This window comes from Toxorhynchites rutilus, chromosome 2 (genome assembly GCF_029784135.1).
Source record: "Toxorhynchites rutilus septentrionalis strain SRP chromosome 2, ASM2978413v1, whole genome shotgun sequence".
Classification (NCBI taxonomy): Eukaryota; Metazoa; Arthropoda; class Insecta; order Diptera; family Culicidae; genus Toxorhynchites; species Toxorhynchites rutilus.
Window position 1 is genome coordinate 81660383 of NC_073745.1, and position 288358 is coordinate 81948740.

The 288358-nt window shown below is 39.2% G+C and overlaps 11 protein-coding genes across 16 annotated transcripts; 6 read left to right on the plus strand and 5 right to left on the minus strand.

The window, feature by feature from the left end:
* Positions 1–309: 309 nt before the first annotated feature.
* On the plus strand, positions 310–47313 carry LOC129771815 (apolipoprotein D-like). Of its 2 annotated transcripts, none has more exons than XM_055775870.1 (6): positions 310–439; positions 16154–16759; positions 40105–40327; positions 40465–40616; positions 46670–46925; positions 47063–47313. In XM_055775870.1, the coding sequence occupies exons 2-5, from the start codon at positions 16628–16630 to the stop codon at positions 46895–46897; spliced, it is 735 nt and encodes a 244-aa protein (XP_055631845.1). In that variant the 5' UTR covers positions 310–439; positions 16154–16627; the 3' UTR covers positions 46898–46925; positions 47063–47313. The 2 variants fall into 2 exon arrangements, with proteins under 2 accessions (XP_055631845.1, XP_055631844.1); XM_055775869.1 differs by having other exon boundaries at positions 312–439; positions 46670–46876.
* Positions 776–16144, plus strand: LOC129771814 (uncharacterized). The gene is made up of 2 exons (XM_055775868.1): positions 776–15293; positions 15331–16144. Exon 1 carries the CDS (start codon positions 9334–9336, stop codon positions 10276–10278), a length of 945 nt encoding a protein of 314 aa, XP_055631843.1. The 5' UTR covers positions 776–9333; the 3' UTR covers positions 10279–15293; positions 15331–16144.
* A 130-nt stretch (positions 47314–47443) lies between the features above and the next one.
* LOC129771813 (chromosome-associated kinesin KIF4-like) lies at positions 47444–48925 on the plus strand. Its single transcript, XM_055775867.1, has one exon. It carries the CDS (start codon positions 47497–47499, stop codon positions 48871–48873), a length of 1377 nt encoding a protein of 458 aa, XP_055631842.1. The 5' UTR covers positions 47444–47496; the 3' UTR covers positions 48874–48925.
* Positions 48926–71332: 22407 nt separating this feature from the next.
* On the minus strand, positions 71333–170012 carry LOC129767231 (protein king tubby 2). Of its 2 annotated transcripts, none has more exons than XM_055767902.1 (6): positions 169502–170012; positions 97938–98208; positions 90000–90401; positions 89737–89927; positions 89536–89670; positions 71333–74144 (listed from the first exon to the last, which is right to left on the minus strand). In XM_055767902.1, the coding sequence occupies exons 1-6, from the start codon at positions 169544–169546 to the stop codon at positions 73875–73877; spliced, it is 1314 nt and encodes a 437-aa protein (XP_055623877.1). In that variant the 5' UTR covers positions 169547–170012; the 3' UTR covers positions 71333–73874. The 2 variants fall into 2 exon arrangements, with proteins under 2 accessions (XP_055623877.1, XP_055623878.1); XM_055767903.1 differs by lacking the exon at positions 169502–170012 and adding an exon at positions 142767–142926.
* Positions 170013–170850: 838 nt separating this feature from the next.
* Positions 170851–171448, minus strand: LOC129765872 (uncharacterized). Its single transcript, XM_055766310.1, has 2 exons — positions 171084–171448; positions 170851–171034 (listed from the first exon to the last, which is right to left on the minus strand). The coding sequence occupies exons 1-2, from the start codon at positions 171446–171448 to the stop codon at positions 170851–170853; spliced, it is 549 nt and encodes a 182-aa protein (XP_055622285.1).
* Positions 171449–171744: 296 nt separating this feature from the next.
* LOC129765873 (uncharacterized protein K02A2.6-like) lies at positions 171745–172505 on the minus strand. Its single transcript, XM_055766311.1, has 2 exons — positions 172375–172505; positions 171745–172234 (listed from the first exon to the last, which is right to left on the minus strand). Exons 1-2 carry the CDS (start codon positions 172503–172505, stop codon positions 171745–171747), a joined length of 621 nt encoding a protein of 206 aa, XP_055622286.1.
* Positions 172506–177435: 4930 nt separating this feature from the next.
* On the plus strand, positions 177436–200029 carry LOC129764930 (pre-mRNA-splicing regulator female-lethal(2)D). Its single transcript, XM_055764581.1, has 5 exons — positions 177436–177589; positions 178446–178850; positions 197968–198092; positions 198153–198486; positions 198593–200029. Exons 2-5 carry the CDS (start codon positions 178643–178645, stop codon positions 199411–199413), a joined length of 1488 nt encoding a protein of 495 aa, XP_055620556.1. The 5' UTR covers positions 177436–177589; positions 178446–178642; the 3' UTR covers positions 199414–200029.
* A 78-nt stretch (positions 200030–200107) lies between these two features.
* On the minus strand, positions 200108–212095 carry LOC129764929 (nuclear pore complex protein Nup75). Its single transcript, XM_055764579.1, has 4 exons — positions 211904–212095; positions 211026–211841; positions 210070–210956; positions 200108–200492 (listed from the first exon to the last, which is right to left on the minus strand). The coding sequence occupies exons 1-4, from the start codon at positions 211931–211933 to the stop codon at positions 200150–200152; spliced, it is 2076 nt and encodes a 691-aa protein (XP_055620554.1). The 5' UTR covers positions 211934–212095; the 3' UTR covers positions 200108–200149.
* Positions 212096–221394: 9299 nt separating this feature from the next.
* Positions 221395–222629, plus strand: LOC129769131 (MRG/MORF4L-binding protein). The gene is made up of 2 exons (XM_055771204.1): positions 221395–221856; positions 221920–222629. Exons 1-2 carry the CDS (start codon positions 221478–221480, stop codon positions 222129–222131), a joined length of 591 nt encoding a protein of 196 aa, XP_055627179.1. The 5' UTR covers positions 221395–221477; the 3' UTR covers positions 222132–222629.
* A 33159-nt stretch (positions 222630–255788) lies between these two features.
* LOC129764653 (glucose-6-phosphate isomerase) lies at positions 255789–263642 on the plus strand. Its single transcript, XM_055763940.1, has 4 exons — positions 255789–256235; positions 256393–257215; positions 257293–257538; positions 262878–263642. Exons 1-4 carry the CDS (start codon positions 256105–256107, stop codon positions 263364–263366), a joined length of 1689 nt encoding a protein of 562 aa, XP_055619915.1. The 5' UTR covers positions 255789–256104; the 3' UTR covers positions 263367–263642.
* A 4890-nt stretch (positions 263643–268532) lies between these two features.
* LOC129768112 (rho GDP-dissociation inhibitor 1) lies at positions 268533–280225 on the minus strand. Of its 4 annotated transcripts, XM_055769538.1 has the most exons (7): positions 280020–280225; positions 279810–279896; positions 279067–279251; positions 278898–279007; positions 278724–278838; positions 269639–269853; positions 268533–269582 (listed from the first exon to the last, which is right to left on the minus strand). In XM_055769538.1, exons 3-6 carry the CDS (start codon positions 279248–279250, stop codon positions 269657–269659), a joined length of 606 nt encoding a protein of 201 aa, XP_055625513.1. In that variant the 5' UTR covers position 279251; positions 279810–279896; positions 280020–280225; the 3' UTR covers positions 268533–269582; positions 269639–269656. The 4 variants fall into 4 exon arrangements, with proteins under 4 accessions (XP_055625513.1, XP_055625511.1, XP_055625514.1 ...); XM_055769536.1 differs by having other exon boundaries at positions 268533–269853; positions 280020–280223; XM_055769539.1 differs by lacking the exon at positions 279810–279896 and having other exon boundaries at positions 268533–269853.
* Positions 280226–288358: the final 8133 nt, after the last annotated feature.

Here is a 288358-nt window from a genome sequence, read left to right on the forward strand (position 1 = left end):
TAAAAGAACGATTCTGAAATCGGCACTAATCACATGTGGTTGGTTGTACCACTCTTCCATCGATGGTTAATTATCGATGGGGAAAGCAAAACAAAGTCAGAGGTCAAGAAAGCATAACAAGACAAACACACAGGCATCCGAGGCTAAACAAATAACGAACCGATAGTTGCTCCCCATTGACCACCGTTGGTCGTAAGTATTAGTTCTACCAAGCTGATTATCTGAGTCATCGTAACGTGCGTCGGTCCGGTCGTATTCTGTGTTTGCCTGTGTAAACACCTCACCGCAAGGCAACCGCCACCAGACAGACACTACCAGGGGCCTGTTTGGGGCAGAGAGGAAAACAAAAGCAAATCATCCGGCTCTGACCACCATCAGTCTCTGGTACCCAGTGGGAGAATCGAAACGCTTTACAGCTATTAGAGTGTCAGTGTGCTCTGTGAGTGATGTGCGAGATGAAAATACCAAAGACCTAGATTGTGTTCTTAGAAATTTACGCTTCCAATCAGGTCCAGTCCAGCAGTCAGCTATATTGATAAGCTCAACAACAGGGAGCAGACAACTCGTGGCGTGGCGGTGGGAAGAATTAAAGTGGATGATCACGAGCTCAATTTAGTACTTGACTCGCTCACTCTACATCTCTCCAGATGACACCGAGAGCAAGTTGATTATCGGAACACTTCTCGCGTATGCGGTGGTTCAGATGATGGTTTTAGGGGAATCTTTTTTTATGAAAACAAGTATAATTTACGAATAGTTTCGTAAGTTGCAAAAAAAAATTAGAGTCGATTTTGATCATAAATATTTTTTATGTGTCGAACCAAAAAGGATTCTAGTTAATTGTATTATAAATTCTATATGGGAAGGCATCCAACCAAACAACGTTTATAAATCATCAAAATTCATAGTAAAATCGTGCTCTGTGGAAATGTTTTTCGAAAACTCAGACAAATGTGTTAGCATTTCGGGTTGAACGGAAACATTAACAAGCAAAATTGTTGCATTTGGTATGATGAGCAACTAAATGCTACATAAAGGGTGTTCGGATCAAAAAGTGGTCAAACTAAATTGCGTGTAAATCGATTATTTGTTTATTAAAAAAATCAAAGTATCTTTCTTTTTGAAGTTCAATATGTATAAAAAACGGAAGAAATACTCAGTTAAGATTTCGGTCGACCTAGTCCAAATTGGTGAGCCTTTCGTTTGACGCCTGCCATCAGATTTTGTACAGTCACCTTATCCACTTTCTTTGCCGCAGAACGCCAGTTTGCTTTGAACTGCTTCTCGCTGCTAACAGTTTTTTGGGTCTTCTTAAGGTTCTGCTTAACTATCGCCCAATATTTTTCGATTGGGCGAAGTTCTGGTGTGTTGGGAGGGTTCTTATCCTTGGGCACAACCTGCATCTTGTTAGCGGCATACCACTCCATGGCCTTTTTTCCATAATGGCAGGATGCCAAATCCGGTCAAAACAGCACAGACAAGTCAGGAAAGGCAGCAAACGCTTTTGAAGACACTCTTTCACGTAAATTTCCTGGTTAACGGTCCCGGTTGCAACAAAAATGTCGCTTTTCAAGCCACAGGTACAGATAGCTTGCCAAACGCGATATTTCTTGGCAAACTTTGATAGTTTAATATGCTTGAAAATGTCTGCCACCTTTCCCCTTCCGGTTGCTGTATAAAACTCTTGTCCAGGAAGCTGTCTGAAGTCTGCCTTGACGTGGGTTTCGTCGTCCATTATCACGCAATCAAACATTGTCAACTATGTCGTATACAGCTTCCGAGATCTTGTTTTTGCCGTAAGGTTTTTCTTATCGTTGCGATTTGGAGTCATTACCTTCTTATAAGTCGATAGTCCGGATCGTTTTTAGCTTCATGCACGGTTGTAGACGATATTCCCAACTTATTTGCGACATCTTGAACGGAGAGGTTGGGGTTGCGCTTGAAAGCGCTAGCCACTGTTGCTTAACCCCCTTAATTAGGTAGTAGATGTCGACACTGTGTAGCAGCTATCGCGAATTAACATTTTATGCTTCGTGCTTCATCGTTGTGAAGCGAAAATGATAATGGATTTTCAGGTGGAATGGGCAAACTTTTAAAATCAAATAACATAAATGAAAATCACTTTCTTCGCATCAAATATGTTGCTCTATGTAGTAGAATAACAGGTTTTCCGCAAATGGTGAAAAAAACCTTGAACTAAAATAATTTCAGGGTATATTTTTATTTTATAATTATGAGTTTTAGTAGGGATTTCAGAAAAATTATAAAAAATTGAATAGGTAAGGTTCAGTGCTACGTGTTTTATGCATTCAAGTAACAACAAGCAATAACTTTCATTCAAATTTTAGAGATAGAAAATTCTCTTGGGCCCACTAACCTGATAGAGAGTAAATTTCCTCACAAACATAGATTTTAACACAAGATGTCGCACAGTTTCCTAGACACCACCAATGATAGTGTCCCTGCCCTATTACAGAAATGATGGAGCGGGATCAGAAAATCCGGATATGCATCATTATTGTCTGTCATTTCAATTTTGTCAACTTTACACGATCAATTTTATTGTCATTCTGACGAAGTAATGTCATTCTAATTTATCATGTAGGGGACCCTTAAAGCCGTCGTCGTTTTATTGCGCGACGGAGCAAGTGCAAAGGAGATAGTTCGGTCGGTAAAAGGCTTGGAAAAGTAATAAATTATCATACACACCTACCTGGAAGAAATACAAGTGCTGTTCTAATACCGCTGAACCTCTGAAAAAAGTAGAAAAAAATGATTGAAAAGAATCCAGCTAGATCTATGAGGTCCATGGCTCGGGAAATCTGGTGTTCGGACTTCTCAATCTGATGACCTTATCCGGACCGGTGGTCCTGACCTGACCCTACCCGCTTTGTATCTCAGGAACGGTGCTTTTTACCGAGTTTTCAGTAGTGACATAAAAGGTATCACAAGACTGACAATTTGATAATGTGGTGACTTTTTTCTTGCTCCCTTCATTCTAGTATTGTAACGCCATTTTGCGTTTTGGTTGCTTCGAAAACAGAGAAAAAATTGTTTTAACCTGTATGAAAAATGAGTTCAATGTTCTTTCAAATTACGGAAAAATTACAACATCACAAAACAAGGCAATTTGAATTGCTTATGGTATCAAAATAAGCAATATATATTAAATCTACCTGATATCTGTAGTACAATGTATGCCGTTATTTGTAAAATGTCGAGGTCGGTCCAAAAGATGGTCCTAAACCAAACTCCAGTTTTTACTTCGTGATTATTTAATACGTTCACCCTGGCGCTTGTCACCAATTGCTCGCACAAGCCTGGCTCATCGGGTGGCGCTCTCTACCCATTTGATTTTGCTATCAGTAACTTTTGATCAACTCAATGTATGTTGACTGTTGGCATTTGCGTGTGCATTTTTATGTGCACTTTCATTGTGTAATTCCACACGCGTCACTCTAAGGTTTAGTTCTATCCTCTCTTATATTATCTCCCTCTCGTTCAAATCCAATCTGCTCATTATAAAACTATATTATATTTTTTCATTCTTCTTCGCGCACCCATGGGTATATACTAACACTATCATTCCCGATCGTATTGTTGAATTTTCGTTAGATTATTCCCGGCCTTTCAGAGCCGTGCTTAACGACCCGGAAGTCACCATCTTCGATTCCAAAATAGCATCGGAATACGATATTCGACTTCGGCTGGGAAGACCCTTGCACACAATACTCATATCGTTTGGGTTCTCCTTATTTTTGTCATTTAACACCATTATCAACAAACCAGATGTCGAATCATGATTCTGGAATCTACGTTCATCTATTTTTGACAAATCATAGAACAAAATTCATTTGTATGTTTTGAAACGAAACTGAAATTAATTAAATTAATCATTAATGTTCAACAGTCCGAAACAGCAAAAAGTCAGATCATATCACGTCAGTATTTGATGTCACGTCACGCTGGAATAGATCGTATACTTTTCGTGACATGGCAACAACTTCTTGAGACAGTTCATACTCTTCTATTTGTGGACCGATCTTAACCAAATTTCACGGGTTGTTGACCCTTATTGTATACTAAGAGAAACACAGGTATAAACATGGTTGAACTTAAGTTCATCTGATAAATTAAAAAACATGCTCTATTTTTGTGACGTGCGACGCTTCAAAATAGCTGTTTTTCAAATGCTTGTTTCTCATAAATTACAAAATGAAACATATATTTATCCACGACTCTTCAAACAAGTATTCAATTATCCATTTAATAAATAATTAAAAACAGCAAACTTTAACCCGACCCTCTCCGATTTTTTGAAACTTGGTACTCATGATGAAAGCTACCCTGAATCACAATTTTCGTCTTTATTTCTTTCATAAAATCTTAACTCAAAATCCAGATGTCTGATTAAAATATAACATTTGGCAAAATTGTTGGAAAATCATTTATCTATTGCGCAAAAATAACATTTAGAATACACTGTTAAAAAATCTTACTCAAAAATTTTATCTCACATTGAAAACTTTTATATCTCAAAACATCCCCCTTCGATATTTTTCGTTAATTTTTATTGGAAACCTCTTCTAATTTGACAAAATTTGACGTATAGTGGTGCCGAGTCGGACTCGTTAAAATAGAGATATATTATTTTCTAATTTAGGAAATATCAATACTTTCTGAAATCGTAACCATTTAAGAAAAATAATATGATTAGTAGAATCTAAATGCGATTCAACATGAAAAACTATCAATAGCATTTTATCCTAGGACTAATCGTTCTCGAGATATAACCAATTTCAATTTCTTCGAAACAACGCACTCCTATATCTTATATCTATAAGCATGAAAATGGAAGGCCAAAAGTGTTGCTAAGCGCAAAACCCGAAGAAGGAATGGTCCGATTTGATTCGTTTTTATTTTGTTGTATTCGTCTCTTCCCGTAGATGTTATGTTATAGTTTAAATTTTGAAATTTCATTAAACATGTATTCCATGCCGCCATGTAGCCGGCTAGTGACCATTCTATCCTGGATTCCTCGAGTCAAGAAGACGCACCGCGCAAGATATGGGGTACAGACTAGGGGGGCGTTGCTGATTAATGGTCAACTGCATCCCAACAGGAAGTATCCCGTGTCGGGCACACGTACAGAGCATTGGAGACAGCAACATACCAATTATGAGAACTCTTGTAATACTAACATCGAGCCAACCGCAAGTAATCGGTTACATATTACTAACATAGTTATATGGCAAACATTGTCGAAATATTGAACTCCCGGCCCCGTTTTGGATAAAAAAATGTATTCCATGCACCGGAGAAACCTGTTATTTGCAAATGAATCAAGAATCTTGAACAAAAAATGTGTCTGAAAATAACTTCATATTATAATGACGAGTTTTGGTAGAATTAATAGGAAAATTATAGTGAAAGGAATCGTAAGGGATTAATTACAATATTAATAAATGGCAAGTTCTGCGATTAAATCCATGTACATTCACTTAATAAGAAAACGTGCATATTCGAAAGAGTTCATATTTTGATTAATTATGAGCGGGACGAAGTACGCCCGGTCAACTAACAACTCCGTCTTGAGAAAGGCCATTTGGAAAACTGCGCTGCCGCCTGGTTACTAGCGTGAATGAATTATTGGTGGCTTGATTGCCATCAATCACTCAATTTTCGTGAATTCGAGCATTGCTCTCGGGTTGAAAATGGCGTCAACGTGCTGGATGTGAACAATGTACTTTCTAGCGGTGAGAACTGTGTTCTTCGGTGGAAAACTGAAGATAAAATATTGTTTCACATCGGTTACTGTCGCCACCGTTCTGCGAAAGGACTTACATAATTTGTGGATTATTCTTTGGGTGTTATTGTAAGCGTTGGAGATGTGATTTTGCTAAGAGATACTTAAAACTATCTTGATATTCAAAAGTTTACTGTTTTAGTGTCGCTCTGAACAGCGAGCAATCAACTGTACAAATTGCCGATTTTTCATGGGTTTACCTTCACACGAACTGGCGAAACTACCCATGCAGCATCAATCATAGTAACCTATGAGTCAGCAGAAAAACATTGACAGCTCTTTTTGTCGAACGCTAACCGTGATGGCGAAAACAGTGAAGTTACTCCGTTCAGAAGTGTGCGCCTTCAAAGAACGGTACCCCGCTGCGTCGGAAGCGGACATCGTGCGGCACTTTGTGGACGCCGGATACGACCGTTCCGGCATCTACAGCATCTTGGCACTATTGGACAACAAACAGAGCATCAAAAGAACGCCCGGTTCCGGAGGGCCGACGAGCCTGATCGATAAGAAGCTCCAAAGGATGCTGAAGAGAAAGATCGAGGGAAAAGTGGATACCTAGCTGAGAGGGGAGGTCGGTGCAACCGGCCAAACAGTGAAAAAATACCTGGCGAACATGGACATACACGTCGGGAAGCGGAAGTTCCGTCCACTGGTCTCGGAGCTGCAGGCAATGACGCAGCGGCAACGGCTGAATATGATGGTCAAGTTGATTTTCCCGGCGAATCGCGACGTGGCGGTGGTGATGGACGACTGGCGGAGCACTTCGTATTTTACTTCCCCCACGAAGGAAGTGAGCTACGAAGTGAAGTTTATTTCACACACCGAATTCACCAAGAAGGTGCTGCTGTAGCTGACAATCAGCGAGAAGGGGATATCAAAGTCGCTCTTCTTTACCTCCGGACTGGCCGTGAACGGGGAAATTTCAAGAAATACCATAAGATGCGAAGATGCGGTGTTCTGGCCGGATCTGGCGTCGGCTCACTACTCGAAGCGATCGTTTGAGGAGGTGAAGCGGCTGAATATCGATTTGGTACCCAACCCGCCCAACATCCCCCAGCAGCGTTCCATCGAGAATTTCTGGACAAACCTGAAACGTAAGATCTACTCCAACAATTTTATGGCGAAAACTGAGAAGGAATTGATTAATAAAAAGAAGAAAGAACTCAAAAACATGCCTACGCAACCGAAAAAAAACCATTTTTTTATCAGCAAACCGAAAGCCAAAACACGTTTATATTTGTTTTCCGCTCGTCAGTTATTTTCACCTATTACCTACAGAATAGGGAGTGTATGTCATAGGGGGGTCAGTTTAGGACCACCATTTTTGAAAATGTCGAATAAAGGGAATTCCGATTTGGCGTCTGCTTCCGTCCTATCAACACCAATGAACCACGCCGATCGGTAGAACACATAGTTAAAGAGTTATGCTATTCATTTCAATACCGAAGTTGCAAAGAAACAAGAATTTTATGTGATGAATTGCCGTTTTAATTTAAAATGTCGGGTCAGAGCCACCCTCCCCTATAAATGCGAAGTTATTTTGCTATACCAGTCACTGTATTTTGTTTTTCGCTAATCTATGTACAAAATGTTAGAGATTCTCAGAATCCTAATTGTTTCCTAATAAGTCCAATCGTTGTGATATTATGTCAAGGATAAAAAGAATCATGGTAGAGTTCCGACGTTCTTTTCAGCTTTCCGTATTGTTTAGCATGCAGCATGCTTCATTTGGAGGGAGAAGATATGAAGACCAACCTCGTTTACGAAGTGCAAATAATAAAAATTGTTTTTGTACAGATTCAATTCTGTCTTCGTGTGCCTTCAATACTCGTGAATTGATCTGACGTTTATAACGTAATTTAATGTAACTGAACATATCATTTGCTCCATGGATGGTTGTATTATAATTATCAATGGAGGTTAGTTTCGAATTTAAGACCACGCCCAAGTTTCTTACTCGTTGACGTCTATTGATGGATTAATTTCCCAGCTTAACACCATTGTTCAATTGTGTTCTTCTTCTTGTAAAAGACATCAAAGTGCATTTCCTAACATTGAGCTGTAATAAACTCTTAGTGCACCAATTATAAAAGATGTCAACTTCATTCTTGAGTGTTTGAGAGTATACTTCATTTTTTATTACCATATACAGCGTTTAGAAAAACGCAAACATCATTAACAAATAAAATGAACAAAAGTGGTCCCAAATGAAAGCCTTTAGGAACTCCAGATGTAACAAATATTGGTTTAGAAATTTTCCCATTAAATCTTACTATTCGCTTGCGGTCAGTCAAATGTGATTCGAGCCATTTTGATAGCTTGACTTCTATCCCAATTTTTTATGTTTAAGGAAGAGTAATGGTATATTAATACCATTACTTACCATGGAGGTGTGCCGGTAAGTTTCTTCGGCTTTACAACTGATGGCGTAACTTGACTATTATTCCAGTGAATCAAATTTCCAGACATTCGATGAAAAGCTACTGCCATTGCGCGTCTTTTTCAGTATATACCAAACATCGACGGCCGCGCGGAATATTCACAGCTAGAAGATTATGCTGTCTATTTGGTGGGATCAGCTTGGTGGGGTGTACTATGAGCAGCTAAAACCGAATGAAACCATTACGGGGGACCTCTACCGACGACAGTTGATGCGTTTGAGCCGTGCACTGAAGGAAAAACGGTCACAATATGAGCAAAGACACGATAAAGTTATTTTGCAGCACGACAATGCTCGGCACGATCGAAAGCTTTACTGAAGTCAGTGTACAGAGCTTCAACTTGATTACCGTTCTCCATTGCATTCAAAATGAATGGACAAATTCCAGCAAATTTGTTGTTGCTGAGCGCCCTTCGGAAAAAACTGTGTTGCTTATTCGTAATTCGTGTTTTTAGTTGTTAAAAAAGTTTTAGGTTTATTATGGCCTCAAATAATTATGAAATGCAAGAAAAAATTGTTACTCCACGATAATTTCTCACATCAGATCTATTACCAAATTTGAAGATTTGTACAAGAAAGGTTTTTTTTTGGAATCTTTCCGATCCCAATGATTTATTGAAAAGCCATAAAAGTGGATGAGTAAATTCAGTTGCCATTTTTTATAAAAACTGGTCGAATTCCATCAGGACCTGGCCCTCTCGTGACGTCACGCTTATTTAATGCGTTAAAAATTTCACTGGCAGTTAGTTGTCTGACTCCAACATCACATGGAAACGATCTCATATGTTTCAATATAAACTTCCTGGAAAAAATGTTGCTAAGAGGTTGCAAATTCCTTCTGGGTTATTCTCTACGGTTTCGTCAAGGTTCATGCGTGATGGAAAACTATTGCTTTTCAATTTTGTTTTTTAATTTTATTTTTATGTAATTGAAGAAACTTTTTGGGTTAAATTTTATTTTGAACTCTGTTTTTGAGTTGTAATCTTCAAAGGCGTCTTTAACAGTTTAGTTGAACTGTTCGCAAATGTTCAGATGGTTTTCGAGATTAGCGTCAGATTTGTATTTCTTATAATAGCGGTCCAATTTTATGTTTCAATCTCTCTACTCTCTACTCTCTCTACTCTCTCTACTCTCTCTACTCTCTACTCTCTACTCTCTCTACTCTCTACTCTCTACTCTCTCTACTCTCTACTCTCTCTACTCTCTACTCTCTACTCTCTACTCTTTACTTTCTACCCTCTACTCTCTCTACTCTATTCTCTACTCTCTACTCTCTCTACTCTTTCTACTCTCTACTCTCTCTACTCTCTACTCTCAACTCTCTCTACTCTTTCTACTCTCTACTCTCTCTACTCTCTCTACTCTATCTATTCTCTACTCTCTCTATTCTCTACTCTCTTTACACTCTCTACTCTCTACTCTCTCTACTCTCTGCCCTCTCTACTCTCTACTCTCTCTACTCTCTACTCTCTCTACTCTCTACTCTCTCTACTCTCTACTTTCACTCTCTCTACTCTCTCTATTCTCTACTCTCTCTATTCTCTACTCTCTGTATTCTCTACTCTCTTTACTCTCTCTACTCTCTACTCTCTCTATTCTCTACTCTCTGTATTCTCTACTCTCTTTACTCTCTCTACTCTCTACTCTCTCTATTCTCTACTCTCTCGCACTAACAAACACATGCACACAAGCGAACGCGCACAGCCTCACACACAAGACACACGCATATGCGCACACTCTCTCACACAAAAAATACATCGCATCTGCTGACTGCTCACTCTCTCACACTGTTTTTGTTTACATCAACCAACCAACCAACCAAAACACACACGCACACGCACACGCACACACAAACACATACACGCACATGTACACGCAAACGAACACACGCAGACGCGCACGGTCTCACACACATAACACATGCAAACGCGCACACTCACACAAAAAACACATCATAGCTGCTCACTCTCTCACTCTGTTTGTGTTTACGTCGAGAATACGACCAATTACAACCGTTTACGACTGTTCATGACGACCGCGCTTATTTCTTTAGCGATTTTATTTATAGTAAGAAGAATCTTATGTCTTCTTCCCAAAATGGCTCTAACATTCCTAGTGGAACTTCGCTGTCTCATCGTAGTATTTCTTGCGTCATTTTCATTAGTACTTATTTGACATAATTTTTATGTTTCTTATGTGTTTTATTTTTTAGATTTTTTATGTTTTGATTAACCAAACCGGGTATTTTGTGTTTATGATTCTTCTTTTTCGTCTCTTTGGTATCTCCCCCTTTATAATTTCATTGATTATTGAGTAAAAAGACATCACTGCTGCTTCAATGTTCTCCACGCTTATAAATAAACCCTGCCAATTGATATAGTTTAGCTTACACTTAATTAATTGGTGGTTTGCTTTGATGTAATCTGACTTCCCCGAATTCATAATCAAATGGTTTTTGTATGTTGTCTATAAACATACAGTATTCAAAATCATGTGGAAAGCTTCATTTTTCCATAGTAGAGTTATTGATTCAGCCACACAGAAATTTTTTGTCATATTTGTCAACGAGAAATCCAAAAAGCACTTCTGTCGATTATAAACATTGTTGATTTGATTCGATCCAAGACTGGCTATTTTATTGAAAATAAATTGCAGAGTCTTATTATCACGAACAACTGGAAACAAGATAATTCATTATCAAAATCAGTGCTAAAATCCACATTATGTTGATTGAAATCCCCGTATATGTGAATTTTTTGTTCTGGTGCTAAGGAAGATTATTTCAGCAACTCATTTCGAATTTCTTATAACAACTTATTTGAGCATGATCAAATGGGAAGTAAACAGATGCAAATAACCACTTTTCACAATCAAGTTGCATTGCCCTTGTTGTGCCCTTCATAGCGAACGATCACATTAGCAGGAAATTATCGGGAATCCTGATGTTTTTTTATTATTATCAGGGTTGCCACATATACAGAATATTCTATATTTTACAGACTTTTTGGCAAATTTCAGATACAGAATCTGTATATACAGAATAACAGATTTTCAGCGAAGAATTTACAGTTTTTTTTAAATTCAATTTTAAATATTATTTTTATTACAGTGCATACATAGATATCTTGATTTATAAAAAAGTGGAACACATCGCAACGAGATGGCAGTTGTTGGAGGCAGTTGCTAAGAAAAATTTTGAGCGATTTGAAAAGCTTAAACTATTCTTCTCGTTCCATGTTAATTATGACCATAATCAATTTGCCAATCGTGTATTGACTCACTTCCTATGACTGAACCCATTATGATGTGCCTAATCTTTGTTCTGCCGCTCATCAATAACGACAACTGCACTTTTCAATCAGGAAGGTCTCAATTTGGCAAAATTTGTAATGAGACAAGGATGTTGTTGTTGATCATGTTGGGTAACATATGTTTGGAGAGTTACGTGCAATGATTCGCTGATGCTGACCTTGATATGAAATATTTTGAAGTCTTTCTGAAGAAGCCTGAGGATATTTACATTGTATCGATATCGAAGAAGCTGGAGTATGCAGCTAGGAAGCTGACCTGCAAATCGATTTGTCGGGACTTATATATTTAACTAGTGCAACAGATTTCAAAGCGATTTGATTTCAACGATCCGGGTATCAAAACTGCGACCTTGATAAACCTCCAAAATTTCGTCAAGCTACCAAACCTTAATGATTTGAAGCGCTAATTCCCTCAACTCGTTGAAGCAGATAATAGACAAGGATTGGAAATTTGTTGTAGCCTGAACTCAAGACGAATCTAATGGGGCAAAAATTGAGTGACTCTGATATAACTTGGTTCCAATTTTTGTATCCATTGGTAAGGTTGTTTGTAAGACACTTTTTGAAAATCGGTTGGCACTCATAGTTCTTCGGCTCAAGAAGGAGTTTCAAGGATGAAATTGACGGAACATTTGAAGTCAAAGTTCAACAAAACCATGTATAAACATCATACAATTCAGCGGATTATGAGAAAACCTTTTTTATGACATACTAGCTGACCCGGCAAACTTCGTCTCGCCCAAAATTAGTTTTTTGTTATCTATACCTTCAAAACTTTCACGTTTTCTTACTATGAGCAAGTTCATGGGTCCAATCGCAGAACTGTTCATTGTTTGATGTTCTAATCGACCCCGTTGAATTTACCTTTTACTATAAAATTCCTAGTATTTATAACAAAACTCATCATTGTAATATCAGATTCTTTTAGACACAATTCTCGTTCAAGATTTTTCACTTTCACTTGTCACTATGTAATTGTAGAACGTATGGGAATTTGATTTTCCGAATTTTCCCTTTCCTTCAGAGTTTTCCGAAAATTTTCAATTGTCATGTTTGGTTGGAATATTTTTAGTTGAAATATGTGTAATATTTTTTAATGAGACCCCCTCTCCATTCCAGAGAAGGGAGGAGTGTCATACCATCATACAAATATTTATCATACCCAAAAACTTTGTGCTTGATTAGTTCTCGAGTTGTGCATAAGTTTGTGTTTCATTTGTATGACAGCCTCCCCTTAGAGAGGGAGAGGGGTAAATTCACCATAGCGTAATTCACTATAGAGTAATGCAGAACTTTGTGTTTCATTTGTATGGCAGCCCCCCTTAGAGGGGGTGGAGAGTCTTACCACCATATAAACATTTATTGCACCCTAGAACCTCCACATGCCAAATTTGATATCATTTGCTTGATTAATTCTCGAGTAATGCAGAAATTTGAGTTTTATTTGTATGCAAGCCCTCCCTTAGAGAAGGGGGTGGAGAGTCTAACCACCATAGAAACATTTATTACACCCTTAATCCCTTAGAGAGGGAGAGGGGTAAATTCACCATAGCGTAATTCACTATAGAGTAATGCAGAAATTTGTGTTTCATTTGTATGGCAGCCCCCCTTAGAGGGGGGTGGAGAGTCTTACCACCATATAAACATTTATTGCACCCTAAAATCTCCACATGCCAAATTTCATTTCATTTGCTTGATTAATTCTCGAGTAATGCAGAAATAGGTGTTTCATTTGTATGGGAGCCCCCCCTTAGAGAGTGGGATGGAGAGCATAACTACCATAAAAACATTTATTGCACCCTAAAACTTTCACATGTCAAATTTGGTTTCATTTGCTTGAATAATTCTCGAGTAACGTTTTTGTGTTTAATTTGTATGGGAGCCCCCCCTTAGAGAGAGGGGGGGCTCAAACTATCACGAAAACCTTCCCCGGCCCCAGAAACCCCTACATACCAATTTTCATGTTGATCGGCACAGTAGTTTCCGAGTCCATAAGAATCAGACAGACAGACAGACAGATATCCATTTTTATATATATAGACTAGCTGACCCGGCAAACTTCGTCTCGCCCAAAATTTGTTTTTTGTTATGAATACCTTCAAACATTCACGTTCATAAACGTATGAGCAAGTTTATGGGTCCAAACGCAGAACTGTTCATTGATTGATCTTCTAATCGACCCCGTTTAATTTTGTATGGCAGCTCCCATTAGAAAGAGGGGTGGAGTGTCTAACCACCATAGAAATATTTATTGCACCCTAAAACCTTCACATGCCAAATTTGGTTCCATTTGCTTGATTAATTCTTGAGTAATGCAGAAATTTGAGTTTTATTTGTATGGCAGCCCCTCCTCAGAGAGAGAGGGGTGGAGAGTCTATTCACCAATGGAAACGTTTCGTGTCCCCTGTAACATTCGCATGACAAATTTGGCTCCATTTGCTTGATTAGTTTTCGAATTATGCAGAAATTTGTCTTTCATTTGTATGGCAGCTCCCCCTCAGAGAGGGGGGGAAGTGTCTCACCATCGTAAAAACATTTAATGCACCCTAAAATCTCCACATGCCAAAATTAGTTTCATTTGCTTGATTAATTCCCGAGTAATGTAGAAATTTGTGTTTAATTTGTATGGCAGATACCCCCTTAAAGAGGAGTGAGGGATCTCAAACTATCACGAAAACCTTCCCCGGTCCCAAAAACCCCTACATACAAATTTTCATGTTGATCGGTTCAGTAGTTTCCGAGTCCATAAGAATCAGAGAGACAGACAGACAGAAATCCATATTTATATATATAGATTATGTTGTATTGATACGACTTTTACAACCCATAAATAATGGATGGGATGACCTTGGAGGCAACCTCTGTGTACGCGGGGTCAAACTTCGGCACTCTCGTTCCATTGGTAGAATTAGGGATCATTGAAACATTGCCCATCGACCACTATTTTATTTTTTCAGACAGTCTCAGCTCAATAGAGGCAATCCGCTCAATGAAAGTTGATAAACGCTCATCTTATTTCCTAACAAGAATAAGACATCTATTGAGTGTTTTGGTCGAAAAATTATTCAAGATTACCTTAGCATGGGTTCCCTCTCATTGCTCGATTCCAGGAAATGAGAAAGCGGACTCGCTAGCTAAGGTGGGCGCTTTAGAAGGCACACTTTTTGAAAGGCAAATTGCTTATAATGAATTTTTCCACATTCCTCGTCAGTACACGCTCGTAAGTTGGCAGCGCATGTGGAGTGGAGATGAGTTCGGTCGTTGGTTACATACGATTATCCCTAAGGTCTCGACGAGTGCATGGTTCAAGGGATTGAATGTAGGTCGTGATTTCATTCGCGTGATATCTCGGCTTATGTCCAATCACTACAACCTAAACGCGCATCTCTATCGCATTGGGCTCGCAGCAAACAATCTTTGTGATTGTGGCGATGGCTACCACGACATCGAGCATGTTGTCTGGTCGTGTATCCGGTTCCATGCTGCTCGCTCTCAGCTCTCTAGAGCACTGAGAGCACAAGGCAGACAATCGGATATCCCCGTCCGGGATATCTTAGGTAGCCGGGATCCTGATCTTCTGCTTCATCTATACCTGTTCCTCAGAAACGCCGATGTCAACGTTTAATGATGTTTCCTTCGTTGTGTCCCCGTTTCATATCCCTCCTATCCGATCGATAAACTTTTACTTAGTCGCGGCAATACATACACACACTCTTTACAGATGCACGGGCCGAAGGTTGTGCAGTCCACTGATCATTCAACAAGAGCCAAAGGTTGTACCGCTCATGACAACTCTACACGAGCTGATGATTGCGCCGGCTAGTGACCACTCTATCCTGGATTCCTCGAGTCGAGAAAGACGCACCACGCTAGATATGGGGTACAGACTAGGGGGGCGTTGCTGATTAATGGTCGGCTGCATCCCAATAGGAAGTATCCCGTGTCGGGCACACGTACAGAGCATCGAAGACTGCGACATACCAATTATGAGAACACTTGTAATACTAACCTCGAGTCAACCGCGAGTAATCGGTTCCATATTACTAACATAGTTGTAAGCAAACATTGTCAAAATATTGAACTCCCGGCCCCGTTAGGCTGACGCCATATGAGCCTTAATAAAAATATATATTTTGGATTAAAAAAAACCCCATAAATAAGAAACATAAATTAAAAATGTAAACCTAAAAACCTTTATTTTCATTGTTCTTTTCCCGACACAGATTTTTCATACAGATTTTTTTGCTATAAATACAGATATATAGATTTTTTCAGAAAATTGTACAGAATTAAATGTGGTAACCCTGATTATGATGGACCTGAATTCTAGAAGACTGGAATTAGAACCATGATCGCTTATCTGTTTGAATTCTAAAGCGATTTTTATCATCAAGACCAGTATTCCGATCAATTATAACAATAATGATTAAAAACGAAGAAATTATTTTTAAAAAAATATAACAAAAATCATTTTCCCTAAAAATCCCCGCTGGGCACACCGTATTCATTTAATGCATAAGCACGTATAGGCAAAGGGGAGCACTGAACAACACGAGTCACCATTCTGACTAATCTATGTTTTGTGTTTTCAATCAGCGAGAAACAGAATACTGCGATCGAGGAAGAATCCAAAACCAACACACAAAGGCAGGCACACATCTACACACATAATCACACACCGAGAGATCATCAACATCCTTCTAGTGTTCGCGATTAGAGCTTCGTACGAACTGGTGGGATTCTCGTAAACTTGTTGTTCAAGATACCACACCGCTTGAACTGATTCTCAATCCAAGTTTTACACTGGGCTCGATAGGATCGTTACGCGGCGCAGTGGTTTCTGAGAAACGACGCAGAACTTTGGGTACCTACCTGAAGTGTAAAAGTGTGAAGAATTACACCACAGAGCGGAGTGCGGGAAAAAGTTCCGAACCCAAAAAGTGAACAAACCGAAAGTCAAAAAACTTATTCCATCCGTTCGTGTGGAGGCGTCACGGTGGTGTGGTGGCAGCGGCGGCGGTGACGACTGGAATTTTAGTGCAAAAGTTAGCCAGGAAATAAGACCGGAAGATGACAAAGTTTTTTGCAGCGCTTGCACTTTGTGCAATAGTTAGCGGTTTGGTCACGCTCTCCAGCGCCCACACGTACAAAACGGGCGAATGTCCGTCGGTGGAACCGGCGAGTGACTTCAACATGAAACAGGTAAGGGAATAATTGCTTTGTAACTCAATTATGATTTGTTTTGTTCTGGACTTTTGTTTCTGGTTACCAAGGGATCAAAGGGGTGCAATGAAAAACAATTGAATATGAGCGTGTTCTAAATGAAAGAATGTGGAAGGTTATACTCAAGTTGAGAGATTCTGGCCGTAACCAATAGCTTTGCGTGAAGGTTACTTGGTCGCTTGCGCGTTGCATGTCGTTCAAACGGCATGAACTTTCACACATAATTATTCAACAAACAATCACTGAAGCGCGCCAATTGTTGAGATTCCGATGCAATCGCATCATTTGCTCATCGATAATAACTGTTTCCGCAATCAGCTTTTGATGTAGGCGGAAATGAGCAACTCGATTGAGATGCGCTGTGCACAATGATATTTCTAATCAGCGACCCTCGCGAAATTATAACCAACTTCAGATGTTTTCCGCATATTAAACTAAATGTGAGTTCAGAGATCAGCGTTCAATCAGGAATCAACAATTTAAAAAATGTTACTGAAATCAAAACAATCCACCGCATCGCTTTCAATTCTTCCGAAAACCATTTCCATGTCTGTTAATTTGACGATTTGAGGCGAAACGACGTACAAACGAACTCGGAGAAATTTCATTTCTGGCCGACATCCAAGAACTTGTTGCCAAATCGATTGAGGCGCCTAATGGGTGGGTGAAATAATCAAGTTGTTGCAATTAAATATGACTACTGCTTCCTGGACATGGATGCGCTGTGCCAAAACTGTGAGAGAGCAAAAGTGTGGCGATATGATGCGGTCGGTTCAATGAAACTCTGTCCGATTCGTTATACACTCCCGGCCGATGATACACTGGAAAAATATTACTTAGAAAAAAATTAAACTATCAATGAAATAAATGTTTTGAACTACTTTTTTCGTATGTCAACTATAATAGATAACGTAACGTAACTTCAGTTTATTTCTTCAGCAGAAACAAGCTCCACTCGATATGACGAATCTTTGGCAATGTGTAACCAGTCGGTTAATTCCTACAGCGTGAAATATGTTGGTTTTTCCCGAAACTAATAGACGCAAGTTCTACCTACTGTTAAAAAGTTTGATTCAGTTTGATCATTACAAAAACCCATAGAACCGTCTTAATTCCACATTCGGAAATACTGGTTTTATGTTATTGTAAGCTAAGTTTGGAAATAAAACAGGATGGAAGTAAAATCGATTTTCGGAACCAATAGTAAATTTGAACGAAACGTAGATTGCGGAGCTTCAAATGCAAAATTTCGGTGTCCGTGCCACACCCTCCTTACTCTCCAGATTGTTTCCTGAGCTGAAAAAATACCGATTTTATTGAAAAGTAGAAAAGTACACAACCGGACCAGGCAACTTCCGTGAAATTTTCCTGCTTGTAATAAAAGCCGACATAAAAAATAGGAGTGAGTTATGTCTGTGATATAACCCAAAGATTGACGAAGGACTACCGTTGGCTTAGTAGTTATTTGTTGGAAGTTGTATCTGAATCGATTGAATCAATTCAATCTCAATGAATGAATATTTTGAAAGATTTCTGAAAAGTCCAAGCAAATGCAAGTATAGAATTTCTTTCGTGTATGATTTGTGGATGCATTCTGAGGTAAAAATTTTGAACGGCCTTACACGGTAGGAAAATAGCCAGTGTGCCAACCCAGTATGAATATTTTCTTGGTGCCAGGTTTGACAATATGGTGTGTGTGTGTGTGGCACCATAAGCTATAATAATGACCTTGCCGATATCGCCTCTTATGCCTCACAGTAATATCCCACCTTATATGCAAATACTTGATGCACATACACACCCACGGTTCTTATTTGGTACAACCTTTGGCTCTTGTTGAATGATCAGTGGTCTGCGCAACTTTCGACCTGTGTATCTGTAAAGAGTATGTGTATGTATTGCCGCGACTAAGTAAAAGTTTATCGATCGGATAGGAGGGATATGAAACGGGGACACAACGGAGGAAACATCATTAAACATTGACACCGGTGTTTCTGAGGAACAGGTATAGATGAAGCAGAAGATCAGGCTTGCATTTTCGCCTTTATCAAAGGAAAACTGTAAAATGTACCGATTTTGACATAAGACTATGTCTTTGATTTCTATATAGGGGGGTCTCTCTACGAAAAAAGTAGCGATTCATTAAGAGTTTTCAAACGCATATTACTCAAAATCGTTATTGCAACATATGTTGTGATATATATTATTAGACAGGAAATTTATGCAGATTTTTTTTTGTCTGAGACAAGAACAGGAAATACACCCAGATTTTTTGCGAGGTTTTTTACGAGTTTTTTTTTACGCGGATTTTCCAATTACCGCGGTTTTTCCAATTAACGTGGTTTTTTTACGCGGATTTTCCAATTAACGCGGTACCCGCGTAAAAATAGACCAGTGCAATATAACATCTCTCCATCAGCGTACATTTTTCTCTCATGTTCCCTCAGAGCATATTACGGTAATTAGTGCTTGTAACGGAGCTTAGCGCTTATGAAGGAAATTTGTGCCGCACCTTATCACGATTCTTTTAAATGTTGGATAACGGGGAGCTCGCCGGGCGGTACAACGGGACGGGGTTTTTACGGGCAGCGATTCCCCGCGTTAAAAACCCTAAAAAAGTTAAAAAACAAGAAGTGGATTATATCTGTGATACAACCGCAAGGTAAACGTAGGACTACCGTTGGCTCGGTAATCATTTATTTGAAATTGCATCTGAATCAATTCTAAATGAATGAATGAATATTTTGAAAGATGCTGAAAGTTTTCTTGTTAGTTTGTGGTTTTATGAGTAAAAGTATGGAATTGTTATTAACATAAAAGTCAACTCTTTCGAACTTGTTGGTGGTCCTGAAACGAACCGATGGAATTTGAGTGGCCTTGTAACAGGTGTTAAATAAAAAATGAGAATTTTTTCAATCAAATATAAAAAGAATTTTTTTTTCATCGATTTCAGTATTTATTATTAATAACATAATGTATTTTCTTCAAAAAAATGTCAGTGAATGTTTGAGCAAGGGCCGTGGTCTGCTGTTCGACGCAACTTTGTCGCAATGCTCTCACAAGAACGTTGTACGGCACTTACGTCCATTTTCCGGATACACTTCCGGATTCTTGTAGTCAGTTGCTTCGTGTCCTTGGCCATCCAATTGTTTTTATACACTAGGGCACTGAGTGAGCCAAAGAAATCCTCTATTGGGCGGCACTGGGGCAAGTTTGTTGGGTTACGATCTTTCGGCACGAACGGTATCTTTTTCTCCTCAAGATACGCCAGCGTCTTCTTGGCGTAATGGGAAGACGCCTTGTCCGGCCAGAAGACGTACTTCCCATCCGCATGATGCTCGTTCAGGAACGGCAGCAGGATTTTATCGAGGCACTCTTCTCGATAGATTTGTTGATTGATTTTCCGGCTTAAACCAAGGCTTTGAAATGCCCCGGTCGGAAATGGCGATGTACAACATAACCTTTTTTTCAAACTTGTGCTTGAACTTGTATTTCACTTCAGGCGGTGTGGATGACTTGTCGCTGGAGTAGTAATTATCATTTCCTGGGAGATGCGTTTTGGACAGCGGAAAATAGCTTTCGTCGTCCAGAACGAAAGACGTCCCGCGGTATTTTTTAGTCATCCGCCGACACTGTGATTTAACCGTCTCAATCTGCTACTCCGTGTACTCAGGCGACCTCGTCTTCTTCCTGCACACGATTCCTTCCATCTTGAGGGTCCGATGGATCAATACGTGGGAGCAGCCATATTTCCGACCGGCGTCACGCAGGCTGGTTGCGTCCTTGTTGTCAAACAGCTTCTTTTACGATGTCTTCCTCTGCTTCGTCATTATCGTCACCGGACGACCACTTCCGATCTACGTCCAGAGAACCCAGGATACGATATACCGTACTGACAGGTACATTTTCTTCCTTAAAATGTGCCACCGTGAACTTTTTTCCTTGCTGGAAATGCGTTTCGTAGAACCGTACAATGCGTTCGCGGAGCACGTGCTGTTTCGACGCCATCTTTGCTTTGACTAAATTCAAACTAGCAAAACCAAACACGCCTACTGTTTCTAGGGAGCCCAAAGAGCAATTTTCTTGGAAAAAGAAAATTTTACGCTCTTTATTTGAGTTACTGAAAGGTATTGAAAAAAATATATTTTTTTATTTAACACCCGTTAAAAGTAACTGAAAATGTTTGATACAACTGAGGGCGCCACTTCACGGTGAAAACGAAATGAAGTCTATATAACCTTGCATAAAATTCGCCATTTTACAATGTGGTATGTATATTTTGAAGGATGGCTTGGTATAAGTATTGTAACTCAATTTTTTTCAACTAGATAAACGATGAGTAGCATGTGTTGCGCAAAAAATACTGCAAATCCTTCTTGTATCGGACCCTACATTATCAATGATATAATCCCACTTAATGTGATATCGATTCCATCACCATTATCCACAGTATTCATAACCTGTATGCATTATCAAACTCAAAATTTTCGAAGATTATCAACGATTTTGGTCCAATTGCGTGTTGAAATCATCGTAAATATACAAAGTCCTAACTTTCTTACCATATACTGAAGATATTTAATGGTTGGAATGTATCTAAATAGAAATAAAATGCATAATCACGACCGAATCTTGCTTTTCAGTGCGTAGAATAAACAAAAATCATCACTTTGTGGTTCTGAACTCTAATATAGGTGTCGCATGAGTTGATTCAGCTTTGCGTAAATTCGTCAATTGAATTTCATCACGGGAACACCAAGTAGAATGCATAAATGCGAATATTCCTTCGCTTGGACGCATTCACACGCATAGAATTTTTCATGACTGTTCCATGCGAAGCAGAACAGAAACTGATGCGAGTAAAAGTACTCACGCCTTGCATGTGTCCGCTATGGTTTCCCAAACACTAATGCAAGCGAGCAAAAGAAGTCGCAGCTTGCATGTATTCGCTATGATGGTTTCTCCAGGTGCCTAGATTTTGCGTCCGTGTTCGGAAACACATTGCGATCACCAATCATCATCAATGAGCAATGATGATTTTAATAGCTTGCTTTCAAAGCAATTTTTAAGCTATTGAAACAATTTTTTAGACCAATAAGTGACAATAATATAACTCGTTGATATTTTATCTTTCGGATGAAGTGATTATTATACCGCTCCATTCAGCTGGTAAAGAGGTATTAACGTACAAAACTCTGCACTCCAGCGTCACTCTCTCGTTTTCGAAACTTTGAACTTACACCCCGGTACAGAAATGAAAGACGTAGTCCTACGTCAAAATTTGTCGATTGAAATGGGTATGTTTTTCCGATTGCACTAACCACTCGCATTCCTTCCCGACCCAATGAGCAATTTTGCTGCCTACATACGGGCGTAATCTCACATTGCGAGTCGATACGTGTCATGAATTATTCTCCATTTGCCGATAACAGGCATTAATCAGTTGCAGGATCAATGCAGGGATGATCTCGAATGATGGTTTCACTCTATTATACCCAAAGTTCAATAAATTCGGGCTCATTCACATCTTTATCGTGTCGGTCTTGCTACTAACAATTTATGTAATTGTGGTCCAGGTTGTCATAATATCGAATATGTTTTTTTTGTTATGTGAAAATGCAATTAATGAATTTAACTGGCTGCTGATTTAGAAAGTTTACGCATATCAGATTATAATAGCTTGAGTAGTCGCGACCTCAATATAATGATCCCCATATATGTCTTGCTTGGAAGCCCGCTTCACTTCCTCGAATGCACTCATCCATTCTCCTTTCACTTGTTCAATGTTCATATTCTTCTTTCCCAAACAATGTTCCGGACAACGTGGCAACTATGGATTGTTAACCGGATTTACCGTTACCGGTTTTACCGGTAATACCGGATCATTTCTCATTACCGAATTACCGGTAATTTCAGAATCAATAACCGGTGATTTCGGTAATTTTCATTTTTACAGCTTAAATAATATTTGCCTTTATACCGCTTTGAAATATTACTCGAAAATCAAAATAAGACTGGGAAAACCCAACTGGCAGTGTTGCGCCGATTCTGAAATTTCTGAATTCTTTGAAACACTGAAAATTCTGAAATTGACGCGAACAATTAATTATTGTCAGTCACGATGAGTTGTCTTTCAATGTTTTCTGTTTAGTATGTGAGTCAATTTTTGTTTGTTTTGGACTGGTGGAATTGTCGATAAATGTATAGCCTTTCGAGCAAAATAATTGTACTGTACTAACCCTACGTGAGTCCGACAACGATGAGCTGAGAAACCAAGTTGTCAACGTTGACAGCCAGAACGGGAGGAAATTTCAGCAGCGACTGGAGGAAACGGAAGAAGAAAGAAACGGAAAAGTAGAGGGAGACAGAAAGAGACGACGAGGGAACAAAGATTCAGTTGGCTCGGCCTTTCGTTCTGGAGCCAGTAAGCGATTCGAACCAACTAAGGAAAAATTGAAAGAAAACTGACGTATAAGTTCAGAAAGAGTTGATAGAAATCTGAAGTCAAAGATGAACGAGAGCTGAAGTTTAAGTTCAGAAGAGAAGAGAAGAGAGTGATAGAAAAGCTAACAGAAGTAAAGCGAAGTGGAAATACGTGGAGAGCAATCGGGCTGTACGACTAAAGCCGTATTTAACAAGTCCTCATTGAAAGGACTGCAGAAAAACGTTTCGTTTATGCAGATTTGTTTGCCTATATGAATAATCATTCTGCTCGTGGTCGTGACACTAATAATGATGACATCGGCGTATTCTATCAAACGTCACGGACTGCAATGATCAAGCAGACATTTGAAATCGTTCGTGCTTTGATGCAATTTGACGATTATGGTATTGATTCAGGAGCTGGACAACAGTATGGAAAAAATCCCCTGGATCCCCTGGAATTTGCAGAACAGTTGAGCATGAAGGAAAAACTTGAACCACGATTGCACCAACCAAAGATATCAACATCCAGTCCAAGTGTGGAGGCGATCTGACGTAGTGGTAACATCCAGGTCATGAGTTCAATTCTCACTCCCGACATTCTTCCAAAAATGAAAAAAAAGTGACGAACCAGCCAAAACGTGTTGAAAGTCACTATAATAGAGGGAAAAACAATCCAGTCCAAGCTCAACGTCTATAAAAGAATTGATGAAAACCTTCAGACAAGAGTTTTTGTACAGAGGGCGTTAGAGGTAAATACGTGAAAATGCCATGACATCTTCCCGCTACTTTAGTGCCTGATTCCGATGTCTGAAATTGTTTAGAACAAAAAAAAGTTGAGTTCAAGTATAATATTAACTATTTCGCTTTTGAAAAATAACCTGGTTTCGCGTGTCAAACAATTTTTTTACGAATTGACTGACATAATCATTTATCAATTGGGCCATCACCGTTTGAAATATTTCATCAAAAAGTGCCATTTTTCCAAACTTCCGAACGTCAAAAATCATGAAATCATATTTCCAGTGCAGGTGAGGTGGAATTCCTAGCCAGAAGTTTCCCAATAAGGAATGGCCTGTTGCAGCTGTTTGTTACGGTGGTTTACTTGCTGGCAGCTGGTAGCACTATTTGCGGACCATTGCTACGAGTAACTACGGTTTGGTGGCGCCGTGTAAGGGTGCAAATTCTTTCCACAGACACAGGGATGATTGATGTGGACTATCATAAAATGGAAAACTCTCTCTCTCTCTCGATGGGTCACATGTTTGGAAATGATGAAAAATTGTTCCTCAAGCGATATGCAGAAAGTGTAACCGTACGAACGGAGTAAGAGATGATTATTATGTCCTAGTATCAGCAGCAAATGGGTGAAACCAATTCACCGAATTGGTTCCTCAAAAAGACGACAGAACTGTTCCCCATCCTAGCCTGCAGAGTAAAGGACAAACATTTGCAAACAATTTCATCACGTCGTTCATCGTAACCCTAGCTACGTGAAGCTGAGCATCCTGACACGAAACTATTGTACGACGAGCAACATTGGAACCAGCTAATGGGTTTGTCTTTGATTGATGACACTTTGGAACAAACTCTTTGATAAACACAAACAACACCGGACGGGGTTCATCTGGTGGCTAGACCAAGCGAAAAGTTCTGTCCAGTGGGCGTTCTGGGGTTGCCTCTTCATACCTGAACTTGCTCTCGTGATTGTTTTCGAAGGGACTTTATTATGTGGTGTCAAAGCAAATCATTTAAGGACAATGTTAAGGTATTTAATCCGCTAAGGGTTGTGCCACGCTGAAAGCAAATGTCATTTTACGGTCAATTTCTGATTCCACGAGCTTTTTATGTAACTCGTAAAGCGGCCCTTTCCGCCAGGGGAGTGAAACTTCAGTTCGTGCCCGCTAGAATTGAAATTGAAACATGCTTTTGCATAAATTTCACTTTGCTTCTGCCTAACTTTCCACGACCGCTAGTAGTCCCCGTTGCCGTGTGCAAATTCATTGCGGTGCTGGGTTGGATGAAAAGTTATGGTTTTTCGCCTGCGAATAAACTTACCATTCGAATTGAAGCCGGTAAACCTCCGGATATTTAGAGAACCTGGAATGAATTCTTTCGCGGTGTTGACACCCACGCTGACAACATTTTCTGTACAACAAAATGTAATCTAAAGAGAAATATTCTAAAATATGTGAACACTTTCTTCCATTGATTTTCATGAATTTGACAGCTGCTCCAAAAATGCGCTTCCTCCAATTTCACGTCGGGCAAGGCTATGGAACACCATTTTCATGAAAATGTATGAAATTCTATATTTCTTCACCTAGAAAACATACCTGTGTTGCGTTTGTTTTTGAGAGGAGGGTATGATTCTAAAAGTAAAAAAAAATTAAAGAGCTCGAAGATATATTTACCAGAATAATGGTTCTGCACAACCGCTCAATGGATGGATAATTCTATTTGTTGTGCAAACCATTAAGTCACTTGGTTGAATTATTCTGAGCTGAAAGATAAAAAGATTTACACATGAATGTTATTATACGCATGAGCATCTAGAGACAAATAAATAAACCGGCTTAGAACCGCACAAAAAAGAAAATCTGCTTTTCTGAGCACTGTGAACCACATCGTTTGCTTGTAAATAAATGCATTTTTTTGTTTGTTTTGAAACTTCTTTCCACCGTTGGCAATAAAAACGCGCCACATAAAAAACTGTTGCAGCGCTGGCACAGGTTTATATTTATTCTCCATATCCCGTGCGATAGGTGGCAATTTAGTTCATTTGCAGGGGAAGCCATTCCCATTTCCGACGAGACGTGGAAAAACTGTCAGTAACAGATGATTTTTCGCTAGCCACACCGCCTTCCCTCTCCCTCTCCGGCAGCGAAGGCCAGTTGGAAAGATGTTGATTTGATGTTGAAAAAGTGGAAAATTTATAGCTGGGAAAAAAAACTCCCCCCGCGGGGAATGAGTTGGGAAGATTGAAAAATATGTAACAACAAGCTGGAATGTGCTTTCTGCTGCGCAGTAAATCAATTTGCTGAGATCGGAGAAACATGACGTTTGTGTGAATGTACGTTGACGTTCATTTCAAACATTATTTTCCCTTAATGTTGGACAAGCTTTGTCAATCTCAGTCGCCACTATCCGCGAGATGTAATCAATTCTGCATCCCAATTGTAGCCACTGGCGAGTGGAAGGCGTTCGTTCTATTCGTTGTACTAAATTGCACTGTACCAATTTAATTACTTCCAGCCACGGTGCATCCATTTTGACGAATCCAGCATCCGTCTGTTGATGCACTGCAGAAAGAACCTGCGAAATAATCTACCGGCTCCATTCGAAGCTGTTACTTCCGGTTCTAAACGGGGCAAATACAATTCACTTTTCATTCACTCGCCAAAATACGCAACATTGAAACAGTAAACATCATTAGAAAATGCAGCTTCCGTGCTGATTATGTCTATTCACGATTGAAAGATGCACAGTTTCTTAGCGAGCAAATGTCGAGCCGCCGTTTTCACAGGAAGCGTTTAGAGGAACTATGCAAATTTCGACGCAATGGGGATGTTTTTGGGACTGAGTGGCAGTGGATTCTAGCTCCATTTTGCAACTACGCTGACTGTATTTTTCGGATATGACAAACTTTATCCTCAACTAATTTCTATAAGCGCCGTTTCAGATGAACTCAATGCAAACTGATGAAAACGGAAATAGGCTGGCGTCTCTTCAAGCATCGTGGCGAATTGTGAACAAATTTGTGTGTTTTTAATAATAGCACCTAAAGAAAAGGTCGGACTCATTTTTACAGAGCAATTGTGAACACAGGAATAATCGAACCCTCCGGATAATCGAGTCATAAAAAACGAATTTTCTCTCGGTAAACGTAATATAATTATGATTTGCACTTATTTATTAAACGGTTTTATTTAGGTTGACCCGTTTGTATGTTTTTGACTTTGTATCTGTTCACGATAATACGGAAAATTGTTCTTGACGCCGACAAATTTATTTAGAATGCGAACGAATGACCGGTGTTACTTGTCGGCACTTTATTGGGAAATAAGAGACCTGCTGCTATCTGCTCAAGCTTTATATAGGCTGCTGTGATCGAGATTTAAGTGGCAATGAACCGGAAGAGCAGTAACAGATCGGCTGATGCGCGTATTGTGGTAAACGAATAGAGCTAGATGCTAAAGCTAGATGCTAGAGCTAGATGAGCAAGAATTTATAGCAGCAGTCTGTCCATAAAATATGGAACGCGTAAACATGCCGGCCACCGTTAAAAAGGTGTCTTTTTAACAAAACTATCTCCTACTAATCTTGATCACTAGTAACTATTGGAATGGATCTTCAACAAAGGCTTATGAATTCAGCTTATTTCAATGGGATCAGCTATAAACGGTCTCTTAAAAACTATTGGATATCTGCATTTGCGTCTGTCTCTCCGCTCGTTTGGTTCGGTACGTTGTTTACTTCTGCTTCGACTTTGATCGTCTACACCACGTGCTTCTTCGGGCGATGCGTAAGTTCGTCTTCTCCGACCATGTGATCTCTCGGCTGCCATGGTCAAACGGATTAGTACTTCTTCTAGCTAGCTGCTCAATCCTGAATGGGTGGTGCTGTGGATTCATCCTTCCCTCGTATCGATCTCTTCTCATTCTACGTCCTCGTCAAATGGGTTTCCTGGAGCGGAAGCAACCGGCCTCCACGGGAGTCCTTTTCTCTGGAATACAAATTAAACGGCTTTTTCAAACAATAAATGAGAAAAAATGAATTGACTTAACCGGAGCGGAGGCAACCGGCCTCCACGGGCCCTTAGCGGGCGATGATCGTTGGCATCAAGTACTGAGCGTACTTGTGCATGAGCTGATAATGCGCTAAACGTAGGGTGAGAGGATGATCAATGGAATTCGACTTCCTTCAAATTGTGGCTGGATTGATTCGTCGCATGATGCCATCTCCCTTGTTGATGGATTGCTCGTGGTTGTGGGTTGGAGCAGACGTCATTGCCGCGTAGCGTTGGAGGATGAAACATAAATGAGATTTTTTGAAATTCAATGAAAAAATATGGCTTACATGGATGGGAGGTCTCATGACCTCCCATTGATGCGCAGTGTGATACTGCGATTGGTGGAAGGGTTTCAGTTCCCTCCTTGTGGACCAGCAGCTTCAGTGCTGTCAGGATGATCAGACTGTTGAACCGGTAGTACACAGATCTTGCTGATTGAACGGCGGTACTCTCCTTGGGATGTCCTCACGGTCACGACGCGGATGTGGTTGTCGTTGCCCTTGAAGATCTCCGTAATTCGTCCTACTTTCCACTTCAGCGGGGGTTGGTTGTCTTCCTTTAAAAGGACCATTGTGCCGATCTTGATGTTGTCACGCTCAACAGTCCAACGTGTGCGAGGTTGTAGCCCTGATAGATATTCGGATTGCCATTGTTTCCAAATTTTTCGAACGTATTCTTGGGTCTGCTGCCAGCGGTTTAGCCGGTTGAATGAAACCCCTTCCATACTGGGTTCCGGGATGGCCTTTAATGAACGATGGACCAGAAAGTGCCCGGGAGTGAGCACTTCCAGGTCATTTGGATCTGAGCTTAGCTGTGTCAGGGGGCGAGAATTGAGACATGATTCAATTTGAGTAAGTAAAGTCACAAATTCGTCGTGATACAGGATGACATTTCCCAATGTGCAGCGCAGATGCTTCTTGAGCGATTTGACTGCTGCCTCCCAGAGTCCGCCAAAATTCGGGGACCGTGGCGGTATAAACTTGAAGGTTATGTTGTCGTCTTCAAAGTGGCGAGCTACCAATTTCTGATGATGCTGCGAGCGAAATAAACGAGCAAGCTCTTGAAGTTGTCTTTGTGCGCCTTGAAAATTTAGCCCATTATCGCATTCGATGAGCTCAGGTATGCCTCTGCGCGACACAAATCGCTTAAGAGCGGCGATGAAGGCATCAGAAGTGAGATCTGTGACAAATTCAAGATGCAGTGCCTTTGTCACGAGACATACAAACACAGCAACATAACATTTGACTGCTGCAGCTCGTTTGGCAGGACGAAAGTAAAAGGGACCACAATAATCCACACCAGTTCGCAGGAACGGAAATGTAGGTGTGACACGTTCTTGAGGTAATTCGCCCATTAGTTGCTCCAAGACCTTTGGTTTACAGCGGAAACAGCTGACGCAAGAATGGACTACCCTGCGAGCAATATTTCTGATTCGAAGAGGCCAAAACCTTTCTCGCACCACAGCAATCATTAGCTGTGGACCAGCATGCAGCAATTTGTGATGATAATGAATCATAATTAGGTTCGTCAGCGGATGTTTATCCGGCAGAATAATCGGATGGCGTTGATTGTAGCTTACTGGAGCATGTCGTAGCCGGCCACCGACGCGCAGTATGCCATCTACCAATATCGGGAATAACGCTTTCAGGCGCGAATTGGATTTTACTTGTTTGCACCGATGAAGTTCTGCGATATCGTTAGCGAAACGTTCCATTTGGGCTAGCTTCACTACTACTTGGGTCGCGATGTTTATTTCCATAGTTGACAAGCACCCAATTCTCCGTTTTTTATTTTCTTTAGTACTGCTGGCATTGTGGCAGTATCGAAGTAACCAAGCAACAACACGTACCAGTTTCATAAACGACGAATATTTTGAGAACAGCTCATTCGAGGGAGTTATATGAGCAGTAAGGACAACAGTTCGTTCTTCCAACTCGTCGGAACCGAATTTCTTCTCGGTTTGACGTCCAAGTGATGGCCAAAACCGAGACGTTTGCGAAAGCCAGGTGGGACCATTCCACCACGTGGAAAACTGCTTTAGTTGAGCAGAGGTCATCCCTCTAGAAATTACATCTGCTGGGTTTTCCAATCCAGGCACATGAGACCTAAATTCCACCTGCCGTTATCTGTTGGATTTCTGAACATCTGTTGGCAACGAACGTTTTCCATCGAGATGGGTTCGATGCGAACCAGTGTAGACAAATTTCTGAATCTGTCCAGAAAAAATTTTTGGTTTGAAGTTTTATACTTGTTTCAACCTTTTCGAAGAGATGGCTTAATAACAAGGTGGCACAAAGTTCTAGTCGAGGGAGACAGACTGTTCCGTTTTTCTTGTTTTTTCCTTTTGGCGCGATCTTTGATTTCGCAATCAGAAGGTTGGTTTTTATTTCACCATCAGATGACATAGCGCGAACGTAAATGCATGCTCCGTACGCTCTCTCCGATGCATCACAGAAACCGTGAATTTCTAGATTGATAGGTCTGGATATAGCTTTCGCCCATCTAGGAACAGACAGGTTGGTCAAATTTTGAAGACTCTCTCTAAACTCCATCCATTGGTGCTGCAGAGCTTCCGGTAACCCTATATCCCAGTCATAATTCTCATACCACAACCTTTGCAGTAACAACTTGGCCTGCACTACCACTGGACCTACTAGCCCAAGTGGGTCAAATAAGCGTGCGATGTCCGAATAGACAATTCGTTTTGTAATTGGTAGCTGATCACTATGCGTTGGAGCTTCGAATCTGAACTCGTCAGCGACAATATCCCACTGAAGACCAAGGGTTTTTATAGGGGAAGTAGAAGCATCGATTTTCAACAAAGTGCGCTCATCCTTCAGTTGATCCGGTACGTCAGTGAGATTTTCTGGATTGTTTGATGTCCACTTGCGAAGCGAAAACCCGGCAGAATTAGTGAGATCGAGCAATTCCCTGCAGAGTTGTCGTCCTTCTTCGACAGTATCGGCTCCTGTAAGCAAGTCGTCCATATAAAAATCGCGACCAACGGCGACCGATGCGAGAGCATAGGTTGTGGTGTTATCTTCGGAAAGCTTCTGGAGGCATTTTGTTGCGAGATATGGAGCTGCAGATGTGCCGTATGTTACGGTTGTAAGCTGATAGCTTTTAATGGGTTCCGAAGGTGTGTCTCTCCATCTAATTCTTTGTAGGGGTTGATCAGACTTTTGAACTAATATTTGCCTGTACATCTTTTCGATGTCGGCAGTAATGGCAAACTGCGGTATCCTGAATCTCAATAGGATTGAGAGAAGGTCGTCTTGAACAACCGGTCCCACTAGTAGCGCATCATTAAGGGATATTCCAGAATCCGTGGTGCATGATGCGTCGAAGACAACACGAAGTTTGGTGGTGATACTGTCGGGCCTCACAACACAATGATGTGGAAGGTAATAGGTTGGAACAAGCGAGTTATTAGACGCATCATCATCGACCAGTTTCATATGGCCCAGGTTAACGTACTCGTGAATGAAAGCAGAATATGCTTCCTTCAGCTGAGGGTTCGAATTTAAACGACGTTCTAATGAGCAGAATCGACGATCAGCAATATCTCTGGAATTCCCAAGCTGCAAAACCAATGCATCTTTCTTGGGAAGTGCGACAACGAAACGACCGGATGAGTCCCGTTTAACCGTTTTAGCGAAATGATCCTCACACTCCTTTTCTTCCAATGATTGAGTGCTCTTGATATGACACGACTCAGTTTCCCAGAATCGCGTAAGTAGATTTTCGATTGAGGCTTCTAGTACTACATTAGCTACATTGGCGACAGCAGTTCGTTGTTTCTCATCCTTCACTTTTCCAGATACCACCCATCCCAAAGCGGTGTTTTGCAAAATGGGTCCATCGGCACCGATTTTAATCTGACCATCACGCAAAAGCTCATAGAAAACTTGCACGCCAAGTATTAGGTCGATACGTCCCGGTTTGTTGAACGAAGGATCGGCTAACGTAGCATCGGAAGGCAATGTAAAGTCGTTGATATCAACTAGTTTATTAGGCAACTGCATTGTAATCTTGGACAGCACGTGAAATTTCCAGTTGTCCTCAAAATCAGCACGTTGGGATTGAACGCGAATAATGGTAGAGTATTTTGAAGTAGTAGATGACAGCCCTACTCCGCTAATAGGTATGAATTCTCTGGTACGTTTTAGTTGCAGCGTTTGCACCAGACGTTCCGAAACAAAATTCAGCTCAGAACCGGAATCCAAGAGCGCTCGAGCCCAAACGAAATTTGTTGTTGAATCATAAACTTTAACAAGTGCAGTAGAAAGCAAAACAGTGGCAGGAACTAAGCGACATATTTGATTGGTAGGCGACGAAAAGTGGCTAGTCGAAGGGGCAGTGACCGTTGGCTTTGGATTAGCAATCGGCTGACCCTGTTGGGTAGATTGTACGCTTTGCAATTGGTTATTCGGAACAGATGACGACTCATGCTGCGAACCCGCGGATGATGACGAGGACGACGACGATGGTTCAGATTGGATGGATTTATTAGTATTCATCGGGGCGGACGGACGATGCAGCATCGTATGGTGTTTTTGGTGGCATACACGACATGTTCCACCGGAGCAATTATTAGCGATATGCGACGACGATCCAAGACAATTTATGCAAAGCTTTTTAGATTTCGCTTCATCGAATCGTTGTATTGGAGTTAGCTTTCGAAAGTGTTCACACTGATATGGTGAATGTGCAGGTTTTTTACAAAATGGACACGAACTTTTAGGAACAATGGCTGAATGATTTGTGGTTAGCTTCGGTGCCTGGTAGTTTGTACGCTGTGAAGGGGAGGAGCGAGACAAATCTTGCGATCGGGATCTAGATCCAGCTAAAGACTGCAAGACGAGTCCGTGTGAGCGAAGGAATTCAACAAGTTCAGTGTAGGTTGGAACATTTGTCGATTTACGGTGGGTCTCCCAAAGACGCAAGGTTGTTTGATCGAGGTGCGAACTCATCATGAACACTAGCATCGTGCTCCAGTTTTCAGGATTTTCCCCCGCCTTTTGCAGCATTTTCAAATTACGCTCAAAATCGTCGATTAACCGATTAAGGGATTCCGCACATTCCCTTTTCATACCATCAATAGCAAAGAGTGCTTCGACGTATGACTTAACGAGAAGGTATTTATTCTCATATCGCCTATCGAGCAGATCCCATGCAACCGAATAATTGTCTGCTGTTATCTCTATCACATCAATCACACGCTTCGCATCTTTACAAAGAGATGCTACCAAATAGGAGAATTTATCTACCTGACTAAGCATGGGGTTTGAGTCGATCAGGGACAGAAATGTATCACGAAACGATCGCCACTCCTTGATCGATCCGTCGAATAGAGGCAATTTGCTTTCAGGCAGTTTTACTCTAGCTGTGGAAGTATGAGCAGGAATCGATTGCACTACAGGTGAGGGGTTAGTACCATGCGATCGCAATTTGTTAGTGATAAAACCCTTTATTCTCAAGTAAATCAGCTCAAATTCTGCACGTGAATCCTGGTTCACATGTTCAATGCACATCGGATCAATTTCTCCTTCTACTTGCTGCGTTTGATCTAAAGCGGAAGAGTCAAAACTTTCTTTCAACCTGGCTTGAAACTCATCAGAGCATTCCAATTGCAATCTGGCATCCATAAATTCTGAAAAAATGCCTTCTAAACGTTCTCTCCAACCTTCAAGCATATAAATATCTCTATCTTCTTGATAAGTTTGCACTAGATGTTCCAAATTATTTAGCGAGTCTCGCAGAAAACGTTCACGTTTTTCCAGCTTCTTAAGCTCCGTAGCCATTGTGCTCGACGGTAGCCGCAGAATAGTTAATCGAACCTCGCGATCCACACGTGCTTATCAAAATTCCGATATTTTTTTTTTCAATCGATCAAGCAAAAATACGAAAATATCTGCGACTCAGGAATAACGCTCGATTTGGCCTTTCTAGAAGCTCAGCTCACATGCAGCATGCAAATTGTACTTACAATCTTCGATGACTAATCCAAGCCACGCCACTCGGTATGCCCAAGCCACGCTACTCAAACCAGATAACGCCACCAGGTACAATGGATCTCTCGAACAATACAGCATCCATCGGACAATAGCAATCAGCAATACCACTTGAGAAATGCGACTTGGCGCCACTTAACAGATTTTTTTTATCACACGGATTTTGGATCACTTTTGTCTTCTTTATTCTGTTCAGAATATTGGCTATTGGACGTTGTCCAGTTAATGTCACAAAATTTCTTTGCACAACGTTTCACAGAGTTCAATCACTTTTTCTCGTTTTTGGGCACGAGAATTATTTCCCGTCAGAATAGCACTAATTTTCCTATCACTTTGACACCGAATCGCGAATGCGCAAGAACAATTTCCCGCCAGAGTTCGAAGTATCCGGTTCGAAGGACCACTTTTAATGTTCACGATAATACGGAAAATTGTTCTTGACGCCGACAAATTTATTTAGAATGCGAACGAATGACCGGTGTTACTTGTCGACACTTTATTGGGAAATAAGAGACCTGCTGCTATCTGCTCAAGCTTTATATAGGCTGCTGTGATCGAGATTTAAGTGGCAATGAACCGGAAGAGCAGTAACAGATCGGCTGATGCGCGTATTGTGGTAAACGAATAGAGCTAGATGCTAAAGCTAGATGCTAGAGCTAGATGAGCAAGAATTTATAGCAGCAGTCTGTCCATAAAATATGGAACGCGTAAACAGTATCTTTGTACCTTTGTCTGTAGCGCTGTACCACATTTATAGAAATTTAACCCCCTTCCTGTTGACCGATTGATCTGAAATTTGGAACACATCTTTATCTCTGGTGTCATTATAGAACTGCGTATTCCATGATCTTGAAAATCCAAGATTACAGCCGCGACAAAATGGCGGATTATGTACATATTTTCTCAAAATCCCATCATCATGGGTTTTCCCAAAACCCCATCAATATGATAATTCGATAATGAGAGGAATTGACTATTAGATTACAGTTATTTATAAAAAATGCAAATCCAAAATGGCCGCTACCACAAAATGGCGCCATACAAATTTTTTCCAAAACCTCATCAATATGGGTATCAAAAGAAAGTTCTCGACTAGAAGAATATAGCAGATCATGAAAAATCCAATTCCGAGATGGCCGCAGTCCCAAAACAACTAATTACCTTTTAAATGGTTCCATTCAGCTTGACCTGTTTGTATATATGTTTGGATATTTGTAGGGTTGTTCCACATTAATAAAAAATTGACCCCGTTCCTGTTGACTGATTGATCTGAGATTCGGTAGACACCTTTAATTCTACTGTCATTATAAAACTGCGTATTTCATGATTTTGAAAATTCAATTTGACCGTCGCAAAAAAATGGCTGAATAACTTGACTTGGAGAACACGAAACATAAGAAACAACATAAATTTAAAAAGGTCATGGTCAGGTCAATGTGTCAATGTGGGACAACCCTACAAACACTCAAACTCTACCCTACAAACCCAACCCTACAAACACTCAAACATACATACAAACAGGGCAAGCTAAATGGAACCATTAAAAAGTAATAGTTTATTTGGGAACTACGGTCATCTTGGATTTGGATTTTTCATGATCTACAGTGCTCTACCAGTCGAGCACTTTCATTTGATACCCATATTGATAGGGTTGTGAAAAAAGAATTTGCATTTTTCATAAACAACTGTATTCTACTAATCAAGCCCTTTTATTTGATACCCATATTGATGGGGTTCTATTAAAATATGTAATCCGCCATTTTGTAGTGGCCGCCATCTTGGATTTGCATTTTTCATAAATAACTGCATTCTACTAGTCAAGTCCTTTCATTTCACACCCATATTAGCTATTCAATATAGAATTATTATACAAATTATTCAAAAAAAAATTATTTAATTATTAATTATTTAAAATACTCCGGATAATCGAATCCCAGATAATCGAGTCTCCGGATAATCGAGTCCGACCTGTATACTTACTGTGAATTTAATATCATTCAAATCCACGAACAAAACATGTTTGCTCTTGTTTCTTGTTTTGGTTTATCTATTTTCTCTTTTTTTCTTGTTTATCGTATGCTACTTATTTTTGAAAAATATTTTCCGACATAATTTCATATTTAAGTTTAATTTTCCTCCTGCTTTACTTTGGCTCGATAATACTATATAACGTTTATGTTGTTTGAATGCGTTTGCTGCTTTTGTTTTCTTACACATCTTTACAAGTACAATCTTCTTCTCCTCCTCCTTCTTCTTCTTCTTCTTCTTCTTCTTCTTTTTTTCTTCTTCTTCTTCTTTTTCTTCTTCTTATTCTTTTCTTTCTTCTTCTTTTTTTCACTTTGTGGGTTCATTGCCTCTGTTTCCGCTCCTCCGCAGTTCTGATTTTCTGGTTTTTAGACTTTCTGGATTCCTGATTTTCTAATTTTTAGATTTTTCAATCGATCTTTTATTTTCAGATTTTCAGATTTTCTCATTTTCTGATTTTCTGTTTTTCTAATTTTCTGATTTTGTGATTTTCTGATTTTCTGATTTGCTGAATATCTGATTTTCAAATTTTTAGATTCTTTTCTTATTTTCTTATTTTCTGATTTTCTGATTTTCGGATTTTTTTATTGATCCCTGATTTTCCTGGTTTTCGTTCCAATTAATTTTCTAATTTCTTAAATTATTGTTTTTCAGATGTTCTACCTTTCTACGTTTTAACTTTTCTATTTCTCTTCTCCACTTTTCTAATTTTTTATTACCTTTAGATTTTCCTCCCTTCTGCTCTTATGCTTCTTTGACCTTCTGCTTTTTTGTCTTTCCTGTCCTAATTTATTGTTTTTCATTTATTCTGTTGCTCTGATTTTCTGGTGTCCCGTTTCTTCTACTCTTCTGTTTCATTGCTTTATTGTTTTTTCTACTTATTTGATCTCTACTTTTTTACTTTTCAGCTTTTCTACTTTTCTGGTTTTCTACTTTCCAGTCCTTCTGGTTTTTATTTATTTTTTATTTTTTTATCTTTTTTTGCCCTTCTGCTCTTCTGAATTTCAGCTCTATTGCTCCTTTGTGTCTTTTGCTTTATTGCTTGTTTATTTATTTTTTTTTTGCTTTTTTGCTCTTTATTCGTTCGTCAGGTTTTTTTGATTTTCTGATTTTCCGATTTTCTGATTTTCCGATTTTCGAATTGTTTTTATTGATTCTTGATGTTTCTGGTTTCTGTATTTACTGATTTACTGATTTTATGATTTGCTGACTTCCTATATTTTTAATTTTCTGATTTTCTACTTTTCTACCTTTCAGCTTTTCATCTTTTCTTCTTCTCTACTTTTCTTATTTTTTATATGTTTTGGATTTTTTCGTTTTTCTGCTTATCTGCTTCTTTGACTTTTTGTTTTTCTGCTTCTCAATTTTTCTCCTTTTTTGTCTTTCCTATCCTGATTTATTATTTTTCATGTATTCTGTTGTTATGATTTTCTATTCTCCTGCTTTTTTGCTCTTCTGTGTCTTTGCTTTTTCTACTTGTTTTGCTTTCTAGCTTTTCTACTTTTCAGGTTTTATACTTTTCAGTCCATCTGGTTTTTATTTCTTTATTCCTCGTTGTTTCTACTTTTCTGTTTTCAGCTTTTTTCGCTCTTCTGCTCTTCTGATTTTCAGCTTTATTGGTCTTTTGCTATTTTTTTTGTTGCTTGTTTACTTTTGTTTCGCTTTGCTATTTTACTTTTATACTGATTTTCTGATTATCAAATTCTTAGATTCTATTATTTTCTGATTTTCCGATTTTCGAATTTTTTATTGATTCCTGATTTTTTTGGGTTTTCGCATGTATTGATTTTCTGATTCGTTGATTTCTTAAATTATTGATTTTCAGATATTCTACTTTTCTACCTTTCAAATTTTCTACTTCTATACTTTTCAATTTGTCTAATTTTCTAGAACTTTTGGATTTTTCTGCTTTTCTGCTCTTCTGCTTCTTTGACTTTCTGCTGAAAAGCTTTTGCTTTTTGTTTTTCTGACTTGTTTTTTTTGGTATTCTATTTTTTTGCTTTTCTGCTTTCTGCTTTTATGTTTTTGAGTTATTCTGTTGTTCTCATTTTCTATGCTCCTGCTTTCCTGCTATTGTTTTTTTTTTTTTGCTTTTCTTCTTTTCTGTTTTCTACTTTTTTTAAACTTTGCCGGTTTTTTGCTTTTCCGTTTACAACTAAAACGTTGCAGAATCAAGAAAAAAATAAAACAAGAAGAAACCAAATTATGCATAGAAAAAGTGACGAGAAAAAAACCAGTATATAAAAATAAGTTGAAGAAGGAAGCAAAATAGGACACAAAAAAGGAAAAGGTTAACGAGTTAGCCAAAAAGTAGTAGTCATTTATCAAAAAATCAGGCCGACGTTGCTGTTGGCTGAAAAAGAGTGTATGCACGAGAACTGAAAAACAAATTACTTTGTAAGCATTCATAAATAAGAAGTAGCGAAATTTGTTTGAATAAAAAAAAACTAGTTTAACCTTATCATTAAAAGCTTGTCTCAAAATTCGTTTCTGTATCTGTAACGCCTCTGGGTCTGCATTTATTTCTGTGTTTTCCGTGCTCTTCTGTGCTTATCTGTAATCTCACAAGCTCTTCTATACTCTTGTGTGTTCTTACACGCTCTTTAGTGCTCTTCTGGACTCTTCTATGCTCTTCTGTGATCTTCTGTACTCTTCTATACTCTTCTATGATCTGTTGTGATCTTGTTTCACTTTCTAAGCTCTTCTATTCTTTTTTTTTTACTTTTTTGTGCACTTCTGCACTCTTTCGCTCCTGCTCCTTTTTTTCTACTTTTCTTCTTATTCTGATTATTTTTCGGATTTTTTTTTTACTTTAGTAAATCGATTTTTTAATCCACTGCAAGCTTCTCTTGAGGCGAGTTATTCGAAACTATGTTCACTATACACCGTGTCCAATATATTCTCATACAATTTTTTACCTCGCTATAGTGGTGAAGCAGTGACGCATACGCTATCTTGGTGTTGATGAGATCCTGCACTATATTTACACAATCCATTGACGGATCTGTTCGATTATCTTTAATCAGAGTCTATTGTTTATCAACGATGAAAGAGATTCATGCTGTGGTGATAAAGAAAAAGTTTTTATCGAGCCATTAGGAGACGCCGTGAGACTTCCTCGTTGGATGACCGGAAATGATCCGACAGTAGCAAGTGAATAAGATCGTCTGGGAGCGAATACGTAATCGTAATCGTAATCGAAAATGCACAATTCGCATTACATTCGTACATTTTTCGAAACATTTCTCGTTTGTACAAATATTCGCTGCCCAGCCAGTAAGGAATGAATTGATTTATTTTTACCATACTCATATACTACATAATTCCGACAAAGAAAACTTAACCGCTATCATTCTACCGGTGGGAAACTGTGACATAATACAGTAAAATGTCCCCCACACAAATCACGTTCGGAAATGTCGAATGCTTGTTCGAATGAATGTGCTACATTGACATGCTCAAATGAATGCAAAGGAAACCATCACCAACAGCTTCAATCGTCTTGTTGCATACCACGCTGGAAAAATTTTATACGCGCTAATATCAAGCACATCAAGGCCAACATCATCCATTCACTTACCATACCCATCATAACAAACAACCGTTGAGTTCAGCTCCGAAAAAGGAAGCATAAAAAATATTCTCGTTACTTCACAATAACGGAAAATATTTACTCTCCCTTAATATCCCGCTAAACACATTCTCGCGGGAGTACATTATTTTCCTTCCATTCTATTTTCCGTTTTCAACATTCCCAAAACCACTAGGGGGAGAAGAAAATTGAACTCATCGTCCCTTTCTTTTCGCCGACTGTCATTTTCCTTCTGCCACGTGAAGCTTAAAAATTGATACAAACGACCCTGTGGTGACCCTAAAGCACAAATCGCAACAAACATTCGTTCTTCATTATCGATTTTCTAAATTGAATATTATAATGTCGTGGCTCCCGCTCCACCGCTGCTGCGATTTTTGCCCCCAAAAGCTAGGAAAGCACCGAAAAAATCCATTATCTCTACCCGGAAAAACAACATAATAACTAATTTATGATTTCCACTCTATCTTTTTTGCAGTTCCTCGGCATCTGGTACGTGATACAGAAAACGGGAACCGCCTCCACGTGCGTCCTGTACAACATCACCAAAGGGGACGAGCCGGGCGAGTACGACATCGAGCAGCTGTCCCAAAAGGCGCCCCTTTCGGTGGCACCCATCAAGCACGAGTACAGCTACACCGGCAAGCTGACCGTAACCGATAAGGATGTCCCAGCTCGTATGACCGTCCGATTTCCGTTGAGTAAGTTCCGTCATTAGTACCTAGTAACGTCGCCCATTCCTCCCCGCGTAGAATGGCGCCACGCTACGCTCGAACGCTGCCACATTCTCTCTCTCTAACATGCCACATTGTCTTTCCGTCGTGTTGTGTTGCCACAGGTGTTGCCGGATCCGCTAAATTTGTTGTTTTCATGACCGATTACGATACATTTGCGGGGGTGTTCTCGTGCCAGAAGATTCCGTTCGGACATCGTCAGAGTGCCACCATCCTGTCCCGCACACGGGATCTGGACAAGATTTATGTGGACAAGGTAAGGAGCGAGACAGAGAGAGAGGAGCCTTTGCTATAAAATTTGAAGTTGTTTTTCTACGTGATTCATACGGATGTGACATTGGAGGAAACACATACCCATGTCACGCGTATCTTACAATCCGCTTACAATTATTTCACACAAATTCGTTAGGCCGCATCATAATCCCCAATTAATGTACAAGCATACAACCTCTGCCATAGCTTTTTGAGAGCCTCAACAACCAGCGTTGAACCATTATTGAAAGGGAAAATGGTTTATTGCCATTTGGGAACAAGCATGACAGCGGAAATGTTTCGTTCTATCTAAGAGACGAACGAACTCTCAGAGTTTAAAGTCTCTCTAATTCAATACCTTCCTTCCTTCGTTCTATCAGAGGTTCATTAGTGTACTAAATTTGTCATTTTCTGAATTTTCTATACGTTTTGTAACTCATTAGGATCTTATCATAGCTTCTGCCCGAAAATGCTAGACGGACCACAAAAACATCCGGCTGTTAAAATATGTGAACACCGCGAATGCCATATTCGCTGAGCGCCCGGATGACTGCTAGGAACGGCATATGATGTACGATGTCCCACCAGAGCGCAAATACAGTTGAGGGCCTTAGAATGCAAGGGATGTAAGTGACTTGATCGATTTCTCTTCATCAACTTTTTCTTTAGTTAATTACTCAACTGCAAAAATGATCCAATTTAGGTTCGCTATAGAATCCGATAGATGAGGTTCTGACCTATCTTCCACATTGTCAAATACAACTGGGAATGTATTTGCAGCTAAGTTATGACCAGAAGAGAGAGTCGATGTAGAGAAATCGATCAAATCACTTACACCCCTTTCATTCTAAGCCCCTCAATTGCCCTCAACAATACCCATGCTGCAGAAAGTGTCGACGACATGACCGAATATGAAGAATGTAAGAATTACTAATTTTAACTATTTTTGCCGAGAACGGATTTTGGCGATTTACATACCAAACGAATCGGAAATTCCCTATGATTTGTTTGTAATGCTATACATTACAATCCCAAGGTCTGTATATGGTTTAAGTTGATGGAAATTGGAAGCATTCTCATTTCCTCATACATTTGTTCTGTCCATTTGTGTGCTTTCCCGAACAGATCTGTCAATAACGAGCAACGAAGGGGAAATCGTAAGATGTAAAGTCTCCGTGAACAAACGAAAAGAAGAAGAACGAAGGGGAATATTTGCCTAGAGTATAAACAGTGGATCTCACTGAGGCAAACTTTCATTCTTCGTGGGGAAATCGACTGAACAACATCGTTGTTGGGCGAGCTGGACGGCAAGGGATCGAATGCCTTTATCAAGGCAATGGGGGTGAAGGAATACTATGATGGATAAAGTAAAGTTTTCCAAAAGCCTTTTTGAAGATTAGAGACGAATGAACTGAAGAAGTTTTAAGTCTCAAGCAAGGAAGGAAGGCAAACTTTAAGTATCGTTCTGTATTCAAAGCAACGAATATCGCTTGTTATTACTTGTTTTGTGTCATCAAATGTCTTCGTTTCGGATTGTGCTGTGGACGCGACCAAATTACTCACTCGCTGATGTCTCTAGCATTGCAATCATTGCATCAAACTGACACCATTCCATTAAGGTTCTGAGCTACATAACTGTGTGGGGAATCATCAAGCTAGGCTATCGTCAGCTCACCTAGAAAAAAATGTTCCGGAATTTTGTCAGTGATTTGGTTTCGCATGACGATAGGAAAACTCTCTCCACAAAGATAGCTAAGCTAATCTAAACTGGCAATATTAATAGAAAGGGCTTCTGTTGAGAAGAGCGCAAAACAGAGATAAGTGTGTGTATATTTAGATGCTTCAAGCCATCGATATATGCATATTTGTGTGCTACGTACGTGCTTCATAAAAAATAGTGCATCTTCGCTACGCTGAAACCCTATTTGTAATTTATATAAATAAAAATGATTTGGTGTCCATTCCTCACGATTTAACTCAAAAACGGAGCAACGGATGTGAACAGTCAGTATCAGGATTGATATGTCTTAGTCTGTGACAGGTTCATATGCCAAATTTTTTTTTAAATCATTCGGAAAGTTGAAGAATTGGAAAATAGTTTCTTAGCAAGTTTTGTATATCTATATAAATAAAAATGATTTGGTGTCCGTTCCTCACGAATTAACTCAAGTACGGAGCAACGAACTTGAACCGTCAGTATCAGGATTGATGTGTCTCAGTCTGCATCAGGTTTTTATGCTAAAAAAATTATGAAAATCATTCGGAATGTTGGAAAATTTGAACATCATTTTTTAGCAAGTTTTGTATATCTATATAAATAAAAAAGAGTTGGTGTCCGTTCCTCACGATTTAACTAAAAAAAACGGAGCAACGGATGTGAAAAGTCAGTATCAGGATTGATGTGTCTCAGTCTACCTCAGGTGTATATGACAAGAAAGAAATTATATATTGCGAATATAGATCGCGCACAGAAAAAGACGGGTGGGTAATGTCGAGAACATAACCGGAGAGACGTAGGACTACCAAGGGGTGTCCATTATTCGAATATCATGGAGCACAGATCCCAGAATGAGCAGCTTTTTATGTACAAAATTACAGAAAAAAAATCAAAGGATAAAATAAAACCTCAGCACTCAGCAAACACTCAAACGTTTAGATTCAAATACGAAATAATCTAAATTTGTCGTGCAAATGTTGTAGGATTTATTGTTCAGCCGGCAACAAACACACAGTTGATGGTAAGCATATCGTAATAGGAATTTACCGTCTGGTATCGTGGTATAATTGGGCTTTGCACTCCTCATGAATATCTGTGTTCTACTAGTCAAGTCCTGTGTTCTACTAGTCAAGTCCATATTGATGGGGCTTAGAGAAAATATGTAATCCGCCATTATGTGGTGGCGGTCATTTTGAATTTGCATTTTTCATAAATAACTGTGTTCTACTAGTCAATCCCTTTCATTTGATACCCATATTGATGGGGCTTTGAGAAAATAAATAATCCGCCATTTTGTAACGGTCGCCATCTTGGATTTTCAAGATCATGAAATACGCAGTTTTATAATGACTGCAGAGATAAAGGTGTGTTCCAAATTTCAGATCAACCGGTCAACAGGAAAGGGGTCAAATTTCAATTAATGTGGTACCGCGCCATAGACAAAGATGTTACATACAAACATACAAATATGTCACAGCTAAATAAAACCGTTTAAAAACTCCAGCATTCTATCAAATCGAGCGCTCTTAGCCACTCATTCACCCGGCGCGACGCTTCCACCGCTTTTAACACACTTCGATAGGCTCTCCTGCTCCACATCCCATTGAAACTCCTGTCTCCCACTCTTGCGGCATCGCATCGCATACATCCCCGGCAAATGCAGCGATATCTCGTTTGCTGACAATCAGTTTCAAGATATCGTTCATCCTGCTTGGTGTCCGATGATAGTACCAGGGCCAAGCCCTACCATCGCTCACTTTATATAGCCATATAGTTAACGTTGTAGCGACCGCCTATATTTATTTATAATCTCTTTTTTTCTCCCTCCTTCACCTTGTCCATACGTTTCGCCCGTACCCGTGGTTGCTTGTAATGAATAGCTGTTTGCTGCGGGAGCGCATACAAAATGTATGGGGAAGTAGGGAATTCTTTCTTCCAATTTTTCATCAATTTGAACTTTATATGACATGAAAAACCGTAATGTGTAGCATATAAACAATTGCTGGGGATATTTCCTATCAATGTGTGTTTTTGGAACCAAATTCCATTCATTAATAGAGGAGGTATTAGCGTTCAAGAACTGAACACTTTTTCACACCGAAATATTGAAATGGGCTCCAATATTCAAAGGTTAGACGTAGTCCTACGTCAAAATAATTTCCGGGGAACGTGAGTGTTCGAAATTATTTAAATCAGAAAAGCAATTGTGGGCGGGACGAAGTTTGCCGGATCAGCTAGTGATAACTATAAACAAGGAGGGGAGATAGTGGGAGGGAATTATTTACACTTGGGTACTAGTAATGAATCTCTGCTGAGGCAAATATTCAGCCTTTTTCCAAGCAGTTAACATTGTTCTGTCATCAATGCATTGAACTGACGCTATGGTGAAGCAGGTGTTAAGGTTGTGCACCAAACATTTTTTGGGGAATACCAAGTTATTCAATAAGTTATTAATTTATTTGGGCTTTGGCCTTCAACTAGTATTGTATTTGTGCTAATCTTGATCATGATGAAGCAGTGCTACTCCTTCCGAGGTTATGAAGATTAACAGATAGAGTTTATTTCGTTTATTTAGTCACCAAGAAAGTAAATGTCGTTCTGGAATTTTGTATGTGATTTGGTTTCGCTTGCCAGTTGCAAAAATTTCTCCACTAAGGATGACAGTTGCGCTTATCTCGAGCATGTATTGTTTGTGAGCACAAAAATGAATCATCAAACAATTATCGTCCAATGATTCTACAATAAAAAAACATTTCAGGGCGACCAAACTGGTGAAATGGTTATTTCAAAATTTTCGTAGCATTATAAAATAATATCTGCGACTTGAATTAAACCACAGCGTAGTTCTACGTCAACAATGCGGTCGTGTCTTGAACACAACCTCCTATATATTTTTTTTCTTTTTCCTGCAATTACCAGTCTTTCTTGCGCGGATACGATTTCAACAAAATAGATAGCTCCGTAGTGACAGTAAATTGTATCACTTTTGCCGCTGCTGCTGATGTAGCTCATATAGTTGCTATTTTGGTTCTTTAGTGGCTCAATAATCTCAAATTAGGTGGGATGGAACAGCACCCAAGCCAAATTTTTCAAAATTGAAGACGCTTTACTACATGGTTTGTTTTTTGTTAAAAATTCAAGAATCATCCATCCATATGTGCCTTCGGACTGCTTAGAAGGTTTTTCCTTTTGGTTTGTTGTGTGAACTGCTTTACGGTTCCAAATATACTGAATGTTCCTGGACCGCGACTTTTATATATTTCTGACTGACCAATGATTCGCTAAGGAGTGGGACTTACGATGCAGTTTTCGCTCCTCTTCAGGCACTGAACACTTAGCGATCCGCACCACTATTTACTTTATCTCTATTCTATGGCTACAGGCCGTTACCGACCCAGAATTGTGTTTTAAAATAATCTGATATTATAATGTCGAGTTTTGGTAGAAGTACTGAAATTTTATAGTAAAAAATAATTTTAAAGGGTAGATTAGAAGATCAATCAGTGAACAGTTCTGCGATTGGGCCCATGGACGTGCGCTTAGCAAGAAAACGTGGATGTGATAACGAAAAATAAATTTTGGACGGGACGAAGTCTCCCGGGTCAGCTAGTAAACAATAAAAATCATATCAGCATTTTATTCTTCAAACGGCTGCCATTTTGTAGAAAAACGCGTTTTTGACCTGTCCGAGGTTCATGCGATAGCGGCATCTTAACTGATTCAGAATCTGTTAAATTTTTTGTGTCAGATAACCAGAAGGGCTGGAATCGTGTACGCACAAATATTTTTCTAACCACCTCTCATCATCAGCTTGGATAGGAAAAATATTCTTTGTTTTATTTTATCGGAGCATGGAAAAAACGTCAGAAATTGGTGCCTCTACACTAGAATACCGCTTTAATCTGTAGTGATGAATAAAATCAGTGTATTCGCATTTTATACGATTATAGATGTAAATAATGTATCCTTAGTTCAACATGATATATGATTTTAATTCGATCTTACTTTATATGTGACTTAGAATATGCCAGTTTATGCGATTTAATGTTTGCTGGGGCCGATGATTTTGAATACACCCTTCAAGAAAATCAGTCGTAATATATAATTGTCATATGTTAATGAAAATTGTGATTTTAGGTACTTTCCGTCATGATTTGGCGTAGATTTTCTCTATGATCACATTCGTATCTTAATCATTTTAATACAAAATCCAAAATACCAACGCAATGTCAATAAAATTTTATATACGATGAATCAACTTTAAGTTGAATGTTAATGTTTTGTCGTCACATACAATTGTCCTTTTTACGAACATCCCTTATTTGTTTATGACTTTCCAGCTCCGCAACCGACTGGCGAGCTCATCGGTGGACCCCTTTGACCTCAGCATCATCGATCAGACTGGCTGCCCGAAGGAAGGCGAGGCCGGCTGGAACATCCACATCGATTCACATACTTTCTCCGCCAAGAACATTGCCAACGTGTTCCGCAAGGCAGGCGAGAAGATCGGCGATGGATTCGAGTACGCGGTGAACGCAGGCAAAAAGGTTCATCATCATTTGTTTTAACCGATGTGATCTTCCGGCGTTACGATACGTTAGTTATATTGGTAGAATTTCTAGTCGATATTTTGCATTTGCTTGAAATCACAAACGTGTCTCAATTTTTTCTGCACAAAGTCACAACCATGATGAGTTGTTTGTTTGATAAAGCGGTTTTTCGTCCCATTTTAGCTTTACAATAAATACTCGGATTCGGACTCCAGCACCGAGCATGGCAGCACTACCAATCGTTCGGAACGTCTCATGGGAAATCCTGCTCCCGACTCCGAATGGCTCCCATGAGCGTCGTTTGACGTAGCTAATGATAAATATGTCAACATTCAATCCAATACCGATTCAATTTTATTACTCAATTAGAAGAACTGTGTAAAAGCATTTTTTTAAACAAAGTTTGTAAATATAGAACAAAATTGATTTGATAACCGGGTTTCAATCACATTCACTTCGGCCTACTTCATGATCGCTCATATCATTCTCAACTGTCAAATTATTTTGTTTTCAATAGCTCCTGTGCAAAGGTCGCGTATTTTCGGAAGCTCAAATCTCGCCGAATCCATTGCCGATTCGTTTAAATTCCAAAACAAACACACACATGCAACTGACGCATGATGATACCCATTCCGGAAACAGTTCAGGTTGCCGTTCGAATACGACCTCTGTCGAGCACCGAAAGTCGTCTCGGGTGCCAATCGGTGACAGAGCGGATCGCACCCGGTGAACCCCGAATCTGCGTACGGAACAGTACGGAACTGTTCACCTTCAACCACGTGTTTGACCCGGCCAGCAGCCAGCGGGAAGTGTACGAAACGAGTATCAAATCCATCGTGGACAAACTGTTGGAGGGCTTCAACGTGACCATTCTTGCGTACGGCCAAACAGGATCCGGCAAAACGTACACCATGGGAACCTCCTTCGAAGGAACGTTTGACGAAGAAGTTGGGATAATTCCCCGAACGATGGTGGATCTGTTCGATCAGATAGCACTCTGCGGAGAGTTCCAGTGTGACGTTTCGTGTTCCTTCGTTGAGTTGTATCAGGAAAATGTGTACGACCTGCTTTCGTACCGACACAGGTTTAATAAAATCATTGCCATGAGGGAAGACGCTCGTGGGGTTATAATCCCCGGGTTGACGGAAGCGCCAGTAAACAGCGCCGAGGAAACACTGCGATGGTTGAAGCGAGGGGCCAGCGAAAGAGTTGTGGCTTCAACCTCAATGAACGAAGAATCCAACCGAAGCCACACAATATTCACCATGACAGTGAGGAAGATTCGAGACAACCAAATTGTTACAGTATCCAGATTGCATCTCGTAGACCTGGCCGGATCGGAAAGATCCCGAAAAACGGGAGCCGTTGGCGATCGGCTCAAAGAGAGCATCCTAATCAACAAAGGTCTGCTAGCTCTGGGAAACGTCATAGCAGCCCTGGGATCAGCGAAAACCCCTAAGGGATACATCTCGTACAGGGATTCCAAACTGACCCGATTACTCCAGAGTTCTCTAGGAGGAAACTCCATAACAATCATGTTCGCGTGCGTCTCGCCATCGGATTATAATCTGGAAGAAACCTTGAGCACGCTTCGCTACGCGCACCGTGCGCTAAGAATTCACAACAAACCCACTATCAATGGGTGCGAGACGAGTTCTCGGGAAGAAATAGAACGTCTGCGAATCGAAAATCAAGAGCTCCGTTCTTCGCTTGAACTCCTGCACCGAAAACCTGTCATCGTGTACAAAACCAATCAGTCCGTCCAAAAATTACAGCAAAAAATACGCAGCGCCGAGACCGAACTTCAGAAGGCTAGTAAGAAATCGACTCAGTTGGAGTTTCGGGCAGCTCACGCTGAGGATGCACTAGAGATGATTCAAGAGTTGATGTTCATTGATGATAACGACGATTTCAAGCAGATGATAAACGAAATTTTGAGTCGGTATCGAAAGGAAAATGAGGTATTGAATGGAACGGACAAGAAAATTAAATAAAGTGGGGTTATTTCCAAACAGTGTAGCTATTTTGTATTTTTTTCCAAAAAGGTATAGGGTAAACGATCTTATTTTGTTCGATTTGGGGTGCTTTTACGCAACTAGTAAATGCAAATCGATTTTTCTTCATGAAAATCACACAATCGATACGAGTTTATGTTTGTTGAAAAACCCCAAATCTCTTGTTCCTAATACTACCATAAGGTGTTGAAACTATTCAAATTTTTATGTTTTTTAACGATTTTCCTTAAAGAGGAATTACGATCATGGTTTGACCACCTCTGATCATGTTAGCCCAAAAAATGATCATGGTTTGTCCGGTTCTAGAAATCACTATTTTTAAATGAAAACATTCGAATTCACAAATAGATGTTGCATTTATCATTGCTTGAGTTTACTGTCATCATATTGATCCATTAATAATTTAGGCTTTCTTCAGAATATTGCCTTTTCTTAGGCATTTTAAAAGTGTTACCCTCAACACACTCAACACAGAAAAATTTCATTTCTGCTATGCGCGAAGGACACAATAAACAAACTGCAGCGCGCCAAGCGGTTGCCATAGAAATCATGTGGACAAAATAACATTATTAGATTGGACAACTCATGATCAGAATTGAGTTCATCAAAACGCCTTAATTTAATGGTTTAGCTATGTAAATCTGATACAAATGGTGTGCAAGGCTGATGTTTACAATATTTGTAAATGTTATAATCCAGAAAAGGTCTGAATACGTGCCAAATAATCATCCGGTGATCGATTAAAAGTTAGCTCGAATGAGGGGCGCATTGACACAAATAGAAGGTGTATTTTATAATCCTTTAAAACATGTGATTCCCTAAAAATATACTATGAAACTACTGTAAATCATGAAAAAGACCATTTTATTTATATGTTTTGAAACATTCGAATACCTTATTTGACACAGGAATTCGAAGAATTTTGAATTAGAGCATTCAAAAAAGTGGGCAAACCATGATCATATTTTCGACTGGACAAACCGAAATCATTTACCTTATGATGAAATGAAAATCTAAAAAGTGAACATACAATGCAAAATGAATTATCTCGACTCGATCATTTATCGATAGATTGTAGAAATATTTGCATCAATTGATTGAAAATATTTCTATTTTTATAATGAAAATTATATGTTTTTTGAAATTGAAAAATGTCAAGCATTATCTAAACAAAAATCCCGCCTTCTGTTTGGGCCAATGGCACGAGCAACCTGTGCTCTCCCTGTTGTTCTGGCAGAAACGTGCAACTAATGTAGCGGCGAGCAGACCAAGGTATGAATAAGCGAAAGGTGTAAATAATGTTACTCTATTGCTTCTCTTAAAGTTTCATTATAGACAGCGAGCAACTAATAGCGTATGTTGTGAATCAGACCTAATGAAGAAATTAGCACAAAAAGGCTACGAGAAAGCATCCACAAAATCAAACATCAGCGTCACCAATAATTTTTTTTTTAATTTTATTTAATCTGTACTACCGAATGCGTGATAATGTTTGCACCATTGAGCAATGCCAAAAATTCACGAAATTCTCAAAAAGTTCAGCTTCGACTTTGTTCTTTATTCAAAAGGGGAATGTTTCTCAGTGTCTTGAAGTATGTTGATCATCAATCGAATTTCCACTTGCTGCAAATACGGCTTCCACACGCTTCTTGAACGGACGGCAGGTCCTAATAATGTAGCCTGGATCCATTTCTCTCCAGATACGGGACAACTTTTAACTGAAGCTTGCTGTACTCGGGTGGCGTTCAATACCGGCCTTGACCTTTGACGCCACAAGGATCACGATTTCAGAGCGTGATTCATTGTATAGCCATAGAGCGTGTGGTTAGACCACGCTCTATCATAAAAAAAGTAAAAATATAATAAAGGGTGTGTCACATCAAATTGCATCCCGGAAAAAACGCTGTAGAAATTCGCCCAGTAGACCGATCCTTTTGAAAATTTTAGACAGTAAAATAAAAACTATTAAACAACTTTTGGCATTTTCTTTTTATTCATACTTCGAGCCCAAGCCCGTATGCTCGCACCTTCCTCTTTACCTCGTTCATAAGGTTCTGTACAACGTCAGGTTGTAGTTTTTTTTGAACAGAAATCCATTTTCTCTTGAAGTCCGCCTCCGATTTGACAACTTTTGGGTTCTTCCGGAGGGCCTGCTTCATAATCGCCCAATATTTTTCTATTGGGCGAAGCTCCGGCGCGTTGGGCGGGTTCATTTCCTTTGGCACGAAGGTGACCCCGTTGGCTTCGTACCACTCCAACACGTCCTTTGAATAGTGGCACGAAGCGAGATCCGGCCAGAAGATGGTCAGGCCCTCGTGCTGCTTCAATAGTGGTAGTAAGCGCTTCTGTAGGCACTCCTTAAGGTAAACCTGCCCGTTTACCGTGCCGGTCATCACGAAGGGGGCGCTTCGCTTTCCGCAAGAGCAGATCGCTTTCCACACCATGTACTTTTTGGCAAACTTGGATAGTTTCTGCTTGCGAATCTCCTCCGGAACGCTGAATTTGTCCTCTGCGGAGAAGAACAACAGGTCCGGCAGCTGACGAAAGTCCGCTTTGACGTAGGTTTCGTCGTCCATTACCAGGCAATGCGGCTTCGTCAGCATTTCGGTGTACAGCTTCCGGGCTCGCGTCTTCCCCACCATGTTTTGCCTTTCGTCGCGGTTAGGAGCCTTATGAACCTTGTATGTACGCAGGCCCTCCCGCTGCTTGGTCCGCTGGACGAATGAACTTGACAAATTCAGCTTATTGGCGACATCCCGGGCCGAACTTCTCGGATCACGTCTAATCTGCTTAACTACGCGCTTGTGATCTTTTTCACTGACGGAGCATCCATTTTTGCCGTTCTTCACCTTCCGGTCGATGGTTAGGTTCTCGAAGTATCGTTTTAGTACTCTGCTGACCGTGGATTGGACGATTCCCAGCATCTTACCGATGTCCCGATGTGACAACTCCGGATTCTCGAAATGAGTGCACAGGATTAATTCACGGCGCTCTTTTTCGTTCGACGACATTTTTCCAAATTTACGAAAAATTGACAGTGAAGCATGGCCAACGTGAACTATACACTCTTATCTGATTATAAGCGAAAGCTGAAGATATAATTCCTAAAAATTAAATTTCTACAGCGTTTTTTCCGTGATGCAATTTGATGTGACACACCCTTTAAACTCCTCCGGCTAGCGATAACCCACCGGAAAGGGAAGGAGTGAAATAAACAATGAACAGGCAGTGCAATAAATGTTAAGACAGAGCTTATCCCCGTGTAAATAACGAAGGACGAGTTCAATAAACAGAGAAAAAATTAAGATGCTTACGCCTGCGTGCATGTAAACAATCTTTCCATCTTTTGCCCGTCTCGGTTGTAAGGTTGGAATATAATTATTCTCCGTTTCTTTAACTACCCCCTCATCTTCGCGTAATCAACACACCCTGGTAGCCACATTTGGTGGATCCAGAGAGGACAATAGAGCTAAGCTAGGAGCTGAGAGGACTAGCTAAGCTAGGAGTCACATTTAAGGGCTGTGAGTGAGGACAGCCAGTCAGGCTTATCTAGGAGACACAGCCTTTATGACGCGCCATACTGAGTAATAAAATAATTAAGATCAGGGCTGGATGGCGATCACATATCCTTTGCCCAGAACGTCAGATTTTCCTACAGCTACTTCTGAGTGCGGTTCGAGGTGTTACACGGAGCTCTATCTTATTGATATACAACATTTAGTTTCGGTCCGTTCTGCTCTTTGATCCACGGAAGAATATACATACTCAAAATCCCAATTTAGACCCCCGTGTTTACTTTGTAGTCTTCTGGAATGAACACGACACACCTCACTACATTTTATTTGGGTTTCCAAAGATGTTCAAGAGTCAAGAGTGTATATAGTGTAAGATAAACTATTTCCGTTTATAAGATTGGCGATTTGGACTTTGCGTTTTTGTTCAGACACGGAACACACGAGGTATTCTAGTGTAGAGACACGAATTTCGGACATTTTTTCGAGCTCCGAAAAACTAGAACAAAAATACTTTTATCATCTATTATTTCATTATTTGCTCATTCATCTTTCAACAATGATACAAAAATTGAACGGTGAAAAAATATTCATAACTAGAATAGTTAGAAGCTGATGAAGTGAAGGAATTCAAAAAAGAGTTGGGTCATGGCGTACACGATTCCAGTCCTTCTAGTTATCCGAAACAAGAAAAAATGAACAGATTCTGAATCTGTAAAGATGCCGCTATCCCATGAACCTCGGACAAGTCAAAACCATTTTATTCGACAAAATAACGGCGTTTTGGAAAACAAAATGCGGTTTAAAACGTTTTTTCTGACGCTTCCCGATTTTTTTAAAATAGTAAAATTAAAAAAATATCGTTTTTTTTAGAGATTTATGCGATAGAGAGATGTATGCAGATTGTATTCATATAAATTCGACATGAATCGGTTCAGTAGAACTTGAGATATCGTGTACGCCAGTTGGAAAAAACTAGTATCGAGAAAAACGCGTTTGAAGTTCGTTGTTCTGACCATACCAGGTTAGATACCGCATCACTAAAATGGCTCTAACTCGGTAAATAATGGGATTTTTGATAAGTCCTTTCCAGGATATATTCATGAATGCATAAACTACAGAAATATGAAGAAAATGGAGGAAAATGTTGATTGTTTTCAAATTTCTGGACTAGAATACTGCCTTAACAAACGAATCGAACTTCCGTCTCTTATGTTGGGAAGTAAAAAGTCCCTCCAGTATGAAGCAATACTATCCAGGTTGAGTTTCTTTTGATCGGAGATGATCATCTGAAAAAGTGAATTCAACGACGTTAATTGTAGACTTGCAAATTTGTTTGATGGTTTGAGGACTACAATGATGTGTAGATCAATCGCACAGTTACAGGGAATACAGGACCTGTGCAAGCTCACTGAACACTCTTAACGTTAAGAAATGCTGTTAACTGAGAGACGTTTTTTATACTCTGGTCCGGTGCAACTTTTGTACAAAGCTCTGCAGTCTAAGCTGCAAATTGCATATTAAGTTGTAAATACAATTTTTTTTAGTAGTAAGCTGCAAATACAGTAATAACTGTTCCGTTTTGAATTTGGCCGCACAAAATTTCCAATTTCACCAGTGATATTGTCAACCGTATCTGCCGTCTTTTTCAATGGGACGGAGATGACCTTTCTTAACCCTGGAGCCAGGATGGACCTCATATGAGCCTGATGAAGGGCTGGCTGTTGAATTTGTTGAGATATCACAATCCGGTCCCTTCTTGAAACAATATGACCTAATCTACAAAACTTCGCAAATATCATGCGGAATGCCAAGCTATCACTCTAGTATCCAACGCCTTAAAGATACGTTGAATTTAAGATACGTTGAAACTCACTAATGTTTCATCTTAAACTCCATAAAACTCCAAGGCAATAGTCACAATCCAAAAAAAAAAAAGAATTCCGTCCATGCTACGTTGGAAGATCATCGGTGCAGAGATCAGCGTGCTGCGTCTTTCTTCTCTTCAATAATATCACGTTTCAACAAATCAGCAAGCTTCCTGTTGATTGCGCTTTCCAGACTTTTGTATCAATATCTATATGACCCTGACCGCCTTTGATTTTTCGGAATGATGCACTTGTCTACCTGTCTCACCACTGACCATATTTCCAGGACACCTAATTGTTTGAATGTTACATCTTCAAGTAGGTTTCATTGCCCCTTCGCTGTAAGAAAAATTCCGTATCGATATAACGTTGACTTACTTCCACGGTCGCCCAATATGTTCCGAGAACTTCCGGTGGTTGATTCGCTATCCAACTCTTGACGAGTAAAGTTCAGTGTCGTTATTGTGCGTTGCCACTTTTACTATTGTGCGATTGGTATAGTGTACGAGTGAAGGTCATTGCTGTCCGCTTTCGAATTGACCTTTTGTGAAGTGGAACAAAGGAAGCAGCGCTCTTGCAGCTTGCAGCCCTTGGCGGCTGTTGAACATTGGCATAACGGGATCGCCATCGTGTGGCTGTCGTTAACGGGAATTATCATCACGTGACCGTGTGAGCTATTCTTGCGTTATTGTGTTGATCCATAGCTCTGTCTCTCCCTGGTTAGGGCAGATGAGCGCAGTATCGGAACAACTTTTATATTAAGGTACACATATTTAATATTAATATTATTGTTCAACTCATATGTTCATTGCTTAATATTATCATCATAATTTTTTGTTTGTTTGTTTTGTTATTTTTTTTTTTTGAGATTATTGTTAAAATCAATAATAGATTAGAAATAAGACAAACATTTTTGTAAAATGGAGAATAGTGGAGGATCTCCAGAGATGGAGATCTCCGATAATGAATCCCATTCAAGATCTGGGAAAAAACATAAACGAGTCCCTCAAAAAGAAGATAATTCTTCTGGGGACGAATCTGCTCATCCTTCCAAGCACCCCTCTAAGAAAATAGCAAGACTCCCTTCTGAACCCACTGTTACTTCCACTCCCCCTCTCCCATCATCGATTTCGCTTCCCCCTTCTGATGTTTCCGATCCAACCCAATCCTCGTCCTCGTCCTCGTCTTCTCCCTCTGTTGTCTCCGCTCCACGTGTCAGAGTTTATCCAGAAGATGCACCTGGAACTGGCCCGTGGGTTGTTTTCCTCCGGCCAAAACCAAAAGGAAAAAGCCTTAACGTGATTCAGATCATGAAAGATCTGACCAGATACACTTCTGTATCTGAAATTCGCAGGGTTAGACCGAACAAATTGCGGGTTGTCGTGAATGAACGGAAACACGCAAACGAGATTGTTGCTGACCAACACTTCACTCTCGAATATAGAACATTTATACCCTCCCATAACGTAGAAATTGAGGGGGTGATAACTGAAACGAGTCTGACGAGCGAACAAATAAAAAAAGAAGGAAAAGGCAAGTTCAAGAAGCTTCCCTCAATGGAAGTAAAGATCTTGGACTGTCGCCAACTCGGGAAACTCTCCCATGATGGGGACCAAACTAAATTTACGCCGTCAGACTCGTTTCGAGTCACCTTTGCTGGTGCCGCCCTCCCTGACTACGTTATGGTGGACAAATTGAGACTACCTGTGCGACTCTTCGTGCCAAAGCCCATGACTTGCAACAAATGCAAGTCAGTTGGTCACACTTCAGATTATTGTGCCAACAAGGAGCGCTGTGCCACTTGCGGAGAGCAACATGAGGGGAAATCCTGCAGTGCGACTGAGCATAAGTGTCCATATTGCGGAGGATCCCCACACGCGCTCTCAGCTTGTGAAACTTACAAGAGTCGCTGGGAGAAACAGAAGCGCTCTTTAAAGGAACGCTCGAAGCGCACTTTTGCGGAAATTTTAAAGGGCGCTTCTCCACTGGCCCAACAACAACAACAACCAATCTCAACAAACAATATCTTTTCCACGTTGCCAGTTGATGAAATGGAAGCGGATACAGCTAACGGGGGCACACCGTTTATTTTCAAAGGGAATCCCCGGCGCAAAAATGTGACCACTCCCAAAGTTCAAGAACAAGTCCCGCCGGTGATACCCCCAGTTAGCTTGCCTAAAAAATCGAGTGCAGCGGACAAGCAAAATCAGGTTCCTCCTGGCTTCCGTGGGAATAGTTCACCTTCGAACGACCCAGCACTCGAGGGGACATCAAAAACCCCAACTGTCCCTGTTTTTCCGGCCAGCTCAACTTCCCAATCGGGATTTATAAAGTTGTCTGACCTTTTTGATCAAATCTTCAAGTGTTTTAATGTTTCCGACTCCATCAGAACCATTGTCATCTCAATGCTTCCAGTATTAAAGACAATATTGCAACAATTGATGCAAACATGGCCCCTCCTTGCAATGATTATCTCTCTTGATGTCTAATTCAAATAGAGAGGTCGGAGATATCACTGTTTTACAGTGGAATTGTCGTAGTCTTATCCCTAAATTGGATACATTCAAATTTTTAATTCATAAGTTCAATTGTGATGTTTTTGCTCTGTCCGAAACTTGGCTTTCTTCGCGAGATGATCTCTCTTTCCATGATTTCAATATTATACGCTTGGACCGTGATGACAGATACGGAGGGGTGTTATTGGGGATCAATAAGTGCCACTCATTTTTTCGAATTGACCTTCCACCTATTGGAGGGATTGAAGCTGTTGCTTGTCATGCAAACATCAGAGGAAAAGACCTCTGTATTGTCAGCTTGTATCGGCCTCCGAGAGCTGCGGTTAGCCGCAAGCAACTTGTTGACATGTGCTCACTTCTTCCTGAGCCACGATTGATCTTGGGAGACTTCAACTCTCACGGAACTGCCTGGGGGGAACAGTACGACGACAATCGTTCATCGTTGATATATGACCTTTGTAACAGCTTCAATATGACCGTTTTGAATACTGGGGAAACAACACGTGTACCTAAACCTCCTGCTAACCCAAGTGCTCTTGACCTCTCGCTTTGCTCGAATTCACTATCGTTAGATTGCAAGTGGAATGTAATCCAGGACCCCAACGGTAGTGATCACTTGCCAATCAAAATTTCTATCACCATTGGGTCTAATTCTTCTGAATCTATAAACATGGCATATGACCTTACAAGACACATTGACTGGAAAAAATATGCGGACGCGATTGCTCTAGCCATCAATTCCAGAGATGGTTTACCTCCATTGGAGGAGTATAACTTCCTTTCTCGTTTGATCTATGACAGCGCGGTTCGCGCTCAAACGAAACCCATCCCAGGTTCCACTATTCGTCGAAGGCCTCCCAATCTATGGTGGGATAGCATATGTTCCAAGCTTTATGTAGAAAAATCGAATGCATTTAAAGCTTTTCGGAAACGTGGAACCCCTGAAAATTTTCAGACGTATTTGGACCTTGAAAATCAATTTAAAAACTTGATCAAAGGGAAAAAACGTGCTTATTGGCGAAATTTCGTGGGAGGTTTGTCACGAGAAACGTCAATGAAAAAATTATGGAAAGTGGCTCGAAACATGAGAAATCGCTCTTCAACGAATGAAAGCGAAGAATATTCACATCGATGGATTTTGAATTTTGCACGGAAGGTTTGTCCTGATTCCGCTCCTGTGCAAAAAATTGTTCGAGATATACCACAAGATAGGTGCGATCTTGATTCCGAGTTTTCGATGGTAGAATTCTCTCTTGCTCTCCTTTCATGTAACAATTCTGCTCCGGGATCGGATAGAATTAAGTTCAACTTGCTGAAAAATCTCCCTGATGTGGCGAAACATCGCTTGTTGAACTTATTCAATCGGTTTCTGGAGCATAATATTGTTCCAGATGATTGGAGACAAGTACGAGTTATAGCTATTCAAAAGCCCGGAAAACCCGCGTCCGACTTCAATTCGTACCGCCCAATAGCAATGCTGTCTTGTATACGGAAATTGTTGGAGAAAATGATCTTGTTTCGCCTTGATCGATGGGTTGAAACGAATGGCCTACTCTCAGTTCACAATATGGGTTCCGCAGGGGCAAGGGGACGAATGATTGTCTTGCGTTGCTTTCTTCAGAAATTCAAATGGCTTACGCCGAAAAAAAACAAATGGCTTCAGTATTCTTGGACATAAAGGGGGCCTTTGATTCTGTTTCAATAGAGGTTTTGTCAGACAAATTACACTCTCGGGGTCAGCCGCCTCTATTGAATAATATGTTATATAATTTGCTTTGTGAGAAACATTTGAACTTTTCTCACGGAGATTCGGCAGTAAGTCGGGTCTCTTACATGGGACTCCCCCAGGGCTCATGTTTAAGCCCCCTTTTGTACAACTTCTATGTAAGCGACATCGACAATTGCCTTACACAAAATTGCAGCCTAAGACAACTTGCAGATGATGGAGTGGTGTCTGTCGTAGGATCAAACGAATTCGACCTGCAAGGACCCTTACAAGATACTTTGAACAATTTTTCAACCTGGGCCATTGGGCTAGGGATCGAATTCTCCACGGAGAAAACAGAGATGGTTGTTTTTTCTAGGAAGCATAGACCAGCAAAACCAAAGCTTCAACTTTTGGGTAAACCGATCACTCATGCTATGTCATTCAAGTATCTTGGGGTCTGGTTCGACTCCAAATGTACTTGGGGGGCCCATATTAGGTATCTGAGTAAAAAATGTCAACAAAGAATAAACTTTCTCCGTACAATTACCGGCACCTGGTGGGGAGCCCATCCAGAAGATCTTATAATGTTGTATCGAACAACTATTCTCTCAGTGATGGAGTATGGCAATTTCTGTTTTCAATCAGCTGCCAAAACACACCTCATTAAACTCGAGCGAATTCAGTATCTTTGTCTCCGTATTGCGTTGGGATGTATGCCCTCAACGCATACCATGAGTCTCGAGGTTTTGGCAGGCGTACTCCCACTAAAAGATCGCTTCAATTTATTATCTCTTCGGTTCCTCATCCGGTGTAAGGTTATGAATCCATTGGTGATCGGAAATTTTGAGCAATTGATCGAGCTAAATTTTCATTCTGGATTCATGAATTCATATCATGAATTCAGCTCTATGCAGGTTGTTCCTTCTTCGTATATTCCCAACCGTGTTTGTTTTCCTGACTACATCAATTCCTCTGTACATTTCGATCTGTTCATGAAGGAGAAAATCCATGAAAATCCAGATTATCTTAGATTGGGGTTCGTTCCTACAATCTTCAATGCAAAGTATGGGCGTATCAATTGTGATAATATATACTTTACTGATGGGTCCTCTATGAATGAGTCCACAGGATTTGGAGTGTTCAACGTATTTTTTAGCACCTCACACAGTCTTCAGAATCCTTGATCGGTATATATTGCTGAATTGGCAGCGATATACTGGGCGCTGGACAGCGTCGCCTCACGACCTGTTGAACACTATTACATTGTAACGGATAGTCTTAGCTCTGTCGAAGCTATCCGTTCAGTGAGGCCGGAAAAGCACTCGCCGTACTTCCTTGAGAGAATACGAGAAATTTTGAGTGCTTTAACCAGACGCTGTTATGTCATTACCTTTGTCTGGGTCCCTTCACATTGCTCAATTCCGGGTAATGAGAGGGCTGACTCATTGGCAAAGGTAGGTGCAATTGAATTTTATTCTTTGAATTTTATTCTTTAGTTCGCAAAAATACCATCGCTAACTGGCAACGCAAGTGGAATGAAGATGAATTGGACCGGTGGTTTCACTCGATTATCCCTAAGGTTAGCCTCAAACCGTGGTTCAAAAGTCTAGACTTGAGTCGGGACTTTATCCGCACCTTCTCCCGACTCATGTCCAATCACTGTTCGTTAGATGCACTACTCTTTCGTTTCAATCTTGCCAGCAGCAATCTCTGCGTTTGTGGCCAAGGTTATCACGACATCGAGCACATTGTTTGGTCGTGCGAGGTGTATCTGGTCGCCAGATCGAATTTAGAAAACTCCCTTCGGGCCCGAGGAAGACAGCCCAATGTGCCGGTGAGAGATGTGTTGGCTCGGTTAGACCTTGATTACATGTCCCATATATATGTTTTCCTTAAAGCTATAGATCTTCGTGTGTGATTGTCCCTACATCCTTATACCCTCCTTTCCTTCCTTTGCGGGTAATTCGTCCCCTTGCTATAAATAGTAGAATAAGTTGAAATGTAAATAAACTATAGATATACGAATAGATTTAAGAATTGAGTGCTCATCAACATTGTTACAATTTCCTTATATCCCATCCTTCTCCTAAAAATATGTCACCCTTCTAAACTCGAGTACACCGCGAGTAATCGGTTTTCCACCTTACTAACCATAGATGTAAGAAAATTGTTTCTATATATATATATAGTTTTAAAAATATATTTAAGAATTCGGCTCCTTTAAACTTAAGTAACTGAGCCTGTAAAAATAAACGAATTAAAAAAAAAAAAACTTCCGGTGGTGCATCGCTACCATACGCATTAAGAATTTTGACGTAGGACTACGTCTAACCGGAATATATGGGGGTAAAGTGAAAATCTAAATACAGAACATGCAGGAAAAATTAAAGATTTCGAATGCTTATAACTCAAACCTTTCTTAACACGTTCGTCGCCGAAAGCGCTGTTTTTGAGTTTCTCGCGAGGCCCTAATTGCGGATGATTTATTAAATAAAGACCAAACATAGTTTGTAGACAACTTTTACATGATCTAGTAAAATTTCTTTCTATTTGAAGACAAATTAACAACAATAGCACATGCCAAAGTCATATTATACGGGTTTCACAAAAAACTCCAGTACAAACCTTCTGTACTCTAAATTGATAAAAAGTATAGTATAAACATTATATTAATATGATTATGATTTTATTATTTTTCAACATATCCTATAGTTACATTTAGGTGCCTCTGCTGTCGAGTTCCTTTTGAAAATCCTATTAAATTTGAACGAGGGAAGTGTCACCCATATCTGGGTGACGGGGCGACGAAAGGGTTAATAGGTCGGAAAGATGTTTGCATCAATTAATAGGGATTATTTCTTCGCATCTATCACAATTAAAAGTTATGTTTCCTAAGATAAGCAATTAAATAACTGAAAAATATCAAGTGCTATCTCAACGCCTTAACTGCTCCGTTTTGATTGGCCCGATTTACGGTTTCCCCAACACAGCCATCAACATCAAGGTGCCTGGGGAAATTAAAATCGCAAAAACATGCAAGTTGGGGGGGAGCGGTGGCCTTTTGTTCCAACCGACATGTGTTCCCTAACACAGCCATCAATACCAAGGTGCCATGGAGTTTTATTCAAATTCTTTACTTACACGGCAAATATGTTGAATTCAATTGAGTTCGAAAATTGCTTCATTCAATCAATAATTTAATCAATACAAACAAATGTTTACTAAGCCAACGGTAGTCACACGTCAACCTTGCGGTTATATCATAAATATAACCAACCCATTTTTCCTGCCCCATCTCTCACATTTACGCATTTTTACGTTCAGCTGTAATTGGGTTCACATCCGAACCGAAATCAACGAACATAACAACGGACATCCTTCCAATGCGACACACAATCTCATTTGTTTACACGTTGAGCCCCGTGACGGTCCCTAGGTAATGGGCTTTTCGCTATAAAAAAGTTAATCGTTGGGACAAACAGTAACAAAGTAAGGAAATATAAAAGAACATAGTTTGTTTTCGTATGTTTTACAATGTTGACTACATTCTAGTCGAATTAATAACAATCTTTGGGAGCGGGGCCGACACTGATATTATGCAAATACTCTTGTTGTGGACTGAATTGAAAGCGCAGCAAGAACAACCCAGGACTCAATGTGTTATTTGACAGAATTAAGTGTTAATAGTACACTTTCTGATCAGGGCAATCCTCGGAGACTTAATTTTCAGGAAATTTTACTTTGAGTCCAACATTGACAGCTCGTACCTCTGAAGTGCGCTTGTACGCTGATACTGCATGAACCGCTTATGCCAAACATTGTCAACATGTCCTACACCCTGGAACAGACGAATGTTTGTACTTTTTGCGGGTCAATTTGCAGCCTTTGATGTCTAAATTTTCCACGTGTATAGCACAAAGTTCTCGATTCATTTTCGTTTCCGTTCGTAAATATTTTCAAGATAACGTTCAACCCTTTACGGTCGGAATTAATTTCCCTCGAAAAAGATCCTCTTATCTTTCCAAACTAAGAATATTTCGGTTATACCAAGCACCGCTACCTATTATTCATAGAAACTCCGTATACATTCGTGGAAAAGTTCACCAAAAATTGAAATTCGTTCAGAAAAAATGTAAACTATTACATCGTTGAATAAAGTTTTTAGTATGATTCCTTGCTGTGGTGGCTGAGAGCAGACAAACGACTGCAAAGGGTTAATAGCTCGATCTTGCATCTTTCCTCTCTACGTTCGTACGAAAAAATCGACATTTTCATTGCTGCTCGAAAATAATTTCGGTCAATTGCAAACCGAAAATACAGGGTCCGGCAATTGATGTGCTACATTGAAACAAACAGATAAATTGATCAAAACAAACAAAATTTATTTAAAAATTTTTCAATTTTGCTTCAAAACAAATCACTTTTTAAAAATCCACTGGTACAATTCAACCTGTTCGCCCTTGAGTTTAACCACTCGCCGCAGACGATCGAGGAACGCATCGTAAGAGGCCCGCAGATGCTCTTGCGGTATTTTATCCCAGGCTGCTGTCGGATGTCGCTTCAGGGCTTCCAAACATTCATGTTTATTAGAGCAGACTTCGGCCTCCAACATACCCCAGACAGCGAAGTCCGTAGGGTTCAGGTCCGGTGAACTCGCCGGCCACTCCGAACTCGCAATGAACCCTGGAAAATGCTTTGCAATCCAAAGTTGGGTTTTCTTCGCTTTGTGGGCCGGTGCCGAGTCTTGCTGGAAAACCCAACCTCTGAAACCAAAATGACAACGTGCCCACGGTTCGTCGACATTCTGTAGAACTAGTTCCCGATACGTATTTTGGTTGATCTTCACTCCTTCAGGGACAAAAACCAGCGAAGTCCGGCCATCACGGGTGATTCCGGCCCAAACCATCACCGATGCAGGTTTCTGTCGCCTGGTCGCCGTCAGTACGTCAGCATGGGTTCGCGATCTTTCTGGCAACCAAACTCTGTCGTTCTGCTTATTCACGAACTGCGCTACGGTGAAAAGTTTCTCGTCGGTGAACACGATATTCTCCAACCTTCCTTCCGCGGCCCTCTTCAACAGTGCTTTCGCTCTTTTTACCCGTTCTTGTTTTTGCCTCATCGAAAGGTCTTGAACCTTTTGGATCTTGTAAGGTTTGGTCTGTAGTTTATCTTTCAGGATCCGACGGAGACTTCGATCCGATATTTTGAGATCCTTCGCCAATTTAGTGGCACAACGTCGAGGATTTCTCTTAAGGCGGTTCTTGACGATCTTCACCATGGCAGGTGTCACCACAGTAGCTTGACGTCCCCCACCATATCGTTTTTTGGTACTTCCGGTCTCCAGGTATCTTTTAACTGTACGGTGTACAAAACTTCTGCACACAGGTATAGCGGACAGCTCACGAACTATGTCTTTCTGACATTTCCCAGCTAGGAACAATTGTCACCCTACTAACCTCGAGTCGTCTGCAAGTAATCGGTTCCTCATCCTATTAACCTAAATTAACCTAAAATTAAATAAACCTAAAAAAAGGGCAAAATTGTAAATAGGCTTTAGAACTAAAATTAGATATAGAATTTGGCTCCTTTAAATTTATGTAACTAAGTCTGTACAAATAAACGATTTATAAAAAAAAACGCTTTCAGCCTTTTGTTCCGTCTGCTGGGAACTGTGGGGTGGACTGTATTTTGATATGTTGCTCCACTCATGGAGACAACGGGTGCGTGGAAGGAACCTTCCTGTTCCTCACGCTACTATTTGACGGGTTGGAGCCCCTGTGGATCCGCTCCGTGCTGTGAAAGGCCTAACATTTTGGGATGTGCTTTGGAAAGGGTTTGAATAGTGCGAAGTGAAAACATGGTGGTTAATTACTATTTACACTTTGTGCATCATTTAATATTCGAATTCACTGACATTTCTTATTTACACTTTTACAATTGTATACATTGATGCGCATGCGAATGCGCCACTATTCTTCTGGTAGTGTTGCTGCTATCGATGTTGATACTATGCTGCTGCACTTGCTGTTACTGATGTGGCTTGCATTACGGTTGAAAATAAACTGTTCTTCGCGCGTTCGGGTGGCTTCTTGGACTCTCCCTCGCTTCGTGCCGAATGAGAAGGGGCGGTACTTGCGATTGGATACGTTTCCCCTTCCGTACGTTTCTCGGACGGAACACCTTTGTTTCTGGGTCACAGCTTGCTGTTCCGACACGGCCGGTCTTGACTTACTTTTCCACTTGACGATAGCCTTCTTCGCTAGGTGTTTTTTCACTGTTTGACCCGTTGCTGCTACCTCCCTGCCCAAAGCTTGAAACGATGCGGCCACCTTTCCCTCCGTCTTTTGCTTTAGCTTCAGCTGCAGTTTACGACCGCCTAGCACCGTCGGACGACCGGAACCAGGCTTCCGTTCGAAGCTTTCATTCTTCTCCAGAAGTGTAAGAATATTTAGAATATAGTTTGAAAACTCATGGGTTACTATGATTGACCATGCACAAGTGGTCTCATCACCAGGTGTTCAGGTTAACGTCCATTTTTCAATGCAAGCGTTAATCTTAGTTTTCTTCGTTTTTTTCTGGTGTCATACTTACAGAAACGTTGTTGTGTTGAACTCTCCCATAAATCTAGTTGTCGTTTCGTGCTGATTAAAGTACCTGTACCGCAGGGGTAGTTCAAACACCCTCCGGCGTTGAAAAGAAGCGGGGCTTGTGTTCAAACAGATCCGGTTATAGAGACACGCGCTTCTGATCCGTCCGCTCGGTACATTGCAAAATGATGTTACATCCACGACTGCTGCTGACAATGTTTAGGTCTACAAACCAGCAGAGATCTTGATATGCTGGCGTGCGAAAGATGGACACTAACTGAAAAATTATATTTTGAAATTCAAATTGATGTACTCAATAAGTGGAGGACTTCAAATAGGCCTCAAAAATGATTGAACAAAGAGGTTTGGCTAAAATCACCTTGTAATTTTTCTCATTTGTTCAAGTCCAAAATAGTTTCCGACTTCCGGAATGACAGATTCGGATCACGTTTTAAAAATCTCTAAGCCAGTCATCTGAGTTGGTTTATTTCAGCCATCTGAGCCATCTGAGTTGGTTTTTTGAACGAATTGAACGCTTCAGTCCGTTTTATTTCGCCAGTCCGAAAGCCATTTTTCTGACTTCTGCCATGGGCTTCCCATAGAAGCCTGATTGTACAGTAATCAGCCTTGATCTGCCGGATAACCTTTGACCACATTTCACGATATACGGTTCAACTTTGCAGGCCGTCTCAACAGGTATACGGTTTTCAATCACTCGCCATACGGAAATTTCAGTGATTTCATTTATTCACGAACAGTGGATTTTGCAAGTGAACGCTCATAAACTTTAAAAAAAGAGAATCCTTGTATGAGAGCAGTGTAACGGAAAGCTTTTTCTCTGCTACACATTAAGAGGTTTTGGTACCCATATCTTCACATTATCCGCTCGATGAAAATATCGTTCTCAAATGAAATAATGCTCTATCCACAGAGCATGAATTGATAATCTGTCGTTCTCTCATTTCAATTCCACTTCACAAACTTTTCAATTTAAAAATCTTTAAACACATCAAAGCCAATGTATCTCACACACTTTTATTTAATTAAAAACAAATTAATTGCACATTGCATATATCAATCAACAGAAAAAAGGGATCCCGATAACAGTAAAGTGATACCACACTGATCGATTTCATCAACAGATGGATCACTTGCACGGTAAATGTAAATACCGATGGTGTGCATTAAACCAGGCGCCGCAATCTGCAATGATTGCTTTCCTTCCATGTGTTGATTACGGGCTCCAATGCGGAGTCATAATGCTCGTGTTTCCTTTTGCATTTTCCCCTTTTCCGTAGCCATTATTCACAGCTCATCATGAACACATCACAAAGGATAATCTGTCGACAATCCATCATTTTCGCAGATCTGAGCTGCTGTAATGGAGTGATTCTTTTCTGCAGCTCCGCCGTTTGCAGATCCAATTGGTAATCAGTACGGTTCCACATAGCAATTTTGTGCCAAACTCGAACCGATTAATATCCGTCAACTTATCAGTGCTGTTCAATCTGATGGTGACACAAATGCACACGATTCGGATGCATCTGCGGGTGACTTTGGATGAATGGTAATTCGAATTGAATCAACGATCCCGTTAGCGTTTAAGTAACTCAACCTGGGCTTTTATTCGAATCGTTCAAAGAAATCAATGTGAAAATTGAATGACATAGTCATGCGGAAATTGAAACAAGAATGATTAAACCTAACCTGTTCGTAATATACAAATGGCCACCAACATGTGTTGCGTATGTGGAATAGGTGTCACAATAAAACAAATGTTCGATATGACCAGCAGCGATAGGTTGAAGAACAATTTGTTTTTCTCTTATAACTTACATTCAGTTTTAAACTGTTTGCTTCTATTTTGATTATGACACAACCATTTCTTCCCCTATTGTTTCTCCTCTACAACAAAGCATGTTTCTTTTTGTTTTAATAACCTATCCTTACGTTTATGTATCGTCTTTATTATCATAACGTCTGCTGCATAAATATAATGAATTACGTTTACGATTCCTGGCATTTGTTAACTAAAATTCATGGGCAAGCTGTTCCGCGGTTGTTGTTTTGTTTAATCCTAACTGTAGTAACCAATTCTTCAATCGTTCCGATCATGTTCTCTTCCCATCTCAATCTCCAGCAAATGAGTTCCACAATAACATTAGGCCTGTTTCCTAGGTGAGCATCGTTTTACTTTATTTTCAATTTATTTAGTTTTTAGAATTCTCAGTCGTTAATACTGATTTCAATTGTTATATCCTATAAATGAATCATTGGTCTTTTGTTTCTACTGATGTTTACTGCTGTAAATTTCGTTTTAGGCTTTGGGCTTGGCTTCATGTTTCGATTGATGATCAAATGAAGCTCAGGTCACTCGAACCAACGAACCAATATAAAGTCAATCAATGTGTTTTGTCGTATAAACAGTGTAAATTGTGTTGATCAGTTTGTTTCACAGTTTAAGTCACTGGTGAAGACATAGAATGATATTGGTATATGACAAAAGATTTAATCCACTTTTATTTATTCCTTTGCCTGGATATTAAAACTACCTTTGAGTGAAATATATGTTTACGTTATTTCAAACTACTTAACCACTGCAAAACCAACATTCCCGAAGTAATTTTAAAGCTTGAAACATTTAGAATCCGGAATCTCTGTTCATTTTATAGCAGCGGTCGTAGTAGGCGTATCTGAAATCTTTTGACAATGGACAATGGACTTCAAAATGTATAAGGAAGAGTGCCTGCAGAAACGTCTCTTTCCATTTATTAAGGCTCACGAAGGCTCAAACTCGGAGTCGTACCCCACCATGCCGATCTCATTCCACTACTTTTGAAAGTCGAAAACAAACTTTCGAAGGATTCTATTTAAATAATTATATATACATCATGTTTTTTTGAAGATTTTGTGAACAAACAAAACTTTTTGCTAACCAATTTAGTAGCAAATCGAATTAACCTTATCAACCAGCTTTCATTTGGTTCCTATAACGTTTATGTAGGACCTTTACATACAGAGTTATTTTGTTTGAATGAAAAATCACTCCTTCGTCTTTGATGATGAATAATTCAATAAACAATGAACGCATCGCAAACCGAAAGGTAGTTTAGAAAAACTCAAATAAATTCTGTATAAATTCAGAATGCTATACGCACTCTCAGAATGAACGATTCGTAACTTTCATTTTCATACGAGGATTGCAAGGAGTGATGACTCACACGTATACATACGCATTCCCACAAATACTTGCACTCCCCACCCAAAAAAATTTCATTCAAATGAAATATTTCTGTGTTGGAAGGTCCTACAGAAACGTTGTAGGGATCAAAAGAAAACTGGTTGAGAATATTAAATGGATTTGCTACTGACTTGGTGTGCAAAAATTGGTGGATTATGCCTATGATTATACCGCAAGGTTGACGTAAGACTACCGTTGTCTTAGTAAGCATTAGTATTGTATTGATCGAATTATTGATTGATAAAAAAATTGAATTCAACATATTTGCTTTGTAAGTAAACAGTTGAACAGTTGCCATGTAAGATCAATTCATGCATTGTAATAGACGATGTTCTTCGTTACAAGTGAATTTGATGACCGTCGTTTTACGTTTGATATGATGCCTAGAACTACCAAAATATCTGAACGGAAGAATAGTCAAACGATAATTGTATTTTACATTTCCCTCTGAAATTATTGCATCTCTCTTGTGTACGTAGTTCTCGAACCGAGAAAGTTCATTCACCTCTAGTATCTGAAATGACGATTTTCCCCGGCTTCTCAGTTTAGAAGTACGTTTTAAAGAAACACATTCCGGTCTGCACAAAGACAAGCGAGTACAAAAGAACCCGCAGCTTGCATATATTTGCAAAGCGAATTCCCCCAGGCATATTGATTTTGTAGTCTGCGTTAGTAAAATACATTTTGGTGTGAACAAAAGTACATCCAAGTTACATTTATTTGCAAAACGGATTCCCCCAGTCACATTGATTTAGAAGTCTGTGTTGAGGAAACCGTAAATCAGGCCATTCAAAACTTGGCAGTTAGAGCGTTTAGGTAACGTTTGACATTTTACAGTTTTTCAATTGTTTATCTCAAGAAAATCAACATTTTATTAATTGTGATAGACGCGTAGAAATATGTAATATCAATTGATGCAAACATTTTGCTGATCTGTTAAGAAATGTTCGAGTTAAAAGCACTCGAAATGTTTCATTTTTTCTAGCATGTTCTGTGTTTAGGTTTTCATTTAACCCCCATATACTCCGCTTAGACGTAGTCCCACATCAAAAATTGTGTTAGTCCACAAAATTATTGAAAGAACAGAAAGAAACCAATTTTTTATTCCTTCCCCATACTCTGTGTGTTTCCCTAACACAGATTTCTAAACCAATGAGTCTAGGGAAATCGGCATTATAAAATAGATGCAAACTGCGGTCACTTTCGTAGTCGCTTGCGTTTTTGCACTCCGGAATGCATTCAATCTTCAAAAACGGTATGAACACAACGCTTTGCTCTGTTATTCAAGACAACATTGAAAGCAGTGTTGCCACAACGACAGATTTATCTGGAAAGGTACAGATTATTTCGTTATTTTTTGGTACAGATTCTGTACGGTACGGGGAAGAGATTTTCGTCAAAAAGTACAAATTGGTACAGATTTTTTTCCGTGTGTGAAATTTCTTACATTTGAATAAAGCAACCTTAAAGAACATGACGACTTTTACGCCGCAGTATCGCTTGGCTTTGTGTGCTAGTTATATATACCAACATTATATTATATATACCTATATATCCAATAGCCCCGCAAAGGCTGACGAACTCGAGGTAATTCAAGAAATATTGGAACTCAAGCCGCTTAAAAACACCATTCGGTCACCCGTTGGGTTTCGTTAGCGACGACAGTGAAGAGATGCATTCATCGATTTGAGAGGAGCCTATCAACATTGTCATTGAAAATACATTGTCTTGTCTCTGAAAACACAAAAAAGCTCTTAGTTATCAATACCCATAAAGGTTTGTATGCTTATCGCAGGTTACCATTTGGAGTCAAACCGGCAGCTACTATTTTTCAATCAGTCATGGATAGAATTTTACAGGGTATTTCGAACGTACAAACTTATATAGATGATATCCTCATTCGGGCCGAGTCGGATGAGGAGTTATTATATATTCCTCAGATATTATCAAAATTGTGCTAGGAAGGTTAGCGAGATACAATGTCAAAATAAATGCTGAGAAATGGGAGAAGCATTTCTTGGGATGATAACGTGCTATATCAAGTTTGTTCCTAATTGAGTTTAGTTCTGTCTCCTCTTTACATCCTTTTATCAAAAGATTCTAAGTGGAGTTGGGACTACTCTTGTAAAATAGCCTTTGAAATCAGCGAAAAGTTCATTAGTAACGCCCAAGTTCTAACACATGTTGATCCGTCTAAATCTATCACCGTGACGTGCGACGCAAGTGTTGATAGAATCTCGAGAATTCTTAGGGTGGGTTTAGACTAGTGATATATTCATGTGAAGAAATATGATGAGATTTATAGAAATCGCATCAATCGTTTACACTAGCGTGAGCTTCTATAATGAATATATTCATATTTTCGGTGAATTTATTCACCTGAAGTAGAACTGCATCCAACTTTAGTGATTTCTCACCCGTGAGAAATTCACAAGCGTTTACATATGCTGAATTTATTCAAGTTATATATACCTCGAATAAGTGTATCATATTTATTCTCACCCGTTTACACCTATTTTCAGGTGAACAAATCCATCTATAGCTATAGATCTTCCTAGTGTAAACCCGCCATTAGTCACACAATAAATATTACCGACAAACCGGTTCTTTTTGTATCGCGCCGATTGTGAAAAACCGAAAAATACCATATTTTACATAGAGAAGCACTTGCTATTGTATTTGCCATGGGAAAGTTTTATATATATGTTTTGGGCCAGAAGGTATCCATTATAACAGACCACAAACCTTTATTGGGCATTTTCAATAACAAAATGGGAGGTCCTTCAATTATTGCAAACATGCTACAGAGATATTTTTTATTACTTTCTATATTTGATTGTATCATCACATATATGGCGGGTAAGGAGAACCATGCCGCAGATTGCTTGTCATCACTACCTTTAGATCAAATTATGAGTAACGCGTGTCATTGAATGACCCAGTATTATCTAAAGTTCTAGAATATGTTCAATATGGTTGGCCGAGAAGGGTTAAAGAAGATCCTGGATGCTGGACGAAATGAATGAGAAATGCCAACTTTTGGGAATCGACCGAACTCCAAGACTTTATGGAAATTTGACAACTACTAATAAACCATTCGAACGAATACACATTGATTTTTTCTATAAATATAATCGAACATTTTTAATATTAGTCGGCGCATATTCTCGTTGGATTGAAGTTCGAAGAATGACTAAAACAAATGCAGATAGTGTTTCACAAGAACTTGACAACATTTTCACAATTTTTGGTTTTGCATCGATCATTGTGAGTGACAACGGACCTCCATTCAGCAGTTTTCAATTCAAAAAATACTGTGAGACCCGTAATATAGAAGATGTCTTGGTCCTACCATTAACCAGCTATCAACGGATTATCAGAAAGGGCAGTACAAACCACAAAAGCTGTGTTGGGGAAACTAACCAATGAGAACGATCGATCGACAATGAAATCAACAATTTTTTGCATCATCATCGTCAATCTCCAACAGAAGGAAGGTATTGTATTATAGAGACTTTAAACTTTTGCAGTTCATTCGTCTCTAGCCTTTGAAAAACTCTACTCTACTTTACCTTTACCTTTGAAAACTCTACTCTACTTTACTCCAGCGCTACCACCTCCGCCCTCTTGCCTTGAGAAAGGCACTCGATCCCTCGCCGTCCAGCCCGTCCAGCAACGATGTTGTCCAGTCGGTGTCCACACAAAGGATGAACGACAGAAGATAAAATTATACAATATGAACGCATTTTCAAATTTATACCCCGTACACAATTTTCAGGAACGAGGAGCAAAAAGGACACATTCAGTGGAAAATATAGTGATGAAAGCTCCGGAAAACAACGGAGACATTCGCGAAGCTCATATAAACAAATTGGAACGAGTTCCACAACTACCATTTGTCTTGAAGAAATCCGTAGACTCCAATTCAGCTACAATACAGGTTCCAGAGCAAGAGCATACAAAACAAGTAAATATGAAGAAAGGGCGAAAGGGTTTTGTATCCAAAAAAAACCTTCTAAGCTAATAACGGGTCTGGCATTACGCAGATCTACTAGAAATAAAAAAAACCGAAGCATATAAACCTTAATGAAGGACAGCTATTCAAGAAGAAAAACCATAAGATCTACTGAATGAATTTTATTGAAACTGTTTTGCATGTATTTTGATTCATAGCAACGAGATGAATTTTGTTGAATTTAATTTTATGGGGAGTCAAAATTCGGTTGAGCTTAGATAAATTTATATTGGAATAAGAAAAAAAACATAAAATTGTACGAATTATTAAAGAATTAATTTAAATGGGGAGATGAGAGGAGAGATAGCTCTCATCTCATATATATCCTAAGATCACGAATAAAGTATAGCATGTACTGATAACTTGAACTGTAAAGACGTGTTTCCATACGACCTGTTCGAACGACTTCAAATAACTAGTTCCCTTCGGTCATGACAGGTCATGAAGAGTTCGTGGAATAAAATGGCCGCATGAGGTTGGCCAATAGAGAGTCCAAACTTTGATGGAGAAAAATACGAAAATTTATCAAAACTGTAACGGAATATTTTTTCAATATTGAACCTGTAAAAACAATAAATTTTCTGCATTTTGATATAAAAACATTATTTTACCTTTAACCGATCTCGAGATATAAACGGTTTTGTGATTCAGGGTTCTAAATGGTTCAAGCTTTAGATGGCACTAATGTTCCTCGAAGAACTTCGCCGTATTACTATTTGCGCCATTATTATTAGTACTTAGTTGATTTATATGCCAAATAAGACGATTTTTTTTTCAAACCGTGCGACTCTATTGATATCAGTGGTTAAAAGTAAACACATTTTTCTCAATTTTTGGTTGTGAATATGTAAGGCATTCTATTCATTATCGCACAGTTTCTATCAATCAACATTTTTACACTGACCTGAGTTTCAAATGATCATAATCTGCATCCATAAAACACCTCTCCCTTTGCAAACCAATTTCGAATTGGAAACGAAATGTTTATTCTACTATATCGCATAACACTACTCGAAGCTCTTTACAATTTTCTTGCGCGTACTACTTATTGAACTAGCTTGAACTCTACTCATTTTTGTTTCTCAAGCATAATTTGTAATTTACATAGCTATATTTAGAAATCTTGCTTGACTTTGATGTATCTTATTTTAATTCAAATAAATACTTAGTAGCTCTCCTTTCTTTGCTTCCAACACGCTAACGCAGGTGTTCAGGGGATCCTTGGACTCATACACACGACTGTGTTTTTTTTTTGCATTAATTTAGTGCCTCACTTTGCTAAATTTACCTGATAAAAGTTCCTTTACACTAACAGCGTACCTCCAATGTACGCGTGCCGATTAAAAACCTACCAAATGTCTTCGTACCATTCCCACTTCCGCAACAACGTGGAATATGTGTTTATTTGTGTGTCTGTGTTTTTGTGTATGTGTATTGGCTTGTGTATGTGTCCCTCGCTAAAAACAAAGACTCTAAACTACCAACCACCAAATCACGAGATTCCGTTCGTCATCGATTCGCGCTCTCGATGCATTACTCGCACGCCAGCTTCCCATCGAAGCTGCTCAGTGCGATCGCAAACGCCTGGAACGCACACAGCGGATAGCGAAAGTCCATCGTGAAGATGTCGTCCGACGTTCGGCCGAATTGCATCACGATGTAGTCCGGGTCGGAGTCGTGCACCAGCTGAAAGTTCTTGACCGAGGCTTGCGTGACCCGGCCGTGGAAGTTGAGCACGTACGATTGCGTCTCGTCGTTCCAGATGGGCGTTTTGTTGTGCAGTTCAACGACATTGTCGGTGTTCTGTAGGGGAGAAAAACAATGGAAGGAGGAAAATCAGTGCTGGTGGTTATTGCTCCACGAAGATCAATAATGCTAATGTTTCGCAACGACTACATATATTTTTAGAATGAACTCTATTATTTGATAAGGATAGGGAAGCTTCAGTGAACGTTCCATCTATTTAATACGAAAGTGAGAGCATAGAAAGGCAAATGTTCAGGTTATTAACCGTGGGTTGATTGTTCATGGATTATAGATCTGAGAAAGACAGGGATGGCACTGAAAAAAATATTGGAAGGTGCGTTGATCTGTTCTAGCTTCCAACTTTAATTTGAGGGGCTCAAAATTAAAGGGGTGTAAGAGACATCATCGATTTCTCTAAATCGACTCTCCCTTTTGGTCATAACTTAACTGCAAACATATTCCCAGCTGTTTTTGACAATGTGGAAGATAGGTCAGAACCTCATCATTGTATAGCAAATTCAAATTGGAAGGTTTTTGCAGTAGAGTTATTAACTAAAGAAAAAGTTGATGAAGAGAAATTGATCAAATCACTTACACCCCTTTCCTTCTATGCCTCTGAAAAAGACCCTGTTATTTCACCATCTGTAATTACAGGAGTAAAATGATTTGTATATCAATCGAATCGGAATGTCTCTAAGATTTATTTGATATATAATACTATACATTGTGATTCCCAAATCCGTAGATGATTCCAATTAACGAAAATTGGAAGCATTAGGATTTTCCCACGCAAAACGCGCCAGCAAACAACTGCAACAGAAAAAAATGTAAGGTCACATTTAGGCGAAAAAACATTCTGGGTATAAGACGGTCTGTGATACCATGCGCGAGTATACGAGTTATGTCCTAAATGTCCAAACCAAAATAATGTGTCCTCAATTTCCTCAGATGATGGTGCAATACTTTTGAATTGCTAATGAACCGTGCAAAATTAATGCAAGTTAATGTTTCAAACTAGCCGAGCAATCAGTGGAACACAGGTTTGCGTGCGAGATACTGCCACTTCAAACGGCGGGTCGGCGGTCGATTCGAATCCCGTCATCTTGGGGCCTTGAGCCGCCTAGATTCCTTAAATAATATTTCTAGCCTACTTGTGACATTACACCTATTCGGAGTGATTGTTTCTGTTGCGGTGGTTTCTGGGGCGATTTTTTCCGGTCACGATTCTGCCCACTTACGTGTCTACCTACATCAGCTGTCAGTAAGGTTCTGATTATGCATCGATTGATTGATTATTTTTGACGTAGACATCTTTCAGGCCAAATCAGAATACAGGTCACGTTTTTGTGAAATAATGTTAATGTTAATAAATATTTTCATAGCGAACAAATTCTGATACTTTGCACACCAATGGAATCGGAAATTCTCTAAGATTCGTTTGATATACTATACAGTACAATCCACTAATGCCTAAACAGTTTAAATTAATGGAAACTGGAAGCATTCTCAATCTCCAAACATTTGTTCTGCCGATTTGTGTGCATTCCCGAACAGAGCTGTCAATAACGAGCAACTGATACATTCGTTTCTCCCCGTTTTCAACATATTTGGTTTAAATAAGCCATCCGCGATTTGAAGCCACACCTCTTCTCGTTCAGATTAGAGGCGAATGAACTGCAAGATTAAAGCCTCTCAAAAACAAGAATGGAATCGTTTGGTGGTCATCGAAGCAACATAGTTGCCGCAGAGCGTCGAGCGGGGGAGGATTGTTTTCTTGTCGGGTGAAGGAGGAGTATGGAATAGAGTTTCTTCCCACAAGGGCTCAGGGCTAGAGGCGGAACCCAGAATAGAATGAAAACACAGATGCGAGTGAGCTAGCAAAACACAACGAGCGAATATCGCTGTTCATGCAGTGTTTCAATCGAGCAAACGAACCGAACGAAAATAAAATTTTCATAGCTTCCAGAATAACCAAGAATCTAGAAGTTTTTTTTCTTCTGAAAAAATGCGACTGTGAATTGTTTCAGCTTAGCATACCATTTTCCCAAACACATATATTCTATCTATGACCTTACCTACCCGTGCTGTCCATTACCACCACTTGGCCAATGGTTCTACCCATGCATCAGTCGGTTACAATATTTACATACCACTGCGAATCAAATTTAGCGTTCGTTTTACAGGCAATGTGGAGGGAAAATGTTACAATGTAAATTCCGCCTGTTTTTCATTCAGTTTGAATAACCCCTTCGCGATTGCGAATCACAGTCTCAATTCAGCAAGCGTGCAGACAAACATTCTTTTCAGATTCTGAGAAAAATGTGAGCACCGGGTTGACTCTCATGCCGTCTGGCGACAGTGCTGTATTTTTGCATGACATACACAGACACATTGATATTTTGATGCGATGCCAAAGGTAGATTGAAACGGTTAAGAAAAATAGAATAATGGTGCTGGTGGAACGAAAGTAGAATTGCCTGTGATAACATATGTCACTTGCGAAAAACACTGCTACTACAGCGTTCGCTACGACTACTGCATTACTACATTGTTATCAGAAAACAAATTGCGACAAATTATCAGCTTCCGCGAAAGTATTGATCTCGCGAGGGCAAGAATGATTCATCAAATCTTTTCAGAGCCTTCTACAATTGTAATTATTAAAAATGTTTCGGAGCATTCCAAAGTTAGATCCGAACTAATAAAAAACGAATTGATTTTTATAACGTTTTGCAAGGATAGAACGTCATAAAAGAAAAAAGTGTGAATTCAGGAGTGCCATCGGCCTTTTTTAATAACTTTCCGATCGATTAATGTTCGTGAATATCAGCATCATTTACGAATTAAAAAGAGTAGCAAAGTTTAGTGCATATGAAGAGAATATTGTTCAGTGGTGAGAGCTGTGTTCTTAGGTGGTAAACTGAAGATGAAAACTACTGAATAACTACTTGAAAATACAATAAGTTCAGTGTTTCAGCTTCACTCTACACCAGAACCTGCGTTGGCAGAAAACGTCAGAAAAAATGCACTTTCTTCAAAAGCTTTAAAATGTTTGTATGTATGGGAGCAGACATTTCTTTCTCTCAGCCTGAACGTCAGTTTGGAAAAAAAGTCCAAACGGTGTCAAAGGGGATCGAAACCAAGGCCGGATGGAATGCAATGCTGTTATACACGACCACGCTATCCACATAGCCATTGGTGCTGTTGAATAAATGCGTGATAATATTACACATCATTATAAAATGGAGGTGGAAAGTGTTTTTTAAGAGTGAAGAGGAGAGCATAAACGTGAATCTATATCTTTCTCGTTCTGGGCCGTGTATATGGCAAAGTATGCGAAAAGCTTTAATGCGTGCTTATTCGCAATGTGTCTCTTGTTTCGCGCACTCATATTGCTCTTATATTGCTATACCATATATATTATACAAATGATATACCAGTATGGGGGAGTAGCCATAGTAAACATTTAATAATCAACAGTGAATGTTAATGTTGGGAGTTAATTTATCAATTTGCTCAAATTGTGTTTTAATTGCGTCGTGAATCGTCCGTGAACTCAGTGCAAGCATTCATTCATCGACCCTTGTCAGTGCTTCAAAATATTTGTACTGAATAATTCAGTCTTAAGTTTCTATAATGTGTGTGTTGTGTGCTATGAAATAAGTCAACTGTGAACATCTTTCTGTCACAGCATAGTTAGAGTGAGGCAGAAACGAGGATGCTGTCAGTTTCCCCTCTTTCTGCTCACATGCCATAAAATATAGGCAAATAGAATACACACACACATAGTTAAGCTTTATAACACAGATAGGGAAAAAGCTGATAAAAGGAATGAAAGCTTATTGAAATATAGCAGAATAGTTTTTGAAGTTGATGAATCCCGACCAATAGAATAAATTTAATTGAGTTTAAATAAAGGTATTGTTCGCGCATTTGTTCCTGAGTAAAGATTTGAATTTAAAAACCAAAAGTGAAGTTAAAGTTATCCGACCACTTTCGAATCATTCCCAACAGTGTGTTCTGCAATAATTTTGTAGTCCTACGTTTATCATGTGGTCGTGCCTAGGACACCCTCCTTCTATGTTTATAACTTTCTCTCTAGACAGCGATTAACCAACCCTATATGCTGAGACTGTAACTTAATATGAAAACTAAAATCTGTTTTTCAAGGCTACAACAAAACTACACACCTGACCAAAAAAACTCACTAAAGAAGTTAATCATTAAATTCCTTCTTTCCTAATACGTATGAATATGCTCCGCCATTGGGAGTTCAAATATGTTGAAAAGAAGCGGTACGAAAAACCCTGAAGTACATCGATGAGCCATCCTTCTCAGGGTGCATATGGATATCTTTTACCGTCAGGTATTCAAATAAAAAAAAAGACGGGTGGGTAATGTCGGGGACATAACCGGAGTGACGTAGGACTATAAAAAGGGGACAGCTTTTGTTAAATATATATTTTAAATATATTGTTTTATTTTCTTCTCCTACGTGAATATCTACCTATCTACCTGAAAAATGGATTAGTTTACTGTTTACTCTTTATGAACATGTTGGTGGTTCTGAAAAGAACCTTTGGCGTTGTGTTTTTACACACTTTCTCAATTTTTTCTCACTATCTTTTAGTTGATTTTTGATTTTTTTCTGAAACCTTTGTACTTATCAACGCCGGGCAACTTTTGGAAGGAAGGAAGGTATTGTATTATAGAGACATTACACTTTTTCAGTTCATTCGTCTCTAGCCTTGAGAAAGGCCCTTTGAAAACTCTACTCTACTCTACTCCAGCGCTACCACCTCCACCCTCTTGCCTTGAGAAAGGCACTCGATCCCTCGCCGTCCAGCTCGTCCAGCAACGATGTTGTCCAGTCGGTGTCCACACAAAGAATGGGGCAACTTTTGGCGTATGCACATATCGTACAATCAAAATGATGGCTGTAATAGGGAATGCATAGGTGGTCATCAGCGCGCGTTTTGTACTCTAGCGGTACACACTCACAGGATAGAGACAAATCGGCAGACTCAGCCAAAGGGGCGAGTCCAACGAAACGAACGAATGTGCGTTAAAAGGGAGCGATGGCAAAAAAATACATTCATTACGATTTGTTCGCTCGTTGGATTCACATGCAGGCTAAAAAAGGGTCCTTTTCAGGATCACAAAATTATCTTCAATCTAAAGAGTTTATTGTTTTGTTATCACTCGATATCCCCATCTTGTTCGGCTAACCCATTCTGTTTAGCGATTGCATTTGCCACTCGCCACAGCTTTCACAGTTTGAAAATTTCTTCCCATCCAGCTTGTGACATATTTTACAGTAAATTACATTCAATGGCACGTCGCATTACCACCACTCAGTGTCGTATTGGAGGTAATTTTAACCTGTAATTGAACATTTGCGATGACAGTGGTACAGTGTCGACTTTCAATTTGGGGTCATAATTTGGACCCCGAACTCTATGTTTACAAAAATGTTCAACTAAATATGTCGCATTACAGGTCCGTCCAATTAGCTAAATGTCGAGATAAGTGTAAATTATTATACTTTCAATCTAGTAGCAATTTAAGAATTGGTGAAAATCAATAAGCTCAGAACAACTGTCAAATTCACATACTCATCATATCCTGGCAAACAAATTATGAAAAAATCAATTTGTGTTTTATTATTATTTTGGATATTGTTTTAGAAAGCATTGAACTGTATTTCCTAAACTCTTTTTTGGAAGGTTTAATGGCCCTGAAAAGCGCCTTGTTTTATGGAATAGTTCCAATTTAGAAAACTTAGTACTCGTGGTTTTGAAAAAAACCATTTCGAACGCCCTCGATGCCGCCTTGTTTTTGATTTGCCACCAAAGCAGTTTGTATAAAGAACAAACTTTTTTCCTCTGCTACCTGATGCCGTTTTGCGATTGCGTTTGCCATTCGCCACACGTTGCAACTGCCTGTTGTCTTGATGTCCACCGAACCGAATGTGTTCTGTTCTGAATGCGGGTTTTCTTATCGTCGCGAGCAGCTTTGCCAGCTAACTCGATCACTTCGGCGGCCGAAACTATATAACGCCGGCTAGGTGGACTGGTGCACTGGTACTAACGCGCCCGGCCTAGCTACCCTTGCGGGGAACTTCAGATCAACACGGTTCGAGCGGGATTTTGCCTTTCCCTTCACTTTTCCAGACATGGCTGCTTGGGTTGGTTTGTTGATGTGTTGTGATGCGAACCGATGTGGTGTACGGTTTGGATGAGAATGATCGTTACGGCAGCGGAGCGGGGATTTTTAAGCTGACTGGCTGGCTCGAGAATTACGCATGTATGAGACTGCGACCAATGTTTCGTTCATATTTTTTCTTTTTCCTTTCCAATCGTGCTTCATTCTATTTCGCTGCTGCTCTGGTTGCCCGTTTTGGTCGGTACGATTTGAGGAGCACAAAATGGACCAATCAAAAATGGGCAAATAGTGCATTTGGACAATGCTTGATATTTCACTATTATTCAATTATTTATCTCAAGAAAAATGAAATGTTATTCGTTATATATTTCCTATCAATTGTTGCAAAAACCTTTGCGATCTATTGAGAAATGCTCGAGTTATAAGCGTTCCAAATCTTGCATTTTTTCCTACTTGTTCAGTGCCTAGATTTCCATTTCACCCCCTATATCTTCCGGTTAGATGTAGTCCTACGTCAAAAATGAGATGGTTCGCGACACGATAAACCACTCGCATCACTTACATCACTTACCGATGTGAATCCTGCTTTTTACCCTTTTCCACAAACCACGGTAATCGCAAGGAACCACGTTATAGAGGCGACCCTGGCCGCGAATATTATAATAACATTTATTCCCTTCCCCTGGTGACTGTAAAGACGTGGCCGGCGTCGCACAGTGGTCCCTCAGAAATTCTAGGTGGCACTAAATAGAAAAATGTCTGTCTTTCATCTCTTTTCTTTGGTTTTTTCCTTTAATTTTTTTTTTTGCTTCTTTGCTTCTTTGCTCTGTTACCGCTGAATTGCTAAATAAGCCTAATAAAATAAACGGATGGGATAAAATAAAATTATAGGAGGTTACGTTCAAAATACGACCGCATTGTTGACGTAGAACTACGCTGTGGTTTAATTCAAGCTGCTTGTTTAGAACAACGGATATTATTTTATAATGCAACGAAAATTTTGAAATAACCATTCTACCAGTTTGGTCGCCTCGAAATGTTTTTTTTATTGTAGAATCATTTGACGATAATTGTTTGATGATTTATTCCTGTGCTCGCACAACAATACTTGCTCGAGATAAGCGCAGCTGTCATCCTTAGTGGAGAAAGTTTTGCTACTGCCAAGCGAAACCAAATCACATACAAAATTCCAGAACGACATTTACTTACTTGGTGACTAAATAAACGAAATAAACTCTATCTGTTAATCTCAAAAACGTCAAAAAGAATAGCACTGCTTCATTATGCTCAAGTTTAGCGAAAATGCAATCCTAGTTGAAAGCAGCTTTGCGACTGGCACGCGAGCCCATAACTTAATATAACTTTTTGAGTAACCTGGTATTCCCCAAAAAAATTTTTTGGTGCATAACCTTAACACCTGCTTCACCGCAGCATCAGTTCAATGCTACAAACAATGTTAACTGATTGGAAAAAGGCTGAATATTTGCCTAAGCAGAGAATCATTACTAATACCCTAGCGTAAATATTCCCCCCCCCCCCGCTATCTTCCCTCCTTGTTTATATTTATCATTACGATGATTTGCAACACTAAACAATCGTCCGTCATAGTATAAAAAATAGGCGATTATTGCATCGTTACAGGGCCAATGCACACGGGAGCAGATACAAATGGGGTTTCAGCGTAGCGTAGAAGCTCTATTTTCACGTACGGGTTATGAAGCACGCACGTACGCACACAAATATCCATATATCGATGGCTTGAAGCAACTAAATATACACACCGTTATCTCCGTTCTGCGCTCTACTCAACAGAAAAACAGAAGCCCTTTCTGTTAATATTGCCAGTCTAGATTAGCTTAGCTATCATCCTTTGTGGAAAGAGTTTACCTACCGTCATGCGAAACCAAATCACTGACAAAATTCCAGAACATTTACTTTCTTGTTGAGCTAATGATAGCCTAGCTTGATGATTCCTCAATGCTAGAGACATCAGCGAGTGATCAATTTGGTCGCGTCCACAGCTCAATCCGAAACGAAGACATGTGGTGACGCAAAACAAGGAAGAACAAGCGATTGTCATTGCTTTGAATACAGAACGATACTGAAAGTTTGCCCTCCTTCCTTGCTTGAGACATTAAACTTCTTCAGTTCATCCGTCTCTAACCTTCAAAAAGGCCCTTGGAAAACATTACTTTATCCATCATATTACTCCTCCGCCCCATTGCCTTGAGAAAGGCATTCGATCCCTCGCCATCCAGCTCGCCCAGCAACAACGTTGTTCAGTCGATTTCCTCACGAAGAATGAAAGTTTGCCTCAGCGAGATTCACTTATCGACTTATCGACTTCGTTGCTCGTCGATAAGTTGCTCGTTATTGACAGCTCTGTTCGGGAAAGCACACAAATGGACACAACAAAAAATGAGCAAATGGGAATGTTTCCAATTTTCATCTATTTAAACCATATACAGACTATGGGTTTGTAATGTATAGCATATCAAACAAGTCTTAGGGAATTTCCGATTCGTTTGGTATATAAATCGCCAAAATCCGTTCGCGGCAAAAATAGTTATTATCGTTCACTTTATTTCATAAAATCGTGACCTGTTTTCTGATTTGGCACCCTTGATGAAAGACGTAGTTCTACGTAAAAAAAAATGGCATACTAAATGGAACATCCAATGCATCATGTGATACGAGATCTTCTTTCTCCGGATTCCTTCCTATCGACGATTCCATCTTTATGGATATTACATTTTCAGTTTTTTTAAATGTTCAAATTATAGAATAAAAAAACAAACTTACAGAAATATTACAATCACCTTCTGCAAATACATATGTCATTAAAACCGTAAACTAGTGATTCAACTGAAACTGCTGAGACTCCTTTAGCTTTTGCCCCCTCATGATAAAGATTTGTATCTACTACAACCCTTTGCCACTCTCCAACGGAACGACAAATTTCGAAGAAGCTCAGCTTGTTGTCCAAAGGTTGTTCTAAAAGAGATGCACGTCTCAAAGATGTGAAAAACCATTAGGTGTACCGGTAAGTTTCTTCGGTTTTACAACAGATGGCGTAACTTAATTATTATTATTTAAAATTCGTCGGAAAGCTACTGACATTGCGCTTCTTTTTCAGTATATGTCAAAAAGTTGAAGCGTAAACAACATAGCTTTTGCCACTTAGAATATGTCGAATTTCGTACCAATGAGAATGTTTTTGCGGGGAGTGTTACTTCATTACTTCAATATGAAAAGCTGCGGAAAGTCATTGCATTTTGGTGGATGTTTATGGTGACTGAGCGAACTGAGCGAACGTGTCAGACGTGGTTTGCACGGTTTAAAAGAGGTAATTTTGACTTGGAAGACGAAGCGGAGCGCCGCCAAAAAAGTTTGAATATGAAGAATTGGAGGCTTTACTCGATCAATATCCGTCACAAGTGCAACAAGAACTTACCAATACACTTGGAGTAGCTCAGCAAACCATATCCGATCGTTTAAAAGCAATGGGAATGATCCGAAGGATAGGGCATTGGGTGCCGTATGAATTGAAGCCACGAGACGTCGAACGCCGTTTTTTCACGTGCGAACAACTGCTTCAACGGCATAAAAGAAAAGGTTTTTTTCGCATCGAATCGTTACTGGCGATGAAAAGTGGGTCCAATACGACAATCCTAAACGTCGGGCAACGTATGGATACCCCGGTCATGCATCAACATCGACGGCCGCGCAGAATATTCACGGCCAGAAGGTTATGCTGTCTATATGGTGGGACCAGCTGGGTGTGGTGTACTATGAGCACCTAAAACCGAATGAAACCATCACGGCGGACCTCTACCAATGACAATTGATACGTTTGACCCGTGCACTGAAGAAAAAACGGTCACAATACGAGCACAGACACGATAAAGTTATTTTGCAGCACGACAATGCTCGGCCGCACTTCGTGAAACCGGTCAAAACATACTTTGAAACTCTTAAATGGGAGGTCCTATCGCATCCGCCGTATTCTCCAGACATTACTCCATCCGATTACAGGGAAACTTCGATATAACGTCACTTTATATAACGTACATTTTACCGCGATATAACGTACACATTTTCAAAGTCCAAAGAAATAATTTTTAGAACATGGTTTTTCTGAAAAAACAATACATTATATGTATGTTGATACTAAAGCTTGATTTGTACTTTTAATCAATCCCGAAGTACAACTGTTTTGTGATTCCGGATTCTTAATGAATCGAATTTTAATCAATAGTACGAAAAAATCATGAGAAAAGTTGGCTTCGTCTTCTAGTTGAATTTATTCATCAACCTTACTCAAACAGCAACACAATAAACTAATATGAGCTACGTTTCTGAGTTCTTTATTATGCTTCGATATAACGCGAAATTTGATACAACGTACAATTTTGAAAGTAAAATGTACGTTATGTCGAAGTTACCCTGTACTATCTTTTTCGATCGATGCAACATGGCCTGGTTGACCAGCACTTTTCCAATTTTGATGAAGTCAAAAACCGGCCGATTAAATTGCCAGAAAGATGAGAAAAAGTTGTGACTAGCGATGGGCAATACTCTGTATATTAAATTTGTAACCATTTTTGCAGAATAAAGCATTAATTTTTGAAAAAAATATGGATATGGAAATATACAAAATATGGAAATGGATTTTTGTCTGTCTTTTTGTTTGTTTTTCTGATTCTTATGGATTCGGAAATTACTGAACCGATTGACGTTAAAATTTGTGTGTAGGGGTTTTACGGGCCGGCGAAGGTTTTTTTTCAAAGGGCCTGGCCGGGTAAGGGAGTAAAAGGTGCTCCCAAACCAAATCACCAGCTGTATGGCAAATATTGTATAGGATATTAAATAAGAAATTTTGGCGGTTTATTTATTTTATTTGGAGCTATAATGCAAAACGTTCTTTTTCGTTTATTTCACGCCATCCTTAAAAGCCTCGAAATAAAAATTTGAAAAAAATATTGGATGTGCATCTCACTACGGTGTATCAAGAAAAATTATCAAGAAAAAATTTCATCAAAAAAAGAAGTACTAAAAAAAATATTGAAATATTGAAAAAAATGTGTGATTTATAGATTCAGTATGTACTACCGTTCTGAATCATATTTCGGACAGCATCATATTTCGGACACTTTGTTCTTGAAATGCTTAATGCACAGATGATATAACTATAAAGTTAATATCACAATTGCTTCTTTAGAGTAATCCCTTGGTTTCACTATCATTGCATATGAGAACTACATTTGAATTATAACATACTCGGCAAAAGTCTGACAACACTACTAATTATCGTTTGTGTTTGACGTTTGCTTAGCGTGAGCACGTAGAATTTACCCGTTCATCAATAATTAAATTTCTCCCGTGTTTCATCAGTTCTCATAATCGTTAACAGTTTACTGTGATTGCTTGATAAGTGTTTCGAGGTTGATTATAAAATATAATCAAGTGTAATGTAATTTTCGTCCAAAAAACTACAGAATAAAGTGTCCGAAATTTGAATTCAATCTGTCTGAAATTTGATTCAGTGTCCGAAGTTTGATTCTTATTCGCTTCATTTGAAAAGCATTTTATTCGATGATTGTTTTATGTTTTCAATCAAATAGGTACCAAAGTGGGAAGCTTTCCTACGGCTTTTCTAGATATGTGTGATTTTTTTCAGTGTAGCGCAGCACAAAAAAAATTATATTTCCAAAGGGTCTGGCTGGGAAAAGGAATAAAATGTCCTCCAAACCAAATCACCAGCTGTATGGAAAATATTGTATAGGGTACTAAATAAAACATTTTGGCAGTAGTACCATATGTTTTAGTCCTTATATGGTTCACCATAGGATCTATGGTGAAAAATGCACCTTTTCGTTTTTTACACGCCATTCTCAATAGCTTTGTGTCAAAAATATGAAAAAATACTGAAAGTACATCTTACTAACTTACTGTATCGATATACTATACTTCAAACAATTATTTCATCAAAAAATCTAATAATTAAAAAAATTTAAATACGCAGTACAAAAAAATTTTATATATTTTCTGACATTTCGAAATTTTGAAAAAAAATATAACTTTGAGATCCACTTCTGCTCTAATTTTTATTTAAATGCGTTGGTATGTGTCTTTTTTTCTACATGTGGCGTAATTTTTCCTGAATTTTTAAGAGCATTGCGATACACAAAAATAATTTTCTTCATCGTCTGCATTATAATTTTTATTTTCTCGAAATTGATTATTTTTTTTGTATTCGTGGTTTTTAATTGTAACCTAAAATAAAAAAAAATAAAAATAAGTGGGATTTTTTTAAGTGTTCTTCTCTTTAATCCGAATGATCTTTCCGCAACGACTTTATTTTTTTCTCTCAGTTTCTATCGTACTGCAGACTCCTATGAATTTGTAAACCATCTAAATCCAATGTAAAGATATTCTCATATATTTTAAGATAAGAGAAAAAAAACTTTGTGCAGCGCAATGCTCTAAATATACCGACAAAATTTAGACATATGAAAAACAAAATTAAAAAAATATTAGAGCAGTAATGGGTCTCTAAATTCGAAATAACTTAAAATGCCCAAAGGCCAAAAAACATTTTTTTTTTCGCGCAATCCTCTTCAAAATTCAAGAAAAAATTACGCTACATGTGGAAAAAACAACACATACGAACGCATTTAAATGAAAATTAGAGTAAAATTAGGTCTCAAAGTAATATTTTTTTTTCAAAATTTCGATATGCCTGAAAATATATATAATTTTTTGTACCGCGAAAAACACTCTAAAAATTCAGAAAAAAATCACATATACCTAAAATAGACGTAGGAAGTTGGATACAAACTAGAGTAATACTGCATCTCAAAATAAAAAAAAATTAATTTAAAATAAAAATTAAAATTAATATAATTTTTTTTAGTATTTGATTTTTTGTACTGCCATTCAAATGAAACACAAATTTCTGAATATCCCGAGAACTTATGAAGTAAAGGGGTAAGCACAAAACTCGAGGAAGGAATCGTCATATCCGAGATGTAATAATTTTATTATATTACAAGAAAATACAATACAAATACACTGAAGTCGTTTTTTACGCGGTTTTTTATACGCGGCTTTTTTACGCGGTTTTTGGAATTTACGCGGATTTAGGAATTTACGCGGTTTTTTTACGAGGATTTCCAAATTTACGCGGTTTTTTTAACGCGGCTCGCATTAACCGCGTAAAAATTCAATATGCTAATTGATGTGACATTTCACGAAATAAGTTTGTATTGTACCACTGATTAGCTGAGAATTAAAAGAAGATACAGATAGCATGATTATAGCATACAAAAAAATTGAGGTAATCAATTGTTAGAGTATGGGTTGCATTTTAAACTACTAATTCACAGTTTGTTAGATTTTTACACGGATTAGAAGAAGAGAATTAAAAGAAGATACAGATAGCATGATTGTGGCATACAAAAAAATTGAGGTAATCAATTGTTAGAGTATGGGTTGCATTTTAAACTACTAATTCACTGTTTGTCGAATTTTGGTATTTACGCGGTTTTTGTTTACACGGCACGTATCCCCCGCGTAAAAAGCGACTCTAGTGTAGAAGAAAATTTTGAGTAAAAGGAAATTGTAAAGGGTCAATTAGAAGATCAATCAATCAAAAGTTCTGCGATTGGACCAATGAACGTTCGCTTAGCAAGTGAATATTTGAAGGTATTGATATACATTTTTTTTTAAATTCGATTTTGGATGGAACGAAGTTTGCCGAGTTAGCTAGTGTATCATAAAGTCCTGGAGTAGATGGCATCCCTCCATCCCTTTTGTAATGTTGTGCAAGTTCGCTTGCTTCCCCGATTTCCTGTCTATATTCACAGTTTACTAATCAACAGGCTCAATCAAAGAAATTGTATTCGGTAGCGGCATATGCTCTGAACAAAAAAAAATTCCAAAATTTCATTCTCCACTTTCGCACCAAATCAGCTATATATACTTAAAAAGCTATCTAGGGCTGGAAAAAACACCCTGAAAAATATGAATATTGAATTATTTTCTCTAATTATCTTATCATCACTCGACGAAGAATGCCGATAAGGCAACTAATAGGCATCTCAAATCAGCTCGAAATCAGTTATATTGATTCACTCCAGCTTAGGCCTGCGTGCATTCACGCATACGAAGTTTTTTAAGACATGTTATTTTCTTACTTCCTCTCCCTCGGGTTTCAATGTGATGTGTCTATGAAAAATATTCCACAATTTCCTATCCAAACGCTTGATTCCACTTATATTTAGTACAAACCTAAGAAGTGTAATCCGATAGCTGCTTCATCTTCTCAGAAAAGATAATACCCTGTCACGTGGTTTGTTGTCTAGCGAAGATAAAAATATGCTATTAACCTAATCTCATTTCCACGATACTCACTTCATTATCCCAAAATAATTTTTGTCTCTGGCGGAGAATACTTCTGGATCCATCAATAATTCACAGTAATCTTCAATGTTGGAGCGCATCTCGAGCCTCCCTAGTCGGCTTATTTTTTTCATTCACCACACCCACATTTGCTATCATTAGCCATACCATGCCACAGATTGACTTTCGACTCGCACCGCCACCGGTTTAGGAATCCCAGTGGGAGTAACAAATTAGTAACGGATATTGTGATTTACACACGCCCACTCACAATCACCGCAATCAGTGACCCGAAGCGGATACCAGATACCAGACTCCCCCTTCCCACGCACCACTCGTAATAAACGAAGCCGAGCACTACCCCAAGAAAGGATTATGTGATCCTTTCCACAGAGCGCACTCGTATGTGCCGTGCTTTGCCCAGCTTCTCTGTTTCTTTTTCTACGATAAGCGACCCGTAGCAGCTGAAACCTGTACTGGATATGCTGTACTAATCCTATCACAGCGCACGCAGCATGGGGGGGGAGGGTGGTGCACTCGATATACAATATGTATATTGAATGAATTTGGACTTTTAAAGCAACCGCAGACATGCCGTCAGTGTCAATGTTGCCATATTTTTAATTCCAAGGATACGCTGCGGGGAAAATAAAGCTACACTGTTGCTGACAGTAGAATGTGGAACGGTTCTTTTATGGATTGCGTGCGATACTTTCTCGAAGCCCCATCGGGCACGTGCGAAGGGGAAGCACGCAGAAGTGATAAATTTCTCGGCACGCTATCGACACCGCCGTCAAAACCACGACGCCATGCGGCATACGATGTATGCCGGGTTCTCTGCTGTGTGAAAAATTATGTGAGGAAATTCCGCGCCACCCACCTTGGACTTCCAACTGTCGAGCAATCCCTGCTGATTATCGGCCGAACAAATTTTCACCCTCTGATCGTCTTCAGTCATTCCTGGCAGCAGCACAGTCATATTGCGGGGTCCTTTGAAGCCCAGAATGTTAGTGTCCTAAAAGCAACGAACCAGATTACTCAATCGTATCAAGCAAGAATTACGTTTAGCGTTTGTACTCACGTAGATGACTACCGCCAGGTCTAATCGCGGGTTCACGGCATCGTCCTTCTTACCATTGTCGTACACAAAAAACGTCGTACCGAACACATTGGACCGAAGTTTCCCCACGAACCCGTCTGCTTGTCGCGACAAATCGGTCGGATCACAGCTGATAATGTAGTTCGAGGTTTTGCTCTTTTTACGCTTGCGACCTGTGAACGAAAACAAGAGTCGATAGCTAAATACCACCTAATTCAAGCGGGATGATTCAATCGACAACAAACCAGCCAAACAAAATATCCTCTTGCCATAGTCCCGCTCCAGGTGCAGATAGTAAATCGGGAACAACCCCCGGTCCATACCCTTCCGATCCCGGGTGATTCGACACTTGTAAAGCACACTCTGGGGCGCCGGTTGCGTCACCCACTGCTCCACCGGTCCGCTGACGTCCCCCTCGATATCGTTGTGTCCACTCGCTTGCGGCGACGAATGTTCCATACTCTTGAGATTTCCGCTGCTTCCCTCCCTGTTGTGGCTGTTGTTATTCAGGGCAGGTGAAATCGGTGCCGAGTGAGCCAGGTGCTCGCTGTGTCGATCGAAACTGTTCGAGGAGGGAAGAATGTCCACCGGGGTGCTCTCCTCGTCCTCGCTGTCCTGCGAAGAGGGGGTCATCTTTTCCAGGGGTGCTGAAAATAGGAGGGGACGGGGAAGATTTGGTGTGAGTACCGGAATAAGAAGCCTTCATGACAAATCGAACAAAAACTTTTTTCAATATAAAAAAAACATCGAGGAATTAAACGGTAAACCTCATTCACTCCTTCTCTCAAAACGTTTACGATGTAGGGGAAAAGGGAGGAATTTAGACCACCTATGCAAATCGCACAATATTTCCAAACCAATACGGTCTAAATCAAAAACGTCACATTGTAAACTGAGCTACACTTGTTTTATCTCAATCAATAATGTTTAATCATTATATCGAGCTTCAAACTACCAAATATATCATAAAATAAAAGAGATGAGTTTTGGACATAAAAATTTTATGCAGGGTGATTTGGACCGTATGTGGGGTGATTTGGTCCAGTGTGTATTTCATCGAAAAAAACATATTTATGTTTATGTAAAGTATTTTGGAATAATGTCACAATCAGTAACAGTGTTCTGTGATCGGTACGAGATGTCTTGGTCAGATTCCAGACCAGAAAAATTGGATTGACACCATCTCGAATTCTGCATGAATCTTTTCACTGTTGTTCGAGCATTTTCAAACACTTTCATTGTCGGTCAAAGAAAATCCGTTCTTGATGGCCTGAGTTGCTCTTTCAAGTTCCTCCTTCTTCCAACGTTTTCTGTCCATTCTCTTTTTGTAATTCCGTGACATCTGGAATCAATTAGATCAAAGAAAAGCCTCAAACCTGTAGGACCAATTCACTCCACAGAAACGTGTCCATGTAACCCCACACAACATGAAAAATTTAAAATGCAATCAATTTCATTTATTGTTATCAAACTCACAGTTTCACTGCATCAAATTGTTCCTCTTCTGTAGGCGAACAGAACTTTACTGCACAATACACGAAAAGTTTATCAGCGGGAAAAACCTTAAAATCACGATCGAAAAACTCACATTTTTTGACAATGAAAGTGCTTGTTGTGTTCATGCTACCGTTTCCTTCCACCTGTCGAATTTTACCAAAGTTTTTTACGTTAGCTACATACGGTTCAATAATAGAAGAAAATGACATTTAAAAAAATCCAAGATGAGCCGTACTTTTTGAGATAAAGGGGTGGTCCAAATCACCCCGTATGTCCAACTCTCAATTTTATTTTCACTTCCAATTCACCTGCTATTCGATTTGTTTTTTGTTTTGTTTCTGTTTATCTCCCTTCTACTCTATTCTTCCTACCTATCAACGGTGTCAATTCCCACTAGACCGGCTTTTGCCCCAAACAATGTGACCAAATCAGTGGGTTTCTTTACAGGCTGGAATAATCCAAAAACATTTCGTCCCAAAACAAATGATTGTCGCCATCTGTCGATCAGTACTTGATTTCTTCTTCTTCTTCTTAAATGGCACTAACGTTTTTATGGGAACTTCGCCATCTCAACGTAGTATTACTTGCGTCATTTTCAATAGTACTTAGTTGAGATTTCTATGCCTAATAACACGCCTTGAATGTATTCTGAAATGCAACCTCTAGAATACGCGTGACCACAGTGCAAGTCGGAGAAAATTTTTTTGACGAAAAACTCCCCCGACCAGAACGGGAATCGAACCCGAACCTCCGGCATGTTAGGTGTGACGCTAACCACTCGGCCACAAGAGCACCAGTGCTTGATTTATGTAGTGTAAATCTTTTCTAGCAGATTATCAATGTACGATGAGAACTTAGATTTTCAATCAATATGATCTATTCGCTTGGATCCATCAGTTTCATTTGCCTTTTCTTTAGATAACATCAGCCTGAGCTTGTCATTATCGGAACTATGAAATGAATTCCATTCATTTCTATTGTTTCCTTCCAATTTGGAAAGTAAAAGCTTTAATTAAAAAATTTAATTATCATTGTCAAAGAGATTCATTTCGAATGCAAAAGGATGTCCACAGCCGTATCATTTAACCATGGATTGTCCCGGATCGTCTTCCAAAAAGGTGTTATTAACATAGGAGCGAAGAGCGAAGACAACGATTCTTCTTTTTTCTTTCTTCTTTCTTCTTTCTTCTTTCTTCTTTCTTCTTTCTTCTTTCTTCTTTCTTCTTTCTTCTTTCTTCTTTCTTCTTCTTTCTTCTTCTTTCTTCTTCTTCTTCTTTCTTCTTCTTTCTTCTTCTTTCTTCTTCTTTCTTCTTCTTTCTTCTTCTTTCTTCTTCTTTCTTCTTCTTTCTTCTTCTTTCTTCTTCTTTCTTCTTCTTTCTTCTTCTTTCTTCTTCTTTCTTCTTCTTTCTTCTCTTCTTTCTTCTTCTTTCTTCTTCTTTCTTCTTCTTTCTTCTTCTTTCTTCTTCTTTCTTCTTCTTTCTTCTTCTTTCTTCTTCTTTCTTCTTCTTTCTTCTTCTTTCTTTCTTTCTTCTTCTTTCTTCTTCTTTCTTCTTCTTTCTTCTTCTTTCTTCTTCTTTCTTCTTCTTTCTTCTTCTTTCTTTCTTCTTTCTTCTTCTTTCTTCTTTCTTTCTTCTTCTTTCTTCTTCTTTCTTCTTCTTTCTTCTTCTTTCTTCTTCTTTCTTCTTCTTTCTTCTTCTTTCTTCTTCTTTCTTCTTCTTTCTTCTTCTTTCTTCTTCTTTCTTCTTCTTTCTTCTTCTTTCTTCTTCTTTCTTCTTCTTTCTTCTTCTTTCTTCTTCTTTCTTCTTCTTTCTTCTTCTTTCTTCTTCTTTCTTCTTCTTTCTTCTTCTTTCTTCTTCTTTCTTCTTCTTTCTTCTTCCTTCTTCTTATCACTTCGAATTTTACTATAGAATATATCGAAGTTTGGAAAAACAAAATGGGTGTCCATTGTCTGCATTGTCAACATAGGACAACGAATTTAAAATATCTGGTAGCACTGACAAGAGCCTAGGAATGCATCGAATATGTTGACGTTAGTTGACGTTAGACTTTCCGAGATCTCGCACAGCACGCAAAAGAGACCGTGTGCTTTGCGTTATCCAGTTGGGAGCTGTTTGCGAGCGAGGTAGAAGGCAGCCGAGCGAGCAGACTTCCTGTGCGCGCTGAAGTTCCAAGAGACGAGTATCGATTTTCTCTTCCTCACAGCCCTTCCATGTGCAAGCGATGAGACCGGGCTTTAGCACGCGAGCTTGGGATCGGGTCTTTCTCTTTTTTCTTTCTCTTTCGTAAAATATTGAGAGGCCAAATTTCGTTTCTCGTTTCTCGAAAATAAAGCGCGCACAGGAAGTCTGGTTGACGTAGAACTACGCTGTTATTTTGTTCAAGTCGGATATTATTTCAGAATGCTGCGAAATCGAAAACATCTAGACAACTAGTACAACGAAAACCAACCAGCACCAAACAAGCGTTCAATATACCATGCATACAGAGCCATACATTGGTGGCTTGAAGTGACTAAGAATATAAACACATCTCATCATTTTGCGCTACTCTCAACAGAGGCGCTTCTGTTGCATTACTTTCATATGCTCGAGATAAGCGCAGCTGAAAGTTTTGCTACCGGCAAGCGAAACCCAATCACATACAAAATTCTAGAACGACATTTACTTTTTTGGTGACTAAATAAACGAAATAAATTGTGTCTATTAGTCTCCATAACCTCGAAAAGAATTGCTATCAAGGTTAGCGTAAATACCACATCATTGAAGACAATTTTGCGATTAGCAAACGAACCCAAATTACTCTCAACATTCCAGCGAGACATTCACATTTAGGTTTAGCTTGATATCCCTCAAATAATTATGTGGCACACAACCTTAACGCCTGCTTCGGCATAGCATCAGTTCGATGCATTGATATCATGTCAAAGGCACCAACGAAAAAACGAGCGATGTTAACTACTTCGAATAAAGATAAAGTCTAAATGTTTGCGTCATCATCCACCAGTCGAGCCCTTTCATTTGATACCCAAATTGATGGGGCTTTGAAAAAAAAATGGCAAATATGGTGGTGGCCATTTTGGATTTGAATTTTTCATAAATAACTGTGTTCTACTAATCAAGCCCTTTCATGTGATACCCATATTGATGGAGTTATGAAAAAATATATATGGCGCCATCTTGGATTTGCATTTTTCATAAATAACTGTATTCTACTAGTCAAGCCCTTTCATTTGATACCCATATTGATGGGGTTGTGAAATAAATATATTAGGCTGTCAAAAAAGTCTTGCGGTATTTCCGCGAGGTGTCGTTGTAAGCGCGTAGTTCTAGTTGTATTCATTGTATCGAGTCATACTATAGCTTGTTGGAAATGTATTTTTGCGCGCTATAATATAGTCCTTGACAGTGTTTTGTTTGGTTAAGTCGTTCGTGAGTTATAGTGTCGCGAATATGGAGCAAAATAAAGAGAAAATCCGACATAAAGGGTGTGTCACATCAAATTGCATCACGGAAAAAACGCTGTAGAAATTCGCCCAGTAGACCGATCCTTTTGAAAATTTTAGACAGTAAAATAAAAACTATTAAACAATATTTGGCATTTTCTTTTCATTCATACTTCGAGCCCAAGCCCGTATGCTCGCACCTTCCTCTTTACCCCGTCCATAAGGTTCTGTACAACGTCAGGTTGTAGTTTTTTTGAACAGAAACCCATTTTCTCTTGAAGTCCGCCTCCGATTTGACAACTTTTGGGTTCTTCCGGAGGGCCTGCTTCATAATCGCCCAATATCTCTCTATTGGGCGAAGCTCCGGCGCGTTGGGCGGGTTCATTTCCTTTGGCACGAAGGTGACCCCGTTGGCTTTGTACCACTCCGCAACGTCCTTTGAATAGTGGCACGAAGCGAGATCCGGCCAGAAGATGGTCGGGCCCTCGTGCTGCTTCAATAGTGGTAGTAAGCGCTTCTGTAGGCACTCCTTAAGGTAAACCTGCCCGTTTACCGTGCCGGTCATCACGAAGGGGGCGCTCCGCTTTCCGCAAGAGCAGATCGCTTGCCACACCATGTACTTTTTAGCAAACTTGGATAGTTTCTGCTTGCGAATCTTCTCCGGAACGCTGAATTTGTCCTCTGCGGAGAAGAACAACAGGCCCGGCAGCTGACGAAAGTCCGCTTTGACGTAGGTTTCGTCGTCCATTACCAGGCAATGCGGCTTCGTCAGCATTTCGGTGTACAGCTTCCGGGCTCGCGTCTTCCCCACCATGTTTTGCCTTTCGTCGCGGTTAGGAGCCTTCTGAACCTTGTATGTACGCAGGCCCTCCCGCTGCTTGGTCCGCTGGACGAATGAACTTGACAAATTCAGCTTATTGGCGACATCCCGGACCGAACTTCTCGGATCACGTCTAAACTGCTTAACTACGCGCTTGTGATCTTTTTCACTGACGGAGCATCCATATTTGCCGTTCTTCACCTTCCGGTCGATGGTTAGGTTCTCGAAGTATCGTTTTAGTACTCTGCTGACCGTGGATTGGACGATTCCCAGCATCTTACCGATGTCCCGTTGTGACAACTCCGGATTCTCGAAATGAGTGCGCAGGATTAATTCACGACGCTCTTTTTCGTTCGACGACATTTTTCCAAATTTACGAAAAATTGACAGTGAAGCATGGCCAACGTGATCTATACACTCTTATCTGATTATAAGCGAAAGCTGAAGATATAATTCCTAAAAATTAAATTTCTACAGCGTTTTTTCCGTGCTTCCCTATGGGCAAACGCTCAATTCGGACCTGTACTGCCAACAACTGGATATTGATGGGATTGTGAAAAAATATGTAATCCACCATTTTGTAGTGGCCGCCATCTTGAATTTGCAGTTTTCATAAATAACTGTATACTAATAATCAGGCCCTTTCATTTGATACCCATATAGATTGTGTTGTGAATAAAATATGTAATCCGCCATTTTGTAGTAGCCGCCATCTTGGATTTGCATTTTTCATAAATAACTTCATTCTACTAGTCAATCCCTTTTATTTGATACCCATATTGATGGGATTGTTAAAAAAAATATGTAATCCGCCATTTTGTAGTTGCCACCATCTTGGATTTGCATTTTTCATAAATAACTGTGTTCTACTAGTCAAGCGCTTTCATTTGATACCTATATTGGCTATTCAATATGGAATTATTATACAAATTATTCAAAATTTCCGAAAATCTAAAATAAAATACTCCGGATAATCGAATCTAAAATTCCGGATAATCGAGGAATAGAAATGGGAATAGGAATAGGAATAGTTTTTTTTCAATTTAAGATAATTAAATCAGTATGCTAACTAAAAAAAAAAAAGAGAAATTCAAACTTTGGTTGTAATCTAACCAAATTTTAAATTTTTCTTGGAAAGTTTATTGATTTCCTATCAGCTTTCCCGACCGTAAAATTTTTATAAGACAACTTTCCAACAATTTTTTTTTTTGGAGAAGTCAATGATTGTGGTTAGGTCCTTTTAATAATGAATTCGCAACTGCAGATTGCCATATGTTAATGAGTATGTTAATGTAAAACCATTTAAACCATTAATGTAAACCATTTTTCAACTGGGTTTCAACTGGGAACTGTGTTAAGAATTCCGGAAACAATTATTTTTGCTCTATTTTCATTATTTGTTAACATAATAAAGAACTCGTTTTGTGTCACATACTACAAAACAAACTACAAAACGTGTCATACACTGCAAAAATAATGACGTTGAAATATAATAACTATCATCGCCCACGATTTGCACAATCCTAGGGAGGACCCTGAAATACCCGATATTCGTGGTCACTGGTCGGAGCATATTCGCTGCAGCGAATAAATAAGATGTTCTTCACAGAATCCATACATCAGTATCCCAATGAATATTGATAGCCCATTGTAAGAAGGCACAAGAAGCATTCAATCAAGACTTCGCTGAACCGTTCCTCCCTTCAATTGGACGGATAACGTTAGCAAAGTTGCACGACTGAATAATGCAGAAGTAATTTATTACTTTCCCAGAGCTTGGGAAATTAAATGGAAAAAGAATACGCACTATTTCGGTGCTATCAATCAATCGATTCGGAGATCTGTGTAAATTTTTGTTCAATTCAAGTTACATCTAATATAATCAAAAGGTCCTTCGCATGTGACGTGTACTAAGTTCAGCAGTTAAAATCGTTCAACAAAGCTTCTATCGTGCTTCAGGGCTTCAACTTCTACACGGCGTGAGTGCGCTAGCATGAGCATTCGTTTGGTGTAAACATTTGCCACAGATCCCTTGAATGCAATTTTCATGTTGTGTACCAAAGGGTATAAGATGGTGCACAAAATCAACATAATCATGTCAGGCACACTACAACAAGTGTACACAACGCCATTAACCGTTTATTGTTATAAAATCAGTGAATGTATATCATGTATACAATTAATCCCCCCTTGACTTTGTCTGTTTGACAGATCATAATTCAACTGTCGTATAATAATCCTTTGCTAAAAGCACTCAACAAACATCGTGTGGAAGCATTGTTTACGTCAAATCACGAGTAGGACCAGGCGACCCCACCGTTTGTCGAGACAACAATTCGCACCCAACCGCTAATGCGCTATCACACACTTGCCACAAACACGCATACACACACACACTTGATGTTCATCTCACGCCAGACTTACCATCACTGTACGGGGATGTTGGCGTCGTCGTGATTGACGTGCTTCCTCCTATCGTTGTCGCGTTGTTCGGAACTGCCGTCGTCACTGGGGAGCTGATAATCTGATCTGGATTACCGGGCGACATCATAAACTGCATGGGTCCATCGTACGCGTGCACCTCCCGACCGTTCCGGTTGCCCACCGACATTGGTCTCACCAGCTGCAAATCACTCGCCTGGACCATCCCAGGCGTTGCCCGTTTCTGTCGTATGTATGCTTCCATTAGTTGTCGCTGCGGATAAGGAGAGAAAAACAACATGAGAAGACAACGATTAGCTAACAACAATCTCGCGATAATCGCGATCGCGACTATCCATCGCAAATATTTATGCGCCCAATTAGTGGGCCAGAGTGCAGAGATGGTGTGAAACAAACAGTTTGCCGAACAAGATCCAAATGTTTGCCCACGGTTCGAATGGTTAGACAAAGAACAAAGCAGCGAGAGCGAACAAAAAAAAAGTTTAAATTTATGACACTATACAAATTTGCCACGAAAAATCTAGAAGCCATTCGGCGAACGTCAGCAATATGGCAAACATTTGATAAACCCTCCAATACAACGGCTAAATATTATTTATAAAGCGTGTTTAAATTCCAAGGTATAGGGGTGTAGACGGGTCGAACCGTTGTTCAACCAATCTGATCCGTGTCTATCGATTTGAATCTAATTTCTCCCTGCCCAATCGTTTCGCTTTAATCAACATGGATAACAATTATCCGAGCGTTTTGTTTCAATAACCGAATACCATCATTATGTTGAAAAGGGAAACCAATACAATCTCTCCCTCGGGCTGGCTATCATTTTGATATTAACACAATAGAGCATGATATTAAAACAGGCCAAACTTGACCGAACACGATGAATCGGTATCATGAGCCGGAAACCCCACGCGTTTGATAGTCATCTGGATAGATTCCTAAACCCCCCAAAAGCCATGCAGGTTTTTTTCCGGTCATCGCGCGAAAGGGTTTATCGTTTTGACAGATTATTTTATTTCTCTACACCCCCATTATCATGCTAAATCCTACACACCCCCCATAAGGTGCTTTTGTCTATCCGTTTTCACTGCGGGTTCGCATAATGCGGATGTCCTTCCAGCGGTCATGTACACGGTATTGATTTTATTTTTTCCCCTCGACTCAACACCCCACAACCTACCTCCCGCCGTAAACCAGCGAACGGACCTGCGAGGTGAAGTGGTCTAACGCAGATCCTTATCCATTGCGCCCACATAATTAGGAGGTGAAAGAGGTTAGCCAGTTCATTTCAAAATTTCTGCCGTTTCTACCCTGGCAGACGATGTTTTGTGTGACCAATACAACCAGACACAATTATCGTCAAAGATGGCGAGGAATGTGAAAGTGAAACCGATGAAGGTAGAATATAAAATAATTAATGGGGATATTTCGTCTTTTCTACTTATTTCGAACTGTGTCTGGAAACTGAATCTGAGAATTTGGAACATTTTCATCTCTGATGCTTCACGATAATTGAATTGTTGTGCCTTTTTGAACAGATTTATTTATAAATACATACTGGATAACTTGGTATTAGAACTAATTTTTGATTAATTCACATAGAATAAAATTTAAATTAACTTTTAGTAAAATTGGTAATCTGCACACCAAACGTCCTCTTCTAACATAACATTGAAAAATTAGTTCTCAAGGTTTTTGAGATGTCGAGACCAAAGAAACCATAGGTTTTAAAATGATTTTGTGAAAAACTGCGACTTTTCTACATTAGATTCTCCTAAACACCACCAACACCAACGTATTTAAAAAAAATTCCAAGGCAATGATTGGACCCTTTGCAGATCTCAAAAATGTTTATCGATTGTACGATTATTATCTGTTTAAAATATGATAATCAACAATGAAATGATAAGCCCTCTTTTGTACAACTTCTATGTATGCAACATTGACAATTGCCTTACACAAAATTGCAGCCCAAGACAACTTGCAGATGATGGAGTGGTGTTTATCGTAGGATCAAATGAACTCGATCTGCAAGGAGCCTCACAAGATACTTTAAACAATTTTTCAACCTGGGTCATTGTTCTAGGGATTGAGTTCTCCACGTAGATAATAGAGATGGTCGTCTTTTCTAGGAAGCATAGACCAGCAAAACCAAAGCTTCAACTTTTGGGTAAACCGATCACTCATGCTATGTCATTCAAGTATCTTGGGGTCTGGTTCGACTCCAAATGTACTGGGGGGCCCATTGTGGGTATCTAAGTAAAAAATGCCAAAAAAGAATAAATTTTCTCCGTACAATAACCATCTGGTGGGGAGCTCATCCCGAAGATCTTATAATGTTGTATCGAACAACTATTATATAACAACTATATATAATTTTCAGCACCTCCGACAGTCTTCAGGTTTCCTTGCTCAGTGTATATTGCTGAATTGGCAGCGATACACTGGGCATTGGACAGCATCGCCTCACGACCTGTTGAACACTATTACATTGTAACGGATAGCCATGTCGAAGCTATCCGTTCAGTGAAGCCGGAAAAGCACTCGCCGTACTTCCTCGAGAGAATACGAGAAATTTTGAGTGCTTTATCCAGACGCTGTTAGGTCATTACCTTTGTCTGGGTCCCTTCACATTGCTCAATTCCGGGTAATAAGAGGGCTGACTCATTAGCAAAAATATTTATCAGCGTCGAATCGCCTTCAATGAATTTTTATTCTTTAGTCCGTAAAAAATATCATCGCTAACTGGCAACACAAGTGGAATGGAGATGAATTGGGCCGGTGGTTCCACTCGATTATCCCTAAGGTTAACCTCAAAGCATGGTTCAAAAGTCTGGACTTGAGCCGGGACTTTATTCGCACCTTCTATCGACTCACGTCCAATGACTGTTCGTTAGATGCGCTACTCTTTCGTTTCAATCTTGCCAGCAACAATCTCTGTGTTTGTGGCCAAGGTTACCACGGCATCGAGCACGTTGTTTGGTCGTGCGAGATGTATCTTGTCGCCAGATCTAATTTAGAAAACTCCCTTCGGGCCCGAGGAAGACAACCTTGGCTCGGTTAGACCTTGATTACATGTCCCAAATATATGTTTTCCTTAAAGCTATCGACCTTCGTGTGTGATTGGTCCTATATCCTTACACCCTCCTTTTCCTCCTTTGCCAGCAATTTGTCCCCTTTTATGAACAGTAGAATAAGTTTAAATGTAAATACATAGATTAGATAGGTTTAAGAACTGTGTGAGCTCAACAACTTTGTTACAATTCCCTTATATCCCATCCTTTTCCTGATAAAAATATGTCACCCTTCTAAACTCGAGTCGACCGCGAGTAATCGGTTTTCCATCTTATTAACAATATAATTGAGGAAAATTGTTTATGGATATATATAGTGTATATATATAGTTAAGAATTCGGCTACTTTATTATTTATTTACCATCTTTGATCACAAACCACACAGACTATTTAGACATTCTTAATTCTATCTTTAAAAACTAGTTTACTTATGTTGAAATCAAAAATATCATGCATATCGTTAAAAAGCCTACAGCATCTATCTAGCGGATTGTTATATCCGTATGTAGTACGGTGTTCTTGAACTCTGAAAGTGCTTCGGAGTTGGCGGTTCGGAACGTGAATATTTATATTTTGCAGTATGCTGCCGCAGTCGATGTTGTTGCTTAGTACGTCGTAGATGAACAGTCTTTGCAGAAAACTACGCCGGCTCGACAGAGTTTGAAGTCCGATGAGCGCGCATCGATGTTCGTAAGGCGGTATATTGTCGAGATTTGTCCATGGGAGCCGCCGTAACGCATTTCCTATGAAACGTTTCTGGATTTTTTTCGATACGCGTTACGTGCACACTCTGATACGGGGCCCAGATTTGCACTCCATACTCTAGCACGCGTCGAACCAGAGAACAGTACAGTGACTTCATGGCATGTACGTCGTCAAATTGCGCTGTGTTTCTTCTGGAGTTTGCTTTAGTGACTGTCATCGATATGTGCTCGTTGAATCTCAATTTTCTGTCTAAAAGTAGCCCAAGATTCTTGATAGAGCCTACTCTCACAAGCGGTGATTTATTCTTCGAATATTCGAACGTGACCGGTGTTCGACTTCGGCTGAAGGGGATGATTTTGCATTTGGCTGGGTTTGCCAACATTCCGTTCATCTTACACCACGATGACAGGCGTTCATTATCAGCTTTCAGAGCCAGGCAATCAACCGTCGTCTTGATAATGTGGTAGAGTTTTAGGTCATCTGCATACTAGAGCTTGCAGCAGCTTAGGTGGTCGCATACATCGTTTAAAAAAAAGTATAAAGATGAGAGGACCAAGGTGACTACCCTGAGGAACCCCGGACGGTAGGTGAAACGAATTCGATGTGGCATCGTGAACCTTCACGAAAGCTTTCCTGGACGAAAGGTACGATTTTATCCAGCGAACAATCCACGAAGGAAGACCGAGGCGGCTCAGTTTTGTGATAGCCAAACCATGCGGCACTTTGTCGAACGCCTTGGATAAGTCGATATACACGGCATCAACTTGTCGACGCTTCTCGATGGCACCAACCAGAGTGTTAGTGAAGGTCATCAGATTGGTAATGGTGGAGCGTTTCTTCATAAACCCGTGCTGAAATTCCGAGAATAACGGCTCCTTTAAACTTATGTAACTGACGGAATCACATGTTTAAAAGGATTATAAAATACACCATCTATTGGTGTCAATGCGCCCCTCATTCGAACTAACTTTTAATCGATCACCAGATGATTATTTCGCACGTATTCAGACCTTTCCTGGATTATAACACTTACAAATATTGTAAACATCATTCTTGCACACCATTTGTATCAGATTTACATAGCTAAACCATTGAATTAAGGGGGTATTCTAGTGTAGAGACACGAATTTCAGACGTTTCTCCGAGCTCCGTAAAAATAAAAGAAAGAATATTTTTACTATCCATTATATCATTATTTGTTCATCTATCTTTTAACAAAAAAAACAAAAATTGTACGAAGAAAAAATATTCATAACGAGATTAGTTATGCGCTGATGAATTGAGAGGGTTAAAAAAAAGTGGTGCCATGGCGTACACGATTCCAGACCTTCTGATTATCTGAAACAAAAAAATCGAACAGGTTCTGTATCAGTAAAGATTCCGATATCGCATGAACCTCGAACAAGTCAAAAACATCTTTTTTGACAAAATGGCTGTCGTTTGAAAAACAAAATGCGGTTTAAAAAGTTTTTTTCTTACTTTTCCAGATTTTGTAAAAAATAGTAAAATTTATAAAATCATTTTTAGATTGTAGATTGTATCCATATAAATACGACATGAATCGGTTCAGTAGAACTTGAGATATCGTGTACGCCAGTTTGAAAAAAACTAGTTTCGAGAAAAACGCGTTTGAAGTTCATTGTTATGGCCGTACCAGGTTAGATATCGCATCATCAAAATGACTCTAACTCGGTAAATAATAGGATTATCGATAAGTCCTTTCTAGGGTATATTCTTGAATGCCTAAACTACAGAAATATGAAGAAAAAAAATTGATTTTTTTTCAAATTTCTAAACTAGAATACTCCCTTAACGCATTTTGATGAACTCATTTCTGATCATGAGTTGCTCAATTCAATAATGTGGTTTTGTCCACATGATTTCTATGGCAACAGCTTGGCGCGCTGCAGTTCGTTTATTGTGTCCTTCGCGCATAGCAGAAATGAAGTTTCTCTATGGTGAGTGTGTTAAGGAGAACACTTCTAAAATGCCCAAGAAAATGCAATATTCTGAAGAAAGCCTAAATTATGAATGGATCAATATGATGACAGTAAACCCAAGCAACGATAAATGCAACATCTACTTGAGAATTCGAATGTTTTCATTCAAAAATGGTGATTCCTAAAGCCGCACAAACCATGACCATTTTTTGGGCGAACCATGATCAAAGGTGGTCAAAACAGGAAAATCGTGAAAAAACATAAAAATTTGAATAATTTCAACACCTTATGGTAGTATTAGCAACTAGAGACTTGGGGCTTTTCAACAAACCCAAACTCGTATCGATCATATGTGATTTTCATGAAAAAAATCGATTTGCATTTACTAGTTGCGTAAAAACACCCCAAATCGGACAAACCAAGTTCATTTACCCTATTTAAGAATGAAACAAAATTTGAAAATAAACTAAAGGATTTTTTTTCCACATTAATTACCCACAAATACGACGAATATTAGCAGACTGCATATCGCGAGTTTAAAAGATGCAAATGAAGCATGAACCGAACCCAAAAATCGTCCGTTGAAATCCAAACTGAAATCAGTTCTTCCGTAGTCGTTATAAATATATTTTGATTATTGTTGAATTTCAAAGACTCAAGATTAAAGATTATCTATTGAAGTTAAGTCTCAGTCTCAAGGAAGGTTGCTGACTACTCGCTGGTTGTGGCGAAACAAAAATGAAGACAATGAGGACTTCTGGCTAGGACTGAAGAATGGACTCATTGGAATCGTGGGTGGTGATGGCGATGGCACCTTCAACGCTTCGCCGCCGATCATTGTGGGAGGAGAAGATGCTTTTTCAGTCGAAGTCGTTGGTATGCCTCAAGTGTCCAAGAGAATGCTTAACGATAAAGTTTTCTGTGAGCATGGATTGAGCTGTATGGTGTAGACGACTCCACACGTTTTACATCATTGGACCTGGTTCCCAAATTCAAGCGTTTATAGAGTACAACTTGACGTTCACTAGTTCACTACAGTCAAAGGATCGCAATTCGGATGGCTTGGTAGATGTACTACATGGACCGGAGAGCCCTGGATTTTGTAATGAATACAATCGTTTCGTGCACAAAGCTGTGTTTATTCCTCAACATAGTTTCCTTCGAGGGCAATACACTTGGTATAGCGAGTTTCCAACATTTCGATTCCCTTTCTGTAGTTGGAAACGTCTAAATTTTCGAAATATACCTCTGTTTCTGCGATGACTTCCTCATTCGATGCGAATCTCTTTCCCCGGAGCCACCGCTTGAGGTTTGGAAGCATAAAGTAGTCGCTGGGGGTCAAGTCTGGAGAATATGGTGGAGGAACAACCAATTGGAATCGTAATTGATCCAACTTGACCATCGCTTTCAAGTACGTATGCGACGGTGCGTTGTTGTGATGGTACAGATTTTTTTTTCTCGCCATATAGGGACGTTTTTTCTTTATTTCGACTTTCAGTTTGTCCAATAATGCATAATACTCTCCGGTAATTGTTTTTCCCTTCTGCAGGTAATCGATGGCATAATCTTCCATGCGCATCCCAAAAAACGAAGCCTAAAACCTTCCCAGCCAACCATTGGTCTTTTGGCCGCTTTGGCCGGCTTTCGTAGCTTATCAGCCACTCTGCAGACTGCCTATTGGACTCAGAAGTGTGGTAATGAATACACGTTTCTTCCATTGTCACAAACCGTCGAAAGAAGTCCATTCGATTACGCTTCAACAACGTCAAACCGGTTGTTGAATCATCAACACGCCGCTGTTTCTGGTCGACGGTCAGCAAACGCGGCACCCATCGCGCTGATAGCTTTTTCATATCCAAATTTCGTGCAAAATGTATCCCACTAGTTCTTTTAAAATGCCTACGGCCTCAGTAACTTCACTTTACGATCGTTCAAAACGTGTCGATGCACTTGTTTTACGATTTCTTGATTCGTAGCCTCTTTCATGAAATCATCAAATCTTATTCAAATCTTTTTTCAAATTATCTATTGACCTTCCAGAGCGAGGTGCATCTGCGGTGTTTGTACAGCCCATTTTAAATTCATTAAACCATCGATAAACTGTTGTTCTCGAAGGAAAAGAAATGGAATAGCATTTCATCAACCCCTGCATTGATTGTTCAGGAGATTACCCATCAAAAAACAATGTTTGATCAAAATACAATATTCCTCTTATTCCATTTTCCATACGAATGCTCAGGTAGTGACACTTGAACAACTGTAGTTTGTGAACAAATAAACGAAATGTCATGAAACTTCACACATAAGCTAGTGACAGATGAACCACTCGAAATGAATCTTGTTCATTTTTAGTAACGCCATCTGTTGAAAAATCCCGGGAAATCATAACATCTCTAACATAGCAAAAAAATGCGTTACGCTATATTTGAACGACCGCTTATTGACCAAATGTCTGTGTATTCATAAATTACGTAGAACATACTGAGGAACGAAATATGAATGAATTCTACCTTAAAATTGGACAACTGTCAACGCATGAAAAGGGTACGTCAAACTGATATGATCCCATGCTCTTGGGATAAGGGGAGCATCGAAATAAATTTTTCTTCCTTGTCTGAATTTAAACTGATTCAAGTGCTATGATGGATGATAACCACTCTAAAAACATTCAAGGCGTGTTTTTCGGCATAGAAATATCAACTAAGTACTACTAATAAAAATGACGCTAGTAATACCTTTCGTTGAGAAGGCAAAAGTTCCACTGGAAACTGGGAACAAGAAGATGGATGAAACAGATGGATTAGGTAGTTTCAATAACAGACGAATAAAATATGTGAAGTGGTATTATCATCCACTGGGTCATACAGGAAAGCAAGCAATTCCAGAATAACTTTGGTACTGGAGAAAAAATCTGGGAAATCTGTGCGAAATCCAATAAAACTATATTCTGTAACTACAGATTCCTGGCTTGAAAAATTATAAGAGCGCTGTCCAAGACACGACCGCATAGTTGAAGTAAGATTACGAAATTATTGTTCGGCGAGAACAATAACTATAGAAATTTGAGAATGAACTCTTCAGAAAAACAATTTTTCGCAGCATAACAGTTTTCCTTCGAGGACACTACTCTCCCCGTTGGGAAATACCTTTACCAATACCATTCCGCTTGAAATGTGCTGCACTTTGACTCTACTTTTAATAATCAAATTGTACTTCGGGTATTACAATAAAAAGCATACAAATTTTAAGTCCCTGTGAAGGAGCGATTGGTTGGTTGGAAAAAATGGTTCTTAGTGTCACAGCTGTAACAACTATAGCGGTATTTTTTTCAGTTGACATACGCATGGTCACAATGTATTATATATTTGTTCCATCCTCATTACACATTTCTAATAAACAAAACATTAAAACATAAGGTTTAAAATTTCAATATACATTTCGCAACGCATAAAAGCCAACAACAATGTTTGCATGTGATGCGAAAATACTCAAGTACTCTCCACCAGACGACATAGAAACCGACGCGTGCTATCATTTCATCAAGTTCCACGTTAGGTTTGAAGTTGCGAACAAAATTGCAGTACGATTTGATGTTGACTGTTCGCTGGTAGGAGTAATAGTAATAGAACTTGATGCGCTCTGCTCATATGCTCAGATCGTTTCAACTAGCTGCCATCGGATGGAATAAGGTTGCAATATCTCCTCTCTTCACAGTGTCCGTTCACATGTTACAGTGTTTTTTCGCTGAATATGACCCATTTCATGAGGTTATGCACCAAAGAATCAAATTTCGTATCAAGTTTTAGCAGAAAATTTATAATGTTATCTGAAGAAACACTAGTTATCATATGAATTCGTCGAAACGAATTTAATTTTCATGGACATACTTTTGAAAAGGGGGTGTTTTAAAAACTACATCATTATATTTAAAATATTTTAAGTGTTCGCTGTTTTTATGTTCCTTGAGATATCTCTGCTCATACTTAACCAAGCTTCAATGATTATACCATACCATTGAAAGGATAATTAAATACTTGTTTGAACTGCAGGGGGTAGACCTATGTTTCCTTTTTTTAAATATGAGAAACAAGCGTTTGAAAACAGGTATTTTGATGTATTGTCACAACACAAAAAATTGAGCTTTTTTCAATTAATCGGAGCTTGAGCTTGAGCTTGGGTAGACTGTACAATTCGTAGTTGCTCTCCGTGATTGACCTGAACCTACCAAATTGCACAAAGAGCACACAGAATGACGCTTGGGACTAGCGAATCATTCTCGTTGTGCAATTTTCGGTGATTCGAGCTTTAAATGGTCAATAACGACGCCGACGACGACGCCAATTTGACAATTTTTGTCTTACAACCATGTTAGTAATATGTAACCGATTACTCGCGGTTGGCTCGAGGTTAGTATTACAAAGACTAACCTCGAGCCAACCGCGAGTAATTGGTTACATATTACTAACATAGTTGTAAGACAAAAATTGTCAAAATATTAGACTCCCGGCCCCGTCAGGCAAACGCCACATGTGCCTTAATAAAATATATATTTTGGAAAAAAAACGACGCCGGCCACGTCCTTACAGTCACCAGGGGAAGGGAAGGAATGTTAGTATGATATTCGCCGCCCGAAGGCCAGAAGGGTCGCCTCTATAGCGTAGTTCCCTAGCGTTTATCATGGAAGGGATAGTTGTTAGTGGGAATGATTAAGAAAAATTGAGATTCATCGTGGTAGGTGATGTGATTATGTAAATGCAGCAATTGACCTCTCAACAAAACGAAAATCTCATGTGTTACAACACGCGTCAGAGATTATCTTTAGGTATCCTAAGAAGGAAAACCTGTAAAATTGTTACATTTTATATAATATATTATATTAAATATTATAGTATTCATCGCATGTACTATTCATTGAAATTCAATCGCGTTGGCGGAGATTCAATAGTGGGAAACCTGAGAAGGTATCCGAGAAAACTCCTCCAAGGCCAACCGATCCGGCGATATGTTCCGTTATTCATCACACCTACTCTGAGCCTGATCACGAACATCACCTCACGGTGAAAACGAGATGAAGAGTATATAACCTTGCATACAAATAATATCGCCCTCACTGCGAAGAGACGCTCGTAATGAGGCCCTCTGAATCACACTTCCATCGCGAAGACGGAGGGTTATTTTTTGGAAACCTGAGAAGGTCACCGAGAAAACCTCCCTAGTAACAATCGTCCCGGCGATTTATTCTATTATTCACCGCGTGTACGCTTGTTCCCCGATCCTATTGGTTCCAGAGGAGTCCTGCCGGTCACCACCCCAGGCCTTTCCGCAAAGACATCCCTCGCCGTCGCGATTAGTAATCTAATTGCGAAGTCGGAGAGCCTTCCGCGGGAAACCAACCGGGAGAGCCTCTCCAAACAATTTTAGGGTATAATTTAGGAATCACACCTTCCGATTTTTGAAATTTTTCTTTTTTGATAAAAATTTAATTCTTGGTTTTTAAATGTTTGAATTTCACATGTTTTCGAATTTCATATTTTTTGAATTTAGATTGTAGTTTTCAGATTGAGTTTATATTTTTGATAGATATTGTGACTGGCATCTCACTTGTTTCGAGCTCTGTAGGTTGGTCGGCTCATATGCAGTTTTCACCATGCGAGATAAAAATACGTAAACATCACTAATAAAACCGTCCTCGCATTTTTAACGAACAACCGCGCAAAAAGAAGGAGGTTAACACAGATATCACTGTTTTGCAACGAATATTATCCCACAGTAACCTCAAAAGCGAGTGTATACGAAACACAATCCGAACACGAAGCTTATTTGCACTAGAGATGGGCAAAACAGTTCACCTTGATGAACAGTTCACTCACTAACCGTTCATCTAAGTGAATCAGTTTTTTTGAACCGTTCTTTCGCTCTTTCGTTCAGCGGTATTAAGAACAACATAGAATGTTGGCTGGAACCCAACATCAATAGACAGCTATTTATTGATGTCGTTGGATTGGATAGTGTACGTATGGGATTCATATTTTTGAAATTTAGTGGGGAAAGATAAGCTAATTCATTAAAAGTCATACAAACAAACACGATAACACGTACACGCAATAGGCCAAACAATGAATTGAAAGCAACGAAAAAACTTTTTTCTCAACATGCCCTCACTATAAAATTTTATGTTTACCTAATCCATTAATCGCCCCAGCTTCCCCCAGATTTTTTCTGATAATCAGAAAGTATATGATTGTTACGCGGAATTGAAAGAATACATGAAATTGAAAATATATAGTTTTGCTTTTAAAACGAGGAAAATCTAATTTAATTTTCAACCCAAAATTGAGTATACATTAACAAAATAAACCCTGCGTTACATGCATTTTGCTCATAAATGACAAATCGTTTTATTTTCCTTACAAGCGTTCTCGTTATATTTATCCATTCCGTCCAGCGCAAATCAGTTCAGCTACACTAGTTCGTTCGCAAACAGTTCGCCCGCAAACACTTCGTTCTCAAAAAGTTCGTTCCCAAACAGTTCACTCTCAATCAGTTGTTTCCCATACAGTTCACTCGCAAACAGTTCGTTCACAAACAGTTCACTCTCCAACAGTTCACTCGCAAACCGTTCTTATGGAATCAGTTCGTTCACAAACCGTTCGCTCGCAATCAGTTCGTGGGGAGAACTACCGTTCTTTGAAAAAGAACGACCGCTCGTTCTCTCTTTTCGGCGAACTAGTTCTTTCGTACCGTTCGTGAACGGTTTGCCCATCTCTAATTCGCACACAGCACCGCATCATAGAATGAACAAACACGCGCAAAACGGAACAAAAAACAAAACCAATACTTCTGCGTACAGCAGTCAACACACATAATATTTCGTTTTCGGTGATAATGCTGCAGGATATCAAAATGGAGCGATAATACTTTATGAGATCACTCAGTGTTTACACTAAACATGCCCAAAATATGACATCAGCAAATATAAGTTATTAGTCCATTCTCAATTTTTCTCCAATCCTACCCGCAAAAACAGAACATCACTCGATTGGATATCATTCCAACATTGATTATTTTGGCATCCCGAGTGCATGACTCCTACCTTCGTACGCACACAGCGAAACATTATTGAAAGCACATCACCACACACAAAAAAATGAAAAACGGACGCGAGCATTTTGAAGCCGGATGAATAAACTGTCCTAAAAATTTGAAAAATAATAAAAAAATATTGTTGGTATGACCACAACATATTATCGATCCAACATGCAATGTGTATATATTGAGTACATATTCGAAAAAAAAACATACATAAAATACCACTAGCTTATAAGTGGATCCCGCTCTCTAAAGATCCGACATCCGCTCAGAGAAATATTCGAGCCACTTCTACTTCGTCCAGCCATTGACCGCTGCGTGAAACTCTATTTCACAGATGATCTGAATCAGAAAATATTAACGGTTTCCGGGATTCGAATTCAAAGAATGGAATTTGTACATGATATATATTATATGTATGAGATGTGAAAGTGAAAATAAAGACTTAGCCCATATCGGTCTATCCTCAGTCCAGCCATGTCAGCGATTCCGTTTGTTGTGATATGTTCACTGCGGCGGTATGACCAAGTATTGCGAGCAGAGAGCAACGAATAAAAACACACTGCGCAACCGAGAGCGCGACGAGAGTGCAACGAACCAAAGCACATTGAGAAGCCAAGAGCATAGCGACTAGGAAACTCTCACTAACAGCGAACTGAAAAAAAATGACTTCGCTCGACTCGTTGGGCCATTACTTATTTTTATTTCCGCGATAAGCGATAGAATTTAGAAATTAGAATATTATTCTACTTATTTCCACTTCTGTAGAACAGACATTTTTCACATTTTTCATCCATTTCACAAACTGTAAGGGTGGGTTTAGACTAGTGATATATTCATGTGAAGAAATATGATGAGATTTATAGAAATCGCATCAACCGTTTACACTAGCGTGAACTTCTATAATGAATATATTCATATCTTAGGTGAATTTATTCACCTGAAGTAGAACTGCATCCAACTTTAGTGATTTGTCACCAGTGAGAAATTCACAAGCGTTTATATATGCTGAATTTATTCTAGTTATATATACCTCGAAAAAGTGTATCGTATTTATTCTCACCCGTTTACACCTATTTTCACGTGAATAAATCCATCTATAGCTATAGATCTCCCTAATGTAAACCCGCCATAACACTTTTAAACGATAGAAAATCGCACAACCGCAACCGCACAAAGAACACATCACAGAGATGATCCCCAGCCCGTGCATACATAAGGTTAATCAAAAGCTTCTGAAAATCAAATGTGTTCCCCGGTAGTAAGCGCTGCCCGATAAGCCAAACTTATGCGAGTCATTGATGGCCAACGCTAGAGTAAACATGTTAAATAATTATGAAGTAAAAACTGGGGATCGGTTCAGGACTACCCCGACATTTTCCACATAACGGTATGGCGTGTACTAAAGGCAATAGATTCAATTTATACAGCTTATTTTAATGCAAATAACATAAGCAATTAAAATTACCTCTTTTTGTAATGCTTCTAAATTTAAATGCATGGCAACAAAATGCATGGCGATTTTGCCAGGTGCTTATGAGTTTTTTGAAAAACTGAATATACAGGAAGCTACCTTCATCTTTTGATGACAAATCATAGAACAAAGCTCATTTATTAGTTTTGAAACGGAACTGAAAATACAACATTAATGTTCAACAGCCGGAAAAAAGGCAGGTGTTGTTACGTCACAAAAGTATTGGACTGGCAACAAACGAAATCAACTATAAAATATGCTCCAATTGATGTTTCTCAATTCTGCTGACACTGAATTTTTCTTTAGATTTGGTATTCGGAATTCGATATTTAAATTTTCAATCTGAAGTTTGAGACTACAAATTTCAGCTTCAGGAAATAATATTTGAAATCTACAGTTTTCCGCCATCGTTATTGGAGTTCTATAAATAGTACTCGTGACTTCGGTTACCTTCTCAGGTTTCCCAAAGACAACTCTTCATCGTCGGGATTGGAGGTCGATAAAGAAGACGCGTGATGAATTTAGAATTATTACTTTTGGAGCTGTTCTCTCGGTTACCTTCTCAGGTTTCCCAAACAAAACTCTCCGCCGTCACGATTGGATTTCAATACAAAATACGTGCAATAAATAATAGAATATATAGTCGGTCCAATCAATTTTGCAGGTTTTCCTTCTCAGGATACCTAGAGATAATTTCTGCCGCGCGTTGAGACACATAGGATTTTCGAAATTTCATTTTCTCGTTCCGTCGATTGTTCGCTTTCACATAATCACATCACTTACCTCAGTGAATCCTGATTCTTACCTCTCCCCACTAACAACTATCCCTCCCATGATAAACGCTAGGGAACCACGCTATAGAGGCGACCCTTCTGGCCTTCGGGCGGCGAATATCATACTAACATTCCTTCCCTTCCCCTGGTGACTGTAAGAACGTGGCCGGCGTCGTTATTGACCATTTAAAGCTCGAATCACCGAAAATTGCACAACGAGAATGATTTGATAGTCCCAAGCGTCATTCTGAGTGTTCTGTGTGCAATTTGGTTGGTTCAGGTCAATCACGGAGAGCAACTAAGAATTGTACAGTCTACCCAAGCTCAAGCTCAAGCTCTGCTGACACTGAATTTTTCTCAACTTTACTTTGATATCGCTAACTTTTTGGAAACCGCATAATTTATACTTGAAAGCGAGAAAAAAACTGTTTTTTTGTGAGTAAAGTCGGTGTCATTTCGAGCGACCGACTTACGTGCGACTGATTCTCAGTGGTATTTAGAAATAGTCCCTCGCTGATGTAATTAATCGGTATTGTTTCTTATTGACGGTACGGGTAGACAAGCACACAAATGGGTAAGCAATCTCAAATGACATAACAAATCGTCGGAACCCATGTTTTTTTTTCGAGGCTCGGAGTCTCCCCTTAAAATTTATTGGATAATTATTCGAGGTAAAAATTATGGGAGTGGAAATTTTTGTACCACCTTTTGGTCAAATTTGTCAAACAAATCTCATTTCTACGATTGTTCATTGTGCTTTTTCTTCCAAATTCGATTCGTTGTACATCTGCTGTTTTATTTTTTCTGTGTAGCTTTCTAACTTTTAAACTACTTTGTTGAAAATTATATTCGAATCCAATAAGCTTTCAAGTGATATTTTTCTCAAGGGAAATGACATCTAGGGTATCATATAGTGAAGATGCTTTTAGTTTTAGAAGTTTTCTATTTGAATTCGGTCCGCTCTTTCGGAAAATAAATCGTGGATTAATGGGTTAAGTAATTCAGTGAAATACGGGACAAAACCGATCGTTTCATGGTCAATTCTGTCATACAAATGAAAAACAAATTTCAGTATAACTCGAGAATTAAGCAAGCAAACGGACCCAAATTCAGTGCGTGGACGTTTTAGGGTGCACTAAATGTTTCTATGTTGGATAGACACTCCTCCTCCCTCTCTAAGTGGAGGCTGCCATACAAATGAAACACGAATTTCTTCATAACTCGAGAAATAATCAAGCAAACGAACCCAAATTTGGCATGTGGATGTTTTAGGGTACAATAAATGTTTCTATGTTAGATAGACACCCCTCCCCCCTCTCAAAGGGATGGGGGGACTGCTATACAAATGAAACATAAATTTCAGTATAACTCGAGAATTAAGCAAGCAAACGGACCCAAATTCAGTGTGTTGACGTTTTAGGGTGCAATAAATGTTTCTATGTTGGATAGACAATCCTCCCCCCTCTCTAAGGGTGGTGCCACCATACAAATGAAACACGAATTTCTTCATAACTCGAGAATTAAAATCAAGCAAACGAACCCAAATTTGGCATGTGGATGTTTTAGGGTGCAATAAATGTTTCTATGTTGGGTAGACACTCCTCCTCCCTCTCTAAGTGAAGGCTGCCATACAAATGAAACACGAATTTCTTCATAACTCGAGAAATAATCAAGCAAACGAACCCAAATTTGGCATGTGGATGTTTTAGGGTACAATAAATGTTTCTATGTTAGATAGGCACCCCTCCCCCCTCTCAAAGGGATGGGGGGGACTGCTATACAAATGAAACATAAATTTCAGTATAACTCGAGAATTAAGCAAGCAAACGGACCCAAATTCAGTGTGTTGACGTTTTAGGGTGCAATAAATGTTTCTATGTTGGATAGACAATCCTCCCCCCTCTCTAAGGGTGGTGCCACCATACAAATGAAACACGAATTTCTTCATAACTCGAGAATTAAAATCAAGCAAACGAACCCAAATTTGGCATGTGGATGTTTTAGGGTGCAATAAATGTTTCTATGTTGGGTAGACACTCCTCCTCCCTCTCTAAGTGGAGGCTGCCATACAAATGAAACACAAATTTCAGTATAACTCGAGAATTAATCAAGCAAACGGACCCAAATTCAGTGTGTTAACGTTTTAGGGTGCAATAAAGGGGTGCATGCAAATGAAACACAAATTTCAACATAACTCGAGAATTTATCTAGCAAACGATCCCAAATTTGGCATGTGGAGGCTTAAGGGTGCAATAAATGTTTCTATGCTGGATAGACACTCCTCCCCCCTCTTTAAGGGGGGACTGCCATACAAATGAAATACAAATTTCTTCATAACTTGAGGATTAATGAAGCAAACGAACCCAAATTTGGCATGTGGAGGTTTCAGGGTGCAATAAATGTTTCTATGTTGGATAGAAACTCCTCCCCCTCCCTCAGGGGGGATGATGCAGAACTCGAGAATCAATGAATCATAATAATATATGGGGCAATGAATGTTTCTATAGTGGTTTCACACTCGCATAACTCGAGAATCAATCAAGCAAACGGAACCAAATTTAGCACGTGGAGGTTTTACAAATGTTTGTATGGTAGTTCGACACTCTTCTCCCCTCTCTAAAGGGAAGTGGGCTGCCATACAAATGAAACACACACTTTTGCATAACTCGAAAACTAATCAAGCAAATGAAGCCAAATTTGGGATGTGAGGGATTATGGGTACGAGAAATGTTTCTATGATGATATGACACCCCTCCCTTTTCTGGAATGGAGAGGGTCCCATAAAAATATTACAGATATTTCAACCAAACATGACAATTGAAAATTTGCGAAAAACTCTGAAGGAAAATGGGAAAATTTGAAAAATTCAATTCCCATATGTTCTATAATTACATAGTGACAAGCGTTGTTAGTCCATCTGATGTTTGCGCCATCGATATTGATTTTTGTTCGAAAGTGGAAATGAATTTTAATGTGATAAAACGCACTCCTATATCTTTTTCTATCTATATGAATAAAAATGGATTGCTGAATGTATTGATAAGAGCAAAACTCGAAGAAGGAAGGCGATTTAGGGCTATCTTCATTCTATCATATTTTCTGTATAAAACATTTATTCGATGTAACGGATAAACATGTTATTTGCAAGTGATTGAAAAATCTTGAACGAGAGTTGTGTCTGAAAATGAACTGATATTATAATGATGAGTTTTGGTAAAAGTCCTAGGAAATTTAGATGAAAAGTAAATTGTAAAGGGTCAATTAGAAGATGAATCAATTAACAGTTCTGCAATTGGACCCATGATCGTAAGTAAGAAAACGTGAATGTTTGGAGGTATTGATGACAAAAAAAATTGGCGGGACGAAGTTTGCCGGGTCAGCTAGTACAATTATTAAAACACAAGCCAAAATTCTTTCCTAATCTATCGAGTTCGTAATTTTTACTTGTAGTGCGCTCGTCAACATCCATAACGATGATGCAACATCCACAGCATACCACATCTGAGAAGTCAACATCGATTCATGTTTATTATTCCAGTCCATCTGATGATATTTCGTCGATTTGAAAATAACTTTCATTTGCACGAGCATCATCAAAGCGGATTCTACCTGGAGCAGCTACTGCAATGAATGCAGTGTGATGGCGATTATCAAAAAAAAGGATTCGAATTCAACAAAACAAACAAAAATTGTAAGGGGTTGTATCTAGGACACGACCGCATTTTTGACGTAGAACTACGCATTTATATCATGCAATCAGCTTGTTTACCACTTTGAATATTATTTTAGAATGCATCGAATTTTTTTAAATAACTTTTTAAAAACATTGTTACTACTTCAGTAGTAAAAATTTTCATTTGAAATTCGAACAATTTCAAACTGGTAAGCCTGGCCTGGTAAACTGATAGAGAATAATATGGATATCGCTACCAGACTGTAGGCTTACATATTAGATAATACATTTTATATATTTACGATTAAACAGCGCTGCCAACCCGCACCAGAATTTTCTCATTCCCACTCAGATATCGATCACAAACTATAAACACTTCTGCCCCATATTCCGCTTGAGGTGGAATCGAACCCCACAGCATGCAACAGTAAGGGTTTCCTACGGGGATTTGAAAGCATACTTCCATGAAATATACGTTGTATTTAAGTAAATGCTTTTTATTTTATTTTTTTTTATCTGTATTATAGTGACTTTCAACTCATTTGGCTGGTTCGTCACTTTTTACTTCCATTTTTTGGAAGAATGTCGGGAGTGAGAGTTGAACTCGTGACCTTTAGCGTGAGAGGCATGGATGTTACCACTACGCCAGATCGCCTCCAGCAGTTAAGTAAATGCTGTTTATATCATCTACATTCCAAAATTCTGCATACCAAAATATGTGAACGGGTGAATTGTCAAGCGATCATTTTATCGAGTACAAAAGCACTCAACACCAAAAAATACCCTCGACTTGCATGTATTTGCAATGCGGATTCCCCCAGGCACATTAATTTTGAAGTCCGTGTTAGGGAAACACAGCTCGGTGGGAACAAAAATTCCCTCGACTTGCATGTTTTAACTAGAGATGGGCAAACCGTTCACGAACGGTACGAAAGAACTAATTCGAACTAGAGTGAACGAACGGTCGTTCTTTTTCAAAGAACGGTAGTTCTTCTCACGATGCGAGTGAACGGTTTGTGAACGAACTGATTCCGAAAGAACGGTTTGCGAGTGAACTGTTGGAGAGCGAACTGATTGAGCTGTTTGTGAACGAACTGTTTGCGAGTGAACTGTATGGAAGAGAACTGATTGAGAGTGAACTGTTTGAGAACGAACTGATTCAGAACGAATTGTTTGTGAGTGAGCTGTATGGGAAAGAACTTTTTGAGAACGAAGTGTTTACGGGCGAACTGTTTGGGAACGCACGAGTGCAACTGAACTGATTTGCGCTGGACGGAATGGATAAATATAACGAGAACGCTTGTAAGAAAATAAAAACGATATTGTCATTTATGAGCAAAATGCATGTAACGCAGGGTTTATTTTGTTAATATATACTCAATTTGGGGTGAAAAAATAAATTAGATTTTCGTAGTTCTAAAGGCAAAACTCTATATTTTCAATTTTATGTATCCTTTCAAGTCCGCGTAACATTCATATACTTCCTGATTATCAGAAAAAAAATCTGGGGGAAGCTAGGGTGATTCATGAATTGGGTAAACATAAAATCTTATAGTGAAGGCAAGTTGAGAAAAAAGTTTTTTTGTTGTTTCAACCCATTGTTTGGCCTATTGCGTGTGCGTGTTATCGTGATTGTTTGTATGATCGATTTTTAGTGAAAACCGCTGCTGCGCACATATTTTGTGCGCATCAAATTATTATATACACTTCTGTCGGCCGATAAACGACTTTCAAAGAAGAAGCAGCCACTAAATTTCCAAACTATAAATCCCACACGTACCAATCCAACGATATCAATTAATAGCTGTCTATTGATGTTGGGTTCCAGCTAACATTCTATGTTGTTCTTAATACCGCTGAACGAAAGAGCGAAAGAACGGTTCAAAAGAACTGATTCACTTAGATGACAGTTAGTGACTGAACCGTTCATCAAAGTGAACTGTTTTGCCCATCTCTAGTTTTGACAAAGCGGATTCCCCCAGGCACATTGATTTTGAAGTCCGTGTTAGGAAAACAGAGCTCGATGGGAACAAAAATAAGCCCGGCTTGCAGGGATATTTGTAAAGCGGATTTCCACAAATACATCGATTTTTGAAGCCTGTGTTGGGGAACCGTAAATCGGCCCCATCAAAACTTAGCAGTTAGGATGTTTAGATAACGCTTGACATTTTACAGTAATTCAATTGTTCATCTCATGAAAAATAATATTTTATTAATTGTGATAGATGCGTAGAAATATTTCCTATCAATTGATGCAAACATCTTTCCGATCTATTAAGAAATGTTCAAGATATAAGCATTCGAAATACGGGTGGGGTTAGTACACAAATCGGCAGAACAAATGTATGGAAAAAGGAAACTCTTCCAGTTTTCATGAATTTAAACCATTTAGAAATTAGCGAATTGTAATGTATAGCAAATCAAACAAATCTTAGAGAATTTCCGATTCGATTGGTATGCAAATCATGATATTTCGTTCACAGTGAAAATAGTTATTAACGTTAACTTTATTTCACAAGAACGTGACCTGTTTTCTGATTTGACACCCTTCCTGAGAGACGTAGTTCTACGTCAAAAATAAAAATGGATTCATAGCACTACTGTACATGCACTGCCTTTCAATAGGCGTTAGCGATTGATGATCACATCTGCTCCATGATCGAACAGCAGCGATAAATCGATTGTAAAAACGTACAAAATATCTCCTATTGCTGCGATTTCTCTGTTAGACTAGTTGAAATCACAGCCCTCTCTACATGAGACATGGACATATCAAATCGGAAAATTCGTTTCAGTACCAATTAAGCAAAACACGGTGGAATGACAGGCCGCCCAAACCAAATAAACGACGAGTAAAAATTCTACACCAGAAACAACATTGTCAACAGAAAAATTCGATTCTATCGTATTGAAAGATCACTTAAACTGTGTCGTAACTAAAAATATTACGACTGTGAGGGAAATACAAAAACTAATGTAAACTCACATCTTCAGATAATTATCGGTCCGATTCTCAAGCATACGATTGAATAATTTGTCCTAGTTCCGAAAATCTTCTACCTTCGAAAACACTTGAACTCAAGACAGCCATCTGAGGGACTAAACGCTACCCAATATCAACGAGTCAACTGCAGTTCTGGCGTTGGCTTCTTTTTCTCTCCCAACAATCGGTTCTTCTTGGGCGTTCTTCTGTTTTCAATTATGAATCAACTGCTAATAAGTCCCACAAATAACAACATTACAGTATTTACCGGGTAAAAAAATTCCACATCTCATAAATCACGCGACTGATGGAACTGTGCCCCACAAGACGTCGACGAATGTCGACCGAGACTGCAATTACATTACTTCACCCACCCAACACAAACATGAACACAACGCTGATTCGGCAGAGAAACAGATTTAAAATTTAAAAGACAAACACAAACGACAGGTTCTGCCAGGGGGGAAGGGGCCTTCGTGTACCCTGAATACTTTAAATAAAATATTCAAAAAAGTTTTCATGCTTCCTTCGAACTGAACTTGAAAGAGATGACATCTCCAAGCATTATTTTATCCACACACACAAACCGAAGGTCGCGAGACACATCATCAAGCGAATTAGCAGGGGAGCAGTGCTAATTGAATTATACTTCTCATCCGGAGAGCAGAGATATTACTCCCACGTGGGCTACCTTTTAACATATTTTTTTTCTGGCTGTCTCGTTGACTGACGATATGGTACATTTGATCAAAGACAAGCAATTGGAAGCATTAAATCAAATCAAAAGGAAGCAAAATTCATTGTTTGGAATCTTTGCAACGACAAAGTAATGTTTTTGAAAAGTAATGTTACACCCGACCCAACTGAAATATGATCGTTTGAATAAAACCAATTTCGTGTGTATTTGGTCTCGGAGGAGTTATCCAAGCGTGAGATAGCATCCGCACGCAACGTGAAATGGACACGGATCAGTCCTGAGGGGGGCTTAAAAACATACATGCATTCGAACATCGAAATAAATTGGAATCATTTATTCAGGAGCTGGTTACCCCAAACGCAGAAGAAGGTACAAGAACGGGTACAGGTCGATAATCCGCTGTGGGTGGCAACGATGAAGCGGTAGCTCCTCTTCGAATCCCAAGTTGGACTCGTTTACCCACCCACACTCGCACCTATCACACACCCTTTGTCCTGAATACAATCAAAGCCAAGGAGAAAGCCGTAAGGCTGGAATTGGAGACTAATATCCTTCACCGAATCTACCGTGACATTCGTTGTCCGTTATGTTCTAGCCCCGCGTCTAGGTATGTGTATGCTAAAGGTTACTGTACCAATAAACTGAATCACGACCATTTCGAGTCATTGAATGAACAAAACATAACAGCAGCTAGCGCTCAGCCGTATTGGGGTAACATAGGCGTCAAGCGGCTTTGTGAGTAAATAAGCTTACGCGCCAAGATTATACCACGTTGGTAGCACTTGGGGAACACGTGCCAAAAGAAAGGCAAGCTAGTTATAATGAGCGTTTTGTCTACCGCGAATAAAGTTAGCCCCTCAGCAGTACAACGCATACCCCCGTAGGATGAAGTATCTTCTGTTGCACTTCCGTTGCAATTGAATTAATTAGATCGTATTAATCTCTTATCAGTACACCATTTATTTAAGGTCATATATCAGATGTTGAATCCGTTTACAGCTATGGATATTCCCACACAGAGACAACAGGAAACCGTAACGACTTCTCGATGCTTACGTCGGCTTGATTCTACCACAATACTACCGTTCTACGCATAGTTGTCCCATGTTACATTTTGAAAAATTTTTACTTTTCTTCATGGAACGGTGTTTTTATGCCTAATCTTCCGGAAAACACAAAAAAAATTGTTGTTTGCTCCCAGCTTTAAAAAACAACATCATGCTCAATTGTCCCATGTTGATATTCTAAGCATAGCTATCCCACCATGTATTTTTAGTAGATCCATAATAAATGAATCGGCTCAATCACAAGAATTTTATTTCATGCTTTCAGCAGGGCTAATGTACTCATTTCTGGTTTGGAAAAAAAAGACTAATTCTGAAGTAAATAAAAAAAAATAACAGTAGCCGTGTACAATTTGTTAGCGAATGCCTAAAAAATGATATTCTGCAAAGATGTTGCAGATCACTCATTTCTTTATAAAACGATGTTTTTTATGCATAATGTTTCGGAAAAACACAAAAAACTTATTGTTTGTTCCCTGTATTTAGAAAAACAACATCAAGTTCAATTGTCCCATGTTGATATTCTAGACATAATTGTCCCACCGTGAATTTTTAAACCTGTAATCAAGCTTGATTGATTCAAGTGAGGGTAACTTTTCATATTTCATCAGACAATAGATTATTACTTATAAAAAACTTTAAGCATTTCAATTTAGCAATAAATTCTGGTAGAGGAATATTAGGGTGGCAGCGAAAATGGTCATGTCAAATTTCAAAAACCGACCATGTAGGGGAGCCGCGGGTAATACGGACAGTGGGGGTAATATGGATAGGTGGTTGATTTGTATAGTTACATTTTGAATTTCAGATTTCTATTAATGAGAACACCTTCTACATGTTATTCTATAATATTTAAGTCACCCTATGGCAATGAATACTGATCAAAAGAGGAAAAGGGAAACAAAACCCGAAAATCAAACATGATTCCGCGTGTGGATTTAATTTTAGCTGCTTCGATATTAAGCGTTTTGAGTGGTTTAATATCAAAATTTAATTCGCTAATGGTTATATTTCGGTTTGTGAGTTAACAGATAAACGATATTTGGTATGTACGAAAAAGTAAATTCATTTTTGAGTGGAAAATTTAAGTTATTCAAATAATTGTACTGATGGAGTAAAACGGACAGTTGCCAGTGGGAGTGAGATGGACTGTGAAAATTCTGTTTAATCTATTCCTAAGGAATGTCCTGCATCTATAAAAGGAAATTAAATCGCCAAATGTGGACTGTTTAGAAGCTGACTGGGACCAAAAGCAAAATAGTTGAGAGTCTGTTGAAGTTGAGAGTCTGCTGAAAAGCACGATATCACTTCTAGGTGGATTAATTTGATTTTTTCATCATTTAACGGACATTCGTGATGACTTCAGACCTTGGTTGAATAAAATTATTCCTCTCTCGATCGATAAACCTCTACGCTTCATATACTACAAACTTGTTCATATTACCCCTACCACATGTCCATTATACCCGCATCGGAAAAAATGTTGTACTTTTCGGTCTGTTTTGATTTTAGTAAAAAATATTGAAAAACACTTTTTTGTAAAACATTTGGCCAAATAGGTAGAAAAACAGCATTTTGAATTGCAAGAAATTGCATCAAAGTTTTGAGAAAAATGAGTTTCCAAAGATATAATTGATGTTCTCCTTAACATGTCCGTTTTACCCTCACCTCCCCTACATTTTTTTATTGGCCCAAAAGTTACATGTGCAAAGTTTCAGCTCTATCGGATATGATTTAGGGGTGCCTCAAAGCGCTCAAAGTTTTGATTTTTTGATCCTCGAAAATCTTCTAAGGGGGGTGGAAATAAAGGAAATTTGGAAAATCATTTTTTTTTTCGATGCCAAAAGATTTAAAAACGCATGAAACATCGAGATTTGTTATTGTTATCTCGAAAAACAAATTGTTGGCCGAAAATCGACTTTTTGGGACTTGGCCTGAGTGGCCAAAAAATCAAAACTTTGAGTGCTTTGAGGCACCACTAAATCATGTCCGATTGAGCTGAAACTTTGCACAGGTCATTTTTTGGGGCCTGTAAACAAAATGTACATGGTCGGTTCTTCAAATTCGATAATTTTTTTTCCATACTTTCATTGCCTCTTAGACTATGTCCCAAAAGGTCGATTTTCGGTCGAATTTTTTTTTTCGAGATGACACCAGATCTCAACGTTTCATGCATTTTTATGTCATTTGGCATCGAAAGAAAAATTTAGATTTTCCAAATTTCCTTTAGTGATGGTAAAAAATCGCTTCTAACGATCAATGAATAGGTATATTTATTTATTTATTGTCGTCAATCGAAATTGTATACCGATACATTCTTAATACTACTTAAAAATAAAAAAACTGAGTGAGCTGGCTGGATAATTTATCCTTTTAATTTAGGAGAGGATTTTAACAAGTTACATAATCAAAAAAAATTATTTATTTATTTATTCCGTCAAACCAGCGTAGACTAAATATGCTGCCCAAATATTACAGTGAAATTTAACTATATCTTTTTCTATTCAGATAGTATTTATCAATTATCAATTATTTCACTGTGTTCGTTACAGAGGCTCATCATACGATTAATAGACTATATTTGGCATAATTCGTTCTTCGGTAATCTATGTAGAAAATGTTAGGGTTTCTCAGGTGCCTAATCGGTGCGTAAAAATTTAGGTTTCCTAATATTTCTTCTGAGTCCACTCGTTGTGATATAATATCAATAATAAATAGAATCATGGCAAAGTTCCGACGTTCTTTTAGGCTTTTAATATTGATTAGCATACAGCGTACTTCATATGGAGGGAGATGATATGAAGACCAGCCTAGTTTACGAAGTGCAAATAATATTTTTTTTGTACATTCTGTTTTCGTGTGAAATTATATAGGGGAACCATACAATACTACAGTATTCGAGAATTGATCTGACATATGTAATATATAACGTATTTATTGTGTACGGATCGTGGAAATGGTAACTACAGCGTTTGATGAAGCTCAACATATTATTTGCTCTATGGATGATTGTATTATAATGATCAACGAAGGTTAGTTTCGAATCTAAGACCACGTCTAAGTCTCTTACTCGTTGACATCTATTGATGGGTTGATTTCCCAGTGTGAAGTGTGATGTGTGAAGTATGTTCTTCTTCTTGTAAAAGTCATCAAAGTACATTTCCTAACATTGAGTTGTAATAAACTCTTAGTACAAAATATGTCAACTTCACTCTTTAATGTTTGAGAGTCTTCTTCATTCACAGCTTCATCCATATACAGCTTCATATTATCTGCGTAGATAATTACACTGTTAAGAAAAACGCAAACGTCATTAACAAATAAAACGAACGAAAGTGCCCCCAAATGAGAGCCTTGAGGAACTCCGGATTTAACAAATATTGGTTTTTAAATTTTCCCATTAAATCTTACCATTTGCGTGCGGTCAATCAAATATGATTCTAGCCATTTCAATAGCTTGACTTCTATCCCTATTTTTTTAAGTTTGAGAAGAAGTAAGGGTATATCAACACGATCGAAAGCCTTTCTAAAGTCAGTGTATAGATCTTCAACTTGATTACCATTATCCATTGCATTCAAAGTGAATGTGACAAATTCCAGCAAATTTGTTGTTGTTGATCGTCCTTTGAAAAAACCGTGTTGCTTATTCGTAATTCGTGTCTTTAGTTGTTGAAAAAGTTTTTGGTTTATTATGGCTTCGAAGAGTTTTGGAATGCAAGAAATAATTACTACTCCACGATAATTTCTTACATCGGATCTATTACCGGATTTGAATATTGGTACAAGAAAAGAGTTTTTCCATATTTTTGGGACCTTTCTTATTCCAATGACTTATTGAAAAGCCATAAAAGTGGATGAGTTAATTCAGATGCCAAATTTTTTATAAAAACCGGTGGAACCGTCAGGAGCTGGCCCTTTCGAGACATCAAGCTTATTTAATGCGTCAAAAATTTCAATGTAAGTTAGTTCTCTGACTCCAACATCACATGGAAATTCTGGAAGAAATGCAAAGAAGTCACGATCTCGGTCCTCCTCAGCTGTTACAATATAAACTTCTTGAAAAAATGTTGCAAAGAGGTTGTAAATTTTTTGTGGGTCATTCCCCACGGTATCGTCAAGGTGCATGCGTGATGAAAAACCATTGCCTTTTAATTTTGTTTTTATGTAATTAAAGAAACTTTTCGGGTTAGACCTAATGTCCGACTCAGTTTTTAAGTTGTAATCTTCAAAAGCGCTTTTAACAGTTGAGTTGAGCTGTTCGCAAATATTCAGATATTCTTCATGATTAGCGTCAGATTTGTATTTCTTATAAATTTTATGTGCCTTCTGTTATTTTTATTTTTTAGATTCTTTATGTTTTGATTAAACCAAATCGGATATCTTGTGTTTATATTTCACCTTTTTCGTTTTGTTGGTATCTCCTCCTCTATAATTTCATTGATCATCGGGTAAAAAGTCGTCACTGCTACTTCAATGTTTTCCACACTTCTAAATAAATCCTGCCAATTGATATAGTTAAGCTTACACCTACTAATTGATTGGTAATTTGCTTTAGTGTAATCAGAGACTTCCTCGAATTCACAATCGAATGGTTTTTGGGTGTTATCTATAAATATATACCGCTGGTCAGACGTATTGACGTCACCAGCAACGACCGATGCTTTCATTTTATTCACGCTTACACAGAGAGAATACTATCAACGGAAAGCTGACAAAATCTCACGAAAGCGATATGGAAGTGGAATCATTACTGCATATACTCCCAAAGCTTTGCTCATGCGACTCATGGTTGATCGTGAGAGCACGCTACCAGCGATTAAATTCTGTTTGTGCAGCTGAGGATGAGATATTGTTCGTTCTTTTCACTACCGACGAACAATTATGATCTGAGCATTTCATCGTTTCGATTTTGAATTGCCGAAACGAGTGGCTTATGACCAGCGTTGCCAATGTTCCAGTTTTAAACTGGATTCTTCCAGTTTTTTTCTCGATCCAGTCAAACAGTTAAATTCTGAAATCTTCCAGTTTATGGAATATTATCCAGTTTTATCTATTTCTTTTATGTGTGCTACAGTTCACCCATTTTAGATAAAATAGATGTAACAAAAACATTATGATGATAAGTATACTGGGTACGAAAAAATATAAACGGATAAAAATGATGATAAGTATACTGGGTACGAAAAAATATAAACGAATAAAAATAAACGAGAAAAAAAATGAAATATTAAAACGACTGATACAATGTACAAACAGGTTAAAAGAAGTGCCATTATGATTGAAGAAGAACATTCGTCAATAAATCAGCCATCAGCGTAATACGACTTTGCCCCTGCACAACACAATCCTGGTCTCCTAAGTTAGCTGTAGTAATTCGTGCAATCAAATTGGAAAACGATTCGTTGTAATTGGACATTTCTACTTACTCGACGGTTGGTGTTTGGTGTTTTCAACATCGAGCTTCAATGATGAGTTATAGGTACGAGCAGAATTTTTGTTTTATACATAAGAAGATGTGTTTATTCCACTTCCACTTGACAGGAAAAATATAAATTTTGTATTTGTTACAGTCAATATTTTATCAAAGAGTTGGTGTTAATTATTGTGCACTGTATTTGAATAATACAAATATCAGATCATCTAGGTTCTCCTAAACATTCCGACTCATTGATCTACCATTTCAACCTCGGCTGGTGCAATGTTCATAGCAAGAAATATTACCCAGAATGGTTCATAGAGACCACGTGCCATGCTGCCTTTGAGATTACATAAACATCAGATTAACAGATTATAAGTCCACCGAATCATTCTAAAGTTCAGAAGATCATTATCAATGCGCACTTTACTTCGTTATGAATATAAAACAGGAATAATCCTGCTTCCGTTTACATCAATGGGATATTAGTTTCTCATGGCCATTGAAAGGACTTTTATTTCTATACAGCATTGATATTACGCATGATCTAAACTCTGTTGTTTGACGCATAGTTCGTAATTAAAAGCGATAATGCATAGGAAATACTTAAGGATACCTCATTTTTATCTTGATAACAAAATTTGGTTTGGACAAGTATAATGCCAAAGAATTAGAAAATATTAGAGAGAAATAGCTTTTCAATACCAAAATTTTATAATTTTAATACCAAGTTATACTTGAACAGTGTGGTTTTAGTGTTGAATGTGCTCATTTTACCTTCGGAACAGTATTTTGGGACCTAAATAATCAAGAATTATTCCCGAATTATAATACGTGGATCACTGCAGAAATGTTAAAACTCGCGTTGGAAGACAAAGAACAGAGGATTGAGGTTAGGTTTGATGCATGGATCTATAACCGGAAACCGTGTCCCCATGCACCTCAATTAATCACATTGTCACATTGTCTTCTACCAGCGATTTTATGGACATGAAGCAATGGATACGTAATTTTACAAGTTATACCCAAATATCCTCAAATATTGTTTGACAGTAATGTTCGAGTGATGCGAAACGTCGTTTCGAATTGTTCGAATTATATGGTCAATTAACGGTTTATTTAAAGTTTTCTTCCAGTTGTTTAAGAGCAATCTTCCAGTTTTTTGAAAAATACTCAACTATAGAAAAAAAAACCAACACCGAACTCTGACTTCATCTCCACCTACCGTGTGTGGTTGTTCCACTACGTACACCTCATACGCAGGCTGACGAGACTGTGCTCCGCCTAGGTTTCAGCACTCGTTGAACGCTTCGCATACCCCCGTCATGCGCGCTATCGTTTCGAGACACAAACACGGTCAACGCTCTGTCTATTGAACAATCACCCTCCCAAGACACACCTGAGTACGAGAAATATAGCGAGAAAAAAAATTTCACACCCCCCATAGCAGGGTGGTTCTCGACCGGCACTGGTACCGATTCCGGTTAGTGAAAATTTCCCGATCGAACAAGGTGTCCCGGCTGGTGATATAAGTCTAGAAAACCATCCCATCAAGGATGACTATAGTGAGTTAAAATAGCTATGCGAGTAGAGGTTGCCGATGCCATCTTTTATACTATTGAGGGTTGAGCTTGGATGATGGGTCGACAAACACGAGGTCCCACTGCTTGTTTGAATTCTAGTAGATATTTGATCAAGCAAAGGTAATGGAATGTGAAAAGGTTAGGTAAGCCTTCTATGGGCCATACCGTTCAGAAAAAAAGACACTGAAAGTCTTCCCCTGTGCAGAGGGTTGGCCGTGCGGTGGAAGCTAGGTGGAGCACCGTCTCGTCAGCCTGCGTAAGAGGTGTACGATAGAGAGATGTGAGATGGGGTGTAATAGTCATGCAGTTGCTCCATGTGAGCATATCAAAGACAGATGTCGGGTATAGTGATCCGCGCATAACTGGTATCTCTTCTGTGTGGATAGCATTAAAATGGTGATGAATATGCTATTCAGCAGGGTACCAGACACTTAGGGGGCGATTGGCGATTGAGGATAAGAACCTTTGAAACAACTTAATACGGATTGTTAACGTTATTTAACATAACATTACCGATGTGTTCATTGGGATTGCAGTGCGTAAAAAGATTTTTTTAATAAAAAGGCTTTCGAATTCGTTTTCCACATTTTTCCAATGTACCCTTGAACGTTGGAAAGTATAGTTCGTTTTTTTTTGCTACACTACCCGGCGGTATCCTTTCCACATAAATTTATTGCATTTTTTTCAAGTTCGCAATACATTTAATTGTTTATCAAATATATGAGCAATATACCATAACTTGGAGAGAATGTAAATACTTTTTCTGCGCATGCAGGGATATTGTAAATTTCAAGTCAAGATTTTTGAAAAGATCATAAAATTATTTCTCAAATTTCAAACTGACGGTCAAAAAGATACCCAAACTACCAACATGGTGTTCGAATCTTTTCTAAATGTTTCATATGGAAATTTGGACATCAAACGAAAGAAATATTGGTGAAAAAAAAAAGAATCTCATGCGAAAATTGCACCGCGCTATAATCTCGAAACGAATTCTTTCCATGGACGATTCTGCTCCAACAATCATTCATTTGAGCGAATGATGAGCAAAAGATAAAGGGGGAGAGAGAAGAAGAGAGAGAGAGTATATAGAGGCGACGCATGGCTAAGTGAGGAAACCTGTTCAATCCTGTTGTACCTGTTCAATCATCAATGGTGTATTTGTATTTAGAATTTGACAGAATGAATTTGGGAACTGAATCAATAACCTGAAACCGTTATTTAATCCTAACAAGAATCTGGAATCAGAATCAGAAACATCTTTCCATTTTTGACGTAGGACTACGTCTTTCATTTCTATACAGGGGTGTAAAATCAAAGTTTCGAAAATGAAAGCGTTACGCCGGAGACCAAGATTTTGAGTGTTAATAGCTCCTAAACAACTGAACGAAATGGATTTATAAACACTTCATTCGAAAGATAAAATGTCTACGCGTTCTATACTTGTTACTTTCTGATCCAAAAACTTGTTTCAATAGTCTTAAATTTGCTTTCAAAACAGGCTATTGAAATCACCAATCGGTATATAAGCGAGCGCCGCTCGGAAATCCACTCAGTTCTAATTGAACAGCGATTGGAGCATGTTGTCGCTGTTGTGGTAAAGCTCTTCATTTATCATGAAAGCGCGGATGAACGGTGTCACCAAGAGCCTGTTTGTGCACCTTAGGCCAGAAGGGAATCCATCAGGAGGAGAGTGATGCCACAAACGGTTCCCCGGGAAGATCTCGAAGCAGCCGCTACACACACACATACACGCGCGGAATTCTTTCCGTTTGGATGCCATTCAACATCGAGAAAGATCCGGAAAATAATCTGCCAGTTCCTCTAGGAATTTAAAAATACATTCATGTGAAAGAGTTTATTTGAATGTTTTCTATCCATGTAACACTGTGACCAAATATGTTTCAATCAAGTGCTATTAACAGATGGTTATCGAGTTAGCATTAACCACTGGTGGGCTTCCAGTATCGAGGAAAATGTGGAAATATCTAATCGTTACTGAAAATAATCTGCCAGTTCCTCTGGGAATTTAAAATTACATTAATGTGAAGGAGTTTATTTTAATGTTTTCTATCCATGTAACACTGTGACCAAATACATTTGGTTTTGTGATTTTTCAATCAATCGCAATTAACAGGATAGCTTCTGAAGATTATTCTTCCCCATCAGTAGGATATTTCCGTATCCAATATTGGATGCATAAAACCTTGTGCCTCCAACGTAACGCTCTCGTTTTCGAAGTTCTCCAAATATTCATTCATTCAGAATGAATTCAGATTCAACTTCAAACAAATGATTTCTAAATCAACGATAGTCCTACGTCACCCTTGCGGTTATACCATAGATATAACCCACTTCCTGTTTTTTATGACTGAAAAATCTTTTTGTTTATTCAAGCATGTATTTTGGCCAATTCAGAAATAAACACTCGACATGTCCATCCTTCAATCTCAACCAGGCAATTGCGAAATCGGAAGCACACCTTTATAACGAAGTCCTCTGCCATTGAAGGCCACGCCTTAGCAAAGAATCCACAGGCCCTCGCTTCTACATACGCTCATATTGAATAGTCAACCCCCTAGAACTGGACTGAACTGGACAAAACTGGACAGATCTGGACTGCTTGGAGGTCAAATATCTTTCGGTCAAAATTATATGGTCTTCTTCAGTCAGGTTGGGTCCTTTGAGAGGTATGACATGGTGTTCCATCGTGTTGGAAAAAAATACTTCTGTGTTCATCGAAGTTTTCTAGAATCCACGAAAGCACCCGATTCTTCAAGGTGTCCATGTAGACTCAAGTGTTCACTTTTATACCTGCTTTTACGAAAACAGAAGGTATCTGTGACTCTAGAGTCATACGATTGAATTTCCAGAATTGAATAAAGTTTCCCATCTGAGACACGATGGTCACTTCACTTTCTTCTTGACCAACTTCACCACTTTTGCAGTGCGTTCGGACCTTGGTCGTCCACTACCCGAGTTTCGTGGACATGGTCCAACAAGAAGAGTTTTTTTTTTCATTCGTCTTCCTAAGCTCGAAACCGCCGGACGGTTTTATATCGTTATCGTCCATCGTTGAAGTGATACCGTTATTTTCGTGGCTGGTGAAGTGAGTGTTGGACACTAACGGGATTCCCTGTGAATTCATTGAAGCAGACACAACAAGCGAGAGGAAGAAACCCTTCACGCGAGCGCTGTGTGCTGGTGTGTTATTGCCGTAGCACCATCTTCGACATCATCACCGCGTGGTGCGATACACGGGTTCAGCTGTACCGAACGATCAACACGCAGCACCGTTATAAATAATCCGCACTGGTGTGCATAATAAGTATACTGAAATTAATAGGTTAAGGTTAATCATAAAAAAAAAAAATTTCAAAAATTATAAGAAAGTGTACATTTGCCATTTTAAATGGCAGAAGGGGAAGAAAGCGTTGACATGGATATCGAATCCACTGTCTCCCCCTCCCCAGCTACGGGTGCTGGGAAGTCGCTTAAACGCGTTCCCCCCTCAGAATATGTCTCTTCACAGGAAGAGTTAACTCACCTCAACAAGCCTCCCTCAAGAAAATTTGCAAACCTTTCCTCTTCACCCCCTCATTCTCCCGCTCCCGTTTCCGCTCAACTCCCGAACTTGCCTCCCAGCCCTACTGATCCCGCTCCTGCTCAACAATCGACCTCGACCTCCCCCTCAGTTGCTTCCTCTCCTCGTGTCAAGGTCTATCCAGAAGATTCACCTGGAGCTGGCCCATGGGTTGTTTTTTTCCGGCCCAAACCGAAAGGAAAATCCATCGATGTCATTCAGGTTTCGAAAGATCTGGCAAGATATTATTCCTCCGTGGTCGAAATCTCTAAGGTTAGACCGAACAAACTGCGTGTTGTCGTGAGTGATCGGAAACACGCAAATGCAGTTGTGATCGACGAGAGATTCTCCCTAGAGTATCGTGTCTACGTGCCGTCCCATGACGTAGAAATCTCGGGGGTGATAACTGAAACGGGTCTGACGTGTGAAATGATAAAGGAAGGAGTTGGTATATTTAAAAGACTCCCGTTGGTGGGCGTTAAAATTTTGGACAGCCGCCAACTAGGGAAAGTATCCCAAGAAAAGGGAAAAACTAAATTCACGCCGTCAGACTCGTTTCGAGTAACTTTTGCTGGTTCCACTCTCCCTGGCTACGTCATGGTGGGCAAATTAAGACTGCCTGTGCGACTCTTCGTGCCAAAGCCCATGACTTGCCAAAAATGCAAGTCAGTTGGTCACACTTCAGATTATTGTGCCAACAAGGAGCGCTGTGCCACTTGCGGAGAGCAACATGAGGGGAAATCCTGCAGTGCGACTGAGCATAAATGTCCATATTGCGGGGGATCCCCACACGAGCTCTCAGTTTGTGAAACTTACAAGAGTCGCTGGGAGAAACAGAAGCGCTCTTTGAAGGAACGCTCGAAACGCACTTTTGCGGATATTTTAAAGGGCGCTTCTCCACTGGCCCAACAACAACAACCAATCATCACACAAAATGTCTTCGCCACGTTGCCCGTTGACGAAATGGAAGCGGACACAGCTAACGGGGCACACCGTTCATTTTCCAAGGGAATCCCCGGCACAAAAATGTGACCACTCCCAAAGTTCAAGGACAAGCCCCTCCGGTTATACCTCCTGTTAGCATGCCTAAAAAATCGAGTGCAGCGGACAAGCAAAATCAGGTTCCTCCTGGCTTCCGTGGGAATAGTTCACCTTCGAACGACCCAGCACTCGAGGGGACATCAAAAACCCCAAATGTCCCTATTTTTCCGTCCAGCTCAACTCCCCAATCGGGATTTATAAAGTTGACTGACCTTCTGGCTCAAATCTTCACATGCTTTAATGTTTCCGACTCCATCAGAACCATTGTCATTTCAATGCTTCCAGTATTAAAGACAATTTTGCAACAATTGATGCAAACATGGCCCCTCCTTGCAATGATTATCTCTCTTGATGTCTAATTTAAATAGAGAGGTCGGAGATATCACTGTTTTACAGTGGAATTGTCGCAGTCTTATCCCTAAATTGGATACATTCAAATTTTTAATTCATAACTTCAATTATGACGTTTTTGCTCTATCCGAAACTTGGCTTTCTTCGCGAGATGATATCTCTTTCCACGATTTTAATATTATACGCTTGGACCGTGTTGACAGATACGGAGGGGTGCTATTGGGGATCAATAAGTGCCACTCATTTTTTAGAATTGACCTTCCAACTATTGGAGGGATCGAAGCTGTTGCTTGTCATGCAAACATCAGAGGCAAAGACCTTTGTATTGTCAGCTTGTATTGGCCTCCGAGAGCTGCGGTTAGCCGCAAGCAACTTGTTGACATGTGCTCACTCCTTCCTGAGCCACGATTGATCTTGGGAGACTTCAACTCTCACGGAACTGCCTGGGGGAACAGTACGACGACAATCGTTCATCGTTGATATATGACCTTTGTAACAGCTTCAATATGACCGTTTTGAACACTGGGGAAACAACACGTGTACCTAAACCTCCTGCTAACCCAAGTGCTCTTGACCTCTCGCTTTGCTCGAATTCACTATCGTTAGATTGCGAGTGGAATGTAATACAGAACCCCAACGGTAGTGATCACTTGCCAATCAAAATTTCCATCACCATTGGGTCGACCTAACATGACACATTGACTGGAAAAAATATGCGGACGCGATTGCTCTAGCCATCAATTCCAGAGATGGTTTACCTCCATTGGAGGAGTATAACTTCCTTTCTCGTTTGATCTATGCGGTTCGCGCTCAAACGAAACCCATCCCAGGCTCCACTATTCGTCGAAGGCCTCCCAATCCATGGTGGGATAGCCAATGTTCCAAGCTTTATCAGGATAAATCGAACGCATTCAAAGCTTTTCGGAAACGTGGAACCATTGAAAATTTTCAGTCGTATTTGGACCTTGAAAATCAATTTAAAAATTTGATCAAAGGAAAAAACCGTGCTTATTGGCGAAATTTCGTGGGAGGTTTGTCACGAGAAACGTCAATGAAAAAATTATGGAAAGTGGCTCGAAACATGAGAAATCGCTCTTCAACGAATGAAAGCGAAGAATATTCACATCGATGGATTTTTAATTTTGCGCAGAAGGTTTGTCCCGATTCCGCTCCTGTGCAAAAAATTGTTCGAGATATACCACAAGATAGGTGCGATCTTGATTCCGGGTTTTCGATGGTAGAATTCTCTCTTGCTCTCCTTTCTTGTAACAATTCGGCTCCAGGAACGGATAGAATTAAGTTCAACTTGTTGAAAAACCTCCCTGATGTGGTGAAACATCGCTTGTTGAATTTATTCAAACGGTTTCTGGAACATAATATTGTTCCGGATGATTGGAGACAAGTACGAGTTATAGCTATTCAAAAACCCGGAAAACCCGCGTCCGACTTCAATTCGTACCGCCCAATAGCAATGCTGTCTTGTATACGGAAATTGTTGGAGAAAATGATCTTGTTTCGCCTCGATCGATGGGTTGAAACGAATGGCCTACTCTCAGATACACAATATGGGTTCCGCAGGGGCAAGGGGACGAATGATTGTCTTGCGTTGCTTTCTTCAGAAATTCAAATGGCTTACGCCGAAAAAAAAACAAATGGCTTCAGTATTCTTGGACATAAAGGGGGCCTTTGATTCAGTTTCAATAGAGGTCCTGTCAGACAAACTCCATTCTCGGGGTCTGCCGCCTCTATTGAATAATATGTTATATAACTTGCTTTGTGAGAAACATTTGAATTTTTCTCATGGGGATTCGACAGTAAGTCGGATCTCCTACATGGGACTCCCCCAGGGCTCATGTTTAAGCCCCCTTTTGTACAACTTCTATGTAAGCGATATTGACAATTGCCTTACACAAAATTGCAAACTAAGACAACTTGCAGATGATGGAGTGGTGTCGGTCGTAGGATCAAACGAATCCGACCTGCAAGGACCCTTACAAGATACTTTGAACATTTTTTCAACCTGGGCCATTGGGCTAGGAATCGAATTCTCCACGGAGAAAACAGAGATGGTGGTTTTTTCTAGGAAGCATAGACCAGCAAAACCAAAGCTTCAACTTTTGGGTAAACCGATCACTCATGCTATGTCATTCAAGTATCTTGGGGTCTGGTTCGACTCCAAATGTACTTGGGGGGCCCATATGAGGTATCTGAGTAAAAAATGCCAACAAAGAATAAACTTTCTCCGTACAATTACCGGCACCTGGTGGGGAGCCCATCCAGAAGATCTTATAATGTTGTATCGAACAACTATTCTCTCAGTGATGGAGTATGGCAGTTTCTGTTTTCAATCAGCTGCCAAAACATACCTTATTAAACTCGAGCGAATTCAGTATCTTTGTCTCCGTATTAGACACGATGGTCACTTCACTTTCTTCTTGACCAACTTCACCACTTTTGCAGTGCGTTCGGACCTTGGTCGTCCACTACCCGAGTTTCGTGGACATGGTCCAACAAGAAGAGTTTTTTTTTTCATTCGTCTTCCTAAGCTCGAAACCGCCGGACGGTTTTATATCGTTATCGTCCATCGTTGAAGTGATACCGTTATTTTCGTGGCTGGTGAAGTGAGTGTTGGACACTAACGGGATTCCCTGTGAATTCATTGAAGCAGACACAACAAGCGAGAGGAAGAAACCCTTCACGCGAGCGCTGTGTGCTGGTGTGTTATTGCCGTAGCACCATCTTCGACATCATCACCGCGTGGTGCGATACACGGGTTCAGCTGTACCGAACGATCAACACGCAGCACCGTTATAAATAATCCGCACTGGTGTGCATAATAAGTATACTGAAATTAATAGGTTAAGGTTAATCATAAAAAAAAAAAATTTCAAAAATTATAAGAAAGTGTACATTTGCCATTTTAAATGGCAGAAGGGGAAGAAAGCGTTGACATGGATATCGAATCCACTGTCTCCCCCTCCCCAGCTACGGGTGCTGGGAAGTCGCTTAAACGCGTTCCCCCCTCAGAATATGTCTCTTCACAGGAAGAGTTAACTCACCTCAACAAGCCTCCCTCAAGAAAATTTGCAAACCTTTCCTCTTCACCCCCTCATTCTCCCGCTCCCGTTTCCGCTCAACTCCCGAACTTGCCTCCCAGCCCTACTGATCCCGCTCCTGCTCAACAATCGACCTCGACCTCCCCCTCAGTTGCTTCCTCTCCTCGTGTCAAGGTCTATCCAGAAGATTCACCTGGAGCTGGCCCATGGGTTGTTTTTTTCCGGCCCAAACCGAAAGGAAAATCCATCGATGTCATTCAGGTTTCGAAAGATCTGGCAAGATATTATTCCTCCGTGGTCGAAATCTCTAAGGTTAGACCGAACAAACTGCGTGTTGTCGTGAGTGATCGGAAACACGCAAATGCAGTTGTGATCGACGAGAGATTCTCCCTAGAGTATCGTGTCTACGTGCCGTCCCATGACGTAGAAATCTCGGGGGTGATAACTGAAACGGGTCTGACGTGTGAAATGATAAAGGAAGGAGTTGGTATATTTAAAAGACTCCCGTTGGTGGGCGTTAAAATTTTGGACAGCCGCCAACTAGGGAAAGTATCCCAAGAAAAGGGAAAAACTAAATTCACGCCGTCAGACTCGTTTCGAGTAACTTTTGCTGGTTCCACTCTCCCTGGCTACGTCATGGTGGGCAAATTAAGACTGCCTGTGCGACTCTTCGTGCCAAAGCCCATGACTTGCCAAAAATGCAAGTCAGTTGGTCACACTTCAGATTATTGTGCCAACAAGGAGCGCTGTGCCACTTGCGGAGAGCAACATGAGGGGAAATCCTGCAGTGCGACTGAGCATAAATGTCCATATTGCGGGGGATCCCCACACGAGCTCTCAGTTTGTGAAACTTACAAGAGTCGCTGGGAGAAACAGAAGCGCTCTTTGAAGGAACGCTCGAAACGCACTTTTGCGGATATTTTAAAGGGCGCTTCTCCACTGGCCCAACAACAACAACCAATCATCACACAAAATGTCTTCGCCACGTTGCCCGTTGACGAAATGGAAGCGGACACAGCTAACGGGGCACACCGTTCATTTTCCAAGGGAATCCCCGGCACAAAAATGTGACCACTCCCAAAGTTCAAGGACAAGCCCCTCCGGTTATACCTCCTGTTAGCATGCCTAAAAAATCGAGTGCAGCGGACAAGCAAAATCAGGTTCCTCCTGGCTTCCGTGGGAATAGTTCACCTTCGAACGACCCAGCACTCGAGGGGACATCAAAAACCCCAAATGTCCCTATTTTTCCGTCCAGCTCAACTCCCCAATCGGGATTTATAAAGTTGACTGACCTTCTGGCTCAAATCTTCACATGCTTTAATGTTTCCGACTCCATCAGAACCATTGTCATTTCAATGCTTCCAGTATTAAAGACAATTTTGCAACAATTGATGCAAACATGGCCCCTCCTTGCAATGATTATCTCTCTTGATGTCTAATTTAAATAGAGAGGTCGGAGATATCACTGTTTTACAGTGGAATTGTCGCAGTCTTATCCCTAAATTGGATACATTCAAATTTTTAATTCATAACTTCAATTATGACGTTTTTGCTCTATCCGAAACTTGGCTTTCTTCGCGAGATGATATCTCTTTCCACGATTTTAATATTATACGCTTGGACCGTGTTGACAGATACGGAGGGGTGCTATTGGGGATCAATAAGTGCCACTCATTTTTTAGAATTGACCTTCCAACTATTGGAGGGATCGAAGCTGTTGCTTGTCATGCAAACATCAGAGGCAAAGACCTTTGTATTGTCAGCTTGTATTGGCCTCCGAGAGCTGCGGTTAGCCGCAAGCAACTTGTTGACATGTGCTCACTCCTTCCTGAGCCACGATTGATCTTGGGAGACTTCAACTCTCACGGAACTGCCTGGGGGAACAGTACGACGACAATCGTTCATCGTTGATATATGACCTTTGTAACAGCTTCAATATGACCGTTTTGAACACTGGGGAAACAACACGTGTACCTAAACCTCCTGCTAACCCAAGTGCTCTTGACCTCTCGCTTTGCTCGAATTCACTATCGTTAGATTGCGAGTGGAATGTAATACAGAACCCCAACGGTAGTGATCACTTGCCAATCAAAATTTCCATCACCATTGGGTCGACCTAACATGACACATTGACTGGAAAAAATATGCGGACGCGATTGCTCTAGCCATCAATTCCAGAGATGGTTTACCTCCATTGGAGGAGTATAACTTCCTTTCTCGTTTGATCTATGCGGTTCGCGCTCAAACGAAACCCATCCCAGGCTCCACTATTCGTCGAAGGCCTCCCAATCCATGGTGGGATAGCCAATGTTCCAAGCTTTATCAGGATAAATCGAACGCATTCAAAGCTTTTCGGAAACGTGGAACCATTGAAAATTTTCAGTCGTATTTGGACCTTGAAAATCAATTTAAAAATTTGATCAAAGGAAAAAACCGTGCTTATTGGCGAAATTTCGTGGGAGGTTTGTCACGAGAAACGTCAATGAAAAAATTATGGAAAGTGGCTCGAAACATGAGAAATCGCTCTTCAACGAATGAAAGCGAAGAATATTCACATCGATGGATTTTTAATTTTGCGCAGAAGGTTTGTCCCGATTCCGCTCCTGTGCAAAAAATTGTTCGAGATATACCACAAGATAGGTGCGATCTTGATTCCGGGTTTTCGATGGTAGAATTCTCTCTTGCTCTCCTTTCTTGTAACAATTCGGCTCCAGGAACGGATAGAATTAAGTTCAACTTGTTGAAAAACCTCCCTGATGTGGTGAAACATCGCTTGTTGAATTTATTCAAACGGTTTCTGGAACATAATATTGTTCCGGATGATTGGAGACAAGTACGAGTTATAGCTATTCAAAAACCCGGAAAACCCGCGTCCGACTTCAATTCGTACCGCCCAATAGCAATGCTGTCTTGTATACGGAAATTGTTGGAGAAAATGATCTTGTTTCGCCTCGATCGATGGGTTGAAACGAATGGCCTACTCTCAGATACACAATATGGGTTCCGCAGGGGCAAGGGGACGAATGATTGTCTTGCGTTGCTTTCTTCAGAAATTCAAATGGCTTACGCCGAAAAAAAAACAAATGGCTTCAGTATTCTTGGACATAAAGGGGGCCTTTGATTCAGTTTCAATAGAGGTCCTGTCAGACAAACTCCATTCTCGGGGTCTGCCGCCTCTATTGAATAATATGTTATATAACTTGCTTTGTGAGAAACATTTGAATTTTTCTCATGGGGATTCGACAGTAAGTCGGATCTCCTACATGGGACTCCCCCAGGGCTCATGTTTAAGCCCCCTTTTGTACAACTTCTATGTAAGCGATATTGACAATTGCCTTACACAAAATTGCAAACTAAGACAACTTGCAGATGATGGAGTGGTGTCGGTCGTAGGATCAAACGAATCCGACCTGCAAGGACCCTTACAAGATACTTTGAACATTTTTTCAACCTGGGCCATTGGGCTAGGAATCGAATTCTCCACGGAGAAAACAGAGATGGTGGTTTTTTCTAGGAAGCATAGACCAGCAAAACCAAAGCTTCAACTTTTGGGTAAACCGATCACTCATGCTATGTCATTCAAGTATCTTGGGGTCTGGTTCGACTCCAAATGTACTTGGGGGGCCCATATGAGGTATCTGAGTAAAAAATGCCAACAAAGAATAAACTTTCTCCGTACAATTACCGGCACCTGGTGGGGAGCCCATCCAGAAGATCTTATAATGTTGTATCGAACAACTATTCTCTCAGTGATGGAGTATGGCAGTTTCTGTTTTCAATCAGCTGCCAAAACATACCTTATTAAACTCGAGCGAATTCAGTATCTTTGTCTCCGTATTGCGTTGGGATGTATGCCCTCAACGCATACCATGAGTCTCGAGGTTTTGGCAGGCGTACTCCCACTAAAAGATCGCTTCAATTTATTATCTCTTCGGTTCCTCATACGGTGTAAGGTTATGAACCCATTGGTGATCGGAAATTTTGAGCAGCTTATCGAGCTAAATTTTCATTCTGGATTCATGAGCTCATATCATGAATTCATCTCTATGCAGGTTGATCCTTCTTCGTATACTCCCAACCGTGTTTGTTTTCCTGACTACATCAATTCCTCTGTTCATTTTGATCTGTTCATGAAGGAGAAAATCCATGGAATTCCAGATTATCATCGATCGGGGATCGTTCCTACGATCTTCAATGCAAAGTATGGGCGTGTCAATTGTGATAATATGTACTTTACTGATGGGTCCTCTATGAATGAGTCCACAGGATTTGGAGTGTTCAACCAATTTTCTAGCACCTCCCACAGTCTTCAGAATCCTTGCTCAGTGTATATTGCTGAATTGGCAGCAATACATTGGGCGCTGGACAGCGTCGCCTCACGACCTGTTGAACACTATTACATTGTAACGGATAGTCTTAGCTCTGTCGAAGCTATCCGTTCAGTGAGGCCGGAAAAGCACTCGCCGTACTTCCTTGAGAGAATACGAGAAATTTTGAGTGCTTTAACCAGACGCTGTTATATCATTACCTTTGTCTGGGTCCCTTCACATTGCTCAATTCCGGGTAATGAGAGGGTAGACTCATTAGCAAAGGTAGGTGCAATTGAAGGCGATATTTATCAGCGTCAAATCGCCTTCAATGAATTTTATTCTTTAGTCCGCAAAAATACCATCGCTAACTGGCAACGTAAGTGGAGCGAAGATGAATTGGGCCGGTGGTTTCACTCGATTATCCCTAAGGTTAGCCTCAATCCATGGTTCAAAAGTCTGGACTTGAGTCGGGACTTTATTCGCACCTTCTCTCGACTCATGTCCAATCACTGTTCGTTAGACGCGCTACTCTTTCGTTTTAATCTTGCCGATGGCAATATCTGTGCTTGTGGCCAAGGTTACCACGACATCAAACACGTTGTTTGGTCGTGCGAGGAGTATTTTGTTGCCAGATCGAATTTAGAAAACTCTCTTCGGGCTAGAGGAAGGCAGCCCAATGTGCCGGTGAGAGATGTGTTGGCTCGGTTAGACCTTGATTATATGTCTCAAATATATGTCTTCCTAAAAGCTATCGATCTTCGTGTGTGATTGTCCTTATATCCTTATATTCTCCTTTTCCTTCGCGAGAAATCAAATCCCTTCTTACTAAAAATAGAATGAGGTGAAATGTAAATACATATTAGATATAATATAGGCTTAAGAATCGAGTATGATGAATGTGAGTGTGAACATTGACAACATATCCTTATATCCCTTCCTTTTCCTGAAAAAAATGTCACCCTTTTAAACTCGAGCAAACCGCGAGTAATCGGTTCGCTACTTCATTAACATTAGAATTAATGAAAAATGTTTATATATACTTGTTACAATACAGACAGAAGTTTGGCTCCTTTAAACTTATGTAACTGAGCCTGTAAAAATAAACGATTTAATAAAAAAAAGGAGAGTTTTTTTTTATTTTTTATCTGTATTATAGTGACTTTCAACTCATTTGGCTGGTTCGTCACTTTTACTTCCATTTTTGGAAGAATGTCGGGAGTGAGAATTGAACTCGTGACCTTTAGCGTGAGAGGCATGGATGTTACCACTACGCCGGATCGCCTCGACACAATAAGAGAATGTTTTACACAATAATCGGTAGCCAGATGGCATTCTTCAATCTCTGTTTTTTTTTCTCAAGAGGCAAACTGGTCGCTTTCTCTACCCAAAAACGAGTAAACAAAATTTTAGTATTTTGTATGGAATATACTGTAATTATATTCTGGATCAGTTATTTGAAAATTTGAAAAACATTTAATTAGAACACATGTAACAACAGGTAATTAAAAAAAACAGTAAGAATACTGAAACAAATGAATGAGCAAACCATTCAAAATTTAAAACGAAACCACCAAAATTTAAAATTCAAACATGAAACAGTTCTAGATGAAACGGCTGCAGAAAAACTTGACAGCATACTTCACTTTCACGCTTTCAAAACTGCACAACCCTTCCAGTTGGCACCGTAAATAGTCCTCCATAGCTTTCTTTACACACAACAAGAAGTACTTTTCGCACACCGAATAGTGCAGAGTGTCCTTTTCAGCACAAACCTGTGATCCCTGCGATTGTGTAGATGCTACTTCTCGAGCCATATTCGTTCTTCCAGGCGTTGCACGACGGACGAAGTGCGCCCGAGTAAAATCGTGATGAGGATGATTAGAAAATCCCACAGGCGCGACAAGATACTGTCATTATGCAGTATGGAGGTACACATGCCTAACGACATAAGTATACCACCAAATGATGCAAAGTGTTTTTAAGAGATTTGTAACATACGTGTGGCTCCTAGTTCAGTACACTCGTACTGTCCTTCCGTTCTCCTAAGTGTGTTTGGCGGAATGTGAATCACTCGATGAAGGGGGCCCTTCTCAACACATTCCGATCACTGATTCAATAAAACGTGACATTCACTGCTCTTTGGAAACAAAATATTATGAACAAACAACCGGTGCCACATTGTACTCTCGTAGCTACGTGCAACGACGTCTGACTGCATCGAACACCGCGTTCACCGCTTCCGGCGGTGCTGCTGCTGCTACTGCTGTTTGAATCGATTCACGCCAATCGAGCAAATGTTTGTTCAAGGATAGCACTCCACCAGGAATGCTGAAGGGTGGATGGAAGGAAGGAAGGGCGGGGAGCGGAAGTTTCACACCACTACGAAACGATGGAATGTATCCTCTCCCACTTGACGTATCCCTATTTGATTCTCTTTGAGGGTGGGGGGATGGATTTTCCGCTGGAGTCTCATTGCGGGATGTTTAATGCCGGATGTTTCTTATGGGAAAAATTATACCAGAATTTGAATAGGAATAACTGGACGAGAGATCGATTTTGCTGGGAACTATGATGTGACATCCAATATAGTCGAAAATGAAAATGATTGACGAGAAATCGATAGGAAATGTGTCTCGAGAATTTTCCACATTTAAAATGCGGCAGTTTTCGTAAAAACTGCACAACTTGCAGGTATTGCTCAAGTGTCAGTCTATTCATGGTTAAATCACGGTAGTGGAACTCTATACAAATCACACATCGAAAAGTGTCTCCTTTTTCACCGTTTGTTTACATCGATGGATATATTTTGTGCCATTATGTTTCATAGGAGAGTATATGCTTAACTGACAGATTTCTACACGAGGTGTTCGATGAACGGTTAAAAGGTGGGAATATTTATGTTTATATATGAACTTGCTGACCCGGCAAACTTCGTCCCGCCCAAAATTTGTTTTTTGTTATCAATACTTTCAAACATTCACATTTTCTTACTATGAGAGAGTTTATGGGTCCAATCGCAGAACTGTTCATTGATTGATCTTCTAATCGACCCCGTTTAATTTTGTATGGCAGCACCCCCTTAGAGAGGAGGGAGGAGTATCTAACCACCGTAAAAGCATTTATTGCACCCTAAAACCTCCACATGCAAAATTTGGTTCCATTTTCTTGATTAATTCTCGAGTAATGCAGAAATTTGAGTTTCATTTGTATGGCAGCCCCCCTACCCCCTCAGAGAGAGGGGAGGAGTGTCTATTCACCATGGAAACGTTTCGTGTGCCCTAAAACATTCGCATGACAAATTTGGCTCCATTTGCTTGATTAGTTTTCGAATTATGCAGAAACTTGTCCTTCATTTGTATGGCAGCTCCCCCTTAGAGAGTCTAACCACCGTAAAAACATTTATTGCACCCTAAAACCCCCACATGCCAAATTTGGTGTTCATTTTCTTGATTAATTCTCGAGTTATGCAGAAATGTGTGTTTCATTTGTATGGCGGCCCCACAGAAATGCAGAAATTTGTGTTTAACACGTTCGTCGCCCAACGCGACGTTTTTGAGTTTCTTGCAGAGCCCAACTTGCGATTAAATTATTAAATGAAGATCAAACTTAGTTTGTAGATAACTTTTACATGATCTAGCAATGTTTGTTTTCAATTGAAGACGAATTGATGACAATAACACATGCCAAAGTCATATTATAGGGGTTTTGCAAAAAACTGCAGCACAGACCATCCGTACTATAAATTAATAAAAAGTATAGTATAAACAGTATAATATTATGGATATGATTTTTTATTTTTCTTCATATCCTATAGTGACATTTAGGTGCCTATTCTATCAAATTCCTTTTAAAAATCCTACTCAATTCGAGCGAGGAAAGTGTCACCCATATCTGGGTGACGGGGCGTCGAAAGTGTTAATTTGTATGGTAGCCCTCCCTTTGAGGAGGGGGAGGGGCAGTGTTGGAAAAAATCATCTTCGCTAAGATCAAATGCATAGTTTTTCGACCTGCATCGAAAACCTATATATTCCAAACGAAAATTAAAATGACAAATCCAGGCAACCATTGAATATGAGCAAATGAACTTTTGTCCTTCAATATGTTTTGATGTTTATTTTTTCCACCCAGTGTCATTTTCATCTTGATTATCGGAAACGTCAGAACTAAATTTCATTTCAGCCAAATGAATATCAGCTGTTGTTAACTTCTAACCTGAGGCTGCTGTGTGCGGTTGGGTTTTGCAGTTGCCGGATGCCGTAATCGGAAATACCTTATGAAATTCCCGATGTCGCAAATGACTTGACGGTAGCTAAAACCACTCATTGTATCCATTCTGCATATGCCGTTGCTACCGTCTTGCCAAATAAAATTCATTTTGAACTGCCAGAACGAATATCGTTTCGGATGTTGCTTTTGATATCCAAAGTATAAATAACAGCGAAGTTATGAACCCCAATCATTCATTCATTATAGCAAAATTGTTCATGCAACAGCGATATGAACAAAATGAATTCGTTTGTTATTGTCATCAATATAATGAGGGCAGTGTGTTTCAAGCTGAAAAAAGTCATTTACACTGGAACAAACGAATATTCGTTTCTCGTGAATATTTGTTGATATTCTAAGACACTGGGGAGGGGTCTCAAACTATCACGAAAACCTTCCCCGGCCCCAAAAACCCCTATATACCATTTTTCATGTTGATCGGTTCAGTAGTTTCCGAGTCCATAAGAATCAGAGAGACAGACAGACAGACAGACAAAAATCCATTGTCATATATATAATCTATCTATATATATATATATATATATATATATATATATATATATATATATATATATATATATATATATATATATATATATATATATATATATATATATATATATATATATATATATATATATATATATATATATATATATATACATATATATATATATATATATATATATATATATATATATATATATATATATATATATATATATATATATATATATATATATATATATATATATATATATATATATAGACTCGGAAACTACTGAACCGATCGACATGAAAATTGGTATATAGGGGTTTTTGGGGCCGGGGAAGGTTTTCGTGATATTTTGAGACCCCTACCCCCTCTCTAAGGGGGGGCTGCCATACAAATGAAACACAAATTTCTGCATTACTCGGAAATTAACCAAGCAAACGAAACCAAAGTTGGCATGTGAAAGTATTAGGGTGCAATAAATGTTTCTATGATGGTTAGACAGTCCTTCCCTCACTCAAAGGGGGGGCTGCCATACAAATGAAACACAAATTTCTGCATTACTCGAGAATTAATCAAGCAAATGAAACCAAATTTGGCATGTGGAGGTTTTAGGATGCAATAAATGTTTCTATGGTGTTAAGATACCCCTCCCCCCTCTCTTAGGGGTGGCTGCCATACAAATAAAACACAAATTTCTGCATTACTCGAGAATTAATCAAGTAAATGGGCGGGACGAAGTTTGCCGGATTAGCTAGTAATATAATATAGAATAGATTATCGTACGTTGAATATTGGATATATTGAATGAATAAAAGTCTGGAATAAACTGGAGTTAAGCACATCTTCAAATTTGAAAAAAAAATTTATCGACCAATTTTTGGAGTATTTTTCGTTACGTGAATGTTTTACCATCACTTCTCTCCCACTCATTCGGTGAAGTTTTCTCATTTTTACTCCAGAAATATTGACGAAAATAAAATACTAATCAAGTCGGATAAGACGGACACTCCACCGACAAAAGTCCAACATTTTGTTCTGAAAACAATTTGATTATCTCCTCCTTCTTTTATTAACAGATGCCCACTAACAACCAGATATCATGGACGAATCAGCAGAGCGGTTTTTAAAACGTAATCCGAATTAGTCATTCCGAATGCCGGAAGCTATTTTGGACATGAAAAAATGAGAAATATTACAAGCCCTTCTAGCCCTTCTAGGTTAATTCTTAGTCTAGTCTTTCTGTTAGATCATTTTTAAGGCATATTTGAAGACCTCCAAAACTTATACATAACATAAGCTTTAAAGTTTTAAAGAGTACATAAACTTGAATTTTCAGTTAGTGTCCATCTTTCCCACCCCAGCTGTCCATCTTTTGCGACAAGTGTCCGTCTTTCCCGACTCACTCTTATTTTTTTCAAAGATCCAAACTGCATCTTGTACCATAGATCCGTCTTGAAATAAACATCAACAAACTTGGTGTGTCAAAATCATAATAAGATTTAATTATGATCTAATATGATTTATTATTGAATGATACCGCACAGCCTGTAACACGATTTTTCGCAGTACTACATTGATTCAAATTATAAGTTTATGTGACTCTCGAACTGCATCTGCCTGATACGCATACTCTTCTTCTTTCTTTGTTTCTTTCTTTGTTTTTAATAGGCTTTAAAGTTGGAAGTTCATTCGCCTCTAACTTCTTCTTCTTAAACGGCACAAACGTTCCTAAAGGAACTTCGCCGACTCAACGTAGTATTACTTGCGTCATTTTTCATTAGTACTTAGTTGAGATTTCTATGCCAAATAACACGCCTTGAATGTATTCTGAATGGCAAGCTCTAGAATACACGTGATCACAGTACAAGTCGGAGGAAATTTCTCTTACGAAAATTTCTCCGACCAGAACGGGAATCGAACCTGAACATCCGGCATGTCAGGTGTGACGCTAAGCACTCGGCCACGGGAGCACCTGATTTGCATATATGATGTCGATTAGTTCAATTTTGCGATAATGCATATGTTATACTCAATTGCGGCTTAATCTGTCGTTATAAATAAAATCAGATTTTTCGCATTTAATACGATTTTGATATACACGATGTATGGTTTGATCGACATTATATACGATTGTGACTCGATCCCACATTTTAAACGATTGAGAATATGGCAAGTTATACAATTGATTGTATGCTGGAGTGCGTAACCAGCAAACATTAAATCGTATGACTAGCCTATACACAGCATCAAATATCCCATATTTTGCGTGGTATATGATGTGTCTAATTGGCATATACATGCAAGAGTGTAAGCGTTATACACACATGACAAATGCTTTCAAATTAGTTTGGATGAATATACGACTTTTACGTGCATCTAGTACGACTGTTGTCATAGGTATGTACGATTTATTACAAGCATAGGAAAAAAATCAATAACGGAAAATGCTCGTGAGATTAGAATTACTTTTATAACCTCACGGATCGACAATTGTGCAGCCACTCCATGCCAAACCGATATAGTGATTCTCAGATTTCCGTGAAAAGCGGTAATTTTGTTCGTTATTGCAAATATTAGACCCGAATTTTTATTCCTTCATCAGGGTGCTCATTTACATTTTAGGGTGGTCCAAAAAATCAAACTTTTGCCCTTTTTTTTCCAAAAATGATTTTTTTTCAAGAATTAATAACTTTTGAACTAGTGGGCCGACTCTAACGACCAATATATCAAATCGAAGCCAATGAACTAGACTTTGAAAAAATACATTTCCTAAAAAAATGATGTTGTTTCCGTAATTAATTATTGTATTTGTTTTTTTTTCACGACAAAAATTCATAACTTTTGAACTACTGAACCGATTCAGATGATCGACATATCAAATTAAAGCCAATGAGCTATTCTTGTTGGGGAAAAAATAGAATTTTGTTCTCGTAATTATTGATTGTAATTGTTTTTCATAGTTTTCATAGTTTCGGGACCAAGGGCACCATATGTTTTTATATTTTTTTTCTTGAAAGCTGAGATTTTTTCACATAACATATCCAAATATCAGAGAGGTGTCTTTTTTCGTGTTTTTCGTTTCGTGTTTCAAAGTTAACATGTTTTCAATTTTCGTTCCATATACGACTAGAATCCAATTTTTACGCAAATGTGGTATTTTTTCAAAGAAGAACAACTCATTGGCTTAAGATTGATATATTGATGAACTGAATCGTAGTTTAAAAGCTATGAATTTTTGAAAAAAGTCGTTTTTGGAAAAAAGAGAAAAATGATTTTTCATACCATCGGTGAGCTTTGTAAAACCATAACTCAAGAACAAAAAGTAACGCCTCTCTGATTCTTGGATATGTTGGATAACTCCCGAATTCATGTAAACTATGAAAAACAAAAACAATCAATAATTACAAAACAAAATCCGATTTTTTTTTTCGCAAATTCTGTTTTTTTTTTCAGAGAAGGCTTGCTTTCTCAAATTGGCTTCATTTTTTATGCTGATGATCGGAATCGGTCCAGCAGTTCGAAAGTTATGAATTTTTGGAAAAAGTAATTTTCGGAAAAAAGGGAAGTGGGAGGGATTTTTTGACCACCTTCAAATGGAAATGGGCACTCTATTTTTCAGAAGTTTTATATTATATTTTGTGGAGTTTTTTCATTCAATTATATCTTATTCTTCGAATAAATACTACGTCTAAAAATACACAATAGCAATACTACAAAGACGCGCACAGTCTGTGAGTAAACGAGACACGATTTTTCGCACAAGAATAGGAGTGTTAAAAAAGTGCTCCAATGGGATTCGAAATCCGATGGTAAGCAGCAGCTATTTCGCACGGCTATCTGCAATATAATCCTAGAGCAGTCAAAACTCGTACATATAATACGACAAAGATGCAATCAGATTCCTGGATATGTAAAGAAATTTATGTAGAAATGGTTGAGGTTCAGTGATTGAGGTAATCAAATAACATGAAATTAAAAAAAATAATTTAAATTTTAACAATTTAAAGTTGCTTTCCGGCCTGCTAATCTTGGAGACATGAATTTGTTTCCCTCAATTACCATATCTCTATCATTGATTCAATCTAAACGTTCATACGTATCACGAACTGCATCAGCCTGATATGCATACACTCTGTCCAACTTCTATAAGACCACCCTGATTCTATTTTATTGCAACACAAACAGTTAGAATTTCAACAAGATACATTCATAAATTCCAAATTCCGCTAAACAGATTTCTCGATATTTTTCCATTTTTCCGAAATTGCGACCTTGAGCTCTTCAGTCGTGGCGTAAAGTTTTCCCTCAGTGTAGATTCTGCGTACAAGGATTTCCCCTAAGATTTTCAACAGAATTGAAGTCTGGAGAGCGAACCAGCCAGTCCAAAAAATTAAGTTTTTGGTCCTTAATCCATTACTTAGTTTACTTGCTGCTATGAATAGTAGCATTGTTTTGCTGGAATGTGAATTTTTTGTGACGATATCCACGCAAAAACAGTAGGAGAGAGGATTCAGAACATATAGCAAAATGTATTCTTTTGGAAACATTCTTTGTCACAACATACTATGCCCCACCGTCGTTTCATGTGAGCTTTGGTAAAACTCAGACGTCTTTCGATGTGAGATGGTGTAAGATGAGTAGTTTTAACCTTTTAAGCCCTCTTTATGTAAGGAGTTTTTACCAAAATTTGACGAATCGTCACCCGAGCAGTTGAGAAGTTGAAATATTGCTTTATATGCACATGCGAGCACTACTTGATGGGATCGTCCAATCCGATGAGAATTCACTGATACCAACATTTCCTTGGTGAAATGCATCGATTTGTCTTTCTTCTCTCTCCGTGAGGACTTTTCCCTTCGGCATTTGCCAGATTTAATTTATCAAAACAATTAAAACAACGGAAAATGTAACTGGTCTTATAGAAACTTGACACTTGAGAAATACAAAACCTTTGGTTTACGCTCAGCGCTTGCACACGCACATATGAAAATCATGCAGTGTATGGTAGTTACCAATACCTACACACTAGAATATAAATTGAAGCATTGTTTATTTACAATGACACAAAGCAGCAAGATCATCACATGGTATTATAGAAGTTGGACAGAGTGTTTATGATTTCGTTTAAATCGATTTTTCGATAGTGTATATCATAAAACCGATTTCCGTTATCCCGAATTACGACTTAATCTGTTGTGATAAATAAAATCGGAAGGAGGTGATAGACGATCATATCTGATGAAAAAAAAATCCTTCTACGCATATGTTCGAATTTCAACAATGACAGAGTTATAGAACTTTTTTTTTGTTTCGGAGTATGTTGCCTCAAACTGGCTCTACATTCAAAAGTACGCTACGGAAGACGATTCTGTTGCTTCCATTCGAAATATGAGAAAACACAGTACAGGATTAAATAGTGGAACATCTAAATTAGTAGATTTAACTAACACTTTGGAAGTAAAAACTTGAAAATCATAGAATTTTTATAAATTTTATCCTAAAATTCATATTTAACATGATTGTTTCTATCAATCAAATTGAAGCTCTCTATTCGTCCAAAAATTCTTTGACACCCAACTTCTATCTTTCTTGATTTCGCTACAATATCGATATAAACAATTTCTGGTGAAAATTCAAGCAAAATCTTCAAAATCACGATTTTTACCCCATTGTACTTATAAAAGCCACTTAGATTTCACTTTAACATTGAAGGGTTACATGTCTCAAATTTTGACGTCTGCAACACTAGAAAATGATGAAAATGATTGAGCTCATATTTTGCATAGGGTATTTTATCGTGCAAATCAACATGAAAAATCGAGATGGCCATTTTTATTGGCACCCTAACCCAGCGTTTTATCTTGTATTTCGAAAAAACGACGACTAAGTACCAGAGAGTCGATTGGGGCATCATCTGTTTCCTCAAATCCGCATTCCATACATGTACACCTGTTGGTATTCTCCACAAAAATAGTCACCATTAACATACCAAAATTATTTGTCATATTTTACGATGGAATGTTCATAAAAACATAAAAAGACCACGAAGCTTCTGAGTCTATGTTAAATGATTTCGCTCGAAACCACAACATGAATGGTAATGTTTGTGCTGACGAAAGGATAATTCACATCACGCTGGAGCCATCCATAAAATTTTAATTACTGCACACACACACCTCCACGCTCCCCCACGAACCCTCTTGTCTCATGAGACACACAATATGGAGAAAATGTGCACAGACACTACAGAGGGAAACAGAAGGAAAACTTCATAAAAACTCATGACTCACAACTTTTGTTATCCTTGGTGTCCATTTCATGCATACCAACCCCCCTTCCGCCCGAGTTTAATAGTGCTCGCTACTCTACTCATAGCCATATTTGTTTTGGTGTGTAAATTTCGAGTTTAGTATTCCTCTGGCAGTGCTCCCTTAGGAAACCGAACTCATGGTTGGGAGGGGGAGAGGTTGAAAAAATGTAAGGTAACGAACAAACAAATTTAGTCACAATCAGTCCTAGGGGGGCTCATGCCAAGGCAACCCCCTTCTGCTGTCCAGGCACGTTTTTTTGTCAATTCAAATAAGCTAGGTAATAGACTGAATGGTCCCATCGGGGGGAAACAGCAGCAATACTCGGCAACAACTGCCTATCAAAATTAAGAACAGCAGGTTGCATTTGTGGTGGGCACGATTAAACGATGGTTCATTCTGGGGATCGAACAAGGATTTGTTATTTCAATATCAAATATCGATAATAAATCAATCCTAGAAAATTGATGATTGATGATGAGTATAGAGGAGTTTAATCGTGTCCAGTCGGAAATGAACCACACGGAAACGAAAGCGTCATTCGGTTTTAGTTTTGCCAGGGGCGCTAGTCCTTTCAGGATTTCAAAACACTCCAGTCTCGATGATGTACACCGAACAAACACAAAGTTGGTGTACATAATGCAGCATGCTACGCTGCCGTTAGGGCGTCTCCGGTAACATCCTTCGGTCGCTGCTGCTATGGGTGATGTGATTCCCGTGGCTATAAGCGCCTCTAGAGGTAGCAGCAGCTACTTGAAGTCAGTCAGTACACAAACGGTACCGTCGAAATGAAGGCTGTAAACAAACCTCTTCATTCCGCCGCTGGGATTGGATAAAGTTTGGTTTGATTCCACCTCGTTTTCCTGTTTACATAGGATTTGATTTATTGTGTGCCTCGTCGAGAATGTTCGCTTGTTTTGATGTGTTCCGGGTATGAGTATGAGTGGCAGAAAAAGTGCCAAGTGGCTTCATTTGTGGTTCTATAGAGGGATTGGTCTTCTAGTTTCTGGGTTCTAGTTTCTACAGAATACAACGGATAGGGTGATTCTATCAATACAATATTCAACTATTCCAAACTAGCGATAGTCAACTAATAAATGCATCGGTTACTCCAATTGAGTCAACAACGTAGTGCATATGAGGTTATGTTTTTGGCTCCCGGTTCCTGGGACGAAGATTCTAATCTCCAATCAATTCATGAATATCATCACGAAAATTCGAGTTCACGAATCACTGAGATGAGCGGATGAGTACATAAAGGATGAAGGGCGATGATGGGCCTGATCACGAACTCCACTTCACGGTGAAAACGAAATGAATTCTATGCAAGGTTGTATACATTTCATTTCGTTTTCACCGCCAAGTGGCGTTCAGGCCCAATATCTCGGTTCCTTGTTTTCAGGTCCGCTTGCAGGAAGAGCTTTCAATTATGTAATCAGCGGACGCGTAGTAGGTGTAAGTGGAAGATCTAAAAATTGAACATGTAACGGAAAAGTGAAAAATTTTGAATCCTTAGAATTCGACCATTCCATAATAAATCGCAGAAACGTTTGCATAAATCGACTAGAAATATGTCTACACGTATATTAATCATTTTAATCAAACTATGCTGATAGGCACGAACAATCTGTGCTCCTCAAATAGTGCCGTTGAAAACGAGGCATGGTGAGGCATAGTTCAGATGTTCATACCATCACCGTTCAGATCAATCGCGACGCTCAGTGCATTATTCGCATTGACACAAAGGAACATTTGCAATGTAAGCTTCGCTCTGGCACAAATATCACACTGGGCGAGAGCATGAAAATATATCATTCAGGATTTCAATTATAATTATGCATTGGATTCAAAATTTTGACACAACGCCCTCGCACCTTCCAAATAATCAAAGTAAACATTGATCAGGTTTGTATTTGTTAGATTTTAGATCATTAAATTTTTTTTTTATTTTGGTTTTTTACATTTTTAATTATTTTTTATTTAAAAATTTTTATATCTCCAAAGTTTTTTAGATTCTTCATTTTTCTATTTTCGATTATCGTTTTATTGCGATTTTCAATTTAAAAAAAATCGAATTTCGAATTTAAAACAAACTGTATTTTTCCATTTTTTCTTTTATTTAAATTTTCGCTTTTTCAGAAGTTTTTTCAGATTTATGATTTTTGAAATTGTTGTTTTAAAGTTTAATATTGTTTCTTTCTTATATTTCTTCAACTTTCATTTTATTTTACGATTGTTCTTGATTATTTCGTTAGTTTCGTTTTTATTTTTGAATTTTTGAATCAATTTTTTTCATATTTGGTTTTTTAGATTTTGTATTTTTTATGCAGACTTGTCTCACTTCTTAACTAGGTGAACCTAGCCAGAATTTTCACCTGCCCCCGGGCTTCTGAATGCCAAAGGGGGACTAGGCTCTGCGGAATGCACGTATCTGCATGCTCGTGCTGTTTTAGTTCTGTCCGAGGAATTGTCGGACAATCGCGCAGGTGCTAAGGATGACCGACTTTTGGATGCCGGCCAATCCTTCTTCATGTTCACCCTCACCCTCAGCGCTCCCAGAAGTGTCTTCGGGACAATTCCAGTTCCAGAGAGACCGACTGGAACAATTCTTGGGACCTCCCTCAGCCCCCACAGTTCCTTGAGCTCCACGGCCAATGGTCGGTACTTGCAAATTTCGCGACCGTGGGTCTCCTCCAGATTTTGGTTCGGTGGAATAGCGACATCGATGATGGTAACTTTGCGTTCCTTCTTGTCGTAAACCATTATATTGGGCGGTTGTGGTGGATCGAGAGTGCGATCCCAGTACAGCTTGAAACGGTCATTTTTCAGGACAGGTGCAGGCAGGTACCCGTAGTTTGGTACGTAGTCTTCCTGTAGAGCACATTGCAGCGCCAGTTGTCGACGAACGGGCCACGTTGTCGACAACTGGCGGGACAGCCTCCCATAATGTGCTCTATGTTTTCACTTGGTTGATGGCACATCCGGCAAATGTCATCAACGTCTTGATGCCAGACGTACCGCCTGCAGTTTCTCTTCGGCATTATCCTGTCCTGGATGGCTATCATGTCGGCTTCTACTATTGAAGAGAGTTCACTACACGTTAGCCACAAATTTGATGCGGCCTTCTGCTTCCAAGCTGCAATCTTCTCCTCCACTGTCTGCAGATTGCGGTTGAGTTGGTACTCCGCTTGCGACAAGTGCAGAGCGCTGTATCCTCTGTCAGCGGCGCAGACAGCTCGGTATAGCGCGTTTTGGTTGACGCGTTCTGCGAAGTACTCGCGCAGTTGTCGAACCTGGGCAACACACAGTGCAGAAATGTCGACGATTCCAAGTCCCCCTTCTTTGCGTGGTAGTGAAACTATCTCCAGTGCCGATTGAGGATGGTGCATTCCGGCCTCTTTGAATGCTTTCCTCATCCTCCTCTCAAGGTCCTCTAGGTCAGTTTTGCTCCACTTGACTACACCAAAACTGAAGGTCAACAGGGGAACCGCGAATGTGTTGACCGCGCGTTCCTTGTTCCCCGCGTTGAGGAAAGTCCTCAGGACACAGTTCACTCGACTCAAGAACTTGTCTCGCAGCTCCGTCTTGATGTAGGAGTGGCGAATCCCGGTGAGCTGTCGGAATCCAAGGTATTTGTAAGATTCGCCACGAACCATGTCTTGTATGAACTCGCCGTAATAGACCTCGTAGCCTCCGGATTCGGTGAGTTGTCCTTTCAGCAGGTGGACACAGCGGCACTTGTCGAGGCCGAACTCCATGCAGATGTCCCTGCTTATGTCTTCGACAACCCGGATAGCTACACCTAGACGCTGACGTGAATCAGCGTAGACCTTGAGATCGTCCATGTAAAAGGTATGGGTCACTTCTTCGTGGGCGCCGTCACCATACCTTATTTTATAGCCATGACCGTTTCTATTGAACGTCCTACTGAGGGGGTTCAGTGCCAGACAAGACCAAAGCGGGCTGAAAGAGTCGCCTTGGAATATTCCCCTCTTTATCTGCAGCGTTCTAGACTGCAACACATTTTCCCCATCACTAAGGTGCAGAGACGTGCTCCACTGCCTCATCGCATGCTGCATGAACCTAACGACGACGGGATCAATTTTGTAGAGCTCCAATACCCGGACGAGAAACGAGTGAGGTATGGAGTCATATACCTTCCTATAGTCTATATAGGCCATACTTAGGATCCGCTGATTATATACCGCCTGGCCGACTATGGCTGCGTCGATGATGGCCTGGTCTTTGCAGTCATGCGTTTTTTTTTTCCTACATCCTTTCTGCTCTTCTGCGATGATGTGATGTTGTTCGCAGTGAGCAGAAACTTTGGCGGTAATGATGCTGCTCAGTATTTTGTACAGACTCGATAGGCACGTTATCGGTCTGTACTTTGATGGGTTCAATGTGTTGCTGTCTTTCGGGAGGAGGAAGGTGACACCACGGGTGGCGCATTTAGCTGACGAAGAAAGTGTTATTCTGTTTCTAGGGGACGATCGTGACATGACAAAACTTTTTGATAAAATAGATCCATTCCTAGCTCGCATTTTTGACAGATGTACATTCTGTCAAACATATACCGGGAATTTGTGTTTTTTATGAAATTATCATCTTATTTATCATATAAATTTATATTATCGCCTTTCAAATAGGCCCCTCTGAAGCAATACACTTTTTCCAACGAACAATCCAGTCATCGAAACACATTTTATACCTGTATTCGGAAATTGCCTTCAGTTCACGCAGCGAAATCATTTTTATGTCTTCAATGCTGTCAAAACGGGTCCCACGAAGCGCTAATTTGAGTTTCGGAAATTCAATCACTTCCATTACAGTTTTGGTCAAAAATTCGTTCACAATGATCGATCGATGAGTTGATACATTACCGTGATGCGAAATGTTATCTTTCCACAAAACTGGCCGTTTGCGACGAATTTTCTCCCTCAAACGCCAAGCCTAAAGGGCCATGCCTCCGGAAGAAATTCTGAATGGACAACACCACGAGTATCGAAGAAAGCAGTCAGCATTACCTTCACTTTTGATTGACTTTGATGTGATTTTTTCGAGTTCGACTCGCTTGCAGCGGCCTATGTTTGCATGTCATACTCGTACATTCATGTCTCATCGTCAGTAATTGAACGTTGAATGAACGTGGGATCAGAATTTGACCGTTTAAGCATGTCTCCAGCCACTTGATTCCGATGAAATTTTTGAAGACAGCTGACAGTGGTAAATTGAAAAAATGTTCAGCGGAAAGTTTCAAATTTACAAATTCCCGTATAGATTTGACAGAATGTTTTTTATGCCAAAAGTATTCCTGAACCGATCTCACTATTCACTTATCATTGCTTTATTCCTTATCATTGTTTCTCGCTTATTCCTCTGGCTAACGAATTTTGACCCTACAAGAAACTTAGAGGAATCGCACTGGGCGACGAACGTGATAAAACGAATTCCAAGTTGTTGTAGAACAAAATATCGTATTTAATTATTTTTTACATATCCCCGATTGGCCTCAAGCTCGAGCTTGTCAAGATTAGAAAGGCCTTGAGAGCCCAGCCACAAAGGATTTCTAGGCTCAGACCAGACTCTAACGCTAAGTTCTTCCCACCGCTCCTGTCAGGCAAATTCAACCTCAATTCAACGTTCTCTGATGGTAGATGACACTCTTTGCGGTGCATATTTTTCCTTCGAGTTGCGACATTTTGGGAACAGCATACAATATGAGAATTAATGAACCAAATTTGCATTTTGGAAAAACTGTGCCATTCTTATTCGCTTCTCTCTGAACGCCTCCAGGAGGTACAGGTCGGTCTCGATTATATACAGTTTGAAAAAAAAATAATAGTTCAAACATATCTTATTTCAAGAAAAAATGTAACCTTTCAACGTTAAGGTGAAATTTAAGTGCCTATTATAAGTACAGTTGAGTAAAAATCTCGATTTTTGAAGATTTTGCTTGAATTTTCACCAGGGCTTGCAGCGAAATTAAGAAAGATGGAAGTTGGGCGTCAAAGGACAAATTGTAGAGTGATTTGAGAGCTTTAATTTGATTGATAGAAACAATCAAGTTTAATATGAATTTTTAGGACACAATTAACAATTACGCATTGAAAATTACTGAATTTTATTTTTTGACGTGGGACTACGTCTAACCGGAATATATGGAGGGTAAAATGAAAACCTAAACACAGAACATGCAGGAAAAAATGAAAGATTTCGAATGCTTATAGCTCGAACATTTCGTACTGGATAGGAGAGATGTTTGCATCACTTGATAGGGAATATTTCTACGCATCTATCGCAACTAACAAAATGTTGTTTTTCATTAGATAAACAATTGAATAACTGTAAAATATTAGGCGTTATCTAAACGCTCTAACTGCATCGTTTTGATTGGCCCGATTTACGGTTTCCCTAACACAGCCATCAAAACCAAGCAGCCTTGGGGAAATCGGCATTGCAAATACATGAAAGTAGGGGGACTTTTGTTCTCATCGAAAAATGTTCCCTAACACAGACTTTAAAACCAAGCAGCGAAATCGGCATTGCAAACACACGAAAGAGCCTAGAGGCGAATGAACTGAAAAGTTTAAACCCTCTTAAAGCCAAAAAGAAGAAGAACACACGAAAGTAGGGGGAGCTTTTGTTCCCACCGAAATGTGTTCCCTAATAGAGATTTCTAAACCAAGGTGCCTGGAGAAATCGGTATTTCAAATTCATGCAAGTCGGGGGTATTTTTGTTCCGACTGAAATGTGTTTCCCTAACACAGACTTCAAATCCATGGAGCGTGGGGAAATCGGCATTGCGAATTCATACAAATCGGGGGTATTTTTGTTCCGATTGAAATGTGTTCCCCTAACACAGACTTCAAAACCGAGGTTTCTGGGGAAATCAGCTCTGCAAATAAATGCAAACTGCGAGTACTTTTGTCCTCGCTTGCCTTTGTGCAGAGTGGAATATGTCTGTCCTAACATGATCTTCTAAACTTAGGAACCTGGGAAAATCGTGCAGACACTAGAAGCGAATGAACTTCCCAAGTATGAAGTATGAAGACTTTTGGGATGTAAACTTCAGAGGGAAATGTAAAATAAAATAATCGTTTGATAATTTTGTTTTGTCTTTATTGGAAAGATTTTCAGCCTTAGGCTGGTTCATCAAACGTTTGATAATTCTTCCGTACATATATTTTGTTCTAGTCATCATACCAAACGTAAAAGGTCCGTCATTAAATTTACTTGTAACGAAGAACAATCAATCACAATAAATGAATTGACTTTACATGGCATTTGTTCATTTTTTTCACTCACAGAGCAAATATATTGAACTCAATTGAATTTGGAAACTGTTTCATTCAATCAAGAATTTAATCAATACAAACGAATGATTGCTAAGCTAAGGTAGTTCCACGTCAACCTTGCGGTTATATCATATATATAACCCACTCATTTTTTTTTCTTCCAAAATGTTATTCAATACGTTAAGCCCCGCGTCGGTCCCTAGGGGCCGACGTTGAGCTTTTTGGTAGGAAAGCGCTGACTGACTGGGACTGACAGTTACAAAATAAGAAAATAAAATATATGTGGTTTGTTTTCGGATGTTTTATAAAATGTGACTACTTTCTAGTCGAATTTCTAACTATTTTCTGTTTATGCAATAAGTATCTTTGGAAGCTGGAACCAAAGATGCCAACTTTCCTGATTTTTCAGGATTTCCCAGACTTTTTGGCATGTACCCTGATATCCAGACGAACAGTCAATTTTGCCTGATTTTTCTGAAATGATCCTGATTTTTCCTGATTTCTATAATTCTTACATTCATAATAACTTACATCGAAAAACTCTCCGGTTTTGTACACTCTCAGTCTTGCCTACTCTTTTTTGTTTATTATCTATCTATTCATAAGCGATTTGCGTTATCAAAGGTACAGTGTTGATATTCACTATTTTAAAGTTGACGTGAATGAAAGATACTTTATCAGACTCACGTGCCCGAAGGCAGTTTCAAATGATTATATTTTTAAAAGAATATAATTACTTGACGTTTTTGAATGCTTAAAATACGCAGTCGTGACTCTTACTTAACCATTTATCTAAACATTTTCTGACATATCCGCAAAAACTTATCATTGTAATAATCATTTTTCATCAGATACACTTCTTGTCGATATCAATTATGATTTTAGCTTCACAAACATTTGCTCGTCAGACTTAAATCATCTTTAATGATGAGTTTTAATTATGCAAATATGGTAAACATATCTATAATCGAACCAAACAGCATCCATCGACTGAAATTGCCGTTTTGAAGCAAATCGTGATGGGTAATGAAGTGATGGGTAATTCACAACAATGATGAAATACTAAAAAAAATTGGATAAGCGGAATAAACTTAGCAAACGATTAGCTAACCTCAAAGTTGACCTTCTCCTGAAGAAAGGCACATTCTGGGTTTAGCATGATTGGACAGGAATTCTGTTTCATGAGCTTCCACCAAGCAATCAGTCGATAAACTTCCACGAGTACAACTGGTCCAATTAGCAGAAATCCAGGACACACTTCCAGAGTTACTTGATGTGATAGGCTTCGTGTTCCAGCATGGCAACGCCGAACTTCACATCTCTTTGACAACACGGCAAATTATTTGGAGTCTGGTGAGAGGTGCCATCTCATCAGCTAAACTAACCGGATATTGCAGATTATCACTAATACAGGTCTCTGCAAAATTCAAGGGCAAGAACTTCGACGATATGGACATCATAAAAATGGCCTTGAACAGCTTTCGACGAGAAAGCAAACAAATTCTAGGAGGATAGAATTTTTCAGCTGCATGGAAGCTGGAAAAACATTGTGAAACAAAAGTGTGAACATAAAATTGGATAAGTGTATGTCTGCCTATAAAATTGATGATTTTGTTTTCTCAAAAAAACGGCACAAATTATGAGCTATTCTGATTTTTTCCTGATTTTTATTTTCCCTGATATTTCCAAATTATAGTTGGCAACCCTGACTGGGGCCGAAAATGATATTTTGCGAACGCGCTTGATGCGATGACAGCAAGAAAAAATCGGGGCTCAACGTGTTAAATACACTAATTTAGATGCTCCACTACTATCATGTACTAAATGAAAGCAACAGAATTGGCTTATGTAGCGTCATTTTTAGTGTAGAGCCAGTTTCAGGCAACAGAGTCCGAAACAAAAAAACAATTCTATAACTTTATCATTGTTGAAATTCGAACATATGCGTAGAAGGATTTTTTCCATCAAATATGATCATCTACCACCTCCTGAGAGATTCTGGAAAACAATTTTTTTTATGTGAGAAAGGTGTCTTCTGACTTTAAGGGGATGAATCAAAAATTGAATTCTTCTTTTATTTTCAATAAACGAAAAATATATGCATACAAAACAAATAAAAAAACATATATTTTTTGACTCGATTATATACAGGATTCGATTATATACAGTGAAAAGAAATCTGAGACTGTACATAATCGAGTCCGTGCTGTATCCATCATGATGCTGTATCGTTTCAAGCGACCGCACGGTTTTTTTTCTATTTTCGCACAGACTTCACGCTTCACAAGAAACGTTCATGATTCCTGGGAAATGTACCTATCACCACACCTCCCCTCCCCACCTTGCAGAAGGCGGCAATATATTGATAATATTAGTTTGCCATTTTCGCTAGAGAAAATATTGTTCAACGTTTCGTCGGAAGACTTCTCGGAACGTTATGACACGAGATGTTCCTCGTGCGAAGTTGTTGAACACTCTGACTAACAATGTGAGGATTGAAATAAAAATAACTAGAACGAAAGCTCACCCGAATATCTAGGGGAAGTGGGGGCATAGTGGTCATCCTAAGGAATATTCCCATTTCCAGCGTCCACATACCGCTTCAATCCCAGTTTCTCGAAGTATATTATAGCTCAACTCATTGTTTTTCAAGATAGCAAACGGTTTTAACTATTAAAATTCAAAATAGTAGAGTAGTGTGGGGCAAAGGTGCGCACGGGGCAAAAGTGCGCATTAGCCGTTTTGAAGCAAACGAGCATAAAATTTCGACAACAGTGAATTCGTTTGATACATTATTACACCAGCAGCTCACACATATAAACAAGATACGTTTCATGAAAGTGGCAAAAAGTTATGAGGTAAAAAGAGTTTTGCGATGTTTTGATCTATTTTTTTTTGTAGTTTTTGAGATGATGATTAACTTACCTAAAATAACTGGAAAGTTCGAAACTAAAGGGTGTGTCACATCAAATTGCATCACGGAAAAAACGCTGTAGAAATTCGCCCAGTAGACCGATCATTTTGAAAATTTTAGACAGTAAAATAAAAACTATTAAACAACTTTTGGCATTTTCTTTTTATTCATACTTCGAGCCCAAGCCCGTATGCTCGCACCTCCCTTTTTACCCCGTCCATAAGGTTCTGTACAACGTCAGGTTGTAGTTTTTTTTTAACAGAAATCCATTTTCTCTTGAAGTCCGCCGATTTGACAACTTTTGGGTTCTTCCGGAGGGCCTGCTTCATAATCGCCCAATATTTCTCTATTGGGCGAAGCTCCGGCGCGTTGGGCGGGTTCATTTCCTTTGGCACGAAGGTGACCCCGTTGGCTTCGTACCACTCCAACACGTCCTTTGAATAGTGGCACGAAGCGAGATCCGGGCAGAAGATGGTCGGGCCCTCGTGCTGCTTCAATAGTGGTAGTAAGCGCTTCTGTAGGCACTCCTTAAGGTAAACCTGCCCGTTTACCGTGCCGGTCATCACGAAGGGGGCGCTCCGCTTTCCGCAAGAACAGATCGCTTGCCACACCATGTACTTTTTGGCAAACTTCGATAGTTTCTGCTTGCGAATCTCCTCCGGAACGCTGAATTTGTCCTCTGCGGAGAAGAACAACAGGCCCGGCAGCTGACGAAAGTCCGCTTTGACGTAGGTTTCGTCGTTCATTACCAGGCAATGCGGCTTCGTCAGCATTTCGGTGTACAGCTTCCGGGCTCGCGTCTTCCCCACCATGTTTTGCCTTTCATCGCGGTTAGGAGCCTTCTGAACCTTGTATGTACGCAGGCCCTCCCGCTGCTTGGTCCGCTGGACGAATGAACTTGACAAATTCAGCTTATTGGCGACATCCCGGACCGAACTTTCGGATCACGTCTAAACTGCTTAACTACGCGCTTGTGATCTTTTTCACTGACGGAGCATCCATTTTTGCCGTTCTTCACCTTCCGGTCGATGGTTAGGTTCTCGAAGTATTGTTTTAGTACTCTGCTGACCGTGGATTGGACGATTCCCAGCATCTTACCGATGTCCCGATGTGACAACTCCGGATTCTCGAAATGAGTGCACAGGATTAATCCACGACGCTCTTTTTCGTTCGACGACATTTTTCCAAATTTACGAAAAATTTACAGTGAAGCATGGCCAACGTGATCTATACACTCTTATCTGATTATAAGCGACAGCTGAAGATATAATTCCTAAAAATTTAATTTCTACAGCGTTTTTTCCGTGATGCAATTTGATGTGACACACCCTTTATATTGTCCGGGAAACCTTTTTATAGTAGATGATAGTGCGTTTTTGTGGAAATGTTCAAGAGTTTTTTTTTCAATTCGATTGGTTCAAAAATTGCTTGTGGGGCAAAGGTGCGCAGTGGCTGTAGGGCAAAAGTTCGCACCATAGTTTTGCTCTGAAAAAAATTATAAAATGTTTTCAACCATTTTTTAACGGGACTCACAAGAAGAAAATTGATTTGAAGAAATGCACTCCAGAAATGCTTAAATGGCCCGACAGAGGCTTCGGAAGAGAGTCTCGAAGCGTCGGATTGCGGCAGATTTCGATATTTCTGAATCATTTCTGAGGAAAATGCTCATATCAGTGAGTCATATTTTGAATCTTCTTTTATCGACATTTCTACTTCTGCTGGGATGTGCCAGCGAGCACCTAGGGCGGTTCACACAAGTATTTACGAGTGAGCAGTCTGAGGATCTGGCGGATCACTGCAGAGCACTGGATAAAGCTTTCTATGGTATGACTCTCAAAGATTTACGTCGTCTGGCGTTTGATTTCGCGGAAGCCAACAACCTCCAGCACGAATTCAATCAAGTTGCAAAACTGGCAGGAAGAGATTGGGATTCTAGCTTCATGAGGAACCATCGTCTGTCTCTTTGAACCCCACAACAGCGCAACGAAGCAATTGTGCTCCAAGGCAAAGCGTCGGAATCCTCAGAACCGAATCCAAGATGAGTAAAAAAAATAAACACATGCTTAAAAATAATTCAAAATGAATTTCAAATGAAAAATGTTTTTATTTTCACCATGTATTCCATTCAATAACGGTTATGTTTCGTTTATGTTTATGTTTTCACAATTAACTTCAAATAAATACGGCTGTTTTTCATCAATGAGGTTTCAAATAAAGGGCCTGACCGGGTAAGGGAGTAAAAAGTCCCCCAAACCAAATCACCAGCTGTATGGCAAATATTGTATAGGATATTAATAAAGAAATTTTGGAGGTTTATTTGAACCCCTATGTGGTTTAACATAGGATCTATAGTGAAAAAAGTACTTTTTCGTTTATTTCACGCCATCCTCAACAGATCCGAGATAAAAAATTGAAAAAAATACTGAATGTGCATCTTACTACGATGTATCAAGAAAAAATTCGAAAAAAATTGATCAAAAATTTTAGTACTAAAAAAAATATTGAAGTTTTGAAATTTTTTTTTGGGATTTAGAGATTCAATACTACTCTAATTCATATTTAAATGTGCTCCTACGGCTTTTCTAGATTGATAAATATCTTCAAACTATTTTTTCATCTAATAATAAAAAAAATAAATACACAGTACAAAAAAATGTTATAGATTTTGTGGCATTTCGAAATTTTGAAAAAAAAAATATAACTTTGAGACCCATATCTGCTCACATTTTTATTTAAATGCGTTCGTACGTGTCTTTGTTTTACATGTGGCGTAATTTTTCCTGAATTTTCAATAGCATTGCGGCGCACAAAAATAATTTTCTTCATCGTCTGCATTTTTTTTTATTTTTTTGAAATTGATTATTTTATTGTATTCATGTTTTCAATTGTAAGACTAAAATATTAAAAAAAGCAAATCGGATTTTTTGAAGTGTTCTTCTCATTAATCCGAATGATCTTACCACAAGGAGTTAATTTTTTTCTCACAAAGCTCTATCATACTGATGAATTTGGTAAACCTTCTAAATCCAATGTAAAGATAATCTCATATATTTTAAGATACGAGAAAAAAAGTTGTACAGCGCAATGATCTAAATATACCGACAAAATTTAGACATATGAAAAACAAAATTTAAAAAATATTAGAGCAGTAATGGGTCTAAATTCAAAATAAATTAAAAATGCAAAAAAAAACAATTTTTTTTCGCGCAACCCTCTTTAAATTCAAGAAAAAATTACGCTACATGTGGAAAAAACAACACATACGAACGCATTTAAATAAAAATTAGAGTAAAATTGGGCCTCAGAGTAATATTTTCTTCAAAATTTCGAAAATCTACAGGTAAACTTCGATATAACGTACATTTTACTTTCAAAATTGTACGTTGTATCGAATTGTACGTTATATCGAAGCATAATATAGTACTCACAAACGTAGTCTATAATACATTATTGAGTTGCTGTTTCAGTCAAGTTAATGAATAACTTCAATCAGAAGACGAAGCCAGCTTTTCTCATGATGTTTCCCTTCGTACTGTTGATTAAAGCTTGATTCATTTAGAATCCGGAATCACAAAACCAGCTATATTTCGGGATTGATTGAAGGTACAAAACTTGTTTTAGCATCACAATACAAATAATTCATTGCTCTATCAGAAAAAAAATATTGAAATTTTTTTCCGTTACTCTTTGGAAATGTGTACGTTATATCGAGTGACGTTATATCGAGGGTACGTTATAAAGAGGGTACGTTATATCGAAGTTTCCCTGTATATACTTTTTTTTGTACCGCGAAAAACACTCTAAACATTCGGAAAAAAATCACATATACCTAAAATAGACGTATGAAGAAATTTGCATACAAACTAGAGTAGTACTGAATGTCAAAATTTAAAAAAAATTAAAATTTAATTTAAAATAAAGATAAAAATTAATTTAATTTTTTTTTTAGTGTTAGATTTTCTGATGAAAAAATTGTTTGAAAATATTGATCGATACACCTAAGTAAGATGTACTTTCAGTTTTTTTTTCATATTGTTGTCTCAAAGCTATTGAGAATGACGTGAAAAAAACGAAAAGGTGCCTTTTTCACCATAGATCATATGGTGTACCATAAAAGGACTCAAATATATGGTACTATTGCCAAAATGTTTTATTTAGTACCCTATACAATATTTTCCATACAGCTGATGATTTGGTTTGGGGGACTTTTTACTCCCTTACCCGGCCAGGCCCTTAAGTGAAGGTAACTATGTATTTCTAGATTCTAGATTAATAAAAATGATTCGGTGTCCGTTCCTCTCGATTTCACTCAAGAACGGAGTGAAAAAAAATTGGAAATATATAAAAAAATGTTTTTTTGGTACCGCGCAACACTGAAAAAAATCTGAAAAAATCACACATATGTAGAAAAACCGTAGAAACACATTTAAATATGAATTAGAGTAGTACTGAATCTCTAAATCCCAAAAAAAAAAATTCAAAATTTCAATTTTTTTTTTTGACTAAAATTTTTGATGAAATTTTTTTTTATATTGTTTCTTGATACACCGTAGTAAGATGCACATTCAGTATTTTTTTCAAATTTTTATCTCGAATCTTTTGAGGATGGCGTGAAATAAACGAAAAAGTACTTTTTTCACTATAGATCCTACGTCGAACCACATAGGGGTTCAAATAAACCGCCAAAATTTCTTATTTAATATCCTATACAATATTTGCCATACAGCTGGTGATTTGGTTTGGGGGCACTTTTTACTCCCTTACCCGGCCAGGCCCTTAAGTGAAGGTAACTATGTATTTCTAGATTCTAGATTAATAAAAATGATTCGGTGTCCGTTCCTCTCGATTTCACTCAAGAACGGAGCAACGGATTTAAACACTCAGTATCAGAATTGATGCGTTTTAGTCTGCATCAGGCTTATATGTCAAAAAATTATATACCGCGAGTATAGATTATGTATTATTATTATAAAAATAATTTCTGTGGGAACTTGAGTGTTTGAAATGCTCTTTTTAATGAAGTTGCCTTCTAAATGACAACAAGTTTGCGAACAAAACGGCGCATATTTGACTTAAATTGGATAATTTTAAGTATGTTAAAAAAAGCGTCAAATTTCGATCAGAAATACGACATTTCTTTTTCCCCAACCCTATATATAGTTACAATTCGGTAAGCAACCTTTTGTATTTTATTTGCTTTCATTTCAAGAGTTATCAGACGACAAAAATTAGGTGCGCAACTTTGCCCCGCATTACTCTACACTTTTCATTATTAGAAAAAAAGGTGAAAAATCGAACATTTTTTTTGCTCGGTGGTAAAATGGTCACTCACACATACCAAGCTAAATGAGATAGATTTAGGCGTTTTTTTCGTCCAAATTTTTTCAAATGATATTTGATATGGTAGGTACATGTATGAAATAAGCTTGGCCAATTCTCCTAGAGCCTTAATTTAAATGAGTATCTGTTCACCTCTCCTAGAATATGTGAACAGTCGTCCAAACTGATGATTTGTCCAATATATCAGATTGAAAAAACTAAATTTCACGATAAATTGCTTAGATACCATGCGCATAGAACTACGGCCGAATGGCTATCGAGAGAGTAATTTCTGATTTATTTATATTTTCACATGCGACAGCTCTACTGGAGCACAGGGTGACTCAAAATTCATTAAATTCTTCAAACATAAGGTGCCTATCAATACGACATCTATAGGCAATAGTTATACTACCAAACAAGCAGGTGACCCCATGACCAGTTTGCCCCAACTACGCCTAAATAAAAAATTGCGATGTGATACACAAAACATGCAAAGAATAGGTAAAATTCAGAAAATGGTATTATTTTTCGTCTCATTGCACTTTACTAGGTTTAGCCTATCCTTTACGAAAGAAACTATGTCGAAAGAATTATGCTAATCTCAACTACTAGGGCGACAGATTACGAACGAGCACCAGTTTGCACCAAATCTCTCAACGTAACAATGATGTGTGGCTCGAAATTCAGAACGCTCTTTGGCTCATCCACTTGACTGTCCCTAATGCAAGCCCAGGGATGAGACTAAATAGGTATTTTCAGACATAATCCGTTTAGTGTTAGGTGCAAGCTATAATTAGATTAACCTTAAATGTTTCAATTTGATAAATTCTGCCTTCTGTGAAACTCGGAAAGGGTGGCAAAAAACCTAACTAACGCAATATCATATTTACTTTTACCATGTTTTCTAACCAAACGAGGGAAAGCAAAGTTCATCCATTTTCCAAACATATCAGCAAATAACGATTACCGAGCTGTTATCCAGTTGACAGACAGTGGAATTGGGGATGCTCTAAATCACGGAAAAAGTAACAAGCAAACAAACTTCTCCTGCTGCTCCGTTGCCATAGGCTTCTTTCAGTGGCATTTACTCAAACGATATGATTCGTTGAAAAGCAGAAAAAGTTTTTTTGCCGACGACCAAAGTTTGTTGTATTCCTACAACCAAATAATATGAAACTCAAAAATTTATCAGCCATATGTCCCGCACTATATAAGTCAAACCGAGCGTTCCCCGGCCAGTAATAACGCTATTAAAAGGGCCCATACGCATCGTTCCTTCACCAATGACATCATTGCTTTATAATTAATGATTCAAATAAACGATAGCGTTTCCGAATTTCCCCCGCACCAGTCAGTCGGCTTACTCCCGCTCATATTCATAATTAATACCGATGCGGACTGACCTTGATTGTACCGTAGACCGCTCGAATAAAACGGTCCGATTTCCCCTCCCGGTTTATGGCCATGGTAATCGCATTAACCTTAGGCGTAACCCAAATTTCTGCACTATTTGTAAACCACTAGCAATTGGGGTCACTTGTTTAAAGACTCAAAAACGCAACGGTACCCATAGGCATCTTCTGCTTTAAACGCGAAATGTTTACATTTGTTGTAGCCGCGTTCATTACAACAACAGCAAACCTGGGAACTGGTTTCTTTCCAGATCCAGATCCTACTAAGGTGGTGTTGGTTCAGCAATAAAAGCTGCATCGATGCGATGCGGGAATAAAATCGATTACGATGAGAGACGGTGTTATTTTGGCCTGATTTGAATACGCCGATGACAGGTGTCTGCATTTTACAAACACGAGACGAAGCGTGACGATACGCGCGGGTGGCAATGCGCTAATGCAGATTTCCAAAAGGGTTGTTGCGTGGTGTCGTAACTATTCCAACCCAATTGATTAACTAGTCATCTTCACTATGTGGATACCACGAATCGAATAAACTCATTTGAATATTAGGTCGGAAAGTGAATCGCATAATTCTAGCCACAAACAAAAAAGAAGAGCTGTTCCCAAGCAATAACGTCGCCAACACGCAAAGGGAACCCAAACAAAAACTCGCATTGGGCAAAATCAAAGGACTGAAAGAGAGTGAGAAAAAAGGCTAGCTGACTTATTATTTACTTGCTGTTCCAGCTTCTGATGTCTGCTGTTATTGATTGCACTCATTTCTCGTGCACCGATTGTTGTGTATTGGGAGGCGGCAGCGGGCAGCTGTCTGTCACTAAACGAGCTGCCAATGTGAATGGAACCTTCGCAGAAACTCCTGGTTTACACTGCAATTAAAAGCACTTTCACACCGTTTGTACAGCACTCTCCCCCAAGTACCACTGCACCGAAAAGCACCAGCACTCGCGCGACGAAACCCAATCAAGCTCAATATTTTATCGATACACCAAACAAACGAGCGTCGGCCGTTTTCGAACACAACTATTTATTTCATGCAGGAAGCAGGAAGGATATTCAGATGCACAAAAAGTAGCGACCTATGATGTTGTTCCCTTTGCTTCTCTCCGTTCGATGATGTGATACAATACAAAGCACAAAACTAACACATAAGTTGCAAACGACGACCGGAGCTACCCGTTTTTGCGTCCTTCTAGCTGCACGCTTTTCCGAACAATGAACACGCGTTCCGAAAACGAATACCACCGCAAAATGTTTACTGGCGTACGGTACATTGCGTGAGGGAACACCAACAAAAGGATGAATGAACAGGTTCAGAATGAATTGTTTGATGCAGCAGATATGGAATCGTCCAATTTTGGCTGCGTGCTCTGAGGGAGATATGAAAATCCCATGAAGCCAACGAAAAGTTCCACATATTTAATCATAGGGCTGGCATCCCTATCCCCTATCCCAAATGGAGAGTAGACAAAATAAACATAGCTCAAGCTGACAATTTGTAGCGAATTCGTTTTTGAAACTGCGTTAGTTCCAAACTGACTCTGTAATAAAAAAAAACGTTTTCGGGTTCAAAAATGATGCGGTTTGTTGATATACGTTATATAGTCTGATTTGTTTATATTTGCGATGACAAACGTACAGTGTCGACGTCTGGTGGCGATATTATTTAATTACCTAACACGTGTAGTTCTGACATAACCATTTTTCGACGCATTTCCTGTTTGTTCCACAAATAGTTGCCATTATAATATAAAATCATCATTAGACACAGTTTTCGTTCAATATGTTTTTGCAATTTGGAAAAATACCTCTTATTTCATCATATAAAATACATATTCGATAAGTAAAAGTAAATTTTCATTCATATTTTTAATTTTAAAAGCATGTTTATTCCATCTGAAAATTCATTATTTTTTTCGCCTCCCAATGAAAGCACACGAAGCTTCCTTTTTTCGATCCGAAAATTCTCAGGAGTGGCTGATGATCGGTTTGGAGTGTGAATTTACGGCCAAGTAGCATTCGGTGAAACTTTGTAACTGCGAATACCAAGGCTAGACCTTCTTTTTCTACCAGTCCATATAGTTTTCCAGCTTCAGTGAGAGATCGGGAGGCATGAACAATAACTTTGACAGAGCTATCAGGAAATTTGTGCATAATATAAGCTCCGATTCCTGATTGAGATGCATCTGCTGCAACAATGATATCCAGGGACGGATCGTAATGAGTAAGTAGTAGATCTGATTGAAGATCCTTTTTGAATTTTTGAAAGGACTTCTGACAATCATTGTTCCATACAAACGTGGTATTCTTCTTGAGAAGTGCATCAAGTGGCCTCCGAAGTTGATGCATTTCCTTGACAAACTTAGCGTAAAAATTTACTGCACCAAGAAAGGATCTTAAGCTGGTTATATCGTTAGGAGGGGGCATCTTGATGATGGATTCGATTTTAGCTGGATCCGGACGAAGACCAGATGCATCAACAATATGTGCAAGGTATTTAATTTGCTGTTGCAGAAGATTGCACTTCTCTTCACGGAGAATGAATCCATATTCTTGCAGTCGTTGAAAGAGAGTAGTGAGAATTTCATGATGCTCCTTCTCCGTTTTGCTGTAGACCATCAGATCATCCAGGAACGATTCGACACCCTCGATATCCGCGATCATGGAGTTCATCAGCTGTTGGAACGCTCCAGGAGCGGATTTCACCCCTGGTGCTCCCGTGGCCGAGTGGTTAGCGTCATAACTAACATGCCGGGTGTTCGGGTTCGAATCCCGTTCTGGTCGGGGGAATTTTTCGTCATAGAAATTTCCTCCGACTTGCACTGTGATCACGCGTATTCTAGAGCTTGCCACTCAGAATGCATTCAAGGCATGTTATTTGGCATAGAAATCTCAACTAAGTACTAATAAAAATGACGCAATTAATACTACGTTGAGACGGCGAAGTTCCTCTAGGAACGTTAGTGCCATTGAAGATGAAAGAAAGAAGCAAGCCGGTTGAATCGGAAGAGACCGCGATATGTGTTGTTGGTTAGTAAATTCATCGAGTCGTCGTCTACTTCTACTTGAAGATAGGCATCGCTGGGATCGATGATGCTGAAGTATTCACAGCCGTTGAGTTTGCTGAAAATATCATCTGGAACTGGTAGCGGACAATTGTTGGATTCCAGGGCAGCATTCAAACCAGTTGAATAATCAGTACAGATTCGAATCTTTCCTCTTGGTTTCTTAATTATCACGATTGGTGCAGCCAACTGCGAAAAGTCAACCGGAGTGATAATCCCTAGTTCTTGTAGGCGGTCCAGCTCACCGTCCGCCTTTGCAACGGATGTGAATGGAACCGGTCGTTTCGGTTTGCAGAATGGTACAGCTCCTGGCTTCAGGAACAACCATACCTCGTTTTTTTTTACAATGTCCAAGGCCTTGACGGAAAACGTCGGTGAATCTTGACTTGTAATGTTGGATTACGCTGGGTAGATCTTGATGAACTTGATTGCAGATTGCTGACAACGGCTTGTCCCAAAGTCCAAACAGTTCTATCCATTCCAGACCAAACAGGTTGAGGTTGTTGCTGGCCTCATAAAGCTTACCGGTTCTGGTGATTTCTCCAAGTGTGACTGTACTTTAAAGTTCGCCCAGAAGCTTGAGAGGTTGTCCAGACGCTGTTGTTGCTACTCGAGAGGTGGGAAGTAGTGGAGGCGGTCCAAGGTTTTTGCTCCATTGTTTTCGAGAGATAAGAGAGATACCGCCACATTGCCAACATGGTGTCCTTGGTATACTTGATTTACAACTTGCATAGGTTTTCGGTCCAGATGAATTCAGTTGAGTCTTCTTCTGCTTGATTGCACAGACAGAGCTTTCCGACTTGTGTTTCTGTTCCACCATTGCAGTATCGAACTTGAGGTTCTGAAGACGTTGACATTCCGTGACTAGTGTTTCTAGCTTGCAATCTTCTTCGGTATTCGTTTCGAGCTTTGAGAGTAGTCTTGTACGGATATCGGTGTCTTTTGATGAACGGAGTCCACAAATGAAAATCAAGCTCTTGAATTGATCTGCGGTTAGTTTTTGTAACTCAAAGTCTTCGCAATGCTTGTTGCATATTCCCGCATAAAAGACAAAATCATCAACATTATTCTTCGAAACTTGAAAACATTTGTAGCGTTTGCTGAACAGTGAAATCCAAACACAGAACAGCTCCATGAGTTTCTTTACGGTTTCTTCGAAGGTGAATTCCCGTGGGTGTTTCAGGAGCACGAAATTGACATACCGGTCGAAAACATTGACACTGAGGCTTCTCAGGAGTAATCGTACCTTCGCTGCGTCGTCTAACTTCGCACCATCCTTCAGGAAGAGATCTTCATATTTTTGATACCACCGGTCGAAAACTTGCCGTTATCTGGATCGTAGGAGAATTCTTGAATGTTGGACGCCAGAGATTCGATAATGAATTCCGGATTTCTTGAACGTCAGCCAGATTCTGACTCTTCTTGACTGCCGAAGCGTTCCAGGATGACCATTAGCCTTGCATTTTGTTCCGCCATTGGTTGATTCTGCCGTAAGATCTGCTGCATAAGATTTTCGCCAGTTTGACTATCTCCTCCAGGTGATGCCATCGTATCGATTCTTCCTTCTTGAGCGATTCGTAATAACCTCGTCGCCAAATGTTGTATTCTTCAGGAAAAGATTAAAATAGGTTCTCCATTATTATAGGAGTTCTTTATTCTATAACTTCCAAATACAGAATGAAATGAAAAGCGCTGGTGTCATCCTTTTATGGTCGTGGTTGCTTGGGTTGTCAGGTCTATCCATGCGTGGTTGCCAGGGTGGTTGTCAACACATCGAGACAGTGGTTGGTTGGCTACTATGTGATATGCAACAATTATCTATATAAATTGTTGGTAAGCGCAAAAACAAAGGAAGGAATGGTCCTATTTGAGCCATCTTTATTTTGTTTGTTTTCGTCTCTTCCTGTAGATCAATATATCGGAGAGAAAAATCGGAAAAATTTCGGAACATTCTAAAGAAGTACCAAAAACTCGGAAAATTGAATTCTCATATGTGCTACAATTAAATCATGATAAGCATTGTTAGCCCATTCGAAGTTTGTGCTAGCGAAATTGATCTTTGTTCGAAAGTGGAATTGGGTTTTCAGACGAAAAACGCACTCCTATATCTTCTATCTATATAAATAAAAATGGATCGCTCAATGTGTTGGAAGAAATAGTTCGATTTGAATTGTCTTTGTTTGAAAATATTCTCCGTATTTTCCATATTCACTCTGTAGTACCAATTTTCAACGTTCATTTAGTAAGAATACGTGAATGTTTGAAAGTATTCATAAAATGAAAATCATTTTTTGGGGGACCGAAGTTCGTCGGGTCAGCTAGTTAATAATAAAAGTGAGACCAGGGCTACTGGAGAAGGTCCTAACAAGATGAATATTTTCTCGGCATGTGAAGAAGTTATAGTTAACTTGTTATCGCTAAACAAAGCCGTTAATGACATTTTATATTCATTTTCCAATATAACTGTACATATTTCTTTCACTTATGTCTAAAAACAGTTTTCGGTCTGCCGATGGCGTCTCCTCCAGAGCATAACACGGGTCATGTAGTGGGACATCTTGAGCACATTCAACAGCCTGGCACGAGTACATCGACGATCTCGCCTCTAAACCTGCCTAGGAAATGAAAGTCTACAGAAACAGTCGATATGCTTCAATAACAAACCGAGTATATGAAGCACTTCCAATTCCGAAGAATGCGTAGAATATTTAAGGAAGCTTGATTTTCTATTAGTGTCTAAGGATAGTGGATCAAAAAGCGAATAAAAAAACATTATTTTATTAGTATGATTAGACCTATTTTTCTATTTTTTTATACCCACCCACATTGTTCGTATATACCCACATAACACACTTAGAATTGAAATAGATAGTCGTAAAAAATCTGCAGTCCACTGATTTGATGGCAAAAGTTTGTTCATCCAGTAACAGAACGGATCATATATAATCCTTCAGTTAACTGCGAAAACGTTACATTCATTGTAAACTTTTTTCTTTTTTCTTGTGCCTTTTTAATATATATAATTATTTTCACTGTTGGGTTTGATTGAGCTTCGATTGAGTGAATCATTTGCAACATACTAGTATATCCATCATTGAGCATACTAGCTACAACATGAAAATTATTAACACGCCAGGAATAACTACAATATCTAGCATTCAGATAATGCCTACATTCGTTCTTTTAATTAGGAATCTAGCAACCAATGGTACCCGTTTTTAGCTTTCATTTTGCTTACTGGTTTGGATTGATATAATGAAAGAAACTGCTCCATATAATTATCCTAACTAGTTAACTCGTCCAGCTCAAACCGTTGTAGGGGAATGAGGTGTGACCATCACTAAAAGTTATTAATTTATATTCCGAAAACATATAATGACCCAATATTCTGAACTAGTTCGAAATTTTATAATTTCCCGAAACATAACGGTTGACCAACCTGAATAGAATAACATGTATATTACTACTCGCTCTGTTGGTTAGTGGTAGACAATGAAATAAACCATAAAAAATGATACCATCGATTGAATGCATGTAAATTTGAACATGTTTTCCTTTTTGCACATTGTAACACAAAAAATGTTCCGACCCGATTAAATGCATCGACCCGATTAAATAACTGTGGGACAACAGAGTGGATCGTCAGAACACATCAGATAACCCAGCGGAATTTCGGACATCGTGATCGTGCTAAAAGGAAATAAAATCGTTTTAACTCGCGAGGAAATAAAAATAATATATCTTTATTCGTGGCGTATTCTGTAACGGAATACAAATAACATTCCCTGTACGTTTCTTTCTATCTCTATAATGTTGCCATACGAGTAGAAAAAAGTCCTTAAAATAAATGAAGACTCTGAAGTAAAAATGGGGCACATTTTAAAGAAAAAGGAGTCAGATTCAGGGTCATTAAAAAAGTGCTACTTACTTCGTGTTATTTATTTCATCTCGTCTCTTACGCTCCCATTCCTGCTAAGCATTTTTGTCCAGTGTTATTTTGAAATAATTAAGCACGGCTTATTACTTTAAACAAAAACCTGAACAAATTCTCATATTTGACTGAATCACACAATGAGCTTTAAAACATGATTGCTTATTTTTTTATCCTGATTGATCAGGCATGCGAATATTTCATTAGAGTAACTCAATTACTTAATTTGGTTTGCATTGAATTGTGGAATTTCGATTGCATGGAAGATGCGCATTAAGTGCGATTCACATACAACATCCACGTTACGTTCACGTCACGTCACGTCGCGTTACGTCAATGATTCTTCCATGCAATTCTTATGAAAACATTCACATACATCGGCAACGTAACGACCCGTCAGCATACGTTCAACGAAAACAACCGGCAGGATTTGTAGAAAAGAATAATTGACGGAGACGGACGGCGCGTTGGGTTTTTGTCTGGGCTTTGTGTCTTGACTTTTGTTTCGATTATGGTTGCATTTTTTAATGCCAGCATATCTCCCAGTTTTCGAATAATAATAGTAGGAAATACAGGTTTTAAGCATTTAAATAATCAAATTCAATGAATTTCATTGATTTTTTCAAAATTAGAACTGATTCTAGACATGCTGATTCGGAAGAGGGCATTGCAATTTAGAACAGTTGTAGGTGTCGACACTATAAACAACATTAAATAAATCATTCGTTTGACATTTGACGCAACTGTGCTGCCGTAAGCATTGACTGCATATGTGAATTGATGGAGACGTTGACGGAACGTGGACGTTCTTTTCCGTAACGTTCTATGTGAATCGCAAATTATGCATTTTTGGTTCAATTCAGGAAGTGATCATAGAGGGTATCCGGGACATGCTCGAAATATGTTTGGATGTGATCAATTCTAATAAATGAAACTTTTTGAAATCTGAGTATGAAGAGGTGGAGTGCATCTGATACGTTTGAAAGCGTTTCAGATCCCAGGTACATATATTCCAGAAACAATCCCGTCAGTATCTTTTAAACCCTACATCCAACCCAAAAACTGTTGCTGAGAAACTCACCGTCCATTTTATGTCACATGCGGAATGTGGAAATAATAAATTTAAAAAAAATCGCATTTCGGGTTTCAAAAATAAATTTTTACTTAACGAAATAATATCATTGAATTTTCATTTTTGAGAGTCGGGAATTTCGTGAAATAATTCGGGAAAAATGCGGAAATTCTATAATTTAATGTGGTCACCTTGTAAAATCTTTACAACATCGAACAAATCGAAATTTTTTTTGAAATTAACTTCTTTTTCTTCTTGAACACAGACAATATAAAATACCTGTTTTTTTATTTCCGTTGACGATTCACCAATAATTTTTGTTGCATGGGATGTATATTGACAGAGGATAAAATTACCCGCGACAACTTTTACGCACACTATTGTCCAGTGCACTTTATGCTTGATGCATGAAAGACAGAGCAGGATAACAACAAAACATTACATTATCGTGCTACTGCTCCAACTGCAGTGTACAATTGGAACGTGTGACGTCACTGGACTTAAACTCAAAATAAACGAACACATCCATACAGTACTGTAGGTAAGCGAAAAGGGTAATTTTATTTCCCCTGTTGGACTGAAGAGAGACAACGCAGCGAAAAAATCCCCTACTTCAATCGTGAACTGAAAATGGTAAAAGTGGCTTCATCGTTGAGCCAACGGTGGTACTTTTTATGCGAAAATAAAGACAATTGTGCGAACTAGTGATCCGCAGCTTATCGAAAGTGCAGTGCAAGGTGAGATTAATTCGATTACGATGATTTTCAACCCCGTGGAGATGGGTGTTTTGGTGAAATAATTAGTGTGTCTTCATGCCTACCATCCATCGTGAGGGAGCAGCGCATTAAAATGGGGGCTTGAGTTCACATAGAAAAATTTCCCAACGACTGTGTGGCATTGGCGATAAAATGGTCGCCCATTGGAATTTTCACGGGTGTTTTCGTTCGTTGCAAGTGAATTAATGCGAAGAACTTTTATGTTTTACAACGAAAATGTGCTTACGGCTGCCGATTTATGCACAAGCTGGTGATTATGATATGGGTTCTAGTGGAAATTTCTTAAGGCGTCACCATTTTTGTACGTAACTAGGGCATGAGAAGAGCAGCAAAAAGTGATTCACAGTAGAGGTCGCACACAGCCACATGTGACGTTACGGCTCTTGTTGATTGGGCGATTCGGCGGAGATCAGTGATTTGGGGGATATTCGGAAGTGTTTGGAATTTGAGAGACTGAAAATTATGTGATGTAACAATGTGCTCTGGTTCACCGGGTTTTATTTACCTGTTATTACTAAGATTAGAGACGCCGTAGGTAGTCTTATGTTTATATGAGTTCATATAAAGTACAGCTATCAAATCGATTTAGAAAACGAAGCATTTAGAGAAACTACAGTTTCTCTAAATTACCTTGAATTTTTACAAATCGCGTACGGATTCCCGAAACACGATCAAGGCTAACAAAAATTGTTTGACGCCGCAGAAGCGCTCGTGTTTGTGTTTTTCTGAGGCACCACTTAATTGTGACAATAATAGCTGACTAGTGAATAAAAGTTGAATTGATATCTAACTTCTGTATTTGTGTCTTCTATTTCAGATTTTCATATTTGTTTGCAAACTGCCGAGTAAACAAAAAAGAACAGTTTAGTGAAAAAGTAGTGTAGTGTATGCCTTTGCAAACAAACCAAGTGGATAGTAGAAAAAGTTGTTCGAGAATCTTCTCATTCTACCAAATAACAACACCGATTTGGAGAAGAAAATCAATAGGCAGAGCACTGCTGCAGCGCGTAGGCAATGCAGAGCACCGAGGATAACTCGAATCTAATGGACACTGATCACAATACAACGTTGTCCGCGTCTTCGCCACATCAGATTAATGCCGCTACGTCGGCCACCGTTGGAGCAGTTGCTGGTGTTTCCGGAACCATCGTAGCAGGGTCTGGTCCTGTACCGACCGGCCGTACCAGCGAATCGCTGGAGTATCACTGCCGCATGCTGGAAGGTATCGTCCATCGTCGAGCCTCGTAAAAAGACTCGTCGAATCTCTTATATATATCTTGTTTAAGTATAACAAAAACAAACCCGAAAGAAACTTTAACATTTTTGACTCTTGACTCTCTGAACAAGTTTGCTAGTTCTTATGTTTTCCAAGCTGATCTGTAAGATTTCAAAACATTGAAAATATTGGGAACAATCGTTCGCGGAGAGAATCGGTTTGGATTTCGTTTGTTTTTTCGTTCTGATCGTTCTCGGTCGCGGACTCACGTTGCACAATCATGTGCTGCTTCAAATCTCAACACTCAAACAAACGAACATCCGGTGCGAGTGCGATTATATCGGAATACATATGTGGACACAGTTTGAACTCTAGATTGCGGTTTTGATGGCGTTTCTTACTATTTTTTTCACTTAGAATAACAATGTAATATCAGTTGGAGCAATTTGTTTCGTGGAGTAATCGGTGATATCATGAATTAGGGTCTTTCGGTTAAACTTTGAAGGAAGAAATATTGACCATCGTTGAACATTGAAGCTTTTGGGAATTCCTGTACACTGAACATTGAAATCTGATGATTTTAGAACTGAAATTTGGAAACTAGAATTGTTAACATAACATTATCAAATTTGAGTGCTTCTCGGTGTAATTCTCAGACATTTATGCTTTTAAGTTATAGGAGTATTTGTACATCGTGGTTTTCCCCAGCGGAGTAATCATTGTAAATGCGGTGAATACCTAAGCATTATTACGCAGATGATGCTTTTACAATAATTTAAAACAAACGCCTAAGTTATACGAAAACTCATAACAATAACGTTGCAAGAGACATTTAGAATGAGGAACATGGGCTGGTAAATGAGAAGATATTTGTCAGCATATTCTTCAAATCTTTTGTTGCCATAGCGATCAGCTACTTCTCTGATCGAACACAAAATTTTTGGAGTATATCCTTCGTTTGTGGTTCGCCAACAATTTTCTATCGGACGCAGCTGGAGGACTTTACGAGGGTTGTTGAACTTCGGTACATCGTCTATCTTCAGCCGCTTTTCTGGGTGATTGCCTGCTGCTCAGATACTACTGCGCTGATGCTCCCGCCTTAAAATGTCCATTTCACCCATGTACTTGTTCATAGTTTGATCGGTTGTTACGACCTCCTGGCCCACGGCTACCCTGCTCTCGGTCTCCCTTTCCAGCTTCTGCCGCACTTTACGGTTGCTCAGTATTGTCGGACAGTGAGAGCCAGGCTTCTTTCGACACACTCGCCATTCTCATAATTGCCGCCAAGGCTGCTGCAAATTAACTGACAACGACGTGGATGCATTTTTGTAGAAGGGGTCCATTGAATTATATTTTGTAGTTCTTTTTATCTCCAACCGAAATTTGTCCATTTTTATAATGCATACGTTACTCTTTGGTTCAACGAAGCAGTTCCTGTCGTTACATTTCAGTATTTGCAAAAGATACCGTTTTGTCTCAAATTCCGAACACTTAAGCTTTGATGACCATTGAACAGTGTCTCATTGCTCAAAATGGTACTCTTTCGCGAAATTATATTGATTTTTGGATACAATAGAGCTTTCGTTTTTATTTGACTACAATAAAATTGATTTACAAATACATATTCATGGTGGAAAACTAAAAATATGTTTAATCACTTTTGTCTCAAATTCCGAACAGCAAAAATGCATTTTTTTAAATCATAACTTTTGACATACTGGACCGATTCACATGATCGATATATCAAATTAAAGTCAATCAGCTAGTCATTTTTGGAAAAATGTTATACCCACAAAAAAAATTAGATTTTCTTTCGTAATTATTGATTGTATTTGTTTTTCATAGTTTACATGGTTTCGAACCAAGGGCGTTATATCGGTATCAATACCTGTAAATGATGTTAAAATGAAGTCTATAATCAAAAAAATGTTAAGGTTTTGATTATTAAATTATTTACAACATTAAAGTTCAGTAAATTCACATTGATAAATGAAGTGTTCGCAATTGGATCATGCGTAGAAACTTGATTCATATTCCGAACACTAACTTTAATGAAGATTTCTGCATAAAATATCATTTTTTTCATGAAAACAATAAACAAAATAGTTGAAAAAAGGACAAAAACTCGAAAAATTAACGATGCTTGTTTTTTACAGAATTTGCTAACGCAAACATTTAATCATTGGTTTTGACCGTCACGTTTTAGCAAATGCTCAATATTATAAATTATAGGCTGTATCGATACCTGTGAATGATGTTAACACATTAAGCACCGCACGTTGTTGGGCAAATTTGTACGCTTCATTTATTCGGATTCCACAAATGAGATCGTTTCCTTCGGCGTGGATGAGACGAAGGCGAGCCATCGGGGTAGGCCTTGTTAGATTCTTGGCAGACCAAAGATTTAACCATCAAGTGTAGAAAACACGGGTTATTTCGTGATCCATGCGTAATAGACAGATCGCGAAACACGAGAAAACTCGTGAGCGGTCCGCAATGTGTTAAAATGAAGGCTATAACCCAAAGAATTTCAGGCTTTTGATTATTCATCTATTAATAAAGTTCAGTGAATTTACATTTGAAAATGAAGTGTTCGGAATTTGAATCAAATTTGATTCATATTCCGAACACTACTTCAATATTAATTTTAATGAAGATTTCTGCATAAAATATCATCTTTTTTCACCCAGTTCTTGTAGGTTCTTACATTCTCTAGCACTTAAAATGACACAGTATCAAAATAGTTTAAACAACTACTAAAACTGAAAAATGAACGATGCTTATTTTTTACGGAATTTGCTAACGCAAACATTTAATCATTGGTTTTGACTGTCACTTTTTTTCTGCAAATGTCTAATATTATAAATTATAGGCTATATTGAAACCTGTAAATGATGTCAAAATGAAGCATATACCTCAAAGAATGTCTGTGTTTTCATTATACAATTATTTATAACATAAAAGTTTAGTAAATTTTGTATTTGAAAATGAAGTGTTCGGAATTTGAGACTGTTCGGAATATGAGACAAAACGGTATTTGGGATGTCCATGCATAACGAGCAAACCACTCGACTTAACATCGTACTAATTTCGCTTCATCGATTTGGGGGATTGCGGACTCAATATATTCTATTAGGCTGTCAAAAAAGTCCTGCGGTATTTTTTTTTTGAATTTTCATTTGTTCATAAAATTAGTTACAATCATCTGTTTTAAGTCAAATATTCCGTTTTGTTCGATGACTGGTTCCCAACGAGATGCCAACTTCATAATACCCCTGTTATAGAAGCTCGCTTCCTTATTGGCAAAAAACTCGAATAGCTCGTTCGCCATGGACAAAAACAGGTGGTATTCACTTGGTGCAAGATCCGGACTATACGGCGGATGCAAAAGAACCTCCCATCCGAGCTCCCGGAGCTTCTGTCGCGTCACCAAAGAAGTGTGTGGCCTGGCGTTGTCCTGATGGAAGACAATGCGGCCTCTGTTTATCAAAGATGGCCTCTTCTTCATGAGTGCTACCTTCAAGCGGTCCAGTTGTTGGCAGTACAGGTCCGAATTGAGCGTTTGGCCATAGGGAAGCAGCTCATAATAGATTGTTCCTTGAAAATCCCACCACAGCAGAACCTTCCTGGCCGTTAATGAGGGCTTGGCCACCGTCTGAGCCGCTTCAACGGGCTTCGACCACGACCGTTTGCGATTCACGTTGTCGTAAGTGACCCACTTTTCATCGCCAGTCACCATCCGCTTCAGAAACGGGTCGATTTTGTTGCGATTCAGCAGCGACATGCGTCGATACGGTCAAAGATGTTTTATTTGCGTCAACGTGTGTGGCACCCATACATCGAGCTTCTTTGTGAATCCAAGCTTCTTCAAATAGTTAATAACGGTTTGATGACTTATCCCCAGCTCTTGGCCGATGCTACGGCATCTACTATGCCGGTCTTTCTCGGCCAATTCAGCGATTTTGTCGCAATTTTCGACGACAGGCCTTCCGGAGCGTGGCGCATCTTCGACGACCTCTACACCAGAACGAAAACGTTGAAACCATCGATGTGCGGTGGAAATGGAAACTGTATCGGGTCCATAAACTGCACAAATTTTATTGGCAGCTTGAGATGCATTTTTGCCTTTGTCATAGTAGTACTGTAAAATATGTCGGATTTTCTCTTTATTTTGCTCCATATTTGCGACACTATAACTTACGAACGACTTAACCAAACAAAACACTGTCAAGGACTAAATTATAGCGCGCAAAAATACCTTTCAACAAGCTATAGTATGACTCGATACAATGAATACAACTAGAACTACGCGCTTACAACGACACCTCGCGGAAATACCGCAGGACTTTTTTGACAGCCAAATATATTGATTATTCCACACATCAGCTAACGATCCATCATACTCGAAATGATTTGATTACTGGCTTGATTATTCCTTGATATTAAAAAAAATCGATTTCAGGCAGTTCGCACACCCTTTTTAAATCGAGCCTATGAGAAAATGCTTTCGAAGGACAGTGCTTTCCTGAACGAGCTGCAACGTACATTGGATCGCTGTATTGAACTGCTTCAGCATGACCAAGGTACCCTAGTTTTATTTTGCATTCTGCGACAACTTGAATTTCTGCACCTTGTCCTTTTGCGAATTGTGCGAACAAGCCGATGTGTTTTAGTTGTAAAACTGTTTCTCATTTTACTACCACTAAACTAAATTTGTCAATTTTCCAAATTTCAATCGATGGTCTGGAAAGCTCTATAAAAAGAATTCGTCATGAAAAAAAAAAGTGATATCACTATCATCATGGTTTGTCATCTTAATAGAACGACCTAAACCCTACTTCAAATACTTGTTTACAAAATTAACAAAACTGACTCACAGTAGAACCCCCATTATCCGCGAGCGGATGATCCGCGGTGCGGTTTATCCGCGAAAGCGAGTTCCATGGTAATTCTATGAATCTACCCTAAATTTGACAATGAGTGGTAAGTTTTTGTTCTTTTGTTTTGGTCATGACTTTCACATTATTTGACAACTGGTGTACACGACCTTACAGATGGTCGTGATTCGTGATGTTTAATGATTCCTTTATTAATGAAACATAGTTATCATGCTGAAATATTGTATTTGCATCTCTTTTTTAGTCATTTGTTGCATTATCCGCGATTTTCGTGATCCGCAGGGGTTCTACTGTATAGAATTCGGGTTAGGAAAACTCTATAAACAGTACGTTGATTGAAATATCATAGACGCAAGCAATACTTGCTAAACATTCTACACGAGTGTACATATTTAATCCAGGAGTAAAATACTCGAATTTAGGAATAACCATAATTTTAAAATTAACGAACTGTAAGATCCTGAAGAAATGATAGCGCATGAAATAGTATCACCCGTTACTCCCAAAAACAATTGCACCTCCACCATATATAAATAAATGAACAATGCCTAGGACATTTGGTTTGGCAACAAAAGACAACTATTTTGCACAGTGAGTTTGTAACATGAATCAGCGGTAGCAGCGCAGCTTCGCGCGTATGCTGAGTGCATCGCCAAAACAATGACATCAACGACAGGAATGATAACCCACGTGCACACGATACCGTGATGTGTTGTGGGCGGGGTAGTGCGTGAGACGTGCAGCGATGGCAGCGGAAGCATAGAGTCGATCTAATCATGTTGAATTCGGTGGTTCAAATCGCTGCACTAGTGTGAGAAAAAGAATCCCGTTGGCTATCAAAAGTTCTTCAGCGAATTTCACAATTCTTTCATTCAGTCATGTTTTTCATTGTATCAACAGAGTGTAGTAGTGTTGTTGTACAATCGTAGCGACGGTTCGACAGAAAAAAGTGTTCTTCGCGCGGTTGTGTAGTTGTTGGTTGTTAAGCCTGGAGGCTAGCTAGAAAAAAAATAACAACAAATATTGTGCTGTTTCTATGTTGGCGAGCATCACCGTTACCCTCGCTTCTCGCTTATAATCCAACAGTTTGAATAAATAATAGCGGGAAAAACAGTCCAGCGAAAGGTATACCATTTATCGATCTAACCAACAACACCAATATAGTCGTCGTAGTTGTGTTCATCGTGTCTCTCTACGGGTTGCCGTGAAGAAAAAGTATGGTGCAAAAAAAAGAGAACTGTGTTTCAAGGAGCAAAAATCAATAATGTTGCAGTGAAATCTAAAAGCCAATGAACTGTGGAGCCGCAAATGCGAATAAAAAATGTTGAAAAGCTATCGGTTGGGTGTTGTTGATGAAAAGCCATTTGCCAAAATAAAAGAGAATAAGTGAATGTGACCAGTAGTTGGCAAAAATCGCGCACAGAAAGGTGCTAGCCTTCGCGATGCCCATAGTGCAACATGTTTGTCTTTTTCAGCAACAAAAATAATAATAATATTTCCATTGTGTTCACGAATGCATACAATCAAAATTTATCAGTGCACCATGCAAACGCGAATCAGAGTTCAAAACAGTGTCTACAGTGTATAACCGGTAATGAAAATCGAAGTGTATCTCATCGAAGAAAGCTGAAGGAAGGATCTCCATAGAAAACATGGGCGACAGTCCGACTGTGAATGTAAAGTCCGAGCTGAGCCGGAGGAATTCCTGGTTGTTCAACTTCCAATCGGAGCAGAGTCCTTCCACCACAAGCACTTCGGTGTGTTTGTGGGTGCGCATTCGTTGGTTCGGTTGAGATTCACATAAAAACGCAATGTTTGCATCGTTTTCTCACGTGTGTTCTTCAAGAGTGGGTGGTGTGACTTTGGTATGATTTATAACTATTAGATACATGATAATTACAATGGACCGAAACAGATTGAGTTGCATCAGCCTTAAGTCAATTCTATACTGTTAAATTTAATTTCAGATCTGTTTTACGCGTGCAATTGACTCCGTTACGTTCCCCCTTATTCCGCGCGGCGAGTGACGTGAGATAGCAAAGTCTATCACTTTATTCTGGAGGCCACCTTAATTAAGAGTTCCTATTCGACACCCAAATAGATAACAAATGAGGACACGACTTCATATCTCACCTAGTGACGAACTATAGTCACGATATTCGGCTACAAAAATACAGCGATGAGAGCCATCCACGTCATTCGCCGCGCGGAATAAAGAGGGTTATCTCAACCCCCCGAATTGTCCAAAACGCGTCTCATATGACATTTCCCTTGAGATTCCAGCATTAGGCTTCAATCTGTATATATTTTTTTATTTGTTTCCTATCTTCATTCAGGCTTCAAAACAAACGTGTTGTAAATTGGTCAACTTTTTGGAACAATAAAATCCTATATAAATATATTATGTCTTAGCATTACCATATGCGCACTACTTCGAAATTAACACATGTTCCGGAGAGAGGTAAGAATGTGGTGCAAATTATTCAATATCGTTTACGGATACCACAAGTATTGTGAGATATACCGCTCAATCTTAAACCATGCATACTAATATCAAACAGTATCCGTTGTCTTCAGCAATATATAGATGATCCCAAATGGAAACCGTTAGAGAAATGTTCCGGAGATTACGGAGGTTTTACCACCTATTATTCTATTATCCTCGTATGATAGTCTGAGTTATTTTCTAACGGATCGCGACTAGGATTGGGCGATCTTGGATCGATATTTAGAAGATTGATTTTTTCCGATTTCTGATTTTTTGGATCGATTCTCGAAAATATAGTCAAAATCGATAGTTTTTCCTTTCGATTTTTTGATCCATGAAAAACGTTTTGTATATTTGTGTTTCAGTGTATTTAACCTCATTAAATGCCCCCTAAAAAAGTTTATGAACATGTCAATATTTGGGACATTTCAAATTCAGAAGTAAATAGAATACCAGGTATATAACTTCCCTATTATGTGTATATGCAATGGTAGGCAAAGAATAAAGGCACGGTTTTCCATCTCTACGACTTATCTTTCGGAAAACCATAAAAATATATCCTGATTCCTTCGTCACTTTCAGTTCTGCTATTGTTTCGGCATCGTGGAACGTTGCTTTTCGATACGATACTATGAAATACACACCTGTAATGAAAACCCGATACACTATCGTATTTATCGTCAGATCAGCTTAAAGTGTATCCCTTTTCCTTAATTTTCAAACAAGTAATAAAGCACAATGTTTGGAAAAAACACGACGTCGAACAAACTAGATTTTTTTTTAAATTAGCTTTATTTCCTTCTTTGACACAGACGATGTAACATACCTGGTAACAGCGTTGCCATTGTTCCAGTTTAAACTGGATTCTTCCAGTTTTTTCTCGATCCTGTTAAAATCCTAAAATCTTCCAGTTTTTCTGAATAATATCCAGTTTTATCCAGTTTTTTAATGTTTGCTTTAGTTTTACCCATTTCATGTAAAATAAATACACATTTCATGAATATTATCCCTCCCTCATCCTTTCTATACCTTTACTAATTTTGTTTTTTGATACATATCGTTCAGTCGATCAAAGGTGTATTTACCTTGGATCGATCTTTCTTTCCTTACACATTCAACTCAGTGTTATTGTTCTCCTGCTTACACATTCGAATTCAATACGGTGTGGTGCCTACCCAAGCAACAATGTGCCAAACTGTCATTGAATTTATTTAATAATCAGATGTTCTAGGTCCTTCAAAACAATCTGAAGTTCAGACCAATTGATCTACCATTTCAACCACGACTGGGACAAAATTCATAGCAAGAAATTACACCTAGAATGGTTCATAAAGCCCTTGTGCTGTGCTGGCTTTAAGTTTACATAAACATCGAATGTTATAGGTCCTCCAAATTATTCTAAAGTTCAGACGGTCATAAAGTCAATGTGTTCCATTAACTTTAACTGATATGAATATACAATCCAAGTAACCTTGCTTCCGTTAACATCAATGAGATATTTTATTGGTCACGCAAAGGATTTTAAGTTTTTAATAGCAGGGATTTTCGAATTATTTCGGGCCCCTTTTCTAGAATTAAAAGGGACCCTTCAGACTCCTATAGCCAAATTGATTTCAAAATTCTATCTCTAGTTTTTTCCTATTCATGCAAAATAGTTACCAATTTAAAAACTTTGCGGTTGGTTAAGTGAGAAAACTTGACGTCATTATCTTATTAAAATTCAACGAAGTAAATACACATTCAGTAAATATTAATTAATTTTATTCAATTTTTGAAAAAAAAACTTAAAAAATTTAAATACTTTCCTCGAATGATATGATTATTTAAAGGTTTATTTCACCATTTTCATATAAATACTACACCGAGCTTCGAAGGAAATTCTATTTCTCAAGCATTAGAATTAGGGATTGTTAACCGGTTTTACCTGTAATTGGGTCATTTCCTGTTACCGAATTACCGGTAATTTTACAATCAGCTGCTTGGAAACCCTGAAGCCCTGATTGGGTTTCCAATCCGAGCTTATATGCATTTCGTATAAGATATGTTCCCGTATATGAATCGTCATTCTGCTCGTGGTCGTGACACAATTAATGATGACTTTGGCGCTTTTCTATCAAACGTCACGGGCTGCATTGATCAATCAGGCATTTGAAATTGTTTCTGACTTGATCAAATTTGACTGTAGGGGCGTTGGTTCTCCGGATTGGTGATCGCGCGAGCAGTATCACGTGGTGCACTTCCGGGTTTTATTTCATAGCGAATGGAAAATAGAACTGACTAATTCAATGGTTTTTATTGGACTGCTCTACTCGATAAAAATTATATTGGCTATCGAGGCAGAGTTTTTCATCTCGATAACGAGAAGCGAGAGAATCCTATCTCCTAATATTATTACTCCTAATACTACTCTGTATTACGCAAAGCGGAGCGAATTACTAAATAAAATTATAGAAAATTATTCTAGGGTCAACTTGATAATTGTGGCAAGTGGCAAGACGATGATGATATTGATTCAATAGAAGAAGGAAAAAAATGCACTGGACGATGCAAAACCTGCAGACCAGTTGTGCATCAAGGAAAACTTGAACGACAATTGCAACAATCCAGCCAAAGCTCAACTTCTATAAACGAATTGATGAAAACCCTCGGACAAGATTTTTCGTACAGAGGGCATTAGAGACAATTACATGACAATGGCTCTTCGTACAGTACGCCCATCATAATTGAACTCTGAACAGGCGTCTTCTTCTTCTGGAAACATTGTTAATGAGATCCGATCTAGATTAGAAGACGACAAAATTAACTGTGTCCTTAAGTATTAAGTAATTCTCTGTGTCCTTAAGTATTACTTCAACCAGGAAAACATTGCAAATTTGTTGTATATCATAAAAAGTAAAAAGTTTCTTCATGAAAATGGTTTATTTTAAAGTATGTTTTCACCGGTAATTTATCGGTTTTACAGGTAATGAAATTTTCATTACCGAATAACCGGTAATGAAATAATAATGAATAACTTTGGCACGGTAATGCAATCCCTAATAAGAATGGCTAAACAAAAATCATTTTAGTTAAATCAAGCCAATCTTCCATAGCCAATTTAGGGATTTCTCTAGAGATAGGCAATATGCAAAAATCGAAGATGAACCAAAACACATGTAAGAAAAGAAGTTGTCAAAATTTAATTGAACATTCAAAATTGCCGTGCTTGTTAGCATAAGTGAGAGACATGAGTACCAACATAATGCCACAAAAAAAAATCTAGAATCGAACATAGGTAACCCGCGTAATTTCGAATGTCGCGATACTTTGTGTACAGACCTCGTACATAGAAATCTGATTGAAGAAGACTGTCCCTCTGTTGTGTTCCTATACATTCAGTTTAGTTCCAGTCATTATCTTGTGGACAGCGAGAAAAATACAGTATAAACAATCTACTTTTACTCAAATTTTCAAGAGGAAATACCCTATAGGTAATTATGTACAGCGTTTATTCCGTAGTGCATTTGAATTTGTATTTGATATGGGACACTCTTTAGAAGATATAGAACATTTGAAGCTATTCGAGACACCCTGCAACTGCAGCGACACACCATGCAACTGTGAAACATGAAACAAATGTTGAAAACAATATACAAAAGATGATGGGTCTGGGCCTAGGGGCACGGACGGGATCTTGACATAGGACTGTGATTGTGTGGAGTAATTGCATTTGAAATGAGTTTTTTCATTGTTCAAAATCGTTAATTTTTTCTCTATTGATACGTCAAATGAAAAAACCATTTCCTGTATGAACATGTATCCTTTAAACGAGTTAGATGATATATCGTGGTAGAATCCGGAACCACATTCTGTTCAAAAATGTACAGAAAAATTCCATTAACGTAATTACTACAAAGAGTAATCATGTATCATTTTTAAACACAAGTCTAAATAGTTAAGATCTACATGAATAAATATGAATCAAATAAATCTATGACTACAGAAATATATTATAAGTAAAAATAGCATTTTCTCCTTCGTCGTTGTCCGTAACATTGTTTGTAATAACTTTATAGCCCGGTGATGTATATTGAGTATTCTATGGACATGAGTGCTCTCTTGAGAAGTTCGGGTAGCGGCTGTAGTGAATTGATCTCATTGGGTAATAAGTTCTGTTTATGTATAGGAAAGGGAAAGGAGAATGGACATTCGAGGAAGTGAAGCGGGTTTCTTAGGAAGACATATATGGGGATCATAATATTAAGATCGCGACAACTCAAGCTATCATAATCTGGTATGCGTGAGTATACCCTTTCGATCGATTCTAAATCAGCGATTTCGATCGATTCTAAATCAGCAGCCAGTTAAATTCATTATTTGCATTTTTTAACATAATCAACAACAGGCTCGATATTATGACATTCTGGCCCGCAATTACATAAATTGTTAGTAGCAAGACCTACACGATAAAAACCTGAATTGATTGGACAACATACAATATAATAACTGATAAATGCCTGTTATCGGTAAATGGAGAATAATTCATATGCATCAACTCACATTGTGAGCTAACGCCCGAAAATTTTCATCGTCAAATTGTCAACTTTTTTAATTATATTCATTGTTCATGTCTTACCCAAATGCTGGATAAGTTTCCTGTCTAATGGTATATAACACAACATATGTCGCAATAGCGATTTTGAGTAATATACGTTGGAAAACACTTAATGAATCGTAACATTTTTCGTAGAGTGACCCCTATATAGAAATCAAAGACACAGTCCTATGTCAAAAACACAAACATCGTATTGCATCGTATGCATCGTATTTAAGGAATTTCCCGAGATATTTAGTTTATTCGATCTGTTATCTGTTATCTTTGACAAGTGATCAGTTGCGCGGCTGTTCACATATTCTAGAAGAGGTAAACAGTTATTTTTTTTTTGATTACAGCGATTATTTCGCATTGGAAACTAAAGTAGAGCCCCGATTATCCGCGAGCGGATGTAACACAAGTTCGCTGCTTAAGAAGCAGCACCCCTCTGAAATGGGTTCTTTTAACGATTCGCAGAAAATATGCCACGGACGGCTTCAAACGTTTCGTATCAATCGGAAGCTCGGCTCTGGAAGCCACGGCTACCCACGAGACGATGCTTTCTTCCTCAATACTGTGTGCTTTCCATGGTATTTCAGGTTACGATTCACTTTCAGTTGTGCATAGTGATGTCTATATTTTTCATTTATTCGATTATCGATTAATCGTTGGAGCATTTTTCAATATTCGATTAATTCGAATAATTGTTTTTCAATATTCGATTATTCGAGCGTATATTTATTTCTTGTGATAATCACATTTCACGTTGTCATTCTGGTCGCGAGGTCTATCGGGTTGTTGATGTTAGAGGGTTGGATAAAAAAATGTTGGATGAAAAAAATATATAGCCTAATTCTTAACCTAAAATGCATTAACCTTGAGAATGATTCCTACTTCCATTAATCGCGATTACAATGGCAATTATTCGATGTATTCATATTTTGATGATTTTAAATTATTCGATACAAAATTAGTCAATTCGAGATATTCGATTATTTGAATTAATCGAACGATTAACCGACCTCTCTAGTTGTGCACCTTTCCGAGATTCCTTAGTATTTTGCTGCTCGGCGCTTTGAAATACCTTTTCTTGTCATCTCGTCAATGCCTCTTTTAACCTCGTTTATTTATTTTAATCACTTCAAGTAAGTCACATTCAGATACAAATATTTAAAACTCACTGAATTCGGATAAATTTCGGATCTGCAATACTTTTTTTTTCTCAATATTTTTGGTGAATTATCGGGTGATAACAAAGACAAAAGAACAATTTAACTATTCAACAGTATCAATACGCACAATCAATAGTCAATTGATGTATTCAGCCTAAAAAAAAGATTAAAGTACGCAGAGTAAAGAGGCGCGCAGGGTTAGGTGGACTTACGGTATGCAAATGTTTTTTTGCCCCCACCAGAGGTGACCATTTTAACCCCACTCTAAAAAAAGTTCGATTGTACAACTTTTTTTTTAATGAAAAATATACCATTTTTATTTTTAATAGAAAAAGCCGTTTGATATCTTGAACACAAATTAGTTTTGGTATAATATTCTTCCAAGAACGAGAATTATAGCGACATGCAGACGCAGTCTGTTTTGTACACCTTGTTATCCAAAATCGCCAATAAATTCTCAATAGGAATCAAGTCGGGGCTTTAGGATGGCCACACCATTGCACAATGGTCCAGGAAGTGCATTTAAGTGGAAATTAGCATCTAGGGCTCGACATTCATTCTCTAGACAAAAACTATCTTCGACAAAGTTGTTGCACATGATAGAGCGCTTGTTTTGATGTTGTCAAAAATAGGGTGACCAAAATTTACGATGAATTAAAAATCAAATTTTCTTATCTTTATAGATAGAGGTAAACATAGTTCGACAATATTATAGCCCCAGTTGTTTGAGAAAACTTTTCAGAACCAAACGTTTTTCTACCTCTTGAAATAACCGATATAGCTCTTTTTTCTATGTTGCGTTAGGGTCACCATGAAAAAAATGTTTTTTGCTCCAATTTTTATATTTCAAATTTTACATGCAAACTGTCTTCAGCACACTTTTAAAACTTACCAAGACAAACATTTCGCGATGCAGAATTTGTCAATATCTCAATTCTACTCAAAATTATTGATATTTATTTCCAAAAAATACGTTCTCTTCATTCGCTTCTAATTTTTGTTTTGGCAAACATAAAGTTTATTAATGGCACTTGAAAGAGCATATTTCACTCTACATAATGTGTAATTTTCAAAACTATTGAAAACATGAGTTTTCGGGTGAAAACCCATCAATAACTTTGAGTAGGATTAAGATATTGACAAGTTCTGCATCGCAAAATATTGGTCTTGAAATATAAAAGTTGGAGCAAAAAAACGCTTTTTCATGTTCACCCTAACGCAGCTTAGAAACAGAACTCGCTATATCGGTTATTTCAAGAGATAGTAAAAAAATTGTTCTACAAGTATGTCTCAAATAACTGGTGCTACAACATTGTCGAGCTATATTTATCTCTATCTAGAAAGATTAGAAGCTAGATTTTTTATTTCATCGACAATTTTGGTCACCCTATTTTTGATAACATAAAAATGAGCGCTCTATCATATGTAACAACTTCGTCGAAGACAGTTTTTGTCTAAAGAATAAATATCCCCCTCAAAGTTGTTTTTTAACTAAGTTTCATTAGGGTAACCATGAGAAAACCGGTTTTTTACTCTAACTTTTATATTCAAAATTCTACATCAAAATTGTCTTGGTACGACTTTTAGAGCTTATCAATACCAACATTTTGCGATGCAGAATTCGCCAATGTCTTAATCCTGCTCAAAGTTATTGATGGGGTTTCTCCCAAAAACTCATGATTACAATTTTAATTTACTCAAATACAAAAATGACATATCTTAGAAAATCACATTATATATAGAGTGAAATTTGTTCTTTCAAATTCCGTCAACAAACATTTTTTATGTTTGCCCCAGAAAGAATGACAAGCAATTCAAGAGAGCGTATTTTTGAGAAGAAATATCAATAACTTTGAGTTAAGTTGATTTGTTGACAAGTTCTGCATCGCAAAATGTTTGTATTAGTAAGCTCTAAAAGTCGTACCAAGACAATTTTGATGTAGAATTTTGAATATAAAAGTTAGAGCAAAAAAAACAGTTTTTAATGGTGACCCTAACGCAACTTACAAAAAAGACGCTATATCGGTTATTTCAAGAGATAGAAAAAAATACTTTGTTGTATAAAGATGTCTCAAATAACTGGGACTACATCATTATCGAACTACCTCTATTTATAAATATAAGAAAGTTTGATTTTTTATTTCAACGCAATTTTGGTCCCCTATTTTTGATAACATGAAATTGAGCGGTCTATTATATGTAACAACTTTGTCGAAGACAGGTTTTGTCTAGAGAATAACTGTCGAGCTCTAAATGCTAATTTCCACTTAAATGCATCTTCTGGACCATTGTGCATTGATTTGATCCGGTCCTATCAGAAAAATGCTCCCGTTTTTTCTTCGCAGTATGCTTCGAGTCATTATCTTGCTGGAAAGCGTATGTAGTTATCCTCCAACCTCACTTTCAGCATGGATTCCTCCAGGTTCTTGCACAAAATGTCGATGTCGGTAGTCATAATACCGTTGACCTGCACTAAGTTTTATACCCCAGCCCACGAGAAACAGCCCCACACCATGATGGTTCCACCACCGTGCTTCAAAGTCGGTTGTAAATATCGGTCCCGTAGGTCCTCGTCACTCTTCTGCTACACTCGGAGTCGTAGTTTCTTGTCGCATGATGGGCGTGTCCATTATTGCATCAGTCTAAAGGCGCGTCCACATCATGCCGAATGATGCCGATCGGTCTATACCAGGCGGCATATTCGATTCGTTATGTAATGTGGACGCCCCATCGGGTGCACGAAGCCGAAGGCCCGTCCGATGCACGAAGTCGTCACGAACACACAAAGCACAATGTCGTCAACGCTAATTTACTTCGTTTTGTTTTGGTTCGACTTTCTCGAACCGGACCCACTTGTTTCGGGTTGGGTTCGGTTTGATTCGAGTCGGTTATCGGCACGTCGGCAAGCCCGGGCGGTACGTCCACATTTAGTCGGCTTTACCGGGCGGCCAATGCCGATTGGCGTAATGTGGACGCGTCTTAACGTTTCGATCTACTTCTCGATCGATCGGCCTCAGCTTCCTCAGCGTCAAAACCACGTCACTACGCACCAAAAAGCTTCGTAAATTATGTTTGTGTCAGATGTATATCACCAGCTGTCAAAACCGAGGGATGCATCAATTTAAAAAACATGGTAGAACAAATTTACGCAAAAGAATTTTTTTTATTTCATACCCTTAAACAGGGTATCGACTACCTTGAAAAATCTTGCAGATCAGAGGATCATCAGGGAATTCAAACAATGTCAGAGAGAATTAGAGAATATCAGTTAATTTCGTCATCAATCTGGAAAAAAATTAATTTCCGCCAATTAGAATTTTGATTATTGCAGTAATTAGAAAGTTAATGAAACAAAAAAAGTTGTATTTGACTAATTTGACCCTCTGTAGGTTTTTAGGTATATGTTGGCATCAGCTGATCAAGCTATCAAAGCTGAGTTATGTGTCACAAGACACTCCGCACTTCTGAAAAAGTCATGGTTTTATTGAGAAGAATGTTTCAGACAGCCAGATAGCTGAGAAGGTATAACTAGGGCATGATTAGCTCGATGATACTTCGTAAGTTATACATTATCGTTGGTTTCGACGAGTCTTTGAACTAGACTTCACAGAGGCTGCAGATGGATCTGAATGTCAGATTTAGGGATGAAGAAGAGAAGGAGTTGGTAAATCGTTACATGACGTCAATGTTCTTGGAACGTTCTCAAGCATCAGAGATTAACTTGCATCTTTCAAAGAAGGGCTGGGAATCATGTATTTGAACAAATTTCTCTTTGTGTCGATGGACCGGTGTCAACGTGAACTGGTCATATTACGCGAGCTGCAACTGGTCTTTCAAAATGGAGAAGTATTTGAATTTGGGTAGTTTCGAATTGCATATTTTACGCTTTTTTATCCCATTTGTTTGTTCTAGACTCATTAGCATTTTAGCTGTAACAGAACCGAATTTGAATCGTGTACATGTCACATGTTTATCATATCTATAATTAGCACATAACACAGTTGCCATTTTTCGGCATAAAAGTATTCCCTTCTATACCATCGCATATGGTACATTTACACAGTAGCCATTTAGGCGTGAAAGTATTCCTTCTGTTCTTTCATTATCCAATTAAACCACCGGACAGCGGAGACAGTTGATATGAGCATTATTGTGTTATTAATAGAACAGCAGCCCGATGTTATTTGCGGAGCGGAGCAGTTGTATGGATGAATCGATCTTATTTCGACCATGGATCGATCTCCATCGCTGATGATTGTTGCGTGGACGTAGTTATTCTGTAACAACACAAAGATGGTCAATGAGGACCCTGAGTTTTGAACTCACAATCGATCGCTTACTAAGCGAATGCGCAACCAATGTGGCTACGAAAATCCCCCATATTTTACACTTGATTGATGAATTCAAAAATACTCGCCAAAATTTCACGAAATTTCGTACGGGATACGAAGCACTGGTTTCAAAGCTTATGAAACGTTGATGTGTTCCTAATCTTTCCATCATTGATTCCGATAGAGAATTGAAAGGAAAAAGATTCGAGAGACTTTTGACTATTGACTATTTTGGTATTTGACAGATTTTGGACGTATCAGTGGAGCTCCGGGAATTTTTACCAAATATGGTCTTCTGTCTCTCGTGTAACACCCGAACGTTGAGAAGGCTTTTCCGTGAACACCGAATGTTTTTATGCAAACATGCGTGAGGAAACGGTTGCGACAAGTTTTTGATGCTATACTTTACTTTGGATGAATAGCATCAATAAAATGTTGAGCTAGTTAATTCAACTAGTTCCAAATTATCATTCTCTTCATCGTCATATGTCAAAGTTAATGAAACGGCTACGGGAAGCAGAAGCGAAATCTCTGGAAGTAAACGAAGAACATTTTAGAAAACGCACAGAAGGGATCCGAAAGATTGGCAAGAAAAAGCAATTCGTTAAAATCGTAACAGTTTCATGAAATTGATCCGAATCCAAATAAAAATGACTCATTCTGTACTAGTGTTTAAGACTTCTTCAAATTACTTTGGATTGTATTAGTAAAACCATTTTTAAATCTTCTACGACGCTTTTCAGTCGTTCAACTCAATTGAAATCATAAACAATTCATTTATTGGAAGATATCGACAGACGTTCTTAAATTTCATCATTTAAGCTAACTTTTATGTTTCAGGAACTACAGCTTAAGTACTTGTAGAGAATTTAATCACTAGTCTACATCTGGAACTTTTCTGAAAAGTCACTGCAAAATCAATGAATATCGGGTTTTTGAGTCGTCACCCTGTTAAAGTACCCATTTAGGAACAAAAGTCTTTTTTGTTTTTCTAAAAAAAATCAACGAGACTGAAATGGCAAAATGGTCTACTAATTACCTACATTTACGTAGTATTGACTGGAATACCGATAAGTTTGAAAAATTTTGGGGTGGATTTTTTGGCGTCCATCAGTGTAGGTTTTCCTGAAATTTGTCATTGAATGACAGGCTCATGCTCTTTGGTTTTTGCCATGGCTTTCACATTTTCTGTCAATTTGACATGACTTTACAGATGGATAGTTTAATGATTTCCGTATAATTAAAACATAGTGATCTCAATAAAGTTATTGATAAAATTAGAAAATAGCTGTTAATGGGAGGATCTTTCAATTCTTTCTGGTTTGGCAATCATGGTAACCGCACAGTTTTGTTCTGATTTTGTTTTTTAAGGGTCATTCGTTCCTCAATCGCGCAGTTTAAGACGTTTAAGACTGTACAACATTGCGAAAGAGATAAAATGGTGAAAATCGATCCAAGAATGTTAACTGATGCAATTATGAACAAAGCATCAATGTTCTTTAGAATAAATTTAGTCAAAACAATTTGCACCACATTCTTTTGATATTAACCACGTCATATGTGTATTCCCCCCATATATATCTTTGATTAATTATCCAACAAGTTTCTAAGCAACACGCGCACTAACTTATCACACCCATCTATTCTCTCAAATTTTTCAGAAGAAATTCAAACCCTGAAAGAATCGGAATCCAAGCTTAAACAACAGTATGTCGAAACTCAACGCCGCGAACGGATCCTCGCACGACGGCTTGCCGTCAAGGAGCAGGAAATGCAGGACTTTGCCGTAAGTAGTCGTTATAATTCGTCCTAGAAAAACGAAAACTAATCAGTGTGTCACACACAGAGTCAAATCGCGGAGCTCAAAACCGCCCAGGCGCCCGGCCAAGCTGCCCTCCGATCGGCTTTGCTCGATCCTGCCGTTAACATACTCTTTCAAAAGCTCAAAGCCGAACTCCAGCAGACGAAGGCCAAACTGGAGGAGACACAGAACGAGCTGTCGGCGTGGAAGTTTACGCCCGACTCGAACACGGGAAAACGATTGATGGCCAAGTGCCGTTTGCTGTATCAGGAAAACGAGGAACTCGGCAAGATGACCTCCAACGGGCGGCTGGCCAAGCTCGAGGGTGAACTAGCGCTGCAGAAAAGTTACAACGAGGAGGTGAAAAAGTCTCAGCTGGGTAAGACCGAAATATACATTCTATAATTGACCTACTGTGTGCATTAAATATACACATACGATCGATTGGCGAAAATTCATTCAATAACGGATTCCCTTTTTCACAGAACTGGACGACTTCCTGCAGGAAATGGACGAGGATGTCGAGGGTATGCAGAGCACAATCGTATATCTTCAGCAAGAGTTGAAGCACACTAAAGAGGAAAAGGAAGCCATCGAGAAGGAAGTCCTGCTTTTGCGTTCGTACGCGAATGGCGGCAGTGGTGAGGATGGTTCAGCTAGGATGGAAACGGACGCTGACCCCTCACCCGCTGTGGGTGGTGCATCGGCTCTGTTTCTAGTGAACGGGAGTAACAATAAGTTGAAGCAAAGTTCAAGTGATCAGTCAGAATCGTTGTTGGTTTATCAAAATCGGACGCACTGTGGTGGCAATAATAGCAATTCCGAGTTGTTACAGTTACAGAACGGTGGTGATGAGTTAGTTAATGAACAAGAACAAACGATTGGCGGTGGCAGCAACAATAGCAGTAGACTTAGCGGTAGCAATAACACAAGCACTGGTAGTATCAATAAGAAGGTAAACAACAGGACTGCTAAAACGATTGGTGGCAAAAAGCGAAATTACACTGAAGAACAGGACGACGAAGGGGCAGCTGCGGTGGCGGGGGGTGAAGATGAAGAGGACAGTGGTCATTATGACGATGGGCCCAACAATGGTAAAATGTTAGCCCCCGACAGTCTGGAACATCAACAACACGACGAGGAACAAGTCATCACCAGCAGCAACAAACGCATGACGCGGTCAGGTAAAGGGAAAGCCATCCCCAAAGTGAGTGTGAAGAAGCTGCGTAGAGCCTCGGTAATATCTGCGGATCCTACGGAGGATGACGACATGGCCGAGGGCTACGCTGCAAATGGCGCGAACTGAAAATCCCACCTCGAACAATTACCACCCACCACCCATGGCACCTAGCAGTGCGCGGAGACACGTGAAACGACCAGAGATTCCTTCATTTCTCGGCTGGCGTTCTGTTTATGTTCTAACAAATGCAAGCCATCCCAAAAGGGGGTGAAGCAGCAGAAGTGTGTGTGAGTAAAAGTAGAGGCACGAATTTAAGAGAGAGCCAATAAAACGTTTTAAAACATTAAAGGAAATCACTCAAGAAAACACATTGAAATTAGAACTGTAATCTAAACTACAATAATAATTATTGTATATGTAAAGCAACACAATTAGGGAGAAAACACAATACCCGTGAGCGGACAATCACTCCGCTTGTGATCGGCTGACAAAAAGTAAGCGAATCGCGTGAAAATAACTCAGTAAACAAAATAGTTAATGCATACAGAATGAGCAACAAAACAAACGAACATCGTAAACAATACAGTGGAAGTTTTTTTTTCGTTTGTCCAACAACATTTTAGACAGCTAAGGGACTGTAATTTTAGTACTGTAAATGAAACGAATGAAAAAGCAACAACAAAAAAAATCACAAAAACAATGTGTAATTTAAATTATTTCGAAAAAAATAGAGTTAAATTATTCATAAAAAACGTTGTTTGCCCCTTCCTCGAATGGAGTTTCTTCGAACAGAACCATTGCAATGACTGAAACGCGTGTATTTTACCAAGCAAAACAGGAAAGATTTATTCTAAGAAACACGCTAATCGGCGACAGTATTTTCAATAATGAACGCACGCGACAGATTACGTGCACACGCCAGTCGCAGGAGCTTCACGAGATCGTCGGTGCAGTTGTTCAGCAGATTGGAGGAAAACTTCGAAATCAGCGCTTGATTATCAACATCAGCACCGTTGTCGTTTTCATCGCTGCCGCCGGATGCCGACTTTTTGCTGCCATTCTTCAGCTGTTCCTTGCGTTTCTCGATCATTGGAACCAAATCCCACTCCAGGTGATGCAGAATAGTGAACGTTTCCTTGGTTGGCACGACGGGTTCCTTGTACTCTAGCAACGGGATGGTGTCCGCTAGGAGTGACGGCCAGAAGCTAGAAAATAGAAGAACGGGGAATCGGGAATCAATTTAAGGTAAGTTATGATTTTCGATGGTTTGCAATAGATAAAAATGTGTACGAGTATAAAACAAATAATCAAAAGTCAACCACAAGCTCTTATTTAATCAGAATAGTTGAGAAAGTCTTCAAACAGTTGATACAAACGAAGAAGAGAATAGAAATGTTAATTACAGTTGTGGGATAAAGACCAAATACAACTGAACTGAAATGATTCATCCTTATTATCAAGCTTGTTTCAATGTGAAAACAAGAAACCGTCAATAATGGACAATACATAACATAATATAACTGCTTCTTCAAGTAAAAATAATGCTGACCAGTACGGCACTGGAATTTAATACGAGCGCAAAGGATTAAAACATATAAAAAACAAAACAAATTAATTGTTCTTTATATTATGAATTTCATCATTTTGCAATGATAAAAACTCTTTACAAATACTACGGATCATTCGAAGGCCCTATTCTGTATTCCGACGGATTTCCATTTCATTCGAAATCGTTGTTTCGTTCGAGCTATAATTTCGCCTCACCTCTTTCGAACGTTTTGCTCCTTTAATGTTCTAAGAGAAACAGATCGAACGAAATGCAAAAACAGCTCGAACGGAATACAGAATGGAATTTATCCATGTCGTTCGAAATACTTCGAATCGATCGAAATACAGAATAGGGGTGGTTGTCTTTGCCCCAAGGGTCATGTGTTGTCTAGTCGATATCCTTTATAAAAATATATAGGAGGTTGTGTTCAAGACACGACCGCATTGTTGACGTAGAACTACGTTATAGTTTAATTCAAGTCGCTTGTTTATAACTGCGAATATTATTTTATAATGCTACGAAAATTTTGAAGTAACCATTCTACCAGTTTGGTCGCTCTGAAATGTTTTTTTTTATTGTAGAATCATTTGACGATAATTGTTTGAGCGCAGGCGCAGCTGTCATCCTTAGTGGAGAAAGTTTTGCTACTGGCAAGCGAAACCAAATCACATACAAAATTCCAGAATGACATTTACTTTCTTGGTGACTAAATAAACGAAAAAAAAACTCTATCTGTTAATCTCAACAGTCTCGAAAAGAGTAGCACTGCTTCATTATGATCAAGATTACCGCAAATGCAATCCTAGTTGAAAGCAGTTTTGCGACTGGCACGCGAACTCAAATAAATTAATACTTATTACTATTATTACCTTATTGAATAACTTGGTATTCCCGAAATATTTTTTTGGTGCACAGCCTTAACACGCATTGATCCAATGTCGAAGCCTTTATGATGACAGAGAACAATGTTAACTGATTGGAAAAAGGCTGAATATTTGCCTCAGCAGAGATTCATTCATCCCTCCCGCTATCTCCCCTTCTTGTTCAAATTTATCATTACGGCTGCATAATTTGCAACATCAAACAATCGTCCATCATAGCAAAAAAAATAGACGATTGTTGCATCGTTACAGGGCCAATACCAACGGGAGCAGATACAAATGGGGTTCCAGCGTAGCGAAGATGCACTATTTTTTACGTGCGGGTTATGAACCACGCACGTACGCACACAAATATCCATATATCGATGGCTTGAAGCAACTAAATATACACACGCTTATGTCCGTTTTGCGCACTTCTCAACAGAAGCACTTTCTGTTAATATTGCCAGTCTAGATTAGCTTAGCTGTCGATTCTTTTTTCCTACCGTCATGCGAAACCAAATCACTGACAAAATTCCAGAACATTTATTTTCTTGGTGAGCTGACGATAGCCTAGCTTGATGATTCTTTATTTATTTATTTATCTATGACCGTCTCGAATTGTTTATAATTCCTCAGACTGAATCCTTATATTAAATTCTTAATCCTATTTTTAAAGACAGTTTTGGACACGTTAAAATCGAACACATCACAAGCACTATTGAATTCACGGAAACAATTCTCTAAGGGGTTATGGAATCCGTAGGAAGTCCAATGGCGATTGATAAACAATAGATCTCGCTCACGTAGTTGTCGGAATGGTACATAGAATTCCATTTCTGACCATTCCATTTTCCATTCCATTTTTGACCATCGGAATGGTCAAAATTTCCATTTAACAGATCAAACACAAATATTTTTTGTAGATTGGCACGCCTAGAAGCTAGCGATTCCAACGCGATCAGTCTGCAGCGGCTCGAGTAGCCGAGGAGATGGTCTGGATCTATCCAAGGCAGTTGTCGGAGAGCATATCTAATGAAACTACGCTGTACTCTCTCCATTCGTGTGATTATGGTGCTGTGAAACGGAGACCACACGCAGACAGCATACTCCAAAATGCTACGTACTAATGAGCAGTATAGCGATTTGAATGCGTAAACATCTCTGAAGTTATTGGAGCACCGACGAACAAATCCAAGGGCAGCAAACACTTTAGCGGTAGTGACGCAGATATGCTCATTGAACCTTAATTTGTTATCTAGGACGACTCCAAGGTCGCGAATGGAATCAACACACTCTAGTGTTTCAGGCCCGACTAAATAACGGAATTCAATTCGAGACTGCCGGCGAGTGAACGACATTGTTTTGCATTTTTTGATATTCAATTCCATTCCGTTATCCTCACACCACCGCCGTAGCTCCTCTACGTCAGCCTGAAGCGCGCAACAGTCAAGATGGGATGTTATTGATCTATAAATTTTCAGATCGTCGGCATAGAGCAGTTTTCCAGCATTCAGTCGAAAGCTCAGGTCGTTTATGAACAAAACGAAGATAAGCGGCCCAAGCACACTTCCCTGTGGCACCCCTGATGTGATGGGAAAAAATCGAGAGTGAGAACCATTGATGTTTGCATACGCCCACCGTCCAGATAGGTAGGAACGCAACCACTCACACATCCAATACGGAAAACCTAGGTGACTAAGCTTCGCTACTGCAAGTTCGTGGGGAACCTTGTCGAACGCTTTCGAAAAATCGAAGTAAATTGCATCTACCTGGTGTCTGAGCTCGATTTCCGTTGATAAAAAGTTAGTGAACATCATCAGATTAGTCGTTGTCGATCGTTTACTGTCGAAGCCATGTTGATATTCAGATATCATCGGTTGACATACGGTATATAAAATGTTATGAACTAGTCTTTCGAATGCTTTTGCCACGCAACATAGAATGGAAATGCCTCGGTAATTTTCAACGGCGTGATTGGAGTCTGATTTGAAGATCGGACATATTGAAGCTGTTTTCCATTGATGCGCAAAAGTGCTGTGACGTAGCGACTTATCGAAAATTATTGTCAATGGTATCTGCAGAGACGTGGCGCATTCTTTCAGGAACAGTGGCGGAAGTTTATCAGTTCCAGAACCTTTAGACACGTCCAATTTACTCAAGGCAGTTGAGACATCGTGCTGTGATATTTCAAACAGCGGCAAATTCAAATCGAAAACGGGACAGTTCCTGAGACTGTCAGGGGAGAATGCTGGTGAAATGGTGCTGCCGGGGAATCAGCACTATTACCGTTGAAAGTCATCTCGGCTGGGAATCGATTTGAGTGCTTCCGATTGCGAATAAACGTCCAAACATAGGAGGGGTTCCGCTTCGCAGTCGTCTCCAAGTGGGCGATGTAATTCTGAAATGATGCGGTTTGAAGTTCGTCATAATGAGTCTCAATTGTGCGAAGATTGTGACGATTTGCATTCGTTCGTTCTTGAAAATAACGTTTACGGGATTTGCGGACAGCGTTACAAAGGTGCTGCAGCTCGGATGTCCACCAAGCGTGCTTGTAGGAGTGTCTCGTGAATCGTCTACGTGGAACATGCTCATTCAAGACTGCATTCAGAGAGTCATAGAATATACGTACCGTCTTGTCGGTATCCTTACCGAGAAACAACGAAGCCCAGTCGATAGCAGATACAGCTCTATTAAGTTCTGCAAAATTGCAGCGTCAAAAATCAAAGTCGTCGGTTTGAATTGTGTTCCCAGGAGGTAGCAGAAAGTTGTTTACATCAATGCGAAGAACAAACGGAATGTGATGACTATCGATTCTAAGTAGGGCAGATGAAGGCACGATTAGTTCAACTACGCTAGGATCGCTGACGAATGCCAGGTCTAGAAGGCGGCCGTCTGCGTTTGATAAGCTGTTGATTTGAAGGAGACCGGTGGCAACCATCGATTCGACTAGCATAGTTTCTTGTTCAGATGAAGCATTCGTTGGCAACAATCCGTTAACGTCTTCATCTTTCTGCCGTATTAAGCGGGGTAAATTGTAGTCTTCCAGACTTCCAGACGATCAATTGCTTCATGGAATACGCTGTCACTCTGCATTGTCAGAACTGAACGATGATTCACTTCTGTTCGTATTTTGATTTCTTCAGTAAGAAGCTGCTGAATCAGCTGCTTTAAGTTTAGTTCAATGTTAGCGCGTGGTTGACAGTCACGACACGTGGGAATCATGTAGTCCCTCACGACATCTTCGTAATCCATTTTTACTCCGATGCAAGCCACTTGAAAGCGAATCGAGCAGCCTTCGCACTTCCACAAAAAAAAATGATTGTTGGTAACGCCGCATCTGCAGATTTCGCAACTCATTGTGAACTTGTTGCAACAAAAAACACGAGAACGAGCACTTATTTAAAAAACGCGCGCGGTACAGTTCGATGAAAAACAAACGGTCAGCAAGCCCGCTCACGGTGTTGTTTGAATTTAAAAATAGTAATAACAAAACAATCACGAAATACGAACTAATTGCGGAGCAAAATGAAAATGCGTCCGCACCCGAAGCAGCTACTTATCGAATGATTCCCCACACAATTGTGTAGTTCAGAACCTTAGTATAATGGCGTCAGTTTGATGCAATAATTGCAATGCCAACAATACACATGTGTGGCTCAGAAACAGCGATCAGTTGAAACTGCGAAAAACGAGTAAACAGACTAAACAGTTCTAAAAATGTCACACACTGTAGGTTCTCAGCAGAATCATGTTGTCCTCATAAGCCCAAAGAGTTATCTTTGTAGATACCCTATGGATACGTTTTTTTTTGTTTTGCTTTCTCAACAAAACCTGAACTCCTTCATTTGATCCTGACATGGTATAACCGCAAGATTAACATAGGACTACCATTGGCTTAGTAATCATTTCTTTGAAGTTGCACCTAAATCAATTCTCAATAAATGGATGAATGAATATTTTGTTCTGCCGTGGAATTGTCTTGATCTTTTCAAATATATACCAAATAATATTCTTTTTGACCTTCGACTCTCAAATCATCAAGACAATCTTATTCAATCCTCCGTACATCCGAAATATCTTTTCCGTAGAAGTACGTGTTAGGGAAACATTCCGATCTGCACAAAGGCAAGTGAGTACAAAAGTACTCGCAGCTTGCATATATTTGCAAAACCGATTTCCCGAAGCTCCGTGGTGTGGCAGCTCGCAAAAAAAAAACAAACAGCTCTTCAGCTTCAGAAGAGAAAAGAGCTGTGGAATTGTAGAGAGTGTGTGAGCTGTAACATTTAAATGAACTGACCGCCTCTCGCTCTTCGTGTTATGACATCACTTCAGTTTCATTTGCTCCCCGTCTTTTAAACTGTTATATTCGCGTTGACGGCATTGAGCTTTTTTTACTAGTTTAGGGGGCACCAAAGATAATAGTTGACTTTCAGGCAGAATGAACACATTTTTAAAATTAAAATTATGAATTAAAATTAACTTCTGTGTATCAATTTAGTATTCTATGTAAATGAAAAACACTTTGTAGGGGGTGATAAGATCTCATAAGAAAATTGTTCTCGAAAACAACTTTGTATTATAATGAAAAGTCTCAGTAAAAATGTCGGAAATGTATAGACAAATGGTTAAATAAGAATCAGGTGTTTCAAGTGATTAAATTACATGGTGTGAAAAATTTCATTCAAATTTAAACATTTTAAACCTGGCTTCGTGTCTTCTAATCTGATAGAGATTACATTACATCGAGTTTGGGACCCAAATTGGAAGTCGCCAACAGACGTTGATACTGTCAGCTGAGCTGAAGAGTTGCTCATAAAGAACAGCTCTTTTAGGTGAGCTGAGCTGATCTAAGCTGTTCATCATGATGAGCTGGTTTGCACGCTTCTAGTATTTAACATGTCGAATTCCCCAAGCACCTTGGTTTTGAAGTCCGTGTCAGAGATACACCCCCAGGCTCCTTGGTTTTGGAATCTCTGTTGGAGAAACCGTAAATCGGGCCAATCAAAACGTGACATTTAGGGCGAAAGATATCGCTTGACATTTAGCAATTATTCAATTGTTTATATCACGAAAATCAACATTTTATTCATTGTGATAGATGCGTAGAAATATTTCCAATCAATTGATGCGGACATCTTTTCGTTACAGTTTGAAGGATGTAGCGAATGAAGGTGAAGCGAGTGAAGGAGTGAAGGAGTGAGCAACAATATATTGAGCCAGGGTGAATGAACTGCACATTGAAATAAAGTAGATTTATTATTGAAAGACGAATTCTCGCGTAACTTTTGAAAAGGTGATATATAACATTCACATCAACTCGAGAAAAACGAAGTTGAAGACCGGAACATTGTTTCAAAAGGAATCGATCTTTATCACTACTTTTACCACTAGCAGTCAATAAAAACTCTGAAAATCCAATCGTAACTTTTGTTATGTGATTTTAGTTTGAAATTGAAGCCTCCGAGCGAAAAATGTTACATTGGATCTTTTGACTGTCCGCTTTGTACATTGGACAAATTACGTTGCACGATGAAAATTTGCAAATAACTACTGAACAACGCTTCAAATACTTGCACTTCGTGCTAAAAGCAGATCATTATTGTTACCACTCGTTGAATTGCACTAAAAATGATATCAACACCCGAAAATAACAAAAACTCAACATGCCCGAAGTGCGACTTTGTGTTGTATTGATTGCTTTGTTACTTCGGACGTATCGAGCGTCAGAGGAAAGTTGCGTCCGAAGTAACAGTCGAGTACTTAAAATTCGAATCTGTATTGGACATTTTGACATAGAACTACGTCTTTTAGGAAGGGTGCCAAATCAGAAAACAGGTCACGTTTTTATGAAATAAAGTTAACGTTAATAACTGTTTTCACTCTGAACGAATTCTCATGAATTTGCAATCGAATCAGAAATTCTCTAAGATTTGTTCGATATGTTATACATTACAATTCGCAAATCTCTTAACGGTCCAAATTCATGAAAACACGAAGAATTTCCTTTTTCTCATACATTTGTTCTGCCGATTTGTGTGCTAACCCTACCCGTAATTCGAATGCATATAACTCGAACATTTCTTAATAGATCGGAAAGATTGTTGCATCAATTGATAGGAAATATTTCTATGCGTCTATCACAATTAATAAAATGTTATTTTTCTTGAGATGAACAATTGAATAACTGTAAAATGTCAAGCGTTATCTAAACGCCCTAACTGCCAAGTTTTGATTGGCCGAATTTACGGTTTCCCCAACACAGACTTCAAAATCGATGAACCTGTGGAAATCCGCTTTGAAAATATACATGCAAGTCGGGTTACTTTTTGGTGTTGAGTACTGTTGTACCCACTTGTAGTTGTGCAGCCCGGCATGTTTCCCTAAAACGTACTTTTGAACAGAGAAATCTGGGAAAATCGTCATTTCATATACTAGAGGTGAATGCACTTTCGCGGTTCGAGAACTACGTAAACATGAGATGTTCAATAATTCCAGAGGGAAATGTAAAATACAATGATGGTTTGACAATTCTTCCGTTCACATATTTTGGTAGTCCTAGGCATCATATCAAACGTCAAAGGACGTTCATCAAATTTAATTTCCACAAGGGCCGTTCTCAAGACTAGAGGCGAAAAACAAAAAAGGGATGGAATGAAACCACAGTTGCGAGCAAGATGGTGGAGTTAACAAGTGGCTCGTAATTTACACTATTTAGAAAAGACGTATGAGGAATGGCAAGACGAAAAGTTTGGATTTGTTTACGTTATTACTTACGTTGGTATGGTTACATTTGTTTTCGTCGAAGGTATTTGAAGCAGTATAATACATAAACAGTTGTCGTTGAAAATAGTAACCCAGTAACCTTTATGCATATGCTTCCGCCAGCTGGCTCGGCTAATGTGATTCAGGGAGTGCTTTGATCGTGGTACCGCCACTGGCGCATAATTTGCAGCTTTGTTTTTTGTGCTGGTTCATAACGACAATCAACCGTGCCGGCGAAACTGTAGTCAATGTTTAGTGTTGTTTGGATACCATCTATGTAAATAAGTTCAAACTTACGGGATACGTCCGAACGGCAATTCTGACATTACGTTTTACCTTCCACTTCACTTTCCTTGGTTGCGAGTGAGCGGATATCATTCATGCCTAATGCTGATTTCAAACACATATACACACACAGCTCGATATATGAGGAAGCCCTCTGTATCAAAGTGTGCTACGACAAAAAAATATGCATACGAAAATTTTTTGCGCTAGTGCGGATATGAAAGAGTATCCAGAAATTTGGAATATAGATATACACTGCATTTATTTAGCTACAACGTATATTTCATTGAAGTATGCTTTCAAATTCCCGTAGGAAAACCTTACTGTTGCATGTTGTGGGGTTCGATTCCACCTCAAGCGGAATGTAGGCGCAAAAGTGTTTATAGTTTGTGCGGGTGCGGGTTGGCAGCGCTGTTCAATCGTAAATGTAATATATTAATATGTTAATATATTATATATCTAATATGTAATATGTCTACAGTCTGGTAGCGATATCCATATTATTCTCTATCAGTTTACCAGGCCAGACCTACCAGTTTGAAATTGTTCGAATTTCAAATGAAAAATTTAACTACTGGGGTAGTAACAATAAAAAAACTAAAAAGTTATTTCAGAAATTTCGATGCATTCTAAAATAATATTCGATGTGGCAAACAAGTGGATTGCATAATATAATTGCGTAGTTCTACGTCGAAAATGCAGTCGTGTCCTAGATACAACCCCTTACAATTTTTTCTTTCTGTTTGGGTGAAACTTCTCCACCGCGAAAAATGTAATATGAGAGCTACATTTGACTACACCAAACAACCCGCACGCAACATAACACAACACTACGAAATGAGCAGTAATGACCACCAGGTTCGAACCTTTCATCTGAACCCGCCGTCATTCGAACACTTTTCTGTATCTTCAAGAGCGACAGAGCAAACGCAAGCAGCTATGTATGAAGCGATCACTACTACTAATGCGCCGCCTTGCGTAAATATGGCATTTGAGGTTCAAAGGTTTCTGTTGAACGAAGCCGATGGAAACACACATATCATTGTTGATTGAGCAGGTAACTCACTTGCTCACGCTTCGCCCCTGAAATAGTCAATGAGAGTAAATAAGTGAGCCCCTGTACATTAGTAATTTCCAATGTTCGTATTATACGGCCTATTGTATTTTGTAAGGATCAACATGTAAACCTTTTCAACCAATTCAGGTTCGCGAATGATCCACCCTGCGACTTTTACTGTTTAACGTAAGAAATTTTGTTCATTTTTCTAAAAACATCGTGCATAGGTTCCAGTCCTAAAACAGTAACACAAAGCTCATACTTACTAACTGGGGGTAATCTTCGAATCAAGCAGATTGATGAGTAGCTCCGCTGCTTGCGCGAACGATCTTTCCCTGTAGAACTGACAGAAATCGTAGTACTTCACCAGGAAGATTAGCCGAGGCGAGATGAACATTTTGGCTCCGATGTTCGAAATAACGTCCTCGCACATTATCTCCCCATAGTTGCAGTAGTGTTCGAGAAAGATGTTGGCTACCGCCGTCACGTAGAAACTATCCCTCGAACGGATCGCCCATTCGAGCGCGTTCCCGTACAGTCGATTCGCCAGATTTCTCTTGACCAGCACTTTACATATTTCACTTTCCACCGACTGAAAGCCATTCTTCTTTGCCACGCTAATCAGTTTCATCGCTTGCTTTTCGTTCTTCAGCGGAATTCTTGCCAGTAGCGCTTCTCGTGCTCCCAAACCTTCGGTGCTCGAAAACTCCAGATAATCCAAACCAGCCTCCCACAGTCCAGATTTGTGGGACATCAGCAGGCAGCCGAAATCGAACAGTAAAGACTCCCGGAACAATCGCTCGGATGTCTGTTCCTCATTGGCTCCAGTGGAAAGTGTGAGCTGACCGCAGTGATACAGTAAATCCACTAGATGTGTAACGAACCACTTGTTATCGCAAATGTTTTGAACATTGTGCAATACTTGGGGCAGATTATTTTCCATCACCGAGAGGATGATTTTATCCAAATATTTGTAAGTTGGATTCATTCCACCAGTGCTGATACATTGCGACAACCAATTGTTAGCGAAGGTTCCTAGTTCATAGTACTTACAGGTTGACTCCATATAAAACAGATATCCCGGGAAAAATTCATACCAACATGTAGCGAACTTGCATTGTTCGGTCCACGTTTGACGATCACCGATCACAAGCTGCAACAAAAAATGGGGAAATTCAACGATCTGCATTTTACCAAAACCCATCCAATCTTTAAAATATACCTTAATAATTTCTTCCAGTTCCGGTTCGGTGCAAAACACGCCCGCATCAACCTTGGACCGAGCATTTGCCGACCAGTACTGTCGCTGCGATTTGAACTTCTGTATCGATAGCCCACCGTAAACACTATAAACGGGCATCGACTGCAGAATTTCCTCGGCAATCTCGAAGCATTCACTCTCCGAGTTGGTGTGCAACTTGAGTAGGGTCCTAGCGACGTTGAGTTGACCCTGCACGATCAAACCTTTCAACACGAGCCAGTAGTCATCGTTGGAGTCTAATTCGCGTCCTTGCTGAAACAGTTCTGTCGCCAATCGCTCCGCGGTAGGAAAATGAAACCGAACCCAGCTAAGCAGATTTGGTACAACGGCGTTAACCGCACTCGCGTCGATTATCAGGATTTCCACCAGATGCCAAATGCATTCCACCGAGTAGAGAATGGTGATAAAATTCTGGTACTGTTCCGCGTTCGGAAGCTTCGTGCTGATCAGTTCCTGTAGCTTTTCCAAGCAAGCACGGATCGCGCTTCGATATGTACGTGAAATTTTCATGTAATCAATTGCGCCGGCCGAGGAACTATTTTTCACAACTTGCAAATTGAGGAAAACATTGCTGCATTCGGTCACCAGGCTGCGAAGAATCGGTTCGTCCAGGATAAAATTTGTCGTTAGGTGATACACATTGACCGGCGAAGTATTCGCCGGGCGATTTTGAATGGACTGCAGCAGCTGGTTGCTGTAGGCGGTGACTGAGATTTTGTCCTCGGTGAACCAAGCAGCAGTCAGTCCGTGTCGTTTTCCGAGGTCGCAAGGAATGGTCTGAAATTGAATTATGAATTAACTGTATCGCGTAGATGCCGAATGATCTGTTTATCACTTACAAAAATCGGACAAACTTCTTTGGATGTCATGGTGCAATGAAGTGCTAGAAAAATATATTCCGTCGAAACTAAATACGAAAACAATCCATACAACACTGTTGGAGAGCGATGAGAAAAGAGATGTCTGCGGTATTGTGCAAAGCGGCTTAAAACGATTTCTTCATTTCAGCATCTTGGTTTTGCGAGGTTATGTTTATGTTATCAATGTCAATCCAAATGAGTTCCCTCCTGTAATCCGGGAAAAAATAACTCTACACTGAGCATTTATTTTAATGATTTTGCCCTGTTAAGAATTCGATTTCATCGTTTCTTACTTCTTGATGAATATAAAAAGTAGGGCAGATTATGATTATGAAACAAGTTGAAACGAACATAATCGTAGTAGTAGTCAACCTATATGATCAGATCAGATTTAAGCAATTAATCGATGAAGACACTCTATTTTCAAATATGGCGACGGGGATCAAGTCACGGATTATTATTAGTGAAGCCGGAAGTAGCATGGAAAAAGATAAAAAAAAAACATTCTAGGATATTTGACGGGTTTCGAATTGACGAAACAAAACCCAATCAATCTTTTCCTTTTGAGGCGCCGAGCGAATCAGTTTGATTTTTTTTGAGTGTGATTTAGAATATCTTTTTTAGCGAGACAATAAGGATACAAGAAAAAAAATTTGATCAAAAAATCTTTCCCAAAAATTTTTGGGATTTTTAAAATCGTAAAAAATCGTGATTTGTACAAATAATTTTGGTTTCGACGTAGGATTACACCTTGCGGAAACATATTTGGGTACAAATAGAAAATTGAAAATCGAGCACATCATGAAAATTGTCCAACTTCAAACGCTTATTGCTTAGTCATTTCATGAAGGATTAATGAATTTTGATGTAGGATTACGTCTTTCGGGAACATATTGGGGTACAAATGGAAAAACGAAAATCGATCACGTCGTGAAAAATGTCCAATTTCAAACGCTTATTACTCATTCATTTCATGATGGATTGGTGAGATTTTTGCATCAAACGATTCCGGCACTCCATAACAATTTTTCACATTGAATAAAATAGTATTTATCATGTAACTAACTATCGAACAATTGAAAAATCTCAACCCCTATCCAAACAGAGATACCCAGTCCTGATTGGTCGAAATTGACGTCATTTATTTTCGCGTCCGATTCGTTCGTTCACCGGCAAGCTGCATGGAAATCGAGTAGGAGGCGCCTACTTCACATATACCAAATGGTATAAAAGGAAGGAGTATACGTGGATCTCATCCATTCTTACAACGGACGTGGAACGGACAACAACAAGTGGATAGCAGCAGCAGTGGAAGCGGCTTTTCTTAAGGCGAGCATCGAAGTTGAGCGGTCAAGCAAGCATCACGAGCGAAGCGTTTCAGGCACGTTCTCTTCGTCAGAAGTACGAGAACGTGTTCTTGGCATCATGAAGGGTATCAAACACGCTACCCGTCGTTCAGCTCGCCGTGGTGGTGTCAACGAAACCCCACGCAAACCGACGCACAGAAGCCGAAGATGCCAAAGCCAAAGAAAGCAGCAACGGCTTTGGAGAAAACTACCGCTGCTAAAAAGTAAACAACTGCCTACATCCGATTAACATGAACATGAACAGAGAAATCAACCAGTCCTTTTCAGGACTATCGATATTGCTTTGAACGACAAAGTTTAATTTATTGTTTTCCACTAATCATAAAAATGATGTAAAACTATGATCAAAAATATTGTTAAGTTTTGCTTTTTCTTTGACCAGGTGCAATTAACAGGGAACCGTCGTATAACGGCTAGAAATGTCTAAAATTTTCGTTCAATTCATCATGGAACATTCGTTATTTTTAAGTATTCGATCAATTGAGCGACTATTTGTTGAAAAAGCATCGATGATGAAAAGGGTTATGATATCATACATTTAAAAGCTATATTAAAACTTCGCTTCGCTTTTTCGCGCCCGATAAGCCAAATATTTGTATCGCAAGAAAGTAGGAGGCGCGTAGTTCACACATACCAAATGATATAAAACGAGGAAGCACTCGTAGATATTATTCATTCTCACAATGGACGTGGAACAGACAACAAGTAGCAGCAGCAATAGTGGAAGCAGCTTATATCAAGGCGAGCATCGAAGCTGAGTGGTCAATAGGCGAGCTGTGCCTCACATTGAGTTTCTATGGCAGTAGAAGCAGCGGCAAACTACTACTACTACTTACTACTAGTGGCAGCAGCAAGTATCACGAGCGGAGCGTTTCGGGCACGCTCTCTCCGTCAGAAGTGCGAGAACGTGCTTCTTGACATGGTGAAGGTGCAGCAGTGAAATTCAAGACGAGCATCGAATCTGAGCGGTCAACAATTGAGTTGTGTCTCACATCCCGTAAACGGGCATCGGAGCTGAAACAACTTTCTATCACTGATACCGGAAGCTCGATAATAACACTGGTGAAGTGAACAAAAACTACCCAACAACCAAACCAAACGGCCCTTTTCAGGGCCAGCAGATCATTATCAAAGAGTTTAACAATATATTTTTTCAAACATTTCCAAAATCAGGATGCGACAGACAGCCTAACGTAATCCTACGTCTACTATGCGGTCGTGTCGGACACAACCTCCTGTAACTTTTTTGTGTCAATCAGTTTCGGCAATTCAATTGAATAAAATAATAAATGTCATGAAACGAACTATCGTACAATTGAAAAATCTCCAAACGGAAAATTCTCGTTCTGATTTGTCGAAATTGAAGATACGATGAAATCGGTATTGCAAATACATGAAGGTAGGCGGAGCTTTAGTTCCTACCGAAATGTGTTCTCTAACAAAGCCATTAAAAGAAAGCTGCCTAGGAAAATCGGCATTGCAAATACATGAAAGTAGGGAGAGCTTTTGTTCCCACCAAGTGTGTTTTGTGGTTTATTTGGTTGTGTTCATTTTCACCCAAGGAAGATTCACGCGGCGAGAAAAACTGGAAAAGCGAAGGAATATTCGAAAAAGTGATTTCCCATATGCTCTGCATATCGTATTAAGTGCTGTTAGTCCAATTAAAATTCCCATTGCGACATATAGCATCGTGTTACGTTAGCTTCGAAGCGAAAATGGAAATGAGTTGAATAAACACTCCGATAGTAAAAATTATAAAACAAAATTACCTTTTTCATTTCAAACATATTTTCTCTATAATAAAGTAACATGTTTTTCTCTGGTGAGAGAAATTGATAATTGTGTTCGATAGTGATAATTATCTTATATTACATTGGTGATACACAGAAGCTATCTCGTCCAGGGCTAAAGATGGCGGCCTTCATCATATCTCATTCCACTTCGGCATCTTCTGTTTTGAAACTCACTATCCAACAACTAATTACCATCCTTCTGTCATCATCGTACGATTGTAACACATGTGGAGTGAACAAACAATACCCAACAATCAAACAAAACGGCCCTATTCAGGGCCACCAAATCATTCTCAAAGAGTTAAACGATGTAATCCTTCAAACATATCCAAAATCAGCATGCAAGAGATAGCCTAATGGAATCCTATGTCAACTATGCGGTCGTGTCTCGGACACAACCCTACTGTGATTTTTGACGTAGGATTACGTCTTTCGGGAACATATTGGGGTACAAATTGAAAAACGAATATCGATCGCATCGTGAAAAATGTCCAATTTCAAACGCTTATTGCTCAGTCATTTCATGACGGATGGATGAGATTTTTACATCAAAACATTGTGGCACTCTATAACAATTTTTCACCTTGAATAAATATATTATTTTATCATGTAATTAACTATCAAACAATTGAAAAATCTCAACCCCTATCCAAACGGTACTGATTGGTCGAAATTGACGTCATTTCTTTTTCGCCTACTTCGCTTCTTTCGTTCCCCGATAAGTCAAATATTTGCATGTCGAGCGAGTGGGGGGCGCCTATTTCTCACATACCAACTGATATAAAAGGACGGTAGCATTTTTCGATTTCTCCGCATTCTTTGTGTGGACACCGACTGGACAACATCGTTGCTGGACGGGCTGGACGGCGAGGGATCGAGTGCCTTTCTCAAGGCAAGAGGGCGGAGGTGGTAGCGCTGGAGTAGAGTAGAGTAGAGTTTTCAAAGGGCCTTTCTCAAGGCTAGAGACGAATGAACTGAAAAAGTTTAAAGTCTCTATAATACAATACCTTCCTTCCTTCGATTTCTCATTCTCGTTCAACGCTCAGATCGGCAAACATCTGGGCTTCTAGTGTGCAGTGTTCTACAAATCAACCAACACCATACGGTGCGGCAAAGGAGAGGAAGCCATCGGCAACCAACGATGGATGCGGTGCGGCAAAGGAAGCAAAGGAGAGGAAGCAGCGAAGTGCATCGAATTAAATCTAGTGTGCATTGCTGGTGTGCTCCTCTTCACATCAACAATTGGATGCGGCAAAGGAGGCAGAGGAGGCAGAGGAGCGAAGTGCATCGCATCGTATCACACCCGCTATCCGTCGTTTAGCTCGTCGTGGTGGTGCCAATAAAACCCTCGCAACCCGACGCGCAGAAGCCGATGACGTAAAAGTCAAGGAAAGCAGATGCGAATCCGTAAAAGCTACCGCTGGCAAAACTAAACTGCTACATCCGACTGAAACGCAGCAGATTCCGTACAACCCATTTAACCATTCCAGTCCTTCTCAGGACTATCAATTTGTTTTTTTTATCCCATTTATTTATTTAAGGCTCATTAGCATTTTAGCTGTAACAGAGCCGAATTTTAATTGTGTACATGTCACATGGTTATCATATCTATAATTAGCACATTACACAGTTGCCATTCGCCAGTATTCCTTCTATACCATTACACATGGTACATTCACGGAGTAGCCATTTAGGCGTAAGAGTTATTTTTTCTGTTCTTCCATTATCCAGTTGGACCACCGGACAGCGGAGACAGTTGATTGATCATTGTTGAGTTATTTATAGAACTGTAGCCCGATGTGTCTGGCAGAACAGAGCAGTTGTATGGATGAATCGATCTTATTTCGACCGTGGATCGATCTCCATCACTGATGATTGTTGCGTGGAAGTAGCTATTCTGTAACAACACAAAGATGGTCAATGAGGGCCCTGAGTTTTGAACTCACGATCGATCAATTTGTTTTGAAACAAAAGAGTTTATTTTACTGTTTTCCACTTACCACAAAAACTATATAAAACTATGATCAAAAATACTGTTTATTTTTACATTTTCTACTAACAACTAACAGGGAACCGTCAGCATTTTGACGCCAGTGTGCCGCAAAAATGTTAGGATTACGTAGGATTACGTCTTTCAGGAACATATTGGGGTACAAATTAAAAATCGAAAATCGAGCACATCGTAAAAATTGTCCAATTTCAAACGCTTATTGCTCAGTCATTTCATGATGGATTGATGAAATTTTTAATTTTTTCGTCAATCGATTTCGGCATTCCATATCATTTTTTTATATTGAATAAAATAATATATGTCATGAAATTAACTATCGAGTAATTGAAAATTCTCAACCCCTATACTAACGGACATACCCACTTCTGATTGGTCGAAATTGAAGACACATGCGGCAGTTCCCTAACAGAGACATCAAAACCAAGCTGCCCGGTAGAAATCGGCATTGTAAATATATGCAAGTCGAGGGCATTTTTATATTGCAAGTAAGGTGAGTGATACGATTAGTCATAGCAAATAAAATTTAAATTTGCAACATTAATGTTGGTTGCTTCGTGAATTTTCATGATCGTGTATAGTGAGAAATTTAGCACAAGTGTAAGTGTAAAATTATATATGTTATCAGTTGTGTTAAAAATAAACTGATATATGAAACGATTTATTTCAATTTTCATAAATAAAAATCAAGGTGATTTCCCGCTCGAGAACGGGTCGTTTGGTTTTATGCTGTCTGTTTTGTTGTGTTCATTTTCACCCAAGGAAATTTCATACGGTGAGAAAAATTGGAAAAGTGAAGAAATATTAGAAAAAGTGATTTCCCATATGCTCTACATATAGTATTAGGTGTTGTTAATCCAACTAAAACTCGCATTGGGTTAAATAAACACTCAGAAAGTTAAAATTATAAAAAAACAGGAAGTGGGTTATATCTATGGTATAACCGCAAGTGTGACGTAGGACTATCGTTGATTTAGAGATCATTTGTTTGAAGTTTAATCTAAATCCATTTTGAATGAATGAATAAATGAATATTTGGGAGACTTCGAAAACGAGAGCGTTACGTTGGAGGCACAAGGTTTTATGCATCCAATATAGGATACGAAAAACCTTGTTCTGAAGAATAATCTTCAGAAGCTAACCTGCTAACTGTACTTGATTGACAAATCACAAACCCAAATGTATTATATGGATATTTTATGGATAGAAAACATTAAAATAAACTCTTTCGCTTGAATGTAATTTTCAATTCCAAGGGGAACTGGCAGATTATTTTCCAGCAACGATTAGATATTTCCACATTTTCCTCGATACTGGAAGCCCACCAGTGGTTAATACTAACTCGATAACCACCTGTTAATAGTACTTGATTGAAAAATATTTGGTCACAGTGTTACATGGATAAAAAACATTCAAATAAACTCTTTCACATGAATGTATTTTTAAATTCCCAGAGGAACTGGCAGATTATTTTCCAGCAATGATTAGATCTTTCCGGAACTTTCTCGATGCTGAATGGCATCCAAACGGAAAGAATTCTGCGCGTGTATGTGTCGATCCTTCGCCGTCCACCTCCTCCAGCACGTTAGGCAACGATGTTGTCTTGTCGATGTCCTCACGAAAAATGAATGTGTCTCACCACCAAAAAGCTTAAGTATGCTTTTTGTGTGTGATTGAATCGAGAGAAGGTGTGGTTTGCGATGGCAATTTGGAAGGCAAACTAGAGGGGAATGAACTCTCTGAGCTCGGAACTTTCGGCGACTGAGCAATAATCGATTGCGGGCGCATACAATATTGGATACGGAAATATCCTACTGATGGGGAAGAATAATCTTCAGAAGCTATCCTGTTAATTGCGATTGATTGAAAAACCACAAAACCAAATGTATTTGGTCAGTGTTACATGGATAGAAAACATTCAAATAAACTCTTTCACATGAATGTATTTTTAAATTCCCAGAGGAACTGGCAGATTATTTTCAGTAACGATTAGATATTTCCACATTTTCCTCGATACTGGAAGCCCACCAGTGGTTAATACTAATTCGATAACCACCTGTTAATAGCACTAGATTGAAACATATTTGGTCACAGTGTTACATGGATAAAAAACATTAAAATAAACTCTTTCACATGAATGTAATTTTAAATTCCCAGAGGAACTGGCAGATTATTTTCCAGAAATGATTAGATCTTTCCGGAACTTTCTCGATGCTGAATGGCATCCAAACGGAAGGAATTCCGCGCGTGTATGTGTGTGTGTAGCGATGTCTTCCCGGGGAACCGTTTGTGGCATCACTCTCTTCCTGATGGATTCCCTTCTGGCCTAAGGTGCACAAACAGGCTCTTGGTGACACCGTTCATCCGCGCTTTCATGATAAATGAAGAGCTTCACCACAACAGCGACAACATGCTCCAATCGCTGTTCAATTAGAACTGAGTGGATTTCCGAGCGGCGCTCGCTTGTATACCGATTGGTGATTTCAATAGCCTGTTTTGAAAGCAATTTTAAGACTATTGAAACAAGTTTTTGGATCAAAAAGTAACAAGTATAGAACGCGTAGACATTTTATCTTTCGAATGAAGTGTTTATCATACCATTTCGTTCAGTTGTTTAGGAGCTATTAACGCTCAAAATCTCGGTCTCCGGCGTAACGCTTTCGTTTTCGAAATTTTGATTTTACACCCCGGTATAGAAATGAAAGACGTAGTCCTACGTCAAAAAATTACATTTTCCTTTTCAAATATGTTGTCTCTATATTAAAGTATTATGTTTTTACTGATGTGAAAAAAAGATGATTGTGTTCGGTATTGGTAATTATCTTATATTCATTGGTGAGTTTTTTCTTTCTTTATTTCATCCATACATAACACAGGGGTCATCTCGTCTAGGGTCAAAGATGGCGGTTTTCATCATATCTCATTCCACTTCGGCATCCTTCTATCTGATACGCACCATCCAATAACTGTTTGCCGTCCTTCTGTCATCATTGCTGTCACCATTCACTGGTGGAGTGAATGAACAATACTCAACAACCAAACAAAACGTCTCTTTTCAGGGCCACCAAATCATTATCAAACAGTTTAATTATATAATTCTTCAAACATATCCAAAATCAAAAGATAGCCTAACGGAATCCTACGTCAACTATGCGGTCGTGTCTCAGGCACAACCCTCCTGTGATTTTTTTTATTTCGTTCCATTTTTATATTGGTTTTCAAAACATTCTCATTCAATTTCATTCTAGTATATACCCAGAAATCGACTCAAGAAGAATGATTTGTCGTTGAACAATTAGTGAAAATTCCATTTTTGATTGGATTGAAGTGTAACGGTGAGGCAATTTTTTCAAATACGAGTAATAAAATTTATACAAAATTAATCAACGTATAAAAATATCAGTGAGTGATAGCAAATAGCTTATGATCGGAAAGTACCGGGAATTTTTTCAATAAAACAAAATAGAGGTAAATTTATTTTATCATCTTCAAAATATGATCCATCTGAAGCAACACACACGTGCCAACGTTTGACCCAGTCCTCCATGCACCTCTGGTAGACCGATGAAGGAATGGCCTTTAGTTCCCTCGTCACATTCTTTTTGGTCTCCTTGATCGGCTAAAATCTCTTTCCACGAAGTGGCAACTTCTACTTGGGGAACATAAAAGTCGCACGGTGCTATATCAGGTGCATACGGTGCTTGCTCGAAGGTATTTACTTGATGTTTGGTCAAATAATTCAGTACAATTCATGCTCGGTGCGATGGCGCGTTATCATCATGCAAAATCCAAAAATTGTCGTTCCACATTTCCGGCCGTTTGCGACGTAGGGCAGTCACTAATGATCAGATGGCACTAAAACCTGACAGATGTGCGTATTACGGTCGTATCAACGTAAGAAAAAAAATAAACCGGTTCTCGCATGTACGGTACGTTTAAATAAAAAAAAAATCCCGGTACTTTCTGATCATAGTGTACGATTGTTTCGGAATAAGCAAATCCAAATGTTCTTTTTCCATTTAATGGAGAAATACAATTTTGGTTTTTCGAAATATATTAGGATGTATATATATAAAACATTCACCTTGGATGGTTTGAAGTCGAAAAGCTGTATCCAAACGATAGCTAGTCGTTTTAAATCAAGTCAAATCAAAATGTATACATTTTCATTTTTACTTTTTTCCGATATTTCGACTAACCCAATTATGAATTTGCTTTAGTGTAAAACCTGTTGAAATTCCCGGGAGAATTCCCAAGCCAACCTTAAATTTATAACAAACTATCGTACCTGCCTTGTTTGTACACAAATCATCTACCGCTTTACCACTAATCTACCCCGACCGCGTCCATCGCTGTAAAAATAAAGATCGCCGAATGTTACTAAAATGACAACAGTTAAGGAAAAAATGGACAGTGAATACTTTGAATGGGTCCCCGAAGATGAAATCCAGTTATTTTTCGCCATGGAAGATCTCAAACCGGTGGGGATCAATAAACATTTTTTCATTGCCTGTATTGTGGAGCGACTGTCGAAAGCGTTGAATCGAGAAATCAGCAGCGACTCGGTATGGTCCCATCTCAGAACAATGTACAACTTGAAAGCCTTGGATGAGCAAGAGCAACTACCATTCCCGAATGAGGAAATCGACTTTGACCTGCCGGAAGCGGAGTTCCCTTCTATCCTGAAGAGGAAGTCTGTGGAGGAGCAGAGTGCGGATGAAGGCAGAAAATCGGAGTCAAAGACGGAGTCCGCAGCTAAGACTGGTAACATCTGTGCCAGTGGTTATTTATTACCAAATGTTCTTATATGTCCAATAAATGTTACAGTTAAAGATAGAGATCACACAGAGAAGGACAAACAGAGCGACAGGGATAGCAAAGACAGCAAATTTCCCAAATCGAAAATGGATGCCGGGGATAATAATACCCCGAAAAGGGCCCAGAAACGTACCCGCGGATCGATGTCACTGGAGCCGAATGCTGGAAGTCCGGCAAGTACGCCACCTAATGTGCAAAGCACAAAGCGGCGCCGAATTTAGGGTGTGTCCCGGCTGAAATCACTCCGCTTGTTCTGTGCGATATGATGGAGAATAGTATATTCAGCTTTAGAAAATCCTCAAAATTACGATAAGTGTAAAATATCAACAATCATTTAATAAAATCTTCACGCACCCTAAATTATGTACATGACATATTCATAGCCAGATTTTTATGGACATCTAAACCGCGTTTTTATACTTAATTGTGTCAGTTATAATATATAATAGAGCCACTCCTTATGAAACAGACAAAAAACAATGCGATACGATAGCTAACACCAGAAGTTTGTCTATATGCAAGGCAATCAGTGATGCACGATTAGAACCTTTCAGTTTACGAAATAGCCAATTTCCAATTCTTTACCAATTTCAATCTATGTAGACTTTAAGCTTAAGTGAACTATATCATTATTTTACAGAGACGAAAGGCTCTGGATGAGTTAGTCTCTCTAAAAAAATAAATCTTTTTTTGTTAAGCGGGAGTCAATCAAAACCCAAGTTTTTGTTCATTTCTTTATGGAAATCCAATAGTCTAGAAAGTTTGTGCCAATTTTAAAGATAGGATACACAGTATTATTAAGTTATATATACACCATTTTGTTTCATCTTTCTTCAGGTTCTTCTCGAAAATGTATTTTCTATACTGTCCAAGCAGAAATTCCTATAAAATTTTTTTGCAGGGGCCTGAATAAGTGATAATCTAAAGGTGTAATATCTAGTGAACTAGGATTGGACGACCTTGGATCGATCTTTCGTCTCTGATTTCCGATTCTTTGGATCGATTCTTTATAACGTAAACCGGGGGTAAATTAATCACTAACTTCAGAAAAATGTGAATATTTCCGTTTTTTTTTGTTAGATTTATACCCAATTATTTCTAAAATCAGTACTGGTGCTAAGCCCACAAAACTTTATGGTAAGTTTTGTTCAAAAAAATCCTTATGCGCTAATTTGGAAAATTTTTAGCGGAAAATTTCAAGATGTAGCTTCGGGGTGAAATCAGTCTGTTTTTCAGGATTTTCTAGTGTCATATGCACAAGAATGCATAGAAATTAATTATTTCTCCACTTACGGCCACTTTAGTGATAATTCAAGGGTTTGAGGTGACAAAACCTGATTTGATCCACCTAAAAGTGTCGTCATGCCTTTCCATAACTCGACTTAAACACTGATCTGCAGATCATCCGGGGACCATTCGGGTTATCCTAATGTGGCCAAAAACTCTTGAAATGGCCACCAATTAGCTAGTTTTGACAAACCAAGACGTTTGGTATGTCGCATAATGGGATTCGGTTCTAGTCATTCGTGGTGCTTTTTTGTTCAATAGTTTTTTCTCACTAGTTTGAATAGTAATTACAAGTATTTGATTACTTATTCAACTCATCAAGTATCGATTAGAAGTGAATTAATATGTTTAACGCCTATAAATGTTGTTTTGATGTGTTGAAAATGTGTTTTTTTTAAACCAAATTCCCGGAGAAAACGGAAGATGTAATCATTATGATAGCATACCTCATTGCTTGTCCGATGAGGGAGTGATTTTGTACACGCATAAACATCCAAAGCTCCATTGGCGCACTACAACACATTCGATTACATTTCGAAATGGTGAAAGGCACAATGTCTTCTTTTTTAGTGAATAATATTATCTCGCAAATTCTCCTTTTTTATGTAAACCTCCCTTATCTGTTGAATGTCATGCTCAGCTTTTGATTATAAAGATATACAGGTATTGAAATTTTGGCCAACGGGGGAAGAATGGAACAATTGGATCATTATTCAATATACGATAAAACACTTGGACAACTATTGGAACTATCGAACAGTCGCAGCGCATTCGTGATATTTTATAGGTTAATCATAAAATTGTGGAAGAGATAAAGCTGAAGAAATAGAGAGTTTGTGCATTTGGCAGAAGAGAAACCAAAATCACTCTTACTTCCACGGGCTTTACAGTTTTAACAATATAAATCAAATCAAAATTTTATAACCCAATTATTTCCTTCTAGCTTAAAGTGACCAGATGCTCAGAGGTCTAACGCGGGACACAAACAACAAAACGTTATGTATGTACGTTATGTGAACATAAACCATAGTTTTGCGAGTCTAAACTGATCAGTATTATTTCTTTTTAAGTATCGGCACTCAGTTGTGATTTTTCGTTAGTTTAGATTTTGTTTACGCCCGAAAATCACTCGCTCAATCAGAGCATTTACGCCTGGCAAGCACGATTCAAATTCTACCATTTTCTTCAAATTACCGAATGGAATGCTCGAAAATTCCAATTCATTTTTCATCGATTTTAGTGTTAACGTATGCATTCAAAAAAAATGGACTAATTTCGGATGGCGATGAAAGATAATTTATACGAACAAATTTTCTTTAACTCTTACGTTTATTAAGTCTACAACAAAAATGATTCAAAGATGTTGATTCGCAGCAGCAGCACTGTCAAGCAACCATCCCACAGCGAAGGAGTTGGACATCCTGAGGCACTTTGTGTCCTTTGTGATATAGCCGATCTGGTATTTACAATATCATCTATTTGCCGCTCCTTAAGCCGGGAGATCGAAGCAAACGGTGGAGAATAATCTGGCCAAAATGGACATTTTTATGTGGAAGCGTCAGACGAGACCGGACGGATCTGAGCAGCAGGCAAACACCCAGAAGGAGTAGCTTGAGGTGCTGGTGAAAAACTTGTTTCCGGCGAAAGAAGTGAAAAACTTCTTTTCGTACTCGTAATGAAAGACGAGACTTGATGCTAGAATTCAACGAATGGCAGAGGACCGGGTACTTTATGTTCCCCAGATAAGCGATGACGTCGAATATATCATTCACATCAAGTTCTCAAAGAAGGTCCTTTTGACAGACGTGAAGGGAATGTCCAAAATAAATATATAGAAATATATAGTACGAAGTGCTTGCCGGAGTTGAGAAGGTGATGTGGTACTTATGCCGAACCTGGGATCAGCCCATTATGCCAAAAGATCACTGGAGGATGGATCGGCTGGAGATAAACATTGTCGCGAAGACCACCAACCTTCCCAACATTCCCCAGCTGCGCCCGATAGAAAACTTTTGGGCGAATGGCCAAAATAGGGAGACAGACGACCACCAAAGCCACGAAAAGGTAAAATAACACGCCGATATACATATTTTCATCGGCCATGGTTCAGGTTCCGGCCAACTTCCGTAAGACCGCCCAGCGCTTTATTTACGATACTTCATCAAACAACTCTGCCTCTTCCTGTCGAGTATACACTAGTTCTTCCGGCTTATTTCAAACGTTAAGCCCTGACCGAGCTAGGGGACCAAAGATGAACTTTTCGTCTGACTCACGTTGGTCCCTGCGAATCAAAAGGGGACTTTCATAAAAATCATTTTCCAATTTTGTTGCTGTCGCTTCCAGTTGACACTCTCTAAATAAAAAACCCCCTGTCGGTGTGATGAAACCAGCTCAACGTATTATTCTTTGGATGCATTAGAAGCGCTCTTGTACAGTCTGCCAAATAAAAGTTTTTTTATTGAGGTTATTCCATTTAAGAAAATCAGAATGATCAAATTGTTATATTGAAACAATGATAACGCGGGACATTTTCGTTTCTTTTGCTAAATGCGGGACGTTTCGCGGGACGCAATCTTACGCGGGACATTTTGTTGAAATGCGGGACTGTCCCGCGTAACGCGAGACGTCTGGTCAGTTTATTCTAGTTACTTATTAGGACGACTATCGAGATGCCGGAGTGTGTTTTTTACATTCTACGATTTAATGTCTTATAATCGTAGTAATAGTAATAGTAATAGTCATTGTAATAATAATAGGAATTAGAATAGTAATAGTTATAGTATTAGCCATAGTAATAGTAATAGTCATTGTAATAAAATAGGAATAAGAATAGTAATAGTGATAGTATTAGCCATAGTAATAGTCATTGTAATAATAATAGGAATAAGAATAGTAATAGTAATAGGAATAGTAATATGATTACCATTAAATTAATAGTAACAACTAATTGCGCCAGTAACACCGGCTGAGTGTATCCTATGGCTTACCTTCTCCACTAACACATATCCTAAATTCACGAGATATTTATGAGAGGTCGTAGAGTTCTCTGCATCTCTCTTAAGTAAATATCGAACTAACATTCCTTCCCTTTCCTTAGCAGTTGCAAGGACGTGGCCAGGACAATTCCTAACTGTTGGAGAAAGCACACCTTCATCTAAGAGATATTACTAATCATCAGCAACGGATGGAGGCTAGCTTTTAACAGAACAATTCTGAATTCGTACCACCTACGATATTGTGCAACTTGCTCACTGCTAATGCTAATGCTAATGATGTGTTGAAAATATGTTTTCTTACCATAGTGAAAAATGGAAACGAAAATGCTATTCAGAATAGGATTGGGCGATCTTTATAAAAAGATCGATCTTCCAAACGGCGTAGGGATCGATCCACTGAATTAATCGGTACCAAAGAATCGATCTTTGCGGAATCGATCTTTTTCAACTCGATCTTTGAAAAATTAAATGCTTTTTTTCGATTCATCTACTTATTCTATATGAATGTCGTCTTTTCTTTAACACGTTGAACCCCGCGTCGGTCCCTAGGGGCCGACATTGAGCTTTTTGGTAGGAAAGCGCTGTCTGACTAGGACTGACTGTTACAAAATAAGAAAATAAAAAAATGTATGTTTTGTTTTCAGATGTATTGCAAAATATAACTACTTTCTAGTCGAATTTCTGACTGTTTTCTATTTATACAATAAATATCTTTGGATGCTAGGACCGACACAGATATTGTGTGCAAATGCTCTTGATGCTGGTTGAATGGAAAACACAGCAAGAAAAATTCGGGGCTCAACGTATTAAACAGGGAACACAAATTTCATATTTCTATTCAAAAATCAAAAGCATTTTGAAAGCCACAGCCACAGGGCATTCATCTTGTGCCGTCAGGCAGTCGCTTTATTGCATAAATTAATTTAAACCGCATTATTAGAAATTCAACAACCGCCCAGAACTCTGCTGACAATGATTCCATAAAAGCCAATCGTGCCATATATCTGTCGAAGCCGATTCTTGATTTTGGCGCCAGTTCTGAAAAACAACCTTTCGCCTGTAATTGATATCAACATCAGGTTCAGTGATTCTATGCGCAACTTACAGGTTCCAGTACATCCCCTCAGAAGCTGCCGCTTGTTCTGTCTCTGTCAGCTTTCGTATAGAAGTAAATCGAAGATGAAGCAATCCAAATGTTGACATTCGGCCTGATTCTACGCGGCGTGTGAGGTGAGATGACAATTGTCACATCACCATCACGCAACTCTCCTCACTCTATTCCTACAGTCGTTTCGGATGCCGTGAGAGGTTCATTTGATGTATGTGAGAGGATGAACAGCAAGTGACAAGGCGTTCATTCTGCTGGTTGCCAAATCTGATCAAAGATGCCACATTCGCACATTTGTTCACGAATTTGCAGACATTTAACTTTTATCACAACCTTTTATTCCTGCTGCAGGCTATTTAAAATAGTGACAAAACATTATTGATTCCATATGATAAACGAAGCTGGTCAGTATGTCAGACATTAGCACATATTTACAAATATTTCAAATTTTTATCGCATATATTTGAGAAAAAACATCTGGCATCCCAGAATTTTATTTGTTTCGCTCAGAGAGGTCAGATATTTGTTTTGCTGCAGTCAGTACCGAATCTATAGATCTGATTTAACCTGGCCTGTTGTTAGTGTATCAGGACATTCTGCCGAATTTGCAGGTATTTGATTTAGATTTGGTGAAACAGTTGATTGCATCCTGTAAAGTTTAGCATTTTTGTTTGTTTTGGTCGTAGTTGCTGCTGCTCTCTGCACTCTCAGTGTTAAATTGTTGCTCTGGCTCCGGCTCGGGCATATACCACGGCTTCTGAAATGGATATGCAGTTCGGTGACGATGACTCGCGGATAGATAGATGAAACACAAGATCCATGTGATAGATATATTTTAGAGAAAATAAATAGATTTCATGAAATGAAAATAATTTCGGTGTGCTTATTCGTCCAATTGAGGAATAACAGAATCACTACCGCTTTCACAACAAAAAAAAACAAACTACTTGCAATTTGTCTCTCGTACTGTGAAAATTGAAGATAAATTGAATTTATTGATACATATAATACCATTACTATCGATTCTATACGACCCAAAAAACACTTATTATTCCTCTTCAATTTTTCATTTGTTTTCATGCACTGTCGACACCTCAAGACATGTCGACGATTGTCACCTAGAAATCCCAGTTCATGTGACAATCGTCACGTATATTTGAGAGCGGGAATAAAGTGAGAGTTCATTCAAGTGAGATTTCTCACGGCATACGCCTGGTGGAATCGCGTGACATAAGTGACAATTGTCATCTCACCTCACACGCCACGCAGAATAAGGCCGATTATGTTTAAAAAAATGTAAGGGTGCCTTTGGTGAGATAAAAAATTGATGTATACTGAAAAACAAATCTACAAAACGGTTTTCTAATATCGAAAAGATCGAAAGCAAAAAAATCGATCTTCTCGATTTTCTCGAGTATAAAAGATCGATCCAAAAAATCGAAAATCGGAATGGGAAAGATCAATCTTCTAAAAATCGATCTGAGATCGCCAATCCTAATTCAGAAAAATGTTAATTTTCGTGCAATTTAATAAGAGATTAGTTGAGATCCATTGACAAAAAGAACCTTCAGATGATTATTGAACATATCAGATTTTAAAAAGTTTAAAATTAAATTGCATAATACATAATACCCCCATTCTTCGCCGATTGCCCGAAGTAACCAGACGAAGGAAAGTCGCGTCCAAGTTCCGTTATCGGTTACCGCGTGATTGTTGTTTTTTTTTGCCGCTGAAGAGTTCATTTCGCTATCTGGATAGTGAGTGAAGTGCCCTGCCTGCAAGTGGATAGAGGCTTTCATCCTCGGAAAGCCAAGCATTGGTTTTTGTTTTGTCGCTGCTTCGCCGACATTGGAGATTTCGCCGAGTCATCGCCGAGCCAACAGTGACAGTGCGGGTCAGCTTTCACCGACGACTGTGTGTAGTGGTGTCGTAGGCACATTCCCACCACCAACGAGCTTTCAGCACGCTCCCGTTCATCTGCACTGGAGTGCGTTCATAGGTGAATAACATTAAATATACTGAGAGAAAATATTTAATAATTATAAGTTTTTTTTTTGTTTTTGTGAATTATTTTATTGTGAAATATTGTTTAAAAAAATACTTAGAATATAAGTGAAAATTTAAAATGGCAGAGAGTGGGGGACCTTCGGATATGGAGGTCTCTGACTCTAGTTCCCTCCTAACGGATAAAAAAAAGTCACTCAAACGTGTTCCAAATACGGAAGATACTTCTTCTGGGGACGAGTCAGCTAACCCTACCAAGCCTCCCTCCAAAAAACTAGCAAATCTCCCATCTGCCCTTAACGATCCCACTCTACCTTCAACCTCGTCTTCTCCCTCTGTTCTTCCCGCCCCTTCTCAACCTTCGCCTTCCCACTCTCAATCCCCGTCCTCGCCTTCCCCCCCTGTTATTCCCACTCCCCGTGTAAAGGTCTATCCAGAAGATGCGCCCGGAACTGGTCCCTGGGTTGTTTTCTTCAGGCCTAAGCCAAATGGAAATGCGTTGAGAGTCATGCAGATCGCGAAAGATCTGGCAAGGTATACCTCCGTTTCTGAAATTTCGAAGGTTAGACCAAACAAATTGCGAGTTGTCGTGAATGATCGAAAAGACGCAAACAAGATTGTTGTCGATCAGCATTTTACAATTGAGTATCGGGTCTACATTCCCTCTCACATAGTCGAAATTGAGGGTGTGATAACCGAAACGGGCTTGACGTGCGAATACATTACGAGTGAAGGTACCGGCCGTTTTAAAAAACTGCCCTCGACGACTGTTAAGATCTTGGGTTGCCGCCAGCTCGGAACAGTCTCCCATGAAGGAGAAGAAAAGAAATTTACGCCGTCCAACTCGTTTCGAGTCACCTTCGCTGGTTCAGCTCTCCCTGACTACGTGATGGTAGATAAATTGAGGTTAGCCGTGCGACTTTTTATTCCAAAGCCAATTACTTGTCTAAAGTGCAAGTCAGTTGGTCACACGGCTGCTTATTGTGCCAATAAAGAACGATGTGCCACTTGCGGAGAACAACATGAGGGGAAATCCTGCAGTGCGACTGAGCATAAGTGTCCATATTGCGGGGGATCCCCACACGTGCTCTCAGCTTGTGAAACATACAAGGCTCGCTGGGAGAAACAGAAGCGCTCTTTGAGGGAACGCTCTAAACGCACTTTCGCAGAAATTTTGAAGGGCGCTTCTCCACTGGCTCAAGAACAACAACCAATCAATACACACAATGTCTTCGCTACGTTGCCAGTTGACGAAATGGAAGCGGATACAGCTAACGGGGGCACGCCGTTTATTTCTCAGGGGAATCCCCGGCGCAAAAATGTGACCACTCCCAAAGTTCATGGACAAGTCCCTCCGGTGATACCCCCTGTTAGCTTGCCCAAAAAATCGAGTGCAGCGGATAAGCAAAATCAGGTCCCTCCTGGCCTCCGTGGTAATAGTTCACCTTCGAACGACCCAGCACTCGAGGGGACATCAAAAACCCCAAATGTCCCTGTTTTTCCGTCAAGTTCAACTTCCCAATCGGGATTTATAAAGTTGTCTGACCTTTTGGATCAAATCTTCACGTGTTTTAATGTTTCCGACTCCATCAGAACCATTGTCACCGCAATGCTTCCAGTACTAAAGACAATTTTGCAGCAATTGATGCAAACATGGCCCCTCCTTGCAATGATTATCTCTCTTGATGTCTAATTTAAATAGAGAGGTCGGAGATATCACTGTTTTACAGTGGAATTGTCGTAGTCTTATGCCTAAATTGGATACATTCAAATTTCTAATTCATAAACTCAATTGTGATGTTTTTGCTCTATCCGAAACCTGGCTCTCTTCTCAAAATGATCTCTCTTTCCACGATTTTAACATAATACGCTTGGACCGCGATGACAGATACGGAGGGGTACTATTGGGGATCAATAAGTGTCACTCATTTTTTAGAATTGACCTTCCACCTATTGGAGGGATCGAAGCTGTTGCTTGTCATGCAAACATCAGAGGCAAAGACCTCTGTATAGTCAGCTTGTATTGGCCTCCGAGAGCTGCGGTTAGCCGCAAGCAACTTGTTGACATGTGCTCACTCCTTCCTGAGCCACGATTAATCTTGGGAGACTTCAACTCTCACGGAACTGCCTGGGGGGAACCGTACGACGATAATCGTTCATCGTTGATATATGACCTTTGTAACAGCTTCAATATGACCGTTTTGAACACTGGGGAAACAACACGTGTACCTAAACCTCCTGCTAACCCAAGTGCTCTTGACCTCTCGCTTTGCTCGAATTCACTATCGTTAGATTGCAAGTGGAATGTAATCCAGGATCCCAACGGTAGTGACCACTTGCCAATCAAAATTTCTATCACCAATCGGTTGAATTATTCTGAATCAATAAACATGGCATACGACCTCACAAGACACATTGACTGGAAAAAATATGCGGACGCGATTGCTCTAGCCATCAATTCCAGAGATGGTTTGCCTCCATTGGAGGAGTATAACTTCATTTCTCGTTTGATCTATGACAGCGCGGTTCGCGCTCAAACGAAACCCATCCCAGGTTCCACTATTCGTCGAAGGCCTCCCAATCCATGGTGGGATGGCCAGTGTTCCAAGCTTTATGGAGATAAATCGAATGCATTTAAAGCTTTTCGAAAACGTGGAACCATTGAGAATTTTCAAACGTATTTGGACCTTGAAAATCAATTTAAAAACTTGATCAAAGGGAAAAAACGTGCTTATTGGCGAAATTTCGTGGGAGGTTTGTCACGAGAAACGTCAATGAAAAAATTATGGAAAGTGGCTCGAAACATGAGAAATCGCTCTTCAACAAATGAAAGCGAGGAATATTCACATCGATGGATTTTTAATTTTGCACGAAAGGTTTGTCCCGATTCCGCTCCAGTGCAAAGAATTATTCGAGATATACCACAAGATAGGTGCGATCTTGATTCCGTGTTTTCGATGGTAGAATTCTCTCTTGCTCTCCTTTCATGTAACAATTCTGCTCCGGGATCGGATAGAATTAAGTTCAACTTGCTGAAAAATCTCCCTGATGTGGCGAAACATCGCTTGTTGAACTTATTCAATCGGTTTCTGGAGCATAATATTGTTCCAGATGATTGGAGACAAGTACGAGTTATAGCTATTCAAAAACCCGGAAAACCCGCGTCCGACTTCAATTCGTACCGCCCAATAGCAATGCTGTCTTGTATACGGAAATTGTTGGAGAAAATGATCTTGTTTCGCCTTGATCGATGGGTTGAAACGAATGGCCTACTCTCAGATACACAATATGGGTTCCGCAGGGGCAAGGGGACGAATGATTGTCTTGCGTTGCTTTCTTCAGAAATTCAAATGGCTTACGCCGAAAAAAAACAAATGGCTTCAGTATTATTGGACATAAAGGGGGCCTTTGATTCTGTTTCAATAGAGGTTTTGTCAGACAAATTACAATCTCGGGGTCTGCTGCCTCTATTGAATAATATGTTATATAACTTGCTTTGTGAGAAACATTTGAACTTTTCTCACGGAGATTCGGCAGTAAGTCGGGTCTCTTACATGGGACTCCCCCAGGGCTCATGTTTAAGCCCCATTTTGTACAACTTCTACGTAAGCGACATTGACAATTGCCTTACACAAAATTGCAGCCTAAGACAACTTGCAGATGATGGAGTGGTGTCTGTCGTAGGATCAAACGAATCCGACTTGCAAAAATCCTTACAAGATACTTTGAACAATTTTTCAACCTGGGCCATTGGGCTAGGGATCGAATTCTCCACGGAGAAAACAGAGATGGTGGTTTTTTCTGGGAATCATAAACCAGCAAAACCAAAGCTTCAACTTTTGGGTAAACCGATCACTCATGCTATGTCATTCAAGTATCTTGGGGTCTGGTTCGACTCTAAATGTACTTGGGGGGCCCATATTAGGTATCTGAGTCAAAAATGTCAACAAAGAATAAACTTTCTCCGTACAATTACCGGCACCTGGTGGGGAGCCCATCCCGAAAATCTTATAATGTTGTATCGAACAACTATTCTCTCAGTGATGGAGTATGGCAGTTTCTGTTTTCAATCAGCTGCCAAAACACACCTCATTAAACTCGAGCGAATTCAGTATCTTTGTCTCCGTATCGCGTTGGGATGTATGCCCTCAACGCATACCATGAGTCTCGAGGTTTTGGCAGGCCTACTCCCACTAAAAGATCGCTTCAATTTATTATCTCTTCGGTTCTTCATCCGGTGTAAGGTCATGAACCCATTGGTGATCGGAAATTTTGAGCAGCTGATCGAGCTAAATTTTCACTCCGGATTCATGAGTTCATATCATGAATTCATCTCCATGCAGGTTGATCCTTCTTCGTATATTCCCAACCGTGTTTGTTTCCCTGACTACATCAATTCCTCTGTGCATTTTGATCTGTCCATGAAGCAAGATATCCATGGATATTCAGATTACCAACGATCGAGGATCGCTCCAACGATCTTCGATGAAAAGTATGGGGGTATCAATTGTGATAATATGTACTTTACTGATGGGTCCACTATAAACGAGTCCACAGGATTTGGAGTGTTCAACGAATTTTTTAGCACCTCACACAGTCTTCAGAATCCTTGCTCAGTGTATATTGCTGAATTGGCAGCAATTCATTGGGCGCTGGACAGCGTCGCCTCACGACCTGTTGAACACTATTACATTGTAACGGATAGTCTTAGCTCTGTCGAAGCTATCCGTTCAGTGAGGCCGGAAAAGCACTCGCCGTACTTCCTTGAGAGAATACGAGAAATTTTGAGTGCTTTATCCAGACGCTGTTATGTCATTACCTTTGTCTGGGTCCCTTCACATTGCTCAATTCTGGGTAATGAGAGGGCTGACTCATTAGCAAAGGTAGGTGCAATTGAAGGCGATATTTATCAGCGTCAAATCGCCTTCAATGAATTTTATTCTTTAGTCCGCAAAAATACCATAGTTAACTGGCAACGCAAATGGAACGAAGATGAATTGGGCCGGTGGCTCCACTCGATTATCCCTAAGGTTAGCCTCAAACCATGGTTCAAAAGTCTGGACTTGAGTCGGGACTTTATTCGCACCTTCTCCCGACTCATGTCCAATCACTGTTCGTTAGATGCGCTACTCTTTCGTATTAATCTTGCCGACAACAATCTTTGTGTTTGTGGCCAAGGTTACCACGACATCGAGCACGTTGTTTGGTCATGCGAGCTGTATCTTGTCGCCAGATCGAATTTAGTAGTCACCCTTCGGGCCCGAGGAAGGCAGCCCATGGTGCCGGTGAGAGACGTGTTGGCTCGGTTAGACCTTGATTACATGTCCCAAATATATGTATTCCTTAAAGCTATCGATCTTCGTGTGTGATTGTCCTTATACCCTTAGTTTTTTCTTTGTGAGAGATCGGATCCCTTCTTAAGAATAAGATGAAATGTAAATACATATTAGATATAAGATAGGTTTAAGAATTGAGTGTGATGAGTGTGATCATTGTCAACATATCCTCATATCCCCTCCTTTTCCTGAAGAAAATATGTCACCCTTCTAAACTCGAGTTGACCGCGAGTAATCGGTTTCCTATATTATCAACATTAGAATTAAGGAAAAATGTATATATACTAGTAACAATACAGTAAGGAGTTCGGCTCCTTTAAACCTATGTAACTGAGCCTGTAAAAATAAACGATTTAAATAAAAAAAATATATATAATACCTTTGAAAATTTTCAGAAATACATTTGATCAATTTCACCCCGGTGATCAATTTGCCCCCGGATGACGGTACCCCAAAAAATCGTTAAAATCGATCATTTTGATCGTAGGAATTTTTTTTGTAAATTCGTTTTTCAGTGAACATTGAATTTAATCTCACCAAAAATAACCTGATAACAAATTTCATAAACATTGCAGCCCTTTCAAGGTTGTTAAATTAGTGGTCGCAAAATTTAGGAGAAGCAGTTTTGTAAGTTTGGCCATTACAAAACAAGTACACAAGTTCTATTTACACCATCACATTCACTAGGCTGACAGTGAAAATTGTAACGAAATTGGATGGTGACATCAATCCAGCGTTTCTAGGATTGGGATTACTACCAAAATGTCCAAATTCAAGATTACCAAATACCAGACGTATGGCGCAGTCGCATTTTATGGGATTATCGTCAGCGCAGTCAGGATGAATACCAATTGTTGAATTTCTAATAAAAATTATCAATTAATTTATATAATTAAATAATTCCATGACGGTACAAGATGACTGCCCTGGAAAATGCAATTTTTCTAAGCTTTCAAGTTTTTTTTGTGACCCTCATGCTGAGAGTCATAATACATATAATGCATTTGATATTTGAATAAAAATGTGAAATGTTTATTCTATGTTAGAAGAAAAGACAACATTTATATAGAACAAGTAAATAAATAGGAGAAAAGGCTTTCGATTTTCAAAAGATCGATTCAGTGAATCGATCCCTATGCGGTTTTGAAACCCTATAGTGAACACGGCGGGTGAAGTAACAAAATGTTCAATTGTACTTGAGGTTAGGCATTGTCCTGATGGGAAACGACTACTGTCCTATTGGCTAATTCAGGAAGTTCATTCAGGACCATTGTCTTTAGTTTTTTTTCAGTCACGAGCAGTACATCTTGGAATTTATCGAAAGGTATCTTAGTACTTTCCTTCTTTTATGGCCAAAGGCCGTTACCGACCCAGCGCCGAATCTAAAATACGTCTCCAACAACTCGTTCGTGGGCTGCAACTCTACGATTTCCCCTAACACCCACAGATCGAGCATCTTGCCATGGTAGGTGATGTAATGCAAGCATGACAAACTTGCGTTGAACACTTTCTATTCTTAAACTCCATGTCAATTGATGAGGTAATCATATAATATTAAGGAAGCATTTTCCAAAATTGGTCGTACCATGGAATAATAAGAACATTCAGGTTGTTTGTCTGTGTTATGATCATAAGTAGTGAACTTTTTTTTTATCTGTATTATAGTAGTAGTGAACTCATTCTACCTACTTTTTTTGGAATAGTAATCCTACACGTTGTTTTTCGACTAAGTTTTTTTCCTCGCCAAACACTTAGATGTGTTAGACCGCGTAAAAAACCTGAATGTATTTCGTTTTGGTAGAATTAATGATAAGTCCAATACTCGTATCTTTCCTTCTTGTAGATATGGTGTTCCGACCGACCGACAGTGTGGAAGAGGAGCATGAATCAAAATAGTATCTCTCCTTATCCATTCTTATTCTTTTTCCTATCCAAGCCACTCCTCCCTTTCCGAAATTTTAATATTTGGTATACAGCAGCATGTTCCTACGTACACCAAACATGATCTGAACGCATACGAACAAATATAGAAAGTGCATACAGTTTTAGTACCAATTCTATGTAACATTCCAAGTTAGTTCCATGTTAGTTAGTGTTTGAAGTTTTTCAAGTGTGTTTTTAATTTTTCAACTAATTAATCCAAATCGGTCTTCCTGCAGACCAATGTTTAAGAAGTGTCCAGATTTATGAGCTATCATCATAGAGGCCTTCTTCATACTCTCAAGATGGTCCGAAAAATAGCACTATACAGCCGTTCGCTCCCGACTTTGAAAACTTCGAATATCGTCATCCCTAGCTGCTTTGTGGTTTTTTAACTCCCTACGACTCTTCTTTACCTCATCTTCCTTCTTCTTCTTCTTGAATGGCTTTCACGTTCCTGTGGAACTTTTGCCGTCTCAACGTATGCATTAACTAGCGTCATTTAGTAATACTAAGTTGAGATTTCTTCAGCCAAATAACACGCCTTTAATGTATTCCGAGGGGCAAGCTCTAGAATACGCGTGACCACAGTGCAAGTCGAAGGAAATTTTATTTGACGAAAAATCCCCCGACCATAACGGGAATCGAACCCGAACACCCGGCATGATAATGTGGGACGCTAATCACACGGCCACGGGAGCACTTACTACAAAAATATATTATAGATAAAAATTGCACTTCTCCTTCGTTGCCACGTTGTCCGGAACATTGTTTGCAGAGGATTGTAATAACTTTATAGACATGTGATGTATATTGAGTATCCTATGATCTTGAGAGCTCTCTTGGGAAGTTCGTGTAGCTGCTGTAGTGAATTGATTTCATTAGGTGTTAAGTTCTACTTATGTGTAGGAAAGAGAAAGGAGAATGGGCAAGTGCGTTCTAGGAAGTGAAGCGGGCTTCTAAGGAACACATACATTTATCAAGATCGCGAAGTAGTAGTGCGAGTAGTTAGTGCAATTGAAAAAACATACCCATTTTATTCGTCAAATTGTTTAACTTTTTTACTATATTTTCTGTTCGTGTTTCAAGCAAAAAAATTCTGGATAAATTTCCTGTTTAATGGTATATAACACAACATATGTAGCAATAACGATTTTGAGTAATATTTGTTTGAAATCTGTTAATGAATCGTTACATTTTCTGTAGTGTGATCTTCCCATATAGAAATCATAGACATAGTCCTATGTCAAAACCTGAAATCCCCTCAGTTTGTAGATGTATTCGTGTAGAATGATACATTTATTCTGAGTTTTAAGTTCGTTCTTCAGTTCTCTTGCGTCCAAGCCAGAGAAGCAACGTTTGAGAATTTTGCTCACGCAACGAGAAATTCCAAGCTTCTCGCACTAAATGTTAGCAAAAACGGACATTGGATGAGGTAAAGAAGGTGCACCCGTGGCCGAGTGGTTAGCGTCTCACATTATCATGCCGGGTGTTTGGGTTCGGGGGATTTTTCGACAAAGAAATTTCTTCCGATCTGCACTTCGGTCACGCGTATTCAAGAGCTTTGCCGCTCTTGAAAACTTTCAAGGCGTATTATCCGGCATACATAGACATCTCAACTAAGTACTACTAATGGAAAGGACGCAAATAATACCTACGTTGAGAAGGCAAAAGTTCCACTGGGAACGTTAGTCAGACATCCAAGAATATTTCTGTACTCATAGATTTATTTGACTTAGACTTATATTTACGTAGATCTTAACTATTTATACTTGTGTTTAAAAATGATAAATGGTGACTCCTTGTCTTCTGCTGCATAATTAAATAAACAGAAAAAAGGGTAGTAATGGGTTTAATGGTATTTTTGTGTACATTTTTTAACAGAATGTGGTTCCGGATTCTACCATGTTATCTCATCTAAATCGTAAAGGATACAAATTCATACTAGAAACGGGTTTTTCAGGGCTTCCATTTGATGTATCAAAAGATAACAAATTTTAGATTTCGCACAATTGAAAAAGCCAATTCAAATGCAATCACTACACACAATCACAGTCCTATGTAAAGAACCCGTCCGCGTCTCTAGGCCCAGACCCATCAACTTTTTGAGACGCACACTCACAAAAATACGACTGAATTTTGAATAGTGCACCCTGCAACAACTCAAGAGAAGTAGCAATACTGTACGAGTTTCAAGCGAGTTTTCCCCAAAATAATGTTTTTTTCAGCTGGTGGTACGCTTTTCTCAGAATCTAGTAAACCGATCTGGCTGATTTTCTTTTTAATTTTTTATTATTTATTATTTCAAATATGTTTTCTCAACCCTTGGGTAAGTTAAAAATCAGTGAAAATCGACTATTTTGCAAACATTGCTGCAGATGCAGATTTTATTTTATCCCTTTTGATTATTTTAGGCTCATTAGCGTTTTAGCTGTAACAGAGCCGAATTTTAATCGTGTACATGTCACATGTTTATCATATCATAATTAGTTTACGTAATCATCAAGCGTTGGCATTAGGGTGACCATCTTCATATATATTGCACTTGAACATTTGTTGGAACTTTTTTAATTTTTGAATTTAATTTAATAAAAATTAGTTTGAATAACTATAATTTTCTACTGTAACTAAAATAGAAGTTTATCTTATTATATTTATTTTTTAATTTTTTTTATTACCAATAAATTCTGTTCATATCGAACAGTTCACGAAATTTATTACTATGGCTGAAGGCGGGGAGGATCCCGCAACGACGCCAACGTATATCTCTGATACGGAACCCCCTGAAGAACCGGAAGGTGAAGTAGAAATTGGAAGAAGAATGGAAATAGAAAACGTAATTTCTGATGATGAGGAGGATGAAGAAAAACTGGATTTTCGTCAAAAAGTATACCCTGAGGGCTCCAAAGGCCCATCATTGTGTACTTTAGGCGAAAATCCAAACCCCTCAATGTTATTCGCATATCTAAAGAGCTGACAAAAAACTTCTCAGATGTTACCGAGATTACTCGGATGGGGCCAGACAAATTACGAGTTGTCGTCTCCAGCCGGACCCAAGCAAATGATATAACCCGTTGCGATCTCTTTGCGATTGAGTATCGCGTATACGTGCCCTGTCGTAACGTAGAAAACGACGGCGTAATCACCGAAAAGGGTTTGACCAGAAATGATATACTCAAGGATGGAGTCGGTCGCTTCAAGAACTCTTCGCTTAAAACTGTGAAGATTCTTGCATGCGACCAACTGAAATCCGTATCTATTATAAATAATAAGAGAGTTCTCAGTTCGACAAATTCTTTTCGAGTAACCTTTGAGGGTTCCGCCCTTCCAAACTTCGTTTCGATAGATGCGCTTCGTTTACCTGTTCGATTGTTTGTACCCCGGGTAATGAGTTGCAACAACTGCAAGCAACTTGGTCACACGGCCGTCTACTGTTGCAACAAAAAGCGTTGCGCAGATTGTGGAGAGAGTCATGATGGGACTTCTTGCGCAAAAGAGCGCAAGTGTCTTCATTGCGACGGGGCCCCCCATGATCTTTCTCAATGCCCGGTGTACATACAAAGAGGGGAAAAAATCAAGCGTTCCTTAAAGGAATTTTCAAAACGGACTTATGCAGAAATGCTTAAGAATTCCGTGCCAACGACGCAGGACACTTCCTGCAGAACGACGAGCCTGTCGCTGACGCTCCCAACGCGGGAAGTTCTGGTACATCGCAGGGTGCCATCAGGAAAAGGAAAATTACTACTTTTCCATCACTCCCCAGTAAGAAGTCCGAAATTTCCCAAGTTGGATTGAAACTTCGAACCGAACGTGCTGAAAATAGACCGAAGCAAGTACCTCCTGGTTTACACGGTTCTTTTACTAACCAGGGGTCCTCAGCACGTTCCGGAACAACACCCAATACGTCTGTTCCTTTTTCGCGGTCAAAGCAACAGTCACAACCTGGCTTGTTTGCGCTTTCTGACCTGGTGGACAACATTTTGAATGCTTTGAATATTAATGACTCTCTTAAAAGCATAGTATTATGTTTGTTTCCGGTAGTGAGAACATTCTTGAAAGAAAAATGTGCCTTTTTAGCAGCGTTCATTTCCCTCGATGCCTGATTCAGTGCAAGAGGTCAAGGAATTGACCACTGTAATACAGTGGAATTGCAGAAGCATCATCCCTAAACTAGATCAATTAAAATTTTTAGTTCATAACTCTAACTGTGATGTATTTTCCCTCTGTGAAACATGGCTTTCTTCAGCCGACGAGCTGAATTTCCACGATTTCAACATAATTCGCCTCGATCGAAATGACTCGTTTGGTGGCGTACTATTGGGGATTAAAAAATGTCACTCCTTCTATAGAGTCACTCTCCCATCGATGACAGGCATTGAAGTTGTTGCTTGCCAGACACAAATCAATGGCAAAGACCTCTGCATTGCTTCGATATATATCCCTCCCAGAACTACGGTAGGCCGCCATCAGTTCTTTGATACTATCGAGGCAATGCCGGAGCCGCGGTTAATTTTAGGTGATTTCAACTCCCATGGAACAGCATGGGGATCACTCTACGATGACAACCGAGCCACTTTGATTTATGATCTGTGCGACAACTTCAAATTGACAGTTTTGAATACTGGGGAAGCAACCAGAATAGCCAATCCTCCTGCACGGGCAAGCATGCTAGACATATCTATATGCTCTTCTTCGTTATCCCTGGATTGCATGTGGAAGGTAATCCAAGATCCCCACGGTAGTGATCACCTACCAATAATTTTATCGATCGCAAATGAGACCGCTATGAGCACTCTTTAGAATACGGCTAGGAAAATGCGTGGCTGGAACCATACAAACGAAAGTGAGGAATACTCTGACCGTTGGATTTTTAACTTTGCAAGGAAGGTTTGCCCCGACACCGTTCCTGCACAAAACGTCGTACGCGACATTCCACTTCAAAGCGATTATGAGAATTTTTCGATGGTGGAATTCTCAATTGCCCTTCTCTCATGTAACAATTCAGCTCCGGGGTCGGACAAGATTAAATTCAACTTGTTGAAGAATCTTCCCGACTTGGCAAAACAGCGTTTGCTGAACTTGTTCAACAAGTTTCTGGAGCTGAATATTGTCCCGCATGACTGGAGACAAGTGAGAGTGATAGCCATACGGAAACCCAACAAGCCGTCTAGCGATCACAACTCGTATAGGCCGATTGCAATGTTATCCTGTATTCGTAAATTGTTAGAGAAAATTATTCTACTTCGTTTGGACAAGTGGGTCGAAACGAACAATTTGCTGTCAAATACGCAGTTTGGCTTCCGCCGAGGTAAAGGGACAAACGATTGTCTCGCGCTGCTATCTTCTGAAATCCAAATCGCATTTGCTCGCAAAGAACAAATGGCTTCCGTTTTTCTCGATATCAAAAGGGGCATTTGATTCAGTTTCCATGGAAATTCTTTCAGAGAAACTTCATAATCGTGGACTTTCACCAATTCTCAACAATTTCCTGTACAATTTACTTTCAGAAAAGCACATGATTTTCTCTCATGGCAGCTCGAAATCTTCTCGTTACAGTTTTATGGGCATACCGCAAGGCTCCTGCCTAAGCCCCCTCTTGTACAGTTTTTACGTTAATGATATGGGTGATTGTCTAACTAGAGACTGTACGCTGAGACAACTTGCAGACGATGGAGTTATTTCCATCACGGGTACTAATCCCGTCGTTCTGCAAAAGTCGTTGCAAGATACCCTGAACAATCTGTTCACGTGGGCCCTCAAGCTGGGTATCGAATTCTCTACGGAGAAAACTGACATGGTCGTTTCTTCTAGGAAGCACGAACCCGCCCAATTCCAGCTTCACCTATCCGGCAAAACGATCCAACACACTATGTTTTTCAAATACCTGGGTGTATATTTTGATTCTAAATGTACCTGGGGGAGACACATTACGTATTTGAAACAGAAATGCCAGCAAAGAATCAATTTTCTCCAAACAATTACCGGAACATGGTGGGGTGCCCATCCAGGAGACCTCATTCAGTTGTACAAAACAACGATATTATCAGTGTTAGAATATGGCAGTTTTTGCTTCCGATCAGCTGCCAGGATTCATATTCTCAAGCTGGAGAGAATACAATATCGTTGCTTGCGTATAGCCATGGGGTGTTTGCATTCGACACATACGATGAGTCTCGAAGTTTTGGCAGGAGCACCCCCGCTTACTCTTCGGTTCACAGAATTATCCTACAGATTTCTCATCCGTTGCAAGATCATGAATCCATTGGTGATTGATAACTTCGAAAATCTACTCCAACTGACTCCTCAGTCAAGTTTTATGTCTTTATACCATGAGTACAGTAAACATTCACTAACTGGGCGAAAAGGGAAGACCACTTATCGGCATTCGCGTTTTAACTGGTCCGGCATGTTAAACGTCAAATAAAATCGAGGGAAACTTCAATGAATTGTTTGATTCGTATTGTTCCTGTAATTGGATAAACAAAAGGATTCCAATGGAAGTTTCGCATTGAGTGCAACAACAGGTATGACATATGATTTGAGAAAATTATTTTTCTGTAGTTTAATCAATGTTTTTGTCGTGCGAATTAATGTCAATTTTCATAACATTTAAAATTACATTCGAATGCCCCTCACAGCAAATCTTCCATTTGAATATGGTGTCGATTGTTTACGAAATTCTGCTTTTTAACTGGTCCAAAAACCAGTTAACGTTCGCCCAGTTAAACAGCAGACCAGTTAAACCACGACCAGTTAGCGAACGATTACTGTACCTTACCCACGACGTGCACCCTTCACCAGGCATCTCTAACCAAGTTTGCTTCCCTTACTTCTGCAATTCCTCTGTCATTTTTGATCTGTCCATGCGACAAAAAATCCATGGAATCCCAGATCACCTACGCTCCGATTCTATTCCGCCGATATTTTCGGCAGAATATGGGAAAGTTGGATCTGATAAAATGTTCTTTACTGACGGTTCATTCATAAACGGGTCCACTGGCTTCGGCATCTTCAATGAAAATTCCAGTGCCTCTTTCAAACTCAAAGATCCTTGTTCCGTGTATGTCGCTGAACTGGGTGCGATATATTACGCATTAGGGATCATTGAAACATTGCCCATCGACCACTATTTTATTTTTTCAGACAGTCTCAGCTCAATAGAGGCAATCCGCTCAATGAAAGTTGATAAACGCTCATCTTGTTTCCTAACAAGAATAAGACAACTATTGAGTGTTTTGGTCGAAAAATTATTCAAGATTACCTTAGCATGGGTTCCCTCTCATTGCTCGATTCCGGGGAATGAGAAAGCGGACTCGCTAGCTAAGGTGGGCGCTTCAGAAGGTACACTTTTTGAAAGGCAAATTGCTTATAATGAATTTTTCCACATTCCTCGTCAGTATACGCTCGTAAGTTGGCAGCGCATGTGGAGTGGTGATGAGTTCGGTCGTTGGTTACACACGATTATCCCTAAGGTCTCGACGAGGGCATGGTTCAAGGGATTGAATGTAGGTCGTGATTTCATTCGCGTGATATCTCGGCTTATGTCCAATCACTACAACCTAAACGCGCATCTCTATCGCATTGGGCTCGCAGCAAACAATCTTTGTGATTGTGGCGATGGCTACCACGACATCGAGCATGTTGTCTGGTCGTGTATCCGGTTCCATGCTGCACGCTCTCAGCTCTCTAGAGTACTGAGAGCACAAGGCAGACAATCGGATATCCCCGTCCGGGATATCTTAGGTAGCCGGGATCCTGATCTTCTGCTTCATCTATACCTGTATTAGAGATGAACCAGCCTTTGGCTGAAAATCTCTTTAATAAAGAAAGAAAAAAAAAAAAAAAAAAAAAATCTATACCTGTTCCTCAGAAACGCCGATGTCAACGTTTAATGATGTTTCCTTCGTTGTGTCCCCGTTTCATATCCCTCCTATCCGATCGATAAACTTTTACTTAGTCGCGGCAATACATACACACACTCTTTACAGATGCACGGGCCGAAGGTTGTGCAGTCCACTGATTATTCAACAAGAGCCAAAGGTTGTACCGCTCATGACAACTCTACACGAGCTGATGATTGCGCCGCCATTCTATCCTGGATTCCTCGAGTCGAGAAAGACGCACCACGCTAGATATGGGGTACAGACTAGGGGGGCGTTGCTGATTAATGGTCAGCTGCATCCCAATAGGAAGTATCCCGTGTCGGGCACACGTACAGAGCATCGAAGACTGCAACATACCAATTAGAAGAACACTTGTAATACTAACCTCGAGCCAACCGCGAGTAATCGGTTACATATTACTAACATAGTTGTAGGACAAAAATTGTCAAAATATTGGACTCCCGGCCCCGTCAGGCTAACGCCACATGTGCCTTAATAAAATATATATTTTGGGAAAAAAAATAATAAGAATTAGCACATTACACAGTTGCCATTTTTCGGCGTTAGAGTATTCCCTTCTATACCATTATTGCATATGGTACACATTTACACAGTTAGACCAGACAGCGGAGACAGTTGATTGATCATTGTTGAGGTATTTATAGAACAGCAGCCCGATGTGTCTTGCAGAGCAGAGCAGTTGTATGAATGAATCGATCTTATTTCGACCGTGGATCGATCTCCATCGCTGATGATTGTTGCGTGGTCGTAGTTATTCTGTAACAACACAAAGATGGTCAATGAGGACCCTGAGTTTTGAACTCACGATCGATCCCTTACTAGGTGAACGCGCAACCAATGTGGCTACGGAGACCCCCATCAGATGCAAATGTTCTACATAATTCACGAATACACAGAGATGATACATGTAAAATTTGTTAATTTTGCAACTAGGGGTCATTAAAATTTTACGTATCGCATTTTTTACTATTTTAGACTCCCTCTTCTCTACATGACATGAAAAAATGGTCATTTGGATAAAAATATTTAAATTTAGTTGGATTGATTTCTAAACAAGTCTCAACAAATCATCCCCTCTTTTCTTTTTGAGTGCGATACGTAATATTTGAATATTTAATTGATTCCCATAAATCTCATTAGTAACCGTTTAGAGTGGCTCTACTCTGACATGAAAGCGTCTAAAATAGTATTCTTGATGTTATTGTTTCCTATATTAATTCCTAGTATGTAGTGTCCATTTTGTGTATATTAAACTACCCCTCCACATCTCACATGTACCAAAACCCTTTTTTTCCAAATGTTCATATGTAATTCTTTCAATTTAGTGTTTCATAAATCAGTTGTAGATAGTAACGAGTAGCAAAACCGCACATTAAACTAATGATAGTTACTATACTATAATTCCTTTATTGAGTTCATCATTTTTACATTAAGTTCCGTTATTCTTTTATGCAGAGATTTGAAATATCTTACAGCTGCATATTTTTCATGTTCAGTTTTTTTTTTTTTTGTAGTCATGTTATTTACATAATTTTGTACACGTCAAAGCATCATTAGGGAAAAATTATTAGCAAAAAAAAAAACCCTAGGAATCAAAAGCGTTTAACCTACTTATACTAATATCACAGAACTAAGGATATAATGCTAATATAAGCGGATTAGCGGAAATTGTACAAGATAATCTGAAGGTAGACGCCGATCTGTTAATGAAGCATTGGATACTTTCTAGTTCTGCGATGTCGTGAAGTTCATCCGTAGGGAACAATGGAGATAGATCTAGCATCATTTTTAGTAATTGATTTTGTTTCACCTGAAGTCGCTTGAGATGTGTTTTCGCACAGCAACGCCACACGGGAGAACCGTAGGTAAGAACTGGACGAAAAATACATTTGAATAGTAGTAATTTGTTGGCTGTCTGTAACGTCGCCCTACGGTTGATGAGCGGATATAAGGATTTGATAAGCATATTAGACTTTCTGATACTCCTGTTGGTGTGTTCATGAAATAGCAATTTTTGGTCTAGAGTTAGACCAAGATATGTCACTTCTTTCTTCCACGGGATTGGCGTTCCGCAGACTTTTATCAAGGATGAGGGAAGGCGATGTGGAGCGCGTCTTCTGGTGAAGAAGATAGTTTGAGTTTTACTCGGGTTTATGTTAATTCGCCACCGGCGTTGGTACTCCTCAAGTGCGTTTTGGGCGTGTTGGAGCTTGGTAGTCACAATAGTCGGATCATCATCAGTTACAAGAAATCCAGTATCGTCGGCGAAGAATACGTAGTTTACTCCATCTATCATCGCAATGTCACTAGTGAAAACATTGTACAGCGTTGGACTGAGAACTGATCCTTGCGGTACTCCAAAGGGGATGTTGTGTCTTTCAGAAAGTGAACCTTTTACAGACACACGAAAGTTCCTATTTGTGATGAAGGAATGTATGATTTTAATCAGATATAAAGGACAGTTGGACCTGTAAAGTTTATGCACAATAGCCGCCTGCCAGACCGAGTCGTATGCTTTCTCGACATCTAGCAGAACCATTCCTGTAGATTTCTTAGCCGCAAAACCTGCTCGAATGTTGTTGGTCACACGCAGAAGTTGTTGACAAGTTGAATGTCCATGTCTGAAGCCAAACTGTTCATTTGGAATAGTTCCCGACGCATCGAGATGAGTGCTGAGACGTTTCAATACTATACGTTCCAAAATTTTGCTGAGGCTGCATAGTAGGCTTATGGGCCGATAGTTGTTCGGTAACGTGATGTCTTTATTTGGTTTTGGGATAGCTACGACAGTCGCATTTTTCCATGCGCTCGGGAAGTACACATGTTTCAGACAGGCATTGAAAATTTTGCAGAGAAACACGAGGCCTTTGCGTGGAATGTGTTTCAGCATGATGTTGCGGATACCGTCGTGGCCGGGCGCTTTTCGCTTCTTCAGTCTTTGAATTATTCTTTTTATTTCTCCTGGTGTGCACAGGGTATCAGGATCATCGTGGATGTCGTTCATATCTGTAATTTCCCTGATCGAGCGATTTACTTCAGCCGTTACAACGGGATCACCGATTAGAGTATTCATGTGTGAATTGGCAAATGTTGTTGCCAATACACTAGCTTTTGCGTGATTTGACACCAACAATTGGTCGTCACACCGTAGGGGAGGCTGGTACTTTACGGTGTTTCTCAGATGTTTGCTGATTTTCCAAAATTTTTCGCTACTATTGGTTAAATTCCGTATTGTTGTACCGAAGTTCCGATATTTGTAAGAAGCGATTTTGTCTCGAATCTTGTGATTCAGTTCCTCAACGATTGTTCCGAGAAAGGGGTCTCTCGTGCGACCATACTGACGCCGGCGGGAATTTCTTAACCGTATCAACTGCTTTATATATTCAGGGAGCTCTTGTTTTTGAGGTGATCGCGTAACAAGAGGAACCGAAATGTTTTCAGCATCCGCAAGTGACGTAGTGAAAACATGTATAGCGTCGTCGATTGTTTGTGTTGAGTTCAGGTTGCTAATGAGAGGAGATGTGACATCCAAGTTCCGATGAAGGAAGCTGGAGTACAATCTCCAGTCAGCCCGACGATAGTTTCTGTATTGTTGTCTCTCGAAGTGGAAGGAAGATTCTGCATTTATGGTGAATAATATCGGGAAGTGGTCTGATGATAGTTCTTCGAATACTTCCGGTAGAGACATGCTGATTAGATTGTTGGATAGTACCAGGTCTAACGTAGATGGACAACCCCTTCCTAGTGGAACCCGAGTGAATTTTTGTGGATGATGAATATAGAAATTATGGTTTTCACATACATTGTGCAGCAAACGACCAGCTCCATTTGTCTTACTGCAGTTCCATGATCGGTGCCGGGCATTTAGATCACCTATGACGAAGAATGGTTCATCATAACGAGTGAGGATTCTTATGTCTTTTTTGAAGCGATTGAGGACAGTTTTGTTACCAGATCCAGGGAAATATGCAGCAATTATGTGCACGGGGGAAGTACCCGTTGTGATTGTTACTCCTACTGTTTCTATAGTGGAGGTTTGTAGATCCATCTGGACGAATCGTAGACCATTGCGTACGAATACTGCCACTCCTCCTCCACGGTTGGTATCTTCGTTATTTCGGTCGACCCTCACACAGGTGAATTGCTTGTTGAAAATCGAGATTTTTGAGGTTAGCCACGTCTCCGTTACTACTGCTATATCTACATCGTGTCTTTCCAGGAATTCGAAGAATTCGGTTGATTTGTTTCGAATGGAACGACTGTTCCAGTTTAGTACTTTCAGGCAGTTTCTATTGAACATTGTAAACATACTTAATCATGAGCTCGGACAGAGCTGCGAATTGCATTGCTTTGGAACGACAAGCAGAGAGGCGTTCAAACATTTCTTTTGCCAGGTTCAGGAACTCGCTGGCAGTGAAGAGGTCATGATATTGAGTATTAACGTCAGTAGAAGTGTTAGATTTCAGAACGTCAGCGAAATTGTAGTTCTGTTGGACGAAAGATGAGTTAAACGTTCGGGCTCGGGTATGTGTCATGGTTTTATTAGCCAGTTGTTCTCTACGTTTCTGGAGGGCTTCGATGTATTGCCTTCTTTGTGGACATCCTTTGTAGTTGGCAGTGTGATTTTGTTTGCAATTGGCACAACAGATTTTTTCCCGTGGGTTATTATCTGTTGTTAGATGTGAGCGTGGTGGTAATCTGCATTCGGAGGTTAGGTGCAATTCACCACACTTCACACATTTAGCTTCAAGGTTGCAGTTTCTCATCCCATGTCCAAACTGCTGGCATCTGTAACATTGTACAGCATCCGTATTTTTACGATTGTAAAAACGCCAACCAACGATCACGTTGAAGAGCGTTTTGGTTTTTTGCAGTTCTTGTAGACGAATTGTTCCCTTCGTGAAAGTTAGGAGGTATAGCGCATTCCCTCCTCTGTTGGAAGTATATAACATTTTGACATCCAGTGGTGTGATTGAATTATTTTTTAATTCCTCTTTAATTTCCTCTAGCTCAAATTTATGTAATCCGTATAGGACGACTTTGATGGGTGTTGTATCACTTGTACCATGTGTGTAAAACCTGGTATCGCTTGATTTTAGCGCATTGCAAACAGTAGTAAAACTCTGTTTGCATTTTATTTGGATCTGGATTCTCTCCCTGCCCAGTCTTAATGTGTAGTTTCCTGGACTAATACCCAGCGATGCCATTGTTGAATTCAACTCCACCACGGTTTTGTTATACACAATAATAGGCGGACAGCGAACTTTTGTTTTCGGATGTAGTTCATTTTTTTCATTTATCTTATCTACATCAGTAGCACCTCCAGCATCAGCAATATCGCCGCCAACAACAGCATCTTGTGAGTCGTCGTCCATAGTGAGAATGTCGAAAGTGTTAAGCGTTGGTATGTTTGCTTCGGAAACATGTTGATTGCGGTTCCGAGTCTGGGAAGATGGCTGCAATTCACGATATTTGCGTTCATCGCCCGAGGAGTGATGGACATTGTTGCCCAGATATTGTTGTTCGTGTGGCGTCAATAGACTGCCAGGAGTAGAATGGATTCCCGTTGAGGTTATGCTCACTTTAGATTTATCATAACTTCTGCGAATCATCGTAGAAACAGGGCCATCCAACGGTGAACCCCCACTCGCGACGGTCGCGACACGAACTTTAGCTGGTTTACCCAGAATGGATAGTTTTTTATCTCTCTTTTCTGTTAATTTTATTCAGATACAAGAGCGCACACTGAAGATGTGTTTACCGCTTGACGGTTTGACACAGACTGAAACTAATGATAGTTCCGCGTTTCAACTTTCCCCGCTCTACGTAGTGTAAAACGGGGTGAGTTGGACATACGGGGTGATTTGGACCACCCCATTATCTCAAAAAGTACGGCTCAACTTGGATTTTTTATAATGTCATCTCCTTTTATTTTTGAACCGTATGTACCTAACGTAAAAAAATCTTTGGTAAAATTCGACAGGTGGAAGGAAACGGTAGCATGAACACAGCAAGCACTTTGATTGTCCAAAAATGTGAGTTTTCCGATCGTGGTTTCAAGGTTTTTCCCGCTGATTAAACAAACTGTTCGTGCATTGTGCAGTGAAGTTATGTTCGCCTACAGAAGAGGAACAATTTGATGCAGCGAAACTGTTTGATAACCTCATATGTTCTTGATAGGGTTCTGATCTGGTAAACAAGCTGATCAGCCCAGAATCTGAAGCCCCTATTCAGAATCATTTACTGCTGTTTTTGCATGAAAACAATGTGATAATTGGGTAATTTGGCATCAATTTATAAAATTCGAAAGTCATGGCATGGATTAAAGAATAAGGGCTTTAGATTCTGGACTGGTCAGCTTGTTTACCAGACTAAAACCTTATCGAAAACTTATGAGGAGTGATCGTACGAATAGTAGATGCAGCTTACAAGTAGTATGAGAGATTTGAAGAGCTTAAACGAGCAGTAGCCTCTGCGTAAAACGAAATACACACGACAACATGGCACAGGTTAGTCAAAACCACCCCGAATGGGTTATTTAAACTGATTGAGAACTAAAGATGACCTACCAGTTAGAAACTTATTGTAATTCATGTGAAATTGACATTGAGTTGGTAAAGGAGTGAGAGTTTTTCCATCTGGTTCTATAGTTATGAAACACTGGAATATTAATTTTTTTAATGTTTCGCGCCTGGACACAACAATAAAGTTCAAATGGCCAGTCTTATAAATGAAGATAATTATTATAATCTACACTAAATACTTCAATTCAACCCACTTCTTACATATCTCTGGAAACTCAGAAAAATGGAGTGATTGTATAGTTATGAAACGCAGTGTATATGCTGCAAACAGATTTCAATTTAGTGATTTAGTGATTTTTTAAGATAACTTTCAAGTTGAGCTTCGAAAAAATCGTTTCAACTTGCCCCGGTGTACCTTATTAATATCTGCCTCTCACTTTCAAGTTCGCGCAAACAAATGTCGTTCTAAACCTGGTTCATAAATCATACACTTTCGTAAGATATGCGTGTTTCAGAACGATTGAAGTGTCGCATGATTTCATTGCTGCTATTGCGGACTTTGACTCGTGCGTGCAATCCCCCAACAATTGCCCATTCTTTGCCCTCATTATTTTTTAAAGGTTCAATATACCTGACTGAGATGATCGGATCGAAGCAGAGTGTCGGTTTAATAGGTTCTATTTGAACATTTTCATTTAAAAGAATCACCATATATAGGGCATCCGTTTGTTAGCTTGTGAGCTGAACTGAAGTCTGAAACGAATGTCTTAAAAATTGGCCCGGGCAGATAAGTGAAAGAAGTATCGTTTCCATTTAATCGGTTCATGGGCACATTTTTAACAGGGTATCTGTTGTATAATTACGATGAGAAACAAGTATCAATCGTCAAGGAAATCATCTCATGTAGACTTATAACATCACGCTGCGAATGCACTGAGTGCATAATAATTTGTTCTCGCGTAGCTTAATCTCTCTGATCATAGAGGTTAAACGGTATCGAAATGATCATCACGTGGGTGGTTCAATCGATACAAATACTCTTGTCGAACGCTGTTACCGCCCATTTTCAGTGAAAATCATAAAGCGCATTCAATGATGAAGACTAGGCAAGTGCATCGATGATACAATGTTAATCGTAGTATTTTTAGAGTTCTGGTGCGTCACTGTTAGCATCATAAGCAAACATTGTAAGATTACACACCCACATTTGAGAGCGACAGATGAGGGCGCGAGAAAGATTGCCGCTCTCCACATTGAGCATTGTATGCCTTCCCACAGCACACTGAAAATTCTCAAATCAACCAGATCCCACATTTCATGTTCGCCGATTACAGGAGCAATCAGGGCGTTCCGATTCGTGTGGACAACTTCATTAGCCTAATCCATCTTTCCCAGATGAAACATCGAATTGAAATTACAGGTACAAGTGTTGGTATCAAACCGAGGTCAAACAGTTGGTATTTGCGTGACCGCTGAACAACTGTGAACCGTGGTGGTATTACTTATGGTCGTCAACACCAACCGAGCCATTCCCGGGGTAGCTGGCTTTCGTCAGGCCACGCACCCTGGGTCAAAACACATAAAATAATTCTGCCTCATTAGCCAATCTTGAGCATAAATTAATATTTGAGACAAACGAAAGCACTACCAGTAATAATATTTTGTCGCAGACTATGATCAAGATTAGAGAGAGTAGTAGGTAAAGAAATAATGTTAGCGACTTAGAGATTGAGAAATTATGACTGGCTTTATGTGGCGGCTTTTAGGGTATAGCTATGCCCGAGTCGATGTATTTTTCAATTATAAAAATGCAATGTGATATGTTCTTGCTACTGTTGTTGTACTGAATTGTTCCACAAACAATCATGGAGCAACGTTTGCTACCACATCGCGGTAATAATTCAACTTTTCTCCACTACGAGGAAATAATACCACGGTCTTATCGGTGATTGTATATGCACGAAAGTTTCCTCTCGTACAGGTGAAAGTGATAACAAATGAGAGAAAGGTGGCGATGGGAGAGCGAACGATATAATTGATGAAAAAATCATTGGACACCCCTCGACAGATAGACTGAAATATAATGCGTCCATAAAAACTCGAGTAAAAACTATTTCACCATTCAAAAAAGAGTTCGTGAAGGCTTGTTAGCCTATGTACTTTTTGAGAATTTACTGTAGAATGAGAATTGATGCGATGCATGATAGCGACATTCATAATTTTAACAGAAACAGTTTAACGGCCAGGCCTTATCACAGAGCATCCATTCAAGCGCCGTTTAGTGTGTGAAATTTTACTGGACTCGGAAAATCACAGAGAAAATTAGCTCATGTTTAAAGTCTAGATCGGAGATTCTGAAACTATTTTGGGCAGGAAACCCCTTTTCCAGAATGAATTGGTACCTCAGACTCCTAGAGCCGGATTTATTTAAAAATTCGTTCTCTAGTTTTTTTCTTATGTATACAATATGGTTATTTATGCCGATGCCAATTTAAAACTATTGGGGTTGGTTAAGTGAGTAAACTTGATTATTTAATCATTAAAATTGGTTTATGTAATGCAACTTATACAGTATTTTGAATATTTCAAATAAGAACTTGTGGTTATTAATAGGGGTCGATTTTTAGGCAACGTCGACCTTCAAAATCAGTATCGTCGATATCGACCACTTTGAAAAGATCACAATAATGATAAATTGCCATTATTTTTAATTTTTTTATAGTAAACTTGGCAACTTTGTTTAATGCACCACTGTCTTGAACATTTCGTTTGTGAGAAACGTCTTGATAGGTTTCGTTGGTGGTTGAAACTAAATGTTTCCACTTGAGCCAAAGGAGAAAGAGAACACATACACTCATAGAATACACTTGTATACGCTTCAAAAAACGCTCTCGAACACATGACTTCGTCTGATATGAACAGTGTGGTTGCGAAATGAAAGACACTTACGACGTGAGATATTTTTCTGTTTTCTAGGTAGATTCAGTTCATTTGTACAAGGTCTTCAAAAAAGTATCGCAACTTTGGAATTTCCACGGGTTAAGTATATTCGACTTTTAGTATATTCCAAAAAATGGATCAAAGACTCTGTATCAAAATTTGTGTGAAAACGAAATCGGTGCTCGTGCCATTTGATTCATCAAAAAGTAATACTACTCGAGGCATCTCACATCGACTACCGTTCATGTGGCAAAGCTGACTACGGCAATAGGAAAGTTTTTGTGACGAGGATTCGTAGCATGATTTCCGATGCAACAGCTGACGCGTAGCAGTAAAGTAGGTGGCTTGAAACTACAGTTACCGGCATTCGAATGTAAGGCGCTGCTGCTAAATGGACCGGTGATTAATATCGTTTCCCTTCCTTTTATTTTTCTTCTTCACCCAGAGAAATCCTACCCCATCCACAGATTATCCCCGTTTGCAATTAATCTACATTAGTTATTAGTCTACAAGGCTGTTCTAGAGCAACATGTCAAAAGGACCTATCTTCTTTGATCGATTCTCATCATCTACATTGTCTTTCATTAATAACTCATGGGTAAGAGCATTTCCTGACGTGTTCGACGTGAAAGGGAACCTCGTTTATCAAACTATCTGACAAAATTACCGCAATATCTGTCTACAAGGATGTCCTAGAACAACATGTCAAAAGGACCTATCTTCTTTGATCGATTCTCTTTGTTTACATTCTTTTTTATTAATAACTCAGGGGTAAAAGCATTTCCTGATGTGTTCGACGATAAGGAGTGTGAAAGGGAATCTCGTTTATCAAACTACATGGTAAAACTGGAGCAAAATCTGTCTGAAAAGCCGTGGTTATCCACAGAAAACCGTCGATGAAGAGAATCGTTCAAAGAAGATAGGCCATTTCGACATGTTGCTCTAAAGTTGTTTTCTAAAGAAAAGGCGAATAAAGAAAATCGATCAAAACAGATAGGTCGTATTGAAAAGTGAAGCTTGAAAAAAAGAATTGAAAAAAAAACTTCACAAAAAATCGAAAGTCGAATACCTGTAAGCCGTGGAAATTCAAAAGTTGCGACATACTATTTGAACAGGAGATTTGAAATATGGGAAAAGACAGATTCGATTGAAACTAACAGAATTAGATCGATATAAAAATAAATAAAATTGTATTGGAAAAAAGGAGTAATCAAAAAAAAAATAAGAGAGAAATAGTCTACATCAAGTGACCCACAACAACAAGAGTCTTACTAGTGGAACTATCGGCGCATTTATACCATTTATAATAAACGCTCATCTGTTACATTTCAAACTAGAAACATGTTATCGTAAATGATCGCTATAATTCATATGAAATTGCATTAGAAGTAATCATTTGTGGTAATCCATTTCATAAGGTCAAGTATAAATTAAAATCGACGACGAATCTGATAGATTTAGACTTCGTTAAAGTTAAATGGATCTTAGTGCTTCCTCATTCAAATTAACTTAAACTCAGTTTTCGCGTTCAAACCAGTCGATTAATATTCAGGAAATTAAAAAAAAAACGATGAAACGAATCAGTTTATCTTGATTTAGTTTTCTACCATTTCTTCTGTTTTGATGCTAAACAATAATGGAATTTCACTGTTCGTTATTTAGTGAAATTTAAGAAGTTTCGAGAATTTCGATATTGTACATTTTTCTTATGTTTATTGAATCATATTTTCCATTATATGCACCACTTCAGAACAGCCTAACTATTCATGGAGACGACGCTCTCGCAGTAAAATCGTGTTGTTATCAAGAGAACGAGATTTTACTCTTGCTCTTTGTAAGCTGTATGTTATTCATTTGACATTGAGCTATGCCGTCCGTATATTTACCGATCCAAACTCGTCGTGCTAAGAAGTGCTCCACCACTAGAACATCTCGTTCCGATTCCGATTACACCACATTGGTGCTTGATTCTTTCAGAATCTAACTTGGATCGTTATCCTTGTTCTTACCGTTCAGTCGTTGAGCAAACCTCCAAGAAGTCGCACGGATTCCTCCAGATCTCGTCCCCAACAAGGACAGTGTCGGTGATTATAGGCCCCAGCGTTTCATAAGTGTGTTAGTCCCTGTGGTCGCGTTTGTGGTTTTACAGCAGTTGAAATTGTGTAGTATTTTAACATGCCCGGAAAGGGACTTCTATCTCAGGATCCTGTCTATCAGAAGATCAAAAAATATCACTCAGAGCATGGAGCTTCGATAAATATCAAGAGAATCTTCCAGGAAGATGACATTCGTTTCGATAAGTTCAGGTGAGTAAACTAACGCGTAACATTGGTTACGTTAGCGGCAACAATCGTTGTCCTTGCATCAGTTACGTATGACCCTCACAAGAGTTCCAAGTGAAAGTGAACCAGCCTCTCCTGAGTTTGCTAAAAATAGACGTTTCTCTCTCTCGGTTGATTTTAGCTTGAAATTATCTACTCCCGAAGATGGAGACATTCTGCTGGACTACTCGAAGAACCGCATCACCGATGATGCATGGAACATGTTGCTTGAATTGGCCGAGACACGTGACGTTGTCAAGACTCGTAACGATATGTTCGGCGGTGAACGTATTAACATCACCGAGAACCGTGCCGTGTTACATGTGGCTTTGAGAAACCGCTCCAACACCCCCATCCTCGTTGATGGAAAAGATGTTATGCCCGACGTTAATGCCGTGTTGGCTCACATGAAGGAGTTCACCGAGCAAATTTTGGACGGCGTTTGGCGTGGTTATACCAACAAGAAAATCAGTGATGTTGTCAATATTGGCATTGGAGGATCAGATCTTGGTCCGTTGATGGTGAGCGAGGCACTGAAGCATTACAATACCGGCATTCGTTCTCATTTCGTATCCAACGTTGATGGTACCCATGTTGCCGAGACGCTGAAAAAATTGGACCCGGAAACAACACTGTTCATTATTGCTTCTAAAACATTTACCACCCAAGAAACTATTACTAATGCAACAGCCGCTAAAAATTGGTTCCTGGAACGGTGCGGCGAAAAGGAACATGTTGCGAAACATTTCGTTGCTCTGTCGACTAACAAGGAGAAAGTGGCCGCTTTCGGCATCGACACCAAGAACATGTTCGAATTCTGGGATTGGGTTGGTGGACGCTACTCACTGTGGTCAGCAATCGGTCTGTCCATCTCGCTGGCTATTGGTTTCGATAATTTCGAAAAACTGCTGGAAGGTGCGCATTACATGGATAGGCATTTCATGACTGCTCCACTGAATGAAAATGTTAGTGACATATTATCGGCGCTGAAAATAAGATAAATTACAATGGTATGGTGAATCTTTTCTTTTTTTATACGCAGGCTCCCGTGATTCTCGCTTTGATGGGAATTTGGTACTCTAACTTCTACGGTGCGGAGACTCACGCTCTGTTGCCATACGATCAGTATATGCATCGATTTGCTGCCTACTTCCAGCAGGGCGACATGGAAAGTAACGGCAAAGGCGTCACAAAATCTGGCGCTCGTGTTGACTTCAACACCGGCCCAATTGTCTGGGGTGAGCCGGGCACCAACGGACAGCATGCATTTTATCAACTGATTCATCAGGTAGGTATCGGTAATGGTGGGTGATTAACCGGACGAACGGATGGGGAGAGAAGGAATTTTATCATAGATTGCATGATGTGTGCACTGTGAATGGAAATCAGACTCGTTGCGTTCGTGTAGAAATCGATTAATTTTCGGGCGAGATGGTAATTGTATTGATCTTGATGCTATGTTGAAGGTTATAACTATTTCACAATAGTGGTCATGATTACCCCGAAAAGTGCGCTGTGCTTTGAACGAAATTTGCATATCCCATGTATTGCTGTTGATTACAAACCGCCTACATATTAAAATTTTAACGAAAAATCAGTTTTTTGACTTTTTTATGATGTATCGAATGTGGTGGATGGGTTTCTTTTACTGATTTTGCGAAGTAAAAACACTTTTGAAGATTGTGATGAGACTCTGTACAAACAAAAACAAATTATGTTCATTCATCTAAGATCTTCATAGTGTGTTATTGCACTTGCAAAATTATTTCATAATTTCTTTCACTCGAATTAGTTAATGTTTTGTTCAGAAGTTATTTTTGCATATAGTGTGATCATAACTTGATGTACCGAAGAGTTGCTCTGAAGTAACTTAAATTTGAACTTAATTTATAATTATTTTGCGTTCATTACAAATTTTATAACATGGAAAATACTGAAAAGCTTAACACTAAAAATAGTTCATCGCGGTGCATAACTTCTGAAGGTTCAGAAGAACATTCGGAACAAATTATCGCGGGAAAATTCAACAGTTGAATTGTGTTCAATAGTGTTCAGTGAGCCTTACGAAATAATACAGCCGATAAGCAGCACATTTGCAGAGTTGAAAGATATTTGTTTTTCCTCGCATAGATCGGCTGGTATCGACAATGTCAACGCAAAAGTGATACAAGATTGCTTTCATGTCATTGGACACGAATTGCTGGGCCTGATAAATAAATCACTGCAAACTGGGCATGTGCCTGAAGTTTGGAAAGAATCGCTTGTGATTCGCATCCCCTAGGTTAATGGGATGTATAAAGCTGAAGAGTACCGCTCTTTTAACATGTTGCACACTTTAGAAAAAAAAAAATAGAGCTTGTTGTGGAAGGCCAGCTGATAAAATTTATTGATTACTAGTTGGCCCGGCAAACTTCAACCCACCTAAAATGGATTTTTTGTTATCAATACTTTTAAACATGAACGTTTTCTTACTAAACAAACGTTCATGGATCCAATCGCAGAACTATTCCTTGATTGATCATCTAATTAACCCTTTACAATTTCTTTTTACTATAAATTTACTAGTGCTTCTACCAAAACTCATTGTTTATTTACAGACACAATTCTCGTTCAAGATTCTTCAATTACCTGCAAATAACATGTTTCTCCGTTACAAACGATACAAGAACAATTTTCCATGTTTTTTCTATTTTCCTTCAGAGTTTTCCGAAAATTTTCAACTGTCAGGTTAAGTTGTTGATATGGTTGTTTGAAATATGTGTAATATTTTCATCGGACCCTCCTTCTCCTTTCCAGTGGAGGGAGTGGTGTCAAACCATCACAGAAACATTTCTTGTACACTAACTGGGAGTCGAGAAATAAAAGGAAAAACAGATATCATGATTGTAGCATGCAAAAAAAAAATCAGTTAATCAATTGTTAGAATATGGGTTGCATTTCAAACTAATAATTCACTGTTTGTGAATGCGGATTTTGAAATTTACGCATTTTACGCGGATTTCCCTATCCACCGCGTTTTTTTTTCAAATTGTGTATCGAACACTATTTTTTAAAGCTACTGGTGTAGTTTAGGACGATTTTTTGTGCGTTCCCTATCCCCCGCAAAAAACGATTTGCCTGTACTAAAAAAATCTTGAAATACTGAAAATGTTTTTTGGAGGATTTAGAGATTCAGTACTACTCTAATTTGTATTTCAATGTGTTTCTACGCATTTTCTCGATATGTGTTTTTTAGTATTTAAACAGTTTTAGAGAAACAGTGTGATTTGATTTTTTTTAAATTTTGAGACCCATAACAGATTAAATTTCTATTTAAATATGTATGTTTATTTGTTTGTGTATGTGTTTTTTGATATTGGTGATCGTTTTTTTATAGAACAGCGCGGTACGAAAATAACAAATAAATCCACTTGTCAAATTTGGCTCCATTTGCTTGATCAGTTCTATCGTTATGCAAAAATTTGTGTTTCATTTGTATGACATTTCTTCAGCAAACTCCAGATTTATCACTATCACTCCAGTGGTTATTTGTGAAGCAAACGATTTGTAACTTTCTCACTGTTTAGGTTAGCATATCATGATACATAAGTAGGCGAGCCAAAACGCCATGATCGCTTTCAGTGCTGCACGTTTACATTCTTCCTTGCCTATCGTTCTCTACATACCGAGCTCTCTCTTGCATGCTGAAGCAACATGGACTACACGAGGCGAATGATTTATTTTCTGTTACCACAACTGAGACCCATTTATTCAGCTCTGATATGCAATCAACGAGCTTCGTCCCTCGCTTCGTGTGTTCACTAGGTGCAACAAAAGCGAAAACTCATTCTGTTCAAATATCTGAATTATCCACTTATTTTCAGTTATATATTTGTGTAGCATGACACATTATGGTTCATTGGATATTGACATATGTACAAACATGGGATATCTTCACAGGATCCTTGTGTGCTTTTGTTTACGTTAGTACGATTTTTTTTTCTGGCACTTCGATTATATACAGCTTCCGATCTCTTTTCCCTATATATAATCGAATCCTGTATATAATCGAATTAAAAAAAATAATTTGTTTTTATACACATATTTTTCGTTTTTTGAATATGAAAGAAGATTTTAATTTTTAAAGTCATAAAATACCTTTCTCATATAAAAAAATCGGGATTCTTTCAGAAGGTGATAGAAGATCATATTTGATGGAAAAAATCTTTCTACGCGTATGTTCGAATTTTAACAAATTACAGAGTTGTTGAACTTAACTTCTTCCTTGCTTCGGACTCTATTTACCTTAAACTGCCTCTAATTCAAAAATTACGCTGCGTTCTGTTGCTTCCATTTGAAAGATGAGAAAATTTTATACAGAATTTAAGTAACATTTTAGAAGTGAAAAACTTCAAAGTTAATGGTTTTTAAGAGGTTATTCTTAAGTTTATCCAAAAAATACACGATAAACTTAAATGTTTCTATCAACCAAATCCAAGCTCCCTAACCGCTCTACAGAGTGCTCCCGTGGCCGAGTGGTTAGCGTTAAACCTAACATGCCGGAGGTTCGGGTTCGATTCCCGTTCTAGTCGGGAGAATTTTTCATCAAAGAAATTTCCTCCGTCTAGCACTATGGTCACGCGTATTCTAGAGCTTGCCACTCAGAATGCATTCAAGTCGTGTTATTTGGCATAGAAATCTCAACTAAGTACGAAAAAATGACGCAAATAACACTACGTTGAGACGACGAAGTTCCTCTAGGAACGTCAGTGCCATTTAAGAAGAAGAACCGCTCTACAATTCGTTCTTTGACACCCAACTTCTATGTTATTTAATTTCGCTGTAATATCATTTTAAACAATTCCTGATGAATTTTGAACCATAATCACGATTTCACTGTACTCATAATAGCCAATAAACTTTCACTTTCACGTTGAAATATTTCATTTTCGCTTGAAATAAGACATATTAGAAATATAAAAAACAAAAGTTTTTTTTAACTTTATATAATCGAATCATATATAATGGAGTCCGACCTGTACATCTCCGAGCCCATGGTCTGATTTGTATCGAGAACCACGGTATTCTAACTTTGGCTGCATATCGCTTGCCAGATTACAATTTGCCCAGCAAACTAATCAACCAGCAAAAAGAAAGTTAACTTGCTTTGCAACCCAAAGCATTGAGCTTGCACAATCAGTGCAACATCTTCTCAATACCAATATCAATATCTTCACACAGCCATTCCATGCTAAACCTACATAGTGGTTTTCAGATTTTCGTAAAATTTGGTAGTCTTGCAAATTAACAAAAAAAGCCTCTCCGATTTTTGAAATTACATATCAATTTTTTTTCCAATTTTTGTCGATCATCTGAATCGATCCATCAAAAGGAGGATCTGTACACTTTTTTCACCCGAAACATCAAATGGGTTTCTATATTGAAAGGTTAGAGTTAGTCTTATGTCGAAAAGTTTGTAAGAATTGCAATTCGATTAATCCTTCCCAACAAAAACAGTTCGGTTTGGTTCTTCACTTAAATAACATAGCATAACCTCATAAGATTACTCGACTTCATCATTTATTTGAAAACTGTTTGAAAAAAAGTATTTCGAAACGCCGTAACTTTAAAATATTATTAGTTCGTGACATACGTTCGTCGGTATTGTTGTTAATTTGTAAAATGTATTACATTCTTGTGTAAATGGCACAAGCAACACCACCGACAAGGACGACACGATTTTACATGCAATTTTTCACTTTCCAAATTTCATTCCCCCGTCCAGAACATCCGACAACTGCTCGGGCGAACATTTTAATTCATTTCCATATTTCCGCAATTCTCTGGTGTGGTTTAGAAGCTCGTATAGTGGGGGCGATAAACATCTTCCAGGGGAAAATTAGCATGAACTCATTCGAAATTTCTTCACCTACTAGTAGCGGCACTTAAGAAGCCTGCCTGCTGCCGTTATTCGATGGGGAATAAAATTCCTTTGCTTTGCTGCTGTACAACAGTATGGGCTGTAGAAGGAGAATACCCGGCTAATCACCGGCTGACCGATGCGATGGTAAAAGTGTGATTCCGATAATGTATCACATTTTCGCACGCTCTTTGCGCCGTCAACATCATTATGGCTACCACTGCGGGGCTGCCACCATAGGGTACGAGTGATCAAGGGGCGACATCGACATCGGACATACTACAAAGTAAAGTTTTAATATTTAGCACTGGCGAAGGCGCACCATCGCATGGAGGCAAACGATAAATGTAATCAAACATCAAACCGGGTGTTACACAGTGGAAAAGGTCAGACATGTTAGTTTGGGACTATATCGTTATAATCGACAACGCCACTCGAGTGGTGCGCCGAAAAAGTGAGAAGGCGATAGTTCTAGGTACGAGGCTTCTATGGAACGGATGTGTTGTGACTGATTTACATTTGAACACCAAGGATCTCATAATTTTGTCGTTCACCTTTTACGGTTCCTTTGATTGGAGCGCTGACCACTACTCTGACGCAATGATAAGCTCCTAATTTATGTCTGAACTTTATGAACTTACTCTAGTGGTTCGTGATATATATAATATTCTGTTTCACCAATAAAGCATATCCAACCACCAGTAATATATTTTATATTTTTTTTCCAGGGTACCCGCCTGATTCCGTGTGATTTCATCGCTCCGGTCATCACCCACAATCCGGTGGAGAATGGGGCCATGCATAAAATACTGCTCGCCAACTATCTCGCCCAGACTGAGGCATTAATGATGGGTAAAACCGAAGACCAGGCCCGCAGTGATTTGGAGAAGGCAGGCCTATCAGGCGAAAAGCTCGAAAAGCTACTACCTCACAAAGTATTCACCGGTAACCGGCCGACGAACTCGATTCTCGTCAAAAAGGTCACTCCGTTCACGCTGGGTGCACTGATCGCCATGTACGAGCATAAGATCTTCACCCAGGGCGTCATCTGGGATGTGAACTCGTTCGATCAGTGGGGCGTCGAGCTGGGTAAGGCTCTGGCGAAGGCGATCGAGGTTGATCTAGCCGACAGCAACCAAACTACCTCCCACGATTCTTCCACCAATGGTTTGATCAACTTCATCAAAATCAACTGGGAACATGAGCATCAGATTTAAGCAGGCAGGGTTTTTTATCGGTCATCACCTTGGCGGAAAGTACATGCTGCACATTATGGTTATTGTTGTTAAGCAAACATACAGATATCAGTAAATTATTCTCAAACGTACATACGGCTCTGGCCGAGGAAAACGTTCCATATTAGGAAAAAAAAAAGTTCAATTTTATCTCAATTGCTTAATGGCACAGCATACGAGTAGTGCAAGTATATGTGCATGGGAGCTTCAAAGAAAAAGCAAAAACAAGAAATAAATGTTTTAAATTCTACTAAAAAATTGTGTTATTTTATTTGTGTTTCGAATTGTTTTCAGAAAAGCCACGGTCGTGTCTTATTTTCGTTTGAAGCAATTACGAAAATTGCACTTAAATCTAACAATCAAGCTGTTTTTACTGACACAAGAATAATTAAACAAATCGGATATTTTTATATTTTGATGGCACACTACTGCTTTTTGGTAGGAATGATTTATGAGCAACGCGTTCGAAAACACCAAGTACTTGTCTTTTAAGAGCATCGTGCTGCGTGTCCATATAGGACTATTATATGAATTAGGGATTTGTACATTGTACACTTCGTACCGGGTCGGTTTCTGCAGTCGTCGTATGTAGTCCATTTTTGGTTTCCATTTGCTGAGATGTAAAGATATTGTAGTATGGCTGAAAGAACGTGTTACGTATGGCCATGTTCTTGAAGACAGTGAAGTCGATAAGTCTCAAACCATTATCGTTGGTTCGGGGATGTCCGCTCAATCTACTAATTAGCGGTCTGAACTCCTCCTCTTGGTCCACCTGAGCGTTTGAATCGCTGATGACGATTTTGATGTCGTATTTCATGCAGCGACATACGATATTAACACTCTAGCTGCGCGTGGAATTTTTCTTTATCGTCATTGTTGCTATCTAGATGGGGGCTGTAAACGTAGTGGCCTCATAGAGGGCAGACCTTCGGTACCTCTTATCCAAACGGTATGGCCTATATAAGATTTATCAACCTCTTCCCGCTCCGGCACCTCTACCACTAGGGTTATACCCCTGCTTGATAAAATTGGAATTGACTGGAATTAATAGAAACAGTGGGACCTCGTGTATCGACCCATCATTCAAGCTCAGCCCTTAATAGTGTAAAACATGGCATCGCCAACGTCCACTAGCATAGCTATTTCAGATCACTATAGCTAGACATTTATGTATTGCTAGCCGGGACACTTGGGAAATTTTCACTCTCCGAAATCGGTACCAGTGCTACGAAGACCACCCTCCGATGGGGGGTGCCCATTGTTTGTACCTGCGTATGTCTTGGGAGGGTGATTGTCAAAAGACGGATAACAAGATGAATTCATTGTGAACAATGCACTGAGCTACCAAGCTCTGGTCATACTTTGCTTTGCATACTTTGCATACTTTTCCACCAAGCATACTTGGTTCACGAAGAAACCTCGCTCTAATGTTGCACTGCCATGCGACAGAATGAGGATCCCTTTGACCAAGTCAAATAAGTTTATATATTCGTTTTTCCCGTTGCGTCTATGAGTTTCTTCACCAAAAAGATGTCGAAACGTTCTTCTTCGCGACTATAGGTTTTTAGCTTATCGTACGAACCCAAAGTATCACAAAACTTGACAATTTTCTGTCTATTTTTTGTCCGCCACGATACCACTGATTCTATTTTCCTCCACGAAACGGTCAAGAGCAAAATCCATGCGCTTTTTTGCTTCAACATCAGTATAGTTTGCAATAACTTCTAGATCGATACAATAAATATATCGTTTCATGGAATACGACAAAGGTGATCGTTCTTTCATTTTTCGAAGAAATACTATATTTTTCCCAGAGACTTGATTTTTCTCCACAACACTTTCGATTGAAGCATTCACAGCGAATCTGAATTTAATTTTAGCTGCTAGTAGAAACGAATCACCAGAAAGATAGACGTTTATGAGGGACTTCAGATTGCCTTGCAGGCTCGATAAATTTATGTATTACTGATTTGTTGAGGTTTGTCTGTTCGGTGAAAAGGAAATGTAACATAGGCTCGTCACTCTTACAACTCGTCAAAAAATGGTTGAACTGCAGCAGCTGATGTTAAGAAGAAGCTTATTTCAGCCCCCAAGCAATTTATCCTCAACAGCCTCTGCAACTACTCCAAATGTACTGGCTGTGAAAACAACAGCAAAGCTCGTACGGAAATCTGGATGTGTATCTTTGTACTTACGTTCTATTTGTGCTTAGACTGCGGCTACGTATATCCAGTTCCAAATATCCAGTTCACCGATCCAGTAGTTGAAGAATACTCCGTACATTTTAACGGAACGTTCTTAAACAGGCTGTACAAGCACTGGAGGAATTCATCAATTTTCCAACCATTTTTTTTTCATCCCGTCTTTGAATGAATTGTGCACAACATGCAAACCGCAGCTACCTTTATTCGTGAGTTCGCAGTTTTGGCTGCCTCGGATTTCACGGATTTTTTCATTCAACTGCTTCATTACTCTCCAATTAACATGGAAACCGTCTAATCTAATCTATTATGAGCTGCTTCCCTATGGCTAAACGCTCAATTCGGACCTGTACTGCCAACAACTGGACCGCTTGAAGGTAGCACTCATGAAGAAGAGGCCATCTTTGATAAACAGAGGCCGCATTGTCTTCCATCAGGACAACGCCAGGCCACACACTTCTTTGGTGACGCGCCAGAAGCTCCGGGAGCTCGGATGGGAGGTTCTTTTGCATCCGCCGTATAGTCCGGACCTTGCACCAAGTGACTACCACCTGTTATTGTCCATGGCGAACGAGCTAGGTAGTCAGAAGTTAGCCACAAAAGAGGCCTGTGAAAATTGGCTATCCGAGTTTTTTGCCAATAAGGAAGTGAGCTTCTATAACAGGGGTTTTATGAAGTTGGCATCTCGCTGGGAATAAGTCATCGAACAAAACGGCGCATATTTGACTTAAAACAGATGATTGTAACAAATTTTATGAACAAATGAAAATTCAAAAAAAATATCGCAGGACTTTTTTGACAGCCTAATATTACACATATTTCAACCAAACATGATAATTGAAAATTTTCGGAAAACTCTGAAGGGAAATGGGAAAATTTAATTCTCACATGTTCTATAATTACATAGTTACAAGCGTTGTTTATCAATTCGATGTTTGTGCCAACGAAATTGATTTTTGTTCGAAAGTGGAAATGGATTTTAATGTGATAAAACGGACTCCTATATCTTCTTCTATCTATATAAAATAAAAATGAATCACCGAATTTGTTGATAAGAGCAAAACTCGAAGAAGGAATTATCTGATTTAGGTCTATCTTCATTCTATCAGATTTTTTGTATCAAACATTTATTCGATGTAACAGAGAAACATGTTATCTGCAAGTGTTTGAAAAATCTTAAACGAGAAATGTGTCTGAAAATAATTTGATCAGCTGCGGTCTTCCGGATCGAGTGGTTCATTTTTCGATGAACCCGCTCCCTCACCACCTTTATGGTTGATGGTGCCCTCGCCAAACGCAGCCGTTCGGATCTCGCACGGTCCTTGGCCGTGCTCGTCTCCCGGTGCCAACGGATGGTGGTATAGATGAAATTCTGCTTCACCCCGTGGGATTTCAACCACTTTACTACGACGTCGCGGTACTCCTTCATCGCCATCCGAAATTAGTATATTTTTTTAATGCAAATATTAATGCATCGCTTTCTGGGCGAATTATTTTGAATAACGGTTATGGTAATACAATAACTTACGGAAGAGAAATGCAAAAGTTCGACGTGTGATCTAAGAATCATAAATTTTCAATTATTATGCACCCAAAACCCTATACATGATGATGGATGGATGAAAAAGGTTGTGGAGTATTTGATAGTTACTTTTTGGATTTGTGCGTTCAACAATAAAGTCTTCTACGTAGACATCAAGCAATTGACTTTTATCATGACCTTTTAAAAAAAAATCGGCAAATTTCAAAATTTATATTGACTAGGTCTGCGAACGAAATGTAGACGATTGTAACGAAAAACAAATCAAATGAATACTGAAATGATCCGCGAGGTGGTCACAAACTCCAAGAGCCTGTTGATATTGGCTGAACAAGTTTACTACCGCACGAATAAGTAATTAACTCTGAGAATTTGATGAATCTAGAAGGTTAATTGATTATTAGCATGTTATTCTCGAACCCAAAGAAATGTCCAAAGATTGTTATCCTTTTTCTATGTCTGGCGTCTGAATTAATTCGATTACGGAGAGACGCAATAAAACACTCAGTCCAATCCCCGGCGACTGTTGAATAACAAGTTGAATCATATTCCAAACACAGTTTATGGAGTAAATCTGGAGCAGTCAACTAGGTCAACCCGGATACAAAACAGTTGGGTAGCTATCCTGGGGAGGTGCAATAAAACGCTTGCCCGATAAATATGAATCAATATAGGTCACCGGTCAGAGGGGATTGATACAGTAATATACTTTCAACGGGAAAATAAGCCACGCTCTCGGAAATTACAATACACATTCTACAACATCAAGAACCGGTCGTTCTGGAAAGTTCTGGTGATGCAAATTAGCCTAATTCAGATTCTTGTCGACACACGCCGGAAGTCGAAATGACGGCGAAAAGCGCGCAACCACACGAAGCGCGAAGCTCGACCGACCAACAGGTTAATACTCTTTCACACAGCACGAAACGCCACCCCCATTTGGGTTATATTATAATCATTTATAATTATCATTTTGTTTTGACTTCTTTATGTTGGTTCGGAGCATTTCTCCGTGATATGTATATGTTTGTATATGTATTGGGGTTACATTAGCAATTTTATCCGGCAGGATACGACAGAGAAAGAAAGCGATTGGAGTACGTTAGCTTCGAGGAATATTAACGACTTTAGGTGAAAATGGGGCGAAAACACTCGTCCCACGCGATGTGATAGAATAAAGGATGTGATATCTTGACCGCGAGAGACGAAAATTTCCTTTGTTTGAACAAAGTTGAGCTTGGAACTGATTCCAATATATTTGATATCGACTATATGTCATCAGTCGGTTCGCGCCGTGTTGTATTGGTTCAATCTATTACTTTGTCTCTTTTATGGCTAGTCGATTGATTGTAAATAGTTGTATTGATTTTAAACGCAATATTGGTGTAATATGTTCGGTTGTATCTCCAACATTGATTTGCGGAACCATTAAATGCTCTTTTACTATGCGACTCGAAGCAGTTTGCCAGGCTCGTGACCAAATTATATAACCGAATAGTTCACACCGATGGACATAAATTAAACTTTTGGTTGTCATAAATGCAAATCCTGGCCACCAGACGCTATGCTTTCGCTTGGCGTTGCTTAAATTTGACGCATTCTAATCGGTTTATTTGCAAAAGCCAAATTTTCACTGGTTTTAAACTTGTTCTTATACGCTTTTTTCCTCACGCTCCATACTAATACATTTGTTCTTGCATATTGTTAAAAGATTATGCTATTGGTTCTGACTATACGTCCACGCTGATGATGCCTTGGACTTTTCTACAAGGATGTTATTGTTCGCTTAAAGCCAAACCCTTAATCTTATATAAAAAGGTAGCACTTTTGGATATACACTTTGTTTTATTTCAATAATAGTGTTTCGCGATTTTTATTGCTTTTTGAAGCACGTTTTTTTTTGCAAAACAATCATGCAGCTTAATAATACATACAAACGGAAGTAAGCAACGAAAGTGTAGTATATCTGTTTCTCTAACGGCTAGAAAGTCAGTCGGCTCTGGTCGGAGGAAAAATAACTTTTATACACGAAACCCGCCAAGTGTGTGTTAACGCTCAATACAGCGAAATGCTAATACCATAGTTTCAATACCGTCACGATTTGCTACAAAAGCGTTAATTTCAATGATCCATACGTAATATGTGTGAATTATTTTTCACCGAATAACTCAGTGCAACATATAGAACATCTCCGAACAGCCAGGTTTTTCTTAATTACACAATTGGGTTTTGTTTGTTTTTCTTGAGGGTTTTATGTCATATCCTGGGTTTGAAACTTAAAAAGAAAACAAATGGCTACAATTTTTGAAGCGATAAAATTCTTTTACGAAGACTTTCATTATTTTTTTTTGTTTCCTGTCATCTTTCTGTACTGTTAAACACTCACACCTGCTGCAAAGTATACGTAAAGATTTCTTCGCTTACTAAAGTGACTGCTCTTTCCCTCCATTATCAGCTCTGTATATAATATGTATAAAGTAGTTTCCAACGCAGCTTTTTTACATCGTACTTACTGTTTTGTAATAAATGGTTTACTGCCAGTCTTTTTTGATCTCGAAACTCCAATCCCACTTGAGGTGCTCGTTCTTGTCGTCGTCGGTGAACAGCGAAGCAACCGAGTACGTCCCGCGGGCCATCAACCCGGATGGGGCCTCCTCGAACGGAGTGGTGTAGCTTTGGATTTCCTTTTTTGGCGGGTAAGAGCCGACCATCTGGGTCATTTTGTCCACTGCGATGAAGTAAGCACGGTGAGTGTTTTGGGAAAGGGATAATATAGTATGAGTCAAGCATAAGTAAACTGAACTGATCGCTAGAGGTGTTTGAAAAATGTCATAAAGCATGCAATAAATATGTTAAAATAAGTGCTAGAGCATAGTTTATATACGAGACGTTTTTTTTCTTAGAACTGGTCAGAGTGTGGATGGTGCAGTTATCTATGAATTGGAAATGTGAATCATTGTTGTTGTGATTGCTAAATAGTTGGCTACTGCCTTATAGTACACATTTCAGTAATGTAATTCTGTTTATTTGAATCGTTCGAATTGAGCAAACTAGTGAATTGATGTTTTATCCATGTATTGAATATGAGACAAAATTTCCCATGCCAAAGTAATTTTATGTTTCAATTGAGAAAAATTTGTTATGAAAATATACATTTTATTCTTAAGTCATAACTAGAAATCGCGAACTTACACCTTCATGTCGTTTACTAAAAAACTTGTCATTTGTAAAACATTTGATTTTCTAAAATTTAAGATAAGAACAGATAAAAACTGATGGAGAAGTAATGATTTGGAAAGTCTAATGATTATGTTTTATTCCTTGCACTTTATTTATTTTATCTATTCATCTGGTTCCACAACCACATTCGTTGGGCTCTGTTTTTGCTAGTACTTCGCGATTATCTATAATAATCAAAGGAATGAGTCTGAATGATTTATTCCCTAACATTCCTTTAGACCAGCGATACTCAACCTTTTTTCCAAATGGACCACATGGTGTCGTGGGCCGCAAAAAATATAGAGAAGGATGATGTCCAAGACACGACCGCATTGTTAACATAAACTAAGAAAATATTTCCCACGAAAACAAACATTAAAGAAGTTTAATAATAAAACTCTTTGATACTAATATATGATAGCAATGACAAGGACCAATTAAATAATGATTTCACTGATTGATTAGCGCGAACACTGAGCACTGAAATTGAAATACTGATATTCTTGAATATATTAAAGGTTTTTAGTATCTCTTGGCAAAATTATATCTCCAACGCAGAACGAAACATCTCAGAAGACGCAGAACGGCAACAGAAAATCCGAACCAAATATATTGTGTGGTGGCGTCGGAGGCAGTAGCATCGGAACAAATTTTCACCTTCAGTTTTCCACCAGAGAACACACCTCTCAATGCTGAATAATACCTTAACCCTAAAACAATAATTGATATAACGAAAATTGAATGATTGATTGAAAAAAAAAATCACAAAAAAATCATTCACGATTTATCAGTCATCCGCCCAACGAACGGACGGCAGCACAGCTTGCCAAATGGTATTTCTGTTGGCCGAGTTGTTTAGTTTGATTTTTCAAATTGGTCTTTTTCAAGGCTAGAAGCGAATTAACTGAAAAAAACCCTCTATAATTCAAAACAACATCATTACACAAATGAATCCAAACACAATGCTGAATTCACAGAAGGTCCCTTTAGTCAAAAATAAATATGAAATAGATTTTTAGAATGCATCGGCATTTTTGAAATAACTCTTTAGTTGGAGGTTTTAGTGACCCTGAAAAGGATCGATAGGTTTGCGCTGTTTTGTAGACGCAGCTGAAGACGGTTGATTCATGATTTATTCTTGTTCTCGCGAGAAAAATACACGCACTCAGAACAAATCACGTAACGCACTCAGTATGCATCGCAACATTATTCTCGTATTACACACAGTGCTGCTCTAGGCTATTATATATTTGTTCCCAACTACCGTTATCTATTTAAAAACGCATAATATCAACAATTCGTACAATTCTCACGGTATGAAAACCAATGACGTACGTCCTATTTAATATTTCTCTTCTGCTTTGATTCTGCCCTACACTGTTTGCTTCTTGCATATTCTGAAGATGCATTCTGTAGCGAAAAATATTGATCAACACTTGAACGTTATAAAACTGAGGTTGGCCAAGACGAGCACAATATTTAGAGAATTTTCACTGACAACCAACGACATGCATCGACAAATCTTGACTAAGATGGACTTTCACCTGCTTGATTTTATTTATAGATTTTTGTGATTTCAATGGTTAGTTTTCGAAGCAGTTTGAGTTATTGAAACGAGTTTTTGGGGTCAATAGGTAACCAGCATTACTCATACATCGTTTAACATTCAGATGAAGCGATTGACATACCACTTTATTCAACTTTTGTTCAACTGACAAAGAGGTATCAACACTCGAAACATTGCACATTCAACCTAACGCTCTAGTTTCAGAAATTTTAAACTCACACCCTAGTACAGATTCAAATATGATGCGATGCAGAAATGCCGAGGCACTCTTTACCAGGCGGTATGCTTTCATTCTTTTTTAGAATCGAGCAAAACCACAATGTGTTTCTGACCTCAGCATTGAAAAAGACTGCTGTCTGATAACTGGAGCGAGACTATTTGGATTATGGTGATGATGAAGTTTTGAATCATAGAGGCTTTAAAACTAATCAGTTCTTTCGCCTCTAGCCTTGAAAAAAAAACAAATTTGGAAAAATAAATTAAACACTTGAGAAAGATCATATCGAAACCCTTGCTGCCGTTCGGTCATTAGTTAGATGACCGATGATATTTTCTCTATCCACATTATCCGTATAACGAATGCTGCATTTGCATTTCGAGCATCCGATTTACGCTCATGTGATTGGCAATAATATTTGAATGTTGTACCTAGCTGATACAAATTCGGTCACGGGAACACGATAATGTTCGAAATGTTCCTTAATTGAAATCATTTATGGGTTAGGGAACCGTAATTATAACGTATCGAAAAATTTTAGAGAATTTCCGATTCGATTGAAGCCACAAAAATCTGATCGAAGGCAAAATAGTTATTGACGTTGAAACTATTTTATAAAGAAACGTAATCTGTTTTCTGATTTGGTAACATTACAGAAAGTCGTAGTCATATGTCAAAAAATAGGTAATTCATATTTTCATATCCATATTGTAATTTTTATTTACTAACGTCAACAGTCCTAATGATCGGATTAAATATATTTAATAGATATTTAATCTATTAATATTACTTAACTAGACAACTAACTAATGTGTAAATGTGTAGTGTGTTATAATGTGTAATGTGTCAAGCTCTATTATTCTCATCTCATGTTTCCGAGATGATTTCTTAAGTTTTCGTGATTGTTACACATACAATAATATAGCGTTTTGCCTCCTATTCCGTAAAAACGACCCAGTGAGTCGATTTTAAGCAAAAAAACTGAGATGACAGTAGATTTCGATGTTTCATGCGATTTGAAGACATTTGGTTTTTTTTATTTAAAAACCCTGGTTTCACGTACTCCACCCTCAACCCTCTCCCTCTGGCGTGATTTTTCGGTTTTCAAAAAAAAAAATTGACGGCTGTGCGACGCTAGTAAATGAAGTCCGATTGAGCTGAAATTTTGCATAGGGTGATTATTCGTGGGAATCAACATTTTTAAGAAAGTCCTGTTTGAAAATTCGTGATTACCATTTTCATTAGCACTCTAGTGTGCATTGCCTACAAACATGTCATTCCGCAGTCTGATAGGCTGTTTGCTTTACGTTTCGGTCAACACTTGACCGGACATTTGCGTATCCCTTTCGCTGCTGGGCAAGAAACTAACAAACCCAATAAACCCCGACTAGACCGAAGCCAAGAGAGTCCTTCGATACCCAAAGACCATAGAGAACCGTCGTCTGCACCTGGTTTCCGGAAGCGGCGAGTTTATGTGTTTCATGTATGCCGATTGGGCCAGCGACGAAGAAGACATAAAATCGCGTTCCGGATTTCTGCTGGAATTCGGATGCAATCTTGTCTACTGGGGAACACGAAATCATTTGTCGCCCTCTCCTCGACAGAAGCTGAATTCCAAGCGTTAGCGGCGAGTTAGCGAGTAGTGATTCCGGAAACTACTCAACGACTTACTGTAAGCTCAAGCGGAGCCCATTATCATATTAAAAGATAACCAATTGTGCATAAAGATCGTCTAATCACAGCATCTTGAGAGGCGTTCAAAACAAATAAACACCACGAAGGATCTACACCAGCAGCAAATCATGTAGCTGCGTGACATGCCAACCAAGCACATGGAGGCCTATATCATGACGACAGTCATCGAACTGCCATCGGTGTCAGAGATCCAACCGAGACATCGATCTAGCAGGAGTGTCGGGTTACATATTGGGCAAATGGGCAAATCAGCTCATAATAGTGAGCGGCTCAGAGCCGTTCAGCTCATACAAGTGAGCTAATCATTTGAAACAGCTCTTCAGCTCAGTTGAGTTTTGCGGTTGTCCACACAATTGCACATGACTACCATGGGACATTGCATACTGACTAAATGCTGAAACCCAATGGAGAAGACGCTCAGGATTAAATATTTTCAAAACAAAAACCCTTTTCTTATCTGCCATCTCTGCTAAAGCTAAAGAACGAACGAGGGACACACGAAAACAAACTGACGTCATATCATGAAGCGCGGGAGACGAAAAATTCTTTGGCGTCTAACAATTCACACTCTCTGTAACTTTTGCGCTCCAGAGCTATGCTGCTCTTCAGCTCTTCAGCTCAGCATCTCATCAGCTCAGCAGCTCAACAGCTCTCCAGCTCCGCAATGAGCTGATGAACTGCGTTTTTTTGAATGCGAGCCGATTCGAATCCGCTCACTATGATGAAGCGATTCGAATGAACAGCTCATGAGCGGATGGCATCTTATTCTGCTCCGTATTTACGTTGTCCTGCAACAGCAAGACTACCGGACATCAGCCCCGCAAAATTGATCGGGTTAGGAAAAAGAAGAAGAGGAGCTTGGTCTGGGTGGTTGGACCAGGTGGAGCAAAACTTGGGAAGAATTGGACCACCAGCCATTCACACGTTTCTGCATCTACCCCATCACGGAAAGCTGTACCCAGCTCGTATGTGTTGCTGCAGCTCTGATAGATGATATAATCTTGAAACGATTTAACCAGCACACCTCCAGTAGCCCTACGATCTTGAAATTTCGGGCTCTAAATATTTCCGAAAGAACTCGGGTACTCGTGTTTTTTTGTGTTGGTCTAGTCTGATTGTACTGTCTGGAATTTTCCTGTGTGTTTCATTTCTAGGTATGGCCTGCAGGACCTGCATTTAGCCGCCACCGCCGAACACATATTAGATGTACTATTTTGCCTCCAACTATTTTTGCTCTGCGATAAATTGTAATCGAAATAAACAGACCAATAGGCTTTGGCCTTTGGCCTAACTCATAAATATTAGTCGATTTATACCTACATCATAACCCAATGTCCTGGAAAAAAGGTAATGAAGATGGTCGAGTTTCGAGCGACATAGCATGCGCTGCCATAACTATTTCGCAAGTAGTGACGTCAGTCGTTGTATTTATCTTTTATTACCCACCGCATCCATGTAAAAATGTTATTTTCAGGAAGTAATTTTTCAATTAAAAACGTATACTTTTATAGAGTTCCCGCTGAATATGAGGCTAATGTGATAGCGTGGAGTGAATATTTGTGAAATCACGTCGAAAAAGACGGATAAAAATGATATTTCCATGTGCTATTTTCACTCCACCACGTTCATAGAAACAAACGAAGTTTTATTATTTTACCGTTATGAAGTTGATGTTTCGAAGGCTCTCAGTGTCGGTGTGTATGTTGTAGGTTAATAATCGCCAATTAATCAAAATTTCACCGGAAATGTTACTGCTTTCGAGAACTAAGCATACGACTGCTCTCTGGACCTTTTTACCACATGAATAATCGAAATAAGCCACGATATAATTACCATCTGTTAAAAAACAACCAGTTGAATGATTTCATGCCAATAAATCAAATCGCCAATTAATCAAAATTTCACCGGAAATGTTACTGCTTTCGAGAACTAAGCATACGACTGCTCTCTGGACCTTTTTACCACATGAATAATCTAAATAAGCCACGATATAATTGCCATCTGTTAAAAAACAACCAGTTGAATGATTTCATGATAATTTTGGCTTAGATTATCATGCAACCGTGAGTACTTTGAACATTGTTTTGTATCTTCCATATACATTCCATATTGAATGCAAATAATTACGACACGATATTTTGCTTGCCAATACATATATACTTCGCCTACTGCTCCACCTCTATATGTACCTCATTGATCATAATCTATGACCATATAATTAATTATGGGTAAGCCTCAGAGACTCTGTGTGAAAAAGGAATTTATTTTTTTCAATGGAATTAAAAGGGGCTTATTAGTCCGACAACCAGTGCCGGCAACTGATTACACCTGCTGGCATATTGCACATCATTTCCCATCGTCATTTTGACTACTTATAGTGAATACGGTTCGAAATCGAACGAAATTTTCATTCGAATATAAGACACTTTCATTCGACGTAAGACACTTTCATTTTTATTTGACGATTTGATAACTTCGCTTCAGTGTGAATAATGGAACAAGTGAACGTGAAACGGAACAAGACTGTTCAAAGGTGAAGTGATATTCAATGTCAATTTGCGAAACAATATCGATTTTGTGGAAACGGCGATGGATCCTCCGAATTGGCCGCAAACAAGACCCATGGAAACATTTTTATCTTCGATCAGAAGGCACGACTGCGGCAAAAGGAAAATATTGGCAATGGCCTGAAGTACAGTAGAACCCCGATTATCCGTGGAATAGTCGGGCTAGCTCCCCGCGGACTACGAAAATCGCGTATAACGCAATAAAAGGCTAAAAATAAGGTGCAAACACTGTGTGGAGGCGATCTGGCGTAGTGGTAACATCCATGCCTCTCACGCTAAAGGTCACGAGTTCAATTCTCACTCCCGACATTCTTCCAAAAATGTAAGTAAAAAGTGACGAACCAGCCAAATGAGTTGAAAATCACTATAATACAGATAAAAAAAAAGGTGCAAACATAAAAAAAAAGATATTTATGCATGAAAACTATGTTTCATCAATACGGAAATCATTAAACTATCCATCTGTAAGGTCGTTTACACCAGTAATTAGATAATGTGAAAGACATGACCAAAACAAAAGAACAAGACCCTACCGCTCATTGGCAAATTTCGGGAAGTTCTATAGAATTACAAATGAACTCGCTTTCGCGGATAATCCGCACCGCGGATCATCCGCTCGCGGATAATCGAGGTTCTACTGTAGTTCAAAAAGGACTTCATAAATGTGAGCAAACATCGAAGAGACGATTGTTCAACACCTAATGGGGAACACCAAGAAACAGGTACAATAATTGGCCAAATCCACTGAAACCTAAATCATAAATGCTTTGAGTTTAGCCATAATTAACAATAGGGTCTCAATGAAAAGATCAATATACAAACGAAGTTCTCGTCATTTTTCTGCTATATTTACAAATAACCGCAGTTCGTGGAAAGAAACAGATACAATCATTGGAAGATAAACAACGAAGTCATTTCACAATGCTCGGATCGAAAAGATTCAGAAGGCAAGAATATTGGGTTCCTTCCAAGTTGAAGCTGAAATGTGTTGAATGCAGGGTACCAGGTTAAAGAAACATTAAAGGAAACAGCAAGTACATGCTCGGTCTTACGACAGGAATTAGTCTTCTTCTGCTTTTTGGGTTTAAACCTTTCAATTCATTCGCTTCTAAGAACAGGAATTTGTTTTCAATGAAATCAAACCGTTTTCGAAACGGACTTTGGCGTGTAGAATTTGGATAATATCAGAACAAATTGATTTAACGGAGCTGTGCCTCTTCTAAGCCCTATTAAAATTAAGTGCATCATTCACAATTTATTGCAAACATTTTGTGAAAATCAATATCGCGTATATTATGACACGAATGTCACATTGTGATAAAGTGTCTTAAATCAAATAAAAAAAAAAAAAAAAAAAAAAAAATATCGCGTATCCGGTATTGGACATTTATTGAAAGCAATAGATGTTTATACAGCATTGAAGTATTATTAGAAAGAAGACCGTCCGAGCTCGACCGGGAGCGGAAACAGTTAGTTGTAACTGAAAGAAGTCAAGGCTACCAAACAAACAACCCGTTTTCTTTCCATGTTTTCATCGGAGTCTGACAGGTACTTATATTCCCGAGACGATGATCGACTAAAGTCACAGTGTAGATTTGTTCTATATATTCGTTTCGATTCTTTGTTTTTAGGAGGTTTTAAACTTTTCAGTTCATTCGCCTCTATGTTCTATATATAAAATTGGCCCTCTTGTATGCAAGAGCATTTGAATTGTGCATTCGACTACGTGGTGGTTTTTATCAATTGAGCCTGCCTGTAATTGTGGATTTAATTTGTGTGTAATTTCATACTTCAGATGATTCACTATGTGCAAAAAACAAATTTAACCAATGCTTATTTTTGGTAATAGGTTTCAGAAAGATTGTAATGTGGTGGTGATATCATATCATTGAGTGGTGTTTTCATCCAAGTAATTATACATCTACTCTTATCATCTATAACTCTTATCGCTGAATTTGATGTCTAACCATCGATAAAATGAGCATTATTTTACTAAGAGAGCCGATAGCCGTGACGAAGAACACCTATGTATTCGATTTATTATTTGGAACGCAAACTAGTAACATAACAGAACGATAACAAGCGTAGAAAACAGTGCTAGAGCTCTACATAGTCAGATTAACCCATGAGACGATTTCTTACCATGAACCGCTAGTCATGTCATGTTAGATTACGAACAAATACGCCAACAAATAAAACATTTCGTTTCCATTTCGAAACATAAATAGGTAGCAAGAGAAACGGAAACAAATAATAACATACAAAATCAGCATTATCAATTAATTCACATCAGACCATCATACGTTGTTCGGAACATAGAAAGTGCTACTCACCGGGAACTCCCATTCTGTAGGTTTTCTGTACATATTTCAGTCCGTGAACAATCTCTCTCTGCACCACAAAATCGATCCGAATCTTATATTGGATGCCTTCCTTGATTACAAATACCTAACACAAAGATGAACCAATTAGAACTCTCACTTCTGGATCCGCATCTCTCAGCTTACATTCTTCTTCAACTTGGATATATCCCCTGACAAGTCAAGCTCCATCGGGTCACGATCGACTACCAACAGTGAAAGCTTTTTCACAATGACCTTACGTTGGTCGGAGTCATCTGTAACATGTTATATTAACAAAACGATCGTCTAGGAAATGTCATTTTCATATCGTTACCAAAAACAATTTTCTCTGACTGTGCCTCGCCCAGCAATGCTTCCTTGTACTTCCGTAAACTTTCATCATCCGCATCGGCAGCCATGATTTCCTCGATTGTTTTCTGTGGTGGAGGTTGGTAGTTGGTGTCATGTTCATCTCCTTCGACGCCCACAACGGCTTCGACCTCTTTCTCGGCAGACATACTGTGAATTATTGAAAATAAATTAGAAAATATCGAAATCTGTAACTGATCAGTAAAACCATTCTATTTGAAATAATTCTTCCAAAGAACGACCCCATTTTCAAATCAAACATAACACTGAACAAATTATTCAACCGTTGTCAGTCCTTAAAATAAAACTATCTATATTCCACAGTAACATATTCTTGGGTGCCTGCACAAAAAATGTGCCCAATTAGTCATTCAACACAAGCGATTTAGCTTCTCAATTTATTCGATAACGTAAACTGACTAAATATACATTTGTTTATACCACAGCCACTAATTGTACATTTATTGCCTGCCAAAGAATACCCAATGCCAAATGTTTTCCGCATTTGGTTGAAACCCAGTCGTTTTTTGTTCTTTTTTGCTTCATCTAATCCTCTGACTTCACGAGTGGACAGATTTCTTCATCCCCCACCGAACTTCCTAGAACACCCCTTTGACCCCACCCAAAACAATTAAACTGCCGCTGCACCTATCCTGTTCACTGTTCTGCACTTTCTTGCAGTAGATTTGAATTAATTTCCATACTCACTTTCTCAAAGTATATAGTTAAGAAGCACCAAACGCCTACTAAATCCTTGGAATAAAAGATATATATTTCGTGCAGCCTACAGTCGACCTGCGTGTGTGCGTAAAGTGTGATTAATCAAGATTTTTTCCTCCTGTGCGGCTTCGTAGTGAACAAATGTTGCACTGCGAAAAACACAAAACACGACACAGCCGCTGAAAATTTGTCACCCACCCACAGACGGCACGAATCAGCAATCAGCTTGTCCAAACTGACCGAACCAACCGGAAACGGAAAGAACACAGGAGAACGTACAGAATTAATGTGGAAATAAAGAACGCCCGGTCAGAAACCACGACTTTCAAACCGACTTCGCTGTACTTGCGAAAAATATGGACGAACGCTGTGCTCTTCTCACTTGCAGTGCACTTGTCTTCTTCAGTCGCTCTCGGTGGTCTTATTTTTTAATAATTTTATCTGTGACAGCTCCCATGCAACGTTCGCTGAATACGGCTCTGGAAGGCCGAGGCAAAGGTGAATAGACGAAGTATGTTAGGTGGGAGCTACTATATTTCTTTTCAGTACATTAATAGCGAATTCGTTTTTAAAACTGAGTCAGTGCCACACTGCCCAGCAAACATAAAATCGCATAACTTTGCACATGATAAGTTACATATAATTTCGTATCAAATCACAATCGCATAAAATATGAATCAAAATATCGATCATATATATCTAAAATCGCATAAAATGCAAAAACACGATTTTCCATGTCATCGATGGATTGAGTGGTAACGTTGTCATATCATTTTTAATTGGTTCGACAACTCACAAGCAGATCGGACAAGTTATTAATCGATCCAACAAAGGTGTTTTTTTCACATCGAATAATAGTGTGCTTTTTCATCGGTTGCGCTTGCGAGTGTAGCGAAATTTAAAGTGGTGCGCGCTGAGGATCCAAATCAGACACATTCATCACACACGCCACACAGCCGCGGCAAGTAGAATTTCATTTTAGCATTTTATTTGACATAAAATAAATCATAACCTTATAAAAAAAATTTTTTTTTACTCATTTATTTATTTTGAATCATTATATTCTGTTCATATCGAACAGTTGACCGATTTTTTTTTATATGGCTGAAGGCGGGAAGGATCCCCTATCAACGCCATTGAATATTTCCGATACCGATCCTCCTCCTGAAGAGCAGGAAGATGAAGCTGAAGTTGAGGAAGAAACTTCTGTATATGAAGTTGGAAGTTCCGAAGATGAGGACATTGACGAAAAACAGGATTTTCGTCCAAAAGAATACCATGAAGGCTCCAAAGGCCCATTCATTGTATACTTTAGACGAAAATCTAAACCTCTCAATGTCATTCGTATCTCGAAGGAACTTACTCAGAAGTTTTCTGCAGTTACCGAGATTACACGGATGGGGCCAGACAAACTACGAGTTGTCGTCTCAAACAGGACCCAAGCGAACGAAATCACGCGCTGCGACCTCTTTGCGATTGAGTATCGCGTATACGTGCCCTGTTGCAACGTCGAAATAGACGGCGTAATAACCGAAAAGGGTTTGACTCGAAAAGAGATTATCGATGGTGTCGGTCGCTTCAAGAACTCTTCACTAAAAACTGTGAAGATTCTTGCATGCGATCGACTGAAATCTGTGTCACAAAATGACAAAAATGACAAAAGGGTTCTCAATCGGACAAACTCTTTTCGTGTGACTTTTGAGGGTTCCGCCCTTCCAAACTACGTTGCAATAGGTGCACTTCGTTTACCTGTTCGGTTGTTTGTACCCCGGGTAATGAAATGCAACAAATGTATGCAACTCGGTCACACGGCCGCCTATTGTTGCAATAAAAAACGTTGCGCAGATTGTGGAGACAGCCATGATGAGAATACTTGCGCGAAAGAGCACAAGTGTCTTCATTGCGGCGGGACTCCTCATGATCTTATCCAATGCCCGGTGTACAAATAACGAGGGGAGAAAATCAAGCGTTCCTTAAAGGAACGTTCCAAGCGGACTTATGCAGAAATGCTTAAGAGTTCCGTACCAACGAATCAGGACAATCCCTACTCCATTCTGCAGAACGACGAGCCTGTTGCTGACGCTCCCAATGCAGGAAGTTCCGGTACATCGCAGGGTGCCGTCAGGAAAAGAAAAATTACTTCTTTTCCATCACTCCCCAGAAAGACGACCGAAACTTCCCAAGTTGGAATGAAAACCCGAATTGAACGTGCTAAGAATAGACCGAAGCAAGTACCTCCTGGTTTAAGCGGTTCTTCTACGCACCAGGGGTCCTCAGCACTGCCCGGAGCAGCACCCACCCCGTCTGTTTCAATTTCGCGGTCGAGGCAACAGCCACAATCTGGTTTGCTTGCGCTTTCTGACCTGGTGGACAACATTTTAAATGCTTTAAATATAAATGACCCTCTTAAAAGAAAGAAAAATGTGGTTTTTTAGCAGCGTTCATTTCCCTCGATGCCTGATTCAGTGCAAGAGGTCAAGGATTTGACCACTGTAATACAGTGGAATTGCAGAAGCATCATCCCTAAACTAGATCAATTTAAATTTTTAATTCATAGTTCTAACTGTGATGTATTTTCCCTCTGTGAAACATGGCTTTCTTCAGCCGACGAACTGAATTTCCACGATTTTAACATTATTCGCCTCGATCGAAATGACTCGTTTGGTGGCGTACTATTGGGGATCAAAAAATGCCACTCCTTCTATAGAGTCGCTCTCCCATCGATGACAGGCATTGAAGTTGTCGCTTGCCAGACACAAATCAATGGCAAAGACCTCTGCATTGCCTCGATATATATTCCTCCAAGAACTATGGTTGGCCGCCATCAGTTTTTTGATATCATCGAGGCACTGCCGGAGCCGCGGCTAATCTTAGGTGACCTCAACTCCCATGGAACAGCATGGGGTTCACTCTACGATGACAACCGTGCCACTTTGATTTATGATCTGTGTGACAACTTCAAATTGACAGTTTTGAATACTGGGGAAGCAACCAGAATAGCCAACCCTCCTGCACGGGCAAGCATGCTAGACATATCACTTTGCTCTTCTTCGTTATCCCTGGATTGCACGTGGAAGGTAATCCAAGATCCCCACGGTAGTGACCACCTGCCAATAATTTTATCGATCGCCAATGAATCAGGTTCTCGTGAGTCAGTCGATATTGCGTATGACCTCACGAAAAATATTGACTGGATAAAATTTGCAGAAATAATATCTGAAGCACTTGTTTCAATGCATGAACTTCCTCCACTCGAAGAGTATAATTTTATGTCGAGTTTGATTTACGAAAGCGCACTTCAAGCTCAAAAGAAACGTGTTCCTGCTACCACTTTCCGACCTCGTCCTCCATCACTTTGGTGGGACAAGGAGTGTTCAAAGGTCTACCTTGAAAAATCATCCGCTTTCAAAAAATTCCGGAAAACTGGACTAGTGGAATGGTTTCGAAAGCACCAAGCTCTAGAAGCCAAACTAAAAGGTCTGATTAAAGCAAAAAAGCGTGGATATTGGCGAAAGTTCGTCAATGGTTTGTCAAGGGAGACCGCTATGAGCACTCTTTGGAATACGGCTAGGAGAATGCGTGGCTGGAACCATACAAATGAAAGTGAAGAATACTCTGACCGTTGGATTTTCAAATTTTCAAGAAAGGTTTGTCCCGATTCCGTTCCTGCACAAAACGTCGTACGCGACATTCCGCTCCAATGCGATTATGAGAATTTTTCGATGGTAGAATTCTCAATTGCCCTCCTCTCATGTAACAATTCAGCTCCTGGGTCGGACAAGATTAAATTCAACTTGTTGAAGAATCTTCCCGACTTGGCGAAACAGCGTTTGCTGAACTTGTTCAACAAGTTTCTGGAGCTGAATATTGTCCCGCATGACTGGAGACAAGTGAGAGTGATAGCCATACGGAAACCCAACAAGCCGGCTTGCGATCACAACTCGTATAGGCCGATTGCAATGTTATCCTGTATTCGTAAATTGTTGGAGAAAATGATTCTACTTCGTTTGGACAAGTGGGTTGAAGCGAACAATTTGCTGTCAAATACGCAGTTTGGCTTCCGCCGAGGTAAAGGGACGAACGATTGTCTCGCGCTGCTATCTTCTGAAATCCAAATCGCATTTGCTCGTAAAAAACAAATGGCTTCCGTTTTTCTCGATATCAAAGGGGCATTTGATTCAGTTTCCATGGAAATTCTCTCAGAGAAACTTCATAATCGTGGACTTTCGCCAATTCTGAATAATTTCCTGTACAATTTACTCTCAGAAAAGCACATGTTTTTCAATCATGGCAGCTTGAAATCTTCTCGATACAGTTTTATGGGCCTACCGCAAGGCTCCTGCCTAAGCCCCCTCTTGTATAGTTTTTACGTCAATGATATGGATGATTGTCTAACTAGAGACTGCACGCTGAGACAACTTGCAGACGATGGAGTTATTTCCATCACGGGTACTAATCCCGCCATTCTGCAAAAATCCTTGCAAGATACCCTGAACAACCTGTTCACGTGGGCTCTAAAGCTGGGTATCGAATTCTCTACGGAGAAAACCGAAATGGTCGTTTTTTCTAGGAAGCACGAACCCGCCCAATTCCAGCTTCACCTATCCGGTAAAGCGATCAGGTACTCGATGTTTTTCAAATACCTTGGAGTATATTTTGACTCTAAATGTACCTGGGGAATACACATTGCGTATTTGAAACAGAAATGCCAGCAAAGAATCAATTTTCTCCAAACAATAACCGGAACATGGTGGGGTGCCCATCCAGGAGACCTCATTCAGTTGTACAAAACAACGATATTATCAGTATTGGAATATGGCAGTTTTTGCTTCCGATCAGCTGCCAGGATTCATATTCTCAAGCTGGAGAGAATACAATATCGTTGCTTGCGTATAGCAATGGGGTGTTTGCATTCGACACATACGATGAGTCTTGAAGTCTTGGCAGGAGTACCCCCGCTTACTCTTCGGTTCACAGAATTATCCTACAGATTTCTCATCCGTTGCAAGATCATGAATCCATTGGTGATTGATAACTTCGAAAATCTACTCCAACTGACTCCTCAGTCAAGTTTTATGTCTTTATACCATGAGTACGACGTGCACCCTTCACCAGGCATCTCCAACCAAGTTTGCTTCCCATACTTCTGCAATTCCTCTGTCATTTTTGATCTGTCCATGCGACAAAAAATCCATGGAATACCAGATCACCTACGCTCCAATGTTATTCCGTCGATATTTTCGGAAAAATATTGGAAAGTTGGATCTGATAAAATGTTCTTTACTGACGGTTCATACATAAACGGGTCCACTGGCTTCGGCATCTTCAATAAAAATTCCAGTGCCTCTTTCAAACTCAAAGATCCTTGTTCCGTGAATGTCGCAGAAATGGGTGCGATATACTATGCTCTAGGGATCATTGAAACACTGCCCATCGACCATTATTTTATTTTTTCAGACAGTCTCAGCTCAATAGAGGCAATTCGTTCAATGAAAGTTGATAAACGCTCATCTTATTTCCTAACAAGAACAAGACATCTATTGAGTGTTTTGGTCGAAAAATTATTCAAGATTACCTTAGCATGGGTTCCCTCTCATTGCTCGATTCCGGGGAATGAGAAAGCGGACTCGCTAGCTAAGGTGGGCGCTTCAGAAGGCACACTTTTTGAAAGGCAAATTGCTTATAATGAATTTTTTCACATTCCTCGTCAGGACACACTCGTTAGTTGGCAGCGCATGTGGAGTGAAGATGAGTTCGGTCGCTGGTTACACACGATTATCCCTAAGGTTTCGACGAAAGCTTGGTTTAAGGGATTAAATGTAGGTCGTGATTTCATTCGCGTGATATCTCGGCTTATGTCCAATCACTACAACCTAAACGCGCATCTCTATCGCATTGGGCTCGCAGCAAACAATCTTTGTGATTGTGGCGATGGCTACCACGACATCGAGCATATTGTCTGGTCGTGTATCCGGTTCCATGCTGCTCGCTCTCAGCTCTCTAGAGCACTGAGAGCAAAAGGCAGACAATCGGAGATCCCCGTCCGGGATATCTTAGGTAGCCGTGATCCTGATCTTCTGCTTCATCTATACCTGTTCCTCAGAAACGCCGATGTCAACGTTTAATGATGTTTCCTTGGTTGTGTCCCTTTTTCATATCCCTCCTATCCGATCTATAAACTTTTACTTAGTCGCGGCAATACATACACACACTCTTTACAGATACACGGGCCAAAGGTTGTGCAGTCCACTGATGATTCAACAAGAGCCAAAGGTTGTACCGCTCATGACAACTTTACACGAGCTGATGATTGCGCCGGCTAGTGACCATTCTATAATGGATTCCTCGAGTCGAGAAGACGCACCACGCTAGATATGGGGTATAGACTAGGGGGCGTTGCTGATTAATGGTCAGCTGCATCCCAAAAGGAAGAATCCCGTGTCGGGCACATGTACAGAGCATTGGAGACAGCAACATCACAATTACGAAAACACTTGTAATACTAACCTCGAGCCAACCGCGAGTAATCGGTTACATATTACTAACATAGTTATAAGGCAAACATTGTCGAAATATTGAACTCCCGGCCCCGTCAGGTTGACGCCATATGAGCCTTAATAAAAATATATATTTTGGATAAAAAATAAATAAAAAAATCGCATATCAGTCCAAAAAGCATCGCATATCGTTATATACGGCTTTATATGCGTACAAAATATGGCATATACGTATATCGCCTCCACTTTTGTGTGTATATGCTAGTTATCTGCATCATATATCATACAAATGTGTCTTGGTTGTATGTATATCGCCTCCAATTATAGCTATTCATACGACTTAATGTTCGCTGGGTCTGTAATAAAAAAACGTTTTCAGTTTCACGAATGCGGTGGTTTGTTGGTGTGCGTTATATAGTCTGATTTGTTTATATTTGCGACGACAAATGTACAGTGTCGACGTCTGGTGGCGATATTAGTGCTTGGGAGGTAAATTACTCTCTATCAGATCAGAAGGGCCAAGTGCTGTGTAAAAATATAAAAGTTTGAATGAAATTTTTTACTTCATATTGTTTGATTACCTAACACATGTAGTCCTGACACTCACTTAACCATTTGTCGATGCATTTCCTGTTCGTTCCAAAAGTAATTACTATTATAATATAAAATCATCGTTAGACACAGTTTTCGTTCAATGGTTCTGCGATATCGGAAAAAAACCCTCTTATCATCACATAAAATAAATATTCGTTATGTTAAAGTAAATTTTCATTCATAATTTTTATTTTGAGAGCATGTTTAGGCCATGTTCTCACTGCAGCGGGGCGTCAACGTGGCGTGAGCGGGGCGTGTTCACTTCTCGCAACGACATTTTAATTCACTCACAATGCATCGTGCCAGCGGCGTGTCTTCGGCGTGTTTTATACAAATTGTCTATGTGTATTTTTGAATGAAATAATGAAAATTGGCTTATTTTTAAATATTCCAACATCGTTGGACGAACCGGGACAAAAATCGGACGGTGAAAAACGTAAAAACTAAAAAAACAAAAAAAAATTATGTCACTACTACGTACAAAAATATGCAAGAGAGAAGCGGAGAAGTACAAATATCGCCGGCGTGAAGTGTTTTCGTCTGCACGCCAGCCACACGCCAAAACCACGCTCACGACACGTCAGCCTGGTGTGAACACATCGGTAAGGACACACACGATTAACCCATTTTAGGCCAAGCGTTCGAAAAATCGAACAGCAACTTTGATAATTTTTCATATCTTTTGACAGGAACCATATGATAATTTTTTTGCACCAAATGATAGCCTTATTTATTAGCTACCACTTATATCGATTTCATTCAATTTTGAGTAACTTTATTGGATAATAAATTCGATTTAAAGCAAGTATGTTTGGAAGGTGTTTTCAATTTCAATTAAAAACCCCAATAAAATACCAAAATATGTGAAGTTTTCTACAGTATTGCTTTGATAAAAGAACATACATTTTGATATAGAGCGAAAATCATTCGATTGAGCCGCATACATGAAAATAACAGCCGGGGAAATTGAGTGTTCGAAAAATCGAACGTTGGCCATAACGAACATTTTTTTTTTCTGCTGAATCAACACCAACACATCTAACCTCCGCTGCGCATTTTGGTTTGTTTACTTTAGAAGACGGAAGGTTTTTCATTTATTCTTGCATTTTCAGTTGTGAATGTTTGCAAATATCGATTAATTTAGCAAATATTATTGGAAATCTGTATGATTTTTTTGTCCGTAACAACCTTAGGTGATGGCGGCCCGTAGAATTTATTTTGTGGGAGAGCTGGAGGAAATGATCAGTACGTGTATCGAGGATTCTAATGAGATTGTTTGTGTGAATATTCTTCCGCCGGACCGAATAATAACCTCCCAACCCTCTATGCCATTGTTTTTAGCAGTACTCTGGTACTTTGCAGGTTTTGGAAAATGTTCGATTTTTTCGGGAAATGGATAATTGGAGAGACATTGACATTTTCCACAGTTAACAATAAAAATAACAG

Bases quoted from the DNA above. Each gene is read 5' to 3' on its own strand.
- LOC129771814 (XM_055775868.1), top strand. From the start codon at position 9,334: ATGTTTCAATCTCTCTACTCTCTACTCTCTCTACTCTCTCTACTCTCT.
- LOC129771815 (XM_055775869.1), top strand. From the start codon at position 16,628: ATGACAAAGTTTTTTGCAGCGCTTGCACTTTGTGCAATAGTTAGCGGT. The intron at 40,328-40,464 runs GTAAGTTCCGTC...GTGTTGCCACAG, and splicing joins GACCGTCCGATTTCCGTTGA to GTGTTGCCGGATCCGCTAAA. The intron at 40,617-46,669 runs GTAAGGAGCGAG...ATGACTTTCCAG, and splicing joins ACAAGATTTATGTGGACAAG to CTCCGCAACCGACTGGCGAG.
- LOC129771813 (XM_055775867.1), top strand. From the start codon at position 47,497: ATGATGATACCCATTCCGGAAACAGTTCAGGTTGCCGTTCGAATACGA.
- LOC129767231 (XM_055767902.1), bottom strand. From the start codon at position 169,546: ATGAGTGCAATCAATAACAGCAGACATCAGAAGCTGGAACAGCAA. The intron at 90,402-97,937 runs GTAAGTCTGGCG...TCCTATTTTCAG, and splicing joins AACATCCCCGTACAGTGATG to CACCCCTGGAAAAGATGACC. The intron at 89,671-89,736 runs GTGAGTACAAAC...CGTTGCTTTTAG, and splicing joins ACCTGGCGGTAGTCATCTAC to GACACTAACATTCTGGGCTT.
- LOC129765872 (XM_055766310.1), bottom strand. From the start codon at position 171,448: ATGATCGCGGATATCGAGGGTGTCGAATCGTTCCTGGATGATCTGATG. The intron at 171,035-171,083 runs GTTTGTATGGAA...AAATTCAAAAAG, and splicing joins CTTCTCAAGAAGAATACCAC to GATCTTCAATCAGATCTACT.
- LOC129765873 (XM_055766311.1), bottom strand. From the start codon at position 172,505: ATGGAGCAAAAACCTTGGACCGCCTCCACTACTTCCCACCTCTCGAGT. The intron at 172,235-172,374 runs GTAAGCTTTATG...CAACATTACAAG, and splicing joins TGGAGAAATCACCAGAACCG to TCAAGATTCACCGACGTTTT.
- LOC129764930 (XM_055764581.1), top strand. From the start codon at position 178,643: ATGCAGAGCACCGAGGATAACTCGAATCTAATGGACACTGATCACAAT. The intron at 198,093-198,152 runs GTAAGTAGTCGT...TGTCACACACAG, and splicing joins AGGAAATGCAGGACTTTGCC to AGTCAAATCGCGGAGCTCAA. The intron at 198,487-198,592 runs GTAAGACCGAAA...CCTTTTTCACAG, and splicing joins GGTGAAAAAGTCTCAGCTGG to AACTGGACGACTTCCTGCAG.
- LOC129764929 (XM_055764579.1), bottom strand. From the start codon at position 211,933: ATGACATCCAAAGAAGTTTGTCCGATTTTT. The intron at 211,842-211,903 runs GTAAGTGATAAA...ATTCAATTTCAG, and splicing joins AAGAAGTTTGTCCGATTTTT to ACCATTCCTTGCGACCTCGG. The intron at 210,957-211,025 runs GTATATTTTAAA...TTTTTGTTGCAG, and splicing joins AACTGGAAGAAATTATTAAG to CTTGTGATCGGTGATCGTCA.
- LOC129769131 (XM_055771204.1), top strand. From the start codon at position 221,478: ATGACAACAGTTAAGGAAAAAATGGACAGTGAATACTTTGAATGGGTC. The intron at 221,857-221,919 runs GTAACATCTGTG...TAAATGTTACAG, and splicing joins GGAGTCCGCAGCTAAGACTG to TTAAAGATAGAGATCACACA.
- LOC129764653 (XM_055763940.1), top strand. From the start codon at position 256,105: ATGCCCGGAAAGGGACTTCTATCTCAGGATCCTGTCTATCAGAAGATC. The intron at 256,236-256,392 runs GTGAGTAAACTA...GGTTGATTTTAG, and splicing joins ATTCGTTTCGATAAGTTCAG to CTTGAAATTATCTACTCCCG. The intron at 257,539-262,877 runs GTAGGTATCGGT...TTTTTTTTCCAG, and splicing joins TTTATCAACTGATTCATCAG to GGTACCCGCCTGATTCCGTG.
- LOC129768112 (XM_055769539.1), bottom strand. From the start codon at position 279,250: ATGTCTGCCGAGAAAGAGGTCGAAGCCGTTGTGGGCGTCGAAGGAGAT. The intron at 279,008-279,066 runs GTAACGATATGA...AACATGTTACAG, and splicing joins GTCAGAGAAAATTGTTTTTG to ATGACTCCGACCAACGTAAG. The intron at 278,839-278,897 runs GTAAGCTGAGAG...TCTTTGTGTTAG, and splicing joins TATCCAAGTTGAAGAAGAAT to GTATTTGTAATCAAGGAAGG.